We start from the raw sequence: 288358 nt of genomic DNA, 5'->3' as shown, positions 1-288358 counted from the left end.
CTGTCGATTTAGAGGTACTGCAGAAGGGGCCAAAAAAGTCCTCTTTGCCAGGATGTTGCTCTGGATCTAACAAAGTATCATCACATTGATTGTTTAAAATATGGTGGGAGTCTGGCATCATTTCTTCACTGATTTCAAATAAAAAAGAAGCAAAGTAACTGATTATGACTGGCTGTGACTTTTATGCTGTTGTAAAATTAAATGCAGTTGAGCTAAGGGTTTTAAGTTCTAAGATAGTTAGGAAAGTTGATGACCTACAGGAATTTGTAGAGTATGCATGGTGCTGAAAGGCAGGAGAGTGAAGTTTGACTCTATTAAGATGGATGTGGAGTGATTGATAGAATGTGTGAGAATGTAGATAGGGGTGTTGAACAAAGAAGCATGGGAGAAGAAGAGTGTACTTTTAATGGCTTCTAAAATTTCTTTACTAGAAGAGGAAGAGAAACTCTAGATAATCTGTGCTCTTCCTGAGTGTGCACTGTCCAATAATTCTTGATTTATTTTGTTTTTAAGTCACAGTACTCCAAACTAAGTCTTGAATGTTGAGAAGAGTGTGGGTATGTCTATACATACCTCCGGGTCCGGCGGTAAGCAATCGATCTTCTGGGATCAATCCCGGAAGAGCTCGCCATCGACGCCGGTACTCCTGCTCCGCGAGAGGAGTATGTGGAGTCGACGGGGGAGCCTGTGTGGACCCGTGGTAAGTTCGAACTAAGATATTTCAACTTCAGCTACGTTATTCACGTAGCTGAAGTTGCGTATCTTAGTTCGAAGTGGGGGGTTAGTGTGGACCAGCCCTGTGACTTGCAGAAATGCTGATCAGAAGTATAGAGAAACAAGGTGAGTGAGGCAATCTCTTTTACTGGACCAACTTCTGTAGGGCTTATACAGAGCTCTTCTTCAGGTCTCAGTAAAGACAATCTTTCCCCTTATAGTGACTGAATCATATTCCTTAGGCCAAAGAGAGACACAGAGATAATTACTATAGAGCCTGATGATTAAGGCACTCACCTAGAAGGTAAGATTTGTGGATCCAGATCTTTTCTCTGCATGATTCAAAAGAAAGATTGTAATCCACATCTCTGACCTCCCAGGTAAATACCTTAATCATCAGGCTCTAGAGTCATACTCTTACTCTCTGGACCAAGGAATATTCAAATATTTATTCAAAGTGGATCAGCTTCGATAGGAGAGACAGAGAACACCTTATCCCAAAATAGCCTGTTGCTTGGTGGTTAGGAACTCACTGGGAAGATCTGAGTTCAAGTCCCTGCTGTACAGTAGATTCAAACCTAGGTCTGCCATGACCCAGGTAAATGTGCTAAAGATTATAAATGGTTTCAGGGGGTGCCTTTTTTTCTTTAAATAAACTATTTGTTAAAAAAAAAATTCACCCAGCTTTACCATTTGCATCGAGAACAATGTTTTTCTTTATATTTCAATCAGAACATAATCTCATTCACCACTAGATGGAAACAAGTGTTCCACTGTCTATTTAACTCGACTCTGTTTCATCTTTAAGTGCACTACAAACTTACTATATACAATAGGGATGTGAAATATACATTGAACATTCAAATCGGATCAAATATACCAAAGCTTCCAGTGATTTAAGCAATGCCTCTGCTGAATCTTATCTTTCAACACATTTTCAAATGCATTGTCTTGGATTGCTGCCATTATTTCCCCAACATCTCTATTTTGTAATAAAGTATCTTCTTCTACTAAAACTCCGCAAAGGGACTGAAATTCTGTATTATTTCCATGTGTATTAAAAAACTATCATTTATTTTGTTTCCTCCCAACTCATCATGATCTTTTAGTCACTATTGTCTCTAGGCAAACACTCATTTTTACTTTGAACATTTTCCTCCCCATCATTGATTGCCAACAACATAATTGGTAAGAGACCATAACAACTTTTAGAAGAGTTCTGCTCCATGAATAAGAGAGCATGGAAAGGAGAAAGAAGACTCTACAGACAGTCACTGGCTTCCTTTCATTCCATATAATTCCATCCAAGGGACCCAAACTTTGGCTCACACAGGATTCTTCTACTTACTAGCTATTCCCCAAGCTGAAAAGGGCACCTAACGTTTATTGACACTGATATTCTGCTTGACAGACATTAAAAACTTCCCCCTGAAATTGGTCAGTGTTCTCACTATCATCCGCATTTGAAGATGGCAAACTGAAAGACAAAGGTCAAGACCAATATTTTCAAGGGTTTACTAATTTTACATGCCCAACATGAATTGCATGGAGCTTGATATTTAGAGATGCTAATAGTCAGCAGCTCCCATTGATTTCAGTCACAGCTTTATGAGATCGGCACATCCAAAAAAATCAAGAGCTAGGGATGTCAAGTTGGACACCCAATGTTTTGAGCTGATTGGAAAATTTGGTTTTAAGCTGCTTGCCCTGTTATTATGGCCTTATAGGTTAGGCATGAATCTAGCAGTCAGGAGCTCTGGGTTTTAACTCCTGATCTGACACTTAGGGAATGTCTACAAAGCAAGCCTCCCAGTCTGGGTGAACAGACTTGAGCTAGTGTGCTAAAAATAGCAGTGGGACATTGCAGCACCGGCACTGGCCCAGGCTAGCCACCTGTGCTCAGACTGAGGGTGCTAGGCAGGCTTGAACTCGGGTGGCTAACCTGAGCTATTACCCAATGCCACAATGTCCACATTGCTATTTTTAGCATGACAACTCAAATGAAGCTAGCACTGGTCTGTGTGCCCAAGCTGGGTGGATCACTCCCATGTGTAGCCATACCCTCACTTGCTATGTTGCCTTGAGCACACTGCTTGTCCTCTCTGAGCTTTAGTTTATCCATTAAATATTTAAATGGAGTAAACATCACCAATCCCAATTTATAGGCGGAGAAAGTTCATTGCAAAGGAGGTGAGCTTCGTATTGAAAAGTGCCACTTGTTACGCTCACAGACTGCATTTAAAACTAAGTCTTTCTCCCTCTCTACATCCTTCACCAACCTGCTCCTTTCCAGCTCCCCGCTACAGATTTCAAGCAACACTGGTCAGATCTTGATGCAGGCCAGCCTTCAGCACACAACTGGAAGAGGATTCTCCAAAGTTTGTTTTTGATTTATGTAACTATGTTGATTTTTATGACATGTTTATTTTTACTGTGCTGTTTATTTTTCCCTTAATATTATTACTTAAACTAAAGCCATGCCATGTGGTTTCATGAGCAGAATATGCCAGTTGTTCCACATGAATAGATTTTTTATTGGTTGCCTTAATCTTAATGCATGAAAGTAGATTCATGAAAATATGATGCATTTGCCCTTTTGCATTTGCCTCTAGATGAACATTCTTTCTATGCCTTTCTGTGTTTATCTTAAGTCAGATCATATTATGTTTAAAAAGCCTTTTAGTTCCATTTTGTAACATTGACACTGATAGGCTCAGAATACATTGATTTATGATCTGTAACAAGATCTTGTAGAGTTTGTGAACCCTTGCTCTGATATTTACTAATGATGTGACTAGAAGGGGACTTCTGGAGAGTGACGGGCACCCAACGGTTTTCTGATTCTGATATTGTTTTGGTGTTGTGTTCTGATCCCTTTTATGCTGATATACTAGAGTACTAATGTTTCACTTTCAAATTAGTTTTCTCCTTACTTGCAGCCTAACCAACGCTACCCTTTATCCTTCCCTCTCATGTCTTGGCATGGGCTTACTCTTTCCCTTTTTCTGTACAGCTTACCTGGTGTCTGAGACCTTTTAGCAGGTGACTACCAACTCTCTTTTATATGTGAGACAACATAAACTACATGAACTTTTGACCCTTTCCAAGTTTTTCTTTTTGTCTTCTAACAAGCAGGGAATTGTCAAAAGTCCATTGCAGAAGAGTTTTAAAACAAATTTTTAAGGAAAATAAATCTGGGGTACTCAAGCCACTAGCACCAAGATACCAGCGTGATGGGTATGATTTAGGAATCTAAATAGAAGTTTATAGCAAACATTGTTTGTCACGAGTTGCAATAGAACAGTTAATTGAGCAATACATCTACTTTCATACTCAAGAGATAATGAACAAAAACAGTATGTAGGATTTTCAAAAATGCCTAAGGCCCAGATCCTCAAAGGTAATCAATGGGAGTTAGGCACCTAAATGCCTTAAAGGATCTGGGCCTAAATGAACAAGGAGTGTCCCATTTTCAAAATGAGTCAGAGGCTCCTAAGTGGCAGGCAATTTTAAAAATGTTACTCCTAGAGCAGATGGTTCAAATGGGGCGACCCTTACTCCATATAGAAAGTGCAATCTATACATGAAATAAGGAGTGGAACTGGGAAGAGGAAAAAGTGAAACACAGTAAGACTCGGGTTCAAAGATAAAGACTCTAGAAGACACAACAAACAAAAAAGTGTGTGTGTATAAGTATGTGTACAATTTATCAGCATATACTTCTCTTTTCCGTGTTGTCAAGAGGGCATTCTCCAGGAGTCATTTGCCAGGAGACATTCTCTCCACTCGCAGAAAACGACATTTCTGGTTATTAAAATAAATTACTATGGGAAAAGTAAGTTTTCATTGTTTCAATTTTAAAGTGCAATTATGTTCTGGAATTTAATGTCAATGGCACTTTCTCATTCAACAAATCTGCTCCCTCTACATTATTATGTCTCTTATCTGCTTATTTTTCTGACAAATGTTGTTTCACTGCTGTTAGCCCTTCAAATCCAGCCTCCAACAGTGGGACTTGGATTCCTATGGGGTTCACACGTCTCCATAGTATTATTAAGCATGCTCCTTGGTGCAGAATTTTGTTATGGACACATGAGCCAGAAAGAACCCAGCTTAATTTTCAGATCCTAGGCTGAGTTTGCATGGCTGGCTGTTAGAAGAACAATTAGTTATTTGTAAAGAAAGCAAAATCGGATGCAGGCATCACTGAGAAACAATAAATATGGACACCCCCACTCCCCCGACGCACAATGCCATTTTTCCCCACATAGTCGCTTTTCAGAGTAGAACTGCACTAACCTTTACAAAGGTAAACATCCTCTATGTATCTTGAAAATATCTAGGATGACAGAAAAAGATTTTTAAATATTGCTGTACTTTATTGCAAAAATAATAGAACTATAAGCATTAGTTCCTGTTATTCTGGCTTTTCACAACACAATGTATATTGTAAGATATTTTTTGCCTTTGACTGTGTACATTCATCTGAATGAATCCTGACCAGTCCTGGCAGATGAGGTGAATTGAGCAAACCAACATGAAAAGTTTATAAAATTGAGTCTGTCAGAGGTAGGCCCATTGGGTATTAAGTTCTAACAAGACCAAGTACTGGCAACACATTTTTGCAAGTGGCCTAATTCAGGTTTCTCAAAACTTTCACTTCTATTGTAATTTAACTTGTCAGGCCCATCCTGCAGTGAATATTGTGTATTTTATTTTAAATTGATTTATATCATACAGAAAATAAGAATCACTTCAATATGAAAATAACTACAAAAACCAACATGAAATTAAGACATTGTAACAGATAATGTGAGTCATGGTTGGGTGTGGGACCAGTACCCAAGAGGGATAAAATCCAGCTGTCTTCTGTAACTGAACTTTTCAGGGCCTGTTCAAAAATTGATTCCCACAACAAATTTTAAACTAAGGGTTCTACATTGCTTCTTTTAGCTTGGTTCCCAAGTAAAATTAACCGGAAGAATAGCCATGTGCATCCAAACTGCCTCAAAATAGGGCTTTTCTAGCAAGTATTTCCTCTCCTCCATATGAAAAGATAGGTTCCCGTGAGCAACTTGCCCAGATTCTTCAAAGAACATTCCTCCTAGATGCAATATCCCTAAGTTTCTACACAGCCACACGTCCCTCATGGATAGTTACTTGGACAACACCTGCACCTAGGGCATATCAGTTGTGATCATTATTGTATTCAGGGGGTGCTTGTTCACCTTCTCTCTGCCAAAGCCTGAACACAGACAATATGCCCAATCACAATCTGTGTTTATAAAAAATTGACATTTAATGTTATTCCCCGAACAAAACAAAACCATAACTGGCACTGTCAAATCCTTCAAGACACATTATAAAGATCTGTCTGATTAGGAGCTGTACATTCTAATTCCAACATGCTGACAAGTATGTTGTTTCCTATTCTTTACTCACCTGGCACCACAATCACCCTTGCTATATTTATCTCTATTTCTGGAAGTATTAAAACACGTCAACATGATGGAAACATGGAGACAGTGGGCATTTAAGTATCTTTCATATTAAACTCTCAGTGTCAAAAACGTAAGGACAAAATCAATATTCATTTGTAAAAAAACTCCTGTAACATGCTTGTTTTACAAACAGCAATTCCTGGTAATGGAGGTTAACTGCCTAGTGCAACAGACTGTGAACTCACCCATACTACACTTAGGGCTAAATCGACTGCCACCTGCCCAGTGCAAGGGGCAGCGAGAAGCTATATTGCCCAGAAGCAAATCAGAGGCAGAAACAAGCAAAGTCATAAGCTCACTACATTCTCCCCTTGCTCCAGGGAGGAAATAATCTAAACCAGCCCTTTGCCAGGCATAGATAGTTGCTTCCCTCTGTGTCAGCCCAGTTGCTCTGACTTGGCTGTTGGAGGTAGGAGCAAAAGTTAAGGCTCTGCACATTTTCCTCCCCTTCCTGTCTACCCCCAATCACCTGGCCAAGAGGAAGAGCCATTGCGCTACAGAGGAGCTTTCCCTCACCTGCTACTGTTACCTATGGTGAAGAAAGCCCACACAGGAGAGTAAGGGGGTGCCATACTCTCGATTACTCTTCTAAGCAGACAAACAATCCAAGTGACAATCTTGCCCTCAATAAGCTGGCAATGAAAACATTAAATACCAAGCTACAGTCACTTTATACCAGTGGTGGGCAACCTGCAGCCCACGGGCTGCACACAGCCCATCAGGGTAATCCAGTGACGGGCCGTGAGACAGTTTGTTTACATTTGCCCAGCCGCCCGCAGCTCCCAGTGGCTGCGGTTCGCCGTTCCTGGGGCGTCTCTGTAGCCCGCGCCACTTCCCACAGCTCCCATTGGCTGGGAACGGCGAACCATGGCCACTGGATGCTGTGGGTGGCCGTGCAAATATAAACAAACTGTTTCGCGGCTCGCCAGTGGATTACCCTGGTGGGTCGCAGGTTGCCCACCACTGCTTTATACCAACACCACCATGTACAGAAATATAGGGCTGGACCCAATTCTGCATGCACTCTTCAAGCAGAGCATCCATTGGCACTCAGACACTGCAGAGATGGAGGCTACACAAGATAGGCAGACAGATTTCAATGGGTGCTTAACACGCAGTGTGAGCTTAAGTTTTTCCAAAACTGGGGAGATATTTGGAGCTGCATTTTTGGTCCATTCATGTCCATTGAATACAGGTTAATAAAGTCACTTCCATCCTACATGCTACATTCAGTGAAAGACAGTCCCTTCCCTCTCATTTTTTTAGGATTTTAAACTCTGCCATTGAACATGTCAAACGACTATATTACTCTTTAAAACACAGTCTGTGGGGATTCTTTCCCCACCTTAGAGGAACTTTTTTTGTAAATATGCGTGAACAAAGTATATAACATTTTATAATTAATTGTTAATAAGCTGCAAGGTAATTTGATAATGGCTAATAGATTAGACTACTTAAACATTTACATTGCCCTAATCAAGTCCTAAAATACCAGCATGATGGTTTCATTGCCTAGTTTCATGATTAATTAAGAAGACATTCTGCTGAAAACTGTGCATTCATTAGCAAATGCAAAAGGTGAACTGTTACACATCCTACTCCTGAGGAAATCAGTGTGCTTTCATTAACGGGTGCTTTCAGGATAGATGTAAAAATGCCCTACTGTCATGGGTTATACGGATTTTCTAGAGGCTGCCTTTTGACATAGTTAAACCTTTACTCCTACATTTGCTCTTTAGCTGCTGCTTCTATTTTGAAGATGATGAGATGAGGCTGTCTTGGTTGGCTTCCTCTTTCTAACAAGATAACTGTTTTACTACAAGTAAGAAAATAACTTCCTGGCTGCAGTGACATGACATATAAATTTTTCATATTGTTATAGGCTGGGCTAAACCTCATTGAAACTGGTAGTCGTAACCACTGATATTCAGTTGGGATAAAGTTAAGCTCCTTTGTGAAGCCAGATAGTGGAAACAATAGAAGCTTCCACCCAAAACACAGGTATATGTGGGTGAAAGGTTTTCTCTACGTATTGGTTTGTGAAGATGTGTGTGTCTGTGAGAAACTACAAAAAGACTAGAGAACAGAGACAGAAGGCAGTAAGGAAGCACCAGATACAAACACAGAATCACTGGTAGCATGGCCCTGAGAAAAAGCTAAGAGAAAACTTTTGGGCCAACAGCTGGCTGGAAAGAGGCTTAAAGCTGTGAGCAAAGAAACAGTCTCCTGCTGTTAGATTCCTGTAGATAAATAAGACTTGGTACATTCTTTGTAAATAAACAGGATGGCATCAAAAATATCTGGCTCCATCACCAGTTTGTCCTCTTAATGGAAACAATGAGCGAGCCCCCAGATTTTGGCCAACTGCTTGGGCCAAAAAAGGGTAACAATATCATAAGCTGCTCTGTGTGCTATACTGGATGTAGGAAAGGTTGTTTTTTGTTTTGTTTTTTAAAACATCACTCCTCCATCACATAAGGCCAAACTATACCCCATATTTTGGATTCCGCCAATACAAATGTGCACGACACTGGGAACTGGACATCCACCTGATCTTTTCTGCTCCCAGTGTCATGCCAATCAAGCCTCAATTTTGTGCCAAGGCCAGATTTAGCCTCTTAACCATGTAATGTAAACTGAATCCAAAGTGTGGCTATATGGACACCAAGGGTATATGGGCATTACTCTATAACCTCTCAAATATTGGTTCCTTATTTCGAGCTTGTAGACCTCATTTGATTTAGATCAATTGTCAAACTGAACTGGAAATCATGCTATACCACCTACCCCCACTACCTTGATTTTAACTGAATCAAGGTTGTACAAGGCTAACAAAGGATGCTGATATTTGTATTATTATTATATGTATTGCATTAGTACCTGAGGCATCAATCAATGATCAGGGTCATTTTATTGGGCGCTGCACAGATGCACAGTAAAATAATAGCCCCTGCCCAAAGAGCGCATAACCTGGGGCTCCAATCCTGCAAACACAAGTAAATTTAACTTTACTCAGGACTTCATTGAGTGTGGGAGTATTTACAGGATCAGAGCCTAGGCTATGACAGCAAACAACATATGGATAAGACATACAAAGGGGTGAGGTAAGTGTAAAGCTAGCAAACACATCGTTGTACATTCAGCAGATAGCTCAGAACCTACCATGATACATTTTATCAATCTTTAGATGGAAATACACAGAGTGACTGTTCCTGGTAGGCTTACCAGAGTGTTATCATCAGGCAAGAATACATTACAGACAGTCCTAAAATGTCACTTAAGATACTGTCGTTTAATTTAAGAAAAAGCAGATGGAAGCTAGGAGTTTTTAAATACACACAATAAGAGTATATAATTCTATATGGCAGTTGACATGAACAAATCAAACGAATCTTGCTGTCACCAGGATCCTCATATGAAATTACAACATTTGTTTAAAACCGTGAGTAAATTTTTCACTTGTGAAAGTGAGGGACAAATAACACTACGATAAACTAGATATCATGTAAGCTATTTTGCAAACTTCCCCTCTCAGCTATGCCAGTAAATGTCTATGTTGGACAGACCTCCCTCCCTCCCCGCCCCCACAGCCCACTAGGCCTAGGGCCTCTCTTGAGCAGAGAATACCAATTGTACTGAACCGTGGGAGGGTTTGTACTGTAGAAAACTCAAGGCTGAGACGAGCTCACCCAAACCCATTTTCACTTGAGATCAAAGTCAGAATGTGAGTTCACATCTCCAGAGATCAAAAACAGACACAGAAGCCCACTGTGCCACTTCACCCTGAAATTACATTCTTATTATGTACAGTTGGAGGTGTTGTACAGCTTTTATCTTAAAACTATATGAGAAATTCCATGCATTCAAACTATCAAGTCAATATAAAAAAAAAAACAAAACATCTGGACTGGCTCACTAAGAAGACTGTTAATTAAAAGTATTGTTTTTGTTGTGTCAACATTCATTTTAAATAGACTTTGACAAGAGATGAACAAAAGACTATCTATATTAATAGTGGTATCTGAGACTCAGGAAACGGTTTTAAACTTTATCTAGGTTTCTTATGTTTTACCTGGAGACCCCACGACTAGTCTCTAGTTAAATCTATTTCACTTTTATTTTTATTCATATTATTGAGGAATATAATGCTTTCAAAGCCTGATCCAATACCCACTGAAGTCAATGGAAAGGACTCCGTTGACTTTATCAGACACTGTAACAGTCATTATATGCATGAAATATACCCTATACCCAGTATTCTAACATTCATCAATAGTAACATCAAATCTTTTTTGCCTTATTCATGCAAAAACATTCATTGAAGTCAAGGTGCCTACATTACTCATGTAAGTAAAAAAGAGCAGGAGTTATCCCTGCAATACTTTTTTCTAGTTATGCAATGGAGACAAGAAACAGCAGGGATCAGCTTTTCAAAGTTAGGTGCACACCTAATGTATACATGGAAGTACATGACGTATATGCAAGTCAGGTATTTCATTCTTAATTTAGATATGCATCTTTCTATGCACACAATCGTGCATGCCTTACTTTGAAGATATACTAGGGTTACCATATTCTGTGCCTCCAAATGGAGGACACTCCACGGCCCCTGGCCCCGCCCCCAGCCCCGCCCATACCCCGCCCCAACCCCGCCCCCTCCCCAAAGTCTCCGCCCCCTCCCCTGCTTCCCGCGAACATTTGATTCGCGGGAAGCCTGAAGCAGGTAAGGGGGGTGTGGGGGGGAGGAGGCGCGGCCCAGGCTGGCCCCCCGGCGGCTCCAGCCTGGGTCGGCTCGGGCCCTGGGGTGCCGGCCCCGGCCGACCACCCCCGGCCCGCCCAGCACTGCCGGCCCCCGGCGGCCCGGCGCACCCCCGGGCTCCCCGCGGGCCCGCCGGCCCGGCTGACCGGCTCCCCACCGGCCCGGCTCCCCGCGGGCCCGGCTCCCCGCGGGCCCGGCTGACCGGCTCCCAGCCCATACCCCGGCCCGGCACCGCGCCCCCGGCTCCCCGTCCGGCCCGGCACTGCGCCCCTGGTTCCCGGCCCGGCCCCATGTCCCCGGCCCCGCACCGGCCCCGCCGGCCCCGGCCGAGCACCACCCAGCTCTCCCGATTTTCCCGGACATGCCCGGCTTTTGGGGATTTCCCCCCAGACGGGGATTTGAGCCCCCAAAAGCCGGACATGTCCGGGAAAATCCGGACGTATGGTAACCCTAAGATATACATCAAATCACAGTAAATAATTAATACCATTCTGCTCTATGGCAGTATTTAGGAAACAATACAGAGTATAATCTATTATCTAATCTATTTTCCATCCCAGATACGTTAAATGTAGCCAAAATTCCCCATAATGAACAATAGAAATCACAGACAATCACACATGCATACGCACAACATATAAGGCCAAATTGTGCTATTGAGCCAGTGGACTGCTTGGAGTTGGCACAGCACTACATCATGCAGGAAGCTTGGAGAGGGATTGTGGCTCAAGGTATGGGGATATCATTATCCCAGCTTCTCTTTGCCCCTTTGGGGGGTACATGCACTACTAGGGGTAAATGGAAGGCGCAGTCTCCATGCTGATTAGAGTGCAAGGAATGGGACTGTGCCTGGTGTGGGGCACACAGATGATCTTTCCTTCCTTCCGCAAGGGCTGTTCACAGATTAGCCTGTACCAGTTTTTTAAAAGGTACGCACAAGACAAAACTGAACCTAACCCGCAGAAAACAAGACTTCCAATCTCAGCTTTGTACACAGTGCATGAATGAACTGAAATGTTTGATTATGAAAAAAATAAAAATAGAATAAAGCCTAGAATGCCACAGAGGGAAAATGTGTACACTCTTCCTTTTGATCATCATAAATCTTTTTGATACACCAAGCCAGCTTCCTTTCTGACATGATAAGCTGATTTTACAAGAGGTTACTGTATGGTTCACTTCCAGTATCTAATGCTCGTTGCCTTTTGTCCATAAAAAAGAAGAAACGATAGACTGGGTGGTATAGAGTATTATGCACTGACCTTTCACTCCTCATGGGCCAGGTTTGAACTAAGGTCATAAGTTCACTGCTGTTATCTCAGTTGCTATTGAACAAGTGGCTACACAATACACCATGATAAGCTGTTGTAGCTAATAAAAGCCACAGGACTAAATAAGCATAAAAATGAATTACCCTTTGAGTCCATAGCAGATTGGCCTCCCATGCTGTGAGTGAGGTGCCTTTGCACAGCAATAAGGAAGCGATCCCATTACGCCCACCCTCATTGTACCTGTGGCTTAAAGATAAACAGACTTCAGTCATTAGGAACAATTTTCCTGATTTTTGGAGGGAGGAGGGGGTTCAAAGCGAGGAGACAAAAGCTCTTTGAACGTATTGTAAACAAATATTGGAATTTCTGAAAGATTAAAAATATGAAAGGAGATTTTCAGTCTAGTTTCTGTACGTTGCTGAATAAGGCATTGAGTCTGCTTCAAGAATTGTTTCATTTTACTCTTATCTTAATGTTCTTCTAAATCTTTGAGCATTTATTAAGAAGTGCCAGTGAGCTGAGCCTCCTCACTGAATTTCATTAAAAAACCTTGTTCCCCCTCTATCCCCTTATAAAGAGACTATTCTTTTTTAACTGTTAAAAACAGGGCTACCCTGACTAAACTAAAAACAAAATTCATCCTCATTTAAGGCCACACCTGATCTTTCTGACAGAAGACTATTACTAGTTATTGGCTCTTTGGATAAATTTGATCATTAACCTACTTTATAATTAACTACACCGGATGCAAATATTCAAACTGCTTGAGTTCCAAGTCTGGTGTTAAAGAAAGATGGAGGCATAATTTTGAAATAACTAATAATCAGATTTAAAAACACTAAACCTCAGGACACTGGCTTAAAAAGTTAATGGAATAATTTAAATGTGAAATGAGTTGTGGGGTTTGAGCCAAAGTACCCCAAGGCTATAGATAAGATTACAAGCTACCACCATCTTCAGTCACAGTTGTTAGAATAATAGCTAGTGGAACCCACCTGGATAATAATGGGTATCCTAGCACAGATACTGAATTTTCTCTCACTGTAAAAGGCACCACCTTTAGATTACTGGTGGCATTGTTTCATGGGGTGGTGTTGGGAAGCTGAAGTTGATCCTGCAAACCTTTACTACCACACATAGTGATTACTACTATTGAACTCCTGTGGCTCCAGTCCAACAAAACTCTTAAGCAATTTCCATAACTTTAATCACAAGTAGGTCCACTGAAGTCAATGGACCAACCAAGCATATGCCTGTCTTTCCAGGATTGGAGCCTAAACTTGGTGGAAAGATATTTGCAAGTAAGGGCTCTTGGTTTGTGAATGAAGGAGTCTGCTTTCAAGTTTTTGCAAATTCTGAAGAAATTGGAATGAAGTATTTCTGATTTTAAAAAACTGAGTCCTAGATAAATTGTCCCAAGGTTGATTACATGTTCCAGAGAACAATCCACTGTAAAAAGAATGTCTGATGATTACTGGGATCATATAAATTAAGATGATAGTACCAGATTCTTAGCTAGTGTAAACTGAACTGGTTGTAGCTCCATTGTAGTCAGAAGATTATGTTGATTTACGCCAACTGAGGATCTGATCCATGATGTTTTATGGCTTTATCCAAAAAAAGTTCTAAAATCATCCATTTTTACTACAAATTTAAAGTGAGGAGGGGGGAATTCTTGGTGGTCAACTATAAAGAGCACACTCAACAAATGAAAGGACAAGGTTATTTTAATCTCTCATGATAATCCCTGTTCCAGTTTTGCTTTCTGTCTAAGCAATATTGTTTTAACACTGGATGCTGTGCCAATATTAACACAACCAATGGATGCTGTGCCAATATTTTCGCAGAAAGTTGATAGGGCTTTGCCAATATTATATTAAGAAAGGACATCTAAGAAATGCAAACACTTAGTAGACTTTTATTAAAAGTGATGTCTGTCCAGTATCTCATACCACTAGATGGGGAAAAATAAAAAGAAGAAGAAAACAAACTAGAAAATAAACCTTTGGCCTATAGTCTTTTAATACTATGAAGAAACGCGTTCTCTGTCATTTGAAATAATTCATGTATATTGTCATTATTAGTTTTCAGGCACCTAAAAATGTGATGTACATTCCATATTCCTTATGAAAATATGCTTATGATATGAATAGGACATAACTGAGGTGTACTTTATGCAAGATGAGTCTTGTAAGGTATCATTGGAAAGGTTATGATTAACTGAATGTGATTATTCAATTTGTATGCCTGTATCATTTCTGAATCTGAAGTTAGGAATATAGACTATGTAACAATTACAACTGGGTGTGTATTGGGAAGACACCCACCAGACAACAGGCCATTAGATTTGATGGGCAATCAGGAAGGAACAAGACCATAAAGATACCAATCTCTCTTCCTCCTGGGATGCATCCGGGATGTAACTGTGACACTACTAGGTCAGGTGCTCTTGTCATCTGATACTAAATATTACCTAGGACTTCTTGTAAGTTTCCATTGGAAGGGAAGGGGGGGTCAAGTTTAGGAAACAAAGGATTCCCACCTTATGTAAATCCTATTTAAGGTGTGGAGGGAAGGCAAATGGGGCTCCTCTGTCTGCCCAAGAAGAAAGACTGCTAAAGCTACCTGAAGGGAAGGCAGGGGTGGAGTCCAGACAGAGAGGGGTCCAGTCTGAAAAGAAATATAACTGGAACTCCGAACCACAGAAACTTTGCAACCTGCCTATAATATTATTTAGGGTAAGAAATTACATTTTGTAACCTATTTCTTAAGTATATCGAGCTTAGCTTGCATACTTCGTTTTATTTGCTCAGTAATCTGCTCTGTTCTGTCTGTTCTCTCTTATATTCACTTAAAATTCACCTTTTGTAGTTGATACATTTATTTCTTGTTTATAATAAAATCCAGTTTATGCAATTTCTAATTGTGGGGGGGCAAGAAGTCGTGCACGTCTCTCTTCACATTGAGGAAGAGGGCGGATTTTTATGAGCTTGCGTTGTGCAGATTTTTCTATACAGCGCAAGACAGTATTATTTTGGGTTTATCTCCCAAAAAGGGGTGTGCATATGGGTGCTGGAGGAGTCCTCTCACACAGAGACGACTTCAGTCTGCGTCTGCAGTGGGGTATGGCCCTACCTGTTTGTGTGCTGCAAGAGGCCGGAGAGCCTAATTCAGCAAAGCCAGGAGAGGGAACCCAGGCTGACTGAGCAGAGGAGGCTCAGTGAAATCCCAGTACATCAGGTTGCATCCGAGAATGGGGGTCCAACCCATCACAATAGGTGCCTCCAACAAATAACTACAAACACAGCCCCTGCCTCAAGGAACTTACAATCTAAATACAGTATGACAAAAGAGGGTCATAAATACTAATAAAAAGGGAAAGACAGAAAGGAGAACAAGAAAACAATAAGATCATGAGGTTACCCAGATCAGAAAACACTGGTGCAACTATTATTTCCCCTCCCCTTCCTTTTTTGTAGACTATGTAGTTACATTCCAGTTTATAACTGCTTGCTAGTGGTAAATATATTGTTGATTAGTTTTGCACACGTATGGAACAGTACATTGCCTATGCACCAGCTAAATCATATGGGACTTGAACTAGTTTCTAGGCTACTTTATTGCATAGAATCAGTAAAAAGTGTAACATTTGAATTAGAGCTACATGGAGAAAATAATTCCGTTTCATGAAGGATTTCGATATTTGGTTTCATTCCAATTCAGAACAACAACAAAATTCTCCATGAAAAGGAGGGGATCCCTGGCTCCACAGCAGTCCACCTGGGCCCCACTCACTACTCCAGAGGTCCCCAACTCCAAAGCAATCTGCATGGCAGGCAGCCAAAAAGCCAGATGGGTGAACAGGCAAGCCAGACCCAGCATTCTACCAAATGCCCACCCCTCCATTCCTTCAGAATTTTCACTTGAACTGTCTCCATTGAATGCTTTGATTTTAATGGATCGACAAATTGACCAAAAAAATGGTTAGTCAGAATTTTCCCAGCCAACTCTAATTCTATAACTGAAGATGGATCGACGGCTCTGTTTGCCCTCTCTCAGAACACAAGAACAAGAGGACGTTTAATGAAACGGAAAGGCAGCAAATTTAAAACTGATAACTGGAAATACTTATTTTGTTTGGTTAGTTTTTATTAATGCAATGAACTATTAAATTTTGGAACTCATTGCCATAACATACCAATGAGACTAAAATATTGAATTTTAAAAAGGATTGGATATGGATCAAGAGAGTGTTACAATAGCAAGGAAACAAAACTACAACCACCAAGTGTTTTGGAATGGATATAAAGTGTGGAACATAGGAATTGCCAGACTAGATCAGATGTGTGGTCCATCTAGCCTGACAGTGAATGGCACCAGATGCTTCAGAGGAATTCCTAGTAGCTAGAGATTAGTTTACGCCCCCTGAGGTATGAATTTTAATATTTCTTCCAAAATTTATGTTAACAGTAGCATTAACTATTGTAGCTCTGGCTATATTTTTTATCCATATAAATGTCTAAGCTCTTTTTGAATTTTGCAAAATTCTTGGTGACATCCTGTGGCAATGAGTTTTAGAATTTAATTTCATACAAGAAAAAATATTCCCATTATCTGTTCTGAATTTGCCACATTATAATTTCATTGACTGTCCCCTGGTTCTTGTGCTGAAAAACAGGGAGACCAAAAGATCCCAGTCTACCTTCTCTAGACCCCATATGCCTATGTACCATCGTATCCCTTTTCTAAGATTAAACGCAATCCCAATCTTTTCAGTCTCTCTTCATGAGAGCTTTTCCAGACCCCTGGATCATTCTTGTCATCCTTCTCTGAACCGCCTCCAGCTCTGCAATGTTCCATGGCATTAGAAACTTCCCCTATGGGCAAGTTATTCCACAACTAGATACTGCAAATTATCTTCCACCTTCCTCCGAAGTACTGGGCACTAGCAGAGCTGTTCAGGAAATTTTCATCAAATCTTTTTTCATCAAAAAATGCAAGTTCATCAAATTAGAACTGTTTGCAAAATGGGGTCATTTTTGACAACAGTTCTGGCATATAAAAGATTGGGGGGAAGTTTCAAAATAATTTTTCATCTAGAAATGTAAATTAATTAGCCCGAATAATAGAAAAAAGAAAAAAGTTCAAAATCTAAAAACATTTCAGTTGACCCAACCCAATTTTTTGTGTTTGTTTTCTGTTTTGTTTTTTATTTGTGTACATTTGAGATTTTGATTTTCATCCCAGTTCAGGATAGCAAAAATTATCAATCTCAAAAATATTTGCAGCTCTAGTACTGGCCAATGTCAGATACAGGATCCTGGACTAGACAGACCATCCTAATAGTTGTTACACTAAGCCAAAAAGCTCCAAGAAGATGTTATATGTTTCAATAAATCTATATGCTGGAAAACTCCATGCCTGTTTATTAACAGAATAAATAGGTGGACAATAAAGTTTTGTTTGTTGGTTTGTCCTAAGCTTTAGAACTACAGAAATGTAGCTTTATTCTACATTTAAAAGATATAATGTAATAATTTAATGCTTATTATTATTCTGTATTTGTATTCAGATAGCAGGTAGAGGTTCCAATCATGGATCCAGGCCCTATTGTGCTACGCAGAGGGGAGTTTTAAGGAGGGATTTGAAGGCGGAGAATGAGGTGGCTTTGCAGACGTTTACAGGGAAATCCTTCCATATGTGGCATGACAGAAACCACAAAGGTGCATGATTGAAAATGGGGGGAATGAAAGCTAGTATCACTGGCAAAGCCAAGGTGGGGATTGACACTCCAAGAGCTTGTAAGAGGATAGGCAGGTCAGGGATAGACCATGAAGGGCTTTCACAGTGAAAACAAATTGTTTCTAGTGGCTGAAATGCAGTGAAACTAAATGAAATGAAATGCAGTGGAGAAAGGGGAACCAATGGAGGAACAGAGAGAGGAGTGACATGGTCAAAGTGATAAACCAGGAAAATGATCTTTGCAGCAGCCTTTTAAATGGATGCAAGTATGGTGAGATGGAATTTGTCAAGATTGCAGTAGTCAAGACATGAGATGATGAGGGCCTAGATGAGAGTTTTAGCTGCGACACCAAGCAGGACATTGCTGCAGGATTTAGATATCAGCTGGATGTGAGGCTCTAGAGAGGCAGGCAAATTTAAGACAATGCCCAGGGTTACAGGTCTGAGTGACAGAGTGGTGTTATCCCATGGTAACTGAGAAAGGATAGATGGAAAGATTAGAGTTCTATTTTGGCCATATTGAGCTTAAGCTATTGTCTGGATGGCCATGAGGAGATTTCAGACAAACAGACCAACATTTTAGTTTGGACAGGAAAAGAGATCTGGAGTGGAGGGTACATCTGTGAGTCATCAGCATAAAGATGATAGTTGAAGTCATGTTTGTGAGTGAGATTGACCAGAAACAGAGTGGGGAGGAGGGCCAGGATGGAGCCCTCTGGAACTCCCTTGAAAGCGGGGGAGAGGGCATGAAGACTTCCCAAAGAAGCTATGAAATGAAATGTTCTCATCAAAACTTACATTTGAAAATTCAAAATTTTGTTTTCAAATAAGAATGGAATGAAATCCAACTGAATTTAAATAGGGTCTATTTTCCATTTTGATCAATAGGGTGATTTCTAGGATCTGTATTAATTTTGAAAAAGAAAGATACAGAAAGTGGGCCAAATTCTGTGTTCCTTCAATGGGACCTACTGTAATTTAGAGACTAAAGTTGCCAAGCATTAATGATAATTAATGTGATCAATTTCCCCAGCTCTCGGAATTCCATTTTATACTCGTTGGTGTTCCACTCTTGAGAGCAGGCTCTTTTACCTCCCTTGGGGGAAAGTCCTATATATGATAACTTTGATAACTTTTATAAATAATTTTCTACAAAAGCCTATATAACTATTAAATTCTATACATTGGTTTTAAAATTCTATAGAAAAAATGTGCTTTCTGTACAATTTTTACTCCAGCTCGAAGAATTTAATAGAGATTTAGATCCTACCCATTTTAGAGTAATGTCTGTAAAAACCTATTTAAGTTTCTCTACACCATTTTGGTTTCATCCATGTTAAATTATCTAGAACTTTTCTATAACATTCCCTCCCTAATGCTTCCTTTCCCCCCTCCCATTATTCAAATATACCTTCCTCTAATCAGTATGTACAGAGTATCGCAAGAATGACAGAAATTACTAGTGTGAGTGAGGTAAATCAATCAATCGACATAGTAACAAGAAGTTTGACTTGCACTGAAAACAGTAAAAATATATCATATTAAAAATCTTAACAATTTTAACATGCACTGAATAGAAAATCCTATGTGATGGAATCACTGTTCAAGAGCTGGTTATAGCAATCTTCATACCATTGATTTAATCTAGCCACGATGTTAAAGCTATGGACAGTTTACATTTTCTGTGACTACCTTAGTCATTCTCACACTGCCCTCTAATGTCTGTTTTTTAGAAAACACATATCATTTTTTGCAGTGCTGGGATATGCCACTTATTTTTACAATTAAGAGCCACATCTAGGAACCTGGAAAATGTAGGAATATGGAAACAGGATTTTGTAGAAGACAGTTAAGTTCTTTATAAAAATTCTCACATCTCAAAAAGGAATAAGATCAATGATGGAGCAACCTACTACGCAGAAATTCACAGTGGAGAGGTCCTAAGGAGATTTAGGGAGTTAGCTTGGTTTCAGGGCCATATTGTGAACCCCTTATTCCTCCTAGTGAGATATTATTCACAACAGTAGTACCACTGTTTGCAGTGAGACTGTGCATGCAAATAAATGTTCAGACCAATGGGAAAGTTAGGGGTTCAAAATCTGATCCCCAGAAGTTAGGATGTTTATCAGAAATTCTTGGATTGGCAAAATTGGACTAGAAATGCACAATGAACAGGACCTCTTGTGAGAGGTCCACTACTTGAAACTGGGCAGATAGTAGGGATGCAGAGGTACCCACACATACAAGAGAATAGGGAATCATTATCAAAACATTTTCAAACCTCACAGGGGGTTTTGTTCAAGTTAGATATGTTCATTTCTACTTTTTCCACAGCCAGTTCTATGGATCAGAGCCTAAAAGCTAGGGCCAAAACACCTTGCAATTCTGACATCAGGAGTAGATATGTGGCATAGTGGGAAGTTCAGGACTATGTGATCCAACTCAATAACATATTTAGAATGGATCTGGCCACAGCTCAACCCCAGACTTGGCTAACAAACTTTTACTTTATTACTTACAAGTAAACCCAGGAACAAAGTAATTTAGAGTTCCTTCCTGGCATCTTCAGCCAGGTTGTAGAAAAATCCACCTCCAGCCAGCCAGCCTCAACTCTCCCTCCCAACGATCCTAGATGGAATGAATATCCCATGATAGCTCCTAGTAACCACTATGCACTAGAACCCATATTAGGTATCATCAGTTACAACTCATACTTGATGGGGGCCAGTGTCTGAAAGAAATCCTTCCCCAACCACTTTCTTGGCCTTCAAGCACCTCCCCAAACTCACCAAGCTCATCATCAGAAGCAACCTCCCCACAGACTAGGATATACCAACTCAAAGTGGCACCAGACACAACCAGAACAGATGACGCAAACCCTGCAGACATATCTCTACAGTTCTGATGCTCAACACCATGCACAACACACCTTTCAAGATCCATGGGTCCTACACGTGGCTATCACAACTTGTGGTATACCTCACCCAGTGCATCGAATGCCCCAACAATAACTATGTGAATAAAACCAGTCAGTATGCTCTTGAATGAACTCATACAGAAAAACGATAAGACAAAAATACCCTATCACCTGTGGGCAAACACTTTTCACAAAAGGATCACATCTGACCTCAGTCCTCATTCTCAAAGGAAACTTGCACAACACCTTCAAACAACGAGCCTGGGAAGTTAAATATATAACTCTGCTAGACACTAAAAATCATGGACCCAACAGAGACACTGGTTTTATGACTCATTGCGACAATTTGTAACCTAGTATCAGAGGGGTAGCCGTGTTAGTCTGAATCTGTAAAAAGCAACAGAGGGTCCTGTGGCACCTTTGAGACTAACAGAAGTACTGGGAGCATAAGCTTTCGTGGGTAAGAACCTCACTTCTTCAGATGCAAGTAATGGAAATCTCCAGAGGCAGGTATATATCAGTGTGGAGATAACGAGGTTAGTTCAATCAGGGAGGGTGAGGTGCTCTGCTAGCAGTTGAGGTGTGAACACCAAGGCCAGTGGAGTTCTGTTGGTTTCTTTTTTGGGCCTGTCTTGTAGCAGGAGGTTTCTGGGTACACGTCTGACTCTGTTGATTTGTTTCTTTATTTCCTTGTGTGGGTATTGTACTTTTGAGAATGCTTGGTGAAGATCTTGTAGGTGTTGGTCTCTGTCTGAGGGGTTGGAGCAGATGCGGTTGTACCTAAGCGCTTGGCTGTAGACGATGGATCGTGTGGTGTGTCCAGGGTGGAAGCTGGAGGCATGAAGGTAGGCATAGCGGTCGGTGGGTTTTCGGTATAGGGTGTTGTTAACAGAAACCAACAGAACTCCACTGGCCATCACCTACAGTCCTCAGCTTAAACCTCTCCAACGCATCATCAGTGATCTACAACCCATCCTGGACAATGATCCCTCACTTTCACAGACCTTGGGAGGCAGGCCAGTCCTCGCCCACAGACAACCTGCCAACCTTAAGCATATTCTCACCAGCAACCACGCACCGCACCATAACAACTCTAACTCAGGAACCAACCCATGCAACAAACCTAGATGCCAACTCTGCCCACATATCTACACCAGCAACACCATCACTGGACCTAACCAGATCAGCTACAACATCACCGGCTCATTCACCTGCACGTCCACCAATGTTATATATGCCATCATATGCCAGCAATGCCCCTCTGCTATGTACATTGGCCAAACTGGACAGTCACTACGCAAGAGGATAAATGGACACAAGTCAGATATCAGGAATGGCAATATACAAAAACCTGTAGGAGAACACTTCAACCTCCCTGGCCACACAATAGCAGATGTAAAGGTTGCCATCTTACAGCAAAAAAACTTCAGGACCAGACTCCAAAGAGAAACTGCTGAGCTCCAGTTCATTTGCAAATTTGACACCATCAGATCAGGATTAAACAAAGACTGTGAATGGCTATCCAACTACAGAAACAGTTTCTCCTCCCTTGGTGTTCACACCTCAACTGCTAGCAGAGCACCTCACCCTCCCTGATTGAACTAACCTCGTTATCTCCACACTGATATATACCTGCCTCTGGAGATTTCCATTACTTGCATCTGAAGAAGTGAGGTTCTTACCCACGAAAGCTTATGCTCCCAGTACTTCTGTTAGTCTCAAAGGTGCCACAGGACCCTCTGTTAATTTGTAACCTACTAAGCCTCCTTTGTCCTCTGACTGTAGATTTTTAATTGCCCACTTTTAAATGGTCTCCCAAAACATGTGTTAACCTCTTATGCTTAACAATCTGTCTGACCTGGAATTTAGCTGAGACTGTCTGATTACTTTTTCCGAGACCTGAAGAAGAACTCTGTGAAGCTCAAAAGTTTGTCTCTTCCACAAACAGACTTTGGTCAAATATCACCTCACCCACCTTTTCTCTCTCATATCCTGGGATCAACAGAGCTACAAGAACACTGCAAACATCTCTTTCATGTCTTTTTACTCTAAATTACTCCTATGTATTCATAGTCTTCACTCCATCTTAACATAATTTTTGCCTAAGAGATTGTATGTGTGGGGGTGGGTCTCTATCACTTCATCAGCTTGAATGTAACATTGAGTTCTGTCTAATAAATTCATGTAAATGTATTGTTAGGAGGGCCTTTGATGACTGTTCTAGGGACCAGCTTTTCTGTTGCTACAAAAACATTCTGAACTAATCCAGATGTACAAGAATAACACTCAGTGACTACATACAGCAGGTTCTGAATTCCTTCGGTCTTTGCCTCCCCCAAAACATCTTCAAAGCGGGCAGCTTTTATGGAAGGGCTAGTTCACCCATCCCAACTGTCCATCAGACTGAAAGGGAAAGGGATGCGGAAGTGCTTTTTATTTTAATGTTTGACTTATTTAAAAGACACATGTGAATGGTCTGACAAACATAACACTGGGATCCATATCTTCTCATGTACCTGAATTCTGCCTGACTTAGTAATGAAAAAGTAAATAGCTCTGTACTGGTGCGTTGCACATCTGTTTTTAAAGAGTCACTGTGTCAAATGTGTCTGAGAAGTGTAATGATTGTAGGACACATGGTTCAATGTAATAAGTAATAAACATTTCCAAAACAATCAACTCCTGTCTTTCAATGTCACTGTTTGCGTTACTGAGAGAGGAAATCCAGATAGATCTTGAAGTGCAGATAGTTCTTGTCTGCTAGAAGTGATAGCATTCAAGATTTTTGTATGACAAAGATAAGGCATGAATAAATGATACTTTCCAGTTATAAATTGGCTCATATCCAAAGCTCTCAAAACATTTTACAAGTATTAATTAAGTTTTACAATATCCCATGATAGGTAAAAAGAACAAGGAAGTTAAATGACTTCCCCAAGGTCACAGTGAATCAGTGGCAAATCTGGCAATAGAATTCAAGAGTCTGATTAGTAAAGTGCACCTTGGGTTGATCTTTACATCAGTGCAAAGTGGGAATAAATGTCTACACAGGGTATAAAGCAATTAATGGAGAATCTATCATAAACTTCACAGGGGTGTTGTGAGGATAAAAGCATTAACTAAGCACCTCACTATTTTTAATGCTTTTATCCTCACAACACCCCTGTGAAGTTTGAGCACTATTATTATTCATTTTACAGTTGGTGAACTGAGGTACAGAGACTAAGGCCCAGATTTTTAAAGGTATTGGCTTTGTTCTGCTCAGCATGGCAAGACCTAAGTATCTTAGCATGGCTAAGTCCCATTTTCAAAAGTGACGTAGACACTTAGGAGCCTCAGTTTCACAAAAAATCAAGGGGATTTAGACTTCCAAGTGCCTACATCACTTCTGAAAATGGGACTTAACCATCTACGTCACTTAGGCTTTGCAACACTAAGCAGAGCAATGCTCAAGTGTTTTGCCCAAGGTCAAGCAGAAAGTCTGTGGCAGAGCAGCAAACTGACCCCAGGTCTCCCACACTAGTTCCCGAACCAGTGGTCCATCCTTCCTCACTAGCCAGAAGAATCAGGATTTAGATGGTATTTATAAAGCACCCAGTCAATGCAATACCTAAGCACAATCCACTGTACCACTTCCTAAACCACCCAACATCTCAACTGTTCATAAAGGCCCTGATGAGATGCATTTCAATCCTGAAAGAAAGGCTGCCATTGATTTCAATAGGCACTGGATTCCCAAGGGTAGCCAGGATGGGAAAATAAGGAATGCTTTTATTGAAAAAAGAAAGAAAAAAAAAAGGTCAAAGGACAGAAAAAAGAAATAGTAGTCAAGAACAAAGAAAATGGTTATAAAGTTAGAAACATGCAGCTGGATAGGAAGAGCGTCAAAGGCACAGGAGTAGAAATTCCTTGACAAAACTTTAGTCAAGAGCCAAATAATGTGGATTTATTTCACTAATGATGACAAGTTCAAGGCATCTATACGGAAATCAGATGAGTGCTGAAATTTGAACTGACACAGGGTATGCACTCCATCTGAGGAGTATAGACATAGTACTTATGGGAGGACAGTGTCATTCAGAACACATTATTACAGACAGAACGATCGCGGCTGAAATGAAGTGACATCCAGTAGGTCAGAGGCAGAGGAATTCTGTTTCTTTTGGGAGGATACTGCACAGAGTTTTTTTTTTTTTTTTTTTTTTTTTTTTAAAAAGGTGATAGTAAAATTGCCCATATCATGAAACATCTGGGATATCCCAAAAGCACAGAAAGTTGCTATGAATTTCTGCAGTTTCACAAAGTGGAAAAGGTAGTGTTATAGACAGACAAATACAAGACAAATACAAAATAGGTCTATTTTGAAAGCATGTTGACTCTCAACAATATCTCCTCTGGCTAATTAAAGATGGCAGGCAGCATATTTACACACTACACTAGTTAAATTTACCATAGGATTGTAGTATTCTAGTATGCTCTGTTATGCAATAAGTGTCCTTTTATAACACTGCCCACACTACTGGAATACTCAGTGTTCATGCTGGCTTCCTGTTGGCTTAACAAAGGAGCTTCAGGAAGGTGGAACATTAAGGCAAGAAAAATGGGTGTTGAGAGGAGTGTGGTGGTTCTCATGGCAGTAAAACTTAGAGAATACCATTGCCAGCCTCCTTTCTCCCCATGAAGTTGTAATTATGACAGGAAATATTTTTAAAATGCAAAGTTAAGTCCAAAGCTGACTGTGAAGAGTTACAAAGGGGTCTCAGAAAACAGGGGCTGAGTGGCCAACAAAATGGGGGATGAAATTCAATGTTGATAAATGCAAAGTAATGCACATTGGAAAACAATCTGAACTTAACATACAAAATGAAGGTGTCTAAATTAGCTGTTCCCACTCAAGAAAGAGATCTTGGAGTCATCGTGGAGAGTTCTCTGAGAACATCACTCAGTGTGAAGCAGCAGTGAAAAAAGTTACTAATGTTAGGTACCATTAGGAAAGGGATAGATAATAAGACAGAAAATATCATAATGCCACTAATATAAATCCATGGTATGCCCACATCTTGGATACTGCATGCAGTTCTGGTCGCCCCATCTCAAAAAAAAATAAATTATATATATATATAAAATTAGAATTGGAAAAGTACAGAGAAGGGCAACAAACATGATTAAGGGTATGGAACAGCTTCCATGTGAGGAGAGATTAACAAGATTGAGACTGATAAGCTTAGAAAAGGAACGACTATGGGGGATATGATAGGGATCTATAAAATTATGAATGATGTGGAGAAAGTGAATAAGGAAGTCTTATTTACTCCTCCACATAACACAGGAACCAGGGATCACTGAGAGAAATTAATAGGCAGCAAGTTTAAAATAAACATAAGGAAGTACTTCTTCACACAACACACAGTCAATCTGTGGAACTCATTGCCATGGGCAGTTGTAAAGGCCAAAAGTATAACTGGTTCAAAAATAAATGAGAAGTTCATGGAAGATAGCCATTGACGGACCTTAGCCAAGTTGGTAAGGTTACTGAAGACATACCTTGGTGGCATGCAATGTAGCCTTTTACTACTAGCCTTTTACAAAGTAGACTGGAGATGGATCAGAATTCAAAGAAATAACAAACTTCTAATTTCTTGCTATATGAGAGTATGAAATATGAAATCATACAATAGCTAGTTTGTAAAATATAACTACACCTCATGTAAGATATATGGAGACCTCTGAACAGCTTTCAAGACTAAGACCTGGATGAATATTTCAGCAGAGTTCTAGTCAATGTTGAGGCACAGAGGAGCAATTTTTCAGAAGACACAGGAGCAATCAGAGGCGGGTTCAGGCCCAGTGGAGACAAAAAGGAAGTCTGAAACTAAGTGGAAAATAGAGGCATTAGAGCTGTAATTGAGGATGTGTCTTCTGAACAATGAAGGCGCTTTTGTCTGGAAAAATGTAACTGAAGGAACTGAGTCACTATCATAACATTGTGGGATTGTATTGGTTGTAATTAAACAACCACACAGGTTGGTTCCACACTATATGGAAAACTATATGGAAGGTGCCATTCTGGGGCTACTATCAGAATAGGGTTGGAGACTATGAGAAGGCATTAAAAATGGAGGGACTGAACCAGAGTGAGAAGGAAATTGCCACTCCAAACAAAAATCATGAGCCAAGTCACCCTTGCCTCTCTCCCATGAGATTGATAAAAATACTACATTCGGGTCCTTTTTATTTGGCTTCTGACTTTTGAGCCTTTGAGTTTACTCAGGTCATATTTCTATGCTTTTGTTAACAACCGTGAGGGCAAGAAACTTTTTTTTTTTTTAATGAAACTTGAGATTCTAACAAAATATTGTGAGAGTTGGCAATTCTGGATAGTTGCAGACAAGAAAAGAGAAGAAACCTCAAAAAAAATCAATTAATAAAATCATAGAATTTATAGACATTGATTCCTGAAGTTTCCAGTCAGCAAAAATCCACTAAAATACAACTTAGTATGTATTTTATTTGCATGACTGACCACTAGATAGAGTGAGACAGTGTGAAATAGAACTCATGTTCTTTGCAACTGGATGTTTTTGTGGTTATTTCCAGCTTTTTTTCCTCGTATGAAACAATAAAAGAAGCTAATGCTACAACTAAAATAAACTTAATACAATAATCTCAAAAAGACAAATATTCATGTATTCATAGTCGACTCAACCTTCTGATTGTCAACACTGAATTTATGAGAGCTTTACTCATATTTTCAACTGAGAAAATGTGTTTAAAGAGAAAAAGTCATGGCTGCAGATTATGAAAGCTTTAAAATCTCTTCCTGGGTGTCTTTACTTAAAGAGAAACAATCTTTTCAGTTTTCGAGTCTAGGGGAAGGCTTAGGATGACCAAAAAAAAATTAGTTAAGAAAAATGTAAGGCTGGTTTCATGGTTGTGAGAAGGTGTGGGGGGGGGAGGGAGGGAAGAGGAACACAAAGGACACAAGTATACTTCCCCTCTCTTACACCGTCTGTGCAAGCCTTGGTAGAACTGGGTCCTTGTGCTCTTCTCTGTCCTGCTACGAGCCTGCAATGGAACTGGTCCTAGATATTAGAAGGATTGTCTCACTCCACAACCTCCTGTGTGTTACATGCCTCTAAAGCAATGAAACTGCTGACAATAGGGAGGCAAAATTCTGAGGGGCCAAACCAAGACTATGGAACTTATTACCAGGGGGAAATAACCTAACTGCTTATTCTCCCATAGCTGCATTGGCTCTGAAATGCTTCTAGGAGTAAACAGCAATTTAAAATGTTTTTTGTCAGAAAATTAAGCGGATATAACAGTGACAGTGAGAGCAGATTTTTTTCTGAAAGACATCATGTTGACAGTCGCTTTTCTGACTATATCCACATCTTAATTCATTAATGTTTGTAAAGCTTTTTTAAGATCTTTGCCTGAAACACTATAAAAGGCAAAATGTTATTAGAAAATATTATATCAGATGTACCCCAACCAGTCTTGGCAAAAACAAAAACTGAAAAGCCCTTAATAAAGTTTCTTTGGTGCTCACAAAAGTCTTTGAAGTGCAGAATAACATTTTGTAAAAAGTTGTGATTTACAGGCACACTGTTTTATTTGGATTGTTTCATAAATCATGTTTCCTCTTTACTCTATGAATGTGACACATTCACCCCTATCTGATGTCAGAACAAATTGAAATATCTATAAACAAAGAACTCTTTCAGGGCTCACATAGTTGCAATCTGTAATTCTTAGAGTGATCTGAATATGTGACACATATTGTAACAATTTCATGGCCACCTAGCACTTCACGCTCATCTCTATAGTGAAAAGCACAGTCATTTGTAACATTGCAGCAGCAGCAGAGACAGAGTACTTAACCTCTAATTTCAGAAGTACAGGCCCCAAGCACATGAGCTACTGTAGAATCCCCAGTAGGTGTTCGTAGTTAGCATGACCTACAGTTGAACTGATCTAATTCTAACCAGTAGAGCACAATACACACCAGTGGGTTTATTAAAATGAGTATGTTTTTTCCTTGTACAGAGCAAATTCTGAGGCAAATCCCTAACTTACCCATTCTTCCCCACCTCCCTTAGTAAAAGTAATAAGAGCAAAACACAGGAAGACAGAGGTCCAAAATCTATTTTGCCGTCGATGATGTAAAATAGCCCAGGCATCTCTCGCCAAGTTAAACTTCGTGATGATTTTAACTAAAATGGATGCACAAGCTGCTGTACATCTCCAAAAGTCTGTATACAACCTGTATAGTATCTGGTAGGCGGAAGTGGAATGTCCACTTGAAACACCTCACACTGTTAGCAGTTATTGATATTGCTGGGGAATATAAGGAAGGAGGTGAGCTTACACTCTACGTGGCATGGACTCTATTGGAGAGACCAGGTTGAGAAAGGCGACTCACAATGTGCTTTGGAGAAGCCATACAAAGCATGAAGTTAACTTTTCAGATAGCAGTAACCCATAGGAGGTAAAGCCAATCCCCATTAAAAACAATAGGGCTCCCATTTACACAAAGGACTTTGGATCAGGCCCCGATCGTGGACCAATTCATTAAGGATACATCTACACTGCAGCTGGGAACATGCCTGGTAGAAATGTCACATGACTACATTCATTAGCAGGCATTATGCCCAGACATCTGAATTTGATTTCGGGGGTTCTGTTATCTGGAATTTTATTACTGGACTGTGCGGGGGAAGTGGTGGCATCACTTATACAATTTTGACTATAAAGGATCATCATGGCCCATAGTTTACATTTTCACAACTGGAGGACAAAGAGGGCTAAATTCACAAAGAAAATTAGGCCTGGTGACACTGAGCATCACCACGCCAAACTTTTAGGAGCCTAGAAAATCGCTGATTCACAAAGCCTGCGTTCAGTGAATGGAGAGAGAGACATATCAGAATGGGTTTCAGAAAAGCCAATACTCTAGGTAGCTCTGTTCCAAAGCTAGCCAATAGGAGATGCTAAACTAAGCGGGGATGGGGGGTGCGCTAAGCCCTGCCCCTCTCTCCAAGATAAGTGCCCAATTCCGGGCTGCAGGGAGGCTACTTGGGATTCTCAGCTGCAAACTCTCTCTTGGCGTTAGGCACCTGTGTAGTTTTCTTTGCAAAAAGCTGGGGTGGGGGAAAACAGGAGAACCTCCCTCGTAAATTCTAGCCCAATGGTTCAAGTAGTCACCTGGGATGTGGGAGACCTCCATTTCCAGTCCCTCCTCCACTTGAGGGGGGGAAGAAATTTGAATAGGGATCTGCCACATCCTAGGTGAGCACCTTAACCCCTGTGCTTACAGGATATTCTGATGTGGGGCTCCCTCAGTCTCTCCGGTTGAAGTTGTTCCAGTTGGGGTAAATAATAAAAGAATCATTGGGCCAGAGAGAAAGAGCAAGCATGGGAATCAGTCTATAGCCTGGTGGTTAGATAGTGCACTGAGGTAGGAGAACCAGGATCCAGTCCCCTGGCTCCAATGAATTGTTTAATTAGGTATTCAGAGATTTTGTGAATCTAGAGGAGAGATCCTATGCATATTGTAGGTCAAGAGACTGAACTGGTTAGTTAAGAGTTCTATAGTTATAGTTAGAAGATTCTTACTATTAAAGCAGGCTGACTATGACCTTAAGTGGTATGTTCCCTGCTGAGCTCATCCCAGATCTTTGTTATTCCTGTAGCAGTTAATGTTGCTCACTCAATATGTAATAGAGTCATAGCCTGTAATGAAACATATAAGATTAAAATGGTTTCAAAATGTGCTGTTTTTTTCATCCTGTTAATTCCTCTTCAAGTGGCTTAATTCTTTAATCTAAAAAAAAGTTAGTTTACTTTCCTCCAGAGGTTACGTCAATTTATTATTTAATACAGGAGTGGCACAGTTGTTAGTCTTTCTTTGAGGGGAGTGCACTGGCCTGAGCTCTTGTATATCAGGGCTCTCCTTTTGGATAACGTGGATGACTTTTTTGTAACAAAACAACAGTTGGACGTCAGATGCTCAGGAGAAACACAGCACTATCCCCTGAGCTGATGTAATTTATACCTACTTCTGACCTTGTCCGAATTTAAACAATAATTTTTACTTTTCAAATTTTTATTTTTCAAAAGCATGATCATTCAAGAATTATTTCTGGATCTTTGACCTTTAACCTAGCCAGCATGCTAGGTGGCTCTTTGCCTAGGCTAGCCATTGTGAGATGCCAAACTGGGTTGATTGATGGTGCTAACTTATGGGGTAACATGAGTATTTGGCATAACGTCACCTCCTTCGGTCTCCCATCTTATGTTCCAGAAACACTTACAAAAATAAGTCTCTGGCTCTTATGATTGCAAAGGTGACTTTGAAAACATGAAGCAAGTGCCACCAGTGCAGTGATGTCTGTGTGAGTTTGCAGAGCCTGAAATGATAGCTAATTTCAGGATCAGTCAGGAAAGACTGATTTCTCCCATTCATGTCCTTATGAACTCAGATACCCACTGACAGAACTGGTCGAGAAGTGCAGAAAATTTACACACACACACACACACACACACACACACACACACACACACACACACACAATTTTTTTGCTACATTCTTTCATAGAATTTCTGAAAAATTTTGACTAATCACAAAAACAGGAAACAGTTTTCATGAAAATTTTTGAAAATGTTTTGCAAAAATTTCAAACCAGTTCTACCCAATTATAATAATTTAAATGTTTCACTGTTGGAAGACGCAGGGAAGATCTTAATATGAAGATGCGTACAATTCTGCTCATTAAAGTGGGTGGTGCTTGGGAGAACCAGCACTTTTTTTTTTTAAACTTAACTAAAAAGGAGCCAACCCCCAGGAGCCCACTAAAGCTCATCAGGGCATTTATTCCCCCAAAGGGGGAGCCTTTTGCATCTGAGTGCAACCAATTGAAAGTCAGTCCTGAAGAGCTGAGCAGAATGTGCACAATCAGAATTTTAACCTCTGCAAATTGACCAAGGGGCACCTTAAGTAGGTGGAGCTTGACTTGTGGGAAGAGCTTGGAAAATTACCACTGCATTCCCCTCCTCCTGTAGTGAGACCCCTGACTTTAACTTATCTGGAAAAGGTGGTATATTCCCTGCAGATCTTCTCCGAATTCTACTATAAATGCAACATTGTTTGGATCACAGAAACCCCCTTGGGAGCTGCCACCCGATGTGCAAAGACTACCCCTGCTCCTGTTTTCCCTGCCAGCTTAGGACTCCAGCACCCTGTCTTGCTGAGCCAGACACTCCTGTTTGGCTCCAGACACAGATCCAGGGTCTGAATCACTTGTCCCAAAGCTGCAAGTTTACCTGAAAACAGCTCACAGTAGTGTGCTTGTCTTTAGCACTCAGATGCCCAACTCCCAGTGGGGTCTAAACCCAGATAAATCCATTTTACCCTGCATAAAGCTTATGCAGGGCAAACTCATAAATTGTTCGCCCTCTATAACACTGATAGAGAGATATGCACAGTTGTTTGCTCCCCCAGGTATTAATACATACTCTGAGTAAATACTAAATAAAAAGTGATTTTATTAAATACAGACAGTAGGATTTAAGTGGTTCAAAGTAGTAACAGACAGAACAAAGTAAGTCACCAAGCAAAATAAAATAAAATGCGCAAATCTATGCCTAATCAAACTGAATACAGATAATCTCACCCTCAGAGATGCTTCAGTAAGTTTTTTCTCAGACTGGACTTCTTCCAGGCCTGGGCACAATTCTTTCCCCGGTACAGCTCTTGTTGCAGCTCAGGTGGTAGCTAGGGGATTCTTCATGATGGCTCCTCTCCCTCTCTGCTCTCTTCCCCCCCTTTATATATCTTTTGCATAAGGCGGGAACTCTTTGTCTCTCTGGGTTTCCACCACCCCCCCCTCACTGGAAAAGCACCAGTTTAAAGATGGATTCCAGTTCAGGTGACATGATCACATGTCACTGCAAGACTTCATTACTCACTTGCCAACACACACATATACAGGAAGACTCACAGGTAAATACAGCCATCTGCAGACAATGGGAGTCATCAAGATTCCAAACCATCATTAATGGTCCACACTTTACACAATTACAACAGGCCCTCAGAGTTACATTTTATATTTCTAGTTTTAGATACAAGAGTGGTACATTTATACAAATCAGATGATCATACTCAGTAGATTATAAGCTTTGTAATGATACCTTACAAGAGACCTTTTGCATGAAGCATATCCCAGTTACGTTACATTCACTTATTACCGTATTTTCTCAAACTATTTTAGTTACATTATATTGACTTATTATCAAGTTTTTATAAAACCCTATAGACTGCACAACGTCACAATAAGAATTAAGTCTCTTCACAACAGTTTCGATTTAAGTACTAATTAGCATTTGTAGCACTTTGTACCATGGAGAGCCATTGATTCACACAGTGTGTTCTTTTAATTTATTCCTAATAAACAGACAAAAATTGGAGTTAGTGTCAGTTTTATCCAAATTAAAGAGCCGAATGTCACTTTAATGTCACAATTAAAACCAGATCAATTTTTTCAAGAAAAAGCAAATTATGCCTTGAAGAGTTTGTAGAAGATTTATTGCAATGTACAAACCAAAAACCATTTAAATTAACTGTAGCCAAGATGCCATAGATAGTTTATTTTTCATACAGTTAATTTTGGCAGATACTAATCATCCCATTCCAAAAGAAGCACATGAACTTAATTATCTCATTGTCTCAAAATATAATACAATATAAATCCCAGAAACATAGCATATCCTAGTACAGTTTTGATACATTTCTGTTCAGTTGCATTGAGGGCTATAAATTCTTCCTGATCTATTTAAAATTAAATCTCGAATGCTTTTACTGATTATTCTAATGCCTTTCTTGTCCGTTTCCCTTGGTGTTCTCTCAAAGAAAGAGCCCAATTTAGTGGTTAACCTTTCCACTACAAGAGTGATGCACTTTTATTTTAAAATGATAATCTATTTCCCCAATTTGTTTCCCAGTTAACACACTGGGGGGGAGGAGTGGATCCAGAGCCCACTGAAGTCAATGTAAAAGCCCTTTTTTTTTTTTTACATCAGTGAGCTTTGGAACACGCTCAAGTTCCTTTCCATACAGACACATTGGTCATTCAGAAAAAAATAAAAAGTAATGCCCTACAATAAAAACAGTATACCTATCAAGTTGGATTCTAGTGGGCATCACAGAAAGATAAATGACAAGGTACACCACAATCCCAAAATGTGATGATGTGAATAGGCACACTTACTGAAGCATAGATACTACCATGATGGGCTGTGTTGAAAAAGTTTAAAATAAATAGAGCAAAAAAAAAAAAAAAAAAAATCACTTTTCTACCATTGCCAACAGCCATTTCAAGATTGTAAATGCCTTTGGGCAAAGATCATCTCTTTGTTCTGTGCAGTCCTGGCACAATGGGGTCCTGATCCAGGATGATAATACAAATAAGAAGACGACACTTGCTCTGGCCACAGTGTGCAGTATTCCAGACATTTTCCTGGACACTTGTAATATCATTTCTTTGTCCATTTTTGCTTTGCTTTTTCATATGTTGTCAGTAGCATTGATTGGGGCGGGGGGAGAGTGTACAAAAGAAAAAAGCACAGATACAAGGTCCCTCTCCCGGAGAACTTACCATTTAAATAATTCTCAGGGTATCATAGTGATCTCAAGTACTGGGAGGCTACTGAGCAGCAGTTGCACCACACCTATACTAAGACTGATTTCCATCACTTCAGGAAAACAACTTTTGATGATGCAAGTTGTGGCCAGTAAGGCTGCTAGACTGGAAAGCTAAGACGCAATTTGGCAAATAAAAACCAGGCTTGTTTTGAATAGCACAAATGTGCAAACACTGATCTTTCATTGTAAACCAAAAGACCCCTCATCTTGAGATGGTACTATTTTCTCTGGTGTTGTCAGTACTTAGTTTAACTTTTGGTAGACAAGAACATGGGTTGTTAGATCCTCAGGCCTGGCCAAAATATGCTCTTTGCGACACTTATTTGTTGCCGAAGCTGGTTTGAAGCCCCCTTTCTGGTTTCCTGATCATGGGGACAGTCGAGGCCTGGTTTGACCTGCAGAGTAATTCAATACAGTCTCTGCTTCTGCTCCCCTCCTCAACCCCTGCCCCCAGCCCAAAATCCTGCAGGGAAAGGTGCTGCTCTGATTTACACCAGGGTAAATCTGGAATGACTACTGAAGGAAGGGGAGTTACCCTGGCTTTATACTGGTATAAATGAGAACAAAATCTGTCCCTATATTTCCAAATGAATCAACATCTTCTGCAGGTGTCTCAACAGCAATATTTGCTTCTTCTTATAGAAGAAACATCAAAGCAACAGGTGTTGCTCAAATGATCACTCACGGCCACAAGTAGAATTTCAACTCTACATGGACTATAGAAGTAATGATTCTTTTTCAAAATCTGCTCCTTCCATACTCTCCATCACTACGCCTATGGGTAGCAGAATGTTCCCCAGATCTCTTTTGTTATCAGCTTGAGCTGACCTGTGAGTTTACCTCAGGCTACGTTAACTGTATTTTGCTTGTTGCTTAGTTCACCTCATCATAGCCTGCTAGTCCTGGGTGTCCTTAACCTATCTGTGACATTGGTAGACGTACATTCACGTTGGTACCTAAGCACTGTACAAAATTATAAAGAAATACCAGCTTCCAAAATGAAGAGTACTTGTGGCACCTTAGAGACTAACAAATTTATTAGAGCATAAGCTTTCGTGGACTACAGCCCACTTCTTCGGATGCATATAGAATGGAACATATATTGAGGAGATATATATACACACATACAGAGAGCATAAACAGGTGGGAGTTGTCTTACCAACTCTGAGAGGCCAATTAATTAAGAGAAAAAAAAACTTTTGAAGTGATAATCAAGCTAGCCCAGTACAGACAGTTTGATAAGAAGTGTGAGAATACTTACAAGGGGAGATAGATTCAATGTTTGTAATGGCTCAGCCATTCTCAGTCCTTATTCAAACCGGAGTTGATTGTGTCTAGTTTGCATATCAATTCTAGCTCAGCAGTCTCTCGTTGGAGTCTGTTTTTGAAGTTTTTCTGTTGTAATATAGCCACCCGCAGGTCTGTCACTGAATGACCAGACAGGTTAAAGTGTTCTCCCACTGGTTTTTGAGTATTTTGATTCCTGATGTCAGATTTGTGTCCATTAATTCTTTTGCGTGGAGACTGTCCGGTTTGGCCAATGTACATGGCAGAGGGGCATTGCTGGCACATGATGGCATAGATCACATTGGTAGATGTGCAGGTGAACGAGCCCCTGATGGTATGGCTGATGTGATTAGGTCCTATGATGATGTCACTTGAATAGATATGTGGACAGAGTTGGCATCGGGGTTTGTTACAAGGATAGGTTCCTGGGTTAGTGGTTTTGTTCAGTGATGTGTGGTTGCTGGTGAGTATTTGCTTTAGGTTGGGGGGTTGTCTGTAAGCGAGGACAGGTCTGTCTCCCAAGATCTGTGAGAGTAAAGGATCATCTTTCAGCATAGGTTGTAGATCTCTGATGATGCGCTGGAGAGGTTTTAGTTGGGGGCTGAAGGTGACAGCTAGTGGTGTTCTGTTATTTTCTTTGTTGGGCCTGTCTTGTAGAAGGTGACTTCTGGGTACTCGTCTGGCTCTGTCAATCTGTTTTTTCACTTCAGCAGGTGGGTATTGTAGTTTTAAGAATGCTTGATAGAGATCTTGTAGGTGCTTGTCTCTATCTGAGGGATTGGAGCAAATGCGGTTATATCTTAGAGCTTGGCTGTAGACAATGGATCGATCACTTCAAAAGTTTTTTTTCTCTTAATTAATTGGCCTCTCAGAGTTGGTAAAACAACTCCCACCTGTTTATGCTCTCTGTATGTGTGTATATATATCTCCTCAATATATGTTCCATTCTATATGCATCTGAAGAAGTGGGCTGTAGTCCACGAAAGCTTATGCTCTAATAAATTTGTTAGTCTCTAAGGTGCCACAAGTACTCCTGTTCTTCTTTTTGCGGATACAGACTAACACGGCTGCTACTCTGAAAAATGAAGAGTGTTATTCTCTTTATTTCCCCATGAATAATGGAGTGTGGATGTCAGTGCGGCTTCAGTTTTACTCATGGGTGCTGTTCACTGGAGGGGAGGGGGTGGCTTTCCTAAAAATGTCCAAATCCCATGAAGGCCAATATGGCTGGGAGATTTTCCTGGTTCAGGTTTGGATACCTTCCCTTCAGTGAGACCCCCTTGGATTTTGTCTGTGATCTGGGCAGAGTGTCCTTCTCAGCAGGTAAGATTTGGGTATGAGGCATAGGTAGGAATAAGGGACACTTATTTTATGGCCCAAGGCCTGTAGTAATCCTGACTGGAGGCCTGAACCTAGCCTTTGGCTGCTCCCTCTTTCTCTCTGGACTGCTGCAAGGGCAGCTCACTTATCTCCAAAATCTTAGAATCCCCAAATCTGGTTGCTGCTCTGTTCTTTCACTGCCACTGAACTGTTGCTCTCTATTCTTGGCTGATTCCTTCCATTAGACTGTGGCATATTTCCCTAGTTCTGCAAACTTCCTGTTTTGCCATCAGCTTATTAACATTCCCTCTCTCTCTTCTAGATCTGCTGCTCAGCTAGGGTGACCAGACATCCCAATGTTATGGGGACAGTCCCGATATTTGGGGTTTTGTCTTATATAGGCACCTATTATCCCTCCTCTCTTCCCTCCACCCCATCCCGATTCTTCACACTTGCTATCTGGTCACCCTATGTTCATCCTTTGCCAGCTTCCTTGATCTCCCAGGATTCTGGCCTCTGAATACTTCTGAATACCTCCTAATATCTGGTGGGGGAGAGAGGGGAATGACATCCCCTCCCTCAACTTCATTTAAGAGTTTTTACAAGGATGAAGGATAAACAGAACATTTGAGGAAATCATCCCAAGCTACAGTTTTTACAGTCTGAAGCCAGCCTGATTTCACGTATTTATTTATTTTTGTAAAGCTCTTAGGGGTTTGACATAAAAGAAAATGGTAGAGCACAGATTTTAACTTTCCCAGGTCTGGGGGGTGCAGTGTCTCCTTGGGTGCGTGTGTGTGTCTGTACTTGAACAAACAAGGAATAAAGCATGATGATTTCTTGAGGTATATTTTTTACTCCTAATAAAGTAGTGCAAGGAAAAAATACTCTGTCCCCCAAATGGAAATGGTAAAAAGCAACTCTTCTTCCTTGCATCAATACGTGGCAGGAACATCACTTTGTTGCAAGTCATGGTTATTGTCTGTCGCACAGAGAGGAGTCCCAATAGTTTAGTTTGAGGGTAGAGTAAGCTTTAGCTTGCACAATATGTATCCACTCTGACTCACTCTGTGTTCCTTTTAATGAGTGAGCTGCAAGTGTTGACAAAAGTTGGAAGGAAGGGGCACAAAATGAGGAAAAAAATCATTTTCCTCTCCCCTTCCTCCAGCCAGCCCTTGATCATTCTGACAAGAATACTTCAATTTATGACAAACACAAATTCAATTAAAATACTAAATTGAAACTAAAATCTGTGGAGAGAAAAGGACTTTGTTTACCTCCTGCTGAGGGTTTTGGACTCTGAAGAGGGATTGGGTTTAGGGGACGGAATGTGGCCCCTAAAAAGGAAGAGAATGTCTTTCGGGCAGCATATTCTGCCCCATGGATTTGATCCATAAAAACAAATTAAATGCATAGCTATTGTGTTTGTTTGCAATGATCCTGAAAGGAGCGTATATTCTGTTTTTGGAAGCTTATCTGGTGATGGAAGAGCAAGCCAACAACCCATGAATTTAGAGTTAAGTTATATATATTTACAGCTGTTTGGATTTCAGATAAGTCAAAGTTCTAAAGAATGAGATAATCCGACAACAATTTATCTACAGAATGCTGTGGCAATAATCATCATAAATATCTATTAACCAGCAACAGAACCATCACCTCTCTTCCAAGTTTGCTGCCCACAATTTTTTTTGTGCCTTTCTTCTGCACGTGAAATGATCGATTTTTTCCCCCACTTTCCTCTTGGGAGTTCATTTCAAATAGAAGAGATTCCTAACACTAGTCTAATACCAAAGAATGTCAGACCAACTGAGAGCAGAGTCAGAAACAAGATACAATAACAGAGCTAAAAGCTCTAGCCAGCACCTCCAGCCACAGTATTATTCATTTTACAACAAACCAGCCTTACAAGTGCCAAGCTCTGATTCTGTTAGAAGCAGTGGAAGCAGCACTCCTTTGGGCACAGATATTGATGATCCAGAGGTAATGCCTCATAGCTGAACTGAAAGCAATTAAGGGAGGGAAACTGTGCTATATTCAATCTATATCTCCCCCCCACAAGTTGATTTTCAGAGCATAAAGCAGGCATAAGTTGATTTTCATTAATTTGGTTGCCTGAGTCATGACAAATACTAGCATCTTTGCCTTCTAATAAAAAAATTATGTCTTGGACCTATATATAAACCTTTATATTAAGGTGACAGAATGCATAAGTCGTTTGGAGATACTTTATGAGAAACCTCATGAATTTATGACAGGCTCTGTGACTATAATACCGAGTCATATCCCGAAAAGGATATGGGCACAAAAAATATGAATCAATCACATTATACATATTCTTATCCATCTGTCATATTAAGTGGAAGGAAAACAAAACAATCAAAGGCAAGAGCTGAGCATGGAAATCCTCCTGCAATATATTTAGAACACTAGGAAAAGTGCCACCACTCAAACATAAATAGAGCAGAAAGCCACAGACAACTTACCTGCCAATAAACATGTAATTCAGTGAAGCCTTTAAAAACAGACGTTTTCAGGAAGAAAAATATCTACGTAGCAAAACTTTTTACTTTTGAATATTTATTATTGATTGTTTAAGTAGAGCCGCAAAGTTCCCAGCTTGGTCAAAGCTGGGAATTCTACAAACAAATAGTAGAAGGCAATTCCTGCCCAGAAGACGACAGACTGTATAACAAAACATTACAAGAAGCCATACAAGGAACATACAAGGTTTTTATTTCCACCATGTGAGTTAAGTAGTGATGGAGCCTTGCTTTCACTGAGGCCCTAAAACAATCACACACAGCAACGTTAAGATATCATGAGGAAAATTGTTGTCTTTCAAGATTTCAAAACTTTAGTCCTTTTTTAGTAATTACCATAGTTGTATGTTGCCTATTGTTCATTTGTCATAATATTTTGCATACAGGGTGTGTATGTGCACATTTGTTGCTTGGTCAGGTAAGACAAATACCATCAACATGAAAGCAGGGCCCCATTGTAAAGTAGCCAACATCTGTTAAATGAAGTGACTGTACAAAGTGTTCCAAGACATACATTCTTGTAGCGGTGGATGCTAGGGACTGTTTGGTGATGTTTGTCAGTTAGGGGGAGGTTTATGCAGCATTGTGAAACTTGGAGATAAGAGGTTAAAATAGCACACCATGCTGTACCAAAGACTTTTTATGTGAAATATATTACTTTTGACTATGCACGGTGACGGACCTCCATGAATTATTTTTAGTTAGTTTAAAGGGTCCCTTCCTCAACGTTTAATTTCTGTGGGGATACTGTTAAATGAATTGCTAATCAGGCTTCGCCACACACTTAAATCTTCTGACAAGAAAGGTGAACATAAGATTAAGAGACACAATCTTCTCATATTACTCGTGTGAAACAAATAAACTTCTGGATGATAGGGGTTCTACACATCTAAAATATTATCAGTACCATAAGAACTGCAAAATATGGCTTCCTGAAATCAGGGAGATTCAGGAACTGAAGTTCTTCTCTTTTGCCACAGAGTGTCACCAACACTCCATTCACTGCTCAGCGGATTCAGACTTCTCTAGAAAGGGAAGTTTCTCCAAAGATCAGTTTGCTGTTCATTCAATTCCTACCCTACAAGGCCTTTTCCCATTGGAAACTCATCTTTTTTCTAAATCCCGTAGTGTTTTTTTTTTTTTTTTTTTTTTTTTTTTTAAAAGAACTGTCCCAATATAACTAAAGCAAACGCAAAATATTCATGTGGTAACTTTGCAATAAGTCTTTTATATTTAGTTTTGGCCAAGAGGAAAGTGCCAAGAGAACATTTTCCCATAGTATTTTGATATTTCTCAATCCTCAGAAAAAGTTCTGTTTTGGTCTGAAAGAAAACTAAAGGGACAGATTGCAGCTTATATTGTTAGAAATAGCTTCCTCATCCTCTATAAAAATGCATAACATATGAATATGCAGAAAGTTAATTTCTTGAATTTAAAATTGTAATCAGATGTCATGTATTTCTGTACCAGAGATACACTGGACAGATACTACTTATACACACCAGATGTGTTCATCTTTAATGCTCTGCCAGTTATGGCTAAGGTTAGCTTAACTAAGGCCTGGTCTACACTACGGGTTTAGGTCGACTTTAGCAGCGTTAAACCGAATTAAGCCTGGACACGTCCACACAACGAAGCCCTTTCTTTCGATTTAAAGGGTCCTTTAAACCGGTTTCTTTACACCACCTCCGACGAGGGGATTAGCGATAAAACCGGCCTTTGCGGGTCGGAATTCGGGTAGTGTGGACGGAATTCGACGTTATTGGCCTCCGGGAGCTATCCCACAGTGCTTCATTGTGACCGCTCTGGACAGCACTCTCAACTCAGATGCACTGACCAGGTAGACAGGAAAAGACCCGCGAAGGTTTGAATTTCATTTCCTGTTTGCCCAGCGTGGAGAGCACAGGTGACCAGGCAGAGCTCATCAGCACAGGTAACCGTGATGGAGTCCTCCCAGGATCGCAAAAGAGCTCCAGCATGGACCGAACGGGAGGTACGAGATCTGCTCGCCATATGGGGAGATGAAGCAGTGATAGCTGAACTCCGTAGCAGTAAAAGAAATGGAAAAGTATTAGAAAAGATCTCCAAGGCCATGAAGGACCGAGGCCATAACAGGGACACACAGCAGTGCCGCGTGAAAATTAAGGAGCTACGGCAAGCTTACCACAAAGCCAGAGAAGCAAACGGAAGGTCCGGGACAGAGCCGCAAACTTGCCGCTACTACGCGGAGCTGCATGCGATCCTCGGGGGTGCAGCCACCACTACCCCAACCGTGTGCTATGACTCTCTCACTGGAGAAACACACAGGGAAGACGGTTCGGGGAACGAGGAAGATGACGATGGAGGTACTGTAGGTAGCTCACAGCAGCAAGGAAGCGGAGAAACCGGATTCCCCAACAGCCAGGATATGTTTGTGACCCTGGACCTGGAACCAGTAACCCCCGAACTCACCCAAGACCCTCAGGGCACACAGGAGACCTCTGGTGAGTGTAACTTTGTAACTATTTGTAAACATTACCAAAAAAAAGCAAGCGTGTTTAATGATTACTTTGCCCTGGCAATCGCGGCCAGTACATCTACTGGAAAAGTCTGTTAACGTGTATGGGGATGGAGCGGAAATCCTCCAGGGACATCTCCAGAAAGCTCTCCTGGTTGAAATGGGGTGATTTTATTAAGGGGACATTCAGAGGCGCCCGTTCCTGCTCTTTTGACCAGAAATGTTCCCCGCTGTTAACCACGCGGTGGGGGGAGGGGTGAAGTGATCATCCCAGAGAATCGTGTGTGTGTGTGTGGGGGGGGAGGAGTGGTTTACTTGTGTTTGTGCCGCATGTTAACCAGGAAACTGCAGCCCCCTCCTTTTACATTGAAACCCCATTTTAAATGGACAACCCAATTCATCCTTGATATGGGAAATGCGCTGCTGTTTGCAACCTTTCCCGCATGTTAAGAAGGTTAAAAAAGCCAAAACACTGTGGCCTACCATGGCTGCCTGCAAGCCGAAATATGCGACCTTGTAATGAAAGAGTGTACCTATTGTTCTCTAAAATGTGTCTTTTTTAACCACCTCTCCCTTCTCCTCCACCAGCTACAAATGTTTCTCCTTCGCAGAGGCTCGTGAACATTAGAAAGAGAAAACGTAGGACGAGGGACGATATGTTCACGGAGCTGCAGATGTCCGCCCACGCTGATAGAGCACAGCAGAATGCGTGGAGGCAGTCAATGTCGGAGATGAGAAAAGCCCAATATGAACGAGAGGAGAGGTGGCGGGCTGAATCGCGGGGATGAACAGAGCAAGTGGCGGGCTGAAGACGATAGGTGGCGTCAGCTTGCAGACAGACGGCAAGAGGCAATGCTCCGTCTGCTGGAGCATCAAACTGATATGCTCGAGCGTATGGTTGAGTTGCAGGAAAGGCAGCAGGAGCAGAGACTGCCGCTACAGCCCCTGTGTAACCAACAGCCCTCCTCCCCAAGTTCCATAGACTCCTCACCAAGACGCCCAAGAACACGGTGGGGGGGCCTCCGTCCACCCAGTCACTCCACCCCAGATGATCGCCCAAGCATCAGAAGGCTGGCCTTCAATAAGAGTTAAAGTTTTAAAATGCAGTGTGTCCTTTTCCATCCCTCCTCCCCCACCCATCCCAGGCTACCTTGGCAATTATCCCCCTACTTCTGTGAGGAACTAATAAAAAATGCATGAATGTGAAAAAACAATGACTTTATTGCCTCTGCAAGCGGGAGGGGAGGGTGAGGTGGGGTGGTTGGTTTACAGGGAAGTAGAGTGAACTGGGTCGGGGGGGGGGTTTGGAGGGTTCATCAAGGAGAAACAAACAGAAGTTTCACACAGTAGCCTGGCCAGTCACAAAACTCGTTTTCAAAGCTTCTCTGATGTGCACCGCGCCCTGCTGTGCTCCTCTAACCGCCCTGGTGTCTGGCTGCGCGTAATCAGCGGACAGGCGAGTTGCCTCAACCTCCCACCCCGCCATAAAGGTCTCCCCCTTACTCTCACAGATATTGTGGAGCGCACAGCAAGCAGCAATAACAATGGGGATATTCTTTTCGCTGAGGTCTGAGCGAGTCAGTAAGCTGCGCCAGCGCGCTTTTAAACGTCCAAATGCACATTCCACCACCATTCGGCACTTGCTCAGCCTGTAGTTGAACAGGTCCTGACTCCTGTCCAGGCTGCCTGTGTACGGCTTCATGAGCCATGGCATTAAGGGGTAGGCTGGGTCCCCAAGGATCACGATAGGCATTTCAACATCACCAATGGTCACTTTCTGGTCCGGGAAGAAAGTCCCTTCCTCCAGCTTTCGAAACAGAGCAGAGTTCCTGAAGACGCGAGCATCATGTACCTTTCCTGGCCATCCCACGTTGATGTTGGTGAAACGTCCCTTGTGATCCACCAGGGCTTGCAGCAGCATTGAAAAGTACCCCTTGCGGTTTACGTAGTCGGTAGCTTGGTGCTCCGGTGACAAGATAGGGATATGGGTTCCGTCTATGGCCCCGCCACAGTTTGGGAATCCCATTTCAGCAAAACCATCCACTATTGACTGCACGTTGCCCAGAGTCACTACCCTTGCTATCACCAGGTCTTTCATTGCCCTGGCAAATTGGATCACAGCAGCCCCCACCGTAGATTTGCCCACTCCAAATTGATTCCCGACTGACCGGTAGCTGTCTGGCGTTGCAAGCTTCCACAGGGCTATCGCCACTCGCTTCTCAACTGTGAGGGCTGCTCTCATCTTGGTATCCTGGCGTTTCAGGGCAGGGGAAAGCAAGTCACAAAGTTCCATGAAAGTGCCCTTACGCATGCGAAAGTTTCGCAGCCACTGGGAATCGTCCCATACCTGCAGCACGATGCGGTCCCACCAGTCTGTGCTTGTTTCCCGGGCCCAGAATCGGCGTTCCATGGCATGAACCTGCCCCAGTGACACCATGATTTCCACATTGCTGGGGCCTGTGCCTTGTGAGAGGTCTATGTCCATGTCAATTTCCTCATCACTCTCGTCGCCGCGCTGCAATCGCCTCCTCGCCTGGTCCGGGTTTCGCCTTGGCATGTCCTGGCTCTGCATATACTCCAGGACAATGCACGTGGTGTTCATAGTGCTCATAATTGCCGCGGTGATCTGAGCGGGCTCCATGATCCCAGTGCTAGCTATGGCGCCTGGTCTGAAAAAAGGCGCGAAAGTAGTATCTGATGGACCAGGAGAAGGAGGGAGGGCGGGAGGGAGGGAGGGCCGAGTGACGATATGGCGTACAGGTACAGGAACAGGGAGAAACACAAACAACTGTCACACAGAATGGTCCCCCCAAAGATTAAACTGAAAACCGTGGGCTTAGCAGGCCATTGATTTCATGGAGGAAGGGGAAGCAAATGAATACAGAACAAATCTATTTTTTACATCTTAAGCTGGCAGCCGACGGTGCAGCATGAGTGATAGCCTCTCCAGTACGATGACGATGGGTACCAATCATAATATACCATCATCTGCCAAAAGGCAAGGGGCTGCTGCTGTGTAGCAATGCAGCCCCACGTCTGCCAGCCCCACGTCCGCCAGCACCCAGCATCGCCCTCGGCCTCTTCTGGGTGCTTAGCAGACAATACTGGGCAATTGGCAGGAAATAGTATATTACGACTGGTAACCATCATCATCGAAACAGTAGCATGTCTGCCCAGGTGGCCATGATTGACAGCCACACCAGTACGACGACGATGGGTACCAGTCATAATATACCATCGCCTGGCAAGGGGCTGGTGCAATGCAGCCCTACGGCTGCCAGCCCCACGGCTATCACTCATGCTACACCGTCTACCGCCAAAAGGCAGTTAGCAGCTGCTGCTGTATAGCAATGCAGTCCCACGTCTGCCGGCACCCAGAGGACATATGGTGACGGTGAGCTCAGTTGAGCTGAGTGGGCTCCATGTTGTCTGCACAGGTAACCCAGGTAACCCAGGTAAAAAGGCGCGAATCTATTGTCTGCCGTTGCTGTGACGGGGGAGGGAGGGGCCTGACGACATGTACCCAGAACCGCCCGCGACACTGTTTTGCATCATCCGGGCATTGGGATCTCAACCCAGAATTCCAAGGGGCGGCGGAGACTGCAGGAACTGTGGGATAGCTGTGGGATAGCTACCCATAGTGCAATGCTCCGGAAGTCGACGCTAGCCTCGTACTGTGGACGCGGTCCGCCGACTAGAGCATTTTATTGTGTGGACACACACAATCGGCTGTATACAACCGATTTCAATAAAACCGGCTTCTATAAATTCGAACTAATTTCGTAGTGTAGACATACCCTCAGGTATTTTGCACATAGTGCCACCTAGTGGATGAACAGTATAATACAGTTTAGGATTCCATTACATCTCCCCCTTTAAACAGATTTAAAATTTTTATTAAGATGATGTTTCTACATTCTTACCATTTACACTATCATGCTCTCTTTGAAGTTAAGTATGTATCAGTCTGTTACGCGTCTCTGAATCATACTTTTTTTAATTACACGACCTGAATGTTTAACAATTTGGCAATCTGGCTGTCATTAGTTGCAATGGCTGTCTCTGGTCAGTTTGCACTCAGTCTTCTTCTTTGAATTCTGCCTCTGCATCTGCTGATTGTTCTTTCTTAGGAACAAATGGTAGATGTCGACAGTTTCTGATGAAATCTCCAGTGCATTTTCGATCACATATGATCTGGGCACTGAATTTTTTTTCTTTATGACACCTGGAGTTGTCCATTGTTTTTCTCCATCCAATTTGACATGAATATGATCACCAAGTCCTAGATCTGGCAGTTCTCTAAATGAGTGATGTCTGCTGTAAAAGTGTTCATAGGCTCTTTTAGTTCTTTTTATGTGATTTGACTTCATGTCTGGCCACGTTGGAGCTAGATTCTTTTCCAAAGTTGGAGCAGTAGTTCTGAGTTGTCTTCCCATCAGGAATTATGCTGGACTATATCCAGTAACTGCTGTTGGTGTTGATCTGTAACTCAAAAGAGGAAGAATGGATCTTCTTGCTGTAGGATTTTCTTGGCTGTCTGTACAGCTCTCTCCGCCTCTCCATTTGCTAGTGGGTAAAGTGGGCTGCTAGCAGCATGATGAAAATCAAACTTCATTTGGAATTACTTAAACTCTGCTGCATTGTGAATTGTGGTCTGTTGTTGACACTACTTGTCCTGGAGTATTGAAGTGAGCAAAATCACACTCCAGTTTCTCAAGAACACTGTGACATGTCTTTCAAGTACATTATTTCTATATACCTAGAAATATAGTCAAAACCACCTGGCAATGATGTCCCCTGAATTTGCATAAATCTGCAGCTAGTCTCTTCCAAGGTCTCTCTGGTAGAGGTGTTTGTACACTGTATCGTTCAGCATTGTCTCAAGTTGATTTGTACAGATCTCTTTTCAAAAGTCCAATACCATCAAATCCCCCATTGAGATTTTCAACCTCTCTCATTAGGCCCATCATAGCTGCATCTAAGTAAGTTGTTGGTCTTTGATCACATACACTCTGAATGCATAGCTTTTGCTTTTATGCAATTTCATTGTAGCATGTCAGTCCCACGACATCAGAGAAACAAGGTGGGTGAGGTAATATCTTTTTTTGGACTGCTAGTGAAAGAGAAACTTTTGAGCTTACACAGAGCTCTTCTTCAGGTCCAGGAAATGTACTCTGTGTCACAGGTAAATACAATGTGGAACAGTTTGTTTAGCATAAATAGTTAACACATTTCAAGGGAGCATTTTGCCTTTGTAAATTGTTTCTGTGGTGAGCTGTCCCATGCAGTTCAGAATACCTCCAGGTGTGTCAGGTGACTTCAGCTCTGGGAGGGATTGAAGGTGATTGTAAATCCTTTCTGAGATGACTGTGTTGTCAACTCCGGAGTCAATTTTAAAGTCAATAGTCTTGTCATGAATATTCAATAGCTCTCCAGGTGGGCTCTGTGTCCTCACAAGTGATAGATCCCAGAAACAATAGCTCTTGATTGTCTGTAATATGAGTCAATTCCCTGACTGCTTTGGTGTAGCAAACAGCTGCAAAATATCCATATTTCCTGCATATATTATACCATGGGCCTCTGCGTGGACATGCGTCATCTCTTGGGATCTGACTTTTTCCACACCTTATGCATGTTGACTGGAATTTGTCCCTCTTAGCCCGGGAGTTCTCTCTCCTTGCCTCAGGGGTTTTATGATAATAACTTTTAACAGTATGTGGACTCTTTTTACTGCTTCTAAACTAGTTTCTTGTTTTTCAAGTTTGACCAGTTGCTCTTGGTTTTGCTGTCTCACCAGCTCAGACTGCTTTGCTATTTGAATAACTGTGTGTAAGGTTAGGTCTCTTTTTTATTGGAGCTGCGGGGAAAGGTTTTATCTGTTAACCCAATAAACAGTCTGTCTCTGATATTTTGTATGTTTTGCATTCTCAAAAATCAGTTTTAAACCAATGTATGCAGAACTCTTATAAGAAAGACAGGGTGGATGAGTCAATATCTTTTATTAGACCGACTTCTGTTGGTGAAAGAGACAGCCTTTCAAGCTAGACATCTGGGATGCTGAGTACCTTTCCCAGACCTGAAGAAGAGCTCTGTGTGGCTTGAAAGCTTGTCTCTCTCACTAACAGAAGTTGGTCCAATAAAATATATTGCTTCACCCACCTTGTCTCTCTAATATCCTGGGACTAACATGGCTACAACTATACTGCACAGAGCTCTTATTAAAAAAAAAAAATCAACATATTCCCCTGCTCCTTGAATTCTCTGGTGAAAACATGCTCTTTCATAAACCACATTTCTCTGAGGTATAAATTATCCATCAAACATAGCCAAAACCCCTTCACAGACATCTTTGCGATTGTCTTCAGTAAAGTCAAATGATTTAAAGATTTCTTCTGCTTGCTTCCCAATAGCATATATTAAAGAAGTTATCTATATCTCTCCAGTTTCTTTGCGGAGCTTGAGTACAATACAAACCTTGCAAAATATTATTTCCAGTCTGTCCATTCTGTGGATTTGTCAAAGCTGAAGTTCTCTGGGGCATTGAAAAGTGGCATGTTAATGAGATTGTGCAATCGTTATTGCTGTTTTCATTCTGTTTGTTATTTGTTTACTTCTGACACCATGTCATGTTCCTACATCAGATATGGACTGGTCACAGTGCTTACTTATACATACCTTGTTAAAGCTAACTTTAGTCATACCTAGCAGATATTAACAGATCTTATGATGAATACACCAGGTATTTTATAGACAGTGCCACCGACTGGCTGAACCGTTTAGCATTCCATTACACAGACCATAATGCATTTGAGCTTTTCTGCTGTTAATGAATGGTAAATTAGAAGGTATATCAGGCACCTCAAGGCTCAAATCAAATTGTTTTTTTCTGAGCAAAAGCAAGGCACTATTTAGGTATCAAAAATACAGGGGTAGATTCTGCCAGTTTTATTCATGGTGAATAGAACTTTTCTTCAATCAGTGGGACTACTTGGTAGGCAAGGAGTCATGGTGGCAGAAGCTTGACTCTAGTTTGTGCACAAGTTAAGCTTGAACAAACAAAAAATTAAAACCTATATTACTTCAAGCACATGTAGGTGTCATTTTTACAGTAGCAGTGATGCCTTGGGACAGAAAGAGAAAATTCTTTTCTGTATTCAATATTTCATTGCCTTTTCTAATTTGGCTCTAGACAGGATGAAGGACATACGAATATTTTATTAATAGACATATTTTTGTGAGAGCAAAGATGCTGTTGTTGCCTCCACAGGATATTTATTACCCACAAATCTTGATCTGATCACCTCCAAAGGAAGCAGTGGTCAGTTCTGATCAACTAACTTATTTTCAACAAGTGTTTAATTAGGCCTTGCCCCTTTGAAACTATCTTTTGAAGATTGGTCTGATGTGGGCTCTTATGAAATATAATGTGTCTTTCTGATGTGAGACATTTGAATTGTTTGGAAACATTACAACAGAGACATAATAATTATCAAATAATAATGTTCTTTAAATTGGTCCTACACTTTGACAAAGAGTCTTTTTTCCCCTCTTGAAAAATTCTGCTTATTCTTACTAATTTTGAAATGTCTGATATAAATTTTAAAATATATTTATTTAGCATATTCTAGGACACATTAGATAACAGGCTCTGACAGCATACACTGGGCTTGCAGTAGAGTTCCAACATCTATCTAGGGTGGCACCTCCCTTTGTCAGTGCTCATCATATTCCCACACAAACTCTTTTGGGGCTAAAATTACTGTTTATTTTCACCCAAAGCCAAAACGTGGTTGTTTTGTTGAGGGATTTTTTTTAAGTTTAAGAAAGGAGTTGAATTTCTTTATATTTCCTTCCAAAATGTTTTCCCTTATCCTCATGTAGTGCACTCACCCACATAAGTCAAAACACCTGAAAGAAGAAACTTCAAATTTGAAGTGGGTGAAAGAGAGGGAGGTCACCAGTACCACTCATTGTCTTTTCTTTACTACAAAAAAGGTTTTGTTTTTTTAAAGGTAACATGACTTGACATCCTTTGTGCCTAGAATAGACTCAGGGTAGATGTTCTAAAAAAGGTGTGTTTTTTCACTGAGATGCCTATCTCGACTTAGCTATTTTTATATAAAATCATAATGGGGAAAAGGCACTGTAATTTTTATTATGCCATAACTATCTTAATGTAAAAACACATCTAATTTTGCAGTGAAGAAATAGTCACTGTTTAAGAACTCACTAGCTTGCCTGACTGAAAATTTGTTAAAATGTATCTACATAGGTGCTATGGGAGCTCTGCAATATTAGTTTAACTGAATTAAAAAAACCCACCTGTGTTTGGGCCGTGCAAACATACCCACTGAGACTCAAAAATCAAGTTTAAAGAGAATCTGTTCTGAATTGTTAAAGCTATGATTCATAGAATTGTAGAATATTAGGGTTGGAAGAGAACTCAGGAGGTCATCTAGTCCAAACCCCTGCTAAAAGCAGGACCAACAGCAACTAAATTATCCCAGCCAGGGCTTTGTCAAGCCGGGCCTTAAAAACCTCTAAGGATGGAGATTCCCACCACCTCCCTAGGTAACCCATTTCCAGTGCTTCACCACCCTCCTAGTGAAATAGTATTTCCTAATATCCAACCTAGACCTCCCCCACTGCAACTTGAGACCATTGCTTCTTGTTCTGTCATCTGCATTCCTATAGCAGTGGTTTCTGATAGCCAAAATATTTCTTTTTAATTTCCTTCCTTGGGATGGGTTTTAAAGATTAATTGGACAGGAAAATGATATAAAATAGCAGGGCTGCCCAGAGAGGAAGGCAAATGGGGCAATTTACCCCAGGCCCTGGGCCCCACGAGCCCTGGCCGAGAATCCCTTCCCTGGCTACTCACCTGGCAGCGGTCCGGGTCTTCGGCGGCAGGCCCTTCAGTCGCTCCGGGTCTTCGGCAGCGGGTCCTTCAGTGCTGCCGAAGACGCGGAACGAGTGAAGGACCCACCGCCGCTGCAGACTTGGAGCACCGCCCGGTGAGTATAAGCGCTGCAGCGGGTGGCGCCTTTTTTTATGTTCACCCCCCTTGCTTTGCCCCAGACCCCCTGAATCCTCTGGGTGGCCCTGGAAAATAGAGTACTGTAGTGCCTCAGGTGGGTACTGCTACTGTTGGATGTCTCCACTGTGTACATTAGGCCCTACTCTTGCAATCGGATCCACACAAGGTGGCCAATATGGAGCCCCATTGATTTAAGTGGGACTGTGTATGGGTGGAGGGTCCAACCGAGCAGATCTGACTGCAGGATTGAGGCCTAAGAATAAAAGAATAAGGAAGGCACCGAGACTAGTGTCAAGATAATCACCATCTGAATACAGCGGCAGTAGATGTAGTCACACAGCTATCCATCCAACTGGGCAAGTCCAGACATCAGCATGAACAACTAATGGAACAGATTTTAGTACCAATAAAGAAAAAAATATTGAATTTTACCAAACGCTAAATTTTATGGACTCATCAAGGATCAGTATAATTCCATTTAAAGGTTCTGGGGAACTTTCCTTTCCAGAAAGGTCAAAGTATCCAAAAAACAAATCTGAAGCCGGGCGGAGGGGAGAGATCTGTGCAACTATAGTTACATGGAGCAGAAGCAATAACTCTCTAATACCAGGATTATCAGATTTGGCAAGAAGGTCTTGCCATTCCTAATGGTTTATCTGCACACAGAAGTTGCACCAGCTTTCCTTAAATTGGTTTACTTAAACTAGTGCAACTTTTGCATATGGACTTATTGGTTTAAAACTGGTTATATCAGTTTAGCTTGTGCCTATAAATTTATCAACGTAAACTAAACCAATATAAGCCAAGTTTGAAATTATATAAAAGAGCATCCACACACAAAGTTGCTGCGGTTAAACTCAACCGGTGCAACATCATGGCAAAGTGGCATAACTGTGTGTGAGAACTACTCCTAACAGCGAGAAGGCCAGCTAAGCTAGTCAGTGTTTGTCAATGGCTGTATACAGGATCCAGCCACACTTTCCTCAATCTTGTATTGCCTTTTAATTTCGGTTGTTACATAAACTAACAGTTATGTACGAGCTTTTTATTTAGGACCATTGTGGCTTCCCTCCACACACTAGAGCAACTGACTTTTGGGAAAGGGATTAACATTGCAGTGTCCCACAGCTGGGAAAAGTTAGCACAATCCTTACTGGCTCAGCCAGCAGGAGCTTTCCAATTACCTCACCTACTCAAGCTGTTGCTTGCAGACCACAAATGTACTGCTATGATTTGGCCGTGCTGCCATGCCTCAGACGCAACAAGTCCAAGCAAGAGACAGCAAATTGTGCTTATAGGCTATATCCATTTGAATTAGGACAGCTACCAGCCATAGTAACACAGTCAGAGATCCAGTAACACAAGGGTATTTGATAGCATTATTTTTTGTAAAGTTAAGCAGCTGTTTCCATCCTAGGCCTCCATTAGTGTCAGTGAAAAATATTACTTGTTAACCATATGACACATATTATGGTACAATGAAATGAACTACTAAAGAAAGAGTCTCTTATAAAAAGCACTTGAAGGTTTTCAGCACTGCTGTTAGACTTGCACTTCGAGATTAAAAACCCTCTGTCTTAACCTAGTCTTGCCAAATGCATTACTAAATATCATAAAGTAGGTGGAAATATTCACATACAACCTTGGATATCAATTTAATCAGACTGAAAATGAAATAAAAGTTAGACTGTCAGCAAACTGAAACATAGCTCTTACTTCTAGAGCTGGGCAAAAAATTTTCCTCAGTTTCTTATTCATAGTGGGAATTCAAAGGCATTGAATGATCACAGGGCCAGGGAAAGAGTTTAGAATTACTCTAAAACCCGGCGGGGTTAAAGTCACTCACCTAGAACGTGGGAAACCCAAGTTCAGGAGTACTTAATTATTCATAAAATGTGGAAGAGCTTCAGGAGACAACATTGAGAAAGCACTTTACCAGATTATCCCACAGCCCAGGGCACTCTTCTTCCATGAGGAAGATCCAAGTTTAAATCCCTTCTCCACAATAGGCCGAGAGAGAAGACTAGAACTCTCCCATCTCCCAGTTGAGGGCCCTCACCATTGCGTTAACAGCTGTTAGGGAGCTCTTTAACGAAGCCTGCCCCCAGGGTATTGTAAACCTAGTACCTCCTTGGCTTTTACCCAAATGTCTAAAATCAAAACAATTTTTTTTTGATCCAACACTTTTATTTTTTTTGGGGGGGGGGGCTTTTCAATTTCCCAAACCTTTTTGAAACTTTTCATTGTTTTTTAAACCCAAAACAAAACTTTTCTTTTTTTCAGAATGGGCAGTGAACTGAAAAATCCATTCTTCACCCAGCTCTATTAACTTCTCTAACTCTTTAAAAGTAACTGAACTGGTCTTAATGTTTTCAGATTTAATCTCATTTTGTTGTTTTCTGCCCTTGTTTCCAATCTTTCTAGCTCCCTTTGTATTATTTCTCTATCCCTAGCTGAAATGATCAGAACACAGGGAGACATTACCAAATGTTTGTGAATTTTAGTTTTGATTTTTGTCTGTTTGCATTTGTCTGAATTTGCCAATCAGCTGTACTCAACTCAATACCATTGCCATTGATCATAAGACTTTTGTTGCAATATTTTTTACCAGTATTAAGTAAGGTGCAAATCTTGCTGTCCTTATCTGTTACTCAGGATGTTTGCATTCATCCATTTCTTTAAACTGCTCCTGAGCTATATAAACCAGAAACCACAGGGAATGATCTTGCAAACTCACACAAGTAGTCACATTAACACGAATGAGAATTTGCAGAACCTGCTCCATAATACTCTGCCTATAGCACTGAAACGAGAGCAGAAAGTGCTGTATGTATCAGGCAGAATAGTTTCTAAATCAAATGTCTTTCAAAGTTTTCCATGAAGACTCAACAGCTTTAAAGAATATTTCTCAAAACCAAACATAAAATGCTATGTGGCCAAAAAAAAAAAAAAAAAAAAAGTGTGTTGCGAAAATAAGCATATTTGAATTTTGGGAGTTCAGCACTATTTCTTCTATTAACACTAGCAGCTTATCCTGTGCCAATGTCGGAAAATTAATGGAAAACAAAATGGGACTTTTAAAAAGAAGAGAGAGTAATTACATCTGATGGCTTACTGTGAAAGCAATGTTGTGTTTATATAAAGCTTACATATTTATGCCATAGTCACACACTTCACATTCTAAATCTACTTTAATTCAAAAGAATCTTTTTGATTTGTCATGTACTTATAAAGTGGGCATTTGGTTCTTTACAATTTAATGAGTTTGTCAGTTGACAGATATCAATCATTACTAAATTTTAGTTAGCAGTTAGCAGTCAAAACCCTTTGAGTCATTTCCTCAAGCAAACAACTCATTGAAGAAAATATTTTTTCCTTTTGTATGACCAGAAATGCATAAATTAAAGGCTTGTCAGCTTTCTAAAAAGCCAAGCAACAATTATGAAGCTTACAGTCATCTAACTAGTACTGTGAAAAACTGTCATTGACCTAAATACGTAACACATTGCACACAATGCCACGGTTTTAATTTTGTTGGGAAGTTTAAGTGCATGCACTTACTCTCTCTACTGTAGCCATGTAAGTCCATATTGATAGCCACCTCATAAAGGAGTTTATAGTGAAGCCATTATGATGGAATGGGAGGGTTCTCAGCATTTTTTAATCAGGGTTTTGAAAGTTTAATGACAAAGAACTCCGCCCAAACTAAACAGTATAATTAGTGTGCAGCTTTGCTGCTGAGGAGTTAAATAAAGGGAAACCTGCATAACATCCATTTTATCCAATACAATTCCCCAAAATAACAGTTCAAAAATAAGATGAAACACATAGTTAATCACTTCCCTGCATTTTCCAAACCTTATGAACTTGTGTTGGTAATGCGCTAATTTAAAGACGCATGCATTATAGTTTCAGTGTTGTACACATATTGCTACCGAGAGTCGAATGATGCATCTTGGATTTTACGTCCTTTTCCAGCAGTGCATTTTCTATCTGATCAGGGTAATTAACAAGATCGAGAGCTATGGCTTTTGGAATGGATGGCTGCTACTAAAAGGGATTTTGATTTGAAGGATACAGCTGCTTGTGCTTTTCTTCTCTCCATGCTGAAAATGTCCTATAGAATTTTGTAGAAATGTAAGCTCAGATTCTATGGTCCAAGCAAGCTTCTCTAAGATACCTGCATTCCTATAGCAGTGGCTTCTCTAAGACCAGGACTGGAGGACTCAAAATGGGGGTGATCACAGGACACCAGTGACAGCATCAGGCTCCAGTGTCCAGTAGAACAACTTTGAGGCTGCTTCAACTCATGCCCAGATAGATATTTATAAGCAAATCAGCTAGAGGCAGTGGTGTGTCAGCCACATCTTCTACACTGATGTAACCATACTGACATCTGCGTGAAGCTGATGTTAGCTGCTACACACTACAGTTCTGTTTCTCTGGCCCACCTGTGCTCTTCCTAATTTGGTTTACAAACTCAGTAAGTATTCCTTTCAAGCAATCACTCTTCCACATTGCTTAGCTTTCCCTTAATAGGGTTTCATCATTGCATTTGATTTCACTCTATTTTATCTCTACTCTCACCCCTCCATCTTTTAAGTGCTAGTTTTGCCGTATTTTTTTTAAACAGGCAATGCTAATTCCTCTTTATCCTTTAAATCCAAACCAGGACAGGAAAAGTGTTACCATCACTGATGCACTTGCCAAATTCCAGCAAGGTAGTTGAATTCTGCCATGCTAAATTATCTGTACACTTTCAGCTGGAAAAGTTATTCTTCATTTGCTGTCCTAACAATTGTGTAGTGTTGCTGTGTTTCACCACAGAACTGGTTGCAAATGGGTATAGGTGGGTGGGGGAGGGGGTCTCTTTAGGATCCTAAAGCATGAACGGTGCTATATAAAATGTAAAATCGTTGCCCTTAGTAGTATCCCGGAGGGTAATTTTTCCTTTGTGACTGCTCTGTGAAGGGATTCATACAAATAATGTCTGATATGAAGAGAAATACATTAGCATTTAAATTGAAGATTATGACCCAGATTCTCATCTGAATTCATTAATTTTCATGAAGTTACTCGCAATTTACATCACCGTCACTGAGTTCCGAATCTGACTCAATATGTATATCCAAATGTTCCAATCCGCCAGATCAGTCCTGCCCTGCCCAGTTCCAAACTGGAGCAGAAAACATTCAGTACTATGTATTCAACTGTTTGGAAAAGATCTCATTGGTGTAAATCAGTGGTGGGCAACCTGCGGCCCATCAGGGTAATCCACTGGTGGGCCACGAGACTGTTTGTTTATATTTGACTGTCTGCAGGCATGGCCACCCGCAGCTCCCAGTGGCTGCGGTTCGCCAATGGGAGATGTGGGAAACAGCAGCTAGCATGTCCATGCAGCCTGGGTCAGGGTAATCCGCTGGTGGGCCGCATGTGGCCCGGGGGCCACAGGTTGCCCACCACTGGTGTAAATTAACAACAAGAGAGCAGCACTATTTTGGAGTGCAATCTACCCACAAGTCCCAAATTGTTTGAAGAAGACAGTGGTGGCAGCTCAGCTTCTGCAGAAAAGGAAAGTGACGCATGCCATATTGGTCATGCTCGAGCTTCTACTTAGTAACTGTAGCATGAAAATAAGAGAGGCTTGGTAAATGCTACAGCCTATGGAATGTGGACGCTTTTGCTATCCAACTAGACCAAAGGAATGAAATGCAGTTGCAGAAAGAAAGCTCGCTAAAACGTGAGCTTAAGGGATGGAGCTCCCATTGTGAACTTGACATGACCAAAAATAATGAATTTCTTCCAACATTGAACAAGGACCTTAATTTGAAGGGAAACAGTAAAAAGAAGAACAGGAGTACTTGTGGCACCTTAGAGACTAACAAATTTATTAGAGCATAAGCTTTCGTGGACTACAGCCCACTTTAGTCCACGAAAGCTTATGCTCTAATAAATTTGTTAGTCTCTAAGGTGCCACAAGTACTCCTGTTCTTCTTTTTGCGGATACAGACTAACACGGCTGTTACTCTGAAACTTGTCATTATGCAAGGGAAACAGTGTAATCCCTAAAGCACGCATGTGTGTGCTTCCCATTCTGCTTCATTATAGAACTCCTGCCTAGCGCCTTCCTCAGACCCCTCCCAACTTGCATCCTGCTATCAATTTAAAGAACACACGTGCTGGCTACATGACTTTGCCCCCTCCTGTCTTATTTGGACTTAACCATGGAGAGACAATAATTGAGGCTGGAATGCATATAAGTCTCTTTACTAAGAATGAGTCCACCAATCTTAAATAACCTCCAGCTGCATCAGAGTATAACAGCCCAGCTGTTTAGAAATGCAGGCCCCTGAAAGCACATCTCCTCCAGTGCTCTACTCTCTTCTTCCTCATTTGCAATGCTTGCTGGGAAACATTCTTCAAAATCAATTTGAAACTAAAAGAGATGCAGGTACAGTCAAGCTGATAGAACACCTTCTAGGTAAGGCCTGGTCTACACTTAAAAATTAGATCCACCTAACTACGTCACTCGGGGCTGTGAAAAATGTCACACCCTGAGCGCCATAGTTAAGTTGACCCAGCCCTTGGTGTACACACACCTACTTTGATGGAATTCTTCCGTCGACCTATCTAACTTCTCTTGGAGAGGTGGATTAACTACATCAAAGGCAAAACCCCTTCCATCCGCATAGAAAGGGTGTATGCTCTGGCACTACAGCACAGCTGCAGCACTGTAGACATAACTCTGAGAACAGCTTAGGGTCAGGATAAGAGGTATGTTTGAGAGGAAGGAGTATGTGCTGGGTCTATAACTCAAGGGCAGCAGAGCTAGAATCAGCATAAATGTGGTCTTAAATCATATCAGAACAGTTGTCTCATACTCAAGAGTCCCCAGATAATAGCATCCTTCCCTCCTTTTGCCAGATCCAATGTCTCCCTCCTCCATCAGGAAGCCCAGACAGATTAGACTAATGAAAAAGCAATAGTTGCACTGACAGCAGCATCAGGAAGATGTTGGTCACCCAGAGACCATGATGATAGTTGCATCCTACGCTCCTAGGTAGATTGTAGCCCCCATATTTTTAGTATGTAGTTGCATCTTTACTCTTCTGTTCAGGCAGCCTCAACATAAAGGAAAACTTCATTTGTATCTATACCTGTTAAATAGCTATTTAGCAAGGGAAATAGAAACTTGAAGTTACAGCCATGGCTATTTATGGTAGAAAATGCTGTTCTCTAAGTGAATGCACCACCTCCTGCACATATTCAGAGCACTTGTTCAGTGGTGCTGGTGTTATTTCTACAGACACAAGGATACTGTTTGGCGCATTTATTGTCAAAGGTCTCACTTTTAAAAGGATGAAGCTAGACATTACCCAGATTCCACATCTGCTCTTTCCTTTTACATCACACCTCAGAAAATGATGCTGACCAGAGAGCTAGTGAGAATTAATACATTTCTTCACCATATGTGCACCATCTCTAGTCTCTCTCTCCATTACAGCTGGATTTCCTCCAGAGTGGCTGGCTGCCTACCTAGAAAATACAAGCCAAAACATCTGTGAGTCAGCTATGTGCTATGAAGCATCTGCACACACTGCTCATGGGAGTTCCTTGAATTATGGTCCTAGGGAGAACTAGGAGTGGGGAGAAGGGAAGGAAAAAATAATCCTCATATTACACTATTAGCATAAGGTGCCATACTGGTTTACTAAGAACAGCTCCAGAAATTTACAAAATAGCTTTTTGGCAGAGGATGGAGAGTGGCTATAGAAGCAATAGCTCAATGAGGCAACCTTTCCATCAACTTGTTAGTGTTTGCAGCTCCTATTTAAAGGAAAAAGAAATACAGTTCTGAATCCTGGGCATTTTACTCCAGGTATTTTAATATTGCCACTCAGCCTTTACACACAACCGTAACTGCACAGAGAGCTTCACAAACATAGACTAAGGCCTTGTCAAGACTGAGAGTTAGTTCATAGCAAGCTGCAGTGTAAATCTACAGCGCTCCAGGGTACCCGGAGCGGCTTCAGGCACCAGTGCACCAAGCGCATGCCTGGGGCGGCCTGCCTTTCACTCCTAGGGCGGCAGTCAGGGAGCCTTCGGCGTCATGCCTGCGGGAGGTCCGCCGGTCCCGCGGCTTCGGCAGCAATTCGGCGGCAGGTACGCCAAAGCCACCCGCATGGGAAAGTGGCCAATAAGATGGGACCTGAAGAAGAGAGGGGGGTACTTGGCAGAGGCATGAGTGACTGTACCAAGCACAGGGACTGCATGAAGGGAAACATACAGCAGTTGGGAGAAGGAGCTGACGGGAGCAGTAAGGAGAGCAGAGCATAACAGTTTATTGTGCCACAGTTTCTGGCCACATAACATCCTTTAAAACAACATACCAACCAATCATTGCCTCTCTCATATTTGTCAGCAATAACAACCATCTTCCTCTAAGCCACCCCAATATTCTAGCTAGAAAACCCTCCCTAATTTTAGGCCAAGGTCAAATACATGTGTGGCTGAGAAGATAAGCCTTGTACCATTTCATGAAAGCTTTGGTATCTTTTGGATTGAGACCAAGTCCCACACCCTTATGAGTGATCCCTATAGAATTTAATAGAGACTGATAACCATTCAATACATTTTGGAACCATCCTTTAGTGTTCTGTTTTACCTATCTAGAGAGTGCGATGGGCAAGGATGATAACACCATGCTAGATGTTGAGAAATGATATCAATGCAGCAAACAACTTTCAAAAACTTGAAAACATTTGGAAAAGTAGTATGATTGGCACTGATACAAAAATACACATTTTTAACACTGGTATCATGTCTTTCATCCTTTATGGAGGAAAGTTAGGGAAATCTACAACAGAAATTCATAAAAAGATCAACTCATTCCAAAGTAAATGCAGGCTGAAGAAGATTTTCAGAGTCCATTGGAAAGAGTTTCCTGCAACATCAGAAATTCTGAATACAGCAAACCAACCTAAAGCATCGACATGGTAAGGTAACAATGGACATATTTAGGGCATGCTTTAAGGATGCCACCAACACAACTTCCACGTCACATGATAATATGGACACCACTTGGGAAGAGAAAAAAGTGTGACCTAGAGAAACACTACACAGAACAACAGAGAAAAAGGCAAATCTATTAACATGACACTCAGAAGTCTGAACAGAACAGCACAAGACCAAAATAAATGGAGGAAACTGGTAGATACCTGATGCACCTGAGGGTTGCAGGAGGAGAAAGAAAGAATAGAATAGGATTCTATAGCAATTTGCCACTGATTTCTACAGGATGGTGCAAAAACATAGAAAGGCTATCATGTTTATGTTTTAAGAACAAATTCTGTTGTTTCCTATTGGCTTCACCCCTGTTAAATTCTCCAGGGCTTTTCCATTAGGGCAGAGAACAGTCCCTCAGACCTTGCCATCAACTCTCAAGTTAATGTAACCCCCAAGGAGATTACCTACATCCCCGGGGCTCCGTCTGCTGGCAGCTCAAGGAGAGGCACACTGTCCCTGGTAGGGAGGGGGAGCCAAGGCAGACTCAGAGTCCGCCTGGCAACCAATAGGGAGTGAGATGCCCTTCCCAGAGAGGTCAGGAAAGGGGAGAAGCCATTTTTGAGTCAGTCTGGAGCCAGTCAGGGCAAGGGCAGGACTGGCTGTGTGGGGAGCTGGTGAGTCCCAGGCCTGCATGCAGGGTTCCCCCAGAGAACTGGCCTCTAGGGACCTGAAAGCAAGATCCCTTTTCCTTCTCCACTGATGATTCCCAGTTTGTAGAGTTTTGCTGGGAAACTTCCCCAGCCAGGCTGAGTTAGCCCTCCAGCTCCCTATGTGAGACCAGTCACCACATGGTCAGCTCTGCTCTGGCTGCTAGTCCAGGGCTGCTGCCTGCTGTGTGTGTGTGTGTCTGGACTCTGGGCTAGAAGACTAGAGTTTGGAGTTTAGTACAGTTGTGTAATCTGCACCTTGAGCCCTGCACCCTTTTGTGGTGAGGGGAAATCTGGGACCGAAGCAGCCTGATTCCTGCCTGAAGAGAATCCCTGCCAGCAGAGATCAGTCCCTTTGCACTGACTGAGGAGTCCATCTTTTAGTCAGTCAGGGAATTTGTTTTGGGGACCCCCTACTCCCTGAACTGTGTCCTCAAGCCAGGGAGTGAGGGTTTGGGGATTTTATAACCTGTTGCATATTAAACCTGTGGAGGGATTTACCACCTTCTCCTACTCGTGAGTCCTTTGGGCTGTACTGAACCCAGTCAGCCATACTGCTAGACCACTGCAGAGAAGAATTTTGTGGTCATAGGTCATCAAGGGCCCCAACAAAGTACACATACCAATGGGTCACTAATCTTACATTTGCTACATTAAGTCACGTGACTGGGGAAAGTCACGGATATTATCAGCGTGTGCACCGGTGACCCTAAAAATAGTGTTTTACTCCGTTATATTTGTCTTCTGTTTAATATAATATATTCAACACAATAATTATATGTGTTTATGTTATTTCTTGGAAGTCTCCAACTATCTGGCAAGTAAATGGGGATTACCCTGTGGTTAGAATTTTCCTCCCAAGCTGCCCTGGTGACCCTGCCAGGAAGGAGCGAGGGGGCAGAGGCACTGCCAAATAAATTCATAGGAAAAAATAAAGAAGATACACCCTGCTGAGTGAGTGGCGGGATCCAGAAGAACCCAGACCTGTCCATCAAAACCTGTAAGCAGATTGGCATTAAAGAAGGTAACCGGGTGGAGAGGGGGCGCTGAATTAAAATCTAACTACTGCTAACTGGAGCTCCTCAACTATCATGATAATACCAAGAGAGAGACATGGTCTCTGGTGTGGACTGGTACTAAACCATATGGAGCTTTACAGATGAAGGCCAATACCTTAGAGTTCACCGAGAAGCAAATGAAGCCTGTACAGAGCACAAGGCAGAGGAAAACTCTTGGTTTTCTCCTCACAACTCTCCTTTTATCATCTGTTTATGTGGATGTGTAGTTCTGCCTCATGCTACTGCCAGGTTGCCTTTGCTTGGATAATTGCTTCATTTACTTAAACCTATGGTTCTATATGGAAAAGTGACTATGAAAAAAATTGCACCTTCTGACTCACCAGATCCATCCTCTGGGGGTGTGTTCAACTCGTTTATTAAGTTCCAATCAGTTACACCTCTTTAACCCAGGCAAAAGCACGAGGGTTGCAGAGGTGTCACTGAACGCAACACTTGAAAACTAAGAGCTTGCACAGGTGTAACAGAGGTCATAATTTGTCCCGCAGAACGTTTATTATAAGTGATAGTGTGGGAGAAAGAAAGAGCCCAACTTGATTTGAGCTCAAAGTAAATGTACAGGCTTGACAATTGGAAAAAGAGAAAAAATACTTGTAAATTGAGCCAATTTGCATAATAAAAAGAATGAGAAACAAACAAGCCCCACAATGTCATTTGTGCAGTCATTTTCTGTGACTTTGCTCTTTAAACACTGGCCTTCACTTCTCTTAGAGTAAGTCTACACTGCAAGTGTCATGGGTATCAGATTACTCTAATAGCTGCCAGGTCAGTTATTTCACTCCTGGCGGGAGAGCTAGCATGAACAATTCAATTACAGGCACAGTGTAGGTCCATTAGTGAAGAATTAGTCAATACATGGAAATTGGTTTGCAGGTTACATCAGGAGGATAAATCCTGCTCTCCTTTACCCTGGTGTAAATCCAGAATGACTCCAATGAAGTAGCTGAAGTCATTCTGGATTTACAAGTGGAAATGAAAGAGGAATTCAATTCAGACACACATACAGAGTTTTCTGAAATAGAAAAACAGAAAGAAAGAGAAAAAAAGCATTTTGAATGACAATCTCTTCAGCGTCACAGTGAAGACACATGTACTATATAATGTATAAAAACAAATGTTAAAATAAGTCAGACATTCAAATGCTGTCTAATTAAAATCCTAATTTTATTTTATTATGTGGCAACAAAGAAAGCTGAACCACTAACCCTAACATTGGAGTTGATAAAAATCTTCTGAACTTTGAAATTTCCATTAACATTTTTACTAAAATTTTGAATTGGGGAAAAAAGCAGCAACAGAAGCAGCAAGAAAAGACTTTGAAGATTCTGTAAAATTTGGTTGCTGTATTTTTGACCAGCTTTGCTGAAAATACACTTTTAAAAACTTTTTCCTTCCAAAACAGCTCCAGAGGAAGAAACTAAAGGAAGCGGCTGCTTTTGTGTCTTGTTTTTAAAGTGTCCCGTTTTATCCCACAGTAGCCTTTATGATAAGAATGCAGCTACCATTTGCATATCACAAATTTTAGTTAAGTTACAGGATGAATAACATAATTTAAAAATAATTTCTAAGCAGTTGTATTCCTAGCACAGAAAAGTAGCACTGAAGTAGTATGAGTTAGAGACCTATTACCTTAGGAATAAGGAAGGAAAAACATACTAAGAGTTAAAAATAACAAGTTACCTGCAGGAAGAGAAGAGATGAAGCAAATAGCAGCCAGTCACAAAATGGTGGCTTTGGTCCTGCAGCTGCTTGACTCTGCCCAATTTAAAGAGTTGCTCCCAGAAAGGCATGCTGGGGGAAAAGTTCTTAAAGAAAGGCAACCCTACTCTGGAAAGAGTAAGTGAAGACCAAGCATAAAAGAAGGGACTCCTGGGGAAAAGTGCTTTATGTCAACAGTGATATTGAAAAACAACCAACAACAACATAAGACACAATATTTGAAGCTCTTTCTCCAATAACACCATCAATAGATTGCTGACCTGGGGATATACAAAATTGTTGTGAAGATGTGAGTAGCCACTTCCCCCAGCCCAAAACAAAAAAAAACCCCAAACAGACAAAAATAAAACAAATAGCAAAAAATTTCTGTTCTCCTGTCTTAGGAGATAAACCACTCGATTCAATAGATAGTGTCACTTTTCTTCATACAAAACAAAAAGGTAGAATCTGCCTTAGGGTGAAGTAAGCCATTCATTAGAAAAGTTCTTAAAAAAGCCTGTTTCTGATCAGATGTAGAGGAAGCATGCTTAGCCTCTGGAGTAGCACAGGCTGTTTCTATCTTCACCTCCGAGGGATGGGCTTTTCTTTCCTCCTTTCTCCCCCTCTCCCCCTCCCCCACCAAATAATCTTTGCAATTCATATCTGTGTGAAGACCTTGAAATTACAGTGTAGACAAAACCTCTCACAGATACTCCCTGAAACACCCTCTTGGCTGAGTGTAGGAGGTCTCAGTCTCTTCCCCAGAGAGGGTCATTCCTGGAATCCAGACAAGCACAAAGAAACATAGGGCAAATCTTGATAACCCATCAGTGTTCTGGATACTTTGTTGAGATCCTGATGGATAAAGGGAGGATGCAAACAAATACCAAAGGACTTTTTGAAGTAGCCAGAAAGGTGACACTGATGTCAGGTTGAGTCGGCAGCAACAAGGGCCAGGTTCAATATCTAAGGGTCCCCCTTAACAATACAAAACAGAACTGGCTCAAGCCCCCACCCAATAATCTGGGACAGCTTACCACCACCCCGGGTACCTCTTAGAGGCAATACTTCTTCACTCACGAGCACTCAGTCTGTGTATAACAAAGAATTTTTTTTATTAAAAAGGAAAAGGGGACCCAGCATTAACTTGGGAAAACACCATCGTGATTGCTATAGGCAAACACCCACGGCACAGTGCATTGAGCAATGTCTTTTGCCTCCGTTTCTCACCTTGTGGTGTGAAAATCTGACAAAATATGTCCCTTAACACATCATTCCCCTCTCCCTCTGCTGCAGCCCACTCACAGTTGGCTGGCCTTGGTTAGCAAAGACCCAGTGTTCAGAGGTGCGTTCACAAGGATTCACCTACCACCCATAGGTGGGGGGGCCGGAGCAATGCTTCTGCTGCTGCCACATCTGCAACTGGCTCACAGCAGCCACTCTCTCTCTGCTACTGCTGCTGTCGCCTCTGTCACGTCACATTCTGAGGTTCCACCACCTGACCCAGCCTTCAGTGATTTCAGCAGATAGTGGAGAACCTCACTGCCAGTTCAGTTTCTTTCACTGCAACACTGTCCCCACCCAAGGTCTAACTTAGCCCTTAGACCTGCTCAGTAGTGCAGTTAGTTCCAGGACACACACACACACACCCCTTCACTGTGATTTGGCAACCTTACCCCCCCCCCCCCGATTAGCAAGTGAGGTTCAGGGTGACCCTGCTCAATCAGGACATGGTAAGTACAAATCTGCGGCCCTTTATTCCTGCAATAAGGATAACAGCATCCCGTTACGCCTGCATTCAAACACTAGAGCGATTTGTAACCTAAAACTAGCCAAAAAGTGACCATTTTGGCAAAGCAGCTCCAGCTGCCGTGCACCTAGTCAGACTAGGCACTCTATGCATGCACAATCTGCTCCTGAAGTCTTTCCCCCCAGCTCATCCCTAGATGTCAGGGGAGAGCTCATTCAAACCCTGCTTACATCAATAGTGCACCTGACCAGCTTTTTAGTCAGTTTCTCAGCAGGAAAATGAAAAGAATATCAGTCAGAGTAAACACCAAGTAAAAGTGAACTATCCAGACAAACACAGCAGGGAAGAGGGTTGCATGGTTTCATAGAATCAAAGAATCATAGGAGATTAGGGTTGGAAGAGACCTCAGGATGTCATCCAGTCCAACTCTTTGTCAAGCTGGGCCTTAAAACCCTCAGAATGGAGATTCCACCACCTCCCTAGCTAACCCATTCCAGTGCTTCACCACCCTCCTAGTGAAATAGTGTTTCCTAATATCCAACCTAGACCTCCCCCACTGCAACTTGAGACCATTGCTTCTTGTCCTGTCATCTGCCACCACTGAGAACAGCCGAGCTCCATCCTCTTTGGAACCCCCCTTCAGGTAGTTGAAGGCTGCTATCAAATCCCCCCTCACTCTTCTCTTCCTTGGTGCTTTGAGATGGACTATGTCTCACCAGGTGAGTGCTCTCTTACCATCTGCTAGTTGGGACTGTGGAGCTCTGGAGAAGGCCCGACGGGTGTTGGCCAAGAGAAGCCATAGATATTGGTGCTTTCCCCAGGTAGTGGGGGAGACAAGTACACAGTGGGCCTGATCCAAAGCCTGCTGAAGCCCCTGGAAAGAATCCTATTGACTTCAGTGGGTTTTGAATCAGTCCTATTGTGATCAGAATTAAGTGCAACAGCTGAGATCAGAGAAAGGCTTCAGGTTAACTTTTAAAAAATGTTTATCTAACTGTATGTAAGTGGGGGAATGGTCCCGCTATTGTGGGGAACTTTCCTGGCTTCTGCACTACCCCAGTGAAGTGGGCTAGCGAAAGGATCTGAGTCCTCACTCTCACTTCCTTTACCCAGAGGCCTCCCTGCCCTTGAGGACTCCCCTTCCACTCTCCTGTCTGGCAGAGTCCTCGTAAACCCCGACAAGGCTGGGCCCAGGATTCCTGGGGGGCTCAACCCCCAACCCTGCTGTGGTCACCCAGGACAGAGGCTAGGGTGTCACCACTCCAGGGTACTCTCTTTGCACTGGGCACCTCCCTGACCCACTGATCATTTCATACAATTTAAAGCAAATACAAGTTGTTTAATTAACAATTAATTTAAAAAAAAGAATAAGGAAAAATGGGAAAAGTTAAAGGAAAACACATCACCCTGCTCTGTGGCAGGGAACATTACAAACAGTGTCTCTGGAACCTCAGGGCAGTTCACAGTCTCCTTCTCAGGTCCCAGGCTCCTTCTCAGGCCCCGGCTGTGCTGCAGAGACTCTGCGGGTTGGACACTTGCTCTGGCGATGGCCACACGCTCTCAGGCTCTAGGTGGCAGGACTCTTTTTTCCAGCATCGCCCCTGTCCGATCGGGGTTATGATCCCCCTCCAAGTCTGGCCTGCAGAGCCTCTTGGCTGAGGCGTCTCCCTGTGCTGGGCCCACTGCCCAGGGTGCCCCTCACTCTCCCCAGCTGCTCACCGCACCCAGCTCCGGACGGCTCCAGCCCCAGCTCCAGCTCCACTCTGCCTCAGCACGGCGGCTGCTGCTGCTCTGCCTTCAGCTCCCTGGACTGCTTCTCGGCCCCTCTGGCTCTGGTTGTTACAGCTCTGCCCCCAGGACAGGTCTGCTCTGCAGGCTGCTTCTGTGACTCTGCTCCCAGCACTGACCTGCTTCCTGGCTGCTTGTCTGGCCCCTCTGACTCCTGTTGCTGCAGCTCTCCTCCCAGGGCAGGTCTGCTCTCTCTGGGCTGTGCTCGGGCTTTGGGGCTGCAGCTCTGCTCCCAGCAGCTCAGCTCGGGCCCCTGCTCTCTCCTTAGCTCAGCCCCACTCTGTCTGACCCAGGCAATTCCAGCTCACATGGAGGACGGGAGCCCCCGGCCTCCTGATTCTCTGATTAGCCTGCCCGCCCTGTCAGTCAGGCTGATCTGGAGCATTGGCCTCTCCCCATTGTTCCTGGGGACTATCAGTCTCAGGCTCCTGATTTGCCATCGACCCTTCCCCTTTTAGTGCTGGGAGCTAGCCAACCAAAACACCCCCACTGAATGTTAGTAAGGGGGCAACAGTCCCCTTACATGTAGGTTGTTCTGAAGTCTTGCAACATTATGCAGCTCCAATCTGTACTGGGGCCTGGCCTGGCGCAGAGAAGACTCACCATAGGACCAGGAAGGACAAAGAGTGCTTCCTAAGATCAACCATCAATCATCCCTCCTCTTCTATAGTTGAACATCTGGCCACTTTCTTCACACTGGGCCCTGTGACCATGGAAGGCCAGATGCCAGCTTCTGCCCTGGCTGCAAGCGTAAGCTAAGGACTAACAAACTTATAGCTGGAGACTAGGCCAGTTCATCTGTATGTTAGTTTGCTCAAAATAGATATTAGTCTTATAAGAATGTATTTAGTGTTTATACTCTATGAAATGCTTGTAAATTGCTGTATGCCTTAATCTCACTTGTAATGTCTGTATTCCATACAATAAGAAAATATGTACGTTTTGCTTTATAACTGTGAAAATGTTTGCTCTGAACTTGTGAACCTAAGCACAGGAATTGTCCCCACCGCCCATCTAAAAGGACTATCAAAATCAAAAGGGTCATCAAGGAGCAGCGCAATACAAAGGATTGGTTAATGGCCTTATTATCACACCCGGGCAATGCTATGTGCAAGCAAGCTTGTCCTGTGGCTTGGAAGCTGAATGAAAGAAATAAAACAAAGCCGCAGGAAGAGTTTCCATCTTTTTGGCTGTTTGAACTCTGAAGGGCCAGAGACTCTGAGCCAGAGATCCCCAGGGGCTGCCTCCTGAGTTTGCTCTGAAAGGCACTTTAAATGGACAAATCACTATAACTCTGTCACTCTGAGGATTTAGATGGTAACTCATGTGTATATATGTTAGCTTGCTTTAACCTGTAAATAACTCTAATTTCTTTGTCCTCGTTAATGAACCTTTAAATAGTTTGTTACAGGATTGGCTACAGGTGCAGTCTTTGGTGTAAGATCAAATTGGGCACCAATTGATCTGGGGGTAAATGACTGGTCTCTTGGGACTGGAAGCAACCTGAATGTGCTGTGATTTTTGGTGGAAGTGACCATTTATCACTAAGTTCAGTTTGTCAGGGTGGCAAGATAGACTGGAGAGTCTAAGGGGATTGGCTGTGACTCCATGGTAAGACTGTTATAGTGACCCAGGAATTCACATTTGTTACTGGCTTGGTGAAATCTAATTATAGAACCACCAGTTTGGGATCTCTGCCCTGTTTCTGAGAGTAGTGAGCCACTGAAGACAGTGTGACAGACCCAATTCAAGAAAGCGTCCCTATTCAGGACAGCACTTAATTGTGTGATTAAAGTTAAACATGTGCTTAAGTCCCGTTGAAGCCAATGAGTCCTGAAAAGGGATGTACTTAAGCCCATGCTTAAATGCTGTCCTGAATCTGGTACGTTGTTCTACGTGTTATCTGCACTCTACAGGTGCATTTTGAGTATAAGATCCCTGGGAAAGATCGTTCTTTAGCTTATGTTTAGCATACAGAACCTGTTTTAAGGTGCCAGGCCAATTTATAATACTACGTAAATAACTGACAAAATATTATTTGGTTTAAAAATCTCTTAATTATTCAGCTTCCATTGACAAACACATTTCTACTCACAAAACTTTGAATATTTTTTCTGGATTCCATTAATAGGAAATTCATTCTTTTAATTAAAAAAGGACCAACATATTTTACTCAGAGGTTGACTATAAAGTTTTATTGTATTTTGTAGAATAAATTTCATGACATGGCTAATAAAATATTTGTAATCTCTGCCAGTGGTATTCTGCTCAGGTGGTCACTGCATCTATAATCAAACTTGATAACCAACAATCAAAATAGGCAGCTACATTTTTTAAGTCAGCTATTTAATGCCCAAAACAACATCCCAGGAATAGAAAAATTTTATTAGTCTCAACAATAAGGTACTATATGTAACTTGTTCAATTTAAATAGGAACATACTCTAGAATGAAAAGAGTTGAGAACTTCAGGATTAAGTGAAAATCCATAAGAAGTTTCATACAACATTCATATATGGCTTAATACTGTATATTTCTTGTAGTAAAAATACTCCTAGATAGCTAAGCATGGATACAATATCTGTGTTTGTTTATACTTTTCTTTCATAGTTTATTTGTGAAGAGTAGAATCAGTAAACCTAAAACTAACACTAAGTTTTATTTTCTAAAGAGATAGGTGCCAAAGCCTTTTTTCTTTGCTTTATAGTTTCTCTAGTTCTTAAGGTCATGATGCACATACAATCTTAGTTCTAGAGCCAGAGTAACATCCACAAGTGAAGGCAGGCAGCAATTTTAGTGCAGACTTTTCCAAGGCAGACCTTCAAAAGCCTTCTCTTGGAATGCTGGCCCGATAATGCAAGACTACTGAAATATACCCTTTGTGATTTCTCCTTCCCTAAATGGGGAAATGCAATAAATAAACAGATCCAGATGCACTGCAAGGTTGAAACTTGCTACAAATTCCTGAACTGAGTGCCAGTACCAGGAAATGAATCCCCTTCACCTACAAATTATCTAATTTATAATGTTTGGTGGCAATTTCTTTTCTAATCCCCATGGTAAAAGCCTCTTTCGCTAAACAGTAAGACTAGGATTTTGAAGTAATCATTGTTAGGACTGATGGGGATAAAGTACTGTTCACAATATGAAGGGAGCTATGCATACAACTCCTGTGATGGATAATGAGAGTTGTTCATATAATTCCCCATTCAGAATCTTGTTTCCCTGAACATCCGTCACCACCATAATTCATCTTAACTCTTAGAGTACGTCTTCACTACCGGCCGGATCGGCGGGCAGCGATTGATCCAGCGGGGATCAATTTATCGTGTCTAGTCTAGTCACGATAAATCGATCCCTGAGCGCTCTCCCGTCGACTCCTGTGCTCCAGCTTGGCGAGAGGCACAGGCAGAGTCGATGGGGGAGCGGCAGCAGTCGACTCACCGCGGTGAGGTAAGTCGATCTAAGTACATTGACTTCAGCAACATTATTCATGTAGCTGAAGTTGCGTAACTTAGATCAATCCCCCTCCTCCCCCAGTGGAGACGAGGCCTTAGATGTCAGATTTCCTTCTGTGAGAAGCAACATCAACATTTCAGCTCAGGCCCAAGGTAAGGTTACATTGTAACTGAAGAGATTTGAGTTTTATTGAAAGAATTAGGCATGTATATTCCAAACCTGACACTGTGTTCTGAGGCCAATACAAGCTAGTTTAGCTATGTGAAAGTGCCTTAACAAATGAGAAACAAATCCGGCTTCCTTAAAATTAATGATAAACTGTAAAAACATTCAAAATATAGTAAAAAGTGTTTACTGGACTATGTTTAGGAATTACTGGAACCAAAGTGACATAACTTTAAACATACATAACTTGTTACACATAAGAATGAAAGCACAAATGTACAGTAAATAAGTTTATTTATACACAGACAGCATAATATGTACACATGAGGACTATTGTGCTCCTAGAACACTAAGCAGTAACTCCTGTGGTATATCTTCTTAAAGCAGAGTTTTATTATACAACTGTTTCAATACAGTGGGTGCAGAGAATGGTGCAGAGAATAATGCACATTAACACTAAGCAGATATTCATATACATTTACTCTTGAAATGTACAAATATGAGAAACAAAGGCCATAAATGCAAGAGTACCTACACCACCCAGACCTCCTCTTTTATATAAATATGCACAAGTCCATTATTTAATGGTGATTTGCAGCCTTCTTTCCTGTTGCACTTTTATGTCAACACATTGGCCACTTCCATTTCCCAGGCACTGAATGCAAAGTCTTTGACACACTTCGGCACCACTTCCACTGATTCAACTCAGTGCGCTCCGGCCCTTGGAGTCTTCAGGTTCAAAAAATAAAAAGTATAAATAACACAAACAAACTTGTGGACATTTTTCACAAGTTATTTGCAGCCAATACTGTCAAAGCAGCTGAATTGCAGTGCATCCATATGCAGGAGCATATAGCAGCTTTTGTGCACTTTGCAAAAAAAAAATAAAATATATATATATATATATATATATATAACAAACAAAAAAGTCTTTACTGGCTAGCTCTATCTGTAGCTAGGAAGATGTGGTGCTGCTTCTGAGCCCTTTCCATTAAATTCTTTTTCTTCTTTCTCTTGTCCTTTGTTTTTGCTGTCCTCCTTCCTAATTGGAAAAAAAAAAGCACAAAAACAGAACAAACAATCGTTAGGTAAAGGGTTATGTTGTATTTTTGAGAGAATGCAAAAATTATTCCAGAAGCTGCTGGGAAAATATGTACTGTGTGGCAATGCTAACACAGGGTACATCTACACTGAAGAAAAGAAAGAAAGCCCTGTGGCAGCATATTTCAGAGCCAAGGTCAACTAACTTGGGGCTAAAAATGTCAGTATAGACCAGGGGTCGGCAACCTTTCAGAAGTGGTGTTCCGAGTCTTCATTTATTCACTCTAATTTAAGGTTTTGCGTGCCAGTCATACATTTTAACATTTTTAGAAGGTCTCTTTCTATAAGACTACAATATATAACTAAACTATTGTTGTATGTAAAGTAAATAAGGTTTTTAAAATGTTTAAGAAGCTTCATTTAAAATTAAATTAAAATGCAGAACCACCCCGGACAGGTGGCTAGATCCCGGGCAGTGTGAGTGCCACTGAAAATCAGCTTGCATGCTGCCTTCGGCATGCGTGCCATAGGTTGCCTACCCCTGGTATAGACGTTCCTGCTTGGGCTGGAGCCCAGGCTCTGAGAGCCACACCCCTCTCTGGAATGTCTGCATGGCTACTTTTAGCCCTCTGGTACAAACCCTACAAGCCCAAGTCAAGTATCAGAGGGGTAGCCATGTTAGTCTGAATCTGTAAAAAGCAACAGAGGGTCCTGTGGCACCTTTAAGACTAACAGAAGTATTGGAGCATAAGCTTTCGTGGGTGAATGCCCACTTCATCAGATGCAAGTAATGGAAATTTCCAGAGGCAGGTATAAATCATACTGTGATAAATCAGTATGATTTATACCTGCCTCTGGAAATTTCCATTACTTGTGCCTGATGAAGTGGGCATTCACCCACGAAAGCTTATGCTCCAATACTTCTGTTAGTCTTAAAGGTGCCACAGGACCCTCTGTAAGCCCAAGTCAGTTGACCCGGGCTCTGAGAATCACTGCTGTGACTTTGTTTTTGCAGTGTAGACATACCCACAGCTACTGTGTTAGTATGTTAGTCACCAGAATGGCAATTGTTCAGTGTGGTTCATGAATAACCCAACTCTTAAGCAGGTGCTTAAGAGCAGTCCTGAATAAGGATGCTTTCTTCAATCAGGGCCTTATACATGTGTTTAATGCGCTTTTAGGTACGAAGGAATAGGGCTTTAGATGGAAGCCTCCAGGTCCTATTGAGATATGCTGTGTGAGGAATATAGGATAAATTTATACTGCTGTATATGATAAGTGGAAAAACAGAGGATTTCAGTCTATAGATCTGCGAACCCAGCACCTTTCAGGAGTACTAAATTCACTTAAGAGGATGAGAGTGGAGAAAAATCAGTGTGTCCTATAATATAAAAAAATAGTAAAATATAAGGAGAGAGAGAGAGAGAGTATTCTTTAGCAGTAGAGAAGTTTGTCAGTATGATCTTGTCTTGCTTTCATGTGGTTTGTAAAATAAAGGCAGACACAATGAGAAGGTAGGAAACATTTTCTCCATTTGATTATAAGAATTTAGACAAAGGATATGGTTCAAAAGGAAACAGCATTTAGGGTTATATATCTAATATATATATATATATGATTTTAAGACTATATATATTCTTGAGCATTATACCATTCAGTGTAATCATCACTAGGAGTTGATGGGGAGAAGAATACTTATTTTTATGTTCAAAATATAACAGGGCATTAAGATAATGAGAGCACAACTGTGGTCCCACATTAAAATTATCAGAGTCCTAGGAGTTTAGTTCTGCTTCTCATTAAAGTCTGGCATTAATGCTACGATGGCATTTTGCCATCCTTAAATCTAGTTAATCTTACACAGTAAAACCTTAGTCCAACCAATCATTAACTGGAGCAGCCTTTAAATTAAAACAAATTAGTAACACTGTATCTAATGACCAGGCACATCTAATGAAGTCAGAAAAATGAAAAAGTTGATACTAAATTGCATTAAAACAAAGATGGTTTCAATTATAAAAATGTCTATATCATATCAAAATTTTCTCATGCAATTATATTGCTTTGATCCAGGGATCAAAATAGTGATGTTTAAACAGTTGCATATTGTATTTTTTCCTCATACTTTACATGTTCAAAATAATTTTTAAGCCTGAATCTTGGAGCAGTTCATTTATTAACTGGCAAATGGAGAGAAGCAATTTTGAAAGGGGTGATAAAGCTGCTAGTCAGAAGAGCAGGGTGTGCATTCGTGGAGTTTTTCCACTGAAGCTGATCAGTACCTGACTCTTTTATCACTTTACTGGGACAAGTGCATACACCACTCAATATAATATGTGCTCACCATCACATCTTGTTTTCTTTATCTTCCCCTCCAAAGAAGTAAACGGAATGCTGCATGGAGTGTTAATTCAGTAAAACTTTTTCACTGTGAACTCTGAAACTCACTGCTAAAATGACAGAGAAAAGACTACTCTGTATCCACTTGTTTCAGCATTCTACCACAGTTTCCCCTTACAAATCACATTGCTAGCGTGCTCTGTGAATATGATACCCCATGGTGAAGAAGCAATGAAATATAACAGACTTCAGTGATTCTATATCATTGTACAGAGCAGCGACAAAGACCATTTCAAGTATTTTGATGGGATTCAGCTAATCTATTAAAAACACAGTGATCTTGACAAAAACAATGACAATTTCACTGTTTTCCTTTTGGAAACAGCCCTAGAGCTGAAGTAACTCCTGTAGGTTGGAAAGGAGGGGGTTGAGTCAAGGAAAGAGAGTTACAGCTCTGGAATGCCCCTCCTCACATCACGCACTACCTTTTTGACCTAGTGCAATGGACAGACATTCTCTTGGGAAAACATCAGTTCTGTGTGCTGTCTGCACATGCATAGCCCCAAAGTCCATTTACAATTTCAGATGGAGAGCACTTGGTAATTTAAAAGGCATTCTATTGGCTAGCCCGCTTTATCCCCAGAATGTAACAGACTCTTGGAGACTAGTGAAAAAAGTACTGAATGTGAAGGCTACAGAGTTCAAAGAAAGTGTGGTGCCAATGCCTCCGTGCATGCAAAATTTCATTAAATTCAGACTTATCTGAGTGTGTTTACTTTGTCAGCAAACGTATGCTAAGAAGAAGAGAAGGAACTTCCTTACATTTTGCTACAGAGTGTTCTATTGCAGGGTGTTATGGTTTTGTATGTATGGTAGAGGAATTAGGTCTGCACACAAGCACAAAATGTCAAATCTCAGCCAACCAGTTAGCTTGCGGGCACCAGGGAGACATGTAGGAGGAAAGAGGAAAAGGCATTTTCCCCAGCATAGCCAGGGAGAGGCCCTGCCACTGCACTGCAGCTGTTTCTTCAGCTGTGTGGGTGAGGTAACCCTGGTGCAGAGGGAGGATGTGAAACAGCAGTGAATAAACTCTGCCACCAATCCTCACACAGCCCCACCCATGTCCTGCTCCTGTCTATTGTGTGCTGCTGAGCAAGGACCTGGTCTGCTGGAGCCCCCTTGAATCCAAGCCCCTCCCATCAGAGTGGAATAAAACTGGCTCCAGGGCCTGAGGCCTGCTGAAGTGAGTGTTAGATTTTACCCAGGATCCATTACATACAGATTGCCCAGCACACTACACAGAGAGAAATGGCTAAAGGCTGGATTGTGGCAGACCCTCATGAGGCTACATAGGAGAGAGGGCAAGAGGAGTCTCTGAACTCCTGAAACCACATGGACCTTTAGTCCGCCCCCACACACACCCATAGTGGGGTGAGGAGGAGGAGGAGCATTGTTGTCCTAACCTGTAGTGGGGTGGTCATCCCACTCCTTCCCTGAGGGGGTTAAAGCAGCCCTGGAGAGGGCTGTGGTGGAGAAAAGCTAAGCTGATTGGGGGAAGCAGCAACAGGTGGGGCCACGCCCCAATCCGGCCACAGCTGACCCTATAAGAGGGCTGAGGGCCATAGACTGAAACAGACATTCTCTCTCTAGCTTTTTGAGAGAGAAGGACCTGGCTGCTCAGGAGCTGAGCAGGGTACCTGAGGTGGAGCAGTGCTGGGGAAAGGCAGAGGGAGCTGGGGAGCTCCAGCCTAGCAAAACCCCAGGCTGCAGGCCTAGTTAAAGGCCTACAAATAGGTACGGGGGCTGCAGAAGGGCAGCCCAGAGATAAGCAAAGGCAGCAGGTCTTAACCCCCTTGCTGATGATGAGTGGTTTACAGACTGCCCCAGGGGGTGGGGGCTAGATGATGACTGACAATAGTCATTGAGGCAAGGGGGGTTTAGAGAATTGGGGGTTCCTCAGGGAGGGGAGACCCAGAGCAAGGGAGTACTGTGGTGGGCAGAACCCCTGGGCAAAGGGCACTGGGGTCTGGGAGGGACACAGGGCCAGCAGCAGGTGAGACACTGGCCTGCAGAGGGCGCTCTGGGCTGGAAAGAGCTAATTCTCAAGACAGCCAGCAGGAGACGGTGAGTTGTAACCCCGCCACACAACCCCTACTCAGCCCCACACTTCAGAGTGGCGGGAACAAGCTGCACCTCTTTAAAGAATGGTTCAGCTTCCCTAAAGGGACGACTGCATCCTTCTCAGGGTGGGGAGCCTGGTACAATCCCCCTCAACATTCCCTATGTGGTAGCATGGCCCCATACCACTCTCTAATCCAGCTAGTGTCTAAATGCTGCAATGTGGCCCTAAGTCTTTTCTCCCAACTTGGCTCCAAGGCACCACTATCCATCTTAGTTTATGGTGTCACTGCATGAGACTGAACGTGACAATAGCTCAGATATCAAATCTAATCCACACTGTTTACAAAACCATCTTTCTCAGAGAGAATTCAAGCACGCAAGTAGTTTGGCACAGCAGCCTGGGATCTATGGCCAGCTCTGCTCTTTAAATGGCAATTCACTATTTCTAGTAATAACGCCCGTGCCTGTCATTTGGCATATAGCCATAGCCATTGTTTCTACTTTCCAAGATAGCTGCCTCCTTATCAAGACTAATCTTCAATAATTATTTTATTACTGTGGTCAAATTCTCCTTGAACGTCTGTGATGCATTACACCAATGGGATTAGAGTGAACAACAAATTAAACTGAACAAAGCAAAGACAGGATCACCCAGACTGATCAGAGAGAGTGTGTATGTGTGTGTGTGTACACACATTTAAGATATTTTTCTTTGCATGGTAATTAAATACTTTTCAAAAATGGATTGGTATTGTAAGATTGCAATTGGTATTGTAACAGTTTCCCCAGTAGCCACTTAATCCTGATTTATCCTCACCTATGAAGCATTGAGTTTTCAAAACTTGTTACAGGGACTTTCTAACAAAGCTTTGTTGGAACTTTTGGAAATTCTTTTGGTGGTTTATAGAGACTGGTGCATAGAGCCTAGGAAACTTTGAAACTGAGCTAGATTCTCTGTATTGTTGTTCACGGCAAAGCAGGTTTTACAAAACATACCTATATGAAAAATATTGTTCTGAATAGTTTGCTTCACTCTACATAAATGCCACTTTTTGCACAGGTAATTTTGAAAAAGTATTACTTGAGAAGCCAGTCAGTGGCCTTTTGTACAGCTGGTCAAACTTTGTTATGATTAATATTAGTTATGAATTTAGTAGGGCTGTCAATTAATCAGTTAACTCACCTGATTAATTATAATAAAATAATAATAAAAAAATAATATATGGAGATATACCTATCTCATAGAACTGGAAAGGACCTTGAAAGGTCACCAAGTCAAGTCCAGCCCGCTACCTTCACTAGCAGGACTAAGTACTGATTTTGCCCCAGATCCCTAAGTGGCCCCCTTAAGGATTGAACTCACAACCCCGGGTTTAGCAGGCCAATGCTCAAACCACTGAGCTCTCCCTCCCCCCCATTAACTGCAATTAAACATAAACATTAACTGTGATTTAAAAAATTAATCGCACTGTTAAACAATAAAATACCAATTGAAATGTATTAAATATTTTTGTATGTTTTTCTACATTTTCAGATATTGATTTCTATTATGACACAATACAAAGTGTACAGTGCTTGTTTTATATTTTTATTACAAATATTTGCACTGTAAAAATGATAAAAGAAATAGTATTTTTCAATTCACCTCATACAAGTACTGTAGTGCAATCTCTTGATAGTGAAAGTGTAACTTACAAACGTAGATTTTTTGTTGCATAATTGCACCTCAAAAAAACCAAACCAAAACAATGTAAAACTTTAGAACCTACAAGTCCACTCAGTCCTACTTCTTATTCAGCCAATTGCTAAGACAAACAAGTTTGTTTACATTTACAGGAGATACTGCTGACTGTTTCTTAGCTACAATGTCACCTGAAAGTGAGAACAGGCATTCGCATGGCATTTTTGTAGGTGGCATTGCAAGGTATTTACGTGCCAGATATGCTAAACATTCATATGCCTCTTCATGCTTCAGCCACCATTCCAGAGGACATGCTTCCATGCTGATGATGCTCATTAAAAAAAATAATGTGTTAATTAAATTTGTGTCTGAACTCCTTGGGGGAGAATTGTATGTCTCCTGTTCTATTTTACATGCATTCTGCCATATATTTCATGTTATAGCAGTCTTGGATGATGACCCAGCACACGTTCGTTTTAAGAACACTTTCACAGCAGATTTGACAAAATGCAAAGAAGGTACCAGTGTGAGATTTCTAAGGATAGATACAGCACTCAACTCAAGATTTAAGAATCTGAAGTGCCTTCCAAAATCTGAGAGGGACGAGGTGTGAAGAATGCTTTCAGATGTCTTAAAAGAGCAACACTCCAATGCGGAAACTACAGAACCTGAACCACCAAAAAAGAAATCAACCTTCTGCTGATGGCATCTGACTCAGATGATGAAAATGAACATGCGTCGGTCCGCTCTGCTTTGGATCATTATTGATTAGAACCCGCCATCAGCATGGACACATATATTCTGAAATGGTGGTTGAAGCATGAAGGGACATATGAATTTCAGCGCATCTGGTACATAAATATTTTGCGATGCCGGTTACAACAGTGCCATGCGAATGCCTGTTCTCACTTTCAGGTGACATTGTAAACAAGACGTGGGCAGTATTATCCCCGGCAAATTGTAACCAAACTTGTTTGTCTGAGCGATTGGCTGAAGTAGAACTGAGTGGACTTATAGGTTCTAAAGTTTTACATTTGTTTTATTTTTGAATGCAGTTACTGTACATAATTTTACATTTGTAAGTTCAACTTTCATTATAAAGAGATTGCATTGCAGTACTTGTACTAGGTGAATTAAAATATACTATTTCTTTTGTTTTTTTACAATGGAAATATTTGTAATCAAAAATCAATATAAAGTGAGCACTGTACATCTTGTATTCTGTGTTGTAATTGAAATCAATATATTTGAAAAGGTAGAAAACATCCAAAATATTTAAATAAATGGTATTCTATTATTTTTAACAGTGCGATTAATCACGATTAATTTTGATTGCTTGACAGCCCTAAAATTTTGCTTTTTTTTGTTTAATGCCAAATTATACGAGTCAATCCTTCTTTTCTATTAATGTATTTGTTGTTTAGAAATACTAGCCAAAGCTGTTTGAGCTAGTAATTTTTAGTGTTCTTTATGAACTGTTCACTAATTATAGAGTATTGGTTATTCATAGTGTGTGGCTGGTCACTCAGGTTTCAGTGTACTGCTTCTGCCCCCTTCCTGGATGACAAACCAATCAGCAGATCAGTAGCAAACAGTGAATAATGCACGTCCACATGTATTTCTGGACAAATCATTCTTGGTACTAATATTCACAAACCTGTTCACGAATATGCAGCTGCTGACCCTATACTAGTGAATAATGGCCCCACAAAGCTTCAGACCTAATCTGGCATTTTCATTTATGCATCAGGATTTTATTGTTAACCATCTGACTGTCTCTAGTCCTGTAGTTACTGCTGCATGCTCCCATGCAAGATGTATCGTGCGTAGTTCCCTGCTCGGGGGTTTTACCGCCTGAGCCATTGGGCTTTGGAAACGCTGCACATCCTTCTGAATGGACTCATCTGCCTAGTTTAGGATACGTGTCACTAGACTCAGAACGAAGGGAGATGCATCCAATCCTTTTCAGAGGAGAGGTGATCTTCCTAATGCATATTTTGAAGGGAGAGGTGTTTGAAACACAGAGATATCCACAACATTCCAAAAAACAAAGTACAGAGAGTGTCCTCACCAGCCATGTCCTCAGAGCCTGAGATAACATTAATGTATAAAATATGCTTATCAAGAACCTGCTCTCATGGAGCTATTATAATCTGATTAATTCCGTGGCTGTTATGACATTTAGTATCAGTTTAATATCTGATCCATCCTCTGTCGGACGAATAACTGTGTTCTGCCCACACAGAAAGATAGATGCGATCTGATAGGATTTCTCCATTTCTGGCTTCTCTAGATTGATAATACAGCTTTTCTCCACAAGAGGGCAGTAAATATTTACGATACTAAAGCATACAGCCAAGGACTGTAACTACAATTTAATTTCTAGTATGCATGATTTGGTTCTCAGATTATTATAATGTTGGGGTGCCCATACATGCCAACTGTTTTTTGTTGTTGCTGCGGCTGTTGTTTTTTTCTTTTATATAATATATATGGAAAATATTTAAATTGCCCTGGCTGTTTCTTTGAAATATAGAATTTAAAATTCTATTTCAATATATTGCTGTATCAATAGGGCATGAAGGTGCATCCCTAGTCTTCCCAATCCCATCCACATATTTACATATTCAGAGGTTTCACATATCGGCAGCTCTGAGTATTAAGTTAAAACAATAGTGGCTGGGGCATGAGGCAGAACTTTCTAAATATATTCCTCCTGGTCTTTCCCTCTGTCTTAATTCTGCTTTTGAGGGTTCAGTGCTTTTACATATGTAAATCACTCCTGTCATTCTGCCATTTTGCTGCAGTTCTAAATTGGACACTTGGGGCAGTATTTCCTTTGTATGATGAGCAAGAAGTGGTTATTCCATTCAAATCATGTCCTTTGAGTGTAGTATCGACTACAATCAGCTATCAACAACAATGGAAAAGCAATAGGGAAAGCGGAGAAGTTGGAGATTCACAGATTCCACAGCCAGAAGGGACCACTGTGATCATCTAGTCAGATTTCCTGTATATCACAGGCCATAGAACTTCCACAAAATAATTCTAGCAGATCTTTTAGAAAATCATCCAATCTTGATTTTAAAATTTCCAGTAATGGATAATCCAGCATCACCTTGCTAAGTTGTTCCAATGGTTAAATACTCTCACTGTTAAAAATTTACACCTTATTTCAGTCTGAATTTGTCTAGCTTCAATTTGCAGCCATTATGCCTTTCTCTGCTAGATTGAAGAGCCCGTTGTTGAACAGTTATTCCCCATGTGGGTACTTATAGACTATAATCAAGTCACCCCTTAGCCCTCCCTTTGTTAATCTAAATGGACTGGGCTCCTTGAGTATCTCACTATAAGGCATGTTTCCTAATCCTTTAATCATTCTCATGGCTCTTTTGAACCCTCTCCAATTTATCAACCTCCTTCTTTAATTGTGGAGACCAGAACTGGACACAATATTCCAGCAGCGGTTGCACCTGTACCAAATACAGAGGTAAAATAGCCTCTGTACTTCTAACTCAAGATTTATGCTGTTTATGCATCCAAAAAATCATATTAGCCCTTTTGGCCACAGAATAACTAGAGAGATCAAAAATTGAGAGAAATGTGCCAAGAGAACATTTTTGAAGAGGCAGGATTGGCATGGTAATGCCTAAAACTTGGCACTATCATGTCTAAAAACTTGGATGCTTAGACATCTACATTTGATTTACAGTTTGCATCCTCTAGATATTATAAACATTCACTTAAAAAAAGGCCAAAGATAATGGAGAACAGTCAAGCAAGCCAAATAGTCAAATTGACCACAGATTTTATTTTTATATATATATATATATATATATATATATATATATATATATATATATATATACACACACACACACACTAATTAAAAAGGGAAGCTGATGTGTAAATCTTATTGCTCTCCCAAGGCAATTCATTTCCTGGTACTCTCAGCAGGGTTAAGAAGTTGCAGGAATTAGTGGCAACTTTCCATGTCACGGTGTAGATTTAGGGATATAGCTGGGTGTCAGGAGCTGGTAATTCCACAGTGAGTCATTTGAGCGCTGGCCAGCACTTGCAATGCTTTACTATGTTATGAAACTTACAGCAGTGCCCTAGTCTAGGTGCTATCATCACCAGAGTGCTCAATACACAAAATTAGGCTTGTAGAGAGAATGCAAGATGGCTACCATAAAGAGGCAGAGGAAAGGAACTAGGCAAACTTTACAATTATTTCATATTCCGATTGCATCAGTGACTGGAGGACCCATCAGTATAAGAGCTCTGCTGTACTGGGTGCTGTACACTGGGCTGGCTTTAGGTTTTCTGCCGCCCCAGGCGGCGGGGAAAAAAAGCTGGTCAGCGGCACTTCGGTGGCAGCTCACTCGCACCGCTCCACTCTTCGGTGGCGGGTCCTTCACTCCCTCTCTTCCTCTTCAGCGGCACTTGGGTGGCAGCTCAAAGAGGAAGAGAGGGAATGAGGGACCTGCCCCCGAATTCCTGCCGAAGACCCGGATGGGCCGCCCCGATAGCGGATGGAGTGCCGCCCCTTTGTATTGGCCCCCACAAGCACCTGGTTCCTTAGCTGGTGCTGGAGCTGGCCCTGGCTGTACAAACACATACAAAGCTAAATACTGGGTGCTAAATTGGATTAACACACTGCCAGTGCAATGCAGTGGAGGCAAGTTCCACCAAAAGGAGTATCACAAACACATGAAGATTGAAAGATAAGAATTCCCACTGACATGAGGATGACCAATCTCATGAGCACCCTTTTCAAAGGATGTTTTGATGTGGCTGCCAACAGGGCTGTTCAAAAACCTTGTTGAGCAACCAGGATAAATACAGACAAAAGCTGTTCGCTGCAGTACCAGCATGGGTGGATCAATCCAGAAATGACTGCAACTGAATGAAAAATCTCTGTCTGGGAGCTCGGGAAGGTGGAGACTGAGGCCGGATCGGTAAGGAGACTGGACCTGGGAATCAGAGTAGGGGAAGCCTGGGATAGGTTGGACAAGGTGACTGGAACTGGGAGCCAACAGAGGAGGAGAGGCTGGAACTTGTTAGGGAAGGAGACTGGGAACCAGTGATTGAAATGAGTGGAGGGACTGGGAGCCAGCTGGCTGGGAAGGGAGACACTGAAATCAGATGACTATCTGAGAAAAAAGGACTGACTGGGGAGACAAGGAAATTGGGACTAGGAACCTATGAGAGGACAGGGAGACAGATCCAAGAAGGAGCTGGGATACAGAGGGTGAACTGGGACTGGGGCAAGGAGGGAGAGAGGGTGAGAATGAGATTGGATGAGGAGCTCAGGGAAGGACTCTAAGATCCAGTGTGTACATGGCAGAGAGACTGATCAGATGAGGAGCTGGCAAGGGGGAATAGGGACTGGCTGGGAAAGGGAACTGGGATGAGAAACCTGAGGAGTGGAGACTGGGTAGGCAAGGAGAATGTAGCTGGAATAGGAACAGATCAAAAGGGATTGGGGGAAATGGACAGAACAGTCTGTGCCTGCCTTCAGAGCCTGGAATGGATCCCAAGATTTCCGAGTCTCACCATTCTGATGCTGACACAAAATATCTGTAAAACCCTCCGGCAAAGTATGTGTTTGATCCCCCTCCTGTGATGGTTCACACAGATGATGACAACCAACTACTGCTATCAGGTACTCCATTAGCTGAAGTGGCAGAGACCTGTGTGGTGGATCTAAAAGTTCCAGCCCTGCTGATAATCCATGTGAGTGTCAATATGAAACTGCATGATGGATATTTTTGCTGTTTTAAATAACTAAAACATTACACCAAGACCTCCCCCCTTACCCCTCGCCCAGCCACAAAAAAGGTGGAAGTCTACACAGCAATGAAACAGCCCCACAGCTTGGGCCCCGAGAACCCTAGTCAGCTGGCATGGGCCAGCTGCGGATTTTTCTTTGCTGTGAGATATACCCTTAGTGACTCATTGCATGCCTTGGACAAATGACTACATTTTACATATGAAAAGTATAATATGTATAAAGGTATAATAAAGGTATAGTGAACAGGAACACTGACAAATTTAATCATATATCTGTTAATACTTTGAGCTACTATCTCTCATGCTAACTAAGGTGTTTATATAGCACAGTTTACCAGCTAATCTGGTTAAAGTGATATAGAAAAACAAAGAATTATCAGGAGAAACAAATATTCCAGCTGTTCCAAATTTCTGCATGACAGCCCTACAGACTGGGTATGGGATTATTTTTACTTTGAGCCACATCCAGTAAAAAAATAAAATATTGATTATTTTTATCTAAGGGGAAAAGGGAAGAAGTAAATTGAAGACAGACTTTTGCCATTCCCTGCTCCTCTCAAAGTAGGCATCCACTTTCCTTTTGGCCCATGAAAACCTATATAGAAAGAACCATCTACATGAAACTGGAAGCAAGACCTATAAAAATCTATCACTGAAACTTCCCTTCTGGCTGACACTGAAAAATCTTCAGAGGATGTCTGTTTAGGGAATACTGAGTCCTACAGAAATAATATAGTTTACAAGTAGCAAAAACAAAAACCAGCAAACAAAAGATATCGCAGTGGATCTTCCCTTGTTGAGCTAACAGCAAGATAAGGAAACCAAAGCAGTACAAAGTTCACTGACAATAAGAGTCTTGGTAGGGAGAGCTTAAGGGAAACTTTATTCACCATGACAAGTTTCAGAGTAACAGCCGTGTTAGTCTGTATCCGCAAAAAGAAGAACAGGAGTACTTGTGGCACCTTAGAGACTAACAAATTAGTCTCTAAGGTGCCACAAGTACTCTTGTTCTTCTTTTTATTCACCATGTGTTTTGCACCGTGCACAGTAGAGGGCAGTGGCGATACTAATTGCAGACTTGCCTCCCCTTCCAGTTATTAATTTACTTTCACCCTTCCAAACAAGAATATTAATTTTCTTTGCAGAAGCAGCCACTTACTCTGCCCTGAATAGAAGCCAACTGACTCATTTTACAAAATAAGATTAAAAATAAGGACCTCACACAAAGAGGATCATGGAAGAAGCAGAAAGAAGGGGGAGAGAGTCTGTCAGCTGTAAAGTGCTACAAAACTTCTCAGAAAAATCACAGTCAAGGTAAGTGTTTAACTGAGAAGCAAGATAATCTAAGAAATGTTGAGCCTAATTCTCCTTTCCCTTGTGGTGGTGTAAAATCAGAAGTAACTCTATTGCAATCAATACAGCCGTCTGTTGCAGGTTCAATCAGAATTAAACATCCTGTATTATGGATATCATCATGCACTAGGTGCTGAGGGCTCAACCTGATCCTGCAAGATGCTGATCACACTCAGTGAGGGCACTCAGCACCATGTAAGTAGAGCCAGGCAAAACATTTGTAATGCAAAGTTTTTTTTTCCTTTTTCAATTTGTGTGTTTGAGTTTGAGGTGATCTTATAACACTTCTCAATGTTCGTTTTTGTAACTTATTTGTCACTGTCTGAGGGGGTTATTTTTTAAATTAAAAAAATCCACTTTTGCTTTAAAAAATTCCACACTTGTGAATGCTTAAAAGCTGGAGGAGGAAACGATGCTGCCCCCAAAGCCATATGGTCTAGAAGATTAAGCATTAAGAACCAGGATGTCTGGAATTCTATCCCTGATTGCTACTAACAAGCCTTAATACTGCCACTTCATACAGCACTTGTCAAATCAGTATCCCCAATTTACAAGTGTTTAAATAAATTCAGAATTCAAGTAACATGCCTGGTGTTAAACAGCAAGTCAGAACCAGGTCTGGAATCCAAGTCTCCAGTGACCAGTTCTAGGTCTAATCCATTAAAATACAATGCCTCCCAAGGCAAGTCATATAGGCCTCTGCAAACATTCATTCACATGTTTACATTTATTCATATGAGAAATCCCACTTAAGTCAATCGGGACTACTTTTAAAGTAAAACATTTGCAGGATTGGGGCTCTAGACAAAATTCTCTAGTTTGGGTGCATAAAGTTAGGTACCTAACAAAATGGCCTGATTTTTAAAAGAACTGTAGGCTCTACCGATCTGAAAATCAGGCCACTTTTCTTTAGGTGCTCACAGGTGGATTTATGTGCCCAATTTAGGTAACTCCGATGCAAAATTTTGGCCTTAGCTCCTGTGTCTGTTTCCCCCCCAAACTGATGATCAAAATGACACCTAAGAAATGACATATGAATGTTATATAATAAAATGGTTCAGTGCTAAACTGAAAGTTTTATAGGATGTGAGACAGAGATGGAAGAGCTGTTGAACCAGGAGGGGTGTGCCGTTGCATCTACCATTATGTATCTATTAAGATACCTACAAACATCTAAATGAGGGGGCTGATCACAATAGTTCCCCTAACACAGAAAGAATAATCACTTTAACAACAATTTGTGTTGACCATCCAGTTTCAGAGGGGAGATCATGGAAATTAAGACAGTGATTTACAACAGTCAAAAGTCAATTTCCTATCACTAAGCCTATAAATAATAGAAGTATAAAAACAAATTTGAAAGTAATTAACAATATGTTCATACACAGATTATAACTGTGTATATACACATTACCTGTTCTTAGAGATTATGGCTTTATTTGATAATGTTCTGAAGTTTGGTTGTGAACTTCCCCAAAACCGGAGTGGACTCAGATCTGGTGTTCTGGCTTAGAATTCTGCTTAATATTTCAAAACATGCTCTCCACTTCTCTTCCATCTTCCCTTCTCCTTGCCTATTTTACTGACTTTACTTTTCATTTCTTTATACATTGCAAAGAAAAAACATTTTTCTATTAAGATACCAATGATTTGTGGCGCCTGCAAGATTTAATTCCGGCACTAGAAATTGGATTATGTTCCATTAAGGGCCTCTCGCATACACGTATTATGTTGGGAAGGTACTATTTTGCAGCCAATTTTTATTTTCCAAAGTGCTATTTAGTTGCAAATTTTTAAAATTCCTTTTAAGAGCTTTGATCAGGAACACAATAAACACACTCACTTTATTCCCACAACTTTATTATTGAAACAGCAGAAATGTTCAGGGATCAATTCTGCCTCCCTTACAGTGAATAGCATCTTAATACACAAGTAATCCCAGTGTGAGTAAGGGTGGCAGAATCAAGTCCTTAGAAACTAAAATAAAGTATTATCCATCAGGAATGCTGCTGTTGTAACAATGGTACACTTAATATTTACCAAATTATCTAATGTTGAAGACCACTTCTTTAGCTCAGCTAGGAGTTAAATTATTATTTACAATATTGGTGCACAGCATTACCTAGTCTTTTTTAAATTGTTCATATAGGTGACATGGATTGTATCTGAGAGGATGCACGAATTTATCTTTCAGTATGGTCAGATGAAACACATTAAAGATTTTTTCCTGGTTAAAATGTCACTGATGGATATAATGGACTTCCAGTCAGAATATTAGTCTATCCTTGCTACATTTTTATATCAGCACTATGGTTAAGTTTGAACTCATATATCCGTACACGTTCTCTCCCCTCAAATTTTCCCTGTGCCTAATAAAATTTAAAACATGCCTCTTTATACCATCTTTTATCCATTTATTGAGACCCAAGCTCCTCCCATTTAGCTGAGCCTGCACATGAAACTAGCAGCTTTTCAGAGAAAGCTAGTATAGGAGTTCCAGGGCTAAGCTTTTCATCCTAGTAATCTAAATTTAGTTTCCAGGATCCCTCTCCTACCCATCTCTAGGTCATTGGTATCTGTAACAGGTCCGGACTCACCCCTGCGGTGCCTCCTGCTGGTCACTTCTGGGAATTATCTCACCCAGCATCCTGGAGCACCCCCTGCAGGCTGGTGATCCACCTGCCCTCTGGCCTGGCCCCCCCGTGTCCCTCCCAGGACCCTGTGCCCCTTGCTCTGGGTGCTGCCCCCTGGCAATACCCACACACGCTGGGTCTCCCCTCCCTGGGGAACCCCCACCCACTATCCCCACCTAACCTCAGGATAAGGCCACTGCCAGTCACCAACTAGCCCCCACTCTCTGGGGCAGACTGCAGTATAGGCCACTCATCATTAGCAAGGTTGGGTTTGGACCTGCTGCCTTGGCCTAGCCCTGGGCTGTCCTCTGCAACCCCCAGTACCCCTTGGCCTATTACCAGGCCGCAGCCTGGGGCTATCCAGGTTGGAGCTCCCCAGCCTTTCCCCAGCCCTGCTCCACTACAGGTACCCTGTCTAACTCCCTGCAGCCAGGCCCTTCTCTCTCTGAACACAGAGAGAGACTCTTTGGCCTCTGGCTCCCCTTTTTATATAGGCCAGCTGTGGCCTGATTGGGGCATGGCCCTGCTGTGGCTGCTTCCCCAATTAGCCTAGCTTTTAGAGCTGCAGCCCTCTGCCAGGGCTGTTTTAAGCCTTTCCGGGCAGGAGCGGGGTAGCCACCCCGCTACAGTATCCATATGTGCTACAGCCACCAGCTCATCCCCAGAACTTATTAGAAGTTTGTATAGATATTGCGTGGGATTTGCCACCTTCGTACATTGTAGGTAAGTCACTGAAGGTCATCAGATACCCACCTATTGACATCTCTAATAATCAAATCCTCTAAGAAATAGAGATGATGATGGGTAGTCTGGGACCCCCAGGACAGAGAGAACCATGAGGAATTCTACACAGCCAGAGGTAACAAATCTGCTACTCAGCATGGCAGCCACAGACAATGTCTGTTAGGCCTCAACTGAAGGAAAGCAGCAGAGAACTTCAGGGGCCGTACCTAAACATAGCTGCTCAGCTCATTCCACAAGGACCTCAAATGTTCTGAAGAGACAGACCATAATAAAGAAAACACAATCCTCAGTAAGGCCTGCATATTAAGGAGAGTGGATAAAACACTCTACAATGGCCAAAAAGGCAGCAGGATGGCATAGTTTCTTCCTGGAGCTCCGACAAGGGGCTTGACTACAGGATTGGTGGGATTCTAAAGGCAAAACAAGCGAGACACCATGGATGATGATACTAATGACACAGCTTCAAGTGACACTTCACAGATTATTGAAGACTTCCGGGATGCCAGAAGTGAAATGGACGGGAGGAATGTCTGGGTCTTCAATTTGCAGCTCCTTTCTGTTGCATGAGCAAGGGAAGAGAGCTGGCAGAAAGTAGTGGAGGAGAATGGTTGGCTAGGTCGATGTAAAGTAGAGAGGTTTGGTTCTGTGTAACATTGGATCACCTTAGAGATGGGGCTGTACAGTTTAGATGGCATCTAGGTCAGTAGCAAGAGATTTTCTGGATGACCGACTAGTTAAACTAGTCAGAAAGACATTAAACTAACAACAGAGGGGGAAGATGTTAAGGGGGCAAACACAGAAATATAACTCACACTCAAGGTGTTATGAACATAATGAATCAAAGAATCACAAAATATGAAGAGAAAAGTTAATTGCCTGTTTACCAATGCTTGGAGCTTGGGTAATAATCAGAAGCGCTCACATATGAGGAAAAAATGGCCTAGTTGGTATTATTGAAAACTGGTGAGTGGATTCATACAACTGGAATGTTAAATCACTGGTTACAAAATATGTCTGAAGAATAGAGTTGGCAAAATTTGACTGGCTGGCACACTAAATCAAAGATACCATTATCTGTTTTAGTCTCATTGGCAATTCAGAAGCACAACACCTGAAATATTTAAAGATCAATCTTCTAACTGATCAAGCACATGACAGAGTATTCATCCAGGATACTAAGGATGTTACTGACTACAACATCAGATTAGAAAACAGGATGAGCTGCTCCTTAAGCATCTGTCTATAATGTAATAATAATAAAAAAAACTTCCATGGGTTTTCCAGCCTGGGGGACATATGCTGGGGGGTCTCATGCTGCCAGTAGTAAAATGCCTTTGGAGTTTCTACAAAACTAGAAAGTCTACTAACACCAAAATATTGCACACAATACAGAGTAATTGAATATTTGCCCTTATTCTGACAATAATGATTAGTGAACACCCAGGTGATAAATCATCTGGGGCTGCTGTCAGCTTGGATTTAAAGGATAAGCCGATAACTCAAAAATTACATGCTATATGGCTTTGTTGTCCAGTGTATTAGCAGAGCTTTCTCTCTGATTTACAAGAGAGGTACTTCACCTGGACAAACTTCTTTGAGGGAGCTATGAGCTACTAAATGGCTGGCCATATTGGTACTCATGGCATTCCACATTCTGACCAGTGCTGTTATACTTGCTTCTAATTACATCACTAAAATTATAGAAACGTATACTCTCTCTCTCTTTCTCGCTCTCTCTCTCTTTATCTCTCTCTCTCACAGGCTGGAAAATGACAGTTCTGTCCCTACAGCTTTCTCTCTTTCTCTTCAGTGGCAAGTGTTGATTTTTCACTGTTTCAAATTAAGCTGACGATCACATGGACAGTTTAACAAAAAACAAACAAACAAAACCCCTACTGAAATGTATGCAGCATTTTATCTTGCCAAAACATTTGTTTGTGCACTCGTATCATTAATAATACTAGCACAGCTTTGGGAATAGCTTTGTTGTCTGCTGCAGTACAGCCAGCAAAGAGATCCCAAAGAAATAATAATAATAAAATATGGATACTGAGCTCTTTTCAAAACTCTCCACAGCGAGACGTGGATTATTTAAACAGTCTGACTGTAAGACATACCATATCCGAGTATAACTACTTTAAATTCAGTTAAGTTAGGAGCATACACTACTTGACTGTGTCCCATTAACTCTGTCTGGGCCAGCTTTACAGCTTTATTTTTTTGCCATGAAAAACATGTAAACACAAACCACATGAGGGGGCATAATGGGAGGAAGTGGGGGAGGGAGGAACTGTGGGGGACAGGAGCTATACTTGGCACCTTCTCATGACACCTGGGGACAGTCGATGCTGACAGTACTAACTCTGCTTTGCACCTTGGAGGGGGCATAGTGTGTGAAGTGAGCTAGTGCAAGCACAGTTATCCCATGACCCTGCTGACATATGTCCTGATCCAGCAAAGTGCTTAAGCATGTAAGAACATAAGAACAGCCAGACTGGGTCAGACCAAAGGTCCATCTAACACCAATCTCCTGTCTTCCGACAGTGGCCAATGCCAGGTGCCCCAGGGGGAATGAACAAAACAGGTCATCATCAAGTGATCCATCCCCTGTCGCCCATTGCCAGCTTCTGGCAAACAGAGGCTAGGGACACCATTCCTGCCCAGCCTGGCTAATAGCCATTAAGGGAGCTATCCTCCATGAATTTATCTAGTTCTTTTTTGAACCCCGTTAGTGTCTTGGCCTTCACAACATCCTGTGGCAAAGAGTTCCACAGTTCCACAGACTGTGCATTGTGTGAAAAAATACTTCCTTGTGTTAGTTTTAAATCTGCTGCCTATTAATTTCATTTGGTGGCCCCTGGTTCTTGTGTTATGAAAAGGCATAAATAACACTTCCTTATTTACTTTCCCCACACCAGTCATGATTTTATAGACCTCTATCATATCCCCCTTAGTCATCTCTTTTCCAAGCTGAGTGGTCACTCACATGCTTAAAACTATGCAAATGCTTACATGCTTTACTGGATCATGAAAGCCCCATCATTGCCTCAGATCTCTGTGTGGAGGGGAACCTGCTATGTGTGGAAGAGAGGCTGTTAGTTGCCTCGGTGATGCCATCTCTCCACCCTACACAGATACAATGTGGAGAGAGAGAGGGGGGAAGGAGTGACTGGGCTGGGAATGGGGGTGAGTTACAGTACCACAGGGAACTGTTTAAAAATCTAATTTTCCTTACTCAAAACACATTGCTTCACTAAAATCTGAATATTAGAGAGAGAAGGTGGGTGAGGAAATATCTTTCATTGGATCAACTTCTGTTGGTGAGAGAGATAAGCTTTTGAGATACACAGAGCTCTTCTTCAATACCTGAAAAGCTTCTCTCTCTCACCAACAGAAGTTGGTCCAATAAAAGATATTACTTCTCCCATCTTTTTCTCTCTGATATCCTGGGACCAAACACAGCTACAACAACACTGCATAAAAGCTGAATCAATACATGACTCCATTTCAGTGTGTATTAAAACATCACATAACTTCTGTTTTAACAACACAGAGGTACATTTTGAGGTTAACATACTGGACAGTGACTGATGTTGCACTACAGATTAAGCTAGAACAGGAAAAGGAAAAGAGTTTGTATAGCCAGCAGCTATTTTGCTTTACTTTTAAAAGAAGTAGCATTAAGCCTATTTGTATTTTCATATGCCTTGAGCCTAGAGCTTTGCTGTACTTCTGGCCCTCAGTCCAAGAGTGCATCTGGCACTGAGACAATGTCTGTGGAGGCCACCTCAACGTCTGGCCCATTCAACTTTAAAAACATTCATCATCACTTTAAAACATTTGTCATAACTGTAAAACTACTAAACCAATTTTCTTCAAACTTGCTTATGGATTTTTGTATTTAATATTTGAACAATATTTGGTTGAGCAGTTTGCATGGAAAAAAACCCACCCTACAACCTGTTTCTTGTATGGTCAAATCTCAATGATGAAAATAATTATTGTTAGCTAATGTTGAATCCACCACTTGGCACCTAGGACTTGATTCTGTGACCACTGAAGTTAATGGTAAAGCTCCTGTTGACTTCAGTGGGACTGGATCAGGGACTTGCTATAGATAGGATTTAACTACCTCTAAAAATGCGTCCATTGGTCATAGTCAACATCAAGGCCTGTAATAGGGCAGTCTTCCTAGTGGGCAGAGCTGGGTGTGGGGTCAGGGTCACAGTCAGAGGTCATGCCATGAGTCAAGCCAGAGTCAGAAATCAAATCAAGGGACAAGAGTGGGGTCAGAGTCAGAAGTCACACTAACTATTAAGGCAAACAGAGTCAGAAATCACTCCTGAGGGTCAAACCAGAGTCAGCAACTTGGTTCAGGGAGAGGAAGCTAAAACCAGGAACAAGGCATGGTACTGTGCGTGGGACAATATGTGGTACTGGGAAAAGGGAGCAAGGTGAAGCAGCAGGAATCAGGCAAGGAGGAAGAGACTTGGACTCAATGATCTAGGCAGCAACAGGCCTAACAACTAGTTGCTCAGACAAGGGGTAGGTCAGGAACAGGAATTTTTATACCTGGTGGTGTCCAATCACAGTCTGCTGCTAGTCATCTGACCCCACTGAATCTTCTGGTGTGACCTCCAGTGGTGGGGTATTAGCTGCTGTTCCCTCTTCTGCACTTGCAGCACTGACAGTAGGGCTCTTACTTAGCAACCCCATGGGCCTAAGTTTGAGGCCCACAGTAATTGACTGTCAAGTAGGGCAGACCATAGAACCAGCTCTTTTTTTTAAAGGGCCCATGAGCGACAAAGCCCTATGACCAGGTAGGGGTATGAAGTAGCCCAGGGAAACCAGACATTAGTCCAGTTGCGTTTGCTGAAGCCACAGTCAGTGTGTTTTGGCAGGATCCACGCTGACCCAGTGGTGGGATTCCCCAACATTGTTAGGACCCTGGACTGGGACCCAGTGGAATAGGTCGGGCCTGGGTCCCCCTACCTCCCGCTGCCAACCCCACCACTGGAGTGACAGCCTACCCACCTTAGGCTGGACAGCCTGCATTCGTTTGCACAGCTGGGCCACAGACTGCCTCTGCTCTGTCCCACCCAGAGGACTTGAGCCTGATTGCTTAGTATTACTTGGCCCCGCCCAGAGGGCTGAGACTGGCTGTGTTTGCTGCTTACCCCAGCTAGAGGGTTGGCTATAGACTCCTTACTGATTTACAGTGCTAATCCCCTGTTGATCCGCTCTCAACAGTTAGTTGGCATAGCAAGGCACAGTGGCCTCCCTCTGATGCAGACAGGGAGGAACCACTCCAAGCCACTACAATCTTCAAGAATGATAGTTTTTGTGGGTTTTGTGGTACATAACCTCAGATATAATTTTTAGCTGAGGTTTGTCTGCTGTTGTCAAGCATTGTTTTCACTCTTGTGTTCACCTCCTTCCACTGCTGCCTGCCTGTTGGACATTCCCAAAGCTGATGCATCAGGGTTCTTTTTTCTTTATTATGGCACCAACAAACATAAGAGGACAAGACCCAATTTTGAAAAGACTCTTTGGTGTCCAATACCTTCTGAATAGAATCTTTTGCTGCATCAGAAGCATTTTAATTTTCCATAACATGCTGTACCATTGGGGCTCTTTTAACGGCTGCGGTAACTCCCTTTCCCATATTTTCACAAGGAAATCCAGAGCAATGGAGCTCCTTTTCATTAATAACACATACACAGTGGACATGGACATGGGCCTGGGGAGTTTATGAAGCATTTCCAATGTTCCCAGTTGCTCTGGGGTCTCTGACAGTCCTAAGGTATCTGGACCAAACTGATCCATTAGCAAGTGTTTTAGTCGTAAGCATTGCCACTCGCTGAGGGTGGCAGGCCAGACTGCTGCTTTTGTGTTAAGGGATCATATTTTAAGGCATGAGCATGTTGCATAAAGTTATGTCTAAGCTTTCCAACCTTAACTCTATAACGAATGTTTGATTTTTCAAACTTTATATTTGCACTAATACCTTTGAGTTCCTTGATCTGGTGCTATTTGCCTTGAAATCAACTGAAACCAGGTTGTCCTTAACTGAGGCTCATTGTACCCATATTATCTAAAATCTTCGGGTGTTTTCCAAGTTTGTTGATTAAACCACAAACACCTAATACATTGAAAACCAAATACTTTATGTGTAAGTTATTGATATTGTATAGTGGTAAATACAAAAAATAATCTTTTGTAGATCTATAAAAAAAGCCAGATTTGGCCTTTCTAATTTCAGAAATTTTAGTTGATTGTGCACAGAATTGCTAGAAGAAGCCATTTTTCATATATATCGGTGTGACAGGGTGTATAGACCCTGCACTGGTGAGGTGAGGGATAAGGAGCTGCTCTGACACAGGAAGCCATGCCCTCTCACCTCTGTTGGGCATGCTTCCACTGGAGGGAGCATTCAAAAGGGAGCAGCTCAGCTCAGTGTGGGCTGACTGGGGAAGAGAGCAATTGGATGCCGCAGCCTCCTGCTGAGAAGCTGCTGGGACTCCAATCCACCGGGACTGAGCCTCATACTGAGCCACTGGGAGCCCTTTGACTGTGGGAACTAAGGGTGATGACTTGCTATCACCAGGGGAAGGGGGTCTGGAGATGACCTTGGGAGGAAGCCAGGAGGGATGACAAGACAGAGCTGTGATGCCGACAGAGGTACAGAAACAAGGTCAGGAAGATCCCCAGGGAACACGAGTAAGGGTAATAGACCCTAGACCACGTATATAGACCACTGTTTTGAAGGGTCCTGGGTTGGAGCCCAGTGGAGTAGGGCGACTCCAAGTTTCCCTACCCACCTTGCACTATAGCCAATAAGCAGGGTGGCCATTGACTTGCTACTGGGTGACACTATTGTGGACTCAAGCCACTAGGTAAAATTGCCTTGGACTCTTGCCCTTGGGTGACGCTATCGTAGACTGAAGCCAGTAGGCAGAGCGGCCCTTGGACTCTCACCCATGGGTGACACTATTGTGTACCATAGCTACTAGGCAAAGTGGCCCTGGACTCTTGCCATTAGGCGATACAGTCTGGTGTATCGCCACTAAGCAGTACTGCCGGCCTGGGGCACACAGCCACCCTGCCCCCAACAATAGGCCAATATTAATCTGGAAGTAACTCAGTTGATTTTGCCTATGCTTTTGCATGAAATAAATATATCTGTGTGTTGACACCAAGCGTGGATAAATTAGCTAGAAAGGAATTTTGTTTGGGTAAATTGGGGGCCACTGACAAAAAAAGGTGGTAGTACAGAGTGAAACTCCACTTTATCTACAGCATGCACTAACTACATATTGCTCTAATGTACTACCTGTATATGCTGTAACAAATTGTACATTCAAAATGTTATGCAAACAAAAATAAACAAAAACCTGTCTGAAATTTGAGCTTACAGAACAAAGATACAGAAACGAGACTTATTATTCCCTTTATCCACAAAAGCCAAGGTCTAGAAAGTGAAGTGTGAAGGGAGAATAGTTTGTATTTCCAGAGAGGAGCTTCTACATTACAATGAACTGAGGCCTCACCTACACAGAAACTTTCACTGGTTTTACTAAAGGTATTATTTTAAACTGATCCAATTAAACTGTGCAAACCTCAGTGGAGAAAATTACCAACATGAAGTAAAATAATATAAACCATTTGGAAACTGATTTAAGATGGTTTGCACAGGAGTCTGCACCTCAGTTTTTAAACCAATTTTAGTTAAGTCTATACTACTTGTATATTTAGATCAGTCCTTAGAAGCAAGAATGACGTCTTATATATGTGACAAGAGACATAGTAAAAGTGCTTTTGATAGGGTTAGCATGACAGCATGAGGTATATAAACCAACATAACATGGTATCTAAGAATAATTCTGTGGTGGACAAGTTTATTTTATTGTTTTCTAATTCCCCAATATAGATTGGTAAGAAATGTGGTACTTTCACCTCTAGCCCTGAATCAAACATTCAGTCTAAATTAAACAATTGAAATGTTAAGACTTTTTCTGTATAAACATTTAAAAATATTTCTGAACTTATAACACTGAAAAAATTTCATGGAGATTTAAAAGACCAAGAAAAAAAAATGAAATAAACAGAACACGCAGCTAAAAAGGCCACTTGCCATAAAAGGATCTTCCCCACTGGAAGTTACAGATGTACTTAAAAACCAGATGCAGATATAAAATTCATAATTAGAAACACAGAGGAGGATAATTATCAGTTTGTTAAATCATTCATTCAAAAACCTAGTACTATCTTTATTCTTATAACAGTAAAACCTTAGGTTTTATACACTGGTTCAGCATTTGCTATGCTTTGTATCACTGTTCCTAGGCCTTAAGAGCCCAGATTAAAAAATTCCATGGGGAACCTTCTTTAAACAATACACACCTTTCCCTTCTCCTCCCCCGGATACAGTCACATTCTAATGAAGACAGCAGCCCCTGACTTTGGGAGAGTTCTGGTGGACTTCTGTATTTCATGGTGACATCAGCATAAAACTGAAGAACAGTTAGCACCTACAGTATCTATTAAAGTGAAGCACTGATACCAAACCAGTTTGCATACCATAGTCCTGATATCAACAGTTAACATGACACTCCATTCTGTGGGCCAGAGGCACTCTACAAGTAGACTTGCAGGCTCTGCAGTGACAGAAAGCCTGCCCAGAATGGGAGTGCAGTGACACAAGTCATACACAGTCCTCATTACACTGGAGACTGAGGAGCTGGCCACAGAGTGGGCAGGGCCAGCCACGGAAAGAGAGGGACCCTGGCATCTATAGAGCTGTGCTGGAGGTACACCAGGGCTCCAGAGATTTATATCAGATCCTCAACTAGTGTAAACTAGTGTAACTCCACTGACTTCAGTGGAGCAATGCCAGTTTACACCAGCAGAAAATCTAGCTCTGACACTGCTCTCCCCAGTGGAACATCTGAAGGTGGGCAGTACCACTGCCGCTGCCTGATCTCCCCCTGTGGCAAATGGTTCCAGTAATGCAGCTGCCTGATAGGTGCTGGAACTAAGGCAAAGCAAGCCCTACATGTTTATTTTACCATGAACACAGAAAGAAAATTAATCTAGGAAAACGAGACGATCCCTCACAATGAAAACAAGCAGAGGTTGAATCAAAGAGGCCCAGGCATGTAGGGAAAATCATGTCAGTTTTCTATACACACATATAAAAAAAAAATCCCATAGTTCTGGTGGCCAGCCAGAACACTGAATTGCCATATTTGGAGAGACGAAGGTAAACTGCCAGTTGCACTTGCTTAAAAGTTCTACAGAAAAACATGTACTACATAATGTTTGAGGCGATGTCACCCAGGGATAAGGAGAATAGATTTATAAGAGTAAGGCAGTGGCACTGACATTTCATTAATTAACACGGTGTCCACTGAGAGAACACTTTACTAATTACATCATCAAAAGTTATTGCTTGCTTGCCTAATTGAGTCTCATGGTTCTAGGCACAATTCCTCCTGTCCTGTATGTGTTTTTTTCACTATGGAATTTATCCATTCTGTAGGATCATCTACAGAGACAACTATACCTGCATTTTCCAATCTCAAAATCTCTTGTGTCAACTGCTACTGAAATTTCTCGTGGAGAATGTGCTAAAACTTACTATGGGACCTATAGTGGCTGCCACATTAGTCTTTTGTTCTATAGGAACAACATGTATTAGATACGTCTTTGTATTGTTTCATTAGGTCTTAGCAGGTGTTATTTTGATATTGGTAATGTCAGTGGGGAACATGCCAGCTCCAATTTGATCAGTTAAAGATCTGAAACCAGGCACTTGTATGTCTAAAAATATTACTCTATATTTTATATTTTTGTTGCCTTTACATACTGGAGTGCATGTACTTTACACATCCAGTGGGTCATATCCATAAGCATACAACTGCTGCATACTGGAGTGAGGAGGTTGAGGGCTTTAACTTTTGTGGAGATTACATTCTCTTATGCACCATTATCCATTTCATCTTAACCTGGAGAGATTTCTTCCCAATCTCTTTGAACACTTGGTCAGAGACAACCGAAACTGTTGCTACTCTTGTCCTTGCTGCTTCTGCCAAAACCTCCTCTGTCCTATAGCGTAGCCTCTCACTCATGCAGTACACTTTGGGATGCACATCATTTGCATAAGGATTTCTCTTTCTTTTACTTTTGAAACATATCTACTCTTCAGTTGAAAAGTCATCTGACTTATGTATTATTCTCATGTTCTCCCTTTGATTACAGGTTTATAGTCTTCTTCGTGCATCAAATATTTTCAGTTTTGTGGTTGGCTGACAGGTTGGTGAGGTTTTGCAACTCCATATACTGCTTCCTTTTAGACATTGGCCAAAATGTTCAAACTACAGTTAGGCCCCTGAATTTATATTTAAGTCCCAGTTTCAAAGGTGTCACAGTTCCTACTGACCACACACTGTTCCAGTCAGAAATGGTGCCCTTGCATAAGCTCAAAAGCTGACTTAGAAACATTAAACATAGCTTGCTCTGTAAATTTAATTGAATTCTAAGGGATGAGGCAGGCTTGAAAAAAAGCAGTTGCATAGGTTTTTTGTGACTCTGGTGGAAGCCAGGGGTGCTCAGAACCCTTGAAATAAGATATGGACTTAACAGTCTATATTTAGGCACCCAAATGTAAAAACACTGGCCATAGATTCTAGGTGGGTTTATGCCATTTTGTGTGTTTGAGCAAAGTCAACTGCTTTATTTAAATCAAGGTCAGCTCTGTGATTATCAGCTACTCACAGACTTATAATGAATTTGTACTAAACTCTAATCATTTCATCATGTTAGTAAATGCATAATTCTTATCCAGCATCTTTAATTTTATCAGAAGTGGTTTGTGTGTTCACTTGGACCTTCTTATAAAATTAATAGTGTGTGACCGCTGGGTCAATTTTTGGGTGACATATTCAACAAATTAATTGTAATATGCACTTAAGTCTTCTTTCTCTTCTGCTGAAATACTTTAACAAATATTATTAATACCTCTTTCTTTTCTCTCCAATCTGGATTGGTAGATAACAGCATTTTCCCCTCATCATCTGTGGACTTCAGGAGACCCTTGAAAATGACCTCTATGTGCTGCTTGAATTTCTTCCACTCCTCAGGAAGGTTCATATCTTCCCAGTTTTCATTCTCGGCAGCTAGACTCTAACTTACTCCTTACTCCTAGCCAATTATTGTCTTAGGCTTTTACTGCACTCACGGGTCTTTTAACACCAAGCAATCTTTTATTTTACCTTGTGTATGTATAACCTGTAGGCAGTAGCTCTGAACCTAAGAAATGATTCAGTCAGTGAGGCTAAAGCAGTAGACATATTTTACATGTGAAATACACAACTTTTAAAAGAATTGTACCACAACTAAAAATAAGCATTCCTCCCAAGGACTAACTGTCTTTACAGTCAGTTCAACATAACCTGTAAGACTATTTGTAACAGTGTTACTTGGTGACTCTCAATATTACACTTGTTCTTTGTTAAAATTGTGGAAATCTCCATCTCAATAAAATAACTTCCTTCAATTAATTTTTTCCCATTGGTCTGTTATTAGGGAGTTACTAGTTGCTCAGATTCATATTTTTCTTTTCACTGAAACATCTGATATTAAAACTAACATATGCAAACTATTAGAAAAACAGTAAGAAAAAACAAAATAGATTGGGGTTTGCACCTATTAGCATTGGGCATCCTTTCAAAACAATACTGCAGTAGTTATTGATGTCAGATTATAAAGTTCTGAAAAATACTTGGTTTCAATAAATATAAAATACACATAGTGTACCAGAATAAATTTTAATAAGCCTAAAAATGTCATATCTATTTTTAAGTTATTAGTTATTTAAGCCAGTTAAAGCTTTATAGACATAGAACCTGCTTTTCAAAGGAAAATGTCTTGGCCATTTGTATATTTTTCAGAATACCAAAAGAAATTTGACCTTATCAAATTACTAATTGCTTTCCAAATCTCATGATTCCACCCAACACACACACGCATATGCAGTTTGGAGCCCTTTGTGATAGAAGAGCAACAAACCATCGTCTTCAAAACAATCATTCATTGGCAGCGTATGTGTGTACTTATATTAGATGGCTGTGGTCTTATCCATCTCCATCTAACACAATTCTATGAACTTTTACCAATATGTTATTTTTAAATACTCCTCACTTAAATGATCAGCCTGATTTATTTTTGTACATTTGTATACAAAAAAAAAAAAAAAAAAAAAATCACAAGAAAATCCTTGTGAATTCCTCATATGCCAAGTTTCAGCTCTGAGGGAATTTTTATGATTATGTATGAATTCCTGGAAAAAAGGTTCATCATAGAAAAACTGGCAAAACCGTCACTGTATTTGTGCTAAGTGGCGCCACTGTAACGGGACTGTAGATCTAGAAATATTCCAGGAACAGAAGCTAAAACTATCACTGAACTAGCTAGAACTATTTGAACAAGGCAACCGATTATAAAGGGGTTTTGATATGTTTTATTTTTAATAGTACTATATTGGACTGATATTAATCCATAATCTGAATTGTAAATAACTTGTTTTTATCTGGCCCTGATCTCATTTTTTCTCCAAAAATATTGTTTTACAAGGGATTCAGTATGACATTTCATTTGGCAACAAAAATGTGTTACCATTTTTAAAAAGCTGATTTATTCTCGAGCTCTGTCAAAAGCTGAGGAAGTTAAGGTTTCAAAAGTTCAAATAGTCAGACAGTAGATCAGACTTCAGTAATTACTAACAGGATCTCCCCATCCAGTGGCTGAACATGCTGTACATGAGTTTTGCACATCGCTATAAGCAAATTTGCACTGGCAACTGCTCTATCAGGTGAGCCAAAAGAAAGCCTCCATTTGGCTGAGCCAGGACTAAAAGCTATGCTGAGATTGGCTGTAAAAGAGATCTCCAACTGAAACAAAGAACATTTTGTTTCCCACAGCCACCCAAATAACTCTGTTTTGTAGAAGCAACAGGCTAGCATACTAAGCCACATGCCACCTGTCCATACATAAAGGCTGATTTTTCAAAACCTCCTGTACCAGGATCCTCATCCAAAACTGTGTGTGTATATATACACATGAATTTAAATACCCAAATGCCACAACTACATGTGCAAATTGTACAACATGTGTCTAATTTGTGTGCACAATTGTGGGAACTGCATGTATATTTTCGTGTGCGGCCTCAAGTATCTCGAAAATCAGGCCTGTAATGTTATTTCCAAAAGACCGATGTGTGAGGAGGCATTACTGTCAGAAAGAGTGACTGGACAGTTGACAGAATCTTGTTCCATAAATCATACACTTTATCACAGTTCAGGGCAACTACACCTATATTTTCCCTCAGTGGTTCAGCAAGGTCACCCACACTCAGCTTGCAACTTCCCAGCTGTTGCCTTTCTGGGTGGATACCCATGTTTTTCTCCCTTCTGACCAGGGTATTTCCAGGCTGCACAGTTCCCTGTCTTCACTGTGTATTTTCCAGCAAAGTCAGTCGGCCTAAACAAACTTACTTGTTTCCCTTCAGAGACTAATAACAGCGTGATTGCTCTGCAGTTTTTTCTAAGCAAGGCTACTTTATTCTTAAGGTAAAAAGCATTACAGAAAAAAGTATTATAAACAATAAAAGAAAACCTATACACCTACTAATAAGCTTACCAGGCATTCCCCCACCCCTAGGGATTTCTTTGTGGTTACAAGTTCATCAGAGCTTCATCTCAGAAAAAGCACAAAGAAAAAGAAAAGTTTTATGGGGTCTCATAGGCCAATTCCTTCCAATCTGCCCCCTAAGGATTAGACCAGGGATCCTGCCTGTTTGCTGGACCTGAGTCAGTTTAAATTTCAGGTGTGATTCTTAGCATCCCTATATTCACACCCTACACCCTATTGTAATAATCTTTGTATAAAATAGACCTTGTGAGATATTATTTGAAACTAATAACTCACTGATCATTAATACTCTTGCATGATGTATGCAAAGTGTGTCTTAAGAGTTATGGATATGTGCTAGAATTATGAGTATAGTGTGTTTAAAGCAGGCGTATCAAGGGGAGTTGGTAAACAGATCTGCCCTAGGCAAAGGAATGTGTTTGCTTCTCTGACCAGCAGCCCAGTTGTCAGGGAGAAGCAGTGAAGGCATGTTTACATATCAGATAAAGATATGGAACTAACAAGTGGTGGAAGAGACAGCATGGCATCTATGCCCCAGCAGGAGAGAGGTTTGGTCTCTGTTTTACTTTTCAAATAATACTTTGCAAGGGTTTATGGTCTATAGTGACAGGGTGGGGGAGGCAGACCTCAAGCAATAAGCAAATTGAACCAACTGATTGTATACACTATTACTGGATTACAAAATGTATAGAGTCAGGTCTTTTCGGAAAGTTAATGACACACTGGTGAATAATATCATTGTGAATGATATTATATATTATTAGTATGTATTAACAGTATATGAGGAAACATGGATTCTTAATGATCTTATGCTTTTTAAAGTCTGTGACCAGACAGGAAGAAACAGGTTCCTTCCCAGACAGGAGAGAAAGCAGCTATCTACCTGTCTCCAATGAGATTAAGCAAGGTGTAACCAAAAATAAAGGTAGCCCCATTTACACAGAAATCAGCAAGGGGATGGGAAGTCCAGAGGATGGGAAGAACAGCATGAGGTCATCCTGCCTCTTGAGAAAAAGTCATTGAATTTTGGAAGATATAACAAAGACAGAAGTTATCTTTGTAATCTGTCATTAGACACAAGAGGTCAGAGCTCTTGAGTAAGATGGGTCCTTCAACCAAGGGGAGATTGAAGTCTCTGGAGACTAAATATAGATGAGAAACCTGCTTAGGCAAAGACCTTCCCTATGGAAGACAAGGGAAGATCTTCCACATCTTTACTTCTGTGGAAGGCCTGACTAGGGGCAAGTCAGCCATGGCTAGGAAGTAGAATGACTGGTGAGAGAAACCATCTTGAACAAAGCCTGTACCTTTCTAGTTTGAGTTTTAGATGCATATTTTCACTTTTGTTTGCTTGTAACCCTTTCTGGCTTCATTCCTTTTACATGGTATCACTTAACCTATGTCTTATTGTTAAGAAATTTGTTTTCTTTTACTATAAACCAACTCCAAGCTGTGTTTGTAGGGAAGGGTGTATTTACCCCAGTTAATAGTTGTGATGTGCTTTTGTCTCTTGAAAGTAGGCGTTCCCAAACTTGGTTCATGGCTTGTTCAGGGTAAACCCCTGGTGGGCCACAAGACACTTTGTTTACCTGAGCATCTGGAGGTACGGCTGCTCGCAGCTCCTGGTGGCTGCAGTTTGCCGTTCCCGGCCAATGGGAGCTGTAGGAAGTGGTGGCCTGGCCCGTGACGCTTCCCGCAGCTCTCATTAGCCGGGAACGGCGAACCGCAGCCACCGGGAGGTAAACAAAGCATCTCGCGGCCCACTAGGGGCTTACCCTGAATAAGCCGTGAACCAAGTTTGGGAACTCCTGCTTTAAAGGAACAAACAAATCTTATTATTTCTCTGTACTGTCCAGGAGCAGGCTGGGCATTACAGAGCACTCAGTTTGGGGAACATTCGGGATTGGGAGTGTGTTGGAGTTACCTTTCTGGTTGTAGCCAAGTCTGATGGAAGCCAGAGTGGGACTGTGAGGCTGTAGATAGGCTGCTGGGGTCAGAGCTGCTGAATCAGGGCTCGCTGCATAGCACACAGACACTCAGGGTATAATCTGTATGTTTGGTTCTGATTGTAAGCATCCCAGGCTGGGAATTATAGTGGCAAAGCATTGTGAGGCACTTGGTAAGAAGTGACACAACCCTTCACTGGTCTGGATTGCAGCTGCAGAAAACCATGACAGCAGGTTTTTTATCCAAAAGTCTTCTCTTTCTCTGTTGGTCTTTGAACTAGTATATGCATATCTCCCCAAATGGTGGCTTCAAAGGCTGATAATGGAAGAAGTTCATTAGCATCCCTCCCTCTCTATTAGAGAAGGTACATATGATGCCACAACACCACATACACATTGCATTTTTACACAATGTACCCCAAAGGTATTAACCCTAATTCAATAAGGTTTAACTTAATTCAACAAAGTTTAGCTTAATTCCATAAGGTTTGTTGGGTATATTTCAGGATATTGTCAGTCTGTCACACACATATTTACAGATTCTCCATTTTTTAACTAGTAACGCTCCATAAATCAACTAGTAGCACAGAGTGACCTTCTAAAAGAAGGGCTCTGTACTTGGGAAGGGAGGATGAAAATTTATTTCCATCTGCTTTGAAAAGGTCAGAAAAGGAGAAATTCATATTTTAAGTCAAGGCTTGGCCATTCAATTAGCCACTGTTCAGATGCTAATGAGAACGGTTTGTTGCAGATGTTTCGATGAGTATAATGCAGCCAAATCATTCATTCTGCTGCACTGTGAAATTACACACAAATGAACATGCGGGGAGAGGACATGGTAAATATTTGAGAAACGAGAACTTACATACAGTGCCTATTTGTAAAACAAATATAGATTAAAACTTTCAGTTGCAATTATCATTTTGAAGACCCTGAAATTTAGAGTTCTTTGGAAACAGGGATAGCAGGAAAGTGCCTTGAAGAATTTTGAACACTGGAAAGCTGAAGTTTCCAGCCTGAATGAACCTTTTTAGGTTCTGGGCAAATTTACAATTATGAAGGGGATTAAAGTTAAGGACAGTCACTGCAAAGGAATTATGGTGGGGTGGAGAGAAAATGAGGGAAATAGCATTAGAAGGCAAGTTGTCATGCTGGAATATCCATAGTGTCAGGAGGAGGGTTGTCCTGCTTTTAGTTTGTCTAAACAACACAAGGTCACAGGAATTTAGTTAGCAATACCATGGGCAGTGGGTATAACAGGCTTGGGGAGGGTCAGCCTCCCCAAACATTCTGCCCACCTCCCGCCACTGGAAGCTCCCAAGAAATGGGGTGGCCACCCGCACACGAACTGTGGCCCCACCCCCATTCGGCCTCTTCCTCCTTTCTCCACCTCTTCCCGCCCTCGCTCTGCCTCTTCCCCCAAGGCTCCCACCTACCCACCGTTCGCTCCTCTCTCTCTGCCCCCTCTCCTTAGGCCTTCTCTGCCCCCTGCCCCCGCATACTGCTTGTTCCTCTCCACCCCCTCCGCAAGGCCACCCCGGTCTGCTACTTGTGCCTCTCTGCCCCCTCCCGAGGCTCCCCTGCCTGCCAGCACTGGGGAGGCCAAGGGGCCACATGGCCCCATCACTCTTAAAAGTGGTTCTGCCTTTCACTGGCTGGCCCAGCTGTGGGACTCCTGCTGTGCTGATGCAGAGCAACTCAGCTAAGGGGCAGGTGATGGAGGGGGAGGGGATGGAGAGGGGTGAGCAGTGGGTGGAAGATTTCGGGGGAGGGGGCAGAGAGAAGCGAGCAGTGGGCAGGTAGGCCTCGGGAGAGGGGGTGAGGAGAAGCGAGCAGTGGGTGAGGGAGGCCTTGGGGAAGGAGGCAAAACAGGGGCAGGAAGAGACAGAGTGGGGCGGGTCCTCGGGGCAGAGTGGGAATGGAGCATGGGCAGGACCTTGGGGCTTGGTGGTCCCCACACACTTCTAAGGAGCTTCCAGCTCTTGTGTCCAGCGTCCCCAAATGCAAGAGTCACGTGCTCCATATGAGCAATATCATGTCCTGAATAACTTCTCTTTTAATAAACGTGTTTTTCAGAGATCTCTAAAGAGCCCTAACCCGTCCCCAGCTCTTCCATAACATTCCAGTTGGTCCTACAGCTTCCTATACACCAACTTCAGCAATCGTATTACGACACATTTGTTGGGTCACAGTGTGACGGGTTGGATCACAGAACCCACCTTAGGAGCTGCCATCTGATGTGCCAAGACTACTTCTGCCCCTGCTTTCACACACGGCTACTGCTGAAATCAAATGTCAAGTGCTCTTGGGACCATAGCACCAACCACATGGCAGCATCTAAGGGCTTGTCTACACGGGACACTCAGGAAAGTTCAGATGAATTATCTAGCAGTGAAGTTAATGCACATATTTTAAAGCACATTAAACTCTTGGAGGATTAAGCTACAACAAACTAAGGGCACATTACTTCTGAATGAGACTGTCCACATGAGGGTTTAAAGCACAGTAATTTATGTGCATTAACTCCATAACTTAAGTTAATTTCTCTTAGCTCCCCACGAAGACATACCCTCAGAGTTACAAATTACCTTATTACCTGAAACTACTAACTTCCTATACCCGTCAGCACTCCTCCTATCTAATATGTGTAACAAAACACACTCTGTAGTTAATTTACAGTCATTTAAAATTGAATTTGGAATCCAAAACATTGAAAGTCTATACAAATCAATATATTTCACACTGTAAAATCTCTAGGGATGTCAAGAGAATTATTCAAAGGATCAGTCAAAGATTCGCAAAATGAAATAGCTACATCCACCTACCAAACAAAGCCACCTGGCTGCAGCAATGGATATTATTTGTTCTAAATGAGCTATACTAATAAATTTATTTTACATAGTCCAGAGGCAAATAGTAAAAGTTGAAAGATGACCTGGAAATGGAAAGCACTGAATTCCAGTGTTGCTGATAGCCAGGGTCTGAGGCAAACAGAATCGGAAGCCATAAGAATAGAAAAGCGTGGACATACATAGGGAGCAGAAAAAGGATCAGAGATGCGAGAGACACAGATGCAGATGGGGTGAAATAGGGAGAGATACTTCAGAGGAGTAGGAAAGAGGAGGCTCACGGGGGATGTTGGGATTTTAAGATACAATTCTTTTAAAATATGCTAGGAGTCTGAAAGCCATATGGGGGGAAATGAAGAGGGGGAGGGCTGTAGGTTGTTTATGATTAGGTGAATTTAGGTTACCTTTTCTGTCACCCCCTTAAAAAGATGATAGCCTAAAATCTATTTAGCCCACTTGTTTAGAAGATAAAGGTAGAGTAAGGCTTTTTGTAATATATTGCTAAACACAGCTATTGGAGGCATTCGGCAGTTATTGGTAAAGCTATTGGAATGTGGTGCTTTACCTGCAAGTCCCATTTGTAGCATGTACTGTACATAATTCCCTTAAAAAGAGTCTCCAACTAGTCTCTCTCTGTACAGGTGTTCTAAACATACCATAGATTGTAAAAACAAGAATGCCAGAACATGTCTTAATATAACAATGACAAATTGAGCATAAAGAGACATTAATAAACAGTGCCATGCTTTTTGCCCCTCAAGTGACTTTAAACAACATCTTGTATGTATCTGTGGCTATATTAGAGAACTAGGTCAAAAATGGAGGGGGGGGGCTGAAGGGTAAGGGGTTAGAGAAATATCCTCACAAAAATGCTCAGTGTGCACAACCAGAGCTGTCTTTTCTCCAGCCAACATTATTCTCTTTAAAAACTACTTGATTGTATTAATGTTAAAATTGAGTTTTAGGGTTATTTACTAGCCACATTTTGACATTTAGAAAAATAGCTGCATACTGAGTAATATAATTATATACAGATACAGAGGCTTCTTGTTTGATGACTTTCTCCTGCAAAGATCAAGGGTTCGCGCTACCAATTCACTTAGGTCTATAGGGAGTGTTGGCTACCACTGGTTAATTATGGTCAGAAAATCTGTTGAAATGCTTTTTCCCCAACTGAAAATAGGACATAACTTTTGCAGATCCCTTCCCTCCCATCCCCACTTCCTGACTATCTCTACCACTGACCATGAAAATTTGTCTGAAACACAGACCCTCACAGAGGTAGATGGTATCAAACCGACTTATCCCCCCGTTTCTTAATCTGATTGCTTCTCTGGTCTCTCCCCACTCACTTCCATTCTGTTTCTCCTCAGTGCCAATCTCTGGTTCTTTCTGAGAATGTGTCAAAGGGAAGATGACTAATTTCCATGACTGAGACCCTCACTGACGTCAGTCTCCAGGGAGTGCTTCTGGGTTCCCACCTGCTATGGAAGTCACAGATGGCTGCAATGCACAGAACCTTTCTTTCTCTCCTAGCTCACTCCCATCTATATTTGCTGAGAAACACATCTAAAAATAAAACTAAATAAATCAAGTATGTTTTCACTGATCCAGGAAGTATCAGCAATTGTGCAATAAAGTTTGTCCTCAAGTGGTTTCCAGTCTATTTTCTAGACCAAAGACTTTTGGATAAACACCCCCAAATGTCGAGGGTTTATTCTAATAGATAATTGGAGTCACTCATCATGAATGACCACAGGATTAGCCTATAACATTTAGATTAATGAGTATAACTGTAGATTATTAAGGTTTTACAATACCTAACAGAATGCCTCAAATTCAGTACAACTTTAGAGCCTGATTAAGTGGGAGTACTCATAGAAAGTAAGTGACTGCAACAGTGAGTCCTTAATTAATCTTCAGGCTACTACTCTGCATAAAACATTTGGACAGAAGCAGAGCTACAAAGTTCTATGATTTTGGAGAGAATAGGGGAAAGACTAAGGGGAAGATTTTCAAATGCACCTGAGGGATTTAGGAGCACTAGACCCACTAAAGGCAATTAGGCACTGGAAAATGTCCCCCTAAGATTTTAAGAGATGTTATTTTATTGAAAAGGATTCACTTTCAATGGTAAAGGTTAAAACACAGAAAAAAAAATTGTTGCAAGAGTTTTTTGACCAGATTTTCAGAAGTGCTTAGCACCCACTAGCTCCCATTTTGAGCACTAGGAGCTGCAGAGCACTGTTGAAAATCTGGCACTACCAAAATATAACCACAACAATAATAATAATAATCACATAAATCAGAAAGTTCACATTATTTTAGATATAAGTATCTTTCTGATCTAGAAAACAGTGCTGAACATTTGCAGACCTGGAAATACATCTAACGACTGTTGTTCCAACCTCTCCCAAATGAAACACTAACTCTGAAGATGACACAATGATAGGCTTAGGAATAAACTAAATAGATAACTGTAGGAGTCAGCAAACCTAATTGGAAAGAATTTAAACACAAACAAAAAAACCTAAGTTCACAAGTCTGAGCCAAATGTGTTGAAAGTTATAAAAATCAAAACATTGTAATAAATGCTGGCTCCTAAACTATAGTAATTCAAACAAAAAAGTTTCCAAATTTTAACATTATATACATGATTAAATACTCAATTTCCTGCTGTTTTTCCTTTTCAAAATAAAGCGAGACCGTAATAAACACTGTATGAAGCTTCAAGCTGGAGAGATCCAGATCTGATTATTATTATTATTATTATTTAAAGAGATTTGGCAGGAAAACACAACAAAATTCCAACCTAGACAAAGTACCTTATCTTTGAAAGTGTAAGATCATAGTAAGGACATTTTAGCTCCTCTTTTAAAGAGGAAATATGTTTGTTAGCAAAGACAAGATTATAGATCTTGTTTGGTATTAACTCCTGCCAAACATAAACAATTTTTGTCTCCAAGTTATTATTGAGTCATATGGCCAACAGCAGTAATGGTTTTCACTTCATTTTCTGCAAAATGGTTCAGAAACTTTAAACCTCCCACACTTTCCCCATGAAAATACTCTGCATCGTTAAACATTCATGAAGCGTTTGCTTTCAAAATCCAATAAACTTGGTGGCTGGGTGGCACAGCTGAGTATTGAAGGGTCTTTTACAGTGTGAACGTTTTCATATTAACATTGCTTGATTGAATGCCACATTCGTGCACACACAAATCTAATAGGATAACTGTGCAGTGTCACAGTTTAAATCAAATTAACTTTGAAGACTGGGACTATACTTAATGTGTTTTTACAGCAAGTTACTTTTCTATTAGCAGAACACAAATATATACTGGAGGCAGAAGCATTTTTATCTGTAGCAGGAAATTGTAGCTAATGATGGATTTGGGAAAGTTTGATTCTGTCCTAACCACATTGGGGGCCTTCTCTAAGACACAATTAGACCTACCCAACTCAGATGAAACTGCTGACAGGAACTGACTAAGTAAATTACCAACCATTTAGCTTGTCACAATGCACTGCGTTAGCACATCCCCAGAGTCTATGCTAGAATATGAATTTCTAATCTTCTAAAATTAGCATGCTAGATTGTTCCATTGAAATGTTCTTCTTTCACTAATAACTCTTGATTTTCTGCTGCTGACTGTAGCTAGTTATAGTTATAACTTTAAAAAACATCATAATTTTTAGTTTTTAGGAAACATGCCAAACTGACAATCCTACAAGATGAAATTTTCTTCTCCACAAAACACATACAGCATGTTCCCACACACTGAAGTTAACAGGAGTTTCGTGTGAGTAAAATTAAGCATGTATCTAACTGAGACATGGAAGTCTGGCAAACCTTGAAGGCTGTATACTAGAACATATTTAAATAAGCCCATCCTTTAGAGTTGGATATTGGGGTACAGTACTGACAACCCCAAGAATTCAAAGATGATGAGATTGGCTCGAAAATCATGAGACTTTTAAAAATGATACATTTTTTATTGTTGGAGTATTTAGGGTTCAAGTTCTCAAGCCTTTGTCTGCAGCCATTAGGGTTAGCAACTTCTTTTTTTTTTTAAATGAAAACTGACATCCTCAAGTAATAACCTGATTCCTGCAGCTTTAAGAAAAATACCGACTATCACAAAACTCATGATATTACCAAATATTAAAATCATAAGAATTAGCAACACCTGGGACATTCCGCTACTATTCCCAAGTAGACCCTTATTTTGTAAAGAGCCCCCCCAAACTCTGGAAGACTATATCCTTTTTGATGGCAGGCTGCTGGGATGTAAGCACATTGGCCAGATCCACAAAGGGACTCCAGATTCTGATGCCTACGTCCCAATTTTAGGCTCCACTGTGTTCTGCAAAACTGCTACTCAGCTGCCACCTAACCCTGTAGAAGCCTAGACTCACTCATTGCCTAAATTTTTACTGTAAAAGATACCTGAGTGCCTAAGTTTCTACCACTGGGTCATGCACACAACACCTCTTTCTAGGTGTCCAGATAGCTGTCTCATGCCTAAGCCCCAATCTGATCCTCAAATAAGACGGAGATAGACATTCTCCTGCCTATCTTGCCCTGAGCCGGTAGTCATGCTCAGAGCACACCTATCAGATTGGGACCCATTCAAAATCCAAAACCTTATCCCTTCATACTTGTAGTGGTTAGTGCACTCATCTGGGATATAGGAGACCCAAGTTCAATTCCCCACTTTGCCTGATGGGAAGAAGAGATTTGACTGAACCACTTATTTTAAAATGCTATTAGACTTCTGGGAGTCACTATGGCCTAGGTCCATAAAGGGACTTAGGTGTTACAACACCTAACTTTTAGGCACCTAGAAAATCAATGGAATCCACCAAATCTGGGCTAGGTTCCCTATACCAGGCCTGGGGAGAGATCAGCATCTTAGAATTCAATCAACAAAAGCCAGCACATGAGGTGGGAAGCTGCCTAAGCTAGCCATTGGCAATACCAATGAGAGGGGTGTCCTAAGCCCCACCCCTTTCACAGAGAACTGCTCTCCTGGAGTCAGAAGGTTTACATGCCTAAGCCATTCTTGCAAGACCTACTAAGGCTTTCATTATAAATTTTAGGCCAGTGGTTAGAACACTCATCTGGGATGTGGGAGACTCAGGTTCAATTCCCCACTCTGCCTGAGGGGAAGATGGAATTTGATCAGCAGTTTCCCACCTTTTAGGAGATTGCCCTAACAACCCAGTTATAGAGTCATTCTCTCTCTAGCCTAATGACTCTTTAGTCCAAAGAGGGGGTCTCCCACTTTCAGAAAGTACCCTAGTCACCAGGCTATAGGATGCTCTAATATGGGCATAACCAAAAAAGTTCCACAAGACCAGGGATAAACATTATTAATCTGGCTTCACCCACATTTAGGCAAGGTGCTTGGACTACTGATCATCCATTGCTCTTGACCATGTGCTGTTGACCATGTGGTTACATGCATCGTTGGACCTATAGCAGCTTTGGTCAAAGGGAATGGCTCTTCTTACTTCTACAGAACACCCTTTTTCTTCTGCATAGCTCTGTCATTATCTGAGCCAATCAAAAAAGGGTAAGTATCTTTCAGGAGCATTTTAAAAAATTAAAACTTCTTTATTTTCTTGGAAACTTTTCAACAACATTTTGGAAAAGAATAAGAGAAAGAGAGAGAGAGAACCTATCTCACTTTAAACTCCCCCCTCCTCATACAAGCACTTTCCCCCTCTCCCCATGGAAAAAGATTTGAGGAATTAAAAAATGTGGTGGTGAGGAGAGGGTCCCCTATTAAAACGAATTTTTTCAAAACAACTTTGTAAACAATTCCATATTTTTCTTTTTCAACTTTTTAACAGATAAAGAAAAATAATTTAATAAAAATCTCCAGGGAAATTAAATCTTGTTAGCGTGTCGAAATTTTGCATGCAATATGCTTCTCCTTTTTGGGCTGAGTCTACTGCTGACAGAGCTCTGCAGAAGTGATAAACTCTTCTCCCTTTTACATGGGTTCAGTTGAGGAAAGTTTCCTGTTCCTCTTGTTTCACAGGAATTTTCCATCCATTCTTCTCCTACCTTCCTCCATCCCTCAGCTTCATTCCACTCCAGAAAGATATTACTACTGCCCTCATGCAAATTGGCATGGCATGGCAGAACAGTGTGGATAAGTGCTGTGGAGAGATGGTCATGAACTGAAACCTGAGTATTGAAACTTATAGGGCATTGGTATTGCAGGGGGTCACATATCTATATGAATCATTCCCAGGGCCGGCTCCAGGCACCAGCACAGGAAGCAGGTGCTTGGGGCGGCCAATTGAAAGGGGCGGCAATTCTGCGGCAGGTCCCTCGCTGCTTTATCCAGGGCCGGCTCCAGGGTTTTGGCCGCCCCAAGCAGCCAAAACAAACAAACAAACAAAAGCCGCAATCGCGATCTGCGGCGGCAATTCAGCGGGAGGTCCTTCACTCCCAGGCGGAGTGAGGGACCCTCCGCCGAATTGCCGCCGAATACCTGGACGTGCCGCCCCTCTTCGGAGCAGCCACCCCAAGCACCTGCTTGAGAAGCTGATGCCTGGAGCCAGCCCTGGCTTTATCTTTTTCTTTTTTCTTTTTTTTTTCCGACCGCTTGGGGTGGCAAAAAAGCTGGAGCTGGCCCTGATCATTCCCAACTCAGAAACTGAATCTTTATTTCACTGGCCATTCCACTGGAATTTCAGCCATTTGTATTGTGAGAGCAATGAAGTCTGTTGTTTTTCAGATTAGCTCGTTTTGTTTCAAAATCTGCTTTCTCATGTTTTCTTTCTTTGGACCTGAAACCTTCAATCATCCACTCTGGATATGTAACTAGTATAATTCTTTTAGGCAACTGACATTGTAGCTGTCCTTGTTAGTTGTGAATATTTATAGCTGCCACTAGGGGACACAGAACAAGGAGGTAAGAATCTGCATAAACAAGAAATAAAGAAAGTCTTGCATTCACCTTATCCATAGTGTGCTGGGTCTTCATTAATGATCTGGAGGATGGCGTGGACTGCACTCTCAGCAAGTTTGCAGATGACTCTAAACTGGGAGGAGTGGTAGATATGCTGGAAGGTAGGGATAGCATACAGAGGGACCTAGACAAATTAGAGGATTGGGCCAAAAGAAATCTGATGAGGTTCAACAAGGACAAGTGCAGAATCCTGCACTTAGGACGGAAGAATCACATGCACTGCTACAGACTAGGAACCGAATGGCTAGGCAGCAGTGCTGCAGAAAAGGACCTAGGGGTTACAGTGGACGAGAAACTGGATATGAGTCGACAGTGTATCCTTGTTGCCAAGAAGACTAATGGCATTTGGGGCTGTATAAGTAGGGGCATTGCCAGCAGATCAAGGGATGTGATCATTCCCCTCTATTTGACATTGGTGAGGCCTCATCTGGAGTACTGTGTCCAGTTTTGGGCCCCACACTACAAGAAGGATGTGGAAAAATTGGAAAGAGTCCAGCAGAGGGCAACAAAAATGATTAGGGGTCTGGAGCACACGACTTATGAGGAGAGGCAGAGGGAACTGGGATTGTTTAGTCTGCAGAAGAGAAGAATGAGGGGGGATTTGATAGCTGCTTTCAACTACCTGAAAGGGGGTTCCAAAGAGGATGGCGCTAGACTGTTCTCAGTGGTACCAGATGACAGAACAAGGAGTAATGGTCTCAAGTTGCAGTGGGGGAGGTTTAGGTTGGATATTAGGAAAAACTTTTTCACTATGAGGGTGGTGAAGCACTGGAATGGGTTACCTATAGAGGTGGTGGAATATCCTTCTTTAGAGGTTTTTAAGGTCAGGCTTGGGGACAGAAAGCCCTGGCTGGGGTGATTTAATTGGGGATTGGTCCTGCTTTGAGCAGGGGGTTGGACTAGATGACCTCCTGAGGTCCCTTCCAACCCTGATATTCTATGATTCTGTTATCTCTACAGGCTCTTTCTCAGCACATCTTTTCTAACAAAAATCATACCATATGGCCAAGAAGCTTCTCTGCGGGACAGCAACGATCAAAGACAATCACTCTCCTTTCTTCTGTTGTAACTAAGATTTTGATCCATTTAATAGTCCTATGAATAAGACAGTGTTGTAAAACCTTAGTTTGAGCACTTGCCTCTTCCATATACTTAATCAGTTATTAAAATTCACTCCCTGTTTTTCTCCAATTGTGGATTTTCTTTTGCTAGGCTGCATGAAAGTAGTGTTTCCCTATTTAAGTATTATAAGGAACAGATGGTAAAACAGAAGATAGAAAAACAATCTGGTCCATAAATTCAGAGCAAGAATATAAATCTGGAATTTAACATAATTGTGGTATATTGTATTATAACTATCTTTGTTTTAAAAGCTCTTTAGGCATTTGTTATCTCCAGCAGCAGCTAAATGTAGTAATTGTCTCAATATGGAAGATAATATAGTATTAAAACCAAATAAAGTCTAGCTTAACAATAATTATGATAGATCTCATCAAAGCTACTTGACACTTGCATAGAAATTTACAGCCAGTCAGCAGACAAGATTTCATCAGGCAGCTTATAAAGCAATGAAACAAACAAAAAAGTTTAATAGTCACCGAATTGTTTCAATTGTGCCGAAACAATAATGAACATGCTTGTAAATATAAACCACTAACATCAAGTTCAAAATGTACACATCTATATCTGAAGCATAAGTAGAACAATTTGAATTGACCATCATTTTTATAGTGCATTTGTTGTAATATCCACCATGATATTATCATATGGTATTAATGAGCATGTAAATATCGGTGATCTTTATGCCACATGGTGAAACAGCTCAAACATGGGTGCTTGAAAGTCATGCCCCTTGTTTGAACTTCTTAAATAAAGTTCTCAATAAATCTGACACTCCATAACACAACTACTCACATTAGTGTCCTACTGTTGCTGCAGCTTTGCAACTAGATATCTGCATGCTTGTCTGCCATCCAATAGAATCTGACTTCATATGGGGGTCTCAGGATTTATCAGTCTTATGTTTCTGATAGAGGTAAGCATGTCAAAGTATGTTAGCAAGAAACCAATACATTGTGCCTCAAGGAAAAAGGTAAAACATTGACAAATGAATCTGCCTGGAGCAGCCAAGTCAATTGTGTTAATGGAAATAACCAAGCACTGCAACAGAAAAGATTTAAAGGGAAGCATTTTTCTACTATTTGAGTAAGTTAATTAACATTACTAATTAAATTGGCTGCTATTGTTATAGTTTACGAGGATGACAGAGAACAGGTCTGCAAGACATAAAATTGTGGGGCCAAATTCAGAGGTGATTTGTAAGGCAATGTAAGGGCTAGTCTATACTGCAAGTAAGTTTGTAGCAAGCAGGGATGTAAATCTACAGCGCTCCAGTGTGCTGTGCACTAACCATCCATATGGACCCTACTGTGGCACACTAGAAGTTCCCTAGTGCACTCTGACCTATACAAAACACACTACGGAACTTTCAGTGCACAGCAATAGGGTCCATATGGAGCACTGTACACATATACCTCAGCTTGCTACACAGTAACTCACCATATAAACATTCCCTGAGTTAGGCTTTCCCTTGAACTCAGACTTCCTTATGCTTATTCACTGTATGCAAAAAAGTCTGAGAAGATTTAGCTAAAGCCAAGATGGCAAAAGAAGATGTAATATAGCATAAGTTAAATAGGATGGGTGACTTTAGTTTATATCTTTTCCAAGCACCTATTTAGACTCTCTTACACGTCAACAGAGTGAATATCCATAGAGTAGAGTAAGTAGAGGGAGGACTGAGTGCACAGGTCTAAGTTATGTCACCTTACACATCAGCACTAATTTTGGCACTGTATCTTTAGGAGCTGAAGTTAAATGAAGCTTTTCAAAGGTCATGCCCCAGAAAGTTATTAAAACATGTCTCTTTCTAATGAGAAGCTGAAAATCAAGAGCTATGCTGATTAAACAATGCACATGATCAACACTCAGCAGACAAACTACATTATTCATGAGTAGTATTCTTCCCATTGCCGCCCCTCACAAGCCACATCCCGACTCCTTTACTACCATTGTCTGCAGTCGTGTTTGTAATGCTTTGGATTTAACTTGGAATTTGAGCATGTCAGGGAAAGGTCATGCTTTTGCTCACCTCTGAAGTACCAGGCACAACTATGATACTATATAAATCAGTGATGTCCAACCTTGTGAATGTGAGGGATGAACATGTTATTTCAGAAAGGTCAAGGGGCCACAACTGATACTTAGGAGCAGATTCTCTGCCTGGTTCCGCTCCCTTTGCACTGCTGGGAGGTGAAGTGGGAACCGAAAACACCTGCAAACCCCTTGCTGGGCATACCCCAGCATGTGGGAATCCCCAGTGGGTGCAGGGCCTGCATTGCTGACTCCTCTTCCTCCTTCTCTGCAGCCTCTGACACACGGGGGGAGGGGAGTTGGGGGGATGAGAGTAACCTTTGCTCCAGGTATCCCCAGCTGGTATAAAGTCCCTAGGGAACCACAGCCGGCTGACACAAGTTACAGCATCCCCCAGGCTGATTTAACTTGGGCTGGAGCAGAGAACTGGGGAGCTGCATTGTATAGGAAAGAGTATAGCCTTTTAAATAGTTTGTGAGAGCCCCCTAGTGGTGCTCACTGTGTTCTATGGTTTAGAACAGGGGTAGGCAACCTTTCAGAAGTGGTGTGCCAAGTTCACTGTAATTTAAGGTTTGGCATGCCAGTAATACATTTTAATGTTTTTAGAAGGTCTCTCTGTATAAATCTATATTATATAAATAAACTATTGTTGGGCCGGAACCCCAGCCCAGCAGCGGGATGAGCCGCCGGCTTCGCTCAGTCTGCTGCTGGTCTGGGGTTCCAGCAGGGGTGAAAATAACTTAAATTTCTTACAGGTACTGTCATATTTCAACCCCCCTTGGGGGGAGGAGCTCAGGGGCTGGGGATGTGTGGGTGTTGGGGGGAGCACTCAGGGCAGGGGGTGGGGATGTGGATGATGCAGGAGTCAGGGCTGGGAGCATGGGGGGTGCAGGAGTCAGGGTTGGGTGGCATGAGGGGCTCAGGGCAGGGGGTTGGAGGTTGGGGTGTGTGTGTGTGTAGGGGGGAAGTCCTGGGGGGGCAGGGGATTGGGGCTGGCCTGGGACAGTCCCGGTTGCAGCTGGGTTACCTGGATGGTGGATAGGTCCCTGCCCCATGCTGTTCCTGTTCCTGCCAAGGGAGCTGTGGGTCAGCTGTGTGGGGGCACTGCATCTGCAGGCAAATGGGGGGCGGCAGCAGAAGACCCCCTGGCCTGCCGCTCCCTTCCCCTTCCCCCAGAGGGGCTGCAGCTGTGCACGCCGCAGGGACGGCACATGCCTGTAGTGCCCTGGTATTCAGCCACAGTGGCAAGAGAGGGGCAGCAGGACAGGCTGGGACACGGATACCTCCACTGCACCTCCCGCTGGCCCCTTTCACTTGCCTGACTGCCTGCTGCTTAGTCCGGTGCACGGGGCCGCCAATGACAGCCTGCTGGAGAGTTCCGGCAGGGAGCAGGACCCCAGCTGGCAGTGCGCCACGTGCCGTGCCTCCAGCCGCAGCGGAGTGCCCCAGCATCGGCCGGCTCCAAGCATGCACACTCCGCCTTACTTTCACTTATAGGTTACGGCTGCCAGCCCCTTGTCAACCAGGGTCCTGACGGCCAGGACCCCAGCTGGCAAGGGGCTGGCAGCTGGAACCCCAGACCAACGGTGGGCTGAGCAGGACCAGTGGCCGGGACCCCAGAGTCTGGAGTTCTGTCCGCTGGCTCCTGCCAGCCGGGGTTCCAGTCGCCGGCCCCACTCAACTTGCTGCCGGCCCGGGGTTCCATCCATCCTGGCCAGCAGTGGGCTGAGTGGGACTGGCGGCCGGGACCCTGGGCTGGCAGCGGGCTGAGCAGAGCCGGGGCCCTGCTCAGCCCGCTGCCAGTCTGGGGTTCCGGCCACCGGCTCCTGCCAGCCGGGGTCTCAGCCGCCGGCTCCACTCAGCCTGCTACTGGCCTGGGGTTCCCTTCACCCAGGCCGGTAGCGGGCTGAGCGGGGCCGGCAGCCGGGACCTCGGCGTGCCATTAAAAATCAGCTCACGTGCTACCTTTGGCACACGTGCCGTAGGTTGCCGACCCCTGGTTTAGAAGCTGTCAGAAATCAGTCAGAGCAGAAGTATGTGTATAGCTAAGCCTTGCATATTTGTTTACAGCAAGTGAACATGGTTATTTGGGACCCAGCTGTGCCTGGGTGGCTTCTTCATATTATTAATGTTGTGTAAAGAGCTAAAGATACAATAGGAGCCATGACTGGTTGCTAGTTCTCAGCTTCTCTTATTCTATTCTCTTGAGTTGCCACGGGTGGTAGTGGGGGGGCAGGGACCATCCTTTGCTAGACGCTCCTCTAAACTCCATCAGAGCGAGTGAAGCTCCTATCCTGGTTTCTCTGGGGCTCCCCCTGCCCAGTAGGGAAGCAGGCAATGGAGAAACCAGAACTACTGTCTCCTTCCCCTGCTGCATTGCTACTCTGAGTGCTTTCAGTTCAGATCAGGATTGGCCTGGGGTGGTCTGGGAAGTAACTGGGGAGTCAGGTTCAGTTTAAAAGTTGTAGGACATAGCTCAGGGAACATATTCTCAATTCCTAAGCATGTATGAGTTTTCTTCTTAACAGTCATCCTTGAGGGCCAAATGATGGACACCATTGACATAAATAATATGTTAAGGTAAAGTTGTCATAATTCAGCCATATTTATTTTTATTGGCGTGACAATGTTTTTTCTGTGAATGAGCACTCTCTTTTTTAGTGCATGTAGCAGTCTCTTACAGCATATAATGCTGTGAGATTAACTATACAAATGCCTGCTACTTCGAAGATGCCCTTTTGCCCATAATTGGCCAGACCAGTCCTAACTGGATCTAAGTGGCATTTCTTAATTTCAGGTGATGGCCAGTGAGAGAAAAGTCATTAAAAAGATAAGAGTTCCAGGACCAAACAGCCAGGGGACTGTGAATGAAATTTGGAGAGGTCTGACATTCAGATGCTGTGTTCAGAGTGGGCCAATTATTTAGGGCTAATTGTTTTTTGCATATTGCCAATGTACTTGGAAGTTGCCACTATATTCATCTAGGATAATGAATAGAATCTGTGTAAACTGGGGCTGCAATTCCTCTTAATCAGGATCTTTGTGCACATTACAAATCTTTAAAGACAATTAGGTACAGCGAACTCAGGCTCTGGGAAAAGGGACAACATTCCTCCCAAGAGGGTGGTGTGCTACAGGCCTGTGGTCTGAAAGAAGGCAGTTTTGAACTTGAGTCATGTGCTGATAAATGATACGTACATTGAACTGTGGTTGACAGACCTTTTCAAAGGGAGAAATGTAGGTCTACTCTAGATTTTTCTGTATGTTTGCTGGTTTCACTGAAATGAGTGTTCGAGTTGGGAGGGGAAAGGAACCATCTGACACTTTCAGAGAGAACTTCACCTCCATCTTCTTGTCTGAGGCATGTAAAACTGATGTGAGTGACTACCTGGTTGTGAATCAGAAATGAGTGCATGCTTTCCTTACATAGAGAGACCTACTGGTACAGAGTAGTCAAAAGGTGACACTACCTGAAGGCACTGAGTAAGGTTACGTTCAATAAAATACATGCAGATCCTTTCTACTGAGAAGTATAATTCACACAAAGATCAATTACAACTGTTTTCAGTACTAGTATTTCAATGAGGATTAGCATCTGGCTGTCTTTCAGCATTTTTAAATGATCCTAAACTGCATAATTGCCCAAGATGGCTCTAATTCGTGCTCTGGTCATTTGAGGATGTTCGTTGTTGTACGTTATCCAGTTATTTATTAAAAACAGATAACTCCCATAACAACCCCTGCATCATATGATACTCACTGTACTTCTGAAATACAATGCACTTAAAGAACCACACGTGGGAAGAGAAGTTATCTGGTATAAGATACAGTAATGGCAACATATGTTCTTAATAACACAGATAGCTTTTTAATTTTTTAAGTAGCTGTGTGACAATTCTCGCACCAAAATATTTATTTCTTAATTTTTTTAATTAAATAAGGGAACACAAAGTGTATTTATATTTGGAAGGAAGGAAGGAAGGAAGGAAGGAAGGAAACGATGAGCTTTTATATATACACTGGGTTGGCACTTTTTTTTACTGCTCGTATTTCATTGCTGCTCCTTTGACAATAGCAAAGTTGAAGATTTATCACACTGAAATAAAATAAAACAGCACATAAATTGCAGTTGCTGAATCATCCTGTTAGGGTAAATAATATCAATAGTGTTTGCTCATATGGCTACAATCTGCTCACATGTTGTCAAGAAACTTTTTGGGAGGCAGTTACCACTGAAGAAAAACAACAGAAAGTCATTCAGAGGACCACTACCACTTGCTGCAAAAGTACATCCATGATCTCATTCAGGGTGAACTCTAGAGGCCAGAACCTTTGCTGTCTTGTAAGTAAGTAATGTAACAATTTGATGGGGTTGAGTCAATGAATTCATTATAACCATACTCTTTGCACAAAATTCAGTTACATAATCATTGGAACTAGAAAGGAATAATCATTGGAGTTAGATGTTTACAACTGCTGAGTATCTACTAGGGCTAAGCTACTGATTTATTCAGGGAACTCAGGCCTGGTCTACATTTAACAAGTTTTACTGCCATAGCTATGTTTGTTAGGTGTGTGATTTTTTGCCTGTAAAAGCCCTACATTAGAGGCAGTAATACCAGTATAAAAGTGTTTATTCGGGTATAGTTTATTTCACTTCACTGAACTGGAATAACCTACACCAGTGTGAGCACTTCTGGTATAACTGAAGCTACACTAGGGAGTCTTGCCATTTTACTGTGCCAGCATAGGTAAAGCTGCAAAATGTAAGTGTAAAGAAGGTCTTAATCTCTTTCTGCCTGCAGAAAGTTCATGACCAGGAGGGATTGTGATGAATTCATTCACTATTTGAAATTATTCTGATTTGGGGGTGGAATGGAAGGATGGAGTAGGAAGGAGCAGAAGAGAATGGATTGATTACAAACAGTGAACTGCCATTATCCAAGACTTGCTATTTGAAACTATGGGTTTGTCAACATTAACATTTAGTTTGTGGAAAGTTGGGGTGTGAAACTTAGCTTGCCATCACTAACTGTCCATATGGGCCCTACTGCTGTGCCTTAGTGCATTTTTATCTATCCCAGTTTGAAATAGATTAGATTAAAACACACTTATGAACTGCTAATGAGAATCAGCACACACCAGCGCACTGCAAACTAAATATTTGTGTAGACAAGCCCTAAGCTGATAATTGTTTATTATCTCCTGAATGGGCATAGGTAGCTCATATAAGGAGGAGAGCTGAAATAATCCATTGAGGCTTGAAATCTCTCCAGGAGCAGTTTGGGGAAAAGTGGCAGATATGTTCTGAGAGAAAGTTTTTTTTATGTGCTAATCTCCCTTGCTCCCATACTCATCCCCTCCTTTACTCTTCTCCTTAACCGTTCTCTCCCAATACAAACAAGCTTTAGTGAATCCCATCTTTAAAAAAAAAAAAAAAACACCCAGGATCCCACTTGCCTCTCCAACTAGCACCCCATTTCCCTTCTCTCTTTTATTTCTAAGCTCATTAAACATGCTGTTTACAATCACTGTCTGGAGTTTCTCCCCTCCATTTGTTTTCTAGACATTCTCCAGTCTGGTTTATGTCTCTTGTGCTCCACTGAAACATGTCTCACCAAAGTCTCTGATCTTTTCCTGGCCAAAACTCAACCAGTACTCCATCCTCATCCTCCTTGACCTATCAGTTGTCTTTAACCCTGTCAACCATGCTCTACTTCTTGAAATCTTGTCCTCCTGTGGCTTCCATGACTTTGTCATCTCCTGGTTCTTCTCCTACCTCTCCAATCACTCCTTCAGCATGTCCTTCAATGGATGTGCCTCAATCCCCCTCCAGTTTTCATTGGGGGTTCCACACTCTGTCTTTGGTTCCCATCTTTTCTCTTCTATATCTATCTCTGGGTAATCTCATCTTCAAACCCAAACTCAGCCACAGTCTCTATGTGGATAACTCACAGATCTACCTCTCTCTGCTCCATGCCTGTTTCTGTATTCCCAGACTAAAATCTCAGTCTGTTTCTCTGACATCTCCTCATGGATGTCTAGCCATCAGCTCAAGCATAACATGGATAAAACAAAGCTCCTTATCTTCCCCCCAAAATCCTTTCTTGATTTTGACAATACCACCATCCTGTTTGTTGCTCAGGCCCATAACCTGGGCATTGTCTTTGACTTGGACCTCTCTCTAGGTGCTCACATCCAGGCTATGTCTAAATCTTCAGATTTTTTTCTTTATAACACCTCTAAGATATGGCCTTTCCTATCCATCCACACAACTAAACCCTCATCTAAATTTTCATAATCTCATGTCTCAATTACTGCAACGTCCTTTTCTCTGCTCTTAACAAAAGCAACCTTGTCTTACTCATATCCATCCTTACATCTCTCATTCACTATTTGAGATGCCAACTCCAATTGACCTGTAATACCAGCCTCCATTGCCCATGCTTTAAATTTGCCAGCAAACATCTTTGTGCCTTCTCACATGCTGTCCCTCATTCTTGGGAAAAGCTTCCCATAAACATCTTTAAAACTAATACATTATTTGCCTTCCAAACCCTCCTTAAAATGCTCATTTTCAATTATGCCTAGAAAAAAATTGACAATGACGAGACTGCTGGTGTGCTGAGACCACAGCCTGCCTATCACAATGATGAATATTGTTTCATTGTTTTTTGTGCTCCCCCATTTGTCTGTCTGTATACACCTGTCATGTCTTGTCTTATACTTAGATGGTGAGTTCTTTAAGGCAGGGACCATCTTTTTGTGCTGTGTTTGTACAGAACCTAGCATAATGGGGTCTTGGTTTAGGACTAGGGCTCCTAAGTGTTACAGTAGTACAAATAATTAATGGAAAATAATAAAAGCCTGCCCTGAACAAACAGGATGGCTCGGGGACACATCTTACTTCTGGCTTGGCTCCTTTCCACTCACAGAGGGCAGGATTTTGCCCCTCAAGACATACACTGAATAGACATATTCCTTTCTAATGAATAATTACAGTTATTGAGGCTGACTTGTAATACACAAAGCCCTCAGAACAAATCTAGTAGAACAAGAAACGTGGTCACAGCTATTTCTCTTTAAAGAGGCCATTCATTTTATTAACATTCTAACATTGCTATTTCATAACATCAACTAATTAAATGCAGATCAATTATTGGGAATTCATTCATGTAGCAGTCATCATCTGGTCTGTGAATAATCAATCCTATGGTAGATTATGCAATTAATGAGGGTCATCAACACAAAAAAGAAAAGAGGTGGTGGATAGACTGTTGTGCCAGAACAGATCCTTCTTTTCCCTATAGCCTTATCATTTGGATGTGATCCAACCATTAGCCATGCTTATTCTTTCCTATAAAAGAAGTGTCACTCATCTTTGCTTGCAAGTAAGAACTTCGAGAGGAATTATAGCTCTGCAGACTGGCATTTATTACAGTATTTTCCAGCTTTGACCTGAAGAGGAAGTTAGATCGTAACGGTAAAATCCCACAAGCCTATTGCCAAATAAAATATACAGCACACTAGGAGCACAGCTAACCCAAACAAAAGAAATAATATTTTTCAATTCACCTAATACGAGTACCGCAGTGCAATCTCTTTATCATGAAAGTTGAACTTACAAATGTAGAATTATGTACAAAAAATAACTGCATTCAAAAATAAAACAATGTAAAATACTCAGTCCTACTTCTTGTTCAACCAATCGCCTAGACAAACAAGTTTTCTTACATTTTCAGGAGATAATGCTGCCCGCTTCTTGTTTACAATGTCACCTGAAAGTGAGAACAGATATTTGCATGGCATTGTTGTAGCTGGCGTCGCAAGATATTTACCTGCCAGATAGGCTAAAGGAGGTGCAGGGACATACCAGCAGCTTCCAGAAGCCGCCTGAGGTAAGCGCTGCCCGGAGCCCGGAGACCGTACCCCCACCCCTGCTTCAGCCCCCTCCTGCACCCCAACCCCCGGCCCCAGCCCTGAGCCTCCTCCTGCACTCCAAACCCCTCAGCCCCAGCCCCACCCCAGAGCCCCCACCCCCAGCTGAAGCCCTCACTCCATCCTGCTCCCCAACCTCCTGCCCCAGCTTGGAACCCTCTCCTGCAGCCAAACTCCCTCCCAGAGCACGCATCCCCTGCCACACTCCAAACCCCTCAGCCCCAGCCCAGAGCCCCCTTCTGCACCCCAAACCCCTTATTCCTGGTCCCACACCAGATCCCGCACCCCTAGCCGGAGCCCTCACCCCCTCCTGCACCCCAACCCCCTGCCCCAGCCCGGTGAAAATGAGTAAGGGTGGGGGAGAGCGAGCGACGGAGGGATGGAGTGAGCAGGGGCAGGGCCTTGGAGAAAGGGCGGGACAGGGGTGGGGACGGCTCCATGTCTAGTTGGCAGCTGATTTCAAGCAGAGTGCCTCAAGGGTTGGTCCTGGGGCCAGTTTTGTTCAATATCTTTATTAATGATCTGGAGGATGGTGTGGACTGCACTCTCAGCAAGTTTGCAGATGACACTAAACTGGGAGGTGTGGTAGATATGCTGGAGGGTAGGGATCAGATACAGAGGGACCTAGACAAATTAGAGGATTGGGCCAAAAAAAACATGATGAGGTTCAACAAGGACAAGTGCAGAGTCCTGCACTTAGGATGGAAGAATCCTATGCACTGCTACAGACTAGGGACCGAATGGCTAGGTAGCAGTTCTGCAGAAAAGGACCTAAGGGTCACAGTGGATGAGAAGCTGGATATGAGTCAACAGTGTGCTCTTGTTGCCAAGAAGGCTAACGGCATTTTGGGCTGTATAAGTAGGGGCATTGCCAGCAGATCGAGGAACGTGATCGTTCCCCTTTATTCGACATTGGTGAGGCCTCATCTGGAGTACTGTGTCCAGTTTTGGGCTCCACTCTACAAGAAGGATGTGGAAATATTGGAAAGAGTCCAGCGGAGGGCAACAAAAATGATTAGGGGTCTGGAGCACATGACTTATGAGGAGAGGCTGAAGGAATTGGGATTGTTTAGTCTCCAGAAGAGAAGGATGAGGGGGGATTTGATAGCTTCTTTCAACTACCTGAAGGAGGGTTCCAAAGAGGATGGAGCTTGGCTGTTCTCAGTGGAGGCAGATGACAGAACAAGGAGCAATGGTCTCCAGTTGCAGTGGGGGAGGTCTAGGTTGGATAATAGGAAACACTCTTTCACTAGGAGGGTGGTGAAGCACTGGAATGCATTACCTGGGGAGGTGGTGGAATCTCCTCCCTTGGAGGTTTTTAAGGCCCGGCTTGACAAAGCCCTGGCTGGGATGATTTAGTTGGGAATTGGTCCTGCTTTGAGCAGGGGGTTGGACTAGATGACCTCCTGAGGTCCCTTCCAACCCTGATATTCTATGATTCTAAGAGTGTTCGGTTTTCTGCAATCAGAAAGTTGGCAGCACTACCCTGTGATGGGGTATATCAACTCCACACTAAGTCAGCAAAGGGTAAATCACTGCTGTGGGCCCACTGATTCTCCCATTTCCCCCCCCCCCCCCCCGGTACACCTGTACTCGCTGTCAGGTACTGAGGGGCAGTTAAAAAGGGAAGAGGACAACTCAGTTGGAAGAAGAACAGGCTTCCTATTCTTTGCTCCAAGACGGAAAGGACCAGCCTATAACCTCTGTAGACGCTGCTTACTGCCAGAGTCCTCTGGAGGAGGGTAGGACTAGCACAGAACTACTGAGTTTGTTTTGTTTGCTTTACTACAAAAAAATAAAATAAAAAGGCTACTGAGTGGTATGCACTGCCTGGGCCTGAGCGGGCCTACTGAGACTGTTGCAGGGAACCGGGGGAGGGGAGGGGAGGAGGAAACTACTTCAGTAAACCTCATGGACTTTTGCACCCTACTTGAGTCTGCCCTGTGGTTAGTCTTGGACGTTAAAATGTGGTCAGTTCCCCCAACAGAATGCCCAGCTACTTGGGCTAGGCCCAGCAGCATGAGTTTGCCTCTCAAAACACTAAGTGGGTGTTTCTAATCTTCTCTGGCTAACTTTCTATTTTACCCAATCTTGTCTCAAATATTTCTCATGAATAAAAAATGTTATCAGGAACAGTCTGGTCACAACAAAGTTGTGATAGCTGTAAAAACAGCCACCTTAGAAAAAGTACGATTTGGATGATCTAACATAGCAATTAGCTCACACATACAATGTGAATTGGGAGTGTTACACTCAACTGTAGGAGGGGGAAACCTAGGACACTCCTAACTATTGGACTGTTGAGCTAGCTATTTAAATTGTCATCATTTATTTATATTGTGGCTGAACAATTACTTCTAACTATTCTTTTTAAACTGATTCTTATCAGATTGCATTATTTTTCTTTAGCAAAGTGATAAGAATTGGCTTCTTCGCAACAACATGATTAGAGGTTAATAGATATTTTAACACAAATCCTGCTAAGTTTGAACTTTAACTCAGCCTTATGAATATGAAGCAGACATTTAGTCTACGAGGTCACTTGGTCTGTGTGTATCATCCATTTTCACATCTAGATGTGTTAGATTAGCAAGGGCCAGATTAAAGAATGTTGGGGCTCCATGCACTATGGAAATTGGGTGAGTGCAGGAGGCACCTTCCTTAAACTCAGAGTATGTGGTGTACAGTCTGCAAAATATGAGAACAAGAACATCTCAATGTATTGATTATTAATAAATGAGAGAAGACTTTAAAAATCTAATATTTAATGTCTTTATTAACAAACATGGCAATTTGATTTTTTTAAACATAATTCCCCCATACACACCCTCTGTCTCCTTTTGCTCTGGGAAATATTTGCTAAGTAAGCTAATTGTTTGGATGTATTATGAAATGTGACTTAGAAACGAATTTGACCTTGCCCAGCTGGCTCCCCAGCTATCGGGGAAAGGGTTCCTGATAAAAGCAGAACTTGCCAAAGACCATACGAAAAGACAAAGTACATTGGTGCATTGGATATCTGAGCCAGAGACTCTTTGCTGCCACTTGAAAAATAGGCAGGGCTGAGAGAGGAACTTTACCAGCTCCTGAGGGAATGGATGTAATGATTGGCAGGACTCATGTCTGGGTTGGTAGAGTCACCAGGCAATGGCTACCCTCACTTGGCGGCTGGCCACTCCCTGTCATCTGCAAAGTTCAGCAGACTACAGGAAGTCTTGCCCAAGAGACCTTATTAGCAGTGCCTTGGAGGTTCTTGATTGGCCCATTGGCCCCATATAAGCCCACAGGGCATACCAGGAAATGTCCAGGCAACAATGCAGATCCCTTGCGAGCTGCCACAACCAACTCTGCTTCTCTTCTCCTGAACTCCCGGCATTGACTTTGGTTCTACCTTGGATTCTGAGCCTCGATCAGGACTCGGAACCCTGACACATGTTCTGACCTCTAGCACTGACCTGGGCCCAGACGTCTGACCTCAAGCCCCTCACAAGGACACTGACAAAGGGCCACTGAGTCTCAGCTGGTTCTGGACACAAGTTTGATCCAGACCAATACAAATAAGGGACTGACTCTGAGACACTGATTGTGAGATTGAACTTCAGAAGCCAAGAAAGCAGGAAAGCTTCCCCTTGGGAAGAAGGGTGTTTTGGGGTACCATAATGGCCAGCTACGTGGACCCTGAAAAGAACACTCTGGCTCTGATAGCTAATGACACAAATCCCAGCAAGGAGGCAGAATGAGCCAAGAATGAACTGAACCATGAAAAGTGACCTGAGAAACCAGACCCATTCCAGAAGCCCCCCCTGCTCTTACATGGCTCTGACTGCTTCGGCCATCCAGGACAGTGCCAAGCAAAGGCCCATCTGCCCAGGGTGCCAAACTGCCTGTGCATCTGCCTAGGGTGCCAAACCTGAGCGACGCTGTGACCCAAGTGCCAGGTTGTAGTGCTACTCTCTGAAGTGTGGCCTGCCCAGCTCCCTCATCATAAGTCATGACTCAGGGTAGTGGCCAAGCCAAACTTGGTCAGGACCCGAGAAGGGTTGCCACCTCCAAGAGATAGAAAAACTGGCCACTGTCTCCCCACCAGCCTGACCTCTCCCCTCAGCCATGACTCCCTACAGCCACCCCCTCCCAGGAGCCTCAGTCCAGGAAGCCCCTCTCTACCTTGGTTCCTCCTCCTTCCTCCTTCCTGCTGGCAAGCCTCAAGTCCATCCGGCTTTCCAGTGCAGAGAGGGGCAGGAGTCTCCACCACTGCATCAGCATGCTGAGGATCTTGCACATGGAGTGGGACTTGGGTGCCATGAAGCAGTGCTCCCAGTGGCCATGTGGCCTTCACATAGTAGTGGAAGCAGCCACCAGTGCCCCTGCATGCAGCAATGTCTGTCAGTTGCAATGTGCCAGGGAGTGGGAGGAGATGAGTTCCTGTTGTAACTTACCAGTGAAAACCACCCTGGCACATTGCGACTAGCATCACAGGGGATGCTAAGCTGACTATAATCAGGTGTTCAGGGGTCCCCCTGACATTGCGGGCCCTGTTCAAGTACGTTGCAGGTGCACTAGTTAATCTGTGCCTGAGATTAGCTCCAGAGCTATTGTTATCCAGATTCAAGAGAAACATGTTAAATGTAAGGGCAACTTTAGAATAGGACATCAAAGATATTCCATTCAACCACATACTTCCTCATTCATCTGGTTGCAAGAGATATGTGCAAACAAGACTGCATAAAAAACTAGGCAAAATACTATTTATTATAGGTTTGCCTCTTCTCTAACTGGAAGTGAAAACTGCAATACATCACGCTGTGTGACACCACCTTCCAGGATGCAGGAGGCAACACAACTGGTCATTCATTAGCCCTAAGGAAAGAGGGAGCATGGCTGTCCACCTTCCTCAGTTTTCTTTGCTTCCTCAATGTGAAAGAGGAAAGATCCTCTTCTGCCATCATTAATTTTTTCTAGTCCTGCTGTGGGCAGCAAAAGGAACATCCAGCATGTGAGAGACTTGTTCCCCTTTGTCTGAAATAGTCACTGGGCCAAGACGCTGACTCTATAGGTCAGTGGTGAGGATATGCACATAGGAGACCCATGTTCAAGTCCCTCTTCCCCTGAATATTTATTTATACCAAGTGGTACAGCTTCAACAGGTTAGGTTGACAGAGCCCACCTTCATCATAAATAGCCCAGTAATTAGGGAACTCACCGGGGAGGTGAAAGACCTAGGTTCATGTCCCTGCTCTTTATTAGGCAGAGTGATGATTTGAACCCGAGTCTCTCACAGCCTGGGTAAGAACTCCAACCATGGGGCTATTGGGTATAAGAAAGGGGGGTTGGCAGCATCAATGCCACCATTTGTTGTGAGAAAAGACTGACCTGGTTTAGGCACCTAATTCCAGGAGAAGGCTCACAGCTATGAATCCTGAGTGAAGGGAGGTGCCTCCCTTCAGCCTGGATTTAGGCACCTAAATCCTTTAGGGGGTTGGCTTAGGCCACACCCGTCTCCTCAGCATTTCCTACTGTCTAGGTAAAACAGCTCCCCACTCAATTTGTTGGCTTCTTGGAATCCATAAGACGCCTACCTCTCCCCATGCATTGTATAGGGAGTCTGGGCACCCAACTCAGGGCTATGGATTCCTGTAGGTGGCCTATTGCCTAAAAATTCAGCATTGCAATGCTGATCACTTTATGGATCAATCCTGTCAGGTGGTCATTTTGCTAGAGAAGGACTCCAATATTGCTCTTCAAATGCACTGAAATACTTCAAGAAAAATATTAAACAAACTCAAATATTAAGTTTGCAGAGTTCAAAGCCCCTTCCACAATTCACACCACAGTCATAAAAATGACTTATAATTTACTGTGCACTTTGCTACCTTAATGCAAAAGTGAAGAACAACATTATTTTCCCTATAATTTAGCTGTTAGCTTTTTACAAATGGGGCACACATTAAACTGGTGTATGCAGAATAGGGATTAATCCTATGCATAATACAAAGGAAAATATTTCAGTATTGGAGACTGGTAGAGTGACGCTACAGATTGCCCATTGTGATCCTATAGAAACAGGAATATGTATGCTCTTTTTGAAGCTGAAGTGGAGACTACAAACAACATAGCTCTATAATCTTTATTTGTGACTTAATTCAAAACCCGCACAATCCAAGGGCAGGCATTTCCCGTGCCAGGGGGAGAAACTGTAGATTTTTTTTAGTGGCTGTTTCTCTGTAGCAGTCAGCACTATTATCATTCCTAAACTTTATCTTTTAGCAAAGAGAAAAAACACATTTTAAAACTTAGTACAACGTTCTCCATTTAAAGCAGATGTTGATATGCTGATAGTCCAGATAATCAGATTTAGCATCTGACAAAAGCTTGTTCCTGAACTAAATGCACTAACAAGCATGCCAGGCTTTATTGGTTAAGCCATACTAAAAAAATCTTGTATTCTGGAAGCTCTCCAGGATAGCTTCATTTTGTCCCTTCTTGCTCCCACTTGTTAGTTCCTGCTCAAACTGTTCAGAATGAGCATTGGCTAAAATAGCCAAATATTTACTTGCTCATTATAATTTCTGTCCCAACCAATCTGAATTCATTTGTAAAATGCAAAGTGTCTTTGGTGGAGTCTACTTCTTAAAGACTAATCTGCCGCTGCTGAATTGGTACTTCCTTTCTGCCTCTTAAAAACCAGTGTGCTTCTTTGCATCATGCTCTGTATTTGAACATTATGGGGTATATTTTCAGACATGCTAAAGCCAGGCCTCCCTGTTTGTGGATGCAGTTGGCACCCAAAAAGTTATGGGGGCAAGTTTAAGAAGTGATACCTCTACATATACAAATTAAGTACTCAAAATTGCCACTACTCAAAGCTGCATTCTCTGTTTTCACCCTCTAACTAGTTATAGGTATAAATGTATACATAGCTCATACCTGGAAAAGGGAAGCCACCATTAGATCAGATTTGTATTTAGAAGCATTTTAAAAAAACTCAGAAAATGTCCAGACTTGGGCCATCGCTCCCACATTCCAGTACTGAAACTATAGTAGACATCTAGGCTATGTTATTGCAACTCCATGTACATATTTCCATTTACAATGCTGATGAGACCCATACACTCTAGTTTTAAGTTAGTAACAGCACCAGAAAAATGTTTTGAAATCTTCAGAACACATGCATTACCAACCAAAACAACAGCATAACTGTATTGCTGTAAACCTTAACTCTCTCACAACCCACACCATTAACACATATCTCAATTTATATGGTAATCTCCTCAAAGCGGGATCATTGTCTTTTGTCTATAATGTGCCATGGACATCTAAGGCATGGTTTAAATAATGGAATGGAACCCTTATGTTTCTAAAGTTCTGAACAAGTTAGACTGGATTCCTATTTGAGGATGGATTTTTTTAAAATAAATCAAAGCAACTTTAAAATTAATATACAATTTATGACCTGTACCTCTACAGTATCTGAACTGTTTTTTAAAATATTTTCTTAGTCAGTCTATTGTCCACAAAATGTATTGTAAGCTAGAGATGTATAGGCTACATACGCTTCAGCTATTATACAAGGATTTTGGAACTACAAATTTGTGGCCTACACCAGAGATCATTAAATGAATAGGCCAAATAATGGATTGTATACACAGTAAATTTAGACCTACTCTTTTTTTAAAAAATTCAAGTTTGGTTCTCGTTAGTGGAGGTCTAGCTGCTAATTGGTATTTGGTGCATTTTTGGAGTTTAGCTTTACACAAGAACTGTTAAACATATTTCTGTTCTTTACTGTCTAGCATCAGTATGATGGAATGGCCAGAGCAGGAGAACCTAGAGCAGAAGGAATCTGGATAGAGTGTTGTCTTATCAGGCTTCCCCCAGCCAAAGTTTTCTGTAGCCAAAGTTCTAAACAGAAAGCACAAGCTATCAGACATCAGCAAAAGACAAAACAGAAAAGCTTCAGGCTTCTTTCAGCCTAGAATGCACACAAACATAAGAGAGCTTTCTACAGCACATACTATAGATTGGAACACGTCAGGGAGACTGGTTTTCCACTATAAGGATCTCCCAAATCCATTCTCCAGGAAGGGGGAATATGAAAACAGCATAAAGAGATGCTCGCTGCAATTAGACTTGTCAGAAATTCCCTCTAAACTCCTGTGACCAATTAGGACCTGGTTGCAGTATCAAGGGGAGCCCTTCTTCCTGCAATGCTGCCACAGCTTTCAGAGGAGCATCTAGCCATGTGGAGTAAGATTTAACTTAATGTGCAAGATACAATAGTGGTCACAATTCCTGGTCAGACGCTAAAATGATGAAGCCTGATGAGGCAGGAGCAAAAACCTTTGCATTTCTCATTAAAATAGGAGTGTTCTTGCACACATCATTTACTAGCCTACACCACTGCACTAGCAACCTTCTTGAAAGCTTTTTGTATTACCACAGATGTAACCATATGGCAGATATTTATACATAGTCTTCAAAGATCTTTGAGAGCAGGGTGTGCAAGCAGCAGGTGTGCTCTCTGTCTTGGTCAATTCTTGAGGCAGAGTTACTCCCTGGGAACTGGGTATTGGTGTTGTGCTGAGATTCCCGAAAGAAGGGATTGCCCTATATGCTGTCTACCCACCTCTGTTCCAGGACTGATGTATAGTGTGTAAATAAAACTAGTTACTCTTAGGCCTGGCCTACACTAGGAAATTAATTCAGTATAACTACATCACTCAGGGGAATGAAAACTCCACAGCCCTAAGATAAATGTCTATCAGGGATGGTCTAGACAGAATTTGGTTCTGCCATGAGAGCAGGGGACTGGACTCGATGACCTCTCGAGGTCCCTTCCAGTCCTAGAATCTATGAATCTAAGTGACACAGATAAACAAACCTAACCCCCAGTATAGACAGCGTTAGGTCAACAGGAAAGTTCTCCCATCTACCGCTTCTTGGGGAGGTGGAATACCACTGCTGACAGGAGAAGCCCTGCCGTCAGCCTAATCAGCATCTCCACAGAAGTGGTGCAGCAGTACTGTTTTAAGTCCAGACAAACCCTAAGAATATAAGTGTCACCATTTCCTCCTCCACTGGAAGCCAGTCTGAAAGACCCTAGACATCTACTATCACTTATCAGAGGTGCAGCAATACACTAAGCTATTCATCCAAAAAAACAAGAAAAGATATGCTCTCTTCTCTTGTTGAGAAACCGTCACCCAACAATGCTATTGGGTACTTTGAGAGTGGGGGCGGGGGGGAAAGTAGGAGACCCAGTAATGATACAAAAGGATTTTAAACTGCTGTGTTTAGTTTCTTAAGCACAGTACTGAAAACATTGCTTTGCCACCATTTACTGAAAATAGGGGAAGAACTGAAATAAAATTAGCTAAAATTGGTAAAAAATGGAGTGGCAGGAGTAGACTGTGACATTAAGGTGCATACGTTAACAATTAAGCATATGCTAAAAGAAATAAGGTGACAGTTTATAGTTTAAAAGTTTGGTAATTTAAGTGTGCATACAATGATGGCAAATAGCCAAGGACAGTGAATTGGCAGTTTCAAGCAGTTTGGCCTATGGCTGGTGCGTTGGGAGGCAGAGTAAGGACTGAGGTCCAGTAAAGGTCACTCCAAAACTGAAGCGAGGGGTCAGTCAGACATGCTCAGTCCAAAACTAGGTGAGGGTCCCCAGACCACAGTAGTAAACATCCCATAATACTAAGTCTTTGTTTGACAGTTAGACTTAGCATTTATGATTGGTCCATTCTTATAGACCAATCAGAGAGGATCTGAAGGTGATTGGACAACAGGTATGCTAATACTAGGATTGGCAAACAAGCCAATCAGAACAGGCCAATAATTGTATAAAAGACAGATAGCAAGCAAGCAAAAGTCAGTCAAGTCAGGAGCAGGAGAAGGAGAACCAGAAGAAACCTAAAAGAGCAAAGGAATCAGAAGAAGCAGCAGAAGCAACTGCAGGGTAACAGCAGCAGTGCTGCTGAGAGAGAGCAGAAGGATCCTTAGACAGAGCAAAGAGAAGCCTACAGAGAGTAAACATGTTAGCTATAGTATAGGACAGCAGTTCTCAAACTGTGGGTCGGGACTCAAAAGTGGGTCACAACCCCGTTTTAATGGGGTCGCCAGAGCTGGTGTTAGACTTGCTGGGGCCTAGGACCAAAGACTGAGCCCTACCACCCTGAGCCAAAGTCTGAGCCCCACAGCCCTTGGGCTCAGTTTACAGGTCCCCACAACTGGCGCTGAAGCCGTTGGGCTTCAGCTTTGGCCCACCCTCCTGAGGCAGCAGGGTGTGGGCGGGTTCAGGCTTCGGTCCCTCCTCCTGGGGTCATTTAGTTATAGGGCTGGCTCTAGGCACCAGTGTTCCAAGCATGTTCTTGGGGTGGCACTTTTCAAGGGGCGGCACTCCAGGGGTTTTTTTGCTTTGGCAGCGGCACTCCGGACCCTTTTTTTTTTTTTTTTTTTTTTGCTGGGGGTGGCAAAAAACCTGGAGCTAGCCCTGTTTAGTGATCTTTGTTGTCAGAAGGGGATCAAGGTGCAGTGAAGTTTGAGAACCCATGGTAGTAGGATATAGGATAGAAACAGGATTAATGAATGTATATGCTTTGGATAATAAAAATGAGAGCATCTGTGGTGTGTATGTTTATGTTACTATGTATAAAGTTTAGAGTTTATTAAGATTGCTGTCAGTGTCCTGCATAGGACTGATATGTGCAGAATATAATCCTTTAAGCCATTTCAACTATGACATTACGGTCTTGGGTAGTTTAATTTGTATACTTGTGCTAAGGGATTTATGTTTAAATTTAGGCTTAGATTAATTGTATTAGGAAAGAAAATACTTTGTTTTGGAAAAGTACTGCCTGGGTGTCAATAGTTTGAGTGGAGGGCTGTATCAATGTCCCAGGGTGAACAGATCTAGTCTGTTCTGGGGAGTTTCCTGAAGGACATAGAGAGATCCTTGGTAAACCCTGGCAATTCTACTAAGGAGGCCCCCTCATTTCACCTTGCAGGAACAAATTAATAGATCAGCATCTTGGGAATCCAAAAGTCAGCCATAGAAGGGTGACTCTGGGATCCTTGAGTGTGTTCTTGGGGTAACAGTAAGGGTTGATATACAACTAACATTTGGTGTAACTTTTTTTTCCTTGATGTAACTCTGTCTCTACCTAGGAAGGTGCAGATCCATACTACAAAACTGTTGAAACACACATGGCATTTCAAAACTATTTTCCTAAATAACAGGAACATATTTAATTGAAAAGTGAATCTAAAGCAGCAATTCCACATGCCAATAATGTGAGTTAAATAGCTGCTGCTAACTATTTCTCCTTAAGAACTAACCACCCAAATAATCAGGATGTGGCTGAAGACATTACAGAAGTTTCCAAATATTTGTTACCGCTGTCCCGATAAAATATACTTAATCAAATAGCAATATTTTATTCTAAATGTCTGCATTTAGAATAAGGTAGATAATAAACCTTTAAAAATTGTGAATTTTACATGTTAAGTAATAATACCACAATAAAATGCCTTATCTGCATATATTAAACTTTAATGATCATATATACTCTGCCACCTGAAAAATGGTTGGGCTTCAGTTACACTCAGAGTCATCTGTTGGCAAAGACCTATCAGAACTCTTATTTCATGATGTAGCCAGAACAGAACCACCTGGGAGCTCTGTAATAGCCAGAGCTATAGCCCTGTTCAGCTGAGGTTATTAATCCTGTTAAAATGGTTTCTTCCCAAGAAAAATCTGATACTGGATGACATCCAAGACCATTAGCTCTTAAGATTCCAGAGTAGCTGGAAAGGTATTTAACTAAATCAGCTAAACAGCCAGTTATGGCTGTAATGCTAGGAGTCTACTACAGGCCACCTAACCAGGTGGAAGAGGTGGATGAGGCTTTTTTTAAGCAACTAACAAAATCATCCAAAGCCCAAGATTTGGTGGTGATGGGGGACTTCAACTATCCGGATATATGTTGGGAAAATAACACAGCGGGGCACAGACTATCCAACAAATTCTTGGACTGCATTGCAGACAACTTTTTATTTCAGAAGGTTGAAAAAGCTACTGGGGGGAAGCTGTTCTAGACTTGATTTTAACAAATAGGGAGGAACTCGTTGAGAATTTGAAAGTAGAAGGCAGCCTGGGTGAAAGTGATCATGAAATCATAGAGTTTGCAATTCTAAGGAAGGGTAGAAGGGAGAACAGCAAAATAGAGACAATGGATTTCAGGAAGGCAGATTTTGGTAAGCTCAGAGAGCTGATCGGTAAGGTCCCATGGGAATCAAGACTGAGGGGAAAAACAACTGAGGAGAGTTGGCAGTTTTTCAAAGGGACACTATTAAGGGCCCAAAAGCAAGCTATTCCGCTGGTTAGGAAAGATAGAAAATGTGGCAAAAGACCACCTTGGCTTAACCACGAGATCTTGCATGATCTAAAAAATAAAAAGGAGTCATATAAAAAATGGAAACTGGGACAGATTACAAAGGATGAATATAGGCAAACAACACAGGAATGCAGGGGCAAGATTAGAAAGGCAAAGGCACAAAATGAGCTCAAACTAGCTACGGGAATAAAGGGAAACAAGAAGACTTTTTATCAATACATTAGAAGCAAGAGGAAGACCAAAGACAGGGTAGGCCCACTGCTTAGTGAAGAGGGAGAAAGAGTAACAGGAAACTTGGAAATGGCAGAGATGCTTAATGACTTCTTTGTTTCGGTCTTCACTGAGAAGTCTGAAGGAATGCCTAACCTAGTGAATGCTAATGGGAAGGGGGTAGGTTTAGCAGATAAAATAAAAAAAAGAACAAGTTAAAAATCACTTAGAAAAGTTAGATGCCTGCAAGTCACCAGGGCCTGATGAAATGCATCCTAGAATACTCAAGGAGCTAATAGAGGAGGTATCTGAGCCTCTAGCTATTATCTTTGGAAAATCATGGGAGACAGGAGAGATTCCAGAAGACTGGAAAAGGGCAAATATAGTGCCCATCTATAAAAAGGGAAATAAAAACAACCCAGGAAACTACAGACCAGTTAGTTTAACTTCTGTGCCAGGGAAGATAATGGAGCAAGTAATTAAGGAAATCATCTGCAAACACTTGGAAGGTGGTAAGGTGATAGGGAACAGCCAGCATGGATTTGTGAAGAACAAATCATGTCAAACCAATCTGATAGCTTTCTTTGATAGGATAACGAGCCTTGTGGATAAGGGTGACGCTGTGGATGTGGTATACCTAGACTTTAGTAAGGCATTTGATACGGTCTCGCATGATATTCTTATCGATAAACTAGGCAAATACAATTTAGATGGGGCATAACTGGCTGGATAACCGTACTCAGAGAGTTGTTATTAATGGTTCCCAATCCTGCTGGAAAGGCATAACGAGTGGGGTACCGCAGGGGTCTGTTTTGGGACCGGCTCTGTTCAATAGCTTCATCAACGACTTAGATATTGGCATAGAAAGTACGCTTATTAAGTTTGTGGATGATACCAAACTGGGAGGGATTGCAACTGCTTTGGAGGACAGGGTCATAATTCAAAATGATCTGGACAAATTGGAGAAATGGTCTGAGTTAAATAGGATGAAGTTTAACAAAGACAAATGCAAAGTGCTCCACTTAGGAAGGAAAAATCAGTTTCACACATACAGAATGGGAAGAGACTGGCTAGGAAGGAGTACAGCAGAAAGGGATCTAGGGGTTATAGTGGACCACAAGCTAAATATGAGTCAACAGTGTGATGCTGTTGCAAAAAAAGCAAACATGATTCTGGGATGTATTAACAGGTGTGTTGTGAGCAAGACACGAGAAGTCATTCTTCCGCTCTACTCTGTTCTGGTTAGGCCTCAGATAGAGTATTGTGTCCAGTTCTGGGCACCGCATTTTAAAAAAGATGTGGAGAAATTGGAAAGGGTCCAGAGAAGAGCAACAAGAATGATTAAAGGTCTTGAGAACATGACCTATGAAGGAAGGCTGAAAGAATTGGGTTTGTTTAGTTTGGAAAAGAGAAGACTGGGAGGGGACATGATAGCAGTTTTCAGGTATTTAAAAGGGTGTCATAAGGAGGAGGGAGAGAACTTGTTCACCTTAGCCTCTAAGGATAGAACAAGAAGCAATGGGTTTAAACTGCAGCCAGGGAGGTCTAGGTTGGACATTAGGAAAAAGTTCCTAACTGTCAGGGTGGTTAAACACTGGAATAAATTGCCTAGGGAGGTTGTGGAATCTCTGTCTCTGGAGATATTTAAGAGTAGGTTAGATAAATGTCTATCAGGGATGGTCAAGACAGTATTTGGTCCTGCCATGCGGGCAGGGGACTGGACTCGATGACCTCTCGAGGTCCCTTCCAGTCCTAGAATCTATGGATCTATGAATCTTTTTATCAATATCATTTAAAGACACTTCTGAATAGGGCTGATCAAAAAATTTCCATAAACTGTTTTTTGAAGAAAACTGGGATTTGACAGACAAAACATTTCATTTTGATGTTTTCAATTGAAATTAAATGGTCTGACTTTCCTGAATTAAAATGTTTCATTTCGGCTCAGTCCAACATTGCACTGTGTTCTCCTGAGCTGCTCGTGCCTCCTGACCGATGTAGTTCTGGTGCCTCAGAACTCTGTTCCACTCTACCTGCCTGGGGCTCACTGGGCTAGACTAGATCTCTTACAATGCACCACAGCCATGTGACTCTCATGATGCACTGCAATGAGTCAGCAACAAGGGAGAGTGTGGTGAATAATGGGTGATGTAGTCCCAAAAAAAAGTGCAGTCCTTGTGAGAGAATGGGGGCATGAGACACAAGAAATACAATTCCCAAGAGGCACCATAGAAGTTCAGGTAGCCAGATTAATGTCAAACTGCCCTGAAACAAAACACTCTTATTTGGTTCAACAAACTGAAATATTTCATTTGGATTTGCCCAATGGAACATTTCCAATTTTTGATGAAGTCAACTTCCTGGAAAGTTTTCAAATAAATTAATTTTCCATTTTTCGCATTGAAATTTTCTATGGAAGAAAATTCTGACTAGCTCTACCCATGACTAATTTGTTGACTGGAAGTCAAATTATTTTACCACAAACTTTCTCACACAAAATATCACTGCAATTATGAAAACAAAGATATCTAGATTTGTATTCATGGAGGCAATGGAGTTGTTTCTATAAGAGTTATATTATTATAGAAGCTGTTAAATATAGAGGCAATATCTTCATAGACACCAGTATATAGTTTTCCTCTGAAAATTACCTTTTTAAACATGGAATCATGAGCTGTCTGTTTGTTAGTTCTTGATACTTTCCATATAAAGCATGCTCAGGTTACAAATGACTTTTTTTTCCTATCAGCTGTGAAAATGCAATCTGAGATATGAAAGTCAACGTGGGTTTTTACCTCCTAATGCTTCACAGCCAATAACTAAGGTTCTGCAGACCATATACCCTCAAGTTATATTCATACTATTCCATTGTCTTTGAAATTCTGCTCTCAATGCCACCAGTGCAGTACCCTTACCTTCAGTATGTTTGCACAGATGAGAAAGCTTGGAACTTACTGAATTATTTTGTGGATGACGATGGAGGAACAGAATCCAGCTTGCTCTCACTTAGTAGGGTTAACAAGAGGTGAAATAAACAGTTCAAATACACTTTCATTACCAAAGACAGTGAACAGATCTCTGAATACACCCCGGGCACAAAGTTGTTGAATACACAGGGGCCTTCTTACATAGATGTTTTTCAGAATAAAAGTGCAAGTGTCTTCTTTCACACACTTTTTGAAGTTATGTTAGGTGTGATGAGCATTTATTTTCCAAATATATCCAACAAAATAAATATTTACTTTTTCATTTTAAAGCTTTACAGAAAAGCTTCCCCAATGGTTAGCAGATGGAGTTAACTGACACAGGGACAGAGACAATAACTGAGGCTTAACCCTGCTGTTCCTTCAGTTCCTGATAGGAAGTCTCTGCTCCCAGTGCTGCAGAGAAATTTAAGAGTACTGGAAAACCAGTTTCCAAAATCCAACTCAAACAGCACAGAAGTTGAAGTCCTCCTCCCTCCAATTATACAACTATGTCACAGAGACAACTCCCTCCCCCTTCAAACTTAGGAGTTTTCCCCTTAAAGCTCAGGATTTTAATGCGACACTCATCCCTTGGGCTCGTCTCCTTTCTCGCCTACAAAACAATTAGTCACAAAATGGCAATCATTGTTTCTATAATGATTCAGACAAACTGGAAGGAGTTCTGAGAACAACAATAAACATGTTCAAAGGTTGGAGGGACTGACTTACAATGAAAGATTAAAAGGGCCAGAGATGTATAGCTTGCCAGGCAATGATTAATGGGGGACGTGAGAACAGTCTACAAATATATGGCGGGTGTAAACATTAAGGAAGGAGAGTAATAATTTACAGAGGTACACGTGACAGAAGTATGACTAATACTGATGGAACATTTATGCTGAATTTGAGAGAGAACTTCCAAATATTCACCAGTGGAATATTTCTGGCTAGGGATCTGTGGAAGTCACAACACTTGGGACCCTTAATAATTAGACTAGATGAAACAGTAAAAAGTTTACTGTAGACAACAGCTTGGCATTGGCAGGAGGATGGATTGGATAAACTAAATAGTCTTTTCCATCTGTAACTCCTGTGATCCTATGAGACATGTTACACCAATGCAACAGGGTAATATATAGAACATTTAGCAGAATACAAACGTGACATTTCCAATTGGAAATAATAGTTTAATCTATGGAACTGACACTCAAAATATTGTCAGATAATCTGTTTGAAGTCATTAGTGTGTCACCCTACTTTAAAGCAGGAAAGAACTGAGGCCCTATGTGAAACCATCTCTTACTTGCAACCCAGCCTATATCTGCAAACACTGAGGAAGAGGTGAAGGGTTCCTCTTCAGAAGTTATATGTGTTGCATAGCCATACAGACAGATGGGTAACATCCCCAGTCCATCATAAATATGGAACTGAAGCAGTTAATAGGAAAGGTAAATGCAACTCAACTCCTTCTCCTGCAAGGATCTATAAAATCAGAAAAAATGCTTCTGAAGTTATCATGTACAATATAGACCACATAAATAGTAACTGAAATGTAAACTAAATGTACAGAAATAGAAAACATATGTCATTTACTTGACCCTATTCCACCAAAAATATCCTTATTTCCTGTTCTCAGTTTAATCCATCACAATCTACAACCGTCTTTAGTTATATAATCTAATACTTATCCCACAAGTTGCTGTGAGTTTATACACTCAGAACATTAGAAGAAAGGTTTTATTATCATACCCTCTTAACAGATATTTACAGAGATTATGATTCTTAAAGTCACTAAATATTATTTCCCTTACAGTTTTCTTTATTTCCCCAAGTTAAAAACTCAGAACATGTGTAACATTAGGACAATGCCATATTTGTAAAGAGCACTGACTCTATTCTTTCCAAGCCAGATTGTACTTGATTTCTTGCTTCCCAAAATATTACAATTGGACTCAACATTTCTGGTGACTAATCATCTAACATACTTAAAATATGATCAAATAATGGTACCTTAGGACTTATCTCCGTGGCAAGTTACTGCACGACAAGCCAGGGTGTGAATCTGCAGTGCACCATGGCCCAATTCAACCTCAGATTCTGCCTTTCCTGCCTGCCTCCTCTTCCCCTCCCCCCCCAAATATCCACCAATGCAGGACTGCTCCCCCAGTGCATTTCCTAGTGGTTTTTTCTCCCCTGTTTAGTTTAAATGTCTCAGGAGGCAGGGCTTTCATCACTCGACTTGGGCAATTCTTCCACACCATAACAGATCTTACTCCCAGAATGTTTTTTTTTCTGATATTTATCCAAAGTTTTCCCCTTTCTTAATGTGTCAGCTAATTACTCTTGAAAAAGTCATGGAAAATGGAAAGTCCAACTCTGAAACAAAAGCAGGGCTTTACAAATTGTAAATAAACACATAAATAATAAAAAAGATTAGTACTGGATGTATGTTAAAGTATAGTACAACTAATTTTAAAGCATTATCAGGAGTCTTGTTTGGGCTACATTTAAATTGCTGACAAAATGGTATCAAATTATTTTCCAAAGGAGAGAGTGTTCTGTTGCTAGTTGTGTAAACAAAACAGTAGTGGTTTGGAATGAGCACTATAGGCTGACAAGTTTTTAACCACCTGATAAACAGGTATATATTATAAAATATTGTATTGATGAGACAACAATATGCATTAGCTATTAGTCAAATATTATACTGATTTGTTATATTGCAAGTAACAAATGATTTGCCTCACATTTCCTCCCTGTAAACAATGGATTAAAATTCCCATGTTTTCACTTTGTGTAAAAATAGCACTTAGATTTGCAAGCAAAGTAGAGTTGCAAGTAGTATACATATTTCCAGCTATTCAAAATTTGGATCACATAAAGCACTGTCATCATCCATAGATGCAACATACTGAATTTTATGGTTTACTAACAGAATAGGTTAACAATCAGCCATAAGTGAAGATGCTAAAAGGTAAAATTAGCTAAATCTAAGCAATAATGCTTGACTTATTCAGTATGCCCTGTCTTTTTAAAAAAAGACATAGGGTAGTTAGTAGTTTTGTTTAATGTGGTTTAAAGAGCTGAACATTTTTACCCAGCACATAAACATATTGTATGTGTTGTCCATACAATAAATGGAGACGCTGCATCGAGAGGGAGAAATTTTAAACCTTTAGGATGAGATAGGTAGGCATGTGGGGGGAGAAGAAAAAATGCCACTATGGATTGCACACACACACACCCCTGCCCCCCAGTGGACTGGCTCTGTGTGCGGTAGTGTGGTTCTATTGCCTTTTTGCCCATGCATAACTGCACAAGATAGAGTAAGGGCAGGATTTTCTCTCTTGCTTGGACTATATAGCTCTGTTTTCCCAGTTATAAATGGGACTTAAATTAGAAAAGGCTCATAAAATTGTTTAGCGGGGAGTGTTCTTACCTCCTGGACAGTGCCTCACAGCCATTTTACATCTTCTGGACTCTGCAATGGTTGGGCAAGGTATTGTGTCCTTTGCCGGCTTTTTCACAATTTGCCTTGTTCTTGTTTCCAAACCCCATTTAAATCCACAGGTTTTGTTATTTCTGCTGCAAGTTCCCCATTCACTCCAGGGACCCACTTCACAGCCTTCTGATAAAGCAAAACAGGTCATAAATTAGTGGGCTTTGTCTGTATCTGTGTCTCTTTCTTTCACAATACCTGGCAACTCTAATTAGCAAGAGTATTAAATTAGAAGTTATTGCTTGTAAAATTTATCGTTCAGTGAAATCTCAAATTATGATCTTAGTTTGCAGTTTTTACAAGGCAATTGTGTCAGAAACCTGAATTGTCCTAAAATCTGACACAAACAACAACTAGCCAACCACAGATTCTTTGTAACAATTCCCTCTTCATGGCTTTCATTATTTTCATGGCTTTGTAACCATTCTCTCATCAACTGGTGACTGTTTTATATTTGACACTATTGTATTCAGAAGATTCTAACTTGTATTTTTAGGCTGTTTATCCTTTGAAACTAAAAATGTTCATCCAGAAGTTACAATCTGTGGCTTCTACTCAAGCAGTGTACAAAGTAGTGTATGTACCAAAAAGAATGGTCTTTTGAAACTTTGCTTGGTGGGCATATTCTAAGAGTGTGGTTCACATAGTGTTATTAGCAGAATGAACAAATTAATTAAAGAATCAAGATAAGGAGTTGGAAAAGGACAGAAGAAATAAAACACAAAACGATATGGTTAATCCACAAAAGCATAGGTATAGTAGCATTGTCAATGCCAACCATTCAAAGAGAATGAGTCAGCCTTCCTGCCCGTCCCCATCATGAGACTAGCTTACAAATCATGACAAAAATAACTTAATTAATAATGCTGGGTTCTCTTCATTTGTTCATGTTTTTCGAGCCTTTAGGTTCATGTTTTCCTCAGTTATAAAGGCTCAGTTTAAAAAATAAATACAAACAGAGTCTCACATGACATGATTCCAGGTGTGAGGCAAATCCACAACCAAAGCAGGGCTGCTCACTTAGCTGCCTCTCCAACATATCGATGACCAGGTCTGTGGCAGCCATGGAGGAGGAGGACCTCCTTGCAGAGCCCCTGCTACACAACATCCTGCTTGGTGTGCAGGTGGTGGAGATAGGGTGACCGGATGTCCCAATTTTATCAGGACTGTCCCCATATTTGTTGTTTGTCCTGCGTCCCGACCGATGTGCAATCGGGACACTGGACAAACAAGCAATTTTGCCCTCCCGGAAGGGCTCTCGCCCCCCCACGACTCCACCCCTTCCTTCCCCCACTGGCTCCCTCCCCAAATCCCCGCCCTGGCCCCGCCTCTTCCCCATGCACATGGCATTCCTCCTCCCTCCCAGGCTTGCTGCTGTAATGGCGGCGCAAGCCTGGGAGGGAGGGGGTGGTGGCCGGCTTCCAGTTCCTGGAACTGGTGAGTAGGGGCACCGGGCGGGCAAGGGGGGCTGCTCCCCCAGGAGGGCGACAGGGGGGCTCCGGACCCCAGCAGCGGTGGGGGAGAGCGGCTCGGGGCCGCATGAGTGGCCATGTAAAGTTTATTGGCTTTGGGGGGGACCCCGGCCGGCTCCTCACCCTGCCCTGTAGGGGGTAGCATCCCTGCCCTGCACCAGCATGTTGTGCTGGCCACCGCAGGCCAGGGAAGGTGCCAAGTTCCCCCCTCCCCGCTCGTCCTGGCTCCTCAGCTGAGCCCCCCCCACCCCCCTCCTGGGGGAGCAGCCCCCTTGCCAGCCCCCCTTGCCCGCCTGGTGCCCCTACTCACCAGCTCCAGGAACTGGAAGCCGGCCACCACCCCCTCCCTCCAGGCTTGCACCGGCATTCCAGTGGCAAGCGTGGGAGGGAGGGGGAAATGCTGCTCAGCTGAGGAACCAGGACGAGGGGGGGAGGGGGACTCGGGTCCTTACCTGGCCTCTTGCGGCCCTCGGAACATGCTGGCGCGGAGTGGGGACACTACAGGGCAGGGCGAGGAGCCGTCTGGGGTCCCCCCCCCCGCCGATAAACTTTACCCACTCGCGCTGCCCTGAGCCGCTTTCCTGCACCGCTGCTGGGGTCCGGAGCCCCACGCCTCTCGCTCCAGCGGCTCCTTCCCCACGGGGCGGCAGGATGTGCCGCATGTCCCTGGGAGGGGGGCAGTGGCCACAGCGCGGCCAGGGCCTGCTAATTCCCCCGGCACCTGCAAAACAGCTTTTTTTTTGGTTGCCCTCCCCTCCACACCCCTTCCCCCGCCCCCGCATCCTGATATTTCCTGTCAGTGATCTGGTCACCCTAGGTGGAGTCCCCTCTTGGTGCACTGGAGGTTGGTCCTGGCTAGTGCCACCAGGATCAGAGACCTCCTGGACTATGACTGAAGGGACTGGGTGGACTCCATACTGCTCAGCCAGTGCATGGGACTCACCACCCTCGTGTTCCCCATCGTGTTCTCCAGGAGGCATGGACAGCCTTATTGCCCATCTATCACACTTTTCTCTAGTCCTGCGGGAGGATACTCTCCACCTGCACCTCACCCCTGGCCCTCCGGACCTCATCATCGGGCCCCTGCCCTGCAAGCCTCCCCAGCCACCCCTGACATACCACCTGAACCAGCTGCATAACATGTAGCCAGTCTGCCTCTGAATCGTCCCCAGGAAACATCTGTATGCACTAGTGCTCCACACCCTGCATTTCCTTGCCCTCATGTTCCACCCTGATACCAATTGGAGGGAACTCCTACCACCCCAGAAGGGTAAATATTCCATTCTGATCCCATGACCCACTGGGGATATTAGTTGGTGGCTCCTTCATCGACCTGTGAGCACAAATGTGTACCTGGAACGGTTCACCACCTCCTCCTCTGACACCTGACCCTTCTGCAGTGAGAGGGAGACCATGGTGCACATTTATACAGGGTGCATCAGACTGGAGAAGCCCTTCATCCAGCTCCTCCAAAACCTTCGTAAGTTCTGGCTGCACTTTCCCCACACATCTTGATCTATACACACCCTGTCTGTGATCCTATGAAGTCACGAGACCTCCTCATCAATCTCTTCCTGGTGCTGGCCAAGGTAGTCCTCTACCATACCAGGAGGAGGAAGCTGGATTGTGGGGAAGAGGGGCTTTGCGACTGGAAGCCAGTTTCTGATCCCTTTTCAAGTCACATCTCCAAAGTTCCTCTGGGCTGCGTCCACTGGCTCCCTGGAGAAGCAGTGAGTGCTGTCCGAAGTTCTCTGCTCGGTGTCTCCCTTTGGATCCCAGATTTTATCCCGGTGACCTTCACTCCCATCCCTGTTTTTCCTTTTGTTGTCCCTTGTCATTGAGGACTGGGTCTGGTGCCCCCTCCCTCTTATGCTGCAGAGGAGAGCCTTTAGTAAAGGCAGGCCCACACCCGCCCACCCAGAGCCTCAATGGGTTCCCCTCCAACAGAACTGCAGTGAGCATGCCAGCATGCAGCAACAACCCAGTTTACTGACTTATCCCTCCCAGAGCCTGCAGTGACTCAGCCATCAAGAATGTGAAAGCAACCTATCCCTGAGTGGAGCGTGGGTCAGATGGCCCCGCAGGCTCTGATATTTTCCCAGTCCCACCAGAGCTATAGATCAGTCTGTACAATAACATTATCTGTCCAAGAACCCTCTTGCTATCTCCCAGTGTATCAGATTCTCTCAGCCTGCTCCTGCCCCAGCCTTGCCCAAGCCCTGTTCCAGTCTTGTCCTTGCCCTGCTCTGACCTTGCTCCAGGCCTTGCCTCCACCTCCTGACCCCATGGGACTCTGACCACCCAGCTGTGACCTTTGGCCTGTATCTGGACTCCAGGTACAGTACTGATTTGGTTTCTAACCACCCATCTTCAACCTCTGGCCTGCAGCTGGACTCTGGCTACAGTACTACTTCTGGCTTGTCTACAGACTATGCTCTCGGTTCTGACCCCAGCCTCTCCTCAAATCTCAGTTCCAGTGCTACCCTCAGCCCAGGCCTGCCCTGAAATCTGGCTTCAACCTCTGCTCTGACCACTAGGCATGACTATCAGGAGAGAGTGCCTCACATTACGAGCTGGAGCTTTAACAAAAATATCAAATATCATGAGACTCACTCAGGAGTCAGCAATGTTGGCTTAGTTTTATAAACTTTAAACGCTTTGAACTGGGAGTCACTCCTTTTCTGAAGTAAATCCAAAGCCATGGCAGGAATTCAGTTCAGTAGCTTTACAGAATCTGCAATTAGTACTCACCGTACTCTTGCAGATGGGAGCTATTCAGACATTGGGAGGTGGTGAGGTGAATTCAGTTTCCCTATCTCTGTCCTTTAATCCTAGCCCACGTGCCCTGTGTGTGTGGATGTGGAAGCACATGTTCATTTCCTCTTGGCTGTTGGGCCTCGCAAGGAGTAACCCCCTGGCAGGTTTCATGTGCTCCTATTTTTCCCTTCAACAGCTTGGGGATACAGGGGAGAGGCAAAGAGAACACACTGGGATTAGCAGCACTACTAGGACCACCCAGCAAGGACCACGAGCTGGAAAGACAAATCCTCTCTCTGCTCCCATCCTGCCCTCTACACATGTGACATGGGAAAGAGAAGAGGGCTTCAGAAAAAGCTGAATGAAGGAAGAGTTAAAATTCCCTGCTCAGTATGAACTCAGCCAGCCCTGTGGCTGGGCAACGGATATTGCATGGGTAGACTTAGGTGTGCACCAACCCCAAATTATATACATTATATGTAAAGGCCTGGTTTATAAGTTTTCAGGAGGATGAGGTTTTTAAAAAGCCAAGGTATAAGACCCTGATGATGGTGATGTAATAAAATTGACCAAACTCTGGTGTAGACATAGGGCAGAGCACCCCAATATTGTGCTATTTAAAAACCTAGAGAAGGTCACAATGTTAGAGAGAGAGATGTTTTTCTGAGAACAGTGACTAAGTTATTGAGATAAAAAAAGAGAGCTGGATTACATTAGTAGTTTCATCTAGTATATATACACCAATGTTAGTAAAAAAAAAATTTGTGATGTAATTACTTGAACTTGTCCCCTTTAATATCTAGAGAATTCAAAATGTCAGCACAAGACTATTATAAATTTAGATCCCAATTAATAAGGCATTTTGGAATCAGAAGTGCAGAATAAATCCAGCAGGCATTTCATAAAGATACAGGTGTTAAAATAACTGCTATGATAGAGTTGTGCAAAGACACTCACCCACGCATTCCATAGTTTCCTCTAAGGATGCAAATCCATCCGGGCATTCTCCAAAACAACGGCCTCTGTGTAAGTAAAAGCCAGCTTTGCATTTGGTGCAAAAGTCTCTGCTAAAGCAAGAGTCGCAGTTTTCTATTCTGCATCCTGAGACATATTTTAAAAGTTTTCAGTTAGAATAAGGCCAAACATGAAAACACTTGTAAAGCAATTAAATAGCAAAAATAGAAGAGTTTAAAAAAGGGATGCCATCAACCTGAGATCCACCCAGTATTTAAAAAAAAATTACCTTTAGCTACCACATTTGCCCCAGAACCCTCATGCTATTTTCTGTGATTTTAGAACTACATTTTCCTATTTTTAAAAAACAGATATTTTTCTCTTCCCTGTTGCTGTATTAAAGATACACCCAAACAACAGAAACTGACTCAATAGTGGAAATTGTGAAGTTAATTAAGCACAAAGTGCTGCCAAATGCATAAAGAAGTTAAAATGTCTATTTTTTCTCTTGCCTTAGATGTTAAACAGTTGGTACAATACAAATTTTAAAAAGTGCAAATTTTGAGTTGATTATCCTCCTGTGTGGGATAACATTGGGTTTAATAGAACTATATTTTATTGTGGTCCCCCCCTCCCCCACACACACATACACACTTGTATTTAAACACATTTGTGGGAGAAAAGGGGGAGAGGGAGATATTTAGAGAAAGAGGAACAGATAATGTGCTAACATATATCATCATTGCCTATCATTGCATAAAGGGTCCAAATCATTTCCATTAGTTGGCCACGAACAGACTATTTGCAGCCACCTGAGAATGCTTTCTTATGCTATGTTTGATTTCTAAACTCACATATGAATCCATATGCTATGGTATAGATACACAGTTCTTCCAGATTTTATTTGCAAATAGCATTTAGCACCCAGTATCTTGACTTTCTGCTTCTCTTTTTGTTAGAAATATACGTGCCATATATCTCTTCTACAGCATGTGTAAGTAGTGTCCATGCGGCATCTCAGGATTTTGATTTCCTTCCTCAGTTGTTGACTAGCTTTTTCTCCCCATTTCTAAAATATAGAGTCACAGTGCTAGCTGTGCTGAGGATGCTGAAACTATTATATACTGGTTGCTTTTACTGACTACCCAGCTATAGTTACATATCAAGCTGATGCCTTTGTGTTACTTAGGTCTACATTGCTGCTGCTCTTGTGTGTCCCAGAAGCAATGTTCAAGGAGCAATCTGTTAAGATCTTAAGAAATTGCTTCTCAACCTTTAGTTTACAAAACATCATATGACCCAGTTTATATATGAGTCACCCACTCTGTTTTAAATAGGAAAAAGGTAACTAAATCTAATTTTGCTGAGGATATATAAGCTAAGACAAAGTATAGACTCTCCCTCATCCCAAGGACTCTGATCTGGTCCTATGCACAGAGCAGGATGCTGGCAGGGAAGAGGCTTCTGCTTCCTAAAGCAACACATCTGGGGACCAATCTTCCACTTCTTGTGCTTCCTAAATATTCACTTGACCTCTAAATATTCAGGACTGGCTCCAGGGTTTTTGCCGCCCCAAGCAGTGAGGGGGAAAAACCCCGTGATCGCAATTGCGATCGGTGGCACCCCAGCGGCAGCTCCACCGCCCCACTTTCTTCTTCTGCGGCAGGTGCTTCCCTCCGAGAGGGACCCACCACTGAACTGCCGCCAAACAGCCCAACGTGCCATCCCTTCCCCTTGGCCACCCCAAGCACCTGCTTGCTGGGCTGGTGCCTGGAGCCAGCTCTGAGAATATTAGCTTTCTCACACAGATATTAGAGATATTACTAAAAGATTATTAAGGGTGTTAATTACTTGAAAAAAGAAAGGTAAACATTGAGTAATCAGTAACCATGAAAACCTTAAAGATAGACATATCAGACATTGAGTTAGTATATAAAACAGGAATATAACTTCTTGGTTTATAAATGAGCCATCACACATGAAAAGGGGGACAGGTGATTTAGAGAGAGAGAAATTTAGATTTCCACAAACACACACAGAGGTCTGAAAACTAGGGATACTTAAAAAGCTATGTTATGGAATAATTAAATAAAATAGTATTGCTCTTTCTGCAAGGTTTTGGTTAGCAAAGTCTCAGCACACACACACACACACACACACACACACACACACACACACACACACACACACACAAAATGCCAGGCCAAAATGTTCAAAAATTAACAGAAAAATCCATTATAAAATAAAAGAGTCACACACACATAAATCATGAATATTATTTGAAAAAAATTATTCCTTTTTAAAATATATAAACTGCATCAATATATCCATCGTTAGCATGTGAAGTTACATCAGAAAGCATTTGGAATTCATTTTATGCAACATTGTATTAGTTTTTGCAGTTACTTATGTCATGCACTTCTTTTTCACTCTTTCCAAAGGAGCAAGTTGATCCAGTGTGGTACTTCTGAAATAGCTATTTGTAAATTCCTCTAAGAACTTTACAAGTTTATAAATTCTTTAAATACAAGGACTTTAGTATTTATTCTTAAACCTTAGAGGGCCAAAAGTTACAATAGGGCCACTTAAATTGATAGGACATTTTATCTTCTGCAGCAGTTAGGGAAACACAAGGCATTTTACAGCAACTCTTATTGTGACGTTGAACTATAATTTAGGCAGTTTTCACAGGAAAAGTAATTTGATCTTTGGGACCCCTTTGTGATTATGTGTAACCCATGTGCCTAATAGGGAAATATCTCTTTAAGAGATCCATTGGGGGAGGTAGGAGTGAGTTGTGTCTGGGCCATTGTTGCTAGACAGATTTAGCACTCCACATCCAGAAGCTTCTGGAATTGGGTGTGGTAGTTTTGGTTCCCTGTTGCTGGGGTCAGATGAGTCCTGGTCTACACTGGGGGGTCGGGGGCGGGGAAATCGATCTAAGATACGCAACTTCATCTACAAGAATAGCGTAGCTGAAGTCGACGTATCTTAGATAGACTTAGAATCACTTACTTCGTGTCCTCGCAGCGCGGGATCGACGGCCGCCACTCCCCCATCGACTCCACTTCTGCCTCTTGCTGTGGTGGAGTTCCAGAGTCGACGGCAGAGCTATCAGGGATCGATTTATCGCATCTACACTAGATACAATAAATCGATCCCCGATAGATTGATCACTACTCGCCGGCAGGTAGTGTAGACGTACCCTGAAGCATTTTGCAGGAGGTTAGTGATATTGTTAACCCTCTAACAGGGAAGCATGGACAATGCTAATTATAACAAGGGGAAATTGGAAGGGAAAAATAACTTGTATTTTAATTGTATGCTTTGAATGTTGTTTTGATTTTAGCCAAACTGTTCTAGTCAAATTGTCTCAAGTAGTCTGATTCACCAACTTTTCTTTAAATGTAGTAATGGGGAAAGTTTTGTATTTTCTTGAAACAGGGTGTTGTTTAAATCTGTACACTTAACTGAGTGGTTGGTTATTGAGTTAGCTGACTGGCTAACAGTGATTTCAGCAGAGGAAGAGTCTGCCTGGATTCCAACTGAAGATTCCTACAAGCAAGTGGAGGGATGTTGTTTTAGACTCAGCAGACTGCATAGATTTGGTGATCAAAGACTCTACCTGAGTCTTAGGTGAGCATGTATAACTGAAAGTAATGTCTGTGGATTATAAAATAGCCATGGCATGCTTAAAAATTAGATTTTTGTTTGTTTCTTTATCATACCGTTATTTAATTAAATTATTTATTTAGTTCCTTTTGGGACTTGACTGTAGGGAGGTTGACCCTGTGCAATCCTTGCTGAAAATCCTTGGAGACTGATCTCTGGGTCTCCAGCTACTTTCTATGGGAGTTGGGTTTTTTTTTTTTTTAACCACTGGAGACAGGAAATGAAGTGAACTCTAGCCCACCCAAAGGTTACATATGCAGAGCTCAAAATTAGCTTACTGAGGTCTTCAACATACAATATGTAATAATATAGCTGCCACGTGGAAGCAACGGCTCTTCAGGCTCTACCTCTCTTTTACAGATCTATCTGTCTTAGGCTACATCTACACTATAAGCTAGGGGTGTGATTCCCCTGCTTGTGTACACATACTCATTCTAGCTCTCATAAAGCTAGTGTGTGTATAAATAGCAGTGTAGCTACGGCAGCACTGGTGGTGGTACTGGAGGTACGTCTGAGCCATGCCAAGTAAAACTTGCCTGAAACGCGTTGGTATATACTTGGCACAGCTCAGACGTGCATCTACTGCCACTTCCCACGCTACCCTGGCTGCACTGCTATTTATACTCAAACTAGCTAAATGAGAGCTAGCGGGAGTATGCGTACACAGGCAGAGGAATCACATCCATAACTCAGTGTAGACATAGCCTCATGGCTCCCATTACCGTAGTATCTGAGATGCTGAAAATCTTTTAATGTATTTATCCTCACAACTTCCTTGTGAAGTAAGGAAGTGCATCTCCCCATTATACAGCTGGAACCTTGAGAGACTAAGTGATTTTCCCAAGGTCATGCAGGGAGTCTGTGGCAGAACAGGAAACTGAACATAGGTCTTCCAGATCCCAGGCTAATCCTCTAACCCCTGACCATTCAGACTCTCTATGCGTGTAGTCTGCTGTTAGTACTGGTCCCAAGGGAACCTCAAAATGATATTCAGATCCTCTGTTTAGATAAAGCCCAAAAGTTTGGGTGCTTACCCAAAATTTAGTTGCCAAAAAGGGGATAGTCAGCTGCCTGCTGTATCATTTCCTCTACTTTTATGCCTGAATGGCTCTCCTAGGGGCCTAGCATCTGTGTATGGGGAGAAGGCTAGGAAGTGATGGCTAGTGAGAACATGTAGCAACTTCCACCCATCAACCCTGATCCTGACTTAGCTACTCCCTGCAGGAAATGGATTTCCACAGTCTTACTCAGACAAAACTCCTATTAAAGTCAACCTAAATTGGTTCATGTACACAAAAGAAACTTGTGTTTCTTGGTTGGAAGATAACAGAAATATTTATTATTATAACTAATAATGGCAGGAATTTTGTCTGGGTTAAGGACCAGGCCCTTAATACTTAATCTACAATGCACGTGGACTGCAAATTAAGAGCCTGACCCTGCAAAGCCTCTCCCACGTTAGCAAGCACTTTCAAGATGAGGCCATAAGATGACTTGCTTTGATGATAGTCCTGCAACAGTTAATTGCAATGCACATTTGTTATATTCAACATGCATTGCAAATATTTCATTAATTGCAATGCTTGAATCAAATGTCCAGTATGTTTAAATATTCATAAAAACATTTGCTTCTTGCCCACCCACACAAGACAGTTTGAAAGGACATCAAGGTTTTTCCAAATAATTTAGTCCAATGATGAGGTGCAGAACAGAACATGAAAAGAAAAATTAACATCATATGACCGTCCCTCACATCTAAGTGACGCAAATGTACACTTGAAATAATGCATTAACTATTACTTCCAAAACAGGAAGGGAAAAACATGTTTTGAAGTTGATTTCATTTCTAGATGATCTGGTGGTTCCTTCTGGCCTTAAAATTATTTATGTACTGTTGTTTTAAATGAAAAATCACTTGCTAAAAGCACCCTTTGATAAAAGTGTTATATTCTTGCTAGATGAATTTTCACTTCACCTGACTTTATGGAAACTCCCTTAAAAGCTTGCCTGGTTTGGTTTAACAGAACATATGCAAAGAGCATGTTTAAAAAATTAATTAATAATTCTATTCCATTTCAGTTTCTGGATCATAATTCAAAACTCCTATCCTATTTCCATCCTTTCTTTTGCCTTTTTTGGCAGTTCAGAGTCGGTTGGTTTTTTGGGTTTTTTTTTTTTTTTTGGTTTGGTTTGAGTTTTTGTTTTATTGTATTACCGCAAAGTCCCCAATGTTATAATTATATTATGGAGGCACCGGTAGCAGCTCCATAGTTAAGGTTGAATTGAGATTTCCACTTAGAGCAGTTCACGTTCTTTTTTTTTCTGATGAAGATGACTGATTCTGATTACCAGACTCTTACCATGTAACCTAGTCCAGATTCAATTTGGGGAGGGGGGAAGGAATAATGAAAAAAACATTTCTGCACTATTTTAAGAGTTCTAAGACCCAGATACTCAGCTGTGTCACGCTGCCACTCAGCACAGTACACTCTCATGAGCCTTAGGATTGCTGGGGGAGAATCCTCACCATAATTTATAATAGCCCCAAAAGGGCCAACAGCAGCCAAGGATCACCAGAGAGTAGTGCACAGTGACCACTCCTCATCCTTGATGCAGCCACAGCACATCCTCTGCACAAGTCGCCTACTAGAGGTCTTGAACCCAGGCCCACCAAGCATGAGCCTTATCCACTGCACTGGCTCATGATAAGGGAATTGCTGTTAATACCCAACCACCAGAAGCTACACTCATTGACTCAGTAGGCTCAAATGACTAACAGCAGACTGATGATTGGACACCAGTGGGTATAAAGCTTCCTGTTCCTGTCCCATCCCTTGTCTGAGTAACTAGTTGCGAGGCCTGTTGCTGCCCAGACCTCTGAGACCTATTCCCATCTTCCTCACCTGGTTCCTGCTCCTTGTTCTTGCTGTCTCGTCTTGCTCCTACTACCACACCTCATCCCAGTTCCTGTCACCATGCCTTGGTCCTGCTTCCTAGCCCTGACTGTACTTGCTGTTTCTGGCTTAGACCCTTGGCATGGCTTCTGACTAACTCTGGCTTTGACCCTTGGTGGGACCATGACCCCGACTTTACTCCTGGCTCCAACCACTTTGTCAGACTGCCCCACTTTATGGGCTCTGACAGTTTGCTCAGACCAACCTTGGTCTTCTCTGGGACTCATTATTGAACCCCCAGACCAACTATGGATACCAGTGGGGCTCCCACCCTGCCATCATCCCAGGGCCCTCTGAGTCCTCAGGTGCAGATCACTGCCCTCTAGGCAGAGAACCAGAAACTGAAAAACCCAGTATGACAGTTGCAGATGGGAAATCATTCCTTTCAGGAGCAAGCCACAGCACTCAGAGCAGCTGCGGGTAACCACTCATCATCTCTTATGACACCAACTCAGGAGACAGGCCCCAGAGTTCCTTTGCCAGACAGATATGATGGCACCCTCAGTAATTTTCATGGGTTACTCCTGGGGGAATTCTACACTACTATGCATGCACAGAACTAATATCCCCCGCAGATTTTCTTTGCTTCCCCGCAGAAAAATGACTTTCTGAAGAGAAGCAAAGGGAAGCCAGAAGAGCAATCATAGGATACTCCCCAGCAGTATGTTTTGGGTGTCCAGGGCAGCCGGCAGAGAGGTAAATCACTGTGGGTTAGGGGGCAGGACTGGGAAAGACCCAGCTGGTGCCTCCGACCCTACACCAGGCTCAGCTGCTAGTCCTGCCTGGGCTGGGGAGGATGGGACTTCCTCTTCCCCTGCACGACATCCAGGGCTGTGTCAGACCTACTCCCAGATTTCGCCCCTGACTGTAGGAAGCTCTGTAAACTGTCCCCACCCCACGCTTCCTGCATCCATCACTCCTCAGCTGCAGGGGGAGGGATCACTGTATAGGGAGCTGCTCCCCCATCTGCTCAACTCCCATGCATCCAGACCCCTCATAACCAGACCCTCCCACCGAGCCTCACCCCCACCCCCGCATCCAGAACCCCCCCGACAAGCCCCACTCCCCCTGCACTTGGACCACCCCAACAAGCCACCCACTCCCAGATCCCCGCCCTACTAAGCCCCAATCAGCTTCACCTGGCTCCCCACCCTACTGAGCCCCACTCCCCCAGCATCTGGACCCCCCACTAAGCTCCCCACACCCAGACCCCCCCCACTGAGCCCCAACCACCTTCACCCAGATTGCCCCACACAGAAACCTCTCCACCCATACCTAGATCCCCCCACACTAAGCCCCTCCACACTTGGATCCTGCCTTGCTGAGCCTGCCTGTCCACACCTGGTGCACCTGGCATGGAGGGGCAGGGTCCTGGGGTGTTTTTGGGGCAGGCCCGGTCCTTGTGTTGTGTCAGGGTTAGGTGCAGCCTCACCACTGAGTCCATGTCTTGGGGGCGGGGCGGGGGTGGTGGTGAGCTGTATAGTGATCTCACACCTCTGTGCAGCCAGTGGCCTGTGCTCCCCAATGCCATGCCTCCACATTTATTTGACAAATAAAATTTGCTGAATTTTAAAATACTGTGTGCAGAATTTTTAATTTTTTTGGTGCAGAATGCCCTCAGGAGTAATGGATTCATTACCCAGTGCAGACTCCTGTTTATGCTTCAGCCCCAGGAGTACATCACAGAACAAGTTAAGGTGTGGTTAGTACTGAGCTTGCTTACTGGGGAGGTCCTGGCATGGGCCTCTTGCTTTTTTAGAACAGAATCACTTGGTATTGACCAACTGGGACTCATTCTTACAAATGTTTGCCAGTATTTTCACCCTCATAAAGCACACATAGCAGAGACTGCCTTATGAAAGCTTCAGCAAATCCTGAGGTCAGCCCCTTCCTATGTCACCCCATTCAGACATTTGGCCATAGATACTACCTGGAATGATGTGGCACTCCTCCATCAGTTTTGGCTCAGGCTTTGCAAAGAATTAAAAGACAAGCTGGCACAGATGGCCCCACTGACACACACACACCACCAGTTTATAGGTCTTCATGGACCCGTGTATCTGGATAGAAACGTGACTGCACGACCAACAACTGCAATGAAGGAGGAGACCATCCACTTCCAGCATTTAGCCAAAGCTCAGCCCTCAAGGCCAAGCGAGGTTTCCCTGGGTAGAGTCCATACCAGCTGACATATAATGGCCCTGCCTATCCCCAAGTGAATGAGACTAGGAAGACAGGAGAACCTCTGTTTCTATTGTGGAGGAGCAGGGCATGCAGTATGCAAGTATGCAATTCCCCTACTAACCTGATGACAGGGAAGAGGTTAACACCACACCCAGTCGAGTCTGGGTACCATGAGGGAGAAACCCCAAGATTATGCTAACTCAGGAATTCCTCATCCATCTCCAGGTCTCCATCTCCACTGCAGTTGCAGATTGTGCAGTCAGAGCAGGACTTTCCAATATAATAGGCCTTGATTGATTTAGGAACAGGGGACAATTTTATGGATTTTTCTGTGGGCTGGGCCATCAGTCTCCCAATATAACCCAAGGGTAACTGGACCTGGTAGAAACAGTACATGGATCTTGACTGGCATCAGGCCTGGTTACACAGAGACCACACCACTGGAAGTGGTTTCTGGGGATCACCTCAAAGTCCTACAGTTTAACATTATTTCCTCCTAACATTTCACCTTGGACTTTTTAGGGTCACCGCAGCTTATTCTTCACAATCCCCATATTCTGTGGTCTCAATGAGTTACTGCCTTTCCATCAAGCTTCCATAGGGACAATTCCTTTCTCGTTCAAGAACTTGAAACCCTAGAAATAAAGCCAGAGGGTTCCATTCCTGTAACCCAGATGTTTCCCCCACATGGCAGCAACCCTGTTGGACCTAGAAACTCCATCCCGGCACAATAAATCAAATCTTACTGTAAAATACCAAGACTATCATGATATCTTAGAAAAATGGAACACAGACTCAGTACCCCTGCATTTCGTTAACAATTCCCCCATCGACCTTTAGCCCAGAACCAAGTCTGAAGCAGAGTTACCAATGTTAAGGGAGTACCTCCAGGAAAACTTAGCAAAAGGTTTCAGCTGCTGCTCTACCTCCTCTGTACTTCTGGTGAAGAAGAAAAAGACTACAGATAGTGCTTAATTTGTGCCAGGGCTGAGCCCCGGCACCTCTAGGGTTGGCAGTTCATAGCCCCAGCACTTCTGGGCTTGCTGCATCAGTTATGAATGTAAAAAAAATTGCTTGAGTCCTGGCACCTAATTGCTTGAGCCCTGGCACCTCTTTCATTACAAATTAAGCACTGAGTACTGCACCAAATAGCTAAATATAATCAGTATCCCTTACCATTAATCTCACTGCTCCTGGATAGGTATTAACTGGACCTTAGAAGAGCACATACTCTAGTTTGAATCAGGGAGGGAGATGAGAGGAAGACAGCCTTTAGAATGAAGTATGGATACTTTGAGAATTTGGTAATGCCCTTTGGACTCACCAGTGCTCCTGCCACTTTCCAGCATCTGATCAACAACATTTTTCAAGATATCCTAGACCAGTTTGTGGTGGCATATCCAGATGATATCTTAGTCTATTCCAGTAATCAAGCAAAGGGCCTGAGAGGAGACCAGGATCTAATTGCAAAGTTTTTGCCAAATTTAGCATTTTTGGTCCAAGAGTTCCTCTGATCCCACAGACTAAAAGATCACACAAACTTAAGGAACTCAGTTTTAAGATCTCTGACATAGGAGCCTTTCTAAATAAAGCTGGGGGGCAAGTTATTTACATTCTTCATAATTTTTGCCACAGAAGTCAATGGAAAATGATCTCAACTATGGGCTTCCAGACACAGAATGACAACTGCCTGAGGGGTACTAGAGCTGGGAAGAGCAAGAGCACAGAGGTGGCAAGTCCATGGGGAGGTGTAAGGAGCAGAGCAGAGGGAATGTGGTAGGGGAGAAGAGTGGCAGGATAGCCTCATTGAAGGAGAATTGAGAGGGTGGGTCTACACAGCAAAGAAAAACCCATGGCTGGCCTGGGCTGGCTGACTCCAGTTTGCGGGACTCAGGCTGCGGGGCTGTTTCATTGCTATGTAGACTTCCAGGCTCGGGCTGGAGCCTGGGCCCTGGGACCCTGTGGGGTGGGAGCTCAAGCCCAGAAGTCTACACAGCAATGTAACAGCCCCACAGCCGGAGCTCCATGAGCCAGAGTCGGCTGGCACAGGTCTGCCATAGGGTTTTTTTTTTTTTTTTTTTTGCTGTGTAGACATACCCAGAGGTGCACTAGCACTTCGCTGTCATCTCCAGCTGACAGACTCACTAAACTTGAGGTGGTGTTGGTTCTATAAGCTAAGGAAGATGTGTGGTAAAGAGGCCTGCCTTCTCAGGAACTTGGGTGAGCAGCCTGTCTGATGTTTGAGAAGTAAGAGGTGCCCCCAGACTCTGCAGGAGGAGTGCGCCACTGCAGTACACCTTACCTAGCTTGTGCAGTAGCACTCCCCTCTGGCACCTCAAAGGATTGAGTGGTTCCCTGCCTCTTCCTCCTCCTGTACTCAGCTCCCCATACCCCACATAGTCCCACCTCACCTCCATGCCCGCCATTTCCTCTAGCCCTGCTCAGCCTCATACCTCCCCATATATCCTGCCCAGCGATTTCCCCTCCATCCAGGAACCCCTGACGCATCCCTCTCTTGTTCTGAAGTGGCCAGCTGGTCTCCTCTGGTCCACCAAACTTTTATCTTTGGGGGTCATCTGATAATTCAGACCTAGTTACACCAATCTGACCTGGACATATAAAGAAAACTATTTTTTTTAAAGAAAACCTCTACAATTATATAATTATTCATGCTAAGTGTACAACTAGTCACCCACACTTTCAAAGAGAGCTACAGAAGAGCAACAATAGAAGCCTAGAAAGGTTTATCCACCAAGCCCATTTCCAGTCACAGGAATGGTTATAAGATCATAACTTCCATCACTGGGCGTTATTAGGGGAGAGGGGATTAATGATACTGTTGTCTGCCTTGTGAAACTGAGCTGGGCAGAAATTGTCCAGAAATGCATGGAGTCAGGGCCGGCTCCAGGCACCAGCGGAGGAAGCACGTGCCTGGGGCGACACATCCTAAGGGACAGCATTCTATCCATTCTTGTGGCGGCACACTCCGAGCAGCTTTTTTTTTTTTTTTTGCTTGGGGTGGCAAAAACGGTAGAGCCAGCCCTGCATGGAGTACCCCATTGCTTAGGCAAAACCAAGTTAGAAAACTTCTCCCTTCATAAAAGCTCTGATATTTTAATTTACAGAGCAGATTTTTTTTAAAAAATCAAACCTAAAAGGGGGAAAAAATCACCACTTCTAACTTCTCCAATGTGAGGTCAAATCACATTGTGCAATCTCTTAATTCATCATGAGATAACTGCAAGGACCTGGAATTCCAGTGGTATGTCTACATTGCAATTAAAAATGGCTGTCCCATGCCAGCTGATTCGGGCTCATGGAGCTTGGCCCGGGGGCCATTTAATTGCAGTCTAGGCTTCCAGGCCCAGTCTGCAGCCCAAGCCCTGGGTCCTTCCCACCTCAGAGGGTTCTAGGATTTAAAAGACCAGATTCTCTGTTGGTATAAATAGGCATAGTTTCATTGACCTCAGTGGTGTTTCACCCATTTATAAGAGCAGAGATTCTGACTCATCTCATTAGGTCAGAATTCTCTCCTTTTTCAAAAGGGAAGAAGCAGCAGAAGGGAAGACGAAATCACAATCAGAGAAGAGCTTGTATACAAAAACTTAAGACTGTCTAACTTTGTAGTACTGTCACAAGGTAAAATTTCAAGAATGGCTATGTGATTTAGGAACCTAAGTCCTGACTTTCAATGAGATTTATGTTCCTAAGTGCCTAAGTCACTTCTGAAAATAGGACTATGGTGTTTTTGAAAATTTTATCCACAATGCTTTGCATATCAAAATTCATCATTTTTTTCAAAGGTGATAGTGTTTCCTGACAAGTTTCATTCTGTTCCAAATATGGCTGCTTTAGGACAAATTGATCTGCTGCTGTGAGAAATATCCTTAGATCCTGGTTATAAAATATTAGAGTTCAACCTTCATAATCCCATTAACACTGACCTAAATTTTCAGTGTCAGTTTATTTGAAGGCCAGAAAATAAATCCAAGGAGGATAAAATTAATATTTATAGACAATTACATAAATGGGGCATTAAAAAATTGTGGTGAACAAAGGCTATACTAGCAAATCATGCTCAAATTACAGTGGCATTCAAGGGTAAAAAACAAACAGAGGAACCAAAGTGATATTAATAATTTTTTCCGATCTGTTTGATCTTCCTGTCTCTAATACTAAAATGTTTTAAAAGACAACAAGCATTAAGGGACTGATATGTTTGTCATTTTTTAAGACTGAATCAAGAGTGGAGACATTCAAAGTACAAATTCAAATCTTAAGTTAATTCCAGATCCCAGTGCATGGAGTCTGTGTTTTGGTGATCATTTTCTCTAACTTAATTCCGAGCGCTGATTATTTTTCCAATTGAGCAGGCCACGTGGAAATGAAGGGCTAAATGCCAAGCAGCTGCTTCCTGTTCCTGGGAAGCAAATGATAAGTTTTGGAATTGAAGGGCTGGGAAGTACAGCTCAGAGGATTGTGGAATACTATTTGCAGACTCTCCAGACCCAAGTGTGGTGGCCTGTACCTGAGCTGTAGCTAAAGTTCCCAGGTGTCTGGTTTTTGACTGGAACACCTGGTCGAAAATGGACCCTGGCGGCTCCAGTCAGCACTACTGACCGGGCAGCTAAAAGTCTGTTCAGTGGCACAGCAGAGCTAAGGCAGGTTTCCTGCCTGCCCTGGCTCTGTGCAGCTCCCGGAAGTGGCCGGGGTGTCCGGCTACTAGGCACAGGGGTGTGCACAGGGGCACCGCATGCTGCATCTGCCCCAAGTGGTGGCACCGCAGCTCCCATGGGCCGGGAACCACAGCCAATGGGAGCTATGGGGCTGGTGCCTGCAGGCGGGGGTGGCCACACCTCTGCCTAGGAGCCAGCGGGACATGCCAGCTGCTTCTGGGAGCCGCCTGTGGTCAGTGCCACCCGGAGCCTGCACCCCTCACCTCCTCCCGCACCACAACCTCCTGCTCCAGCTCTGAGCTCCCTCCCGCACACAAACTCCCTCCCAGATCCGGCACCCCACACTCCCGGCCCCAGTCCAGATCCCCCTCCTTCACCCCAAAACCCTCATCCCCAGCCCCACCCCAGATCACACCCCCAGCAGGAGGCCTCATTCCCCCCTCACACCCCAACCCTCTGCCCCAACTCTGAGCCCCCTCCCATAGCGCAAACCCCTCATCCCTGACCCCCCTGAGCCCGCACCCCCAGCTGGAGCCTGCACCCCCTCCTGCACCCCAACCCCCTGTCCCACCATAGGGCCCCCCACACACACCCAAACTCCCTCCTGGAGCCTGCACCCTGCACCCCCTCCCATGCTTCAAACCCCCCTCAAGCCAGAGCCCCCTCCTGTACCCCAAACCCATCATCCCCGGCCCCACACAAGAGCCCTCACCCCCTCCCACACCCCAACCCCTTGCCCCAGCCAGTGAAAGTGAGTGAGGGTGAGGGAGAGTGAGTGATTAGGGGTGGGGCTTCGGAGAAGGGGCAAGGCAGGGGTGGGGCCTCGGGGCAGGGGCGGACAGGGGGCGGGGCAAGGGTGTTTGGTTTTCTGCAGTCAGAAAGTTTGGAACCCTAGCTGTGTGCATGCTGCAAAATGCCTGGGCTTTGACTTGTGTTACAGAGACCTCAGGCTCTGACCCACCCCCTACCAAGGTCTGCAGACTAATGTCCAGAGGGGTTCCTGGCCTGACTCAGACTAATAGCTGTGTGGACAGAAGATGTTTTTGGGTTAAACCTGAGCCAGAGCCTGGGCTTAGTGTGCCCTGTAGACATACCCACAGTGAATGGGGGAAGGGTCACCAAACTCAAGAACAATCATTCCATGCTCAGTATACAGCTTGTTTGGGAATGCAAAATTAGCTGTATTGTGCTTACAAAAAAACATGGAATAAGCTACAGTCATGCTGGAATATGTTTAGAACTCACAGCGGAATCCAAAGTGCTCTACATAATACAGAGTACTCGAGAGTCCTAAATTTCAAATGCTTTAATCTATATTTGCATTTAGATTTAGAGAGAGAAAGGCCTGCAAATGTAGGTTTCTGTTCTAATGATCACAGCATGATGAATTTTAAGATCAGAAATTGCTATTTCAATTGTTAAAAATGCTACTTGTAAACAGTCATGCAGCCTCTACCATTTTTCATGAAAGATCTACCTTCTAGGGGAGGGCTGTTGTCATTTTGTTTCCTTTTTAAATGTACATACTGTCATTGAATAGTCAACCCTACCCTCCCTCCATAACAAGGTTACTTTAAAGAAATGTGTGATGAGAAGGCAAAAAAACAGCTGCTGGCCAATCACCACCAATGTTATTAAAAGCTATTCATAGCTAACATGGTATTAGCCCACAGCTACATGTGGGAGACAAACAAAAGTAGGGAGTATTTGGGGGAAGGAAGGAAGGGGAGGGAAGTGAAAGAGTATGTGTGAGGGGAGTTGCCTTTGTGGAAGGGACAACATTAAGGAGTGTTTGACAGAAGGCGTAGGGGAAAGAGAATGGGGAGAAAGCGATTGTATGTTTGGCAGAAGGAGGGAGAGAGGCAAGAATAGCAAGTGAGAGACAAAGGGCAGGTCTACACTACAGCTTATGTCAATATAATTTATGTCACTTGGGTGTGAAAAAGGCCCCCTCCTCCTGAGCGACACAAGTTACAGTGACCTAAGCACTGTCCTCACCGGCACTATGTCAGCAGGAGACATTCTCCCGCCTACATAGCTTCCGCCTCTTGTGGAGGTGGAGTAATTATGCCAATGGGACAGCTCTCTCCCATCAGCATAGAGCGTCTTCACCAGACACGCTACAGCAGCGCAGCTGCATTGGTGCAGTTGTGCCAATGTTGCGCTTCTAATATATACTAGCCCAGACGACAAGAAATTGGGGAATGAAGGAGAAGCTGATGAGGGGGATGGAGGAGGATTAAGTAGTGTAGCTTTGGGAAGGGAGAGAGGACAAGAAAGGGGAGAGTGCTGTGAGCTTTGGCTGGTTTTGGAGGGAGAGGGAAATGAACGAAAAATAAACTGCAAAGAACAAGGAGCAAAATGAGAACTGGAAAGTTTGGTGAACAGAAAGGAGGTCAGAGGCTGTAGCTCCCCAGCTTAACTTAAATCTCAGACTAAAAATTTTAAAAGCTGAGGGTCTATTTAAACTCTTAAATAAAAATGGCTTAGGCACCTGCAGCTCATTCTTCAAGATACAAATCTAAATACCCTAAGGGCTGTACAGAAGTCTCTTGTTGAAGAATCTGCAAACCCAGTGGATACATCAGTTTCTGGGGATTAAAATGGACCTACTGCTTCACTGGGAGCAGCTTTAGAAGAATGAGAATTTTGCCATTGTGAGAATTTTTTAACATTTAGTAATATAGCTCTATTATGTTAAAACATGGATTCGTTATTAATAGGCATCTTTTAAACACTTGCCAAGCCACAATAATTATCTTTTCAGACATAAATTAGTATTTTACAAATATACAATGGTCTTCTTAAATCTAAATTGACTACAGATTCAGGAATCTTAATTTAAATCATTGCCAGGATTTTTAGCTTCCAGACAGATCTATGGCAGCCCTACTGAAATGATACAGAGTTAGGCTAATAAGTTACAAAATAAGAAGGACATGTCCAAATGCTTATCATGCTTTTGTTGGGGAAAAAATAAGGCGCCTGCAAAGTAGATTTTATCTAAACCTCAGATTCCTGGCAGTTAAATTTTATTTTCAAAATCCCAAATACTTTTTAGACCACATACTAGACTCGCCTCTTTTCAGTTTTTAAATTAAAGCCATTTTTTTAATTAAAGAAAACAATAACAAAAGTACCTAAAACTACTTTTTACAAACTTAAAAAACATTGATTTAATTTCAAGTTGACTGCTTCCTCCAACTGGTCACTGTATCTGCTGATGTCTTGCTATGAGTTGTAGTTGCTATATAGATTTCAGGAGAATTTAGTATAGCATTCCATAGGCTATTCTCTATGAGCATTAGCCAAGAAACTTAGCTGTTCTATCTGAAGTAAAGTTTTGATATTTTGTAACACAAGCTCATACTGGGAGGCATTTCTTAATATAGTAAATTAACTAGATATATTTATTAAACACTTGTTTATTTTGTGATTGCTCGTTAATGTCTACTCTGTGCTAAACATTATTTTTATTTAAGGCAGATGCGACTGGTGATGATTGTGACAGATATGGACATTTCCTGCAATATCTTTGGGAGATCTTACTATATTAAATGTATGTATCATTGTGGGCTGGGGATTGTACGTAATTCAATGGGGAGGTATGATGGGGTGTTCACAACACACCATCCTGGAATGGGTTAAAGTGTTTCAGAAGGGGTAAAGTACCAGGGGGTAGCCATGCTAGTCTGTATCTACAAAAACAACAAGGAGTCTGGTGGCACCTTAAAGACTAACAGATTTATTTGGGCATAAGTTTTCGTGGGTAAAAACCTCACTTCTTGCATCTGAAGAAGTATGCATCTGAAGAAGTGAGGTTTTTACCCACGAAAGCTTATCCCCAAATAAATCTGTTAGTTTTTAAGGTGCCACCAGACTCCAGACTGTTTCAGAAGGGGTAATTAACCTAGTGGGCTGCATCTGGGGGAAGAGGTAGACTTAACTGACAAGCACTAATTGAAGATGGAGCCCATCTGGGTAGGAATAGGCAGGGCTTGTGTAAAGTCTGAAGGTGAGAGCAGAAGGGGGCTGCAGGGTTGAAATTTGAAGTCACTCTCTGGGCCTAATGAGGAGAGGAGGAAACCCACGGGGCAGGGGAGAAGAAGCCCTGTGATTCTGATCCTGATGGAGGGTTTACCCCGGGGGGAAGGTGGAGAAGAAAGCTCGCAGAAGGAAAAGTAGGAAGAAGCCCAGGTAAATGGCAGAAGGGATTGAGACAGTGCAGATCTTGGCTGCAGATTGTAGGGTCCCTGGGCTGGAACCCAGAGCAGAAGGTGGGTCTGGCTTCCCCTACCAGTCACTGAGAAAATGGCACAGTCTTGACTTGGAAGACTGCCTGGAATGGCACCCAGCCATCTGGTCAGGGGAGACTTTGTTATCCCAGAAGAGGAAAACTGTATAGTGACTTTGCTGGAGGGCCAGGCCATGAAGAGGAAGTACTGCTACGCCTAGAGAGCAAGGGGAGCCACTGTGTGAGTGAAGGAGGGGAGTGTCAGACAGGGCAGAGCTAATCTCCAGATGCAGCCACATAGGGTGAGTAGACCATAGACCCTCTGAAAGGGAGAGTGACCACAGATCCTCCAGGAACTAAGAACAGGGGGCGGGGAGGAGAGAGGTTGGTGATTAGACAAATTCACTCAGATTATAACCGCTCCAGAGAAATACCATTACCTGGAGAGGTGTGCACATACCAGTTTAAACAGGATTCTCCAGAGACCAACAAACAAAGAAAGGACTTTTGGATAAACAACCTGACTTTAAACTGATTCAGGGCCTTCTTCCTGATCCAGCAAATGGACAGGACCTTCTGTTCAAGGGGGGAACCCAGTGCTTCCTGGTAGGGGCTGAAAGGCCTTTGGCCTACTGAGGCCCATAAGACTGATGGGTGACCTCTGGTAAGCTTTTATCGTGTGTATAGGAACTATATATAAAATGTTTTCTTGGTAATGCTTTCACCTTAAGATTAAATGTGCTTGCTTATAAGGAGCTGTGTGGTAACTTATAACTGCTGGCAATTACAGCTGTTCATAGCCTTCAAAGAGAAAGTGAAGTGCAGATGGTGACCTGTTCAGGCAGTCTGGCTTGCTGGGGATATTACAATGTAGGCCAGGATCTGTTCACCATGGGAAAAACCCATCAGGAGGGAGAGAGATGCAGGTTTCTGACCAAGATAGGTGACCGCTAAGGAACTGGGAACCTACAGGAAATACAGATGCAGTAGCCCTACACTCTGACAATGATGACTTTGGAAATGCTGCTATTTGGCACTTGGTGAGAAGGAACCTGACTTATGAGATGGAAAGAGGAGTTATGTAATATTCTGAGTACCTAGTCAAAGGTGAAGAGAATGGTGAGTCACTACACTCTTGTAAATTCCAAAAACGGAATGGCAAAGGTCTATTTAGGCACAGGTTAAACTAAAAGATTCAAGAGGGCCTTGTCTTAGTCAGCCTAATGTAGAACCAATACACTGAGGTGATGGGTTTCATTTTATTCCCCAGTACAAATAGTAGACTTTCCTGGGAGCTTATTTCCTTCTGAGAGTCTTCTATTCAGAGGTTAGGGAGAAAAACAAAACATCATTCCTCTCTTGGGTATTTTCTTTTCTACAGCAAAGATTACACAGAACCATTCAGCTTTATGTCCTCAATATATTGTTCATTCATACCTCAAATATTCAAGAAAGAATTCATGTCACTTTGAAGTGAGATTAGTTGTCTTTCCCCCCACCAGAAACTCTGTGTCCATTCCTGTACACAAACCATCCTTGAATTACACAACTCACTGTGACCAGAAAAACTTTTTAAAATAGTCTTCCAAGTTCAAAATGCATAAATCAGTTGCATCTAGCAAAGAAAGAAGAACAGGAGTACTTGTGGCACCTTAGAGACTAACAAATTTATTAGAGCATAAGCTTTCGTGGACTACAGCCCACTTCTTCGGATGCAAGTGGGCTGTAGTCCACGAAAGCTTATGCTCTAATAAATTTGTTAGTCTCTAAGGTGCCACAAGTACTCCTGTTCTTCTTTTTGCGGATACAGACTAACACGGCTGTTACTCTGAAACTAGCAAAGAAAATTAGTCTTGAAATTCACAATTTCCATAATTTTGGAGCTGCTACATTTGGCTGTGGAATTTACAGTGTTATGTTTGGCATTACTGAGGCTTTTAAAACCATGTCAACATTTTCTATAAAAATATGCTCTATTGCTCCTCTAGCATAAATGGGCAAATGTTCCAATAATAAAATATTAAACTGCTTTTGTGCCGATAAAGACATTAATAGGACAGAAATAATTTTAACTAATATAAATCAACCCCTGAAACTCCCACAAGGGATTTTAACCTTGCCAGCATTTTTGATATTTTTAACTGAGAAAATACTATCTGAGCAATAAAACCAAGAGGTGATAGACTCAGAAAGTACATCCTACATGAAGTAAGAAGAATTTTATACTTTTTCTTTATCTTACCTTACTTTGAATACCTCTAAAGAATACAGTTGCTAGCTATGTCTCTATGTCTGTCACACAGGATCACCAAACAAAGACAAAGCTGGGGCATAAATATAAATCAGTTGGTGATTTTCTTTAACATAATCTTTGCATAGAAATCACTTGAGAGGAACCAGAATTGGTCTTCAAATACAGCTGCATCATTAATCTCAAGGGGAAGATTTTTCAAAGGTACAAAAGGGCAGTTGGGTGCCCTGGGGTGCTGAAACTAGGGATGCTGGAGGTGCGGCAGCACCCGCTGGCTTGAAGTAATTTCCATCATATACAGGGTTTACAGTTTTGTTCCATGGCTCTCAGCACCCCCACTATACAAATTGTTCCAATACCACTGCAGGCGCCCAACTCTCAATATATATCAATGGAAGTCAGGCACTTAATTTACATTTGTGCTTTTGAAGAATCTGCCCCATAATTCAGGATTAAGAACATTGCCACAGCTAAAAATTACCTTGTGTACATCATGTAGTGGAAGGAAGTTAAACTAATTTCTCAAGCCAAACTCTACCCACAAACATTTTTTTTCCTTGAAGAAAGTATTGAATGACAGACATATTAACCCTTACCTAACTCAAGAAAGTCATTGCTATTACATTACTGCTGGGAAACAAACTTACATGCCTCACAGTTATGTTAGGACATATTTCCGATAACCACAATGGAAATAGTTTTTGAACAACATGGACACATTTTTACAGCCCAGTTTAAATAAAAAAAGGTTTAAAGTGGATAAATTGCTGAGTTCACAATTAAACTATGCAAATGAAGGCCAAGATCCCAATACACTTTACAAAAGCGATATATAAGATATACACTGGGATCATTTAATCCTCCATGTAGCCACATGGTAAATATTAGGCAGCGCTCAGCAACATTACATAACAGTTGGGAGCAGAAAGTGAAAAATAACATATCCAACTGAAACTGCATAGGGAATTTAGAAAAACAGGCAGAATGTCATTACATGAGTTGGAATCTGGCCAAAGCAGTTAATGCTTCTATTCTTGTGAAAAGTGCCACAGAATGACCTCATGTGGACCTTGAGTTTATGTCTCACCTGAAAGATAGCACCACCTTCTACGAGCATGGTGGACCTCGACACCATACCGCTGCATTAGTTCAGCAATAAGGGACGAGTGCCACGTACTTGGTGAGAACCCCATTTCAAGAAGCACAAAAGGTTTTTCTTAGTGGTTTGGTGACCTAATTCTGGTTAGACTGCAATCTGACAGAATCAAAAACACAAGGCAGTAGTGGGAGCAATGTACACATTGACAGACTTGATGGCCAAACTGTATAACAGCCTAGCATAAGCATATAGAGAATCTACATCAATACCCACAACTAGCAGATAGCAGTGGAATTACTTGTGCCCATGTATTTAAAATACACTAGTGTTTCCAAGCCCAAACATGCAAATCTGAATCGCATATCAGTGGTCACCTGAATTTTGTGTGGGAACAAATAGCAGGGATGAGAAAAAGGACATGTCTATCTTCAAAAAGGGGTGAGGGAGAGGATCCAGGGAAATATAGACCAGTTATCCTAACTTTGATATCTGAAAAGATAGTGGAGCAAATTATTAAGCAAAAAATTTGTAAGCACCTAGAGGATAATAGGGTTTAAGTAATAGCTAACATGGAATTGTCAAGAACAAATCATACCAAACCAACCTAATTTTCTTCCTTGACAGGGTTACTGACCTAGTGGATAGGGGGCAGACTGTAGATGTGATATATCTTGATTTTAGTACAGCTTTTGACATAGTCCCACATGACAGTCTCATAAGCAACTTGGGAAATGTGAATGAGATGAAATTACAATAAGCTGAATATACAAAGACTATACTCAAAGTAGTTATCAATGGTTTGCTATCAATCTGGGGGAACAGATCTAGTAGGGCACTGCTCAGGTCAGTCCTGGGCCCACTACAATATTTTCATTCATGGACTTGGATAATAGATAATAGTATGCTTATAAAATCTGCTGATGAAACCAAGCTGGGAGGGGTTGCTAGCGATTTGGGGAACAGGATTAAAATTCAAAATGACCTTGGCAAACAAGAGAATTGGTCTGAAATCAACAAGATGGAAAAAGTCAGTAAAGACAAGTGCAAAGTACTACACTTAGGAAGAAAAAAATAAATGCACAAATACACAATGAGGGATACTGGGTAGGCAGTAGTAATGCTGAAAAAGATCTGAGGTTTATAGTGGATTACAAATTGAATATGAGTCAACAACATGATACAGTTGCAAAAAGCCTAATATCATTCTAGGATGTATTAATAGCAGTGTTGTATGTAAGACATGGGAGGTAATTGTCCTTCTCTGCTTGGCACTGATAATGCTTCTGCTGGAGTACTGTGACTAGTTCTATGTGCCACACTTTAAGAAAGATATGAACAAATTGGAGAGAGTCCAGAGGAGAGGAAAAAAAATGACAAAAGGTTAGAAAACCTGACTTGTGAGGAAAGATGTAAAAAAATTGGGCATGTTAAGTCTTAAGAAAGGAAGACTGTGGGAGGACCTGACAACTGTTTTCAAATATTTTAAGGGCTGTTATAAAAAGGATGGGGATCAATTGTTCTTTATATCCACTGAAGGTAGCTTAATCTGCAGCAAGAGAGATTTACATTAGATATTAGGAAAAACTAACTATAAGAGTTAGGCCTATGACAGGACTCCAAGGGAGGTTGAGGAGTCCATCATTGGAGATTTAAGAACGAGTTAGACAAACACCTGTCAGGGATGATCTAGGTACAGTTGGTCTTGCCTCAGCTCAGAGGTCTGGATGACACGACCGCTCAAGGTCCCTTCCAGTCATATGATTGGTCCATTAATGGCTATTAGCCAGGATGGGTAAGGAATGGTGTCCCTAAGCTCTGTTTGTCAGAGGGTGGAGATGGATGGCAGGAAATAGATCACTTGATCATTACCGGTTAGGTTCACTCCCTCTGGGGCACCTGGCATTGGCCACTGTCGGTAGACAGGATACTGGGCTGGATGGACCTTTGGTCTGACCCAGTATGACCGTTCTTATGTTCTTATGATACTATTATATCTGTTCTGCCCACCAGTCTACATGTACATATCCTAGGCTAGAAAGTACATGAGGCATTACTAAATTAATTCTTAGTCCTTTTAAATGTATTAAGAAGTTGCTCATTAAAATGAGAAATGTTTAGATCCACATTATCTCATTCTTTCTCTGTGCATCCCCCAACAAAAAGGTAATAATTCACTGGGCAACAGTGCACTGATTGTGCTGAATGGTGTACATCTTGGTATGAGTTAACTGAGGATTCCTTTAGGAAAGAGTGTTTATGATGATCTTGAAACATCTGTGAAAATATCATTGTTATATTTTGCAATACATCATCTTAAAAATTGAGTCACCCATGAATGAACTATGGTCTATCAATAAAACAGTCATAAAGATAGAACAGAAACTTACTTGAACATCTGTTCATATCCGGCGCTCGGAGTCCATAGTACCCTGATGGGCAAGAATGCAAGCATTCTCCATATTGCCTCATTCCTTCTCGTCGAAGAAAGAAAAACAATTTATGCTGGCATCTGATGCACCCATTATCCTTTGAGCAAGACAAACAACCTTTGCAAATTGGATTTGGTCCATAGCTAGCTGCAAAATAAAACAATAAATTTTAATAGTTTTGGAAATGGTTTTGCTGGAAAACACACACAAAAATGTTGTTTATCTACTGCATCAATACAAGTAGTTTGGGAAGGAAAAAAACTTACAATAGGGTGTGCAGATCTTAACACATCTGCAGTGGAAAATGAAGTGTCTGTCTAACTTATACTTATTAGAAATGCAATCTCCTTTTTTGTTTACAGTAGTGTGTGATTCTATTTGATAAACTTACACACCAGATTAATGAAATGCATGATTTTACATGTAACTAGAGCCCAAGAGAAATCAAATTAGTCACAGTAGCACAAGTAAAATCCATGGACCACAATATAGCTTCAACCTGAGCATGCAAGCCCATGAGAGCAGCAGCGCAGAGCAGAAGACTGGTATCCTAAAACAGAGACACACAGAGTTCATCCTGCAGGACTTCTGCAAGTGCCATTTCCTCTAGAAATCTAGCTCTAATGCCAATGCAATATTTTTAAAAGGACACAGATGCCAATGTTCTGACGGGCATTTATATGACTCATGAAAATGTCCATATTGAGGGCACTGAAGTCCTCCATCTAGACAACAGGTACAGTACAGACAATGGCAGTGCAAGCTTCCCCACATAGTCTGTCTTGCTTGAAGAGGCCAACTCTTGGGGTACAAAGGTAGCGCAGTTTCTGTGAAGTCACTTCTTGGTCTCTCTGATGAAAATCTCAACAATAGTTTCATTCGTGGCCAGTTGTGATGGAGCTTTTGAGTCATGAATATGTAAGAACATAATAACGGCCATACTGGGTCAGCCCAAAAGTCCATCTAACCCAGTAGCCTCTCTTCTGACAGTGGCCAATGCCAGGTGCTTCAGAGGAAATGAACAATACAGGTAATCATCAAGTGATTCATCCCCGTCACCCATTCCCAACTTCTGGCAAACAGTCTAGGAACACCATCTCTGCCCACCCTGATTAACAGGCATTGATGGACCTATCCTCCATGAACTTATCTAGTTCTTTTTTTAACCCTGTTACAGTCTTGGCCTTCCAAACATCCTCTGGCAAAGAGTTCCATAGGTTGACTGTGCATTGAATGAAGCTGTACTTGCTTTTATTTGTTTTACACCTGCTGCCTATTTATTTCATTTGGTGACTCCTAGTTTTTCTGTTATGAGAAGGAATAAATAACACTTCCTTATTTCTTTCTCCACATAAGTCATGATTTTACAGACCTCTATTATATCCCCCCTCCCTTAGTCATGTCTTTTCCAAGCTGAAAAGTCCCAGTCTTATTAATCTCTCCTCATATGGCAGCCATTCCATACCCCTAATCATTTTTGTTGCCCTTTTCTGTACCTTTTCCAATTCAAATATATCTTTTTTGAGATGGGGTGACTAAATCTGCACACAGTATTCAAGATGTTGGCATAGTATACATTTATATAGAAGTAATATATTATCTGTCAAACTGTCTATCCCTTTCCTAATGATTCCCAACATTTTTTCACTTTGACTACTGCTGCACATTGAGTGGATATTTTCGGAGAACTATTCACCATGACTCCCAGATCGCTTTCTTGAGTGGTAACAGCTACTTTAGACCCCATCATTTCATATGTATAGTTGGGATTATGTTTTCCTATGTGCATTACTTTGCATTTATCAACTTTGAATTTCATCTCCCATTTTATTGCCCAGTCACCCAGTTTTGTGAGGTCCTTTGTAACTCTTTGCAGTCTGCTTTGGATTTAACTATCCTGAGTAGTTTTGTATCATCTACAAATTTTGCCACCTCACTGTTTATACCTTTTTCCAGATCATTTATGAATACGTTGAATAGGACTGGTCCAGTAAAGACCCCTGGAAGGCACCACTATTTACCTCTCTTCATTCTGAGAACTGATAATTTATTCCTACCCTTTGTTTCCTGTCTTTTAGCCAGTTACTGATCCATGAGAGGCTCTTCCCCCTTATCTCATGACAGCTTACTTTGCTTAAGAGCCTTTGGTGAGAGACCTTGTCAAAGGCTTTCTGAAAATATAAGTACACTAGATCCACTGGATCCCCCTTGTCCATGTGTTTTTTGACCCCCTCACGGAATTCTAGTAGATTGGAGGCATGGTTTCCCTTTACAAAAACCATGTTAACTCTTCCCAAACAAATCATGTTCATCTATGTGTCTGATGATTCTGTTCTTTAGTTTCAACCAATTTGCCTGGTACTGAAGTTAGGCTTACCAGCCTGTAATTGCCAGGATTGCCTCTGGAGTATTTTTTTAAAAATTAGCATCACATCTGTAATCTGGTACAGAAGTGATTTAAGTGATAGGTTACATATCACAGTCAGTAGTTCTGCAATTTCACATTTGAGTTCCCTCATAACTCTTGGGTGAATACCATCTGGCCCTGGTGACTTATTACTGTTTAATTTATCAATTTGTTCCAAAACCTCCTCTAATGACATCTCAATCTGGGACAGTTTCTCAGATTTGTCCCCCTAAAAATAAATGGCTCAAGTTGGGGAATCATCCCTCACAGATCAATGCAAAGAATTCATTTAGTTTCTCTGCAGTGGCCTTATCCCGCTTGAGTTCTCCTTTGCCATCTTGGTCGTCCATTGGCCCCACTTGTTATCTAGCAAGCTTCCTGCTTCTGATGTACTTAAAAACATTTTTGCTGTTTCTTTTTGAGTCTTTGGGTCGCCGTTCTTCAAATTCTTTTTTTTGGCCTTGCTAATTACTACTTAAAGGGACTGAAACCAATTTATCTCCACATGGGCCAGCAAACAACTTTGAGTGTAACAATTCTAGGTCACTACCAACTGCTGTGTCTTTATCAGATTTATGTTCTTTTTTCTACAATAAAAATGATGATGCAATAAATCTAGCAACTCAGTTCCTGCCTGAATGCCAAAAGAAGGCATCATACGACCAAGTGGATATCTACTCCCTCTTGTTCTCAATCTCCACTCCTTACACATCTTAAGTGATTCTGAAAAGCCTTTATTGCACCATTCCTACCTCCATGCCAGCTTTCATCACTCTGCCTCTCTCCAGCTGCACAAAAACCACCACCCTCTGTCAAATTATTTCCCAGGTTTCTGATTCAATCTCCTGATTCAACACAGCAGATTAGCATAGGACGGATGGCTTTAGAGGCTTCTGAAAAGAGAATGTCTTGAAAAGTCTGTTTTAAGTATTAAATTGGCCACAGGACTTAACTGAAATTTGCCAGTTCAAACCTGGCTTACTAAAAACAAAGAGAAGCATTATGCAAAAGAAGGAAAAGATTTTTGGGGTGTCAAAAGTTTTTCAGCCCAGCAGACTACGATGGCAACTTGCCAGGAGCATGAGAGTTACATTAAATTGCCATATTTTTTTAAATGAAAAATACCCCACCCAGCCATAATGTGCTTAAGTACTTTTATCCTATGAGAAGGATTAATAGAAATTGTTCAATGGCGGACATCACCAATAGATGAAAAAACCCCATACAGCCCTGGAACCAGTAGCCGATAAGCTTTACTCTCACCTTCCCACATCTGCACACCACATTCCTCCCTCACTGTCTCACTGCCCTCCCCCACGTACTTCCAAATAGCACCAAACAGAACCACAGCACTCCACTCATATGTTGTACACAGGAGGGGCATGTAAAAAGGGGAATTAAGAGGCAATATAAAGGGGAAAGGTAGAATACTTGCTAGACCGAAAAAGAAAAATCCTTTAAGTAGGAGGATAGAGTCATACCTTTCCTATGCTCATGTCATATCTTCTCTTATCTTCCTAAATGATGCTGTATATATTGCAGTGAAAAGGAAGATTTTATAATAATTAATTTGTATATAATGGTCTCCTTTAATGCCCCAAAAGATTCATACAGTATTGACTGCCCCAAGAATTAAAAAATTATGTGTCGGACCTCAAAAAAATCATGAGATATTATCTTTTAAATAGATACGTTTTTGTGGAAATGTATTTGTTTCGAGGAAACGTTTCTTGGGACCAGAATGTAATTTCTGATCAAAACCAGAGAGTAGCCAATAGCCCAGTGGTTAGGGCATTTAGCCTGATACAGACCAGGGACTTGAACCTTCTCAGATTCTCCCACATCCCAATTAAATGCCACTGGTTCTTTTTATTTGCCTTCTGGCTTTGGGGATTTAGGTTTTATTTCCAAGCTTTTCTAGACACTTATCTGAGTTAAAAACATACCTTTAAAAAAAAAAAAAAAAAAAAAAACAGATACGCACTAAATCACATGACTCCAGGAGCTGAGGTTTTAAGGAAAAATATGAAAAAAATCACAAGTATTGGCAACACTGATAAAGTTTCTTGCCCTACTCTTTGTGAAGGCTGCCTTCACTAATTGTTAAGGTTGGAAGTTAGCCATAGAGAGGTTCCGTATTCCCAGGTTAGTCACACTCCCCCCCACATACAGCTATACTATATCCCACAAAGCCTATTGTCATCGGTCCCCTGGACCATTGTGTGGCAAGGAAAGTAATAGAGCGACTTTGAGCTTCCTCCCATCCACTGACAGTTCATGCAGCCACATTAGTTCCTCTGCTGGGAAATCAACATGGCCCTTGTCCAGAAGGGGAGGAGCCTGCTCTGCTACCAACTGGCAGCCAAAAGAAAGGGGATAAAGAGGGAACCTAACCAGAAAACACCAGCCCTTGAGAGCAGCCGGGGGAAAAGTGGGGGCAGAAAAAAAGAGGCAGAAATGTGGAGCAGAGTGAGAGGGAAAGCTGATGACATGGTAGTTCCCAAATTCCCCAGTTCATTTAGAGACTTGTCTCTTGACATTATATTTACATTTGTCAAGTATACATGGACCCTGATGCAAGTGGCCAGGCTCCACTTCTAGTACAGCAGAGAGAGCAGGTTTCCTTCCAGAGAGATATACCACACCCCAGACTCAGGCCTTAAATAAAGCGATGCTTACTGCTTGGAGGTGAACCAACAACCCCCTACCCTCCAACAACTCATCTCATTGACCCCAAAATCCTAAAGATGGGGAGGGAGCCTGTCCATAGGACTCTGCAGGCTGTGTACTTTTTAGGGGATTATTGCACTTCTTGGGTGGTTACAATCACTTGGACATCAGCCTCATGCCTTTCCACATCATAGACATGCTATAATCACCGAGAAATGCACTGGCTGTCACAGCATATTTCTTAATTACACGCACACAGGCACATGCACTAACAGCTCTATTCTGGCTATCCTTATCTATGCTTATCTCTCTCCCCCCCACATATATTCTGCATGCCGCAATGTAAATTGGTTTGCAGCAACGATCTGGGGCATAAATCCCATCAGAACAAAGTCTCAGGCATTTAAACAAATTTATTTTTGGCCAAGTTAATATCTAGAGTATTTCCGCTTGCTGCTGTGTGTAGATGCACCTCCAACATGCAGGTGAATAAACAGAGATTTATTTTTTCCCCTTTGATAGTGTGTTTACTTTGTCTTTTATTGTAAGTTCTAACTTTTCCAAGCCCTGAAAACTGCAGGGATCCAAAGTAACAGCATTCCAACAAAAACACAGCTCCAAACCCAGATCCACCCAAACTGCTGAAGATAAAAACATTATCTGAAACATTCAAACTGAAGAGGTGAAGATCCAGGACACTGAGATGAAGAAACAACGTCTGACATACAAAGAGATGTATGATACTTCACTCTCTCATTTAATTCTCTTACGAAGCAATGCCTAAAAGGATAGAAAAGAGCAAGGAACAGAAATATAAACTGAAAGAAAGGACTTCATCCTCCCTCCTATTAGCTGCACTTATTGACATATGTGCAGGGAAATGAAAGATTGAGTAAGATCTATTTTACAATTTATAGATCCCACTGAATCTGAAATTACATCTCTCTCTCTCTCTCACACACACACACACACACACACACACACACACACACACACACACACACACACACACACACACGTACGTCAGCATTTTCTACAGAAATATTAGGTATCACTAAAATGATGAGCACATTCTTAACTATTGTGTGCTATCATATTTTTATTGTATAATAGATATGAACAGTTACTGGCATATAAAGGAAATATACAAAGACTTAATTCTAGTTTGTAAGCTCCTGTTAGCAGAGATCGTGCCTTATTCTGCAATTGTACAGCACTGAGCACACTTGTCAGTGGTTCATAAATACCAAACTCTTATGATCTATCATGAGATGCTAACAAGATGCGTATGTAGTGTCGGTGGGTTTTTTTAATCATTAGTAAAGTAAACTGAAAGGTGCAGAGAATGGGAACTTTTTACCTGCTGCAATCCAAAGCGCAGAGTTTTGTATGTGTCTGCTGCAAGAGTTGATTAATTTACACACAAGGCTCTGCACAGAAACCTTATTTTAATTATATGAGATGTGCCCCCAAGGCACTCGCTCGCTGCTGACCTGGCTTCTCAGGAGCACCAGGAGTGCCAGGGCAGTGGTGAACGAGCACCTCGGGGAGCATTTCATGGCAGCCAGGCTCTGCAGGCTCCTTTGGGAGAGACGAAAGAGCGGATTGGGATGCAGCTTGGAGCTGTGCCGCCCCCTCCTCCTCCCCAGGCCCTCCCGGGGAGCCCACAACTGTGCAAAGGCAGCTTGGCTGGGGGAACATGGCAGGGAGGGTTGCTGGGCAGCCAGCCATCGCCCCGGCTCCCTCAGCACAGAGAGCCAGGGGCCCGAATGGGCCAGGTGGCTCCCACCAGCTTCTAATCTACCATCTCCTGGCAAGAGGTGACAGTTTTCAAACTGTGTGGTGCATCCCCCTAGGGGACCACACTGCAAAGTTTGTGTAAAACTGTGTGCTAAATGGAAGGCAGAAATCTGGGGGGGTACATGACACCCTGTGCCCCCCATGAATCACCTCTCATTTGGGAAGGCAATGTCCCCCCCATACCTACCCACCCCAATCTCTGCCCCTACTGGCAGCCCTGGGGTCCCCAGGTGAGCTGGCAGGAAGTCAGGCAGGTTTCCAAAGGACGTTTGTCAAAACCGTAAAAAGAAGAACAGGAGTACTTGTGGCACCTTAGAGACTAACAAATTTATTAGAGCATAAGCTTTCGTGGACTACAGCCCACTTCTTCGGATGCATATAGAATGGAACATATATTGAGGAGATATATATACACACATACAGAGAGCATAAACAGGTGGGAGTTGTCTTACCAACTCTGAGAGGCCAATTAATTAAGAGAAAAAAAACTTTTGAAGTGATAATCAAGCTAGCCCAGTACAGACAGTTTGATAAGAAGTGTGAGAATACTTACAAGGGGAGATAGTCAATGTTTGTAATGGCTCAGCCATTCCCAGTCCTTATTCAAACCGGAGTTGATTGTGTCTAGCTCAGCAGAAGAAGAAGAAGAAGAAGAAGAAGAAGAAGTGGGCTGTAGTCCACGAAAGCTTATGCTCTAATAAATTTGTTAGTCTCTAAGGTGCCACAAGTACTCCTGTTCTTCTTTTTGCGGATACAGACTAACATGGCTGTTACTCTGAAACCTGTCAAAACCGTGACATTCTCACACAGCCTTTCAGCTGATGAAAAAACATTTTGTGGAAAAATTCACAACTAGCAGGTAAAAAGTTTTTTTTTAATCCCCATACAAATTCAGTTTACAATAAAAATAAACCATTTTTAAAATAAAAGCTACACATGAAAGAGTGGATGGCCCAGTGGTTAAGGACTTGGGAGATGTGGGTTCAAGTCCATGCTCTGCCACAGAATTCCTCTGTGACCTTGGACAAATCATCTAATCTTTCTGTGCCTCAGGTCCCCAACCGTAAAATGAGGATAATAGCACTGCCCTACTTCACAGGCATTTTGTGAGGCTAAATACATTAAAGATTGTACAAAAGGATGTGCTCATGAGGTCCCTCCGCCTGCAGAGAGGAGTGGATTTGAGCCTAAAGCTTTCAGAAATGTAAATGGGTCTTTGATTGGGAACGAATAAGGCTCACTGTATAGGCTGTTGAAAGTGTACGCACTGAGGAGGTGGGCTCTGAAGAAAAATTTCTAGTGTGCTTTATAAACAATTTTCCTCAAAACCCATTGCCTGCAGGAGTGATGCAGGGGTCACAAGGAGGGCAGAATTTGGATTTGTAGTGGGAAACTAGCTAACAGTTCTGTTGATCTGTGAGCAAGAATACAATCCAGCTATATATGTATATGAACACATACATACACACAGACTTATTTTTGATAAGGGGGCAAGGAGACAAGGAAACTGGGTGCTGAAAGATCTATTGCGAGCAGATCCACCAGTCCTACTGCTCAAACAGCTTTCTCCCACCAGCAACCCTTCTGTAATTCTCCAGACAGGAACAGCAGTCTGACAGTGCAGAGAAGATTCATCAGCCTGGGATACTGGCAGGAAGACACAAGATGTCTCAGAGAGGGCATTAATGGGAGGAGCTAACATGAGATGAGGGCACCTTCTCCATACCCACTCTATACCCCTTCTTCCCACCACTTAGCATCCTCCTGCAGTCATTAAACTCAGTCTTCAGCCTCTACAATTCCCATAACCATCTGATTTCTATCACCTCCCACTCCCAACAGTCATTAACCCCAGACCCACCTGATACAAAGCCTTCCTGGTGCATTAGGGCTATGTACTGAGCCCAGTCGGCGAGTCAGGAAGGTATCAAACTAGAAGAGTGTGTTGGAGCTACCAAAAGTTATGATGAATTAGGAGAATAAGACTTATTGAACAAGAGGCTTAGACAGGGATAAAGGTATGTATAAATGCACAGAAGTGCTGAATTGATAGTCAAAGATAAATAAAAAACCAAGAAGTAAAGATAAAACTGTCCACATTAACCAAAAACATCCATCGGTAGCTCTAGAACTTGGTACCGTGCAGATTCTCTGACCAATAAAAACCCAAACCAAAATATCCACCTTACACATTACATTTGTCAATGTCCTGACTTGCAGGAGCACAGCACAATATTTAAAGTAGCAAATTTCCCAATTTTGTCTGTGTTCTTCTAATTTCAAGGCTGCCAAGTGTGTTTTGGATTTTGTTGTTGTTGTTGATTTAATTGTTCTTGGATGCAGACTTGCATGCCAGGTGTTGGCTGGGAGCATATTTTTGACAGCCCACTCCCGATGGAAATGCTGACAGACTGCTAACTGTAGAGGCATAGCAGGTGCCACATCAATATAAATCTGGTTGAAAATGTAACTTGTGACCTGGAAAGTCATTTTACAAAACAGTTGTGTGCTCTTTGGGGAAAACACTGATAATTTGAATGTGAAAAATAACCCAAGTGCCAAAATTCACAAATCTGCAAACTAACAAGCAGCAGCACCTTTGTTTTCTGCTATGGTCCTTCTTGAAAAGCTGCCTCCAAAAAGAAGGGGAAAACATGTCAGACTGCCACATACCTACAGAAAAAAGGTTGCACAATGCTTAACCATTGCTTCATCTCAGGCAGCGTAAAACCTATTGGTTTGTTTTTTTTTAAAGACACTTCATTGAAAACTTATCAGAGAAAACAGGCAAAAAAGTGCATGAAAAAGTTACAATTCACTTTCACCATACTTTAACTGCTGGTGAATCTGCACATAGAATCATAGAATATCAGGGTTGGAAGGGACCTCAGGAGGTCATCTAGTCCAACCCCCTGCTCAAAGCAGGACCAATTCCCAACTAAATCCTCCCAGCCAGGGCTTTGTCAAGCCTGACCTTAGAAACCTCTAAGGAAGGAGATTCCACCACCTCCCTAGGTAACCCATTCCAGTGCTTCACCACCATCCTAGTGAAAAAGTTTTTCCTAATATCCAACCTAAACCTCCCCCACTGCAACTTGAGACCATTACTCCTTGTTCTGTCATCTGGTACCACTGAGAACAGTCTAGATCCATCCTCTTTGGAACCCCCTTTCAGGTAGTTGAAAGCAGCTATCAAATCCCCCCTCATTCTTCTCTTCTGCAGACTAAACAATCCCAGTGCCCTCAGTTTCTCCTCATAAGTCATGTGCTCCAGACCCCTAATCATTTTTGTTGCCCTCTGCTGGACTCTTTCCAATTTTTCCACATCCTTCTTGTACTGTGGGGCCCAAAACTGGACACAGTACTCCAGATGAGGCCTCACCAATGTCGAATAGAGGGGAATGATCACATCCCTCGATCTGCTGGCAATACCCCTACTTATACAGCCCAAAATGCCGTTAGCCTTCTTGGCAACAAGGGCACACTGTTGACTCATATCCAGCTTCTCGTCCACTGTAACCCCTAGGTCCTTTTCTGCAGAACTGCTTCCTAGCCATTCAGTCCCTAGTCTGTAACAGTGAATGGGATTCTTCCGTCCTAAGTGCAGGACTCTGCACTTGTCCTTGTTGAACCTCATCAGGTTTCTTTTGGCCCAATCCTCTAATTTGTCTAGGTCCCTCTGTATCCTATCCCTATCCTCCTGCGTATCATACTTACTATCTGTTTATTATCCACAATTACTATCTATTCAGACTGCAGATTTATTAAGGGAATGATAAAGTATCTAAAACAGAAGGTTAAAAGTCCTGGCAGCTGAGAAAAGGAGCCTGGTTCAGGGAACACCAGTTTTGCCAGTACCAGTCACTTCCATTTTTCAACCCTTATGGAAAATATCCTACCAACAGCTTTTTATCTAAAAGTTACTCTGAACCCCTGAATAATTGAGTAGATACAGACATCCTTTCTATATTTTTTTAAAGCATTGTATAGAGCAGGGATAGATAACCCTTATTAGAATCTATATGCTAGTTCAAAAACCCTATGGCATAGAATAGGGGTGGGCAAACTTTTTGAACCAAGGGCCACATCTAGGTATGGAAATTGTATGGCGGGCCATGAATGCTCATGAAATTGGGGTTGGGGTGTGGGGGTGGCAGAAATGAGGAGTCCAGGGTGCAGAAGGGGGCTCTGGGCTGGGGCAGAGAGGGGGGTGTATAGGGAGAGTGAGGGCTCCGGCTGGGGGTGCGGGCTCTGGGCTGGGGCTGGGGGGTTTGGGGTGTAGGAGTGTTATCTGGACTGGGACCGAGGGGTTCGGAGAGCAGGAAGGGGATCAGGGCTGGGGCAGGGGCACTGGGGGGGAGAATTAGGGCTCTGCCGGGGGTGCAGGCTCTGAGAATAAGTGATTTGGAATGCAGGAGAGTGCTCCGAGCTGGGACTGAGGGGTTCGGAGGGTGGAAGGGGGGGATCAGGGCTGAGCTCCCGGAAGCAGTGGCATACCTTCCCCTCCCCGGCTCCTACACAGAGGCGTGGCCAGGCGGCTCTGCTGCGCGCTGCCCCATCCGCAGGCACTGCCCCTACAGCTCCCATTGGCTGCAGTTCCTGGCCAATGGGAGCTGCAGGGGCGGCACTTGGGGCAGGGACAGAATGCGGATCAGAGCCCCTTGGCTGCCCCTACGCATAGGAGCCGGAGGGGGGACATGCTGCTGTTTCTGGGAGTCGCGCTGAATGGCCCCAGACCCCGCTTCCCAGCAGGAGTTCGAGGGCCAGATTAAAACAGCTGGCAGGCCGGATGTATTCCGCGGGCCGTAGTTTGCCCACCCCTAGCATAGAACAATTATAAGTTTTCCATACATTAAGTACCTGCCGGGGGAGACTTACTCATCCATTCAGAGATGTTCCTGGCTGGCTTCTGCATACAGAGACTATTGACTGGCTCCAACTACCTGAAGCAAGATTACATCCAGTAGCGCACCCCCTCCCTCACAACAGTGACTTCCAATGGGCATGGAACCACATCAACTTCAATGGGAGCAGAGTTAGGCCAACAGTGAGTGCTTTTGAAAATCCCAGCCTTCACACTTAAAAACAAATATTGCTGCTTTGAAGTACAATACCATCTATGCAAGTGTCATTCCTTAGAACTAGTTTGCTTTTTAACCATATGTATCAACTTGAATGCACTACTTACCTCTCATGATCTCCAGCAGTAAAATATAATTAAAGGATGTAAGACCATTGAGTCTCACAGTCAGAAGAAATTATAATTACCATTAGAAAAGTACTTTTGATCTAAAATAGTATGTTTTAGAAATCTTATTGAGCCGTTATTTGCAATTTACTTTACTCCAAGGTACAAGACTAAGGAACATGTATTTATCAATACATATAAGCTAAATGGAAAGAAAAATAATTACTGTTCCCTTTTAAAAGCCATCTAAAGTCCCTATTTCCTAAAGGAAACGAGTCTTGCCAGCCTTAATTATAGTTTCCTCCAGCTGTAACATTCATAGGTCTTAAATCCTTTACTTAGTTTTATTGCCAGTAATTAGGTGAAGTACATGATGCCTTTCCAAAAGATGAAAACTATTTAAAAAAAGTTAAGAATTTTGTCAAGAAGCATAGATACTTTACTTTCACTAAACAAACACCTCACTTTGTTTCATATTAAAAAGTTTATTGAGTTAATTTCAGACCAAAATGTAAATATGGTGCTTGGATTTGTCCCAGATAAATAAACTTTAAAGCATTATTTCTCATTTACGATGCCTTTCCCAAACACATTTGGCAATAAAATTGCAGCCAGATCCCTTATTACTAAAAAGCTTATGTGAGTAAGTGAGACTTTAGGCATGAAGGAAACAAAAATTATAGGAGTTAACTAAGTATTGAACTAGAATTTCAAATTTTTCTTGAGCCTTAAACATTTATTATTTTGCAAAAGTACATGAATTTTGAGTATGTGAACAAACATAACAAGAAAGCAAGGATAAAACATCTTTACTTTGTTCATTTATTTTGATCATTAGAACCCGCTCTGTAATTTCTGATAATACTTCTTGAGTACTATACTAGTCAATGATCTCTAGCATACATTTTTAGGAACATTGTAACTAGTGATTACCTCCACTTTTAAGTCTTTGCTAAGTGGTGGAGAGCATGCCGGTTTTTCTGTATAGATCATAAAGTACATGAATTAGTGAAGTTCTGTTCTATAGAAAAATCAACTATCAAGGCACACTTCACAATACGTAAAATAGAAAAGGTACACGAAGAAACTTGGTGTTTGGCAAAACAACACAGCAGCATGTAAACTGGGGAACTTTGCAGTGTTCTATTCCTTCTCAGTGTTATTTTTGAAGTTTAATGGATAATTTTGTAGCCTAATTTTTAACATCAGTTTAGGGTCTCATTAAGCTATGACTAATTGTTAAAATAGGTTTAAAATATATCTAATTCATTTGCTACTTTTAATGATTTAGACAGGTATTTAACAAACTCAGTGTGATTTCAGGGCTGTATCTAGGGTCAGAATTTATCCTACTATATTCAAAAAAATACATGAACTGTGAGGGCAGAGAGAATAGTACTGGACTATTAGGTTTCTTTGCCACAATTTCTGAAAACAGTGGGACATGTTCTGTCCTTAATTACCATCCTACAAGCCTACACTATCTCATGGCCAAGTTGGTGGCAGTTTTGACCACAGCTCTTTTGAAGGATGGACTTCTTGTCCATAGCTTGCTGGATGAGTGGTGCAGGAAATGTGGCTCAAATGACAAGAGGTATCACGCCTGACAGTGAGCTGGGTGCCATGTTTTTCTGGAATCATCCAACTATGGTATAACCAAGCCAAGGTCTCCCTTTTCCTATCTGAGGTATAGTATATAGTATCTTAATTTAGATATGGCTAAGTCACCTCTGTGGCCCAGTCAACTGCAGCCACAGCATAGGCATTTCTCCAGGTATTGATCTCTGTGACACCATGTCTGAACCTGGTGCCATGGGCTCATCTTTGTGTGGCTGCTCCAACTCTGGTTTTCAGAAAGAGCAAGTTCAGCGTACTACATCTTCAGACAGACATCTTCAGAGCCTGTTGTAAAGACAAAGTTAAACCCTCTTAAATGTAGCTTTTTTAACACTCTCAGACCTGGCAAAACTCTCACCTTCAGTGGAAAATATGGCTCAGGACACTCAGCTCCTCCATTTCATGCCTCCCTTTTCCTTAATTGAAAGCTCAAATTGAGCTTCATGCCTACTCTACAGGACCTTTCTGCAAGTCTCTTTGGGGTGCCCTTGCAATCATCTAGCACAGGGGTCGGCAACCTCTGGCACGTGGCTCGCCAGGGTAAGCACCCTGGCAGGCCGGGCCAGTTTGTTTACCTGCCGTGTCCGGAGGTTCAGCCGATCGCGGCTCCCACTGGCTGCGGTTCACCGCTCCAGGCCAATGGGAGCGGCGGGAAACCGTGGCCAGCACATCCCTTGGCCCACGCCGCTTCCCACCGCCCCCCTTGGCCTGGAGCGGCGAACCGCGGCCAGTGGGAGCTGTGATCGGCCGAACCTGGGGACGCAGCAGATAAACAAACTGGCCCGGCCCACGTGCCAGAGGTTGCCGACCCCGATCTAGCATGGGAACACAGAAGCTCCCCACTGAAGTTATAGGAAGGCCTTACACTACTTTTAGACATAGCAGCAGGGAAGTGAACTGAGCCACTTGAAGATGCTTACACCACGTGTTCAGCTCAAAGGTGGACTGCAGTAGAGATGTAGGCCAGCTCCAACTTACATTACAGACTTGTGTGAGGCTGGTGCTGGCTGAAGAGATACACTGGAGAAGAACCACAGTTCAGGGCAATTGCACCTGTTTTTTCCCCCTTATGGTCCAGCAAGGGCCTAGTCTCCGGGCTCCTCAGCCATCATCCCTCTTGGGGAGAGACTCTCACTCTCTCTCTCTCCTGATGAGGGTTATTCCAGGTGGCATTGTTCCTTGCATACGTTGTGAAAGCCCCAACCAGTCAGACTGGCTAAGTAGGCCTTGCTTTTCCTTCTCCTCGGAGGCTATAAATGGCGTAATTGCCCACAGTTATAAGGTATCACACAGCTCTTCCTAAGCAAGCACGTTTATTCTTAAAGTAAAAGCATTACAGCAAAAACAGATTAAAACGATAAAAGAACCTATATGCCTGCTAATAAACTACAAGTTCAGTGTTGTCTGGACCATTGTTTTAAAACTCCTCTGAAGTTCACAATATTGCCCAGGGTTTACATTAGTTCTGCCCTCTTTGCATTTTTAATACAATGAACCCCCAAGATACTTAAACTTAATTCAGTTTGGTTCAACATAATTCAATAAGGTTTATCCAGGATAATGCAGGAAAATGCCATATCTGCCAAAGTGTGCACATGGGGATTCAGAATATGTTGGCAGGGAGAAAAGGATCTGACAGGTGTGTATAGGGGAAAATCAAGGAAGAGAAGAGGGTGAAAAAGGAAACTGAAGAACTTGCATGTTTGCTTGCAACCTGACCATCCACACACCCATCCACTCTCTTGTCAGAGACAACTGATAAGATACTGTAAAGCAACCTGAACCCAGGTAGGGATATATCTGCTTAAAGTTCTGAAGAAATAAGTTTGCTTGCTAAATAAAATAGGTGTACTCAAAAATTCAAATCTAATTTAAGCTTCTGTGTTGCTATATTTGCATTTTGTACCAATGCAACTCTTCATGCTGTATACTACGAAAAATATGGTCATTTTTATAGCCTTGTATCAGACCATGATGGATTTCTGACTGGCAGAGAAATCTTACTTTGTTCTGAGAATTAACACACTTTAGCTCCATTTCTTCTGTGACTCTTCTCAACCAGTGACCCCCAACCTTCCTTTATTTCTAGCACCACAATGTTGTTGTGAGAACAGCATTATGTTTCACTTTTTATTCTGTACTGTGCAGCTAGAATCATAATCAGTATTAGGTTAATTTAGTCACTTTGCACACAGAAGTTTTAAATATTTAGGGGCTTGCCATTTAGTTTAACAATTCTGCTGCTTCCATCACATCAAAACTGAAAATGAGAAAGCTAGACCATTTTATATCAGGGATGCTTTTTTGCATCTGTATCCAATATGAAACCACTTCCTCACCCCTCAAGAAAAAGGTTCTTGGGGATGGTGGTGCGTGGGAGAAGAGGATTTATAACAAAGCTCTTTTGGGAGGGAGCGGGGGAAATTAACAGTGAGGCAAGGTTAACAGGAGAGGTTTTATTAATATTTAAAATCAGCCAGTAGTGAAAAGTCCTAGACATCTTGCTCACAGCTGCAGAATTGGCAGGATTCCAACAATTAAATATTGATTATTGTATAAATCCTGTACTCCATAAAAATCCAATCAACTATTTAAAAGCTTTAAAATATACTCTCGTGACGCTTAATCTCATTCCAGCTCCTGGCTGATATTTGACACTTCTGCATTCTGTCAGGATTGACTAGATAAAGGCCTGAACATCAACTCCCCAAGGATACAAGTGTCATCTCGAAGGACATGGTCTTTATACAGAAGAAAGAAATGTGCTCTAGTAATTTTAGACATGGGATTTGGAATCAGAAATCCTGACTCTGACACCAACTCCTTTTGTGGCCTTGGACAAATCAGTTGACCTGTTTCTCAGTTTCCCCTTCTCAGTTGTGTGTGATCAGTAGTTAAGCTATATTTTTTTTAAACTGCTGAATAAATTCTTACTATTAAAACAATCTGGGGACCCGAAAAGTAATTACTGTGTCAATTTAGTCTTTTAATCGTTTAAACTAAGGAATATGCTTCATCTCAGTCTTGGCACATCACTCTTGTTAATGATATCACAACCAACAAAGCGACAGTGTCAAAACAAACAAACAATGCATCCGAAAGTTAAAATGCTCATGCAGACTTATCCAACACTCTTTGGCATCAATATTAGGCTGAAATCCAACTGAGAACAGGCTGTCTTATATCACCCAAATACTTCAAATTCTGGCCAAATCCAGAAAGTGTGGACGTGTGCAATGTGAAACACTGGCATACAACTGAGAAAATTTAACTAAATCTTCTTGGACCCAAGAAGATCAGCTTGAAATTTCAGTTGAGATTCAAGCATGTTTCAGTCAAATCTCCCATCTCAAAATACTATATGGTAGTATTAGTATAGCATACTCCATGGAAAAGGAGCAAAACACCTTTTCTGAGAGACAGCTAAAAAAGAGAGAATGCCAGACTCTACTCAGTTCCAGTTTCATTTGCACTAATGTAAAGTAAGAGTCTTGTCATTGGCTTCCTCACTTGAACCTCACACAAGGGTGTTGCAAGAAAGAGTGAAGGGTTGCACAGCACCCTGAAAATATAAAACAATATAATATTATTTGGCCCTTCATATAAGTTTGACATTAACAGCATTTAAAAAGCTTTTTAAAATTATTTGCATCTGTATGCGCTTTTAAAGCTGCCTGGAAAATGAGGTTATATTCAGAAAAGTGATTCTTAGCGTGACATGGTTGTACTGTATTTGTAAATTCAAGTTGGGACCTAAAAGCCAAGCCCTATTCTTTCATCAGATAGCAAGAGACCTGTCAACCAACAATCTTCTTGATAACACATGTGGTGGGGAGTTTCCCACTCATCCTATCATAGCTGTATTGACTCTGTGATACTAATGGAAATAAAAATTTTGTTTGTGAGAGTACAGCAAGCAGCTATATCTTCTTCAGCAGGAGGGGGACACATGCAAATGAAATAACTTCTCATTCAGTACATCTAATAGTCATTCAACCATATTCTCCACTCTAGAACCTAATCTTAATACATGAGTGCATGCAAATCAGCTATTTAAACCTGCACATTGCCAGTTATACTTCTAGCTGGTCACTTATACATGGCAATTTCGTATGCAATTATGGTATTTGCATACACCCATTCAGACCCTAAATAATTTGTAAAACCTTCATTTTCTATATTTTAACTAGACATCAGTTCCAAATAAAAAGGAGAGGATACTCACTCTGTGCAGTAATTGTAGTTCTTAGAGATGTGTGTTCCTATAGGTGCTCTACCTCAGGAATACATGCTCCCCATGCACCTTTGATTGGAGATTTTAAGTAGAAGTGCCTGTTCAGACAGCGCATGCACTCTACTCCGCCTCGTGCTCTGCACCATAGCTATCTAAAGCTGCATGGGAGAACTGCCCACAGGTCCTTCTCTACCACAAAGCTCCATAGCAGAGAATCCCGAAGCAGAGGGGAAGGAGAGAGTGTAGTGATGCACCATCTCTCAAAGAACTACTGTTACTGCACATGGTGAGTAACATCTCCTTCTTCAAGTAGTGTTCCTATGGGTGCTCCATGTCAGGTGACTATCCAGCAGTACCCTCTAAGGAGTGGGAGCTTCAGAATGGAGACCAAAATTGAAGACAGTACAGTAGAGCTATACACAGCACCAGAAGCCGAGTCATGAATTACTACATAATATTCAGAAAAGGTGTGTATGAAAGTCCAAGTTAAGGCTCTACATATTTCAGCAATGGGAATGTTCTTGAGAAAGGCTACTGAAGTAGAAAAATATCTCATTACATAGGTTAGAAGGAGGCTGGAGAGCATGAGACTGATAACAAAAGGTAATGCAGCCAGATAGCCATCTAGAGAATTTTTGCTTGGAAACTGGAGATTCTTTACACCTGTCTGCAACAGACACAAACAATTGTGGAGATTTTCCAAATGGCTTAGTTCTGTCCAAGTAAAAGTGAATGCCCTTCTGACATCATGTGCATGTAATACTGCATCCTCCTTATTCAGGAGTGGAGTTTAGGAAAGAAAACTGGAAAATGAATAGACTGTTTAATGTGGAAATCAAAGGACACCTTCAGTAAGAATTTGGGGTGTGGTCACAATGTAAACTTGTCCTTGAAAAATACTGTGAAGGGTGGAATATGCCATCAGAGCCCTGTCTCCCCAACTCTTTGAGCAAAAGTAATGGCTATCAGGAAGGCCATTTTTATAGATAAGTCAAGAAGGGGACAGGTTGCTATTGGCTCAAAAAGAGGTCTCATGAGGCATCTAAGCACCCAGTTGAGGTCCTAAACTGGGGTAGGATGTTTGAAAAGATTTCCCAGTCCCTTGAGAAACCTCACCATCATTGGATGAGTGAACACTGAAAAACCCTCCACCGGGAAATGGAAGGCTGTAACGGCTGCCAAATGTACCCTAATGGAATTCAAAGACAAACCTGAATTTTTCAGTTCTAGGGTGTAATCTAGTGTATCTGACAGCGAAGAGGACACAGGTGAAAGGTGTCTTAGATCACAACAGTGGCTGAATCTCCTCCACTTTTGTAGGTAAGTATTATGCGTCGACTACTCTACGTAATAATATTCTTCTTACTTCCTTGGAACAGGTTGATTCTAACCCTGTGAATCAGCAATCAGCCATACTTTGAGGTGAAGAACAATGAGGTTGGAGTGAAGAATTTGACAAACATCCTGAGAGAGAAGATGGGGGTGTTCTAGAGAGCGATCGGTTGACAAGCAGTCAACTTGATGAAGCAAGGAAACCACGTCTGTTTTGGTCACATAAGAGCCATCAGAATAACTCTGGCCCTGTCTTTCCTTATCTTGATCAGCACATTGGATATTAGAGGAGCTAGAGCAAATGCATACAGACCCAACATTCAATAATGGCATCTCCCAAGGAGTGGAGACTCGGTCCACTTCTTGAGCAGAACTAGGGGTACTTCTTGTTTCTGGCTGTGGTGAACACTTCTATCTCGGGGATGCCCCAACACTGAAATGTGATGAAGAATAACGGGTTTAGCTCCCACTTGTGATCCTGAAAGAAACACCTGCTGAGGGTATCTGCAGTGATGATGAAGTGATGTTTTGAATGCCCGGAAGATAAGCCACTGAGATGTTGATATGATTTTTCATGCACCAATTCCAGAATCTCATTGCTTCAATGCAGAGGGAGGGAGCACTCACTCCCCCTTGATAGTTGATATAAAACATGTACAATGAATTGTCTGTCATATTTGCCCCAATCAATGGCATAAAATGGAGACATACATTCCTGACCACCCTGCGTTCCAGCAAGTTGATGTGTAGAGTGATCTGTGAGACTACAGCCTACCTTGAGCAGTGTGACTGTTGAGATTCACTACCCATCCCAACAGGGATGCATCTGTTGTTATTACTCTCATCGGAGATGGTGGAGCCAAGGGCACTTGTGAGGGTCTTTCCACCAGTTGAGAGACTTCTTCACGACAGTAGGAACTGAGAGTACTTTGTTCAAGTTGTGTTTGCTTGGCAAATAAACAGTTCTGAGCCACCCCAGGAGGTAGCGCACATGCAGCCTTGCATGGTTTATCATAAAATTCCCAGCTGCAATATGGCCCAACAACTGGAGACTGATTTCTGGGGCTGCTTTAGACTGTAGTGACTAAATTCAATAGGGTTGTAAACCTGTGTGTTAGGAGGTAGGCTTTGGCCACAACTGCATTGAGGTAAGCTCCTATGACCTCCAATATTTGCACCAGGGTCAAGGTGGACTTCCGAATGTTTAACTGCAGTCCAATTCTATGGACTTCTGAGTGGCCACTGAGTTCTCATGGTACGAGCATCCCTTTGGCAGCCAATTGTCAAGATTTGGGAATATTAGGATTCCTTTTCTGCAAAAGTAAGCTGCTACCACTGACAGAATCTTTGAAAGCACTCTGGGAGCAGAAGAGCGACTGAATAGAAGCATTCTGTATTGAAAGTTGTTTTGACCTGGAATGAAACATAAGAACCTTTTGTGGGAAAGGTGGATCGCTATATGGAAATATGAATTTTGTAGGTTGAGGGCCGAGAACCAATCCCCTAATGATGGTATTATTGCTGCAAGTGTTACCATTTTGAACTTCTGTATCTTCACAAACCTGTTGAGGAGCCTTAGAACTAGAATGGGCTCCACTCGCCATTCTTTTTTAAAACCAGGAAGTACCTGCAATAAAACCCCTTCCCTCTATGTTGTACAGAAACTGGTTCTGTAATGCCTAAGTTCAGAAAGGAGTTTATTTCCTGCTTTAGAAGATGGTCATGAGAGGAGTTCCTGAAGAGGGATAGAGATGGGGGTGGCACAAAGGGAGGGAGGTAAAATAGATGGAGTATCCTGCTGATATGATCTCCAAAACCCATATGTCCATGGTGATATGTTTCCAAGCTTGACAGAAGTGAGAAAGGCAATTGACAAAGCAAGGAAGGCATGTGAACCACTGCAGCTGGTGAGATGAAGGCAGGAGGTAATTCAGAACCTTGACCACACTACCAAATTGGTGCTTCAATGATGAGAGTTGCAAGGTCAATGCCTGTGTAGCAGATGATCTCTTTTTCTGGAACCTCTACCTCTTTCACTGAGGTTCATAAAGTCTCTGGAAGCCAGAGAATTGAGCAGAATGAGATCTCTGTGCTGTCTGGGATTAACTAAATTTCCCTTTATGCACTGGTGTGTAAATTCTCAGAGAATGCAAAGTGGCCCTTGGATTTTTTAATGTATGCAGAGACATGTCTGTATTCTCCGCAAACAGTTTGAAGCCATTGAAGGGAAGAACCTCCATCAGAAATCCTCAGAGCTGAAGCCTGGAGGCCCTTCTCATGACTATCGCCATAGAAATAGAGTGAGCAGTTGTGTCAGTGGCATCCAGAGAAGCCTGAAGAGATGTTCTGGCAAGGAGTCAACTCTCTATAATGATTGCCTGGAATTGGTCCCTCTGCATTCATGGTAGATGCTCAATAAATGAACTGAACTTTGAGTAGTCGGTGTGCTTATATTCCACCATTAATGCCTGACACCTGATAGTTGGCAATTCTAAATTGCACAGTCACAGATGAATATGATTTGTGACCAAATAAACCGAGACAATTCTGATCTTTATTATACAGAGTTGATTTGGTGTGCCTTCCACATTCTTTACAGCCTCGACAACTAGAGAGTTGGGAGAGGGATGAGAAAACAGAATCTAAACAGAATCTCCAAATCTTTAGATGTGACCTAATGTGGACAGTACTGTTGCTAGGGTATGCCAGTTTACTTTTGCAGGATCCAATAGAGCCTCATTAATAGGTAGTGAATATCTAGCAGTTTGTGTTGTGACTCCTTAACCTCCTCAAGTGTAATTTGTAAGGAGTCTTCTAGCCTTTTAATGAGGTCCTGGAACTGTTTGAAGTCATCAGCCAGGGATGGTGGGGGAGGCATGACTGCTTCATCAGGGGATGAAGAAGAGATGTTGGTTGGCGGGATGACCTCTTTGTCCACTCTCACCTCCTTCTCCTTGAAAGGATATTCTTGTGGTTGAGGACTTTCTAAGAGAAAGGACTAGGGTGGGGAGGATTATCTACCCTTGTCATGGTGAAGAGTGATTTTAGGGGTCCTGTAGAATTGTTGGTAGTATGCCACCCATGAATCCTACTATGGTCAACGAGGTGGCCTATAGTGAGGCAGAGTGGCCTCCCTCAGAGCATGACAGGGAGGGACCACAACAGGCCACTACATGTCCCATATGGTATATGTGGAGGCACTGAAGAGTGCTCATACCACCAGGATGGAGCTTCAGGGTGTCTTTCACAAATATGTTCCATCTCTCTAGAAGTTGCTGGAAAAATACTCGTCTAATAGTGAGGAGCGGAGCCCTGAAGTGAAATTTCAAAGACCAATGAGAAATCCCTATCATTATCATATTCAAAGTCACTTTGAAGCATATGGAGCACCGGTAGAAAAAGGTGGTGACTCCGTCACTATCAGGTCAATTTCCTGAGACATGGGGGTCCTTAGTACCAAGAATGTCAGTCATCTCTGTTACTGCAAGGTCCCTTGAAAATCTAAACTCCTGAGATATCAACATGGTGGTTGGTACTGAGGCAGAAACCTGAGCAGAAGTGATTGTGGCAGAGGGAGCAGACAGTACCGTAGGCTTTATGTGCTCCAAAGAGTGTCTGCTAGATGTTAGTCTGGTCTTCTGAGGTACCGATACTGACTTAGAGGAGGTAGTCTTCTTCTCTTTGTCACCTCGACCCCCTGAAGGTATCAAAGATCTTTCTGCACTGGAACCCTGAGATTCCTTGGGTTTACTGGTGCTCACAGTACCTGAGGAATCTGCAGCTGGGGCCGAGCTGCCAAAGTAGTTGTCTCAACTGGCAACCAGGGTTTCTTTGAGGTAGATTCCCTACCTGGGGAACCCGAGCTTTTTGAGAGGATTCTTGAAGCTCTAGGGTAGTGTTATGCCAAAATGGTTGAGGTAGTCGACTTGTTCAAAGGCTAGTGTACGGGGGCGTCCCATGGCCTAGATCAGAAGATGGACAGAAGGAGCTCTCCATCATAAGGAGGTGCAATTTAATCTCCTTGTTCTGTCCAATCTCAATTTTAAGGCCAGGCAAAAAATTACACTTTGGGGGATATGTGACTCCCTAAGGCAACAGACACACCTGGAGTACCCGTCGCTCACCAGGATAGCCTCTCAGCATGAAAGGTAACGTTTAAAACAGAGTCAGGCATACCAGCCTCCCAGCAATCTAAAGTTCCTCACAGGGAAAAACAGAAAGAACAATGGTCCTTACAACTTTTTAACTACTACTAATTATAACTAACTTCTACTACTATAACTAACTAAGCTAAGTAAAATTATGAGAAAAACTGCAGTTGAGGTATATGTTCAACTCAAACACTGCTGAGGATCTGCCTTGGGCTGAGGCAGTTGAGAAGGAATCGAGGCTGGTTCACCAACATAGCTCTGTATAGCCACAGTGCAGCGGACAAGGCAGAGTGGAGAGCATGCACAGGCCAAATGGGCATTGCTATGTAAAATCTCCAGCTGAAGGCACATGGGGAGCATACACACCTGAAGTGGGGCACTTACAGGGACATACATATAAAAGACGAAGAGGGTTCTTTTATACAGTTGTCTTTTTTTTTGTTCTATTTTAAAAAAGATTAATACTCCAACATATAAAATACTCATAAAATTATGGCTCCCCATAGAAAAGATTCTTGTTTTAGCCACTCTTTACAGTAAATCCTCCCAACCCTGTGAAACACAAGTCAGACCAGAGCTCCTAAACAACACTTCAAAAACCTCTTTAGATCAACACAGGAGACCTAAAACTACCAGTAGGGTCAGTTCTAGAGAACATCAAGAAAGCATAGGCCACACAGAAGCACTTTCCCATGTATACAAATACAGTACATATAAGATTTCAACACATTTTCAAGCTCTTTTAGTGTTGATAGAAAAATGCACATTCCCTTGAGTCCTACTGAAAATATAAACTTTACCCTGGTGTAGGCTTTGACAGTTTATAGAAACTGCCATAGTGCTGGCATTGTATTTTATGTGGAGTATATTAGGCTGCTCTTACTTTTCAGTGTTGTCTCTTTCCTCTCTGAGTCAATAACAGAACATTTTTAACAACAAAATGACATAAGTATTTAGCACACTGTGGGCTCTATAAAATGAATACCATGGCCACAAATATGAGGATCAGTAAGACAGATTAACAATTAGAATCATACAGAAAAAATACTTGGAAATTAAACAAGAGATAAGAGTCAATCAACAAGCTAGTGCAAATATCAAAATCAATAAGATTCAAAACAAAATAAAACTTATCTTAAAATGATGGAGATCCAGGCAGAACAAGTCACTTATTTAGGGTTACCATATTTAACAAATTAAAAAAGAGGACCCTCCACGGGGCCCTGGCCCCGCCCATTTCCCACCCCAGCCCCACCCCAACTCCGCCCCTCCCTCACCCCAACCCCGCCCTAACCCCGCCCCCTCCTCCCTCCCACTCCCAGCCACGCGAAAAGGGCTGCCCGAGTGCTACCGGCTTCACGGTTTGCCAGGCAGCCCCCAGACCCTGCGCCCCCGGCCAGCGCTTCCCCAGTGCAGCTGGAGCCCGGGAGGGGAAGCGCCCAGCCGGGGGCACAGGGTCAGAGGCTGCCCGGCAAACCGTGAAGCCGGTAGCGCTTGGGCTTTGGGCAGCCCCTGTGCCTCCGGACCCTGCGCCCTCGGCCGGGCACTTCCCCTCCCGGGCTCCGGAGGCGCAGGGTCCGGAGGCAAGGGGGCTGCCCAAAGCCCGTAGCACTCGGCTCTTAAACAGAGCCGAAGAGTCAGGGGAGGAGCAGAGCCGCCGCGGCCGGAGGCTCTGCTCCTCCCCTGACTCTTCGGCTCTGTTTAGGAGCCGAGCTGCCCGAGCGCTACCGGCTTCGGGCAGCCCCCGTGCCTCCAGACCCTGCGCCGCCGGAGCCCGGGAGGGGAAGTGCCCGGCCGGCGGCTGGGGTCCGGAGGCAAGGGGGCTGCCTGAAGCCCATAGCGCTCGGGCAGCTCGGCTCTTAAACAGAGCCGAAGAGTCAGGGGAGGAGCAGAGCCGCCGCGGGAGGGGAAGAGCCCGGCCAGCATTTTCCCGGACATGTTCGGCTTTTTGGCAATTACCCCCGGACGGGGGTTTGATTGCCGAAAAGCCGGACATGTCCGGGAAAAACCAGACGTATGGTAACCCTAACTTATTCCCACATTTAGCATATTATAAAGAGGTTAATATCACTGTACAAAGATTGGAATATGATGATTAAAGATTTTGGCAGAACATTCTAATTTAAAAAGCAACAGAGGGTCCTGTGGCACCTTTAAGACTAACAGAAGTATTGGGAGCATAAGCTTTCGTGGGTAAGAACGATGCAAGTCAGAAGTGAGGTTCTTACCCACGAAAGCTTATGCTCCCAATACTTCTGTTAGTCTTAAAGGTGCCATAGGACCCTCTGTTGCTCTTTACAGATTCAGACTAACACAGCTACCCCTCTGATACCATTCTAATTTAAGTGTTTTTTAAGCAATTCTGGAGTTCAATTTATCAACGCATCAGAATCTCCACTAACGTGATTTACAAAAAAGACTTTAAAGAGTGATCAGCTTTAACTCTAGTGAAGAAAGACAAATGTTCAAATTTTATGTCACCATTTCTGTCAAATAAATGCTGCTAGCTGATTGGTATGAAAAAGGGATCAGGCTTATCTTTGCCAATGTCAAAGTTTGCAGGATATGAAAGCTTTGATGTGCCTTTGGTGGTCAAACATTTGGAAATATGAAGGACTACATGGGGACATTTTGATCCAAATTAATGGAGATATCCTATCTCCTAGAGCTGGAAGGGACCTTGAAAGGTCATCAAGTCCAACCCCCTGCCTTCACTAGCAGGACCAAGTACTAATTTTGCCCTAGATCCCAAAGTGGCCCTCTCAAGGATTGAACTCAAAACCCTGTGTTTAGCAAGCCAATGCTCAAACCACTGAGCTATCCTTCCCTCCTGGAAAGAAGTATCCCTTGTTATAAAACATGCACACACACATTTTCTGAACCAAATCAAGTAGAAATACAGAAGTAACCACAAGGTTTCCTCTAGCAATTGGGCCAGGGCTAGAAGCTGGTACTTGGTTTAATAGGGCAAAAAGAATATTGCTTTTTTTCTTGTTAAACTTGTAACTAGTTAATAACTAAGCCCACTATGTAGAAGGAAGAGATCCAGATTTAGAAGGTAGTACATCTGAGAATTTTACTTTCCAAAACTACTTTAAAATACATACTTCATTTTATAGAAGAGTCTGATTTCTGTGGCCACCTGGACTGAGATTGAATTAAAATGCTACCCATATCCCCATACCTGGGTAAAAACCACAGCAGTGTAAAGTTTTAGCTTTATGTGTGGCACCCTTGCATTCTGTCCACTGTACAACTTGCTTAAACTGTAACCAGTTCCCCTGACTGACACAACAAGGAGTCTGGTGGCACCTTAAAGACTAACAGATTTATTTGGGCATACGCTTTCGTGGGTAAAAAACTCACTTCTTCAGATGCATCTTTAAAGTGCCACCGGACTCCTTATTGTTTTTGTGGCTACAGACTAACACAGTTACCCCCTGATACTCTTCCCCTGACTGGTTATAGTTGAGTGTAGGCAGGTCCTTGCTGATACTTCCCAGTAGTGTAATTATGCAGGTTATGGCACAAGGAATACAGCTTCCATTTGAATGCCTGACAAAACAGAAGACTTTCAAAGTTTCTGTAAAATACAGGGTAGAAGATGTGGATGGTTGTTAATTACTTTACAACAGCTTTGGAAGTCTTCCATTTTGACATACATTCAACAAGAAACTGCACTGCACTCACTCCATTCATCTGAATTCCTACTGTCCATCCTTAGGCTGCCCATACCATACAGCTTCTTTTTTATTGCATTTTTCTCTTTATTATTATGTTTAAAACATGTTAACCACAATAGTAAATGATTTATTTTTAGACTTATGTTTAGTACAGTTTCCCTTGAAAATAGAATTTCTGGTTTTTGATGATGTAAGGGATTTTGCCGCCTCCCCCTTTTTGGTGGTGTTAGTGCATTTTTGGATTTGATTTCAGCATTACTGTACTGTTACATTAAAGGAAATGAGGCACTGTTGCCCAGACAACACCAGCTTCTTGTTAAAGTCAATCAGCAGACAAACAACTGTCTTTGTCATGGAAGCCCAAGTTCAAATACATGAGGATCAGATAATAAAATTAAAAAACATGCCATTTTGTATGAAACAATATGCTTTCACTTTAGATAAGAAGTGAACACATACGTATCTAAATCAGATGCTCTGGAACTAAAACAGTTACAGTGAGTGCAGTTTGAAGCTAAAAACATGTCTCTGCATGTTCATATTATATTTGCACACTTTATGTTCAATAAAAATAGTAGTACATTTTTAAGATTAATTAGTTCATCAAAAGAACAAAGTCAAGATAAATATTGAAATATATGCAGCCACCTAAAATTAGGTACTAAACTGTAGTGCCAGATTACAAGTAATTTGTTAGTTTAGTGTAATCTCCTTAGATTTTTTTATTTTATTTTAAGTATTGGGGGGCAGGGAGAAGAACCAGAATTAGTTTTGATAAACAAATTATCATCCCAACATCCTTGTCTTTTATGTCCCAAATATGTAACAGGAAGTGGTGAATTGTCAGAGATATGTATAGCTATGCCTAAATTCTAGCTATAAAACCAGCTACCCAATTTCTCGGAGAACTTCTAGTTAGGATCTACTCAGATTACATGAAGATAATAAAAAAGAATTAAGCTAGGAAGCTGCGGGGTTTTTTGCCCACACATTATTTAAACATGAATCTAATTACTGGCATTCATGGAATGGTTGTCTCACTCAATCACATTTCTCTTAAAACAAATAAGATCTAACTGCATAGCAGCATTGTACAACCCTGAAATAATGGGGGCAAAGACACCCCATCTACAATGTTATTCATGGGGAAAAGGTCACTTTTAGTGTAATAAAAATGATGATATAATGAATAATTATAGGGCTATAGCTGAAAGGCATGGAAGTTATTTCAGAGCTATTTGTAATCAGTATTATAAAGACGGTAGAATGTTTTACATATGTGTACAAAGTAGCTGGGAGTATGTATTAAACTCCAACATCTCAAAGAATGAAAGGATGTTTGTTTCTGGAGTGCCTATCCCATTTCTAAATGTGAGTTGAGAAGAAACTAAGTAATTATCACCAGACTTCTAAGGGGAGTAGGGAATGGGGGCCAAAAAGAAAAAACCCACTAAGAGAAGAAGAGAGTTCCATCTACCTTTTCTGACTATCAGCTGTATCATTCCCTCCCCTCCAGTAGCAAACAAGCTTTCTAAGAAGATGCATGTGGGGATTGGCCCTCATAGGTTAATTAGTTCCAGCTACTATCCAAACGGGGATGAGTGCTAAAGGGATGAGTGTGAGATGTGAGATAGTGTTGTCAACTCTCTCAATTTTATCCTGAGTCTGGCAATACGTTACCTTTTTCTCAAAGCCCTGGCTCCAGGATTAATGTGATAATGTGAGAATCTTTTTTTTTTTTTTTTAATGAAAACTAAGTTTCCATTCCTCTCAATTGTGAAGAAAAGCTTGAAAATGTGACCTGATGCAGTGAAAACTGCTTGAGTACGCCTGATATAGCAATTCCAAGAAGTGTGAATTGCCCCATGCATCAGTGGGGTGTTAATGACAAGACCCACTATTTTGGGGGAACCCTAACACCAACCCCAGCAGATACACTTCAGAATCAGGGGTGTGGCAGGGTTTTTTTCTGCTGCTACCCCCACTACTTTTGTGAAGAGGGCCTGTTGACACTCCAGGAGGGAAGGGTAGCTCCCTGCCACTAGTGAAAGACTGGAGCATCAAGTTCTTGCCTATGCCCTATTAATGACACGATTCAATGTCTGGAGTTGAAGCTAGCCAAATTCAAACTGGAAATAAGACATACATTTTTAACAATGAGGATAATTAACCATTGGGACAATTTACCAAGGGTCGTCGTGAATTCTCCATCACTGACAATTTTTAATCACAACTGGATGTTTTAAACAAAAATTCTCACCTTTGTTCGCCTCCAAAACAAGCCTCAGAGGGGTAGCCGTGTTAGTCTGAATCTGTAAAAAGCAACAGAGGGTCCTGTGGCACCTTTAAGACTAACAGAAGTTTTGGGAGCATAAGCTTTCGTGGGTAAGAACCTCACTTGCATCTGAAGAAGTGGAAGCTTATGCTCCCAATACTTCTGTTAGTCTTAAAGGTGCCACAGGACCCTCTGTTGCTTTTTACACAACAAGCCTGTTTCATTAGTGGTCCATTTGTGCTAATGAGCAGATGGTCCAGAGTTCCAGACTCAAGGCTCTGGTAATGTTTTCAGCAGCTTCTCCTGTGGATGTTCTTAATACTGCTCCATAGTTCAGATTCATATACACTGTCCAGATAGGCTCCGAATATAGAAGTCTGATAGAACTGCCTAGGTCAGGCACCATGCATGTGGCTGCTATGCTTAGGGGTTACAACTCTGAATTGAGGTACAGAAGCAGATTAGTCAGGCAAACAAAAAGGTTCAATTGGTTCAATGACTCTCCCAACATTTGGATCTTTTGCAAAATCAAACCACATATGGTCTATATACAGCTCTAGGAGCCCAACTTTAGGTGCCCATTTTTAAAAATCACAAAACTTTAGTGTCACGCAAGTCCAAAATAAAAGTAATTCTAAGAAATTCAAAGGAAAGTGCCAATAGTTAATAACCAGTCCTATCTGGAGCAGCAAAGGGTCATATAAAATGTTCGCAATGCAAAATTTGAAATGAAGCATATTTGATACAGGAAGATTGTATACTACATATACACATATTACATAAATACACAGAGACACATTCACACACAAAATACACATACATGCCACACTTTATTCTGAAGTGGATGGGGTTTAAGGCATAATTAAGTCATTCAAACAATGACTTTAAAATGTAAGTGGCATTGTATTTGAGGAGTTGCTTTTGAAGGAGTATAAACATTTCACTTCAATTTTCAGAGATTTAAACTACAAGACAACCAATGTCTTCCCACTTACTATAAGAATATAAACTGCTGGCTTGAATCCATTAATGAATTAATCTTTGTTAGAAGGGTGTCTATAAAGAAGGTACTTAAAAAGACCCCAAAGATGTTCTAGCATTGATGGTTTACCATTATGTGGCATAGCAAAATTTTATTCAACCAGTTCTAAGGGTGTACATATGGAATCCATTAAAAACCTTCTTTTTTTTGTGGTGTAATTCTGAATGGTTGTTTTATGCTACTTATTTAAAAAATGGATTGTAACCTCCACCACCAATTACTAAAATTCTACACATTGCATGTGCTTTATAAGATGCAACACCTATAAACTAAAACTCTGTCCAGAAATGTACTTGTTAGAAAGTTACAATTCACCAAAATTAACTGAGATAGGAAAGAAATCTGAGAGTCACATAACCTAGTCACTGATTAAGTCAAAGGCAGACTTTCTAACTGCTCTCAAATTTAGGGTAGAGGTGCCCCAACCAGAACTCTCCTTACACTTGGAATAGTTTCCCTGTCTGTGTGTGCCATTTGTTATCCTCTCTGATTTTTAAAGCCTTCTTTAACACAAGACCCTACACCTTCCATGAGGCCTGTCAACTGTAACCCAAATAAATAATTTTATTTTATACATTTTTGTTAAAAAAAGAAACTGACAAATAGTGAAACTAATCAAGTCAACGGATCTACTTTCCACAGTAATAACAACCCTCCCTGCTCCCAGTTCTCCCCTTCCTGGGTCAGATTCTGATCCCACTTACACCAGTGTACATCCAAAGTGAACTACTGTGCCTAGTTGTCTACACCCATTTCCTTTCCCCACCCTGCTATGTTTTTGATTACCTAATTTAATTATTTAGGCCCCAGTCCTGCAATGAGTTTCAGGTAGGTACTGCAGTCAAAGGGGCTTCATGCGGGCTCATGGGTACCCTCAGGCAGACTCATTTCAGGATTGGACTCATAGATTATAAGCTCCAACAGGCAAGGACCAAGTTACATGTGTGCTAATATGCTTGCAAGATCAGGGCCCAAGTCATTATCTTCTTGCAAAGCACCCTACACATTTATGGTGCTGTACAAATGAACAATCATTAATAATGGAAGTAGATGCTAAGAAATTCTGAGACGGGTAATGGTCTCTCGCTCTCCCGCTCGGAGGGAGGCCACTCAGGCTGGTCCTGTCTGGCCAGGACCAGAGTCTGTGAGACAGCCAAGAGCCCACAACAGGGCTGGGCAATTAATAGCCCCTGTCAGGCTTTAGCCTGGGTTTGGATAGCTCGAGTAGTCAGCCCTTAAACAGAGTCTATCCGGGCTAGCTGTGGCCTGGGCGGAACTCAGGCAGCCAGCAAACACACAGTCTATCAGGGGAACTGGGTCCTGGGCTTGGAGAGGCTCAGGCTACCAGCAAGCAACAGTCTCACGGCTGGCTTTGACCTGGGCAGGGCTCAGGCAGCCAGCAAGCAAACAGTCTTTCAGTCTTAGAGTCAGCAGCGAACCAGCTGAGCGGCGAACAGCAGAGCCTAACAGAGGGAGTTTGCCTGGGAGTTCGCTTGGGGAGAGCTCACTGAGGCTTTCATCTGCAGGTTTCTCTGAGTAGTTCCTGCAACAGTTGAGGAAGCTCTTAAGAGGACGGTGATATGGGAGGTGAGCGATCAGCTGCTGTAACCTGCACAGGTTGTGCCATGTTTGCCTTTCTTCCACAGGACAGAAGCGACTTTGTCCGTACAAAGTGAAAGCTGGTCTCCATATTGGAAGAGAAGGTTCGAGGGCTGGAGAAACGAGTATCAACTCTGCGTTGCATAAGGGAAAATGAAGATTTCCTGGACAGACGTCAGGAGATGCTTCTACGGCCACAATGTTCTGAAGATTCAGAGCAGGCGCAGCAGGGACAGAAGGATTGTGAAGATGTTTGGCAGCATGTGACCTCCAGAAGGAGAAAGAGGAGAGTCCATGCACCAGCAATGGAGATACAGGTGAGCAATCGTTTCCATGTTCTCTCTACAGGTACTAATGTGGAGAGTGGACTAGATGACCCATCTGAGGGAAGGGAGCAGAAGGAGACTCCACCGATTGGAAGGCAAAAGATGCACTGTCCTAGGGATGGGGGTTCCACGACCACCACTCCCAAGAGGAGGAGGAGGGTGGTGGTGATCGGGGACTCCCTCCTCAGGGGGACTGAGTCATCTATCTGCCATCCTGACCGGGAAAACCGAGAGGTCTGCTTCTTGCCAGGAGCTAGAATACACGATGTGATGGAGAGACTGCCGAGACTCATCAAGCCCTCGGATCGCTACCCTTTTCTGCTTCTCCATGTGGGCACCAATGATACTGCCAAGAATGACCTTGAGCGGATCACTGCAGACTACGTAGCTCTGGGAAGAAGGATAAAGGAGTTTGAGGCGCAAGTGGTGTTCTCGTCCATCCTCCCTGTGCAAGGAAAAGGCCTGGGTAGAGACCATCGAATCATGGAAGTCAACGAATGGCTACGCAGGTGGTGTCGGAGAGAAGGCTTTGGATTCTTCGACCATGGGGTGGTGTTCCAAGAAGGAGGAGTGCTAGGCAGAGACGGGCTCCACCTAACGAAGAGAGGGAAGAGCATCTTCGCCAGCAGGCTGGCTAACCTAGTGAGGAGGGCTTTAAACTAGGCTCACCGGGGGAAGGAGACCAAAGCCCTGAGGTAAGTGGGGAAATGGGATCCTGGGAGGAAGCACAAGCAGGAGAGCACAAGATGGGAGGACTCCTGTATCATACTGAGAAAGAGGGACGATCGATAAGTTATCTTAAGTGCCTATACACAAATGCAAGAAGCCTGGGAAACAAGCAGGGAGAACTGGAAGTCCTGGCACAGTCAGGGAACTATGATGTGACTGGAATAACAGAGACTTGGTGGGATAACTCACATGACTAGAGTACTGTCATGGATGGATATAAACTGTTCAGGAAGGACAGGCAGGGCAGAAAAGGTGGGGGAGTTGCATTGTATGTAAGAGAGGAGTATGACTGCTCAGAGCTCCGGTATGAAACTGCAGAAAAACCTGAGAGTCTCTGGATAAAGTTGAGAAGTGTGAGCAACAAGGGTGATGTCATGGTTGGAGTCTGCTATAGACCACCAGACCAGGGGGATGAGGTGGACGAGGCTTTCTTCTGGCAACTAGCAGAAGTTGCTAGATCGCAGGCCCTGGTTCTCATGGGAGACTTTAATCACCCTGATATCTGCTGGGAGAGCAATACAGCGGTGCACAGACAATCCAGGAAGTTTTTGAAAAGTGTAGGGGACAATTTCCTGGTGCAAGTGCTGGAGGAACCAACTAGGGGCAGAGCTTTTCTTGACCTGCTGCTCACAAACAGGGAAGAATTAGTAGGGGAAGCAAAAATGGATGGGAACCTGGGAGGCAATGACCATGAGATGGTCGAGTTCAGAATCCTGACACAAGGAAGAAAGGAGAGCAGCAGAATACGGACCCTGGACTTCAGAAAAGCAGACTTTGACTCCCTCAGGGAACAGATGGGCAGGATCCCCTGGGAGAATAACATGAAGGGCAAAGGGGTCCAGGAGAGCTGGCTGTATTTTAAAGAATCCTTATTGTGGTTGCAGGAACAAACCATCCCGATGTGTAGAAAGAATAGTAAATATGGCAGGCGACCAGCTTGGCTAAACAGTGAAATCCTTGCTGATCTTAAACGCAAAAAGAAGCTTACAAGAAGTGGAAGATTGGACAAATGACCAGGGAGGAGTATAAAAATATTGCTCAGGCATGCAGGAGTGAAATCAGGAAGGCCAAATCACACTTGGAGTTGCAGCTAGCAAGAGATGTTAAGAGCAACAAGAAGGGTTTCTTCAAGTATGTTAGCAAGAAGAAGAAAGTCAAGGAAAGAGTGGGCCCCTTACTGAATGAGGGAGGCAACCTAGTGACCGAGGATGTGGAAAAAGCTAATGTACTCAATGCTTTTTTTGCCTCTGTCTTCACGAACAAGGTCAGCTCCCAGACTGCTGCACTGGGCAGCACAATATGGGGAGAAGGTGACCAGCCCTCTGTGGAGAAAGAAATGGTTCGGGACTATTTAGAAAAACTGGACGTGCACAAGTCCATGGGGCCGGATGCGCTGCATCCGAGGGTGCTAAAGGAGTTGGCGGATGAGATTGCAGAGCCATTAGCCATTATTTTTGAAAACTCATGGTGATCGGGGGAGGTCCCGGATGACTGGAAAAAGGCTAATGTAGTGCCCATCTTTAAAAAAGGGAAGAAGGAGGATCCGGGGAACTACAGGCCAGTCAGCCTCACCTCAGTCCCTGGAAAAATCATGGAGTAGGTCCTCAAGGAATCAATTATGAAACACTTAGAGGAAAGGAAAGTGATCAGGAACAGTCAGCATGGGGAAGTCGTGCCTGACTAACCTAATTGCCTTCTATGATGAGATAACTGGCTCTGTGGATGAGGGGAAAGCAGTGGATGTGTTATTCCTTGACTTTAGCAAAGCTTTTGATATGGTCTTCCACAGTATTCTTGCTGCCAAGTTAAAGAAGTATGGGCTGGATGAATGGACTGTAAGGTGGATAGAAAGCTGGCTAGATCGTCGGGCTCAACGGGTAGTGATCAATGGCTCCATGTCTAGTTGGCAGCCGGTTTCAAGTGGAGTGCCCCAAGGGTCGGTCCTGGGGACGGTTTTGTTTAATATCTTTATTAATGATCTGGAGGATGGTGTGGACTGCACTCTCAGCAAGTTTGCAGATGACACTAAACTAGGAGGTGTGGGAGATACACTAGAGGGTAGGGATCGGATACAGAGGGACCTAGACAAATTAGAGGATTGGGCCAAAAAAAAACTGATGAGGTTGAACAAGGACAAGTGCAGAGTCCTGCACTTAGGACGGAAGAATCCCATGCACTGCTACAGACTAGGGACCGAATGGCTAGGTAGCAGTTCTGCAGAGAAGGACCTAGGGGTCACAGTGGACGAGAAGCTGGATATGAGTCAACAGTGTGCTCTTGTTGCCAAAAAGGCTAACGGCATTTTGGGCTGTATAAGTAGGGGCATTGCCAGCAGATCGAGGAACGTGATCATTCCCCTTTATTCGACATTGGTGAGGCCTCATCTGGAATACTGTGTCCAGTTTTGGGCCCCACACTACAAGAAGGATGTGGAAAAATTAGAAAGAGTCCAGCGGAGGGCAACAAAAATGATTAGGGGTCTGGAGCACATGACTTATGAGGAGAGGCTGAGGGAACTGGGATTGTTTAGTCTCCAGAAGAGAAGAATGTGGGGGGATTTGATAGCAGCCTTCAACTACCAGAAGGGGGGTTCCCAAAGAGGATGGAGCTTGGCTGTTCTCAGTGGTGGCAGATGACAGAACAAGGAGCAATGGTCTCAAGTTGCAGTGGGGGAGGTCCAGGTTGGATATTAGGAAACACTATTTCACTAGGAGGGTGGTGAACCACTGGAATGCGTTACCTAGGGAGGTGGTGGAGTCTCCTTCCTTGGAGATTTTTAAGGCCCGGCTGGGATGATTTAGCTGGGAATTGGTCCTGCTTTGAGCAGGGGGTTGGACTAGATGACCTCCTGAGGTCCCTTCCAACCCTGATATTCTATGATTCTATGACTGGTAAGGGAGGCTCCTCTTCAGAGCTAGAGCCTCTCTGAACAGTGTAGGAAGTCAGCTATCCCGGGGTGGGATGGCCGGGGGATGCCGGCCACCCTACTCCACTGCATCCCAGCCCAGGGCCCTGGCAGGAGCAGGATTGGCTGCCCCTGTGTCGGTGGGGATCCAGCCCCAACACGCCGACTGAACCACCCCTCGCTCTGCAGCCGGCTGCTCCGTGGCTGCCCCTGGGCTACTTCCTGCCTCCCTGGGGTTTGGTACCTGCAAACCTCACTGGGGTTTGGTACCAGGCCTCTTCCGGTTCCTCGGGGTACATGGCGGCAGGCACTCCAGGCCAGTCCTCGTCGGTGTCTGGGGATTGGGAACTGCCAGGTGCAGTCTCCTCTTGGGGACATGGCAGAACAGGCAGAGCATCCCTCTCCTCTGCAGGCTCTCCCACAACTGTGCTGCAGGGCCGGCCTTTTATACTTCCAGCCACACTCCAATACTTCTGGCGAGGGTGGTGGGGTGATCTAGGCTCTGCCCTCCAAGGGCGTGTAATGGTCCCTTATTCTCCCACTCGGAGGGAGGCCACTCAGCCTCACTACAGACAACAACACACAGGGAAATGCTTCCTGTGCGGACTATGGGTAAAAGGAGTTCACAATGAAGCCTTGCCTGTCTTTAGTCAGCCCTGCACTGTTGGATAACATTATGGGAAGGTTAAGTGACCATAGCTGTGTTCTTGCAGTTTTGAGGGACTTGGTTGAAGAGAGAGATTTTAAAAGACACAATGTCAGTTAAGAGACTAACTCTCTTGAATCTTTGAAAATCTCTCCTCCCACCCCAAGTCTCTATTACCCACTTCACTTAGGCTGACAGTGGTGTTTGAACCTGGGAACCTTTAGCAATAAAAGCATGAATCTCTCTCACCTGAGCTAAAGGAATTCAAGAGTTGGTAGCTATAATACAGTTCTTCATATGTAGATCAGCCACTAGAGGGAGACAAACTGTTCACCTCACAAAGGCGAATGGGGTGTGATGAGAAAAAGCCACTCCATGTTGGGGCACACCGCCTTTTCATATTTCAACAACAGTCACAGAAGCCCACATTGAGAAACACTACATAAGGTGAGGGTATGAAAATCACTCACAGAGATCATGTAAACCAGTGAAGGACTGCAAGCTCTTCAGGTAGACACTGGCTATGGATCCAGCTACGAATTAGGACAGAGTTGGAGCCCCAGGCTGCATGTGTTAGCACCTGCCAGCATAATATCATATCAGAACATAATATATTATTACCTGTCTTAAATAATATGTGCAGAATTATGCCATTCTATGGTGAAAGTAAGATTTCTAGTCAATTATTAAGGGTTAAGGTGAACATGCTTCTGTTAAGTTGCTAAGTACAAAATCTGCAGCATTTTCCTTCCAGTTTTGGATCTGTTGGTTTAATTTTGAATAGGAACAAGAGTGAGATCGTACCAGCATTAATCAACATATACTTGCATTCGAGAAACAGACCTTTTACCCTTGGAAAACAGCTCTTATGTTTAACTTCTATTCTGTAGTCACAAAACCTTGCATGCTTCGTACAGTAATCATACAAACTAGGAATTAACAATCAAACTATAACACACTGCAAATGGTCTCAGATGAGTCACTATATTCTTTGTGCTCCTTGATTCGCTGGATTCTTTGCCAAGCAATTATCATGCTGATTACTGGGCTAACTATAGAACACTGAAATCGTTACATCTGGACGGATATGGACATTTATGAAAAAGAGTAATTTCTCATTACTGCTGCAGCCTCAGATTCAAGTTTAAATGAAAGTGTGTAATGATAGGTTTTTTTTTTAAATCCTCTCGAATTCTTGTTTTGCCCTTATCTAATGTACTGCACTTAAAAATCTACTTTACCTTTAAAGGTATGCTACAACTATGCCATCTACTCATAACCGTCATAACCATAGCTCACCTTTCCAGAATTTTGTAATACATTTGAGGAGCTTTGGGGGCCTCATTTCAATTTTTAAAGAGACACAACAGCTAGAATATATTACAATAACAGGGCCAATCTGCAAACGCTTGTTACTGAACAGGGCCCAATTCTCCATTGCTTTTGCACACTGTGTACTCATTTAGACCCAAGCAAAGTGAGTGTAGAGTGAATATAAAATGCTACCATAAAAGAATTCTCCACTTATTTACATCAGTGGAAGCACTTTACACCCACCTTGGTCAGATACAAATGACTGCACAGGAGCCAGGGCCGGCTCCAGGCACCAGCTTAACAAGCAGGTGCTTGGGGCGGCCAAGGGAGAGGGGCGGCACCTGCGGCAATTCGGGGGCAGCAGGTCCCTCATTCCCTCTAGGAGCGAAGGACCTGCTGCTGAATTGCTGCCGCCGATCGCGGCTTTTTTTTTTTTTCCCCAATTGCCGCCGCCGATTGCGATCGCTGCTTTTTTTTTTTTTTTCCCAATTGCCGCAGTCAATCGCAATCGCAACCGCAGCTTTTTTTTGCTTGGGGCGGCAGAAATGTTGGAGCCAGCCCTGACAGGAGCAAGGCAGTGGGAGAATCAGCCCCATAGCGTTTACTCCTGGGCAAAGCCCCAGGATTTGAATGGGACTGCTTGCTGCAGAAAGCACTATGCCTGGAAGAGTTTGCAGGAGCACGCCCACAGTTTGTACTGAGTGCATTAGTGACCTGTTAAAATCATCATTACCTCAAAGTACAAATGCAAGTCACCCTATTGACAGTTGTTTGTCTAGTAAGATACTTGCCAAAAAAAGACTGGCTTTTGTTCAAAGAAAACAATGCAAAACAGAAAGAGGCAGCCAACATGGAACAGGAGTTTATAACAGTAGCAGAAAAGAATTTAAAGAAATCTAAACAATTTTTCTGGGTAATCTCATTTTTTAAGAACAATAATGGAAAAGCCTACAGCACTGCCTGATTTTGAGTTAACCCAAATGATGTAGCTATTAGTGCTGGTAGATATTAAGTCAAGTCTCCAATTATTTGTTACAACACAGCTGAAAGTGATTAGACACTTTACACATGACTTCTAGAAGCCCGGGTGCATATTATGTGGGCCATCAGGTCCCGCAGCCTAAACACAATTCTTGATTTAATGGACAAATGAATTTTGCTAAACCACTTCAAATGCAGGAATGTTTTCTGAATCTGTGCACAGCCTGCTAGTATGTTCCTATGTAGCCTCTGACTCAGATCTCTCAGAGTCAATAAAACGTGCACCCCAAAATGGTAGACCACCCAACTAGAGGGTACTCACTAGGACTGGCTGAATTTTTTCCACTGAAACTGCTTTGAAGAAGATTTTTTTTTTTTTTACTAAATTATTTATCTTGTGAAAAATGTCTGCTTCAAGCATAAAATTTCAATTTTCCATTACAAAAATACAACGTCTTTCCCTTCATTTTTGTCAACATTTTCCAGAGAAGTGAACACATTTTTCCACCTGCTCTACTGGTCATCTGTGCTCAGCTTCACAAAAGGCCATATGCTCTCAGTCTCCACATGGAAGTATCAATCCCAAAGAGACGGTTCAAAGAGGACCATACTGAGTTAAAGAAAAGGGCTATACAAGCAAGTTCCCCTTCCTCCTTCACCTCAGTCATTGATGGGATGGAGCCCAGCTCTTTGTGACAGTGAGGGACATGGTGAGGCATCTGGGGAAACAGCTATTTTATGATGCATTTCCCTTTAAGGTCATTCGATTACAATCCCTAAAGCATTTAAATCACTGCTACTGGAAGACTCATGCCATCCACTCCTTTTATACACCATGGAAGCACAATACCAGGTATACTTGAGGCCAGCAATCTGCCCTTGTCCCATGTGGATCTTTACTGCCACAACTCTGACAGGCCACTCTCCTCCTAGATGGGAGCATGCAACAAATCTGCACAATTTAACCTTCAATGGGAGGACTCAGCCACACATGAGTTTTTGTTTGAGGAAGCCAAAAAACAACACATCTTTGATATTTATGGGGAAAGCCAAGGTAAGGTGAACTGCTAGGACAGTGGTGGGCAAACTTTTGGGCCTAAGGGCCACATCGGGGTTCCGAAACTGTATGGAGGGCTGGGTAAGGAAGGCTGTGCCTTCCCAAACAGCCTGGCCCCTGCCCCCTACTGTCCCCTCCCACTTCCCGCCCCCTAACTGCCCCCCTCAGAATCCCCAACCCATCCAAGCCCCTCTGCTCCTTGTCCCCTGACCGCCCCCTCCCAGGATCCCCCGCCCCTAACCGCCCCACCCCCAGAGCCCCACCCCCTACCCAACCTCCCCTGCTCCCTGTCCCCTGACGGCCCCAACCTCTATCCACACCCCTGCCCCCTGACAGGCCCCCCGGGACTCCCATGCCTATCCAACTGCCCCCTGCTCCTTGTCCCCTGACTGCCCCCAGAATCCCCTGCCTCTTATCCAACCCCCTTGTTCCCCATCCCCTTACCATGCTGCTCAAAGCATCTGGACTGGCAGCTGCACCACTCAGCTGGAGCCAGCCACTCCGCCGCGCAGTCTAGAGCACCGGGGCAAGCCGGCGGCTCTCGCAGTCGTGCTGCCCAGCAGGCGCTCGCAGCCCCACTACCCAAAACGCTGGCGGCACAGCGAGCTGAGGCTGCATGGGAGGGGGGACAACAGGGAAGGGGCCGGGGGCTAGCCTCCCCGGCCGGGAGCTCAAGGGCCGGGCAAGACAGTCTTGAGGGCCGTAGTTTGTCCACCTCTGTGCTGGGACTTAAGCTGTCTTGCTTCCTAGTTCTATATCCATCACTGGAACTCAAGGCAATAAACTCTCCAGCCCTTTCTGTTTAAGTTATGTACTGCAAGTGGCAATAGGTAGGGCCCTATCAAATTCATAGCCATAAAAAACACATCATGGACCATGTAATCTGGTCTCCCCCATGAAATCTGGTCTTTTACCCTATACTATACAGATATCATGGGGGAGACCAGGGTTTCTCAAACTGGGAGTCCTGACCCAAAAGAGAGTTGCAGGGGGGTCACCAAGTTATTTTAGGGGGGTTGTGGTATTGCCACCCTTACTTCTGTGCTGCTTTCAGAGCTTGGCAGCTAGAGAGTGGCGGCAGTTGACTGAGGGCCCAGCTCTGCTGGCAGCAGCGCAAAAGTAAGGGTAGCAGTACTGCAACCCCCCCTACAATAACCTTGCGACCCCATACACAACTCCTTTTTGGCTCAGGACCCCTATAGTTACAACACTGAAATTTCAAGTTTAAATAACTGAAATCATGAAAAATTTATGATTTTTAAAATCCTATGACTGTGAAATTCACCAAAATGGACTGTGAATTTGGTAAGGCCCTAGTGATAGGCATCAATGCATACTATTAAACAGCTGAAATTTCTTAAGACTTTTTGCTCGTGACTTCTGAATAAATGAATAGCAGACAAACCGTGTCAACAATTTGCTAGTTGCTTACTACATTCCGACTACCATATTATAGAATGCACACTATATATCTGGTTAGGATTAAAGTGCATAATGAAGAACATATTTACATCCTGTATTTTTCCAATTCTATCCACTATATTATAGGATTAATGGGTCTCAGGTTCATGTCAGGAGCCAAATTGTTCTAATAAAATATGAAGTAGTTCTTATCTACTAAGAAGCTGGAAAGGGCACAGTTCATAACATTAGTGTACTCTATAGTATATCCCTAAATCTGAGACAATTCAAACAAGACTACATTTGATTTATTAAATCTCATCCATGCTCCCTTCATTTTACATGCTGAGCTTCTGTTGATGTGATGGTTAAACAAAACTCAAGAAGCTATGCAAATAAAAGAAAGCCATTTCTCTTATTTTATTTTACAGAGCACCAACAACGTGCATTGTACAAGACAAACAACGACACCTCCCTACTCCAGCCTACCTAAGTTATTTCTCAGATATCCAAAACCAATGGAGTTTACAATCTGCATAAAATACTGAGTGTACTTTACAAGCAAGTAACTTCACTCATGTTGATATTCCCAAGGGAACTAATTAACATACTCATGTGAGTAAAGTTACTGAAGTTTCTTATTAGTCATTACAATGATCTACAAAGTATTTGAGAACAAGGGACAACATTCTGCCCCCATTTAAGTCAATGGGAGTTTTGATTGATTGATTTAATTTCAATAGGGTCAAAATTTCTTCCAAGGTCTCTGCTCTGAAGAACACACAGACCCATTTAAACAAATGCATGGCACACTAGTTCAAGAAACAAAAGGCATGGGAACAGAAGGCCAAGTTTCCCACTCTATCACACAGAGGGCAACAGGGGTACTGCAACAATCTGTATAGTGGGGGTGCTGAGAGCCATTGAACCAAACTATAAACCCTGTATATGATGGAAACCACTTCAAGCCAGAGGGTGCTGCTGCACCGGCAGGATCCCTAGTTCCAGCACCTATGGATAGCAAGGAGATCAGTGATGGAAGGGACTGAAGGAGGAGAGTAATGAGGGATAAGAGACAAACCATTATAGGCATGAACAACAGTATGAAAGAAGGTGCAAAGAAGAAGCAAGCAGAAACAGAGAACACATATTAATTTTATTTGACTTAGGAACTTGTATCCATTGTATCATTAATAGGGCTCAGATTGACATGCCTATAATTACCCAGGTCAACCCGCTTACTCTTTTTAAATATTTGTACAACATTAGCCTTCTTCTAGTCATCTGGAACTTCCCCAGTGTTCCAAGATTTATTGAAAGTCAACATTAATAGTCCAGCAAGCTCCTCAGCCAGTCCTTTTAAAACTCTTGGATGCAAGCTATCCGGACCTGCTGATTTAAAAATGTCTAACTTAAGTAGCTGCTCTTTAACATCCTCCGGAGATACTAGCAGAATGGAAAGTTGTCAAGGCTCCGTCCCCACTCTGAACTTTAGAGTACAGATGTGGGGGCCTTCATGAAAATTTCTAAGCTTAACTATCAGCTTAGATCTGGTCCGCTGCCACCACTCCCAATGTGCTAATTCCCTTCCCTGGGTAGCCTTGAGAGACTCTTCACCAATTCTCTGGTGAATACAGATCCAAACCCCTTGGATCTTAAAACAAGGAAAAATTACCCATCCCCCCTCCTCTCTCCCACCAACTCCTGGTGGATCAAGATCCAACCCCCTTGGATCTAAAAAACAGGGAAAATCAATCAGGTTCTTAAAAAGAAGGCTTTTAATTAAAGAAAAAGGTAAAAATCATCTCTGTAAAATCAGGATGGAAAATAACTTTACAGGGTAATCAAACTTAAAGAGCCCAGAAGACCCCCCTCTAGCCTTAGGTTCAAAGTTACAGCAAACAGAGGTAAACACCCTAATAAAAGGTACATTTACAAGTTGAGAAAACAAATATAAAACTAACACGCCTTGCCTGGCTGTACTTACGAGTTTGAAATTTGAGAGACTTGTTCAGAAAGATTTGGAGAGCATGGATTGATGTCTGGTCCCTCTTAGTCCCAAGAGCGAACAACCACCAAAACAAAGAGCACAAACAAAAGCCTTCCCTCCACCAAGATTTGAAAAGGATCTTGTCCCCTTATTGGTCCTTTGGATCAGGTGTCAGCCAGGTTACCTGAGCTTCTTAACCTTTACAGGTAAAAGGATTTTGGAGTCTCTGGCCAGGAGGGGTTTTATAGTATTGTACACAGGAGGGCTGTTACCCTTCCCTTTACAGTTATGACAAAAGTATTACCATATTATCTGACTACATCATCTCTTTTTTCCCAAATACAGAACAGAACTACTTATTGAACAGTTCTGCCTTTTCTGCATTATTATTGATAATTCTACTATATCCATCTAGTAATGGACCAATACCCTTTTTAGGATACTTTTTATTCCTTATATACTTTAAAATATCATTCCTATTGTTCTTAACTCTGCTGGCCATAGATTACTCCTTGTGTCCCTTTGTTTTCCTTACCAATTTTCTACAATTCTTAGCTTCTTATTTATATTAATTACTATCAGCTTCCACTTTCTTCCATTTATTGTATTTAAAATTTTTTTTACAGTTTCCCTTCTAAATGAAGTGGATCTTTTAACCAGTATGGACTTCTTCCTTGGTTGTTGGATTGTGTCTTTTTGGGTATCTAGTGCATCTCTCTTCTATGGCATTCATCACCATAGTGTCCAAGCACCTCACAATTATTAATACATTATCCTTGCGACAGCCCTCTCAGGCAGGCAAGTATTATCTCAAAGTAGACTTAGTGACTTGACCAAGGTCACACAGGAAGTCTGTGGCTGAGCTGGGAAACGAATACAGCTCTTCTGCCTCCCTGTGCAGTGCTCTTTTGTCAAATTCACTTTTCCATTCTAAATCTGTGGAAAGATTTCACAAGTCCTCAGTGAAATTAAAACTCAAGACTAGAGCTGATTAAAAAGTAGCAAATTTGCTTTTTTGAGGGAGATTTCAAAGTTTCCTGCAAAAGTTTGATTAAAAAAAAGTTTTCAAAAAAGATTTAGTTTTCAAAAGACAAAAATTGGAATTTTACACCTCGCCCCACACACAAAATCAGTTTGGTTGGTTTGTTTTTTTTTTTTGACAAAAAAAAAAAAAAATCTGGAAATTAACCAAAATAAAAATTTCCTGCCAAAATGCCATTTTTCATCAAAATAGCATTTTAGCAAGTTCTACACATGACCTGTGCTTTACAGGCCAGTGCTGTAACCTCAGAGCTAAGGAACACTCCTCTGAAGAAAATAAGGAGTGAGAAGCGATGTAGGAAGATAAGGAGAAAGGGATAAGTAGGGGTGAAGTTGCACAGTGTCTCAGGAAAGAAGCTTGAATTTGATAAAGGAGGAGAGAGAAAGCCAGTGAAAGTTATGATTCCATGAGCGGAAAGGGAGCTAATGAGATTGGAGTGGCAGAAGGCCAAGATGATTTTAGCAGTTGAGTCCTGGGTAAACTGTGAGGGGAGGTGCACTGAGGAAGATTACAGTAGTCAAAAGAGAAACACACCATGGTTTTAGCAGCAAGGATAGAGAGGAAAAGGTGAATTTTAGAGACAAGGTGGAGAATATGAAACTCATTTGTGTCCTTAAAATCTATCCTGCATTATGCATGTATATATACACTGAACTAGAAGAGTTGGAAATGGGTGGGAGCAGGAAAAACATTCCTATGAAACATCTCTGAGACAAAGAGCAAAGACTTTGACCCTCCTTGGTTCCTTGTTTTCAGATACTAGGCACTTGCTTTTTCCTGAATGTAATGCTGAGAAATTAGGCTCTCTGTAAGTTGCTTTTAGCATGCTGTTTTAAAATATTAAGATGTCCACATGTTTTTAGGGAGTTATACAACAGAAGAATAAATATACTATCCTAATTCTATAGCACCTTTCATCCAAGGAAATCAAGGCACACTACAATAATTTAACTAAGCCTCACACTACCACTGTGAGAAGCAGGTACTATCATCCTTATTTTACATATGTAGAACTGGGGCACTGAGATTTAGAGCCTGATTAACAGACGTGCAAAGCATCCGCAGTTCCCATTGGCATTGCAAATTCTCAGTACTTCTGAAAAATCAGGCCCTTTCTGACTTGTCTGAGGCCAGACAGCAAAAGTAAATAGCAGATCTGTTCAACCAAGCAGGTCAAAAAATGAAAGTTTTTTTTTAAAAAACCCCAAAGATTTCATGAAAACTTCATGCCTTTTCAAGGGTTGGAAAATTTTGAAATTCTGAATTTAATGACCAGCTCTTCTGGTAATTTTGGCTTTTGCCATCTTGGCTCCAAATCGCATGCTGTTACCACTAAACCACTCAAGATATTTAAGTAAAGCTGTAAACTGTAGTATCAAATAACAAATGTAGTAATCACTCTAGGATATATTTGAACATAAACAAGAATGCTCAGCTAATTAAATTTCTCCTTTAGTTAAACACTAGCATCTAAACCAATGAGAAGTTATCCCATGCAATGAGACATCTAAGGGATTATTACATTGTTACTGCTGAGGGTAGCGAGGGATGGAGTATAGTTTTTATATATTGTAATTAATATTTAGTTTGCAAAGGAAAAATAACCTTCCTCATACTACAGGTGCATCTACACTTGGAACTGGGGGGTTGATTTCCAGCTGTAGGAGACATACTCGTGCAAGCTCTTGTCAAGCCAGGGCACTAAAAATCGAGTATAGCTGCGGCAGAGTGTGTGATGAAATGTACTCAGGGCAGCTAGCCCATCCTGCAGCTTGCATGGCCACAGCTACACTCTGTTTTTAGTGAGCTAGCTCAACAAGAGCTAGCACGAGTATGTCTCCTCCATCTGAGAATCACACCCCCAGCTCCAAGTGTAGACATACCCTGTATGGTTAAATGAAGCAGCTAAATGGTTTACCAGAATCTAAAAGCTAGGAATGTTGACTAGAAATGCAATATAAATAGGAAAGAAGGATAACACCAAATAAATGGTTCCAATCATAAATTGTTTCAGTATAAACCTTTAGGAGAAATAAATGACTCCTCCACGGCATTTTAAAATTTGAAATGGTGTGTCCTTTCCCATTACAGCGTGGGTAATTTCTCTCAGGTTTGGCCACTGACTGAAAGCACATTCTAAAGTGAACATAAGAACATAAGAATGGCCATACTGAGTCAGACCAAAGATCCATCCAGCCCAGTATCTTGTCTACCGACAGTGGCCAATGCCAGCTGCCCCAGAAGGAGTGCAACTAACAGGTAATGATCAAGTGATCTCTCTCCTGCCATCTATCTCCACCCTCTGACAGAGGCTAGGGACACCATCCCTTACCGGTCCTGGCTAATAGCCATTAATGGACTTAACCCCCATGAATTTATTTAGTTCTCTTTTAAACCCTGTTATAGTCCTAGCCTTCACAACTTCCTCAGGCAAGGAGTTCCACGGGTTGACTGTGCCCTGTGTGAAGAAGAACTTCCTTTTATTTGTTTTAAACCTGCTGCCAATTCATTTCATTTGGTGTCCCCTAGTTCTTATATTATGGGAACAAGTAAATAACTTTTCCTTATTCACTTTCTCCACACCACTCATGATTTTATATACCTCTATCATATCCCCCCTTAGTATCCTCTTTTCAAAGCTGAAAAGTCTTAGCCTCTTTAATCTCTCCTCATATGGGGACCGTTCCAAACCCCTAATCATTCTAGTTGCCCTCTCTGAACCTTTTCTAATGCCAGAATATCTTTTTTAAGATGAGGAGACCACATCTGTACGCAGTATTCAAGATGTGGGCGTACCATGGATTTATATAAGGGCAATAAGATATTCTCCGTCTTATTCTCTATCCCTTTTTTAATGATTCCTAACATCCTGTTTGCTTTTTTGACTGCCACTACACACTGCATGGACGTCTTCAGAGAACTATCCATGATGACTCCAAGATCTCTTTCCTGATTAGTTGTAGCTAAATTAGCCCCCATTGTATGGTATGTATAGTTGGGGTTATTTTTCCCAATGTGCATTACTTTACATTTATCCATATTAAATTTCATTTGCCATTTTGTTGCCCAGTCACTTAGTTTTGTGAGATCTTTTTGAAGTTCTTCACCGCCTGCTTTGATCTTAACTATCTTGAACAATTAAGTATCATCTGCAAACTTTGCCACCTCACTGTTTACCCCTTTCTCCAGATCAGTTATGAATAAGTTGAAAAGGATTGGTCCTAGGACTGACCCTTGGGGAACACCACTAGTTACCCCTCTCCATTCTGAAAATTTACCATTTATTCCTACCCTTTGTTCCCTGTCTTTTAACCAGTTCTCAATCCATGAAAGGATCTTCCCTCTTATCCCATAACAACTTAATTTACATAAGAGCGTTTAGTGAGGGACCTTGTCAAGGGCTTTCTGGAAATCTAAGTATACTATGTCCACTGGATCTTCCTTGTCCACGTTTGTTGGACTCTAATAGACTCAGAGGACTCTAATAGATTAGTAAGGCATAATTTCCCTTTACAGAAACCATGTTGACTTTTGCCCTACAATTTATGTTCTTCTATGTGTCTGACAATTTTATTCTTTACTATTGTTTCAACTAATTTGCCTGGTATTGACATTAGACTTCCCGGTCTGTAATTGCCGGGATCACCTCTAGAGCCCTTTTTAAATATTGGCATTACATTAGCTATCTTCCAGTCATTGGGTACAGAAGCTGATTTAAAGGACAGGTTACAAACCATAGTTAATAGTTCCGCAATTTCATATTTGAGATCTTTCAGAACTCTTGGGTGAATGCCATCTGGTCCCAGTGACTTATTACTGTTAAGTTTATCAATTAATTCCAAAACCTCCTCTAGTGACACTTCTATCTGTGACAATTCCTCAGATGTGTCACCTACAAAGGACGGCTCAGGTTTGGGAATCTCCCCAACATCCTCAGCCGTGAAGACTGAAGCAAAGAATTCATTTAGTTTCTCCGCAATGACTTTATCGTCTTTAAGTGCTCTTTTTGTATCTCAATTGTCCAGGGGTTCCACTGGTTGTTTAGCAGGCTTCCTGCTTTTGATGTACTTAAAAAACATTTTGTTATTACCTTTTGAGTTTTTGGCTAGCTGTTCTTCAAACTCCTTTTTGGCATTTCTTATTACATTTTTACACTTAATTTGACAGTGTTTATGCTCCTTTCTATTTACGTCACTAGGATTTGACTTCCACTTCTTAAAAGATGCCTTTTTATCTCTCGCTGCTTCTTTTACATGGTTATTAAGCCACGGTGGCTCTTTTTTAGTTCTTTTACTGTGTTTTTTGTGGCAAGTAACAATTATGCGCTGAAATTGGCAAAATTTAGAGTTAATTAAAATTTCTTAATTTTGATTTTTTTTTTCACAAAACAGTTACATAGGAATTGCCATAATGGACCAGACCCATGGTCCATTTAGTCCAGGGGTTCCCAAACTTGGTTCACGGCTTGTTCAGAGTAAGCCCCTGGTGGGCTACAAGACGCTTTGTTTACCTGAGTGTCCGCAGGTACAGCTGCTCGCAGCTCCCAGTGGCCGCGGTTCACCGTTCCTGGCCAATGGGAGCTGCGGGAAGTGGTGGCCTGGCCCGCGCCACTGGGAGCTGTGAGCAGCGTACCTGTGGACGCTCAGGTAAACAAAGTGTCTCGCGACCCACCAGGGGCTTTCCCTGAACAAGCTGTGAACCAAGCTTGGGAACCCCTGATCTAGTCCAATATCCTGTCTATGACAATGGCCAGAACCAGATGCCTTAAAGGAAGGAGTAAAAACCCTGCTGCAGATGTGGAGTAATCTGCCCCTCACATTAGGTCTTTTTTCTGAATTCTAATAGTTAGACTTGCCTAAACCAGGAAGGGTGAGGTTTAATAGCTTTTTTTAAAATGTTGCCATTGTTAATTATGAAAACTCTAGATGTTCTTGATAGCTATATAAAAATATTTCCTGTTTTTTGACCTGCTCTAGTTAAGTGACACTGGCAACTTGATTTTTCTGAGGGACTGAGCATCTGCAGTCCCCATTCCTCAGCACTTATGGGGGAAAAAATAATCAGACCTTTACCTTCCTGAGCCTCAGCTTCCATCTTTGTAAATTATCCTCCTCCTCCTCCATCATAGAGATGCTGGAAAAAGACTTTGAGATCCTCCAGTAGAAGGCACTCTAGAAGTGCAAGGTCTATACTAAGGAGTTAGCATCTTTATAGGGACCACACACTAAACACATGGGCTTGAAGCACTTGAAGCTAGATTACATGGGGGGGGGGAGGAGACAACCATTGATATTGCACCATTCTGAGTAGCCACTGTACTCTACATTTTCAGTTGGACTCTAAAGTGGAGTTTTAAAGTGTAAAGTGCCAATAGAAGTATTTTCTGAGGCAACTCAAAGCTAAACATATGAACTACACGTGTAGTGCTTGATCAGTTAGAGAGCACACACTGAGCTCTAAGTGAGGATAAAAGCCACAGAGTGTAGATGAAAAATGTTAAGACTTTTGTAATTAGAAAGAGCCAGCTGCAGCTAATAAGGAGGAGGAATGTTAAACTGGGATTTTTTTTTTAACTTTACTGCAGCTGAGACACTGAAGCCAAGCAAATCACTGGACCCTTTCATTGTTTGATTGCTGGTAGAAAACTGCCCATGGAAAGACTACCAGCAGCTGATCTGGTAGGAACACAAGTCCTAAATGGAGGTCTCTCATTCAGGTCAAGCTTTGGCAAGCTCTAATCCTTCTCAGGTGACGTTACTTGTATTCGACCACATCCAGTTGATCTCCTCAAATATTTTCCTTCCTCTCCTCCTTAAGCCTTCCAGAGTGTGTTTAAGTAGCACAGACTAATGTTATTTTACCCAGTGAGCCTCAGATTACACCAGGACGAACATGCAGTAGTTTCACTTAGTAGCTGCTTGGAAAGCTATTAAGTGAAAACAATGTGAGAGCAAGTCTGTTTTAGGATTCAGGTTTAGAAGGGTCACATTACAATCCTTCTCCAAAAGTTGTGCGGGGGGGAAACCTACATGTATTTATGCTGCTGCTAATGTTACCATAAGTAAAATAGAAGTTGGAGGCTACTAGATTTTTTTCCAGGCGTCTGATGGAAATAGAACTGGAAGGAATGAAAATGAGAGTTTGGGTTCTCAAGTGAACTCCAACTCTTATTTAAGAGAATTGCCCAGCTTTCAGCCTTCTTGGTTGGATCTCAACATGTCTGACACTACAGGAGCACTGTCGTACAAAATGCACAGAAGCACCATTTAAAAGTTACAAGGAACACAGTGTGCCTCATTCTGATCTAACTCACGCTGGTATCACTGCTAGTATAATTCCACTGAAATCACTCCCGATTTACCCCAGAGGGAGCAAGCTCGGAATCAGGCCCAATGCCTTGGCATTTTCACTCACAGTGTGTCACTGAGTGTATTATGAAGTGTTCAATGGGAAAAGAAGAAATAGAGGAGGGAAAAGCTTATGTAAAAGCTAGGTAGGAAGGTGGGAAGCAGAGCTCCTGGGACATGTGGAAAATCAGGGATAAACTCAACAGCCCAGGTCACTCAGATTAACTCCTCTTTCCACCTTCACTTTCTTTTCATTTTGTTTTTTAATTTCCCTTAAGTTTCTACTTCTGTTTTTTTCCAAGCTTTGCCCTTTTTGTTCATGTGAAACAGTATTAAAAAAAGGAGGGGCATACTCTGGGAACTGTGCTGAATCTAAATTCTTGCTGAGGGGAAGTGACAGAACTGGGAGTTCTTGCTCCCTCCCTCCCTCTGGAGACCATGAAACAACATGAGGTTGTCAATGTTTCCTACAAATGGGCTAGGAGAATTATGAGGCTGCAGAGAGTTCAGCTTCCCTAACCTTTGTGAGATTCCCCAGAGTAAAGAACCCCAGAGGCTCTCCACGATGCCCATCTGCCTCGCTTATATTCCCCAAGGGTGAGTGGGATTAAGAAGACCCAAGTTAGCAATCACGAAGAACAAAACCACTGTCTGAGAGCACTGCAGACAAGACCTATGGTTAATGAAGCACAGATGAATTAGGCACAGATTATATCCATACCTGAGGAGAGGAGAAATATAGCTCCTCTCCTTCCTGTCCCCCAAAAACAAGCTGAGCCAGATCTCTCTGGAGCAACCACCAGAAAGCCTCTGCAAGAGAGTGTGTGTGCACATGGGAGAGTGGGGTGGAAATTACACAGCGGACACGACAATCACTCCCTCTTTTCCACATCCGCTGAGAGAAATATAGTCACGCCAGAATTCTGCAATTTCAAATTGAGGCTTGCACTATAATGACACCTTAAAGCAGAAAGGCAGCATGATTCAGTGGATATGGCAATGGACTGGGAGTCAGGAGACTTGCATTCTATTCCCTGGCTCTGCCACTGATCTACTGCATGATGATGGCCAAGTCACAGCATCTCTTCGTGCCTCTGTTTGCCCTCCCACACTATGGCTGTCTTGTCTATTTACTCTTCAGGACAGAGCTATCTTTCACTATGTGTCTGCACAGTGCCTAGCGCAATGGGCCCCAAGGCACTACAGTAATACAGAAAATTATAATATTCTTAACTAACATTTGGAATATACTCTTTACAAACAGAGTCTCATAACACACAAGTCCCACTGAGATTACAATGAGGTTTTTGCTACTGTAATATTTCTGAGTGAAAAAAATAAACTTGCATCAATTTAAACATTTTCTCTAAACACATTCTAGGAGAACCAAAAGTTACTTTAATAACTTTAATACAGGGGTAGGCAACCTATGGCACGCGTGCCAAAGGTGGCACGCGAGCTGATTTTCAGTGGCACTCACACTGCCCGGGTCCTGGCCACCAATCTGGAGCACTTAGGGGGGAGGGATAGCTCAGGGTTTGAGCATTGGCCTGCTAAATGTAGGGTTGTGATTTCAATCCTTGAGGGGGCCACTTAGGGATCGAGGGCAAAATCAGTACTTGGTCCTGCTAGTGAAGGCAGGGGGCTGGACTCAATGACCTTCCAGTTCTAGGAGATAGGATATCTCCATTTAAAAAAAAAAGCTCTGCATTTTAATTTAATTTTAAATGAAGCTTCTTAAACATTTTTAAAACCTTATTTACTTTACATATAACAATAGTTTAGTTATATATTATAGACTTATAGAAAGAGACCTTCTAAAAATGTTAAAATGTATTACTGGCACGTGAAACCTTAAATCAGAGTGAATGAATGAAGACTCGGCACACGACTTCTGAAAGATTGCCAACCCCTGCTTTAATACAAAAAAACCCAACCAGTTTCTTAAAAATTTTAGCCACAGATTTTCCTTTTTACTGAGCCTCAGTTCTGATGAAGTCTTTGAAATCAGGCACATCATGGGGAGAGTTCAATAAAGAGTGTATTGAATGAAAAAAAACTGTGGTGACCTTTTGTAATTCCGTAGCATTTCATCATCACAATAAAGAAACCACAACCCACTTCATCACAGCATCCTGGGAATCAGTGCTGTTCACTAGATAGCAATGTTTCATTGAGAAAAATATCTTGAATTCTGGACCCTTGTGCAGAACTGAGATCTCTCTACAAGATGCAATAGCTGATCTGCTGCCATGACAAAGCACAGGCATTAACTACTTCATCCTATGGCAGCACCTCAGCATATGAATAAAGCAGAGTGTTAAGGTTTATATTAACATGGACCTTGATGAGTAACAATCTCTATACGTGGCAAGATAAGAACATCCCCTTATGATTTCCTGAATTCTCCCCATTAACTATGAGAAAGCTGGGTCCAAGCCACAATGTTCAGATCCAGACTTTATGAAAGTTTAGGGCTCATATCTGGTCTGAAGGTCTTTCTAGTAATACGTCCATGAGAGAAAGACTAGGCTGCCTAGCTGTCCCGAAAGGGGCTTTGCTGGATAGAAGAGAGAAGTTAGCTGCATGACTTCTGCCTTCCTATCTGAAGATGACCATCCACAGGAGTGAAACATAGGGGAGAGTAACTAGATCATCATGGGAGGAGGTGGGTTTGGGGAAAAGGGCAGCAATTTCAAGATGTACCTTAAACAAGGACAAGGGCTTCAGAACATAACATCCAAAGAGAAAGAATAAATAGGCAGAAGTTTTTCTGCAGACTTCCTAGTAGATTCTTTAGGTAAACATGTCAGTAGATTTATATGAAAGTGTATAATACCCACTACAGATCTTGTGGTAATAGATTCCAGAAACTAGAAGTCATCATTAATACAAGCCTAGACTGAAATGGATCAGAGCTATTGTTGTGATGACATACTCCATCCAGCACATCAACTTGGAGCAATGCTAAGGGCTTGGGAAGTTTGTGCCGGTGTAGCTATAACACCGCAGATTCCTATTGTAGACACCATGGACTAGAGCAACATGGGGTTGCACTGGTGCAGCTAACCCCAGTATGTTACCAGGGTACATTTCCCAATACAGATCCTGTCTTAACTGATGCAGCTTGTCTACATTGAGGGGTTTACACCAGAGGATCTGCACTGGTACAAAAGACACCCAGTATACATAGGGTCTAAAAGCTGAAATTGCTGTACTGTTTCTTTCTATACTTCTTTAGCAACACTTTTCCTACCATACTCCCTTCTCTTTACACATAACTTGTGCAATGTAAGTGTTTACATTTGTAAGTAGAAAAATTCTTCAGATAATAAAGAAGAAAAATCTGGAAAATTTAGCTAAAAAGGGACATAATCCAATGGAGCAGAGTCCAATACTGACCACTCCCTAATCCATCCACTCTGGATTATTTGTAGACAATATTAATTTCCTGTTTATAGGGGTTTGCATTTCTTAAATAGAATTAAAGACACCTTTAATCCTATAGTGACTATATATAAGGTTTTCTGTTATCCTCATCCATAAGTATTCATAATTCAGTCAAAGGAATGTTTCTATTTACTCTAAAACATAATTCTGAAACTGTATAAGATTGTTGTAAACACTAGGTATAATTTGTTGAAGTCATTCAAACATACAATCTATTTATCTGATAGAAAGGGAAAGAGAGTAAGAGTACAGCATAAGATTTTCCCAGAATCCCAGAAGTTAAGGGGCAAAAGCTTATAGCTACATTGAGTATTTGGCTGCAATTGATTACATATTTTGAAAGAGGGGGTATTTAATTGATTTAGGTATTGATTTCCAGAGTCTGCAAACTATGAAGGCACCAAAATGATGTTTTATGGGCATCTCTCCTCCCTTTGCCATCATATGATCAAGGTATTTAGGATAGTAATTGTTTCCTTCTGCTTTCTTTTAGGAAAAGTTCTCTTCCCTTCCCACCCCACCCATTTTATCTTTTTTATTTATGTCCTTTAAGTGGAACATCTCTTGATATAAAGAGGAAAATCTGAGAAAGGCAATCACCAACCTTTCCCATTCCATACTCACTAAACAAAATTTGGGACAATTATTTAGACTTTTAACAAAAGCAGATTTAAGACTAGATAAAATTAAAGCAAAGTTACATGAATCAATTTATTTCTATCACTGTAGTATCTGACCATCATCACAAAGAAAAGCCAGCACTGTGTAACCAGGCAGATCACCAGCAAGTGCTCCATTGACCACAGTTTGGTAATTCTAGATCAGAGTCACAAGTGCATCTTAGAATTTGAGATGTCGGAGACAGACCTATCCAAGGTCAGGGGGAGGGATTAGCTTCTCACACCCTGGTGATGGCCTTGGAGGCTGTCAGAAATCCCCTTAATCTCTGGAGGAAAAAAAATCTGATATTTACCTGAAGCTAAATCAGATTCTTGTGAAATCCCAAGGGTTCTAAGGCAGTTAGAGGTGTTGTCTCCCTGCCATACTTAGGGGCTTAGCTTTCACGCCAGCCTCCAACTAGTAGGTGTGTTGAAATCTGAAGCTTCAGTCTGTCAAAAGAACCCACCCACCCCCTCACCACAGAGCCTCCTGGCTGCTACAAAGATACAGAGGAAGGCTGGCACTACTTTACACTTCTACCAGCCTTATTTTTCATCCTAATAAGCATTTCCAGAGCCTGACACTGTTGCTGTCAGCTTTTCCAAGCAGCAGCAGTGAGAAACCAGTTTGATTCGTCTCAGTTTCACTGCTCCTCAGATTCTGAATAGCAGTACTGAAAACTCATGAGACTGGTCACATCTCATTCTGGGGCAGTTTGGCAAGTCTCGAAGCATCGGTGTGAGCTGAAACAGTCAATCTGCACAGTTAGAGAAACAGCACTTCATCAGTTCATGCTTGATTCATGTTTGCAATGTTTCTTTGCAAACACAAGGGCTGAAAACTTACTGCATATGACAGCAGATTCTGATAAAATTGCCATTAAAGTTTCAGAATGGCTCCCTAGGATGGATTGGTCAAGCTCCAAGCATAGCCTTTCCCACCCTCTACACCAAACAATTTGTGAAGACGATTTAGTATGAAAGACTAGAGTCAGGTGAAATCAAAATTCTGTGACTCAAGTTATATAAAGACACAAAGTTAAAGCTGATGGAGACTCTTGATCCTAATCAGTTACTACACACTAGATCAGGGATCAGCAACCTTTGGCACACGGCATGTCAGGGAAATCCGCTGGTGGGACGAAATGGTTTGTTTACCTGCAGCGTCTGCAGGTTCGGCCAGCACATCCCTCGGCCCGCGCCGCTTCCTGCAGCCCCCATTAGCCTGGAACAGCAAACCGCAGCCAGTAGGAGCTGCAATCAGCTGAACCTGCAGACACTGCAGGTAAACAAACTGTCCTGGTCCGCCAGCAGATTTCCCTGACAGCCAAGTGCCAGAGGTTGCCGATCCCTGCACTAGATCATGGGTTATCATGGGTTAAATGACTGCTTCTTGGAGCAGCTAGTCCTGGAACCCACAAGAGGAGAGGCAATTCTTGATTTAGTACTAAGTGGAACACAGGATCTGGTCCAAGAGGTGAATATATCTGGACCACTTGGTAATAGTGACCATAATATAATTAAATTTAATATCCCTGTGGCAGGGAAAACACCACAGCAGCCCAACATTATAGCATTTAATTTCAGAAGGGGGGACTACACAAAAATGAGGAAGTTAGTTAAACAGAAATTAAAAGGTACAGTGTCAAAAGTAAAATCCTTGCAAGGTGCATGGAAACTTTTTAAAGAAACGTTAATAGAGGCTCAACTTAAATGTATACCGCAAATTAGAAAACATAGTAAGAGAACGAAAAAAGTGCCAACATGGCTAAACAACAAAGTAAAAGAAGCAGTGAGAGGCAAAAAGGCATCCTTTAAAAAGTGGAAGTTAAATCCTAATGAGAAATATAGAAAGGAGCATAAACTCTGGCAAATGAAGAGTAAAAATATAATTAGGAAGTCCATAAAAGAATTTGAAGAACAGCTAACCAAAGACTCAAAAAGTATTAGCAAAAAAATTTTTAAGTACGTCAGAAGCAGGAAGCCTGCTAAACAACCTGTGGGGCCACTGGACAATCGAGATGTTAAAGGAGCACTCAAGGATGATAAGACCATTGCGGAGAAACTAAATTAATTCTTCGCATGGTCTTCACGGTTGAGGATGTGAGGAAGATTCCCAAACCTGAGCCATTCTTTTTCGGTGACAAATCTGAGGAACTGTCCCAGATTGAGGTGTCATTAGAGGAGGTTTTGGAACAAATTGATAAACTAAATAATAATAAGTCACCAGGACCAAATGGTATTCACCCAAGAGTTCTGAAGGAACTCAAATGTGAAACTGCAGAACTACTAACTGTAGTCTGTAATCTATCATTTAAATCAGCTTCTGTACCAAATGACTAGAGGACAGCTAATGTGATGCCAATTTTTAAAAAAGGGCTTCAGAGGTGATTCCGGCAGTTACAGGCCGGTAAGTCTGACTTCAGTATTGGACAAACTGGTTGAAATTATAGTAAAGAACAAAATTGTCAGACATATAGATGAACATAATTTGTTGGGGAAGAGTCAAAATGGTTTTTGTAAAGGGAAATCATGCCTCACCAATCTACTACAATTCTTTGAGGGGGTCAACAAGCATGTGGACAAGGGGGATCCAGTCGATATAGTGTACTTAGATTTTCAGAAAGCCTTTGACAAGGTCCCTCACCAAAGGCTCTTAAGCAAGGTAAGCTGTCATGGGATAACAGGGAAGGTCCTCTTATGGATTGGTAACTGGTTAAAAGATAGTGAAAAAAGTGTAGGAATAAATGGTGAGTTTTCAGAATGGAGAGATGTAAATAGTGGTGTCCCCCAGGGGCATGTAGTGGGCCCAGTCCTATTCAACATATTCATAAATGATTTGGAAAAAGGAGTAAACAGTGAGGTGGCAAAATTTTTAGATCATATAAAACTACTCAAGATAGTTAAGTCCCACGCAGACTGCGAAGAGCTACAAAAGGATCTTTCAAAACTGGGTGACTGGGCAACAAAACAGCAGATGAAATTCAGTGTTGATAAATTCAAAGTAATGTACATTGGAAAACATAATCCCAACTATACATATAAAATGATGAGGTCTAAATTAGCTGTTCCCACTCAAGAAAGAGATCTTGGAGTCATTGTGGATAGTTCTCTGAAAACATCCACTCAATGTGCAGCAGCAGTCAAAAAAACCAAACAAACAGAATATTGGGAATTATTAAGAAAGGGATAGATAATAAGACATTAAATATCATATTGCCTCTATATAAATCCATGGTACACCCACATTTTGAATGCTGCGTGCAGATGTGGTCACCCCATCTCAAAAGAAATGGATTGGAATTGGAAAAGGTTCAAAAAAGGGCAACAAAAATTATTAGGGGTATGGAACGACTGCCATATGAGGAGAGATTAATAAGACTGGGAGTTTTCAGCTTGGAAAGAGACGACTAAGGGGGGATATGATAGAGGTTTATAAAATCATGACTTGTGTGGCGAAAGTAAATAAGCAAGTGTTATTTACTCCTTCTCATAACACAAGAACTACCGTCACCAAATGAAATCAATAGGCAGCAGATTTAAAACAAACAGAAGGAAGTTTTTCACACTATGCACAGTCAACTTGTGGAACTCCTTGCCAGAGGATGTTGTGAAGGCCAAGACTATATAACAGGGTTCACAAAAGAACTAGATAAGTTAATGGAGGATAGGTCCATCAATAGCTATTAGCCAGAATGGACTGGAATGGTGTCCCTAGCCTCTGTTTGCCAGAAGCTGGGAATGGGTGATGGGATGGATCACTTGATGATTACCTATTCTGTTCATTCCTTCTGGAGCACCTGGCATTGGCCACTGTCAGAAGACAGGATACTGAGCTAGATGGACCTTTGATCTGCCCCAGTATGGCCGTTCTTATGGGTTCTCAATCTGGGAGAATAACAACCAAGTTTCAGGGGGTTGTGACCAGCCTCCCTATTTAATAGCTATATGGAGGAGGCGGGGGGGGGGGGGGCGGTGTCCTAAAACTTTTTTCTGTTATAACATAGTGTCGCAGTATGGAAAATTGAAAACCACTTCACTAGATCTGTGCAAAAACAACCTGTATTGCTTGATTAAGAAAAACTACTATCCTTGCTTTTACAAGGAAATGCCTCAACTCTAGAAAAATATAGTGAGAGTTCTCTTGTAATCAATGTAATAAAAAAGTAGATCCCTAATCTTCTGATTTCTCTCTACTGCAGCTAAGGGCATGTCTACATTACAAGTTAAGTCAACTTAATGTAAGGCCTGGTCTACACTACGACTTTAATTCGGATTTATCAGCTTTAATTCGAATTAACCCTGCAACCGTCCACACAACGACGCTATTTATTTCGATGTAAAGGGCCCTTTAAATCGATTTCTGTACTCCACCCTGACGAGCGGAGTAGTGCCAAAATCGATTTTAGCAATTCGAATTAGGGTTAGTGTGGCCGCAATTCGATGGTATTGGCCTCCGGGAGCTATCCCACAGTGCAGTGCATCATTGTGACCGCTCTGGACAGCAATCTAAACTCGGATGCACTGGCCAGGTAGACAGGAAAAGCCCCGTGAACATTTGAATTCCATTTCCTGTTTGCCCAGCGTGGAGAGCACAGGTGACCACAGATAGCTCATCAGCACAGGTAACCATGCAGGCTGATAATCGAAAAAGAGCACCAGCATGGACCGTGAGGGAGGTACTGGATCTGATCGCTGTATGGGGAGAGGATTCAGTGCTTGCAGAACTTCGTTCTAAAAGACGAAATGCAAAAACTTTTGAAAAAATCTCCAAGGGCATGATGGAGAGAGGCCACAATAGGGACTCAGATCAGTGCCGCGTGAAAGTGAAGGAGCTCAGACAAGCCTATCAAAAAACAAAGGAGGCAAACGGTCGCTCCGGGTCAGAGCCGTGGACATGCCGCTTCTACGCCAAGCTGCATGCAATTCTAGAGGGGGCTGCCACCACTACCCCACCTGTGTTCGTGGATTCTGGGTCGGGGATAGTCTCGACGCCTGAGGATTCTGCCGATGGGGTAGAGGATGAGGATGAGGAGGAGGATGAGCTTGCAGAGAGCACACAGCACTCCATTCTCCCCAACAGCCAGGATCTTTTTCTCACCCTGACTGAAGTACCCTCCCAAGCCTCCCAAGCCAGTACCCAAGACTCTGACCCCATGGAAGGGACCTCAGGTGAGTTTACCTTTTAAAATATAAAACTTGTTTTAAAAGCAAACGGTTTTTAATGATTACTTTGCCTGACTTTGCATTCGCGGTCAGTTCAGCTACTGGAAAAGTCTGTAGCTACTGGAAAAGTCTGTTAACGTGTATGGGGATGGAGCGGAAATCCTCCAGGGACATCTCCATGAAGCTCTCCTGGAGGTACTCCGAAAGCCTTGCCAGAAGGTTTCTGGGCAGTGCATCCTTATTCCCTCCTCCATGGTAGGACACTTGACCACGCCATGCTTGCAGCAAGTAATCTGGTATCATTGCCTGACAAAGCCTGGCAGCGTATGGTCCCGGTGTTTGCTGGCATTCAAGCAACATCCGTTCTTTATCTTGTTGTGTAATCCTCAGGAGAGTGATATCACTCCTGGTAACCTGGTTGAAATACGGGAACTTAATTAAGGGGACAGAGGTGGCCGTTCCTACTGGGCTGTTTGCCTGTGGCGGAAAATAAATCCTTCCCTGCAGTTAGCCAAGCGCAGATGGGAAATTGGCCCTGAGTTTTTCGCGTTTGGCTAGCAGGGATCTTCCCTGTTACCAGCCACGCGGTGGGGGGAGGGGTACCGTGATCATCCCAGAGAATTCATGGCGGGAGGGGGGCGGCGGCGGCCGGGGGGGGGGGTTAGTTTGGTGCCTGCAGGGATCTTCCCTGTTACCAGCCACGCGGTGGGGGGGAGGGGGTACAGCGATCATCCCAGAGAATTCATGGCGAGGGGGGGGGGTGGTTAGTTTGTTTTCTGGTGCTGCTGAATGTTAACAGAAAAACCGCAGCACTCTACTTGCCTGAAGGGGCCCAGACAAGCCCCGCCACACTGCCCCCCCCCCAACTGGCTGAGATTGGCCAGGCTTCTGCAGCACTCTACAAGCTATGCTTGGTATGTGGGAAAGGAGGGCGCAGAAGCTTACCATGGCCGCATGCAAGCCGAATTCTGTTGCCCAGACCTGTGATCTCTAGCAGCAAAGCCACAGGCACTCAGCATTAAGAGGCAAAATGCGACCTTGCACAGAAATCACATGTGCTATGTAATGTGAACAGTGTTGGTCACCGTGAAAGAGTATAAGCATTGTTCTGCAAAATGTAGCTTTTAAAACAATTCTCTCTTTTTTCCCCTCCGTACAGCAGCTGCAAATTCCTCAAGCCTCCCTCCTCCATCCCGAAGGTTATCACAGATAAGGCGTCGTAAGAAGAAAACGCGAGACGAGATGTTTTCGGAAATTATGGAATCCAGCCGCAGTGACAGAGCTCATGTGAATGAGTGGAAGGAAACAGTTTCAAAGTATAGGAAAGAAGTCAGTGAACGTGAGGACAGGAGGGACCAACGTGAAGAGAGGAGGGACCAACGTGAGGAGAGGAGAGACGCTCGAGATGAGAGGTGGCGGCAGGAAGACCAGAGGATGAAGGATGCAACGCTGGGGCTGCTCCGGCGTCTGGTGGAGGTTCAGGAACGGCTGCTGGAAAACAGACTGCCGCTTCAGCCCCTGTTCCACCCTCCCCCCTCCCCATGTTCCGTATCCTCCTCACCCAGACGTGTAAGAACGCGGGGGGGGGAGGCTCTGTACACCTTCCCATTCCACCCCAGTAGACAGCCCAAGCAAAAGGCTGTCATTTTTTTAACCTTTTCTTTGTGGCTTTTTCCTTCCCAGCAATCCTCCTCCCAAATACCACCCGGGTTCCCTCCCTCTTTTTCTAATCTATTAATAAAGAATAAATGATTTTTAAATGATAGTGACTTTATTTGGTTTGAAAGAAAGCTGGGGGAAGGGGCAGGGTGGGTTCCTTACAGAAAATCAGTCAATAAAGGGGGCGGGTTTTCATGAAGGAGAAACAAACAGATATTTCACACTGTAGCCTGGCCAGCCATGAAACTGGTTTTTAAAGCTTCTCTGATGCACAGCGCTTCATGGTGTGATCTTCTAATCGCCCTGGTGTCTGGCTGCGCGTAATCAGCAGCCAGGCGATTTGCCTCAGCCTCCCACCCCGCCATAAAGGTCTCCCCCTTACTTTCACAGAGATTGTGGAGCGCACAGCAAGCAGAAATAACAATGTGGAGATTTCTTTGGCTGAGGTCAGAGCGAGTCAATAATGATCTCCAGCGACCTTTTAAACGGCCAAATGCACATTCTACCACCATTCTGCACTTGCTTAGCCTGTAGTTAAACAGCTCCTGACTCCTGTCCAGGCTGCCTGTGTATGGCTTCATAAGCCATGGCATTAAGGGGTAGGCTGGGTCCCCAAGAATAACTATGGGCATTTCAACATCCCCAACGGTTATTTTCTGGTCCAGAAAGTAAGTCCCTTGCTGCAGCCCTTTAAACAGAGTAGTGTTCCTGAAGACGCGAGCGTCATGAACCCTTCCCGCCCAGCCCGCGTTGATGTTGGTGAAACGTCCCTTGTGATCCACAAGTGCTTGCAGCACCATTGAAAAGTACCCCTTGCGGTTTATGTACTCGGTGGCTTGGTGCTCCGGTGCCAAGATAGGGATATGGGTTCCGTCTATTGCCCCACCACAGTTAGGGAATCCCATTGCAGCAAAACCATCCACTATAGCCTGCACATTTCCCAGAGTCACAAACTTTCGTAGCAGCACCTGAGTGATTGCTTTGGCTACTTGCATCACAGCAGCCCCCACAGTAGATTTGCCCACTCCAAATTGATTCCCGACTGACTGGTAGCTGTCTGGCGTTGCAAGCTTCCACAGGGCTATCGCCACGCGCTTCTCAACTGTGAGGGCTGCTCTCATCTTGGTATTCTGGCGTTTCAGGGCAGGGGACAGCAAGTCACAAAGTTCCATGAAAGTGCCCTTACGCATGCGAAAGTTCCGCAGCCACTGGGAATCGTCCCAGACCTGCAACACTATGCGGTCCCACCAGTCTGTGCTTGTTTCCCTTGCCCAGAATCGGCGTTCCATGGATAGAATCTGCCCCATTAACAACATGATCTCCAAAGCTCCGGGGCCTGTGGTTTCACTGAATTCTGTATCCGTGTCCGTGTCCATGTCCTCATCATGCTTGTCGCTGCGCTGCCACCGCCGCTGCCTCCTCGCCTCGTTTTTCTGCTGAGCATAAACTCCACGAGAACGCGCGAGGTGTTTACAATATTCATGACTGCTGTCTTGAGCTCAGCGGGCTCCATGCTTGCCGTAGTATGGAGTCTGCAGTGTTCACCCACCCAGGAAAAAAGGCGCGAAAATGGTTGTCTGCCGTCCGTTGCTTTCATGCAGGGAGGGAGGGAGGGAGGAGGTGAGGCTGTACCCAGAACCACCTGCGACGATGTTTTTTGTCCCATCAGGCACTGGGATCTTAACCCACAATCCCAATGGGCGCGGGAGACTGCGGGAACTATGGGATAGCTATGGAAGTGCTACCCACAGTGCAACGGTGCAGAAATCGACGCTAGCCCCGGTACTTGGACGCACACCACCGAAGTAATGTGCTTAGTGTGGCCGCATTCATTTCGACTTTATGCAACCTGTTTTTCAAATCCGAATTATCTAAATTCGGATTAATCCCGTAGTGTAGACATACCCTAAGTTGACATCCAGCTGCTACAGTAATTAAGTCAGTGGTGCATGTCCACACCACGCTGATTGTATCGGTTGGGTGCGTCCTCACTAGCAGCACTTGCATCGATGTACAGAGCACTGCACCATGGGTGGCTATCTCACAGTGCAACTAGCTGCGGGGGGGGGGGGAGTTGGGAAGGGCTTGCAGTGCCTCATGGGACCAAAACATTGTCACAGGGCAGAAATAGGATCATGGCTTCGGCCTCCCAAGATGCAGTTTCTTCCCTCCCTCCCTCCCTACCCTGATATCAATAGCAAATAACCCATACTTTTCTCATGCCTTTTTTCGAAAGCCTGGCTTAGCCGTGCATACATCATAGCCTGAGAAGCATGGACCCGCTCAGCTGTGCACTCTCGTTGTGAGCATTACAAACAACTTGCGCCTTATCTTGCAGTATTTCCAGAGCTGAGACAGGAGCCGTCATGCAGAACATTGCAATGTCATTCAAGCAGCCCTGCTGCAAGCCATAGAATGAAACAATTCCCAATGAAGTGCTGTTTCTAGTCCCGGGAAACAAGCACTGACTGGTGGGATCGCACCATTTTGCAGCTATGGGATGATAAGCAGTGGCTGCAGAATTTCAAATGTGGAAGGTCACTTTCTAGGAACACTGTGCAGAGCTTTCCCCAGCCCTGAAGCACAACAACGCTAAAAATGAGACCTGCTCTTACAGTGGAGAAGCAAGTGGTGATCACTCTGTGGAAGCTTGCAATGCCAGACTGCTATAGGTAAGTGGGGAATCAATTCGGAGTTGGTAAATCCACAGTGGGAGATGTTGTGATCCAAGTGTGCAGGGCCATTAATCAACTTCTGCTAAGAAGGATAGTGACTCTGGACGACGTGCAGGACATAGTGGATGGTTTTGCCACGATGGGGTTCCCTAACTGCAATTTGGCAATAGATGGCATGCAATCCCTCTCTTGGTACCAGACCACCTAGCCAAAGAGTACATAAACTGAAAGGAGTACTTCTTGATGGTGTTGCAAGTGCTGGTGGATCACAGGGGGTGTTTCACTGACCTCAATGTGGGATGGCCAGGAAAGGTGCATGATGTGCGCCTCTTTTGGAACACAGGTCTGTCCAGAAAGCTGCAATCAGGGACTTCCTTTCCAGATCACAAAATAACCATTGATTATGTTGAAATGCCAATAAATGATCCTGGGAGACCCAGCCTATCCCTTGCTCCCATGGCTCCTGAAGCCATACACTGGTTGCCTGGACAGCGGTAAGGAGTTGTTCAACAATAGGCTGAGCAAGTGCAGAATGGTGGTGGAATATGCCTTTGGATGTTAAAAGGGTTGCTGGTGCAGTTTGCTTACTAGGTTACGCCTCAGTGAAAGCAATATCCCCATTGTTATCGCTGCATGTTGCGTGCTCCATAATATCTGTGAGGCAAAGAGAGAGAAGCTTATGCGGGGGCGGGGCATGGAAATAGGTTGGCAGCTAATTTTGAGTGGCCAGATACCCAGCAAGGAGCTCTGCATCTCCAGGAAGTTTTGAAAACCCATTTCAATAACGAGCCACAGTAACGTCGCCGCGTATCTGTGTTGTGCCTTCCCGTACCATCCCCTCCATTGCATCAGTTTCCTTGTACCCCTTCTATTCCCCCAAAACCTCCATGATTGGAATAAATAAAGAGCATTTCATTCTCAAAATGTTGACTTTTATTGCACGAACAAAGAAACTGAAAGAACAGAAAAATAATTTAATCTTGGACAAACGGTGTGATAAAATTGGGAGGGGAGAAACCAAGTCAGCTTGTCTGTGAAAGCAGAGTACTCTTGCCCATCAAATGTCTTTGAATGGCTGACTTTTGTTCTTAGTACCCTCTCCCAGTGTTGAGTGGAAAGAATACTGAACTTCCCCTCCCCCCACCTCCTGGAACGTTTGGGAGAAGGGGATTGGGAACAGGGTGATGCTTGCAGGCAGTTCTGCAGAGGGAGTCAAACTGCATTTCTTGAAGCTCAACCAGATGCCTCAACATGTCTGATTGGTCCTTCATAATCTGCAGCATCGCATCCTGAGTGGCATGCTCCTGGGATCCTCTCCTGCTGTCCATGTCCAGTTTTTCAGACAATGAAATCCTCCAGGTTCTTAACTCCATGTAAGCTGTCCCAGAAGTGGTGATTATCTCACTGAACATGTCATCATGCATTCTCTTTTTCCATGTTCAATCTGTAAAAGCCTTTCCGCCGGTATGGAGGATGTGCTGAAGGCCAAGCCTTCCACTGTAAGGCAGGCCGAGCACAAGGCAACCACTGTCAGTTATACCCTGGGTCTAGTACAAAGTTGCTATTTAAAAAACACTCCCCTTATTATACTCAAGTGGAAGCCAGAATATAATCAGAATCACTAGCTATTCAACAAACTGGTTTGCTGTTTCAGCCTTGGTGAGTATGGCCCAGAAGCTTGTGCTGCAACTTGTGGGAAACCCACGTCGGGAGCACAGGTGGGCAGATGGACAATAACCCCTCCCCCTAGCAACATGGATGTTGCTCTGAGACCTGAGACCAGCATTAAGCCTTCCAAATTGTGGTCTTCATCCAAGGCAGCTCCGAGGGAGGGGTGGTTTGCAGCCACGAGAGAACACAGGAAGCCCAGGCCCCTTCCCTGAATGTTGGTGGTAATAGTCATGCTGGACTTGCAGAATCTGAGGTCAGTGCTGACCCCTGCCAACCAAACCATCAGCATGTTAGGAAAAGTGTGGTTGAGGGACCCAGAAGTCACCATACATGGTGGATCACATGCTCTATTGTTTCCAGTATGAGCACTTGTAATGAACACTTCCACTGTCTCCCCTAGGTGACCCTATGTGATATCAGTTTTCTGAGGGTAACAGAGGTGGCAAGGGAGCAGATGCTGTAAGCGTCTGGATACAGACTTGGTCCTCATCTGCTATGCCGTGTACCGCAATGATGCCAGCAGAGTTAATATTGGAGTGGCATGGGAAAGTGTTCCACTGTAGTGGAAGAAATAAGGCAGCCCTCCCCAAAAACTGTCTGCAAAGGATTACAGAGTACCTGCATGAAAGTTTCCTAGAGATCTCCATGGAGGATTCCCAGGCCATCCCTGTGCACATAAACAGTCTTTTCTGGGGGGGGCACCCTCTACTTAGCTGGAGCAGCCACTGGGAAGCAGATACCCACTGCACCTCACTTTTTCTTCAGATTAAACATAAAATATAAGAGCATATAACCCCTACAGTTTGATTGGAATTGCATACTTACCAGAAGTGCCTTCCCTGGCATCACACTCAGCCACGATGCTGTCCTACAACCAGCTGGGCTCCAGGGTTAAAAATAGCTCCTGGCTCTCGGAGAGAATGGATCCATCTCTTGCCTGTCTCCCTTTCTCCTCCTCCTCTTCCTCACCCAGAATGTCCTCCTCATTGTTGCCTGAGGTGGCCCCGGACTCAGACTCCTTGGAGGTATCCACACTGCATTTGGGGGTAGTGGTGGGGTTGCCACCGAGAATCGCATGCAGATCATTGTAGAAGCAGTATGTCTGTGGTGCAGAATGAGAATAACTGTTCACCTCCCTTGTCTTCTGGCATGCCTGCTGAAGTTCTTTGATTTTCATGCAGCACTGCTGTGTGTCCCTGGTGTTGCCCTTCTTCCCCATTCCCTGCGCAATCTTTTCATTGATGTCTACATTTCTTCAGTTGGGTCGGAGCTGTGTCTGCACAGACTCTTCTCCCCACAGACCTATAATATCCACCATCTCCTGTGTACTCCAGGCTGCAGCACATTTGGGGCATTGAGTCACCATGATCAGCTGGGTTGGCAAGTTGTCCACGCTGATCAAACAGGAAATGGGAACTCAAAAGTTCCCGGGGTTTTAACAGGGGAGGAGCTGTTTCCTGTGTACATGGCTGCTGTGCAGCAGAGTTGAAAACGATCTCCAGAGCAGTCACAGTGGAGCATTGTGGGACACCTTCTGGAGGCCAATTCACTGTGTCTTCTCTTCTCCAGACTAAACAAAAAACTTTGAGTACAGAATTTTTCCCATTTTGCATTGGGATGAACCCATGATCTTTCCAGGTTTTTCATGATTCAGAGGAGGGACTTGAACCTCAGTCTCCCACATCCTAATTGAGTGCCATAGCCACTGGGCTCTTGGCTGTTATAGGTAGTATCACCTCCCTATTACTGTTCAGTATTCACCTATTAATACATCCAAGTACCATATTAGACCTTTTGTCACAGCATCACATTATAGCCTGGTTATCTATAATGACCATCAAGTCCTTTTCAGAGTCACTGCTTTCCAGAACCCAATCCCTTATCCTGTAAGTAAGAATGCTGTTCCTAGATGTTTTAAGATAATTTTGGTTTGAAGCTTTTGATCTCTCATGTGTCCCTGATGCTGGAGATTCACTCAAATGCATAATGCAATAAACTGCTCAACCCCAAGAGATGTTATTTTGACACTGGCTGCAATTGGTAAGGCACACAAGACAAGCCTGGTGACCACTAAGGGAGATAAGAATAGGGACCTGAAAACAACCCAAGGCATTATAAGACCAGTGTAAAAGCACTTAGGTAAGTAAGTATCCAAGAGAACTGCAAAATTCAATTATGCCTTACAAATCAAGAAAGGGAAAAGAGATACTTTGGTATACAAGATTAGTCTACTGGCATTTCACCTATATTACTTTAAAATATGTTTTAAAACAGTTTCTGCAGGAAGAGTAAACAATCTTCCTAGTAAATCCTAGCTTTGAGACACCCTCGGACAAAGACTTCCCACTCCCATAATAAGAGTATTGATATGAATTAACCATAGCAAATAATATTTTAGTGTTGCAGCAGAAAACTATTAGGTGTAGAGAAATGACAGTGTAAGTTAGATATGTTTATTTATAACTTTTTTTTTCCTGTTGCATTAATAGAAATCTCTTGATTGAGGAATTTAAAGAATAAATTTCTGATTTTATATTGTTTAATTGACTAACAACATGAAATCAATCCCTGTTAGGAATCAAACTTTAAACCTCTAATTTTTCATCCACTTTTATTATATTATGTTGCATAATTTGGTCTGGGATGGGAAAGGGGGAGAAGGAGGAAGGAAAACATATGATCAGCTTTCTCCAGTATTTACTATACTCTCCTGGAAATGCTAGCTATAAACCCCATTTCCTATGAACAGAAATACAGATCCACAGGTCATTGTCCAGATTTTTAAAATGCTTTGTTTTTTAAAATCAGTTAATATGATAGATTTGCTTGACATTCCAAACTGGATGTAATTAATTCCTACTGCATAGGAGAAATGATCTATGCCAAGAATTTTATTTAATTACGAAAACGATATTATGGAGCATCTGAGATCACATACTATTCATAATAGAATGCCAGAAAAGTTCTAACTGCCAGTACCCCACAGTGAATGCCTGATTATTTACAGATGGGAAATGGAAAAATTGTAAAATTACAGAAATTTTGAATCCTGAACTCAGACATTACTTTGGTCTGTATGTTGCATGGTAAATGCCAATTAAGATTTCAAATATATTCACAGATCTTGCCTTTCACTCTTATCATCAGACATTTTTATTTCTTTAAAGTTTATTAACTGAAACTATATTGCATTCTCCTCAGTCCAAAATGAAAGCCTTAGGTGATAGCACAAAACAGATCCAGTAAGTCAACTGTCAATAGCAATGTTATTTCACAAGTAATCAACTGTCCATCAAGAAACTAATTTAAATCAATCTCCTTTGGGAAAGCCAGTTGTCCAACAAGTACAACAATTGGTCTAAGATCAATCAGTGAACACGAGATCAATTAAAACCAGCTTAAGTTTTTGTAGGGGGACAATTCATGCAACTCAAGTTAGATCTCTATTCATTTCTATACTCCCACAATGCAATCCTTAAGCTGTGTTGTAAAGCAGAAATACTACTATCACTCTCCACTGTCTAGCCAGCACTCTAAGTAGTTCCACATTTAATTAAAGACACAGTATACCCTTTGTTAGCACAGATAGTCAGGCTGGTCACTTTAAAGGACTGCTGCAGTTTTAGCCATGAATACAAAAATGTAATTCTGCAAACCATCTGTTGGAAAAACATCAGAACTAAATAATTTTACATTGTAATTTTGACCCACTCAGAAGTTTACATGTGCCTGAAAGTATAAGCCTCTTCTGCTTTGCGGTTTATTAGGACTTATTTTTGCTAAGCACTGGAGATGTTAACAGGTTTACCAATAACCTTTTGGTTACAATGTCTTATGAAATGTGAGAAGCAGTAGTTGAATTATCAGATTTTCTGTTGTTCTTAACTATGCGGGGAGGGGAGAGAAGAGTGGGGAAAGTGAAAACGAATATAACTACTTACGTTTAGATAGATACCTATAGTTGTCCTAGATGAGGGCAAGACCCAGAAAAAAACAACTCTGAAATTCTGAGAGAAGATGCAGTAACACTTTTGTCCACATGGGTGCTGTAATGACATATTCCACAACACCAATAACTAATCTCTAGCAATTCCAGTTTTTGAAAACCTCTAATATTTGGAAGCAAAACAAATTAAGACTTTGTGATAATTCTCTAAAATGCATTCCTCATACAAAATCATCTTTCTGTGTGTCATTAAGGTGTACTGCAAGAAACTCACTATTTAAAAAGCAAGAATCCCTCTTAAAACTTCTTAAATTGATTTATAAAAACGAATGTGTGCCAAAATCAATTATCAATCTCCTTACATTATGAAGTGCCCAAAACATTCCTTGAGACAATATAATGAGGAAACAAGACTCTAAACTGGATTTAATGACTCCCAACCTAAACAAGTATGTATTTAACAAAATCCTATTTTAGTCCCTGAAATACATTTAGATCCTTTTTTTTTTCAACTAAAAAAATTCTTTCATAGATATAAACCAATCATCCCTAACAGTATTGTGTAAAAACCTTTGACTGGTTTAAAACCAATTTACAGGGTAAATGACAAAGTAGTTTACTTCCGCTTGTAAATACAAGCTCATTAGTAGTTGTAGATCTATGCAAGGTAATAACTTCTGAAGGGTAAAATAATTTACCATGTGCAACTAATCACCATAGGCATAAGACCAGATCCCGCCTGTAAAACAAGCTCAGGCGTACTCGAGACTGAGAAGTGCTGCATCCGCTTGGCGGAGGGCATTAACTCAGTCCCGGAGTAGCAGAGCTAAAGTGAGAACAGTTTAACAGAGCAGTGAGAGGCAGGCAGAAGCGCTGTCCCCGGGAGAGCCAGAGGCAGGAACATTTCTCCATAAAGCCCGTTATAAACAGATCACCTCCCAGACTGGGCAGGAGAAGAGTCAGGACCTATTGACCTAGAATCACCAGCGCTGTCACGACTATCTCCTGGGACAAAGGGGAGTCTCTGGGGCTGCGGCAGGCGTTGCATGAAATTACTACGCGAACAATCAATAACCTGGTTCCTTCAGGTCCCAAGGAGAGAGGGGTCGCTCGCTCGCTCGCACACAGGCGGTTACCCGCTGGTTATCGCGGGGTCACTCATCAGCAGGGAGTGAGCGCTGGACTATGATTGTGGAGGTGAATGTAGATCACATGGCCATCAATGTACCTGCGGCTTCTAGATTCACTGCCCCTCTTTTCGCCAGCACATCTAATGTCCTGTACCTGGATCCAGCCCCGTTGGAGCTGGGATGGGCAGTCGCATCGCACCCGCAATGCTCCCCTTTCATTGAAGGGCTCCCGGCACCCAAACGACCCTATTCTAAATAGACCCCCGCCCCTGCAAACCGGGCGTCGCAGCGTACAGCGCCGATCCCCCGTTTCAGCTCGACCCTCTCCCCGCAGCAGAGAGCCAAGTTCAGCGCCTAGTCCCACGGCTCTCGCTGACAAATGCGTCCAAACGCAGGTCGGCTGGGATTTTCAACTCCCCGCCTGCAAACGGCTAACGGGGATTTCCTCCGGTTGGGACCAACCAGCCCACGGAGTTTCTCTGCGAGTTAGCGCAGCTCCGAAACCCTGAGGGGAGCGGGCACTCAAGGCAGGGCAGCTGAGGTGGTGCCTTCTCTCGATGGGGTTTTCATCCACCTGCCAGGCAGCCGTGAGCTGCCTGGCAGTTCCGTGGGGAGGACGAGAGCGACTGCACCTCCCGGGCCAGCTCGGGGGAGCGGGCAGGACGCACTTGCTGCTCCCCAATAAGTCACTTTAGACTAAGGCTGCGCAGCGCCACGAGCGCACACTCCCTCCTCCCGGGGAGCTCGCAGGTCCCCGGCCGCGCGTGCGGGACAAGCGCTCCCACCCCGCGCGCGGACGCGGACCCGGACCCAGCCGCAGCCGGCCCCGGCTGGGCAGAGGGGCAGCCGCCGGCGGTCCGCACAGCCCCGGGGGAGCAGTGGGTGCCACGCTACTGACCTCTCTTGCTGCGTCTCCAGCGGCTGGCTTGGCAGTGGCTGTAATCCATACAGTTCAGGACGAGCAAGGCAAAGGAGAAGAGGCGAAACTGCATCCTGGGCGGCGAGGGTGGGCAGCTTCTCTCAGAGGGAGCAAATCAGCCGGCTGGCGGGGCCGGGGCAGGCGCCGCGGGGAGCGGAGGTGCCAGGCTGAGCGCGGGGGGCCGCCGCAGTAGGGTCCGGTCCGGTTGCGGAGTCACCACCCGCGGGCCGCTCCCTTGCCCAGGCGCTGCGAACTGGCAGCAGCTCCCAGCATCTCCTTTGATCTGCAGACAAGGAGCAGAGCGGGGTGGGTGTGGGTGTGGGTGTGGGTGTGTGGGGGGGGGTTAGTCCCACCCTCCCTGCCTGCACCGAGGCCACGGGGACGACCCGCCAAGAGCCACAACTCTGCCCCAGGTGGCTGCACTCAGAGAGCACGGGGCAGGCTCTGGCGCACGGTCCGTACCTTCAGCGCCGAGCAAGCAGCGGAGCGGCCCCTCCAGCCATCCTGCGGCAGCGAGTCAGGGAAGCGGCGCCCCTCGGCTCCCCGGGACTCCGCTAGCAACACGTGGGCAGGCGAAGTTTGGGAGCCGCTCAGCTGAGGGGCTTGGGGGCTCCGCGGGGCGGCCGGAGAAGCTGCCTGGCTGGGAGGTGAACAGGCGGGTTTTGCAACGTGCCTCTCGCCAGCCCCCCGCCTCTGCTGGGGAGCAACCAGGGGCGCTGCCGCCCCACGAGTCCGGCTGCGTCTCGCCTCCCGGCCCTTTTATCCCCGCACTCCGGCTGTGACGTGGGGGCTGCCCGCGGGGCAGAGTCACCCTCGCCCTCCGCAGCCGGGGCTGTGCGGGGCGCGCCAGAGGGATGCGCTGGGGGCTGGAGGCTGCAGTAAGTAGGTGGTGCTGTGGTCCACAGCATCTCGGAGCGGCCCCGGCGCCCCTTCTGCCAGGTCCTAGCGCCGCGGGGCGCTGTGGTGCCTCAGGGTCCTAAAGCCCTATGCGTGTCAGCCTCCCTCCCCCGGGTTTGAATGGCAAACTCCTCAGCCTAGAGGCTCTCCTCCTCCGCAGGGGCCTAATGCAGGAGCCACTTCTCCTCTCTCGCTCCTCTCCAAAGCCTGATAGCTCCCCACCCCGTACCTGCTGCTTGTGGTTGTGGGCAGATGTTGGCCGCACAAAGAATTTCCCATTTCTCTACCTATGTCCAGGCAGGGTCCTACAGCCTGATAGATCATCTCCTCCACCCCTTCCTCTGGGGCCTTTTGCAAGGGAAGGATCCAAAGCCCTTTAAGGAAATTCTCTCCTTGGTGTCAATATGCTTTGTATAATGTTTCAAGTCTCTACACAATCCTGGAGCTTCTCCTACAGCCCCTCCTCCCAAGTCCTTAAACCCAGAGTATCTCCTGGTCTACCACGTCTTCAACCCACCTTCATCTGTTCCTGTTCTTCCCCAGACTGAAATCCTTGTTCGTCTCCTCCTCTTTCTCTCCATTCCTTCAGTATCCAAAAAAACAGGTTCATCTTCTTTGCCTTGTGGTCTTTTCCTTCTGCAAACTGCTTACCTGGGAAAAGTCTCCAAGGGCAAACTAAGTATGATTTGGTATTCCGGGTGCATTATAAAAACAATCTCCCGCTGACTCAAGATTTTCAGTAAATTAGGCCCTGATCCTGCAAGCTGTTTTGCAAAGGTGCACTTCCATGTCCGAAGAGAGCCTCACTAAAGTCAGCAGCCAAGCTATGCGCAGAGGCTGATCTGTGTGGAACACCTTGCAGGATCAGAATAATGTAAGCATTCTGGAGACCTCAAGCATAATCAATTGGAATAATGTGCTTGCACAGTATTGAACCAATTCATTATTTACCAGTCTGATTTCTTATGTTTTTACAACACTTGAGCTCCATTCATTCAAAACTCAGCTTTATGTATAGTGTGCTGACTGAAAAAAGATTTCCTACCACACACCCCTGTAAAGAAGCCAAAATGCTGCTGCTGTTGCAATATAAAGCAATTGAACCTTTACATGCTTTATGGGGCTCCACAGAGCATGATCTTGAAGAATCCTAACTTCACTACACAGAAGAGGCAGTTCTTAAAATGAATGATACCAATATTTGTATAATCAAAAATTCCTATATTATAGTATATTCTTATAGCTAGGAGACCCATCTCCTGTGTGCTGAAGTCTTAATAATTCCTAAGCATGATACTTTCTTGGTGTGATATAAAAGTCTCTGTTGACTTACATTGCAGTGAATGAGACAGACCTTTAATCTCAGTGAAAGCAGGGAGTGGTTTAAAGAGAATGATGTGCTTCCTCATTCTATGAAATATTGAAATACTGTACTTCTAAACTTTAAAAATAAATATGTCTATATAAACCATCTTCCAACATCTTACCTGTCAATCATCCTTTGCCTCCTCGTCCAAATTCATCATTCCATAAAACCCACTGGCCTCATGCATCCCTCAAAATGTGATCTCCTCATTGATGTCACCTCTTGCTATCTTATGTTTGAATTGTTATCCTGTGTATTTTCTGCTTGTCTGAATTAGGGCCTGATCTTCTAAACACTTTCTCTGTGGCATAATGAGCAGTTTGTCCAATAATACGTGTCAATGAGTCTATTCAAGGTAAGAGGCACCAAGGGTCTTCCTACTGACTCAAAAGCCTGTCCAATCAGACCCTATGTTCTGCAGTGTTTGCAGTATGATGGAGTTAGTCTATAAACACCTTGAGGCAGGTACCTTGACATTTGTGTATTTATAAAATCCCTATATATTTAGAGCAGTGTATATACACTAAATGATAATAAAAGTATGAAGTCCCTAGTTAAGTGGAGAAGACTGCCCCACACAATAACACAAATATTTAAGGAGTGTAGGTAGCATGTTCTCAGAACCTGAATGGCCATAGGTTAGTTATACAACTGTGCAAAAAGAAATCTCTCTCTCTCTTGGTTTTAAAGGAAGGAAAACGACTCCAACAGTTCTATTATTTAATTTCAAGCTACAAAGGAAATATTTTCTTTTATGAAAAACCAGTGAAGCAAGACCAGGCTTAATTCTTCTATCTTCTGTCATACCCAATACTCTGTCTGGTAAAACTATTCCCATAAAAAATGTATTATCTCAGCAAAAACACCCAACAGCTTAAGCAGGGCAATTGTAGAGACAGTTAAGGAACTGTGAGTGGGGGTAAAAAAGATATCGAAATAAATCCACATATATACTGAGCAAGGGAGAGAGTGCCTGCCCACTTCCTAACAACTCTCCTCTCTGAAATACACACACTTCATTTTCTGTCTCTCTGTTATTTGTCTCTGTATCAGTTGGGCCCAATCTTGTACTCTTTGCTCTGGCAGAACTCCCAGCAATGTCTATGAGTATTTTGCCCGGGGAAGGAGAGGCTATGTATGTATGTATGTATGTATGTTTTCATTAAGGCATAGAGAAGCAGATGGAAAGAGAGATAACATCTCTAAAATAATTGTTGTAGCTCTCAAATTTAATTTTCACTTCTTTCTGTGAAAAGGAGAGACATCATATAAAAAATAATAAGAAAAATATGCTCTCAATGATGTGTATCCTCCTCTTTCAAACTGGACCAGTACCAAAGCACCAGTTCCAGTCTGCTAGCTAGGGACACCCTACTACTCTTGGAAAGTACCAGACCCAATTTGCCAGTATTGGGATATCATTAGCCAGCTTAGAAACCAAAAAATGACAGAAAAATCAAGATCCACTGGCCCAACAGGACTTTCCTTCTATTGATTTGGGGTATTTTTGTTTCATTGTAACTATAGGATATAGGAGCCACACCATTTGTATAATAATCTAAGAGTTGTTCTAACATGGCATAATAGGACAGGCCCTGCAGAGGGCTGCAGAGGACAAAGGTGATATTTGAGCTATTTTTGCACTGCATCCCCTTACTTGCCCTCTGTGCAATTCAGGTGGGCCCCAGGCCTGGCCCTTTGTCTCCCAAAAACCTATACAATAACCCACATGTACAACTATAGCTAGATTTTATTTCTACTTTGCATTCATTCTCTGTCTTTGTTGTCATCTGTACATTAGAACGAGAAAAAAATACATCAATAAGCAAAATATTAAAAAGCGGCACTCTCCACAAGACAGCATGCTCTTTCACTCCTCACATGGGCTGTTGGCGGAGTAAGGAGCAAACATGAGTATAACCCTGCAAACATGAGACCTTTCCCATCATGAGGATGCCCCTGAAGGCCAAACTTGGCTGTGAAGACAATTCCTGTTAAAGAGGAAAGTGAGTCAATTAAGCCTTTATTTAAATGGATCTTTAAAGTAAACCCTTAGTAAATTACTTTCCTGTGGAAGAAGTGTAACTCAGCACAGACATGTTTTGCTGGGACAGTATACTCAACAACTTCTCAATTACATAACCACCTACCTTAAGTAACTGATTGTCAGAGAATGTCTGCAGTCAAGACTCAGAGGCCTTTAATTAGGCCATGAAGGAGGCAGTGGAGTGGATACAGCACTGGACTGAGGTCTGGATTTTATTTTTGACTCTTCCACTGGTCAGCTGGGTGACTGTGGGCAAATCACTGTACCTCTTTTTGCCTCAGTTTCCCCATCTGAAAAAATAGTGACGATTATACTAACTTTCTTTGTAAAGTGCTTTGAGATTTGCTGAGGAGAAGCCCTATATAAGAGTTAGGATTTGTGTGTGTTTATAATTAGTTAATGGTTCATACAGTGGTTTGAAAATGTAAAGTGCTGTTTAAGTAAGTATTATGATATTGAGCACATGCTTACTCAGATACAGCAATTTTGCAATAGAGTAGTTGCAGTATTTTGTTGGACTACACAATGATTATGTCTGCCAAATGATAATAAAGAGGGGAGTTTGAAAGGAATGTTGGACAGTTAACAATACTTAAAGTCCTAACATTTTTTAGTTACATCTTCAGTGAGTTAAAATCTCCATTTAAATCAGAACATATCATCGGGTGGCATTGCCATAATCAGTGAACATTACAGTGAATGCTGCTCCATAATTTGATTATTCATTGTCTTATTTATCTAACAAAGCTCATGTGCAAAAATATAAACATACTTAACTCATTATTAATGTTATGGCCTTTCTCTCTGAAAAACTCCATCTCTCTACTCACACTTAGCTGGAGAGAAAGCCTGTCCTCGACAGATGAGTTTTACATCACAAGATCAACAGCCCATGACACAAAGAGAGAACAAACGTAGGTGCTTTACCTCTCTGCAATTCAGATACAGAGCCCTTAATAGGAAGTGGGACTTAAATCTAAACACAAAATGAAGGTGTACATTTGTTGGGGAAAGAAAATAGGTTGCTATTCAGATTCTTCAGTGGGATTGCACGCATGTAACTGAGGGCAGAATTGCATTGCAAATGAGTTTTGCTTGATTAGGGATCACAGAATTGGCCCTTAGTTAAACATGTTGATGATGCATAAACCAGACTAGAATCCTAGACTTATACTGTGCCAATCATCATGCTAGCTGAGTGCCAGCTCGTTCTTGCTCTCTCTCTCATAGCTACATTAGCTCTGTAGTATTACATTTGTAGAACCAACTCTGGAGTAAGACTTTTTCTCTTATTTCTGTCATTAAAGTGAGCAGATGTGACTGAATGCTGTGAGGGAGCAGAACCATTGAGTACATCGAAACACCATAATGGGTCAGACCAATGGTCCATCTAGACCAGTATCCTGTCTTCCAACAGAGGCCAATACCAGATGCGTCAGAGAGAATGAACAGAACAGGGCAATTTATTGAGTGATCCATTCCTCTCTCATCCAGTCCCAGCTTTTGGCAGTCAGAGGTTTAGTGACACCCAGAACATGTGGTTGTATCACTGACCCTCTTGGATAATAGCTATAGATGGACCTATCCTCTAGGAACTTATGTAATTCTTTTTTGAACCCAGCTATACTTTTGGCCTTCACAACATCCCCTGGCAATGGGTTCCAAAGGTTGATTGTGCACTGTGTGAAGAAGTACTTTCGTATGTTGTTTTAAAACCTGCTGCCTATTAATTTAATTGGGTGATCCCTGATTCTTGTGTTATGTGAAGAGGTAAATAATACTTCCCTAGTCATTTTCTCCATACCATTCATGATTTTATAGACCTCTATCATATCTCCCCTCAGTCGACTCTTTTCCAAGCTGAAAAGTCCCAGTCTTTAGTCTCTGCTCATATGGAATCTGTTCCATACCCCTAATCATTTTTGTTGCCCTCCTCTGTACTTTTTTCTATTCTAATATATCTTTTTTGAGATGGGGTTACCAGAACTGTAAGTAGTATTCAAAGTGTGGGTATATCATGGATTTATACAGTGGCATTATGATATTTTCTGTTTTATTATCTATCCCTTTCCTAATGGTTCCTAACATTCTGTTAGCTTTTTTGACTGCCACTGCATACTGAGCAGATGGTTTCAAAGAACTATCCATGATGATTCCATGAGCTCTTTCTTGAGTGGCAACAGCTAATTTAGACCCCATTGTTTTGTTTGTATAGTTGGGATTATGTTTTCTAATGTGCATTACTTTGCATTTATCAACATTGAATTTCATCTGCCATTTTGTTGCTCAGTCACCCAGTGTAATGAGATCCCTTTGTAACTGTTTGCAGTCAGCTTTGGACTTAACTCTCTTGAGTAATTTTGTAATTTGCAAACTTTGCCACCTCACCGTTTACCTATTTTTTCCAGATCGTTTATGAATATATTGAACAACATTGGTTCCAGTACAGATCCTTAGGGATTCTGCTATTTACATGTCCCTGCTGTGAAAATTGACCATTTATTCCCACCCTTTGTTTCCTATTTTTTAACCAGTTACTGATCTATGAGAGGACATTTCCTCATACCCTATGACTGCCTCTTTTGCTTAAGAGCCTTTGGTGAGAGACGTTGTCAAAGGCTTTCTGAATGGCCAGATACAGTATGTCCCTGGGATTGTCCACATTTGTTGATCCCCCTCAAACAATGCTAATAGGTTGATGAGGCATGATTTCCCTTTACAAAAGCCATGTTGACTCTTCCTCAACATATCATCTTCATCTATGTGCCTGATAATTTACTAAGTAAAGTAAGAAGGTGCCATTTTTAAGGTCACTCTTCAGAGTAGAGCCATACTTTAAAAGAAGCCTGGATGTGGTGCGATAGCCATCATCTTGGCCAATCCATTGGAGACTGATCTGGAGACCTTCAGAGCTAAAAGCATGAACTGCTTCAGTTTGAGCTAAAGAACCCAGGCTCTTTAGCTGGGGGCTTCAATCCCTCATGTCCTTTGTGGATTGGCACAGAGAAGGAACTGTCTCACACACTCCCCAGTCGGATACAAAGGCTCTAATACATACTGCAGGGCACATTTCTGCACTGGCAGGTGATGAACTAGGTGAGCTAGTAGGTGATTTCCATCCTTAGGTTCTATTTCTTCTCAGACTCAATTTTACCTCTTCTCCTCCCCCTCCCCATATTAAGCACTACACCAACAAGCTAGCAAGACCCTTGATCCCAGACACATACTCAGCTTTCCACACCCGCACTCAAAACCAGAATAAAACCTGTAGTATCATTTAATTGGTATTTTAGGATTTGTTCGGACATTGACTATTTCATTGTTAAACGCAGGCTCCTCCATTGCAGACAGCACAAGGTTTTGTGCTTCCAGTCATCACGCATGACATGTAATGAAATGACAAAAAAGTGACTGAGTCAGATGACTGAATCTAAATCCAGCCACTGATTGTCTTGAATGCCCTCATGACACTTGGAAACCTCCCTCCGGTCCCTAAGCCTGCTTTGGCACAGACACTCCCCAGTAGCTGGCAGCTGAATATTTTCTGATTAACAGTTGGCCGGCTGAATATAGTCAATAATCATTTTGGACCCAATTCTACCACCCTTACTCCCACTAAATAATGTCTTAAAAGGTAAGCAGTCCTAATGAAGTCATTGTGGCATCATAATACATATTTCCCCAAACTAGCCTGATAGGCATGGCTAGCTGCTGCTGCTGTGATAACCTCAAATGAGATAGCATTGAAAGAAGTGAACTCATCTTTCATTAAATCAGTCACTCTAATGAGGTGCCAAGTTCAGACCCTAATTAGGGTATTTAAACTTTATTAGAAGACCAGGTACTTGGGGTAGTGATTGGGTAGTTTTTTGTTTTGTGTTTGTGCTGTGCCTAGTACATTGTACAACCACAACGCACCTTTGGTCCACAGAGCATTTGCTGGGTGGTTGGTAGCAGAAAGCTGGCTGGGTACATGATGCTGGCTACTCCTCTTTGTTTCCACCTGCTAAATTGCATCAGAAGACAATTTAAAAAGATTAAATATGTTTTTTAATATTGATTTCCCATGTCAGCCCTTATGGTAGTTGCTGCAGGGATTGCCCATGGAAAGTGGAGTGGTCAATGAGCAGAAGGTGGTCCATGAGAATCTTGTCACTAAAACGTGGTGCAGGCCATGAAAAACTTTGGGAACCCCGGAAATAACAAATAATTTTTTGGGAATTTTTGTTAGGAAATGAGATTAAATTCAAAATCTACATTAGCATGTGTCTGTAAATAATGGTTGTCCAAAATCATGTTTGAATTGGCCAGCTTGGGAGAAGATGAAGCAACTAATGTATACCTTTTCTGGCGTATTGCTTTATTAATAAAGTTATGATTGCATAACTTTAAAGTTATAGTTGCATAGCGGGGCACAGACTATCCAACAAATTCTTGGACTGCATTGCAGACAACTTTTTATTTCAGAAGGTTGAAAAAGCTACTGGGGGGAAGCTGTTCTAGACTTGATTTTAACAAATAGGGAGGAATGCGTTGAGAATTTGAAAGTAGAAGGCAGCCTTGGTGAAAGTGATCATGAAATCATAGAGTTTGCAATTCTAAGGAAGGGTAGAAGGGAGTACAGCAAAATAGAGACAATGGATTTCAGGAAGGCGGATTTTGGTAAGCTCAGAGAGCTGATAGGTAAGGTCCCATAGGAATCAAGACTGAGGGGAAAAACGACTGAGGAGAGTTGGCAGTTTTTCAAAGGGACACTATTAAGGGCCCAAAAGCAAGCTATTCCACTGGTTAGGAAAGATAGAAAATGTGGCAAAAGACCACCTTGGCTTAATCACGAGATCTTGCATGATCTAAAAAATAAAAAGGAGTCATATAAAAAATGGAAACTAGGACAGATTACAAAGGATGAATATAGGCAAACAACACAGGAATGCAGGGGCAAGATTAGAAAGGCAAAGGCACAAAATGAGCTCAAATTAGCTATGGGAATAAAGGGAAACAAGAAGACTTTTTATCAATACATTAGAAGCAAGAGGAAGACCAAAGACAGGGTAAGCCCATTGCTCAGTGAAGAGGGAGAAACAGTAACAGGAAACTTGGAAATGGCAGAGATGCTTAATGACTTCTTTGTTTCCGTCTTCACCAAGAAGTCTGAAGGAATGCCTAACCTAGTGAATGCTAATGGGAGGGGGTAGGTTTAGCAGATGAAATAAAAAAAGAACAAGTTAAAAATCACTTAGAAAAGTTGGATGCCTGCAAGTCACCAGGGCCTGATGAAATGCATCCTAGAATACTCAAACTGTTAATAGAGGAGGTATGTGAGCCTCTAGCTATTATCTTTGGAAAATCATGGGAGATGGGAGAGATTCCAGAAGACTGGAAAAGGGCAAATATAGTGCCCATCTATAAAAAGGGAAATAAAAACAACCCAGGAAACTACAGACCAGTTAGTTTAACTTCTGTGCCAGGGAAGATAATGGAGCAAGTAATTAAGGAAATCATCTGCAAACACTTGGAAGGTGGTAAGGTGATAGGGAATAGCCAGCATGGATTTGTAAAGAACAAATCGTGTCAAACCAATCTGATAGCTTTCTTTGATAGGATAACGAGCCTTGTGGATAAGGGAGAAGCTGTGGATGTGGTATACCTAGACTTTAGTAAGGCATTTGATACGGTCTCGCATGATATTCTTATCGATAAACTAGGCAAATACAATTTAGATGGGGCTACTATAAGGTGGGTGCATAACTGGCTGGATAACCGTACTCAGAGAGTTGTTATTAATGGTTCCCAATCCTGCTGGAAAGACATAACAAGTGGGGTTCCGCAGGGGTCTGTTTTGGGACCGGCTCTGTTCAATATCTTCATTAACGACTTAGATATTGACATAGAAAGTACGCTTATTAAGTTTGCGGATGATACCAAACTGGGAGGGATTGCAACTGCTTTGGAGGACAGGGTCATAATTCAAAATGATCTGGACAAATTGGAGAAATGGTCTGAGTTAAACAGGATGAAGTTTAACAAAGACAAATGCAAAGTGCTCCACTTAGGAAGGAACAATCAGTTTCACACATACAGAATGGGAAGAGACTGTCTAGGAAGGAGTATGGCAGAAAGGGATCTAGGGGTTATAGTGGACCACAAGCTAAATATGAGTCAACAGTGTGATGCTGTTGCAAAAAAAAGCAAACATGATTCTGGGATGTATTAACAGGTGTGTTGTGAGCAAGACACGAGAAGTCATTCTTCCGCTCTACTCTGCGCTGGTTAGGCCTCAACTGGAGTATTGTGTCCAGTTCTGGGCACCGCATTTCAAGAAAGATGTGGAGAAATTGGAGAGGGTCAAGAGAAGAGCAGCAAGAATGATTAAAGGTCTTGAGGACATGACCTATGAAGGAAGGCTGAAAGAATTGAGTTTGTTTAGTTTGGAAAAGAGAAGACTGAGAGGGGACATGATAGCAGTTTTCAGGTATTTAAAAGGGTGTCATAAGGAGGAGGGAGAAAACTTGTTCACCTTAGCCTCTAAGGATAGAACAAGAAGCAATGGGCTTAAACTGCAACAAGGGAGGTCTAGGTTGGACACTAGGAAAAAGTTCCTAACTGTCAGGGTGGTTAAACACTGGAATAAACTGCCTAGGGAGGTTGTGGAATCTCCATCTCTGGAGATATTTAAGAGTAGGTTAGATAAATGTCTATCAGGGATAGTCTAGACAGTATTTGGTCCTGCCATGAGGGCAGGGGACTGGACTCGATGACCTCTCGAGGTCCCTTCCAGTCCTAGAATCTATGAATCTATAGCAGAAAAAAGTTACGAAATTCCTAAGTTAAAGTCCAACAGCAACATTAACTCAGCTACATTGCACATCCTGTATATTTGATAGCAAGCATGAAACACCATGCTGTGATGTAGGCTTTCTTAATATTTTCAAACCACTTTGTAAACATTAACTATTTATTAGATTAAAAAAAAAAACAGATCAGACAGGGCCAAAATAACAGATACAAGGCCTGACTCCTGTGATGAGCCCCCAGATCGGCAGATCCACATTGACTTCAAGGAGGCTCCATTGAGCACAGTGGTCTTCCCACATGGACCTCATTGTAGCATCAGGCTAAAGTTACTATCTACTATCTAGTTTAATAGCTCATGCAATTTGACTGTGTCCAGGGGACACAAATTATCAGCTATTGGTGGCTGAAACAACTAATCCCTTAAAGTTTTGTATCCGGGTCTCAGTGTCTACACTACAATCATAAGGTATGATTGCACCTTGTGGAGACGTAGCCGAGCAAGCTTTAATGTAGCTAGCTCGGGTTCCAGAGAAGAGAAGCTGCGACAGAATGGGCTTCAACACGGGCTGTACAATTACTGTACCTGGGTAATTACTCTCAGGGCTAGCTCGCACTGAAGCACTCAGAACATGAGTTATCTAGATTAAAACTAGCTCAGGAGGCATATATACACGAGGTGCACACTTTGTGATTGTGGTGTAGACATAGACCAGTCTAGCAATACCAAATTGATTCCTAAAGTTCCTTGCAGGCTAGCTGTGAGAGGTCCAGGTTGCTGTGACTGCTTGCTTTCAGTCCTCCTCAAATCACTTTATTTTTTCATGGCATTCTGTGTAGGAGTTCTTCTGTAAAATGCTAGTTCTGAGTACTTTTTAGATTGATTGCAGGAGTGCTGGTATGTCCATTCCCTCAATGGCAAGCCTACCTCAGTGGTACTTAATAAATCATCCTTTCATACACAAGAGAAAACATGCAAATATGTTGGAAATTTAAAATTGGATCTTTTCTGGTTCTCTCTCTCTCATCAGAAATAAACCAAAAAGAAAGCAGTTTGGGTACTAGAAGCCTTTGGATTACAGCTACTAACCAAAAACTACAACGGGCTGCCAAAGAAGCTACTTCCTCAATGTTAATATTCCAGTCTGTTTCTCCCCTTTAGCTCCCTCAGCTATTATGTTCCCATGCAAAAAGTAAAACCGATACTTTGTGTAAAAAGCCTTATTTTAGAGAAAGGAAATAGAACAAAAGTTCTATGGAGAGCACTCTGTGTGCATCTCCTCTGTAACAGTCTGCAATAATACTGAAAACAAAATAGCTTCTTTCTCCACAGATAAGCACAGTTCTTAGATATTTAATGATCCAGCAAACAGAAAAATAAAATAACATTAAGCTACATAACTAGGGTGACCAGATGTCCCGATTTTATAGGGACAGTCCCTATATTTGGGGCTTTGTCTTATATAGGCGCCTATTACCCCCCCTACCCCTGTCCCGATTTTTCACATTTGCTGTCTGGTCACCCGATACATAACAGACCAACCATTCACCACTTTTCTCTTTTCCCATTATTCTTGGCTCAGCACTTACCTCCCAACTACTGCCACTAACTAAAGCACCAACAGCTGGGAAGTAAGTGCAGCTCAAAACCTTTCACTGGCTTGCTGTCTCTCACTGCAAATTCAATTTGCTCTCAATTTTTTCTTTATATTTTTTCTTAATTTTTTCCAAATACAAAAAGATATATACCAAAAAAACAGATTCATCTTTATACACCAAGTAAAGAGGGTTAGGATAAATGGAGGAGAGGGGAAGTGACATATCTATCTTCAGGGTATACCTTAATTGCAGGACTCTGAAAAGTCTGCCCAATTTGTCCTTCTGCAGAACGCTAGTCATTCATTAGCTGTGAGGCCAGCCGTATCACTGAGCCACACATAAATGTTTGTTGGGGATCATGAGATTACTTACCTTGTGCAGTAACTGTAGTTCTTCGAGATGTGTCTCTCTATGGGTGCTCCACTTCAGGTGCATATGTGTCTCTCAAGCCCTTGATCAGAGATTTTCCATTGGCAGTGTCCATTTGGCCAAAGCATGTGTTCTATACAACCCTTTGCCGCACACCAAGGGTACATGGAGCTGTGCGAGTGAATCACCCTCAGTTCCTTCTCTATCCAAACATCCAACAAATAACAGTCTGAAGCAGAAGGGAAGGAGGGCAGGTAGTGGAGCACCCAAAGGGACATACATCTCAAAAAACCTCAGTTACTGCACACGATGAATAACCTCTTCTTATTTGTGGGCCTCCACTTCAAGTGACTCCTGAGCAGTATTCCCATAGGGAAGAGGGAGCTTCATAACTGAGTCCAAGACTGAAGACATTTTCCTGGTGGCCAGTCAGAATCAGGTCATCTGGGGTTCCTCCAGCTTCTGAATGATATGGCTGGCAGGGTGTTGAGGTCTGGCAGCTCTGATCTTGGGCTGTGTCTTTGAATTAGATTCCAAAGAAATTCCTTTTAAACCCCAGTTTATATAGTTAAACTTGAGTCCTGCTTAGCTGTACCTTGACCAATCATTTTAAACTAAAGTACTACAAAACAGTATTTTTCACCAACTCTAGCCCATTACAAAACAATTCTTTATTCAGTTAGACCCCACCCCCCCAGTCAATTTAAATCTCGCAAAATTAGTTATGCAACAGAAACAATCAAAGAATCAGACAGAAACTGTACAGATAAACAACAGAGAAGTAGGAACCATAAAGACAAAACAATAGAAGTACAGATTTCAATCACAACTGTTGATAAGTGATTCCTTGACAGACAGAATGCTACCAAACAAAGTTTTCTTTAAACATCTTAAGATCTGTTTCTTTATCTGGTGATGCTGGGTACTATTAGGACAGGCGCACCTTCTTAACAGCCCAATATGACATTGTTTTGATGTAATTTAGATGGAATTTGAGGATGTGATTTTCTACTTCTTAGCTCTTGGCTGCTGCTGTCCTAATGTAGCTGCTGCTGGTTACTAAGGAAAAAGACCTCAGACCTTACAGCAGACTGTTTACAAAGATCATGCAGTGAGACTCAAGTAGCAGCTATGCATAGCTCAGACACAGGAATGTTCTTGAGAAAAGCTAAAAGTGGAAGTTGCCTGTGATCTGATAGAGAGTGCTATAATCCGTTGGGTAGGTAGAGCACCAGCAGCATTGTAGCAAGTGATGGTACACTCAGAGATCCACCTCAGAAGTCTCTGTGTAGAGATCATGGACCCTTTGGATCTTTCTGCATTGGAGACAAACAGCCTATAAATTGCTTGATCCTATCTAGGTAAGAGACCAACAGGGGGTCTGCCTTCAAGGTCCCAGGCTCCCAACCGTGCAGGTTGATATAATAGCTACTAGAAAGGCTGTCTTCATAGGTAAGTGAAGCAAGGAGCCATCATTTCAAATGGAGGTCCCTTGGGGTATCTAAGTACCAAGTTGAGATCCCAAGAAGAAGAAAGATTCTTAGCCTGGGGGTAGAGGTTCCCCTAATTCCTTAAAAAAAATCTTGAGGACATAGGGTGAGTAAATATGGAAAACCCTTCTAGTGGGGGATGAAATGCTGATATTGTGGCCAGATGAACTTTAATAGAGCTAATTGATAACACTGATTTCTTCAAGTCTAGCCTGTAATCCACGATGGCTGAGAGCAAACAGGATTCAGACACAAGACAGGGACAGGGATACCAGTGGCTGAACCTTTTCCATTTCTGAAGGTAAGTAATTCGAGTTGACTCCTTTCTACTGTTTAGTAACACCTGTTGTATTCTTGTCAAGCAGGTGGATTCTAATCCTGTGAACTATCTAAGAGTCATGGTTGGAGGTGGAGGACCCCTAGATTGGGCTGAAGCATGTGACCTGAATCCTGGGAAAGGAGATGAGGGGTTGTGTACAAGGGTTTGCCAGGGCTCGACCCTCTCCGGGGCGGCAGGGAGCCACACCGGCTCACTACACACTGGTGCTTGGGTACTTTGTCCGGCTGCAGGGTCTCCCTCGGCAGCCCTTGCGGTCCTGGAAGACACAGTAAGCCTGACCTTGGCTTAGGGCAGAGCACCAATGCTACGTCAGGGGCTCAGGCCCTCCGTCAGGGCTGAGCAACCAGCAGGAGTATTTAGCCCAGGCCCTAGGTCAGGGCGGGGCAACAAACGCTGAGTCAGGAGCTCAGGCCCTCAGTCAGGGTTGAGCAACAATGGTAGGCCTAAGCCTCAACAGGCCTGGGAGAGGGGGAGACTGCCCCCCACGGGTTGGGTGGCGGGGGGGACACAGGCCCTCCCACTCCACTGCGTCCCAGCCCGGGGCCCTAGCAGCGGCAGAAGGCCCGGCCAGTCCTGGCGGCTGCCTTGGGCCGTGGGGTCTTCCCAACCACGAGCTAGTCTGGAGACGTCTGGTCTCTCTGGCGGCCAGGGTCTGACTGAGCTGTGAGGGCGAGCTTTTATACTTCCGGGTCACCGCCTGACCCTCTGAGGGGTGGGCTCAGAGCTCCCAAGCTCCGCCCACTCCGGCCTCCAGATGGGCTCTTCCCCCTCCAGGGCGGCGGGGAGCCACACCGCCTCACTACAGGTTGGTACTATAAGGATGACCCTGGCCTTGTCTTGTCTGATCTTGTTCATCACTCTTAGTATTAGTGGTGTTGGAGAGAACACATAGAAAAGGACCTTCATCCAAGGAAGGAGAAAAGTGTCCCCCAAAAGTGGCGACCCAGGCCTCCTCTCAAGCAGTACAGGGCGCATTTCTTGTTGCTGAATGTGGCAATTAGGTCCACGTGAGAAACTCTCCACCTTTGGAATATGACATGAAGAATCTGAGAGTCCAACTCCCATTCACAGTCCTGGGAGAAGTGTCTGCTGAGCATATTGGCTGTGACATTTTTGGACTCCAGAAAGGTAAATGGCTTGAGATTGGACTCTAAATTTTTGTTTTTCCATGCCCCCACCTAATTCCCTGGTAGTGGATGCAGTAAATGAGACTGGTTTGCAAACTATCAGGTGATCATGGCCAAGTATGACTTCACAAATTACAACAAATTTGCGGCCTTTATTCAATATATTCCACAGAAGCATAAAGAACACTTCCAGGCCATCATTACAGATGGTCAATTACCATAAGCTCTCTCCAAGCTTCCTTATATACCAGAGGCATCACCACTAGATCCATCTTCACAATGATTGTTATGCAAAAGGCATCATGGCTCTAGCTGTCAGGGTTCCTGAGAGAGACCCCCCTTCTTTTCCAGCCCCAGCTCAGGGGCTGCCGCAGCGGGGGCGAGATGGCACATCCATCGCATTAGAAAGGTAAGACTACTGATATTAAAATACAAGTTGTGTGCTTTTATTTGTAGAACAAAAAAAGTTAATTATTAAGGGTTTTTTTATATAGCGCTTTTATCCAAAGCACTTTACAAATAGTTAGCTAACAGTACAAACAACATTTGGAAAGATCATTAAGCGGTCCGCTGAGACCCTCAGCAATTTTCAAGTGGTCTGCAGAAAAAAGTTTGAGAGCCACTGATATAGAGCATATACATAGGCCAGACAGATACTACTAACAGAAAATCTCTGATCAAGGGCCCAAGAGGTGCATGGGCACCTGAAGTCGAGCACCCACAGGGACTCTACTTGAAGAATGACTTTTTCATTTTTGCAGATTAGTTTCTAAATGACCAGTGCTGCACACAGGAACCATGCCACCTTGTTATCAGGTAATCTCCAAGTAACAGAGATATACCCAAGAATGAAAATTAAGGGGGAGGGCTCTGGACCTAGCATCCAATATCAAATTGGCTCTTTTGACCCACCTCAAATTCTTCTCCTTCACAACCCTTCTCAATTTCACCCCTGCCTACAATTCTGCTCTCATTTCCTCCTTCTCTCTTACTGTTCTCTGATTCTTCCCCACCCTCTTGGCTAATAGCGCCATATGTCTCCTTCTCCCATTCTCTGCTTCACATCTCTTTTCATACTGCCTCTGGGCTCAACAGTCTTCCTCTCTTAGTCTGCTAAACTCCCTACCGCCTCTTCAGACATCTGTTTCAAATCTACTTCTGTTGCAAAGCTTTCCATCACTGGTTTCACTCACCATCTTGTGTTCATTGTCCCCATCATGTGTATCTGTCTGAATTAGATGCTAAGCTCTTCCATGCATGGGACAATGGGCCAAATTCAGAGGGGATAAGTAAAGGAGGTTGTGTAAGTGGGGATAATGAAGTCTAGAGGGAAGGAAATGTTACTCACCAGATGCAGTGCTCATGCACCTCTCGAGCCCTCAATCAGAGATTTCTACCTAGCAATGTCTGTTCATCCCGTGCATGCACCCTATGCCTCGTCATCGAGGCTATATAGGGGCTGTGGGAGAACTGCCCTCAATTCCTTCTCTATTCAGTCATCCCCTAGGGAACAACCAAAAAAGAGGGGACGAAGGGCAGGTAGTGTGTAGTCCCCTATGGGGACACACGTCTTGAAGAAATGCAGTTACTGATCAGGGTGAATAACATTTCCTTCTTCTTTAAGTAGTCCCTATGCTGCTCCACTTCAGGTTAGGATTGGGCCAAAAGAAATCTGATGAGGTTCAACAAGCACAAGTGCAGAGTCCTGTACTTAGGACGGAAGAATCCCATTCACTCTTACAGACTAGGGACCGAATGGCTAGGAAGCAATTCTGCAGAAAAGGACCTAGGGGTTACAGTGGACAAGAAGCTGGATATGAGTCAACAGTGTGCCCTTGCTGCCAAGAAGGCTAACGGCATTTTGGGCTGTATAAGTAGGGGCACTGCCAGCAGATCGAGGGACGTGATCATTCCCCTCTATTCGACATTGGTGAGGCCTCATCTGGAGTACTGTGTCCAGTTTTGGGCCCCACACTACAAAAAGGATGTGGAAAAATTGGAAAGAGTCCAGTGGAGGGCAACAAAAATGATTAGGGGGCTGGAGCACGATTTATGAGGAGAAGCTGAGGGCACTGGGATTGTTTAGTCTGCAGAAGAGAAGAATGAGGGGGGATTTGATAGCTGCTTTCAACTACCTGAAAGGAGGTTCCAAAGAGGATGTATCTAGACTGTTCTCAGTGGTAGCAGATGACAGAACAAGGAGTAATGGTCTCAAGTTGCAGTGGGGGAGGTTTAGGTTGGATATTAGGAAAAGCTTTTTCACTGGGAGGGTGGTGAAGCACTGGAATGGGTTACCTAGGGAAGTGGTGGAATCTCCTTCCTTAGAGGCTTTTAAGGTCAGGCTTGACAAAGCCCTAGCTGGGATGATTTAGTTGGGAATTGGTCCTGCTTTGAGCAGGGGGTTGGACTAGATGACCTCTTGAGGTCCCTTCCAACCCTGATATTCTATGATTCTATGACTTCTGAGCAGTATTCCCTAGGAGACTGAAGCTTCTGAAGGATCCAGAACTGAAGACGGTACTACAGAGCCACATGCCCCATCAGCTCTCATGGCATGGAACAGGGCATAATGCTTTGAAAACATATGGACTGAAGTCCAAGTAGTGGCTCTACATATCTCAGATATTGAAACATTCTTCAACAATGCAGTAGATGTTGCCTGAGATTTGGTTGAATGTGCTCTCACCCACTGGGGGCAGGGAAGAGCTGACCATCTGCAGTTTTATAACAGGTAGAGATACAACTGGATATCCATTTCCAAAGTCTTTGAGCAGAAATAGGAGCCCCCTTGGATATATCTGCAAAGGTTATGAAAAGTCTAGGTGATCTCCTAAACTGCTTAGTCCTATCCAGGCTAAGGCCCTTCTAACAGTCAAGGTATGGAAATAGGATTCCTGCAGAGAACTATGAGGTTTCCAAAAATATACTCGTAGATGGGTAGATTGGTTAAGATGAAAATCTTAAGTCACCTTTGGAAGAAACTTAGAATATGGACATAAAAAGACTTTATCATTAAAAACACACAGTAAAGGGGAGATCTGCCATCAAGGCTCCAATCTCCCCAACACTACAGGCCAACGTGATGGCAACCAAAAAGGCCGTCTTCATAGAAAAATGAAGTATGGAGCAGGTTGCCACTGATTCAAATGGAGGTCTTATGAACTGGTTGAGAACCAGGTTGAGGTCCCAAGATGGGGTATGGTGTCTAATGTGGGAAAAGAGATTATCCAGACCCTTAATCAATCTGGACAATACTGAGTGAGCAAAAATGGAGAGTCCCTCAATGGAAGGATGAAAAGCTGATATGGCAGCCAGGTGTACACTGAGTGAACTGATGAATAACCCAGAGATCTTCAGATCCAGCAGGTAATCTAGGATGAGGGAAAGGAAAACTGTTTCCGGTTGGTGGTAATGATGACTGCACCAATGGATGAAAGTCTTCCATTTCTACAGGTAAGTTAATGCAAGTTAATTTTTTCTACTATTTAATAACACCTGATGCACCTCCACAGGAAACCTCTATTCCTAAATACCATACAAAAGCCATGCCCCAAGGTGTAGAACTGCCAGATTGGGGTGAAGACATGATCTGCATCCTGAGACAGGAGATAAGGAATGGTTGGTAGTATGATTGATGGTTGGATGCAGATGAGCTTGTCTCAGCCAGGTAAGTACTCTGACAATAACTCTGGCCTTGCCCTGCCTGATCTTGTTCAATGCCCTTGGAATTAGGGGCAATGGGGGAAACGCAAAGAACACACTCTTCCTCCATGTTAGAAGGAAGATGTCCCCCAGGGAGTGGTGACTCAAATATCCCCTCACCCAAAAAGAAGAGAGGACATTTCCTGTTTTCAGAGGTGGCAAAAGATTGATCTCTGTCAGTCCAGTCTCTGGAATATGCTGTGGAGAACTTGGGTGTCCAGTGGTCATTCATAGTCATGGAAGAAGTGTCTGCTAAGGGCATCGGTTGTAGTGTTCCAGATGACCTGCGAGATAGTTTTCTGAAATCTGGATATAGTGGACTATGCACCAGTTCCAGAGCTTTATAGCTTCAGCACACAAAGAGTGGTATCTTGCTCCTGCCTGCCTGTTTATATAAAACATGCAGGAGATGTTGTCTGTCATGCTCCTGCTTGCTTTGCCCCTGCTGAGGGGAAGGAAATGGAGGCAAGTGTTTCTGCATGCATGGATTTCTTTATGTTCAGTTATAGGCCCAGCTCTTGGAACAGAGCAAGGGCTCCTGGGTAGATAACACTGCTTTGAAGGAACAGCCCTTGAGTACTCAGTTGCCAAGGTATGGGAAGACTAGGATTGTTTCCTGCCAAAGGTAAACACCACTACCGCTAGAACCATTGAGAACACTCTTGGGGCCAAGGATAGGCCAAAGAGGAGCATTTGGTACTGGAAATTATCTTAGCCTATGGTGAATCGTAGGAATTTCCTGTGCAATGGATGTATAGTTATATGGAAGTAGGCGTCTTATAGGTCAAGGGATGAAAACGAATCCCCTTAATTTAATAAAGGAATTATAGTCACCAGAGTTACCATCCTGAACTTTTGAGACTTCAAAACCTTGTTCTGCTGTCTGAATTTGGCTCCAGGTATTTATAAAGTACACATACAATGCTCCATTAATATTTTGGAAGTAATGTACAATTTAATCCTAATTTCTGTTTTTAATAATATCTCAGCCCTAGAGTTCAGTTTTGCTGCCTTCTACTAAGCCTTTTTTGGAACATTGTTTTCCTCGGCTGCTTTTGGTGGTGAGCATTGATTGGGAATAAAGAGAGAAATTCAATGAGCCTGAAGACAAGCTTACTATTGGCAGTGTACATTGCTTTTCATTTTGGCATGCAGGTCCTCCAAGTAACACAAGTCTCCTTTTTGACAGGACTGACAGCTAAGTTATATAACAAGATGCAGTTGGATAGGTTTTTTTTTGAGGGAGGGAGGATTGAGTGAGTAAAATTCAAGGCTCAGTTAGTACTATGGGGATTCTTGCTTGTTTATAAAGCACCTTTTATCTCAAAGAATCCTAAGGCTCTTTACAAGATTTATAGGAAAGGGATGTCTAAAGTTACGGTCCCAGATCCCTATTTGGAGACCAAAATAAATAGATTAATGTTCAAAAGTGTTTGAACACTTAACAGCTGCTGTTTGCTTTAGAGGGAGCTGCAGATAAAAAGCAGTTAGGTGTCTAATTTTAGAATTGGATCCTGAAATTTAGGTTCTTATGTTTGAACATTTTGGTAAAATTTTCTCTCTGTGCCAATGACAAAGTACTACTAGCCAATCATTAGTATCTTCTAGCCATGTTAAAAGGTGGTGTGTGTTAGTGAAGCCATATGCTGCCCCTTTTAATCTGGTTTCAGCCTCCTATTGACTCTGAAAGTCTCCTCTGACATTTCCTCTCCTTGAAACTCTCCTTCGTAGTCAAATCTGATTTCTTTATGGTAGTTACTTTCCAATGGGTATTTTCCAAAGTGTGAGGCTGGCCTCCCTGGAGTGATTCCAGGCTCCTTAGGAGAGGTTTTGCAAGCCAAAGGGAAATGGTGACTGGGGAGGGAAAGACTTGAAATAAGCAGAAGCCCAGTCCTGAACACACAATAAGAAATGCATGGCACTAAATTGGTGATCCTTAGTTTACTCAAACAGAAGCAGAAATAACTTTGCATAAGAAATAAATAAACAGACTATTCTCTCTATTCAATGTACTATTCAAAAATCAGTATTTTCCTATATTTGATAATGAATATTCTTGTTTCCTTTTCCAAATCTCATTTAGAAAAGGCACATTGGCTTCTCTTAGAGAGGGGATTCAGTGGGGATTTATTTAAAATATTATAGTGTGATAACATTACTCTTGTTACCTCTCCTTTTTTTCTAAATATGCTGCAGTTTTTACATGGGAGGGGTGATTTTTTTTTTTAGCAGTGGAAATAAGGCAATAAACAGCAAATTTACAACTGTAGTAGCAATTATTGTTAAACAATAATGTGCACTCCTATGGTACCTGCTTTATAAGGATCTTAATGCATTTTACAATGTTTATTAATTAAACCTCACAACACTCCAAAGAATTACTTGTAATCTTATTTTATAAATGTCAAAACGGATATAGGAAGGTTAAGTGACTTTCCCAAGATCAAATTGATAGCAGCACGTAATGCACCCTGAGACACACTGGCAGATTCCCTCAGTGGAAATGGCTTGCCCTTTCATTCTGTCTGCTAGTAATGAAAAGCTGAGGAGATTTCCAAAAGGGCTTTGTCCGCTCAAGATAAAAAGCCAATGCCCTTCAAACGTCTATTGAGTGGTGCTTTCTTTCCTCATTCGAGGCGTGAGGCTTGGGGAAGAAGGTAGGTAAATGTATGGGTTGATTGAGGTGGAATTGGGAAACTACCTTGGGTAGGAACTTGGAGTCAAGACGTAAGGAGACCCTGTCTTTATGGAAAGTGGTGAAGTGGGGGTTAGCCATCATGACTCCCAGTTCGCCAACTGTCCTAGCCAATGTAATGGCGATGAGGAAAGCGACTTTCATGGAAAGGAGGCCATAGGTTTGAGGGGGCTGGATGTCAACAAGGTGAGGAGTAGGTTAAGGTCTCGTTGTGGAGCGATAGGCTGAATAGGAGGGTATTTTTGAAGAAGACTGTTCCAGAACCATACAGTTAAAGGGTGGGTAAAAATTGAATGGCTGTCCAACAGTGGGTGAAAAGCGCTAATGGCAGCTGCATGGACCTTAATGGAACTAAGGGCCAGTTCCAAGTCCTTCAGATAAAGAAAATATTCCAAGACTAGCGGGATGCCCACTGCTTCAGGGACAAGGCCCTGCTGGGTAGCCCAGACAGTGAAATGCATCCATTTGGCTCGATATGAGCATCTTATGTACTCCTTCCTGCTGCTCGAGAGGACATCTCGCACTGCCAGAGAACATTCCTGTGTTAATGGAGGTGTCCATCCAAAAAACAAAGCCATCAGGTGAAGAGTGTGCAGGTTGGGGGTCTGAGTCTGCCATTATGTAGCTCCGGTAACATCCAAAGTGAATGTGGGGTACTTTGACATGCAGAGGAGAAGTGGGAGCCAAAATTAGTGAGATCAGAAGGGGTGATCAGGATGGTTGTTGCTTTCTCCCATCTGATCTTGTGGATCATTTTTGGTAGAAAGGTAGAGGGGTGAAGACATAATTTGACCTGTCTGACGAGGGCGTCCCCCTGTGATTGAGTTCCAACCCCTCCCCCTTGAACAATATTGGGTGCATTTGGTATTGTTGTGGGATGTGAAAAGATCCCTCACTGGGTTCCCCACTGGCCAAAGATGTCCACAATTACAGAGTTGTGCAACTCCCATTTGTAGTTGGTTGCAAAGTTTCTGCTGAGAGCATTGGCAATCATATTCTGGGTGCCCAGTAGATAGGCTGGTGGTGGTGGTGTTGTCTAACATGACAAGAACGTGTTGGTTCTGGATGGTTGGTAGGAATTCCTGGCAAGCTTTGCATACTGCCCAGTGTTCCATTCTGTTTACGTGCATCCAGGCCTCTCATGTTGTCCAGGTGCCTTGTGTCATGCAGTCACTCATGTAGGCACCAGAGCCCATGGGAGATGCGTCTGTTATGATAGTCATGGTGGGCAAGGATGGGAGGAAGGTCATCCCCAAACAGACTCGTAGCAGATATATTCACCACTGGAGTGAGGAGAGACTTCTGGTGGCCTGTGGAGTAGCGTGTGCGTTTATGCATGAGGGAGTAGACTCTTTGTAGCCAGAGTTGAATGTAGCGCACGTGTAGGCAAGTGAATGGTGTGACATATGTGCAGGCCACCATGTGTCCCAAGAGAAAGGCAGATTTTGGCTGAAACTGAAGGGTTGGAAGACACCAAAGTGATTAGTTCTCTCATTGTCTTGGTACATAAGCTCGGGCGGAAATCACTTCTATGAAAGCTCCTATGAACTCCAGGGATTGCATAGAGCTTAAAGCTGATTTTTCGACATTGATGCTGACCCTCAGGGAAGAGAGGAGTAGAAGCAGTTGGGACATTGATTCCTGGGCCTCATGTTTGGACCGTGCTGCTATCAGCCAGTCATCCACATATGGAAAAACAAGGATCTTTTGACGTCTGAGATGGGCTACCACTACCGGGAAAACTATTGTGAATACTTGTGGGGCAGTGGTGAATCCGAACAATAGGATCCTGTATTGAAGATATCCCACCATGAACCTCAGGAACCTTCTGTGTGTTGGGTGTATATCAATATGGAAATAGGAGTCTTGCATATCAAGAGCCATAAATCACATGCCTTTTTCTAAGGAGGGAATGATTGTTGCAAGCGTGTCCATGCAAAATCTTGATCTGGAAATCGAGTGGTTGAGGTGTCTCCATCCTCCAGTCTTTTTGGGGACTAGGAAGTAGCTCATGTAGAACCCTGTTCCATGAAAGGAGTATGGAATTAGCTCCACAGCTCCCCTCTGCAATAGGGAGTCAACCTCAAGTTTGAGGAGGTCATCATGTTGATGTTCTGTGTGTGTGGATTGAGGAGGAGGGCAAGATGGGGGCTTCGCCATAAACTCTATGACATAGCAGCTCTGCATGACATCTAGGACCCACTTGTCTGTTGCTATGGCTTCCCGTGCTGGCAGACAGTTTGAGGTAACACCCTGAGACAAAATGGGCATTGGTGTACAGAGTGGTTGATGGCTCTCTGACACGCAGAAATACTGGCTGAGGGAACTGGGCTTGTTTAGTCTGCAGAAGAGAAGACTGAGGGGGGATTTGATAGCAGTCTTCAACTACCTGAAGGGGGGTTTTCAAGGAGGATGGAGCTAGGTTGTTCTCAGTGGTGGCAGATGACAGAACAAGGAGCAATGGTCTCACGTTGCAGTGGGGGAGGTCTGGATTGGATATTAGGAAAAACTTTCACTAGGAAGGCGGTGAAGCGCTGGAATGGGTTACCTAGGGAGGTGGTGGAATCACCATCCTTAGAGTTTTTTAAGGCCCAGCTTGACAAAGCCCTGGCTGGGATGATTTAGTTGAGGTTGGTCCTGCTTTGAGCGGGAGACTGGACTAGATGACCTCCTGAGGTCTCGTCCAATCCTAATCTTCTATGATTCTATGAATACAGCCTGAATTGATGTAGGTTGATGGGGTCTGTGAACCCTAGGGTGTTTTTGAGGAGGCTCATAGGTACATTGGTGGTATAGCTGTGAGGCCCTGTAATGATATGATTGGGGTGGGTGTTAGAATTTCCTCTTGGGTGCTGATGTGTAGTTACCCAGAGACCTTAGAGTGGCTCTAGAGTCCTTTAGGGAGTGTAGGGACTTGTCCGTCTTCTGATTAAAGAGATGCAATTCATCGAATGGGAGGTCTTCTATAGTGTTTTGCACCTCCCTGGGAAAGCCAGAGGAGTGTAACCAGGATTCCCTCCTCATGACAATTCCCATTGCCAGTTCATGGGAAACTGTGTCTGCAGACTCCACTGCGGCCTGTAGCATGGACCTGGCAAGTAACTTGCCTTCCTGCCTGGAATTGGTTGCGATCTTGCGAGGGTAGTCTGTCTGCAAACTCAGCTGATTGCCATAGTTAATAAAATAATATTTTGCCATCAGGGCTAAGTAATTTGAAACACAAAATTGGAGCCCACGGAGAAGACCTTTCTGCGCAGGAGGTCTAGCCTTTCACCCTCTCTATCGGATGGGAGTGGGGGAGTTGATGCTTGTGTAACCCACACACCTTCTGGGGGTGGGGTTCTGTCCCATCTAGTGGCACCAAGACCACTTAAAGAGAGAGTTAAATGAGTCTGCTATACAGCCTTAGCTAACAGCCAGTTGGCTTTTAGCTCATGCGGTAGAGGCTCGTGCACTAAGCTCCAGAGGTCCCACGTTTGATCCTGCCTGCTGATGACCGGGGTCTGTCGGTGTTGCACTTGAAATACTCTGAAGCCACCTCGATGACCAATGAGTTCAGTGGAGGATGAGAGAACAGGAACTCTGACCCTTTGGTAGGGACATAAGTTCTCTTCTCAGACCCTTTTGGGGTGGGTGCACATGTGGCCGGAATGTGCCATACAGTGCATGCTGGTTGGAGGATGGAGGGTGGTGAAGCACTGGAATGGGTTACCTAGGGAGGTGGTGGAATCTCCTTCCTTAGAGGTTTTTAAGGTCAGGCTTGACAAAGCCCTGGCTGGGATGATTTAGTTGGGGATTGGTCCTGCTTTGAGCAGGGGGTTGAACTAGATGACCTCCTGAGGTCCCTTCCAACCCTGATATTCTATGATTCTATTATTGATTGGTAGGGCCACCCTCACCAGTACCAAAGTGTGCAAGATGTCAAGCAGCGGGTGTTGAATCTCTTGAACCCCCTATAAGGGAATTTCTAGGGTGTTGGCTATTCTCCACAGCAATTCCTGGAACTGGCAATAGTCGTCTGGTGGGGAGGAGGGGATTGAAGAGGCAGTTGTATCTGCAGAAGATGAGGGATTCCTCTCTGGATCCATTGGTGCCATCAGAGTCAGGCTAATCAGTGCGACATCCAGCACTATGTTGGAGCACCTACCAGGTGAGGGTTGTGGTGATGAAGTGGGAAAGTCCTCCCAAAATAAGTGGGATCATTAAGAAGGTGAATACTGGGGCCACGAGCTTCAGTATGACCAGCTTGGTTGACCTGCTATTGCATAGCCTGTGACCAACTCTGTGGGTAAGGCAAGGTGGGGAACTGTCACAATGCTGTCGGAGCCTTCCGGAAGTCATGCTTCTGGAATGGGAGTGGTGGACCATGTCAGACATCCGTATCTCCAAATCAGAGGAGTCAGAAACCTCACTAAATGGCGGTGCTGTCCGAACTGTCAGAACAGGAGGCTGCTGGAACATAGCAGGCAAAGGGTCCCTTCAACCTGGTAATTGGATTAGTGGTCATGGAGACCGTAGTCCCTCTATCAGGGGGTAGCCGTGTTAGTCTGTATCTACAAAAACAACAAGGAGTCTGGTGGCACCTTAAAGACTATAAATCTGTTAGTCTTTAAGGTGCTACCAGACTCCTTGTTGTTTTTGTAGTCCCTCTAGTATGAATAACTCTTGGAGACCCGAGTTGCTTCCAAGTTTCCCAGGGGTTAATGGTATCCACTCTGCTGGAGGAGTCAGTATCAGGAATTGCATCTGTCTGGAGACCAATGGTTCCCGGGATGCCGGCAGAGTTGCCAGGTCCATAATCGGTACTGGTGGATCTGGCGATTGGAGCGGCCATGTCTAGGTCTTATGAGACTTGGAATGTGTGGTTCCTTTGTAGCCGGAACTCATGGATGGTGCAGCGCCCTTCTTAGACTTGGAGGAAGACTTACTGACATGCTTATGTGCATGCTTCTTTGGTTCATCACTAGGCCCTGGCTTGGGGTCTTTAGCACTGGTAACGGCAGAGCCCGATGGAGGTTACACAGCGTGGGGGCACTCTTTGCCTGTTTTGACAGATGTATGGGAGGGTTCCCTGGCCAGGATCCAATGCTGGTCCCATGGCAACCTCCATAAGGTGTTTCCTGAGGCGGAGAGTCTGGTTCTCCCAAGTACAGGCAGGAAAGGTGCTGAAGGAAAATGAGCAAAGGCAGGAGGCACAGGTTTTGAACCCCGATGTCTTTGGCATAATCCAGTACCCAGGCCCAGATACTGGGGGAAGGGGTAAGGTTTGGTGGGAAACACCACTGAAGTGGCATTCAAAGTCCTAAATCAGGTACGAAAGGAAGAATCAAACAAAAAACAAAAATAAATGCAGAACAAATAGGAAATCTAACCTATGAACAGTACTAAGTTTTTAAAAGTTTTGGAAAGTGCATCACAAGGATGATAGAAGTAGAAGCTCTGACTCAGACCATGCTGTGGTGAGAAGGAACTGGAAACGCCGGTGGTCCAGCCCTCCCTTTATTGCCTCAGGTGAGACTACAAGGTGGCACAGGGCACATAGGCTCCAGGGACATAAAGCGTATGCATAATCCTGAGTGGAATACAGTAGGGACCATAGACAACCACTTGTCACAGATTATTCCTCCTAAAAGCAAAATACTCTGCCTGGATATATATCAATGGTTCTCAAACTGGGGGTCGGGACCCCTGAGGGGGTTGCGAGGTTATTACATGTGGGTCGCGAGCTGTCAGCCTCCACCCAAAACCCCGCTTCACCTCCAGCATTTATAATAGTGCTAAATAGAAAAAAAGTGTTTTTAATTTATAAGGGGGGTCGCATTCAGAGGCTTACTGTGTGAAAGGGGTCACCAGTACAAAAGTTTGAGAACCACTGGTGTATATGGTTAAGGGTCTTGGCAAGGGTGTACATGCCCCTTCACTCTTAGGATATGCCTCAGATGATGGCTTTGAAAACTCCTGCTGTGAATGGTCTATGGAGTGACCTCTTCACCACATTGCAGAGGGGCTTTGAACAGGGGTGGCCAAATCCACTCCATTCTTCTGCTGCCGGTTGTCTGAGTTCTGGCAGGATCTTGGGTATATTCCCATCCAGAATTTGTTCTCAGAGAAGTTCACCCCTACCAGAATTGCAATGTACTGAAACAATTTCAGACTTTTATTTTCCTTTCACTATAATGTCCAAGTTTAGTATATATGGTACCATCTGAAGAAGTGGGTTTTTTTACCCACAAAAGCTTATGCCCAAATAAATCTGTTAGTCTTTAAGGTGCCACTGGACTCCTTGTTTTTGAGGATACAGATTAACACGGCTACCCCCTGATATATGGTACCATAGTAAGTCAGTTCTGGGGATGCAGCTCTCATATCACAACCTAGTCACACACATAGAAAGGGTAACCATTTTCAACGTTACTTAAATTATGTTCCTTTGAATGTGTTTAGACTCACAAACTGGGCACACTTGCTGTGGATGTCCTGTTTGTGCTAACTAAATCACATATGGTGAATAGTGCCTAAAGCATTAGACATTGTCACAGCCACTGAGTGTATTCCTATAATACATTCAGTTATCCATTTTAGTATATTGGAATTGTATTTCACTAATTTAAGACATCATTAGACTAATAAAAGAAGCCTGTTATTTTAATATCCTCTGTTTGAGAGACTCTCTCTATAATGTCAGAGTTAATTCCTCAGATTTGGGGAGGAACTTGATTTGTTTTATGCCTCTGTTTTTCTTATTATTCTTCATTCTGAGTAAATCTCTTCTAAAGACACTAATGAAATCACATCTCTTGCAAAAATGTATTAGCAGTCTATCCTCTGCACTAGACATCCTACTATGTTGTTGCCTATTGGCCCAAGCAGATAGCAAATATTTGGGGCCTTGCTGGGTTGTTACCATCAGAAGGGAAAATTGATTATATAAGTCAGGTATTTCTTGGATGTAATCCTGTTTATTTATACAGTCCTGTTTACCGGCACATAGCAGGAACAAATATCAGGCAGCTTTCTTGTTCGGAAAAACCAAGCCTACTTTCTAGCCAGTACTCTGCCCCAAAAAAGTCTCTCTTTTGGCTTCCTCGAAGGGCACAATCACACTGCTTCTCTTGCTTTCTGGTCATCTCCGCTTCTGACACACCCAGATACACACCCCATCAATCAATGCTCCAGCCCTGGCATTTGCAGTCAGTCCCAGAGAAACCCCTCATTTTCCTTGAGCTAGTTCTTATTCAGACCATCCCACAAGGTTCAGTACCATGGGCAGTAGCTTCTACTCTCTAAACAAAGGGACATTTAATTGCTCCCTTATTGCACCTGAATGAAAGGTGGCTATCACATCCATCAACTTCAGCAAGGTCTTTGATTGTTCATAGATCAAAGCCACCTCCTGGCAGCCACCAACAGAACAATACTAAACACAGACTAGGATATTAATCACTGCTCTAAAGATGCTATAAACATTTCTGGTGGTATCCCCTGAAAATGTTTTGATTTTTTCCTCCTGCTAAAAGGATACATTTCTCAGTAGTTATCAATATTTTTTAAAATGAGGCCATTACATTTATCTGAGCAGGTATTATCAACTCCTAATTAGGCAATGGCTACTATAGCACCTGCCTCTTAAAATATTAACATCTGGCTGGAACTTGAAATAATTTAGGTAATACAAATTATTTTTAACTTGTGTGTCAAATATTTATTTTTAAAGACTATTTAGGATAAAAATCTTATATTCCATCTGTCATAGTATACTATTCTACTTATTATTTGCATAGCATCCGTAGGATAGGAACTTTGAAACCAAGAATATGTTATAGGCAGAATAGTCCAGGATACCACCCTCCATTACCCACTTATTACATTTTCAAGCTAGCACCTTCACGCTTTCTGCCACGAAGCCCCTCACACTTGACAGGAGCTCCCTGGAAACATCCACAAAACTAACTCATTATCCTCCTTCCAATCTCTTCTTATAATTCTCCTTTTCTGTGATGCGTACAAAAATGTAACAATAGCTAGGCTGCTGTTGTGTTAAAACCACAGCCTATCCTGTGACCAATAGTGTCACATTGTTTCCTTGTACTCCCCCAAGGCTGGCTGGCTGACTGTTTCCAACTGTTCCCATTTTGTCTTATACTTAGATTGTAAACTCTCTGGGGCATGGACCATCTTTTTATTCTGAGTTTACACAGCACTTAGGACTGTGAGGTCATGGTCCCGTATACATGATGGTCATACAAATTACATTATGAATGCACTGAGGATATTGTATCCTTTGAAAGGTTTTGATGGTGCTTATTTCTGGAATTACGATTAATGTTAATGTGCCCTAAATGAGAGAGAAAATAGCAAGGATTTGAGAAAAAAGAGTAAAGGGATCTTTTGGAAACCAGTTAATTCATTTCACGTAACAAGAGACACTCAGTCCTTGGCATGAATACTCTCTTATATTGGAGCCTTTCAGGGCCGCTCGCAGTGTGAAGTCCATTGGAGTCAGTGGAAGTCTTTAGACTGACTTCACTGGGCTTTGGATCAGACCTATGATCTTAAATCCTGTCAGAATACCTTTCTCATTTTTTTTCCTATTGGAAAGATTGGGGGGAAGGGGAATGTAGAATTCCTAAATATAGTACATACTAAGGCTGTCAATTAATCGCAGTTAACTCACGTGGTTAACTCAAAACAATTAATTACAATAAAAAAAATTAATCACAGTTTTAATCACACAGTTAAACAATAGAATACCTATTGAAATTTATTAAATATTTGTGGATTGTTTTTACATTTTCAAATATATTCAGTTCAATTACAACACAGAATAAAAAGTGTACAGTGCTCACTTGATATTATTTTTATTACAAATATTTGCACGGTAAAAATGATAAACAAAAGAAATAGTAATTTTTCAATTCACCTCATACAATACCATAATGCAATCTCTTTATTGTGAAAGTGCAACTTACAAATGTAGATTTTTTATTTATTTATTTAGGCTATGTAACCGCACTCAATAACAAAACAGTGTAAAACTTCAGAGCCTACAAGTCCACTCAGTTCTTCTTCTTCCGCGAATCACTAAGACAAACAAGTTTATTTACATTTACGGGAGATAATGCTGCCGGCTTTTTATTTACAATGTCACCTGAAAGTGAGAACAGGCATTTGCATGGCACTTTTGTAGCCGGCATTGCAAGGTGTTTACATGCCAGATATGCTAAACATTCGTATGCCCCTTCATGCTTCGGCCATCATTTCACTTTCACTGCAGAGTTGAAAAAACGTAAAGAAGGGACCAATATGAGATTTCTAAAGATAGCTACAGCACTCGACCCAAGGTTTAAGAATCTGAAGTGCCTTCCAAAATCTGAGAGGGACGGGGTGTGGAACATGCTTTAAGAAGTCTTAAAAGAGCAACACTCCAATGTGGAAACTACAGAACCTGAACTACCAAAAAAGAAAATCAACCTTCTTACTCAGATGACGAAAATTAACATGCGTCAGTCCACTCTGCTTTAGATCGTTATCGATCAGGGATGTCAAATTTAATTATATTATGTTCACTATTACCAAGCGGTCCAGCTATATTCACCTCTTGGACGAGGTTCTGTGCTCCACTTAGGACTAAATCAAGGATTGCCTCTCCTCTTGTGAGTTCCAGGACTAGCTACTCCAAGAAGCAGTCATTTAAGGTGTCAAGAAACTTTATCTCTGACCTGAGGTGACATGTACCCAGTCAATATGGGGATAGTTGAATTCCCCCATTATTATTGAGTTTTTTATTTTTATAGCCTCTCTAATCTCCCTGAGCATTTCACAGTCACTATCGCCATCCTGGTCAGGTGATCGGTAATATATCCCTACTGCTATATTCTTATTATTAGAGCAAGGAATTACTTGTGGGAAGAGTTCTCTGTGTGAAAGGTGCAATTCCCACACCCCTTCCCCTCCTTCAACGGGGGAATGAAGAAGTTACTCACCTTGTGCAGTAACGGTGGTTCTTTGAGATGTGTCCCCCTGTGGAGGCTCCATTGTAGGTGTGCTTGTGTCCCTGCACTGCTGATTGGAGAACTTCAGTAACAGTGTCTGTTTAGGCCCCGCAGGGACAAACATCTTGAAGAATCATCGTTACTGCACAAGCTAAGTAACTGTTTTGAGGAGTAGTAGTATCCCTAGAGGTGCTCCACTGTATGTGACTCCTGAGCAGTATCACCTTCTGTAGGGCTGGGACTTCAGAGTCGGGTCAGTTACAGATGACAGCACTGTGGAGCCAAAGATGGCATCAGAAGCAGAGTCCCCAGTGATCGCATAATGTTCTGTGAAGGTGTGGACTGATGCCCATTTCACAGCTCTACAGATCTCTGAGATAGGGACATTCTTGAAGAAGGTGACGGATGAGGAGATCGACCTTGCGGAGTGTGTACGAACAGTATCTGGAGTGGTCATATTGTGACTTAGTAACATTGAGTTCAAGACTCACTTGGAAAGTCTTTGGATTGATATTGCCAAGCCCTTGGATCTTTCTGCAATGGAGAGGAAAAGTCTGGTAGACTTCCTGAAGGGCTTTGTCTTGTGTAGGTAAAAGGCTAGGACTCTTCTGACATCTACAGTATATAATCTAGCCTCTCTGTTGTCTCAGTGAGGCTTGGGATAGAAGATTGGAAGATGAATCAATTGGTTTATGTGAAACAGGGAGGTTACCTTGGGAACAAATTTTGGATGTGGCCTGAGCATAACTTTGTCCCAAAAGAATACCATTTAAGAGGAATGTGCCATCAGAGCTGTTATTTACATTATTCTTGTGACGTTGCACCCAATAATGCTTTATATAAATATGCTTATGAGTGTAAATATGATATAAATGGAATATGTTTTATGCTAGATATGCCATGTAACATATCTTTTCAAAGGTTCTGATATACTGAATATATTCATCCTATTTGTATGCATGTATCATTTTTATATCTGAAGTTATGAGTGTTGGCTCTATGCTTGTATTTAAAGTGTTTGCTGTAGGAAGCATATAAGGCAGATTTGGTCAACATAGCGTGAAGGGGTTATTCAAATAATTGGGAGTACTTAACTAGCAATGAACTTTGGGAGACGCCAATCCACATCTGAGCTTTCAGAGACAAGTAACTTGCCCAGGTGACTACAGACTCCATCTTGTTGCTATGATTTTGCACAGGAGAACAAGGGGTTTTCCCCCCACAAGACAAAGAATATAAAAGGCCCTGGAAACCCCTCCATTTTGTCTTCAGCTGGCTCAAAAGATAGCCTCTCCACGCCAAAGAGATGCCTGAAAGAAACTGGAACAAAGGACAGTAACTACGAGGGTGTGAGTGATTGCTGGACCCAGACTGGGAAGGAGTCTAGTCTGTGAAATAAGCTTATTGGAACATCTTTGAGGGTGAGATTTACCTGCATTTAGTTTCCTACTGTATTAGGCTTAGACTTGAGTGTTTTTGTTTTATTTTGCTTGGTAATTTACTTTCTTCTGCCTGTTATTACTTGAAACCACTTAAATTCTACTTTTTATACTTAATAAAATCACTTTTTGCTTATTAATTAACCCACAGCAAATAATTAATACCTGGGGGAGCAAACAGCTGTGCATATCTATCAGTGTTATAGAGGGTGAACAATTTATGAGTTTACCCTGCATAAGCTTTATACAGAGTAAAACGGATTTATTTGGGGTTTGGATCCCATTGGGAACTGGGTGTCTGGATGCGAGAGACAGGAGCATTTCTTAAGCTGTCTTCAGTTAAGTCTGCAGCTTGTGGGGGGACGTGGTTCAGACCTGGGTCAGTGTTTGCAGCAGGCTAGCGTATCTGGCTCAACAAGTCATGGTTCTGAAATTCCAAGCTGGCAGGGAAAACAGGCTCAGAGGTAGTCTCAGCACATCAGGAGACAGTCCCAAGGGAGTCTCTGTGACCCAACCCATCACAGTTCTCCTGGCCAAAATAATGGCTATCAGGAAGGCCATTTTCATCCAGAGGTAAGTGACCAAACAGATGGCCCTGGGTTGAAAGGGGGGCCTAGTCAGTCCCTTCAGTACGAGGTTTAAGTCCCATGTGAGAGGAGGTAGCTGAGGTTGTGGGAAGAGCGTTACAATACCCTTAAGAATACAACAGTGATACTGGGTCAGACCAAAGGTCCATCTAGCCCAGTATCCTGTCCTCCAACAGTGGCCAATTCCAGGTGCCCCAGAGGGAATGAACAGAACAGGTAATCATCTAGTGATCCATCACCTATCACTCATTCCCAGCTTCTGGCAAACAGAAGCTAGGGACATCATCCCTGCCCATCCTGACTAATAGCCATTGATGGACACATCCTTCATGAATTTATCTAGTTCTTTTTTGAAGCCTGTTACAGTCTTGGCCTTCACAACATGCTCTGGCAAGGAGTTCCACAGGTTGACTGTGCATTATGTGAAAAACTTCCTTTTGTTTGTTTTAAACCTGCTACCTATTAATTTCATAAGGTGGCCCCTAGTTCTTGTGTTATGAGAAGGCATAAATAACACTTCCTTATTTACTTTCTCCACATCAGTCATGATTTTATAGAGACCTCAATCATATCCTCCCTTAGTCATCTCTTTTCCAACCTGAAAAGTCCTGGTCTTATTAATCTCTCCTCATACGGAAGCCGTTCCACACCTCTAATAATTTTTTTGCCCTTTTCCGAACTTTTTCCCATTCCAATATATCTTTATTGAGATGGGGCGGCCACATCTGCACACAGTATTCAAGATGTGGGCGTAACATGGATTTATATAGAGGCAATATGATATTCTCTGTCTTATCTATCCCTTTCTTAATGATTCCCAACATTCTGTTCGCTTTTTTGACTGATGCTGCACATTGAGTGGATATTTTCAGAGAACTATCCACAGTGACTCCAAGATCTCTTTGTTGAGTGGTAACAGCTAATTCAGACCCCATCATTTTACATGTCTAATTTGGATTATGTTTTCCAATGTGCATTACTTTGCATTTATCAACATTGAATTTCATCTGCCGTTTTGTCGCCCAGTCACCTAGTTTTGAAAGATCCTTTTGTAGTTCTTTGCAGCCTGCCTGGGACTTAATTATCTTGAGTAGTTTTGTGTCATCTAAAAATTTTGTCACCTCACTGTTTTACCCTTTTTCCCAGATCATTTATGAATATGTTGAACAGGACTGGTCCCAGTACAGACCCCTGGGGGACACCAATATTCACCTCTCTCCATTCTGAAAACTCACCATTTATTCCTACCCTTTATTTCCTATCTTTTAACCAGTTACCAATCCATGAGAGGACCTTCCCTCTACCCCATGACAGCTTACTTTGCTTAAGAGCCTTTGGTGAGGGACCTTGTGAAAGCCTTTTTGAAAATCTGAGTTCACTATATCCACTGAATCCCCCTTGTCCACATGCTTGTTGATCCCTCAAAGAATTCTAGTAGATTGGTGAGGCATGATTTCCCTTACAAAAACCATATTGACTCTTCCACAACAAATTCTGTTCATCTATGTGTCTGATAATTTTGGTTCCATAAGGAATCTTTTGCTGGTTGGGTGTGACAGCAATGAGTACCACTCCATTGGATGGTGGAAGGCTGTTATAGCCACTAGATGGACTCTAAGAGAGTTTATGAACAACCCTGATCTTTTTAGTGCCAGTGCATAGTGTAGGATGTGTGGAAGAGTCACGGATATTGGGGAGATTTGTTGGGAGTTACACCAAATCCAAAAGCTGGGCCATTTTTGCAGGTAAATACACCAGGTTGAGGATTTTCTGCTGTATACCACCACCTCTTGCACCTCCGTTGAACAGGAGCTCTCTAGATGGTGGAACCAAGAAGGAGCCATGCCTTAAGGCGGAGAATTACCCGGTTGGGATGTAAGGTATGTCCTCTGTTCTGCAAGAGAAGATGAGGAGTGACCGGGAGAGAGCTCGGTGGGCACATTACAAGTTGTGACAGGTAAGGGTACCAAGTCTGTCTTGGCCATATTGGAGTGATCAGAATGTGTGCGCCATCTCTTTTTGTCTTCAGTAGGACCTTTAATAGGAGGGGGAAAGGAGAGAAGGTGTAAAAGAGGTCCCCACCCCAGGGGAGGAGGGGAGCATTGCCTAGGGAGTGATGTCCTATCTCCACTCCGGAGCAGTAGCGTGGACATTTCTTGTTCAGGTATGATGTGAACAAGTCGGTGTTCCCCATTGCCTGAATAGATTGTGAAGTACTACTGGATCTAGCTCCCATTCATGGTCATGCAGGAATTTGCAACTGAGACTGTCCGCCATCAAGTTCTATGTATCCAGGAGGTAGGCTGCTGAGAGTGTGATATTGTGGGAGATACACCAGTTCCAGTGTCTCCTCGTTTTCACCAGGGGGGGCGGGAGGAAAGAGACTGGGCTCCTCCTTGTCGATTTATGTAGAATATACAGGCAACATTTTCTGTTAGGTTTCAGAGTAGCAGCCGTGTTAGTCTGTATCCGCAAAAAGAACAGGAGTACTTGTGGCACCTTAGAGACTAGTCTCTAAGGTGCCACAAGTACTCCTGTTCCATTTTCCGTTAGGACTTTCATGTGTTAGGACTCTGATCAGTGGGAGGAAATGGGCGCAGGCATTCTTGACCACCCTTAGCTCATTTTTACATAAACATTTTTGTAGTTTTTCAAAAAATTGTTTTTTCCTTTAAACTTGACCCATGAAAGAAAACTTTAAGGTCTCAAAGTAGCTCACCCAGCTGATGTTGCACTCAACACTAGAGACAAGAGACAGAATTTGACAAGCAGCATCGCAGCCTGTTCTTTTGTTGATACGCACCTCATTGAAGATCATGGGATCAAAGAAAGGGAACTATTTATAGGAGAATGACTGCACTGCACCTTTCAGTGGGGAGGGAGAGAGGGCATTGTTCAGCTTGTTAGGGAAGACTGAACAGTGTGTGGGGGGTAAGAAGTCAGAAGCTGTTGCAAAAGGGGAAATGGGTCAATGCTGACTCATCCCCTGGGACGGGAAGGTTGAAAAGTGGCAAGCCTGGGCAGCAGAAGCCCTTTTTCCATGGAGCAGGGGAGGTAGCACCGAGCCTCTGAGCTTTAGATAGCAAAATACCAAGTTTGGTCAAGGCCAGCTGTGAGCATTGCACTAGCCACCCCCTTTCAGTGGAGCTGGGAAGGAATATTTCCCTCACCATCAGATCGGCCTCGGTGGTGTGTGTTTGTGGGGGAGGAGTGGGTGTTTCACCTTCCCGACAGCGGGTTAGGGGTGGGATATGAAGGGCAGTAGATTCTACCTCGCAATTCATTACATAAGCATGAGGTGGAGGTCCAGTGCAGGTACTCCCTAGGGAAGGGATACAGTGACTGGATAAATGGCTTGGTAAGGGACTTGAAAAGAAGGTACTGGTTAAAGGAACAAAAAGGGGATGTGGGTGTTCAGGGCTCCTATGAACAGTACAGCAGGGAGCCCACCCCACTTTCTTATAAACCACCGTAACCCTCAAGGGTTGGATGGATGGTAAAGTCCCAGCAAGGGGTTGGTGGGAGGTCCTGGATGGAAAAAAAAGAGGAGCTGGTGGAAGCCCCCCAGGTAGATATTGAATGAACATGGGGTTATCTGCACTGTACCATTTTATCAGGTGAGTAGTCCCAGACTACTCTGGGACTTGATGTGGTTTTAATCAGGTTTTAAACCTGATTAAAACCACATCAAGTGTCTCCTGTCTTCCTTTCGCTGTAGCCAGACATCTCCAACACAGCATTTCTTTTATGAGATGGAACAACAAAACTGTTCACAAAGGTCATCATAATAGGGAGAATATTTTTAGAGATGACCATTTTTCGTCTGATAGGAAGAAAAATGTTGGCCATTTACCGGATGTTTACAAAAAAATTCCAATTTAATCTCTAGTTTAAAAATGCTTTAATTATACAATCATGCTTTTTAAAAAAATTGTATTATCAAACAGGGATGATTTATGTAATCTGGATTGCTCTACAGCTAGTATTTTGGATTGTAATTATACAGAATGAAGCAGTGCTTAGTTTTAATTAATTTCTCAAGGGAAAACTTAAAACCACAAGAAACAATGGGATACAGGAAAAAGTAAGAATGGGGAATCCAGTCCTGCAAAGCCTTACTCCGCTCAGTAAGCCCTGGTCTACACTATGGGGTAAGGTCAAATTTAGCCGCATTAGGTCGATTTAAAAAAGAATGCGTCCACCCAACCAACCCCGCTCCGTCGACCTAAAGGGCTCTTAAAATCGACTTCTGTACTCCTCCCCGGCAAGGGAAGTAGTGCTAAAATCGACTTTGCTAGGTCAAATTTGGGGTAGTGCGGACGCAAATCAACGGTATTGGGCTCCGGGAACTATCCCATAGTGAGCCGCTCTGGACAGCACTTTGAACTCCAATGCACTAGCCAGGTACACAGGAAAAGCCCCAGGAACTTTTGAATTTCATTTCCCTGTTTGGTCAGCGTGGCGAACTCAGCAGCACAGGTGACCATGCAGTCCCCCTACACTCCCACTATCACCTTCGTCCCTAAAGTTATTGCAGATTAGAAGGCGAAAGCGTCTGTTGAAGCTGCAGGAAAGCCAAGAAGAGCACAGACCCCCGCTGCATCCACTGTATAACCACCTACCCTTCTCCCCATGTTCCATAGCCTCCTCACCCAGATGCCCAAGAACGCGGGGGGTGGGGTGGGGAAAGACTTCAGGCACCCAGCCATTCCACTCCAGAGGATGGCTCAAGCAACAGAAAGTTGTCATTCAAACAGTGTGATTTTTAGTGTGGCTACAATAAGCAATGTGGCCTTGTCCTTCCCTCCTCCCCCACCTGGGCTACCTTGTCTGTTCTCATTTTTTTTTAAATGAATAAAGAAAGAATGCATGGTTTCAAAACAATAGTTATTTTATTTAGAAGGGGGGAGAGTGGTTGGTTTACAGGGAATTAAGATCAACAAAGGGGGTGGGTTTGCATCAAGGAGAAAAACACACAACTGTCACACCGAAGCATGGCCAGTCATGAAACTGGTTTTCAAAGCCTCTGTGATGCGCAGCACGTCTTGCTGTGCTCTTCTAATCACCCTGGTGTCTGGCACGAAACAATTGTCTGCTGTTGCTTTCATGGAGGGAGGGGCAACTGACGACATGTACCCAAAACTACCCACGACAATGTTTTTGCCCCATCAGGCATTGGGAGCTTAACCCAGAATTCCAATGGGTAGCGGAGACTGCGGGATAGCTACCCACAGTGCACCACTCCGTAAGTCAATGCTAGCCACAGTAGTGAGGACGCACTCCGCCAACTGAATGCGCTTAGTATGGACATATGCAATAGACTGTATAAAATCGATTTCTAAAAATGGACCTAATTTCGTAGTGTAGACATACCCTAAGACTTGTGGGATCAGGCTCTGATTTTATCATAGGTCTGAATTTTATAAGCGGTTCTACATAGGTGAACTTTTGTGCCTGTGAGAAACTGCTTGCATGACTGGGTGCCCTATTGAATAGTCTTTGTTCTGTACCAAGGTTATTGACACAAGCTTATTACTAGTAAGAGCAATAAGGCCTGAAGAAATCACTTGTTAACCACCTCTCCTCCCACTCACCCATGCTTATTCAAATTTCAAAACTACACATGCCTCTGCTTTAAAATAGTCAATGTAAATTGAGAACTTTTCTTACAAAAACCACCTACTAGATATTGATTTATTTCCTTTTTTTAATCTACCAAGATCGGAATGATTTTTTCCTCTGCATCTTTGGTATCATCTGTGAGCACTAGTTACAAGTTTGCCAATTTTCTCTCCAGGTGCATGTGTACTAGCAGTTCAGTGGAGGTTTGTATCACAGCCATATCAACTTAGCGACTATGGACGTGCCCTAAGCAAGAGCAGGAATTACTCAAGAATCAGCATCTCCAGTATGGTATTGATGTCATGTGACCAGAACAACCTTGCTAGCTCAGTTTGTGAATATGTTTAGGTTGGCATAAATCCACCCTTTTCATGTTACATGGGCTGCTTCTGTAAGACCACATAAGTAATCTGTTGAATTAGCTGTCTATTCACTTATACAATTATTTTAATAAATATTTATTTTTATTTATTACTGCAATAGAAGTAGGTATACACATATTGTCTCCTCTTCTGCAGAACAATATGATCTGACTAGAATATGACTAGCAACATGTGCTTTGAGATTCTTATATATAAGGTGTTACCATAGTGAAATATTATATGGGACCTCAAGACCGTGTCTTTATCTCACTCCTCCAGAGTCCATGGCTTCTAAAACTTTGCTATAGCCTCTGTAGTATACTAGTATAACCCAGGCAGTATGGCTCTCTATCCCTCCTTTTAGTTGACAGTCCACCTAAAGAGATTTGCGTCTGCTGTAACCTTGAGCTACTGAACCTATTTTTTTAGCTCAGGCACTATAAGCTCACACTTTTAGACCCAGAAGTCCTGATTGAATGCTTGGTGTAGTCAACCCCCCCCCAGGGCATGTAAGTCCCACTTGTAACCATCATTCCTGACTCAGGTAGTGGCAGCAGAGATTTAACCCATGCATGACATCTGGATTGAAAAGCAGGTGATTGCTGCCTGAGCTAGAGCTCAACGGTTGCAGCAGACAAGCTTCTGTATGTGATCTAGTCACCAGAAGGCGACAGAACCACACTATTTGCTTGGATTACATTAAGCACATTCTAGTTAAGTTTGCAGAGATCTCCATGTCTTCCACTTCATCAGGCAGCATCAAAAAAGAGACAACCCTGTGTCCATGTCTGAAGCAAAAATCAGGAATAGACCCCAGAGAAAGAAATGTTTACACCTCATTAAAAAACAATAAAGAACATAAATTATGCACACAAACACTGGTTTCAACCATCAATATCTGAAGACAGGATGTTCAACTGTTTACTCTTCAGCCATCTGAAATTTCCACTAAGCTTACAGGTAGAATATAGCTGCAATGGATTTGGGTAGAAGAGGTGTCTCCTGAAAAGGTCTGCTTTAGGCAGATGTCCATATGACTAGCAGGAAAGGGATCAGAAGCAAAGAACAGCCTCATTAGACAAGCAGGAGTGAGACTGGCAATTGGGTGAAGAGCAGGAACTAAGTAGATCAGTGGTGGGCAACCTGCGGCCGGTGGGCTGCATGCAGTCAATCAGGGTAATCTGATTGTGGGCCACGAGACATTTTGCTGATGTTGACCATCCGCAGGCACGGCCCCCTGTGGCTCCCAGTGGCCGCGGTTCACCATTCCCAGCCAACAGGAGCTGTGGGAAGCAGCAGCCAGCACGTCCCTGCGGCCCGCAGCTTCCATTCACCGGGAATGGCAAACTGCGGCCACTGGGAGCTACGGGGGGGCCATGCCTGCAAACGGTCAACATCAGCAAAATGTCTCGCGGCCCGCAATCAGATTACCCTGACGGGCCATAGGTTGCCCACCATTGAAGTAGAGGGTCCATGCAGCAAGCACAGGCTAATGAGATGGTTCCAAGTCTTTCACGGAGGTCAAAGATTCCGTGACTTTCCAGGACCTCTGGCGCAAGTGACTGCACGGTCACCTGAGCAGCACCGACAGGGACCCGGGTGGCTACCCTTGCCCCACGCCCCCCAGGACCTAAAATTTAGTCACGGATATTTATAGTACAAGTCATGGACAGGTCACGGGCCATTAATTTTTGTTTATTACCCATGACCTATCCGTGACTTAATAAAAATACCCATGACTAAATTGCAGCCTTACTAATGAGTATATCACTTTGCTTTGCTCACTAGCTACTCTCTGAATGAGTCAATTTATGATTTTGATAGTTGATGCTCTCAATGGGCAGGTCCCAGACTCTCCCTTCTATGATCATGACCATCAGAGACAATTCCAAGGCATAAATGAATTCAAAAACATGGATGAGATTAGCAACACATCAAAAATTCTAGAAATTGAGGTAGAGGAGCGTAAAAGCATATCTGGCAATATCAAAATGTTTTGTGAATTTAAGTTTTGCCAAATTGTTTTGACCAAAAAGCTAGAAATTTTCAGAAAACATCCAAATACTTTGGCATATTTGAAATGAAACATTTTTAGTTCAAAACAAATTGTTTTAGAAATTGCCTTCAGTTTTATTTAACAATTCAAAAATATTTGAAAAAAATGCTTGAAATCAAAATGAAATGTTTTGTTTTGAAATTTGTTCGATCTGAAATAATTCATCAAAAAGTAAAAAAAAATTCAATTTGACCCAGAACACTTTTTTCAAATTTTTAGAATGGCCAATAAATTAAAAAAAAAAAAATCAGTTATTTGCACAGCTCTAACTTAGACCATTTTGCATTTACATTATCTAAGACTGATACAACTCACAAGCGTATAAAGAAATCTAGATAGTCAAGCCATGCATATGGAAAGCTGAAAGTATGAAAATCATATCCAACCCAGAGAAAAAGGGTAGAGCACAAGAAAACAGAAGATGACTCCAAGTTGAGGCAGCCACAAAAGCATTCCAAGAGATAATAGCTCCCTCCCCCTCACACACACCAAGGGGCAAACTGGTATTGCTATGAAGAGGGACAATAGGTGAGGAGACAGAAAACATTATTTGCTTCAAGTGGTGCTTACTCTCCCTCTTCAGAACTGAAAGATTCTGTTCTTACTTCATATTAGAAGCTACAGTAAATTTACAGGATTCAGCACATTACATGCTCAGGAAGTAAGACGACAGAGCAAAGTGGGTAGAGCTTATGTTTACATTGGGAAGTGCGATAGTGGAAAGTCCTCTTTCCAGGTAGGTAGAATCATAGCATAACAATGCTGCTTTTATTCTAGAAGGCAGAAGAGGACTGATATTCTAGCTTTAAATTACTCTTAAAAGTATTACTGAGTTTAACTCAAATCCAATTCCATAATCCTCCAGAAGTTTCACTGTA

At 42.8% G+C, this 288358-nt stretch overlaps 1 protein-coding gene across 3 annotated transcripts; it reads right to left on the bottom strand.

Moving 5' to 3' along the window:
* Positions 1-71870: 71870 nt before the first annotated feature.
* Positions 71871-245821, bottom strand: RSPO2 (R-spondin 2). 3 transcript variants are annotated; one of them, XM_054018730.1, is made up of 6 exons: positions 245461-245821; positions 244978-245281; positions 172946-173134; positions 149492-149635; positions 144246-144434; positions 71871-71980 (listed from the first exon to the last, which is right to left on the bottom strand). In XM_054018730.1, exons 2-6 carry the CDS (start codon positions 245069-245071, stop codon positions 71871-71873), a joined length of 726 nt encoding a protein of 241 aa, XP_053874705.1. In that variant the 5' UTR covers positions 245072-245281; positions 245461-245821. The 3 variants fall into 3 exon arrangements, with proteins under 3 accessions (XP_053874705.1, XP_053874706.1, XP_053874707.1); XM_054018731.1 differs by lacking the exon at positions 245461-245821 and having other exon boundaries at positions 244978-245332; XM_054018732.1 differs by lacking the exons at positions 172946-173134; positions 244978-245281; positions 245461-245821 and adding an exon at positions 170547-170663.
* Positions 245822-288358: the final 42537 nt, after the last annotated feature.

The sequence above is a fragment of the Malaclemys terrapin genome, chromosome 2 (assembly GCF_027887155.1).
Source record: "Malaclemys terrapin pileata isolate rMalTer1 chromosome 2, rMalTer1.hap1, whole genome shotgun sequence".
Lineage (NCBI taxonomy): Eukaryota > Metazoa > Chordata > Testudines > Emydidae > Malaclemys > Malaclemys terrapin.
The sequence above is the reverse complement of the archived record's forward strand: the minus strand, read 5'-3'. Positions and strand labels throughout refer to the sequence as shown.

Excerpts from the sequence above, each read along its gene's own strand:
- RSPO2 (XM_054018730.1), bottom strand. The coding sequence starts at position 245,071 with ATGCAGTTTCGCCTCTTCTCCTTTGCCTTGCTCGTCCTGAACTGTATG. Across the intron at positions 149,636-172,945 it reads GGATATGAACAGATGTTCAA|GATGCAGAATAGAAAACTGC; the intron begins GTAAGTTTCTGT and ends AATATGTCTCAG. Across the intron at positions 71,981-144,245 it reads TGTGAGGCACTGTCCAGGAG|GAAGGAGGACAGCAAAAACA; the intron begins GTAAGAACACTC and ends TTTTCCAATTAG.